A 246921-nucleotide genomic window follows, 5' to 3' on the forward strand; every position below is an offset into this window, starting at 1 on the left:
GCCGCTGCCCATTGGCCGAACCTACATTTTGGGAGGCCATCCCGCCCGCCCATTGGCCGGCGCCTCCTGTCCATCGCGGCGGCCCCGCGCTTCCGTTCGCTGGGCGCGGCGGGGGCGGAGCGCGGGCCGTGCGTGTGTGCCGGAGCCGCGATCTCTCCGCCCGGCGATTCCTCTGCTCCCCGCTCCCCTGCTCCGGGCCGAGTGGCGGAGAGGCGGGCCCGCAGCCCCCGCGGGAGAGCCGCTCCTCGGCCGCTCCCCCGGCCCGGCCCGGCTCCGCCGTCCTGCCGGGAACTCAGCCCCGGGAGGAGCGTGGCGAGGGACTACTTTACCCCCGCCATACGCCTCCCCCCGCGGCGGAAGGTTACGGCGCGGTTTGAATGGGGATCCCGTACAAAGCTCAGTTTCCCGGGGGAGCCGAGCCCGGCGGGATTGGAGCTCTCCGGCCCGCGTGTCCGGGACGGCTCCTGCCAGCAGCACCGGCCACAGCCCGCCGAGGGCAGGGGCGGCCCGGCGGCCGGAGGGGGCGGCCCCGCCGGAGCGGAGTCGGGGTTGCGGGACAGCGCCGGGGTTGGGGGCGCTCCGCTGCCCCGAGGGAACGGCAGCATCCCGCCGGGAAGCGGCACCGCACGGACCGGGGTCTGCGGTGCTGCCACTACCCGCGGGGCAGAGCCACCCGCCGCGGGGCTCGCACGGTGCCGAGGAGCTGCTGCCGCCGAGCTCCGCTCGAATAACTCCCGAGTTCCCCCATCCCCGCTCCCGTGCCGAGCCGGGATCCGCGCTGGGAGCCCGGCCGAGCAACAGATCCCGCGCCCCGCATTCCCACATTCCCAGCGGCGCGCCCGGCTCCCCCTGCGGCCGCGGAGGAGGAGCCGGCCGGGATCAGGGATCCCTCCCGGGGGCGGCCGCGTCCCACGCCCGGTCCCTTCCCCGGCGTGACCCGGCAGCGAGCGGCTGCCCCGCCGCCGGCAGCGCTCCGGGAGCGGGAGGGGGGCGAGGGAGGGAACAAAAGGAGCAGCGGGACCGCTTTCCTTCCCCTCGTCACGCGAGGCTCCTGCCGGAAAACCCGCACGCCGCGGGGGAGAACTGATGGGGGAGGAGGGACGGGAACGGGGGCTCCGGACCCGCCCTGGCTAAATGGGCAACCAAAGTATGTACAGACCGCTCGCTGTTATTTTGCGACTCGGACTGTACGTCAGGGTGAGGCAACACAATGCACGATCGTGGAAAGCAGCTTGCGGGGTGTGCCTGCTATTTTCATTCAAATTAACTTCTGTAGCAAGTTGGTTTTTTTATTGGCCTGTGCAATTAAAAGTGCCATTTGACTAGCAGCGGTTATCTCGTATCAGCCAAACTGTCCCCAGCCACTCCCCGCCTCCCTCTGCCATTTTAATCCAAGAGAATTTGCACAGGAGGAGGGGGAAGGAGCTGCCGGGGGAGAGCCGTGGTCTCCAGCCCTGGGCTTACCCTTCCCTCTCTGTGTTGTGCCTAAGGTTATCAAAATCATTTCACTTCTAGTTTAGACACGGTATTTTCTCCATTAAAATCAGGGAAAGAAATACCTTTTTGAAATGCATGGTAGTTTGTTTCAGCATACTGTCGTTTTTACGGTATTTTCTTTCTCCTCTGCACTTGGAATGCGTGTTGTGTGTACCTACTGACGTGCACATGTGTACATGAAGTTTCCTTCATGTACACATGCATGTACCTGTGTATTTATTCAACACAGTTATTTAACACAGAAAAAATAAGCTCACTTTCACTGCATAAAATTAACCTTTCCTAGCTCACAATACTAAATTTTATGGCAGTGACTCTTGATCCCACACTCTTTAAAAATATCAGCTCTAAATCAGGGGAGTAATTAGCAATGCTCTTAAACCCCAGCACTGACAGCCACAAATATTTCCCAGTGTGGAGTGTATTACTTCTGTAGTGCAGAATACATTTTCATGATAGACAGGAATGCAAACATGGCTGAGTGTTCATTATCCTTCTCTGTACTCTAGGATTTCTACACCAGAAATCCTAACACTCTAGGATTTCTACACCAGAAACGCAAGAGCAGGAAGGGAACACCCGATCTTTCATTTAAAAATGTACTTGAGTGAAATTCAAAAGGTTTCTCCATTGCTTTTGAAAGTCCCAGCACTAGAAGTAAAAAAAAAAAAAAAAAAAGGTTTACCCAAGACGTAGGCTGAAACACACCTGAACTTGAACTTGAACCTAAGACCACAGATGAGATTTGGAAGCGTGTGTGTACAGTTTACACTGAGATGTGTGTACAGCTTTGCAAATTGGGGACTAATTTTTGTCTTCACTTCCTCTCCTTACCTCCCTCCTCTTCTCTTTATGGCCATTACCCACTTAGGCCCCAGGATTAAAATCTTGAGTCGATCATCTAAATTATTTATAACACAATTTCACTCATTTAAACTGTTGAAACAACATTTACTACCGCTTTGCCACTGTTTGCCTTTCCCAAAGCCATGGGCCCTGCAGCTCCTCCTGGAAGCAGGGTTGAGCAGCGCAGTGCTGTTGGAGCAGGCTGGGGGTCCAGTGTATTCCCTGTGTCCCCAATTCTGGTTGACAGTGCCATGAGGGAGGCCTCCTGTGCCAAAGCCATCCCCTGGGGCAGCAGGGCACAGTCTGCCCCTCCTGCCCACTCACCAGACTGCCCCGTGACCCCAGCAGAAGATGAGATGCCCAGGAACAGCGGTGGATCCACGCCTTCTCCCTTGGGTGCCCAAGGCTGCATGTGTGCACTCTGTGCATGTGTGTATGTCCCCAAAGCAGGAAGTCTCGGCATTGTCACTGTCACTGCCAGTTTGCACTGGTCACAGCTGTTATCCCGGGCCAACAACATCCTCTTCACCCACAGCAGGGCTCCTATTTGTTTTCAAACCTTTCTGCAGAAATTCATAAGCCCTGAACAGAACATCTCTGATGCTGATGGCAGCGTTTTGATTCTAACCATTGAGAAAATTTTTCATGCTTGTCCTTTCTTCCTGAACACAGTGGTGTTGGGTTTCTTTCTGCTTCGGCTTTAGCCTGAAGTTTTGAGGGTGTCCCAACACAGCACTGCAGATTTTGGAGCTGTTCTTGAAGGAAACTTTGACAAATTCTTTTCCGGCCATAGAGAAAACTCCTTGCAGAGTGTGGGTGAACATGTACACAGAAACTGAACACAAAACACAAAATTGTGTTTTAATTTTAGCAGCGATAGTGAATACACTTTTTGCAACCTCTAACTAATACAGGTGCCAAAAGAGCAATAAGTTCTATTTCTCTGCCTCGTGCTGTTTGCTCTGGAGAAAACCTGTGTTAAAACTTACTTTGAAGTTCTGCAAGGTGGGACAGATGAGGAGGAAACCCCTTGAGCACTAAGTGAGCCTCTGGTGGGTATGAGGTCTTGTTTACCTGGATCAACACTTTATTGAGACACATTAGGCCATGATCCCACATGTGACTCTGCACACCTGTGTGACCTGCCAAGGCTCACCAAAAGGAGTTTCATGCATGATCTGCAACAGACTGAGTTATATAAAGCAGGGAACATATTTTTCCTGGACCCTGAGCTTGAATGCAACTCCTGGACATTACTGAAATGTAGTGGTTAACCTGCTCAGCTGTTTAGATATCAGAGCAAAAATGGTGGGAAAAAGGTCTCCTCCTTATAAAGACAGTGTTATTGTTGCATGTATCTTGTAACCTAACAGGTTGGATGAGGCAGGACTGTCTTTTTAAATAATTTCTTGAAATTCGTTTCTTTTTGTCAAGGGAGAAGTGCCTCTCCTTGCCAGTTTTTAAATGAAAACTTTTCCTATTGCCGTTAACCCTGTCAGTCCCACAAATGAAATACAGATGAAGTAGAAATGCAGCCAGGATGCCCAACAACTGAGCAGCCTTCATTCCCTGGATGAAAAAAATAGTCTTCTGCCTCTTTCTTGGTCTCCTTCCTTTGAGACTTTTCCCAGGGCAGCAGTGCTCATCGTGCAGCCTCGGGACTGCCAGTTCCTGCAACAAAGGGTTACGAGAGCTAAAACCCTACCCATTTGCTGGAGTTGTAAAAAACAGCTCTCACCTCCTTTGTACAGTATTTTCCTTGAAAACAGACACACTGAAAATGCTTACCCCAGTGAGAATGTGCCTGTGTGTTTACACAAGTATATATGTATGTATGTATATATACACACGTATATTTGGTTACTGGTAGTAAAAGGGACAATTAATCACGCTCTGGGCTGATTGTTTTTAATACTGAAAGGCTATTAATCAGGAAAATGTTACCCTTTGAACAAGATGTTTATACAGTCAACACTATGGATTGTTTTTTTTTCCCCTGGTGCTAAGCTGCTTGCTAATGCAGAGCAGAAGTTGAGTTTATAATCACTTACATTAGAACTTCGTGCTCCCAGTTCAACAACAATTTTGGCTGGAATCTGGGAGGAATGCATGGGAGTTGATGCCTGGTTCTCTTAGATTTCAAGGGGACTTGGGTGTTCAAACCCCAAATCTCTGGAAGCATTTACAAGCCTAAAAGACAGAAACAGACACCATGTGCACATTTCAAAAACACCTCCTTCTGCTGAAAAAACCCCAAGGGGCATCTAATTTCACTTTAATGTAACTAAAAGACTTTTAAAATCTGTCCTTAAATCTCTTGTGAGCCTTTGGAAATTTGTCCTTGGAGCCTTTCATCCTGAAAGTTGCTTTTAGAGAAGGAACAGTATGGCAAATTTTAATCCAAACTTTTATTTCCCACTGGAGATAATGGCTCATATCCTGTGGTGAGTGGGAGGCCAGCGGAAAAAATACAGGGGGGACCATGATGGGAGTGAGAGGGTGCAGAGAGGCAGCTGGGGCTGGATCGGCAGCAGGAGGCAGGAAAAGGGATGCTGGCAGCTGCAGGGTAGGCATGGCAGGACCAGGGGAGCCACAGCAGCCCAGGAAACCACGTCTTGGCCTGAAGCAGAGCTCCAGGCTGACCCAGAGCAGAGGCACTAAAGGGCTGGCCCTGGGAGGAAGGAGAGGATGAGACCAAAATCCTGCACAGGCAGAGGCTGACAATGCCAGGGAGAGCAGTGGGACAGGCAGAGTTACGGAGAACACGCTGTCTATCCCAGCAAAGTATGGACACAGACGTCTGTGTTTGTTTCAGCGTCCATGCTAGGAGCTATGTCACAGCCTGTGAAGCTGGAGTCATCCATCTGTCCATGCTCTTGTGCTCATCCCCTTAGCAGGGTTTTGACTCCTGGGGTGTATGGCTTTCCCTGCCGCCCCGTGTCGCTCTGACAGGACTCCACTTCCTCCCTTTCCTCCTGGGAGCTTCTCTCAGCTAATTAAATTTGAGGCTGTCAAGGAGCCTTGTTCCCCCTCAGCTGCCCCCCCTTCCCAGCCAGCAGGGCTCCAGAGTGGGGCAGGCAGCACCCAGAGTGGGGCAGGCAGCTCCCAGAGTGGGGCAGACAGCACCCAGAGTGGGCAGCCCCTCTCTGACCCCCACCCTGCAGCCCTGATCAGCCCCGGAGAACAGCTCGGGAGGAGCAAGTGGGAAGGGACAGCAGTGAGAGGAGGTGAGACAGGAGCTAGTCTCTGGTGGTACTAATCCCTCCATAGCTGGTGCCTTCTCACAAAAAGACAAACTTTGAATGAGGTGGGACAGGGACCTTTAACTGCCTGAGGATGAGGAAGAGGCACACAGCAAAATCAGTGTGTTTAAAATAATCTCCATATTTGAAGAGAAACACATGGCGTGAAGAGATTCATTACTCCTTAAAAAAAAAAAAATGGGGAAACAATATTTCCTTTTAAGGAACCACTTAATTGTAGGGATGATTGCAGGTGGCACAGCACTTATCTGGGAAGATACTCCTCTCTTTTTATAAATTTGCATTTCACTTGTCTCCATCATCACCATCTTGGCAGCGAGGCACAAGGCTAAAGTCTGTGAGGGAAGACAGAGTTGCAGGGGACAGCTGCCATAATTTTTAGAGTGACTGGGAGTCAAATAACATAATTTTCCTCACTGGCAATTTTGAACAAGAAATGCACACCATCCCTCTGGGGAGCTCTTTTGTCACAAGATCTAGTGGGACAAAGATTTAACAGTAGATATTCATTGTAAGAGGTTTGCAAGGAATACAGTCCCTTGCACTTCAGTTTTAAAATCAACTTTTTTCCTTTTTTTTTTTTTTTTTTTTTGAGTGAGGGAAGTAATTTTCCCCAGGAGCAGCTACTTCTGCGGTGCTGTGGCATTACCTTTGAAGGATGCTGCTATGGCAAGGCCAGCCAAGTATGAGAAACATCCCCCATATCCATCAGGAAAACTCCTCTAATCAAGCATTTCCATGGGGGCAGCTTTCCATGTTGCTGCAGTCCACAGCAACAGAGGGGGAAGCTGAAAAGGCTGCTCAGAGAGAGGTGTCCTACCTCTGCAACTTGGCAGGCAGCTCCCTACCTGCACCCTCCCACGATGGTGCCCAGGGCTGCAATTGCAGCAAAGTCCTTCAGCCAGGCTTCCCTCAGAGTCCCCCTCATGTCTTGCTGCTATCATGGTAATCCCAGCAATGGGGAAGAGAGGTCCAGCTGAGAGGCAGCTGCTTGCTCCTGAAATCCTACCAAAAAAACCCCCAGTTTGACTTCCTGCCAACACAGCCCCTTTTACTCCACATTCAACTCAATCTCTTCCCATGACATAGGGTGATCTTAGGGAAATGCAGCCAGGGGTATCCTGAAGGGCCTCTAACCACTGACATTCCCATGGGAAAGGGAATTATTTGAGTTAATCTGAAATTCCCCTCGAAACTCATAGTCGTAGGTCCAAGCAAACTGTTGTAACAGAGTAAAAATGTGCGGGTTGGTACGTCCATACACGTATGTGGGAGTGGAGAAAATTGTCTTTCGCATCATTCTGACATGCATGGAGATCACTCTGCTGAAATCCCTGGAAATTCCCTTTGTTATAAAACCAGTAGAAGGCTCAGGCCCAGTGCTTCTATGAACACACTCCTAAGGCAGCACAGCTCACCAGGACTCTAGTGCCAACCTTTTATTGTTCACTCTCTTTTCCGTTCAGTCCAAGTATAATCTGGAAATCTCAAATGCCAGTGATCTCAGGCGGAGAAGAGAGAAATCAAGGTTAGTCCTTCACTGTGTTTGTCTAAAGAAAACCTGCAAAGCATGAAAATGGGAAAAAGAAAATTAAAAAAAATCAATGAAAGGTCTATTTAGTGTCAAGTGAGGAACTAACCACTAACCAAAAAAAAACAATTTTAGAAAATAACATGACCTAGTACCTCTTAAAATCATGATCAAAAAGAAAGCTACATTCCTATCTGCCCTAAGCTTTTCCCTTATTCACTGAATGCACCTAAGACAGATGCATTTCCCCTCCCTACCAACACTGGGCACAGGGGATGGATGCTGTTTCTCAACAGACAACTTGTTGGTACCCTTTCACAGCCACTGTACCACTGGGATTCACCTGATGACACCAGAAACCAAACTCAGACATCAGACCAAATCTTTATTCTCTGGTCTACCTTTTCTCAGTTACGTCGTTGTAAATCGAGGGTTTAAACTGATCTCAACCTGCTCAGAGGCACTGGAAGGCTCTGGATTAATATAAAGCACAGGCATCCGCCTCCTGTTGTTTCTGTTCCTGTGGTATCAATAGTGATTTTGAAAATTTTTATTTCCATACAGGCTATAATGACTTAGAAGGAATAGTTACAGCCTGTTGTGCAAATGTGAACAACACTCGCTTTTTTAAAGCGTGGATTTTTCATATGACAGGAACTAATGGCCCTTTCAGAGCAGTTATGGTCTATCTTGTCAATTTGGTTTCTATTCATGCATGCTAAGTGAATTTTTATAGCCAAACTAGGAGTCCTTAAAAACGGGCCTTATACTGGAAATGCAGATGTGACTTACTGTGAGTTGTGCTAGGAGAGCATCCCAGCCCCTGGGGAGCCAGAGCCAGTAATCAGAATTCCCTTTCCCCCTGCACATAACATGACTTGCAGGCACTCTTTCATCTGCACTGAGAGGCAGGAAGGAGAGGCAGAATTAGCCCCTAATTACAATAATGTTTCTCACACTTTCTCCAGCTACTCTCTGCAGGCATTAGTAGAGGGGGCCAGGCTGCCAGAATTGCTGAAAACCTACATCTCCAGTTAAAAGAAATCAGAGAGCAGGGTGCTCAGCAGCTCTGAAAAATCAGAGCCACAGAGCTTTAAACAAATGCTTTTATACCATTAAAAGTATAAATATATAGACTCACCTTAACTTTACTCTCTACTGCGAATGCTTTGTTGTGAGAGAAAATGGTATCTTTTCCAGACTATCTGATTTCTCTTAGGGCTTTACCACTATAAACTGTACTGCATATGTACATCAATATATTTACCTGCCTGCTTCACAACTGGACAGAAAATGAAGCCATCTCAATCATCTTCACATTCAGCAGTAGAGAACACTGACTTTTTCCCTCACTCGATGCCAATTAAAATGCTAAACGTGGATAATCTGATCTCCACTATATATTCCAATCCCCTCCACAGCACAGAGTGGATATACCTCCATACTCACTGGCAACCTGAACCTTTTCTAAGACTGGAAAAAGCGAGAGAATAGAGACTGTACAATCTTATTACTTATTTATTCAGAATGTTGTAGCCGTGCCTCCCTTCATCTCTTGGCTCCTTACCCAAAACCTGTGTAATGAGCAACATCACAGGACCTGACTACCAGCAGACGCGACACCTCCACTAAAATGAATGCATTTATACTGATTTATGGCAGCCGAGGAGCTGCCACTGCACATCCAGGGAATACCTCTCTCTCCAGAAAAAAAGATACACCACTGACAATGCGTTCCCGAGGTGTTTCTCACGGATCCCATGCCTTAGTGGAGTAGGATCCACCCTCATCCCAGCTTCTAATCCTGTCTCCATTGCTGCACCGAGTGCCTGACCACCTTGTCCTCATCATAGAGGCTCTCCTCTGAAAAGGCATGGAGCCAAACCTGGCATGAACCGATCAGATATGTACAAAGGAAAATCTTGACAGCATCTGTGAACAGAGTTTAAGAGAAAGGAACGAAATAATACCACATATGTTAACTGATTGAAATGGTAGCTATGGTGACCATGGACAGACAAAGAACAAACCATTTTGACTGAATTCAGTGAATTCTTTCTGGCAACGAACTGCAAGTATAAAGCAAACTTTTAAAAATCCCTAATGAAATCATTGTAACAAATCCATTTAGCTCTGTTTGGTGTGTTTGCTTTTTAAATTTCCATTGCAGCTATTACATTAAACCTATTAATCATTGATGTAGTCAAATAATTTCCACTGACTAAAAATAGGGATTTCCTCACTGTAAAAATAAATAAATAAATAGATTGCATTTTCAAGAAAAAAAATTTTAAAAGCAAGGAATAGTTATTGTAAAATGGTAGGCATTCATAATTCAGAGCATTTTCTTGTACATGAGAGAGTGTCTGGGTTTTGTAGAATAAAGTCTTGTTTATAAAAGTTGGATTACTTTTCCTATCCTGATATACAGTGTAGCTGTGAAAAATGACTGTCCTGTTTATTATGTATCACAGTGTCAAACGTCTCAGAGTCTCTTTCCTCCTGGATGCCCATTTTTTTCCAGCCCTTTGGAGAAGCTGTGTCTCGGTGCTCTCCCACTGAGGGCTGGCCAGTTGTGCCAAGGGGAACTGGGCTGAGGACAGTGTGGGGGAGCACAGAGCTGAGCTATCGAGGGGCAGAAAAGCTGCCTCCTCAGAACCAGCGCTGGAGATAGGCAGGAGATGGGGAGGATTACTCCAGTGCCAGCACAGCATAAAGCTGCTCAAAGTGCTGCACAGCTGCTTGCAAACTCCCACCCCAGGAGGCTTGCAGGGGCTGGAGGAGGCTCCACAGGGAACGTCACGATGGAGACTCCAGCATGTCACCTGCTGTGGAGCATCCCAGGCACACCTTGGTGGACACCCCACTGCCTCCTCAGTTCTAGTCTGGAGACTGATTCAGGACAACCAAAACAGGTGATGCTGCCCCTGCACCCCATCCCTTCACCCAGCTGCGCTCACTGGGTATAGTTTCACAGCACAACACAAAATCCTAATTCTAACCTGAAGTTGGAAGTCTTACTTCTAACCAGAAGAACTGCTGTAATTTTCCTGTCTTGTTAATATTTAACTCGGTGTGTTTGGTCCCTTCTGCAGACTGTACAATTCCTAACAATATGGATCTGCAGTGTAACCGTGCTTTTGATGCTCCAGGAGCAGTAACTTCAGATTTCTGCAGCACAGGGACACTCTCAATTCTACTCTTGCATTATCTGCACAAGTTAATTGTTCTTTAAAGAACAAAACAAATCAAAAAAAGCAAACTAGCAAGAAGTGCCCACCATTCAAACGCCACTCTCTTTATCTGTCTGCTGACTGAGGCTCTGGCCCAGCCTTCTGTCAATTAAATTAAGTTCCCAGCTATGCCATCGCTGCCTGCGTGACAAAAGGCACTTCACTGGCTGGCTCTGCTCTTCAGTTCCCTGTACACTAAAACAGGACCAAGTTTAAGGGCTTTCACTTCTGCCTAGCATGGTCCTTCCTTATATTCTCCACCCACACACTTCACTTTCATTCGTGCCAGCACAGAAGGCAGGTCCTCTGGGACTACCTGACTCTGTGTGGTTCCCCCGAGAGCAGAGCTGAGCGAGGGTGAGCACATGTGCTCCCTGTCTTTTGTAAAGGGAAAGCCAGAGGAATGAGCGTTCAGTCCGCACAGCCTCACCTGCTCAAGCTGTTTGCTTTAGCCTTGGCTCGAGTGTGGCAGGAGCACACGGAGCGGGAAGGGGGGGAAGAGAGGGAAAAATTAGTGCCTTTTCTTTCGATATTGCCTGGAAACAGTAAAGAAACAGTTACTTTGATTTTATGTGCAGTAAACCCTCACTAGATGGCTCCTTACAGCAAGTAAATATATTCCCCACAGAAAGAACACTGATGTGGCATAATCTGTGTGAAAGCGGAGGTAGCGCGATGCTAACGGGGCTTTATCGCTGGCTGAGCATTTTTCATGGAAAAGCAGTGTCTAACGTGGGGTGTGTGGGTGAATTATGACTTACGAATGGCATCACTCCACGAGTCATGAACTGTGAGTCACATGGGCACGGGTGTCTCAGGCACGTCAGAAATGCCACTTGCCCTTTTCTGTAGGGTTTTATGTTAATCCGTTTCACATTCAACTTTCTAATTCAGAAAGCAGAACTGGGTTGCAGTCAAGGGTACCAGCAGAGGAGATCCTGGGGGGGAAGCAGCAAAGGTAATATCTGGTATTAAGGCAGAAACCCCAAATGTCATGTAGTAACTCCTAAAACAAAGAAGCGGTGATGGCTTCTGAAATGCCCCCCCATTACCATCACAAGAACATGTTATTTATAATATGTGTATTGGCAGGATGTTCTAGACAGAAGCGCAAAAAGAAATGAGCTGTCATCTGCAGTTAACCTCTCATTCATACATTGCTGTGTGCACTCAGTGGTTCAAGGTTATGCAAGTTGATTGTGCCCTCATTAATGAGCAGTGTTAATTGGTGTCTATCCTGCTTTGAGATAAACATGTATATTATGTGTTAGAACTACTGCAGGCTGTGAAGGAGCTATATGATATACAAATGTGTATATCCCTGCATAGGGAGCTACAGGGAGAGGCTGTGTTGTGAAATGCTAGGACTGATTTAAATCCACCAGTGGTTTCGATCTGGGCAGCCCACATCCCTGTAAACCAGCTTGGCGCTGGCTTGAGGGCCAGGCAACTTCTGCTGGCAGAGCTCTGACACCATCTCTTGGCTCCCTGCTCTGGCTCTGGTTGCACCCCCGAGCACTCTGCCTACAGCCCACTTTTCAAGGTGAATTAGCAGTGATTTTAGTTTCTCTTAAACCCCCAGGCTGTAAGCTCTGGCCATCACAGCTCAGGATGATTTATCTGCCTTGGGGTTGAGGCAAGCAGACACAGTAGAAGATCTTGTCCATCCCCATATAAACTGCTCCTGCTCAGGAGGCAGTGGCAAGGGAGCTAGGTTGGCTGCTGGTCTGTCTGTCAGCAGCCCCAAAGGCTTTATCCAGCCTCTTTTCTCACACTTTTCCCTCTGCACATGTGCTGGCATGGTGCTAAGCTGGAATGAGCTCAAGTATACACACTCAAGAGCCTCACCTCTCCTCGTGAGGGACAGAAAACAAGGTTTGACACGGTGGCAAACTTGAACATCATGAAAAGACCTTTTATTCTTTCCCTGAGAGCTGCTGAAAATAAGCACAGATAAATACCCTGAACCAGGTCATAATCAACACACAACATTGATGCAAATATGTGGATTAGAGAATTATGACAATTACGTTAAATAACCTACTGGAATACTTTAAATGCTCAGAAGAAGAGAGTCACATGTCTCATAAATAAGCACAAGGTCTGCCAGACCAATGCAAGAATATACTAATAAAATAATATTTGATTATCTAATTAATGGAGCTGTTATCTCCCCATACCAAAGTGGGGCTTAGAGCTTTTAGGCTGTTAAACATTTTGTCTCAATGTTTAAAAGCAAGTAGCACCCAATAGACCTTTCCTTTTCTCAGTAGCATTCCCTTGAAATGTGGTTGTTTACTTCAGACCTTGAAGGCTGGATTAACAGCAGAGATTGTTTGCTTTAAATTGTACACACAAATTTTATTGTCGTTGCTTCTGCCACTAACAAGCTATTTAATAAGTGTCAAAGTGGCAAAGCTTACTGACTGCAAAAGTGAAAGGGTCAAATCTGTGCATCCAGAAATAAGACTGAGATTTTCCTCTCTTCTCATGAAATGTACTTGCATCAGACAGTGTTAAAGTGCTTCCAACTTTCATAGCAACCAGGAGAAGCAGCTCATGAGTCAGCCCAAGGAGGAAATATGTCATTAGCCAGGGAGTTTTCGACATATGCAAAACTGTCGACGTGTCTACGGCATCCAGGGAGGAATTTTTATAATATTGGTTGTAGTCAGCAGTTTATTGCCACAGTCATGGGTGTGGGCAAGTATCTCAGTGGCTGAGGCTGTGATTGCCCCCAACATCACCGAGTGTTTCACACCATGGCTCTCATGCTCCTCCTTTTCAAGACAGGAAACAGACAAGACATATTTGGTTTTGATAGCTGCAGGAAAGACCCGGCTAAGTCCTCGTGGTTGTACCTCTTCATTCTTCATATCGCGTTCACCACGCCAAGGAAGGGGTAGGGCTCTTATCTCAGCTTTCTGCAGTTCCAGCCCTTCTGCAACTGAATGAAAACAAACAGAAAGAAAAAAAATAATCAGCTCTGTAGGTTTTCTTGCCTGTGTAAATTATGCATCACACTCATTATAGGAAAAAGGAAGTCGCGGATTTGGAAATCAGTTGTGAGTTTCTCCATATTTCTTACAATTATGCAAGTGTTACAGCTGCATACACAGGGGACTTTCTTTTTTCATGCAGCTTTACACCAAAATAAAGGCCTCAGTTGTTCTAGTTGGTGATTAGGCTCAATATTATGCCTCTGGGAATGGGAGGCACGGGGACTCAGAGGAACAGAAAACTTAATGAGTTCTTTATTTGAAGAAGAAAAAATTTTTCAAAATGTTTTCCAGAGCTCACAGGAGAGATTCAGAGGCTATTCCCTCTTTGGGAAGATGCAGCTCTTCCAGGTATAAAAATTAACCCTTGTCTGGCCCCAGGAAACGGAAGGTTTCCTTGCCCTCTGAGCCCACCCTGAGTTGTGGTGCACAAATTCTCTCACTGGTTAAAATGCTGACACCTTTTCTAGATCTTTTTACTAATATGGCTCATATTGGCATGTCTCCCTGCAGGGCTTGAGATTCACAGTGGGATCACTCAGGAATCAATCTTTAGTTGCACAGCAAGCTCTATAAAGACAAGGAATACAACCAGTGAATTTGCATACGCTCCCCTTGGAGGGGAGCTTGCAAGTGGTCCGTGAACCAGGCTTAGGAGGCCCCTATTTTGGACAGGTTCCTGTGCCCAGGTCTGACCTGAGAACATCACACCTCAAAATGGAAACTGCTGCACCATGAGCTGAAAGGGCAGCGACCCTGCCCAGCAGGAGCAAAAGGAAATGTTTTTATCTGAAAATATCTTTGGGTATTTGTAATTTTTATAGCTTGTGGTCTTTTTTTCAAATTTGAATATTTTATGTAGTGGAATAAATAAAACCAAAACCCAATCTCAGAACTGCTTGCAGAGCAACTGGGCAGCGGGCAGAGCATCAGTGAGGCTGGGCAGCAAAACCCCAGTGTCACCCTGAGGCAGAGCCTCCAGCAGCTCCTGGGTCTGTGACATCAGCCTGGGGACAACACTGCAGAGGCCACAAAGTCTGACACCAGCTGGCCCAGCACTGGAGCCGTGGGCCAACCTCAGCTCCCAGCAGCCCAGCTGGCAGCATGCCCTGCACCCCTGGACTCTTCCATCCCTGCTGCTGGGACACAGCGCTTCCAGCACTGAGGCATCTTGTGGGATAGGGCCACCCAGGCTTGTCTGTTGAAGATGACCCTACTGCCAGCTCTGTCTACAGGAGGAGGTAAAGGTGCGGTGCTAAAAGCTGCCCACTGTCTTATTTTATCCCAGATCAGGTGTCAGTGAGCTGTGGTTGGTGCTTCCAAGTGCACTGAAGCCTGTATATAAAAGAGGACAGGCAAAATAATAGTGTTGCAAAATGCTGAGAATAGTAGAAGTGGTCACCCCGTGTATCTGGGCTGCTAAGAAAGCTCTTTCGATTAAATTAAACACAGAGCACAAGAAAAATGCTCACATCATACATGATAGTGTCTCTTGGGCTGCCTTATGCTGAGATGAAAAAGAAAAAATTACCCATGCAAAGCCCTCATCATCCATAATCTGCAATGCTTTTGGACAGAGGGGGCCATCCTTAACCCAAACCATGTGTGTCTGGCTTTAAAACAAGCATCAGCAGGGCTCAGCCAGCCTGTGTGCCATCCTGCATGTCCTGGATTCGGTGCTTCTCTCCAGGATTCAGCATTTCTTTCCACGTTCACTGCTGAATCACTCTCGCATCAGCAGCATCACCGTGGGCAGTGTTCCCTCTACAAGGCGTGCAGGTGGCAAGAACCCCCAGCCCAGCTCTGCTCGAGCTGGCACTGGCACAGGATCTCTTCTAGGATACTGTGTCAGACTTCTGCAAGCCCTTGTGCAACTTTTCTTTTTTTTTTTTTCTTTAATCCCAAATTAAAACTTAAGCTTCAAAGGCATAGATCTAGGGGGGTCTCTTCATGCAGACACTGTATTTCCTGGAACAGATCCTTTAATTTTGTGGTGAGACAGAGTTGAAGACATTTGTATTCAAATCCTTATTTAGGCTCTAATGCTCTTTAGTATTGCATATAGGGATTTTAGACTGGAAATGGCACTCTTGACTTTACTACCACCCCAAACAGACAATCAAATTTTAAGCTGCTATTTCTTTCCAGCCTTCTTATGCTGTTCCCAACACTCTCCCAGGAACTGTAATTATTCTGCCACATCTACTCTTCTAATAAAATTTATTCTGCTCTGTGTTTTCCCCCCTATTTTCTTCTTACATTTTATACCATCAAATAAAATCAGGGTTTTCATTTGTAAAGTGGTTATCAGCAGCTCAGCTTTTACTTACAGTTCTTTGAACAGGCTACAGGGATTCTAGATGGGTAGAAGTGTAACATAATAGCATATACTGTGGTGCAACCTCCAAGGATCACTTTGTATAGGATGTTCTGCAATGCCCTGTCCTTCTAGGAGGGTTTTAGTCCTCCAGATGATAACAGCAGTGGTTCTAATAATTTTTTTGGATGTTAAAAATAGTTATGATCTAACTGATGTTCATGTCACTCATGCCAGCTCACCTCGCTGTTTGCAATCCTCTCTGAACACAGCAGGACTTCATAATCTCCAAGGGCCCTTGTAGAACAGCCCTCACTTAGGGATCTCTCAGAGCTTTACAAGCTCATATTTTGCTGTTGTGTGCCAGCTAAAAATCACAGAGATGTAAATCACTGGGATAGTGCAGAGGCAGAAGGGACCTGCAGGTTGCCGTCCAGGTGCGTGACCACATCCCTCTAAAACAGCATCCACTGAAACTTCCTTTGAAGGATTGATTGCATTTAAATTCTCAACTACACACAAAAAATAGGATGAACATACACAAAAGGTTTATTTGAATCTCAGTTCATTCCCAGATTTGCTCATCTTTTTGCTGGTGACTTTAGGAGCAGCAGCTTTTGTAGCTATCCAGCAAAGGATTCGGTCTCAAGTCTCCCTTCTGTGCAGGTGTGTCTGTGGTGTCCATGGGGTACCATGCACCCTTTCTGCTCCCAGGTGTGCAGGTTTTTTCCTCAAATGTTCACACCTGAGCTGGGATGCACAGGCAGAGCCTTCCACTCACAAACACTTAATTCCCAGGCCCGGGGCCCAGGAGAGTTTTGTTTCATAGCCTGATATTGCTCCTGCTCTTGAAAAAAAACCACATTAAGGATGAGCTGGAAATTTGCTGTACATTCCCTTCACAGAAAACATGGACTCCAAAAAATTGGGGTGGGTAGGGAGGCAGAAATCAAAGGTCATTCCCAAAAGGCAGCAAGACAACATCCATTTATATAGTCTCAAATTCCCTCATCTAAAGCTAATAACAAACACCAAATAAACAAGATGGACACACCCATTCATTGCTTTTAGATCTAGGGAATACTGCAAAGAAGCAGTTAGGAATATTATTTCATATTCTCAGCATGTGGATGCACATTGCTTTGGGAGCAGCTTTCCATGAGCACTCCAGCTAACAAGCTTGCTGCGGAACGATCTTTGAGCAGCAAATTTTTAAAAGAAGCCCTAGAAAATATTCCCCAGAAGACAATTTGGAATAACTAATCATAAAAATCTTCACACTGGACACCTAATTTAGGAGCTCTGATCATCCTTTCAGCAGCTAGAAATATAGCACTTCATCTGCTTGTCCAGTCAGAGCAGATGTGTGTGACTCACAGGCACCCGCTCGGGAAGTTATCGCTCCCTGAAAGTCAGAGTTGGATTGCAGAAAAATCATAAGTGAGAAAGAGTGTGTGTGTGTGTGTGTGTGTGTGTGTGTGTGTGTGTGTGTGTGTCAGGGGGTTCCCCTGTGTACATTATTTACTGTGAATTGCTTCAGCAGCCCTAGATTTTATTTGATAATTTTTCCCTTGATGTGCCCCATATAAAGGAAATGTTAGCATTAACCAAAGCTAATCCATGGCGCGGTCGGGAAGGGGATTATTTTGCCAATGATTACTTTCTTTAAACATGGAATTGTGATCAAAGCAATATGGTTCTGATTTTTTCCTGTATTTTTCAGCTTTGTAGTATGGTTCTTCTTAATAGTAAGTTACTGCTATAAGCACGCTGTGAATTTCCAATATAGCAAAGCTTTAATAATTTGCAGCCATAATTGTTCCTGCTTCAGTATCCAATTCAATTTGATGTGGAATTCCCATCTCCCAACACAAAGCTTAACTCAACGGTATCTGTGTGAGACAGACTCTGAAACTAGTCTGGTATAATGGACTTCATTAAAGGATAGGCAAATTATTTTCATCTGTAATCTATTTTAAATGGAAAAAAGGGCTTTTGAATAAATATTTTTCCTTCAAAAGTTATTAATTTCTGTGGGAAAAGAGGGATGGTTATTGTTGCTCATTTTTTCCTTTGTTTTCATAAATGGTTTGAAAATTATTTTCTGGTTGAATTATTTCTTTGGTTGAAAAAACAAATATTCAAGCCAGGAATGGAAACAACATCTTTTTATTCTCCTGAAGAGTCAAACTGTGCAAGGAGCTTTCAGTTTTTTGCCTGCCCATCTGTAACCTCTTCCGATGATAAAACCTGAGCTTGTGGGCTGACACAATGAGCACCACCCACCTCCAGACCTTGGTGACCGTTCCTTTGCCTACGTGCAGGTTTGGTAGCCTCAGACCATTTTTTAGTCAAACTTGAAAGTAGTGAGCTATGCAATTTTAGCACAGATATTTGTTTTTAAGAGGCAGCCTGCACTGGCACAAGACCATTAACCCTAACATGAACACGCACAGTCTAATAACAGATTGGTAGAGAGTCTTATTCAAGCCCTGCACATGGCAGTAAATTACTCCCTTGATGAATAAAAGCCATTACTTAGTATTTAGCATCATAGCAAGAAGCCTCTTCGGCCTGTTCCTAACAGAGATGTTACAGTTAATTTAGTGTAAAATTATCACCTGCTGTACAATAAAACAACAAACTGCAGTCAAATAATCTCTTAATAAATGAAAATGTGTAATAAACTGTGTCAGCACCGCAGAGACTTGGCAAGGCTGAATACCCTAAAGGTACCAATCCAAACAAATTCACCATACAATATATGGCCTATGTCATTTCTGGTTCTTATCAGAGATGATTCATCTGGGATTCCTTGGCACTGAGTTTTACCTCTAAAGGCCAGGCAGTTATTACAGTGATATAATTTCTGCCACATTAATTAAATATAATACCTGAAAGCCCCTTTATAGGGATCTATAAATTCGTTGTAAACACATGCTGTGGATGAGCATATGTAATCTACCAAGTGTAATAAACGTTCAGTCAACTCCCTCTCCTTGCAGAGAAGGGAGAGGTCGAATGATCACTGTGCCAAAAAGGTAAGCCTAATGTTGCTTCTGTCACTCATTATCATAAATATATATATACACATTTATAAATATATATATATATACACAGACAGAGACCCATGTGTCTGACAGAGAGAAGGCAGAGGTAGCATGAGTCCAGGGAGCATGAGTCTGTGGCAGCAGCCCGGAGGACATGTGGCTGCTCTTGCTGCCTGCAGGCTGTCAGCTCCAACATTGGTGTGCATGGATAATAAAGGCCTCCCCAAGACACTACAGTCCAGCACAGTCCTTCTGCTGGCCTCTTCCAACTGTAGGAGAGCCGTGGATGTGGTATGTGTGGTATATGAAAATCTATCTTTGCTGGGGATTCAAATGCTCCTTTTACCCAGTATGAAACAAAAATTAAAACAAAACAAAAACCACACACACAAACACACACAAAAACACCCACAAACAAACAACAAAAACACACACGCACACACACAAAAAGAGGGGAAACCAAAAAAGGAAAGGAAAGCCAAGGGAACAAAAGCCGGGCAAACTTTTTGCAGTTAGCTAGGCCCAGACTTTGAGCAGCTTGTCTGAGATCCAGGCTGAGCAGCATCAACAGACTTTCTGATGCATCACATGAGAAAGTTAAGGAAGAGCTTCCCCATTCCCTTACTGCACTGGGAAGAGGAAAGCAGGGTGCTCAGCAGGCACTGCTTGCCAGAAGTCCAAATCCATCCATTTGGAAACCACAAAGAGACCACAAAAAGACATTGTCTTTCCATATCCCAACCCCACCCCGGCTGTTTCAGCCAGCACCAGGAACCTGGTGCCCTCAGACAGGTGGGTTTCTTGCTGGTGTGCAGAGCAGGTTGTCTCTCCTGGAGCTGGCACTGGGCATGTCTCCAGAGCCGCTGACTCCCAGCCTCTGTTCCTGGAGGGAGCCAGAGGGTGGGCTGCAGCACACGCCGTTCACACTTTCATGCTGTACTTATTCTTGTTTTGTTTCACACAGCTCACAAGGCGAAAGCAGGGACAGCTGGTGACAGCTGAAAATGATGCAGGGTCAGGGCAGGACACGGCAGGATGCAGCTACCTGGCAGAAATTTTAAATAAGCATCACCATCAGGAGTCCTTTTTTTCCCAGAAATATTAGTCAAATAATGAAAAACTGCTGAATTACTTTTGTTTGTGTGCAGTGTCTCCTATACAGACATTTCTGATCCCATTCCCACTAACACAGCAAACTCCACATCTTATTATAGATTCAAACTAGAATAATGGCTTCACTAGAGACAAATGGGGAGCTGCCTGCCCACCTGCCTGCCATGCCCACCCGCCTGCCATGCCCACCCTCTCAAGGGCTGCCCATAGTGCAGGTCAGCACTGGATAATCCTTTATGTTAAGTGTCCATCTGCTAGCCCCTTTATAATGCAACCCTCACTGGTACAAACATCCCCTGTCCATCAATATTTCCAACCTCAGTCTGGTACCTTGGGCAGCAGGAATGACCTTTCCAGTCTGCTGGGTCCCACCTACCTTCCAAGCTGTTTCTGGTGTCCTTACACAGGTAATTGTGTCCCAAAACTGCTTCGGTCCCCACCTCTCCAAGGTGACTTCTGCAGAAGAGCAGTGGAACAATTTCTCCCAGGCTTTCAGGATAGGGAAAGAGGCTGTGGTGATGCATGAATCTGGCTTGGTATCTGCAGGCAAAACAACACTATTCCAGCCCCTATCTCCAGAAGATGGCTGGCATGTCGTTTTCCATCCTAGTTCCCGTCTAGTAGGTTGACATGACACCACTGGAGACCCATAAGAGGTTTGGGTGCTGCTACTGGTCTGGGTGTAACCTCTGTGATGGTGTGGGCAGGAATAAGGTTCAGGAGCCCATGGAATAACCACACCAACTGCCCTATAGCTCCTGTGGGGCATGTACCATACTGGGCAGCACTGAAGGCAGAACAAGTCTCTTGTGTCACTGGTACAACCCTCCTGTTGTTAATCTGAAGGGGCCCTCCAGCCAGCAGCTGTTTCCCAAAGACAGGACCACCCAACCCATGGCAGATGTTGGGCTTCTGAGCCACGAGGGCCTCCACGAGTGGGGCTGGAGGCATCAGTTTATTCATTTCACACTGCCGCAGTGGCAAAGCACACATCCAACACACATCCCACTTGAAAGGCTGAAACCAATCATTTTAAAACAGGAAATTAGAATGACAGCTAGAGGAGACATCTCCTCCACCCAGCTCCCTCCTTGGGAAACTCCATTCCTGTATAAACATCCTCTATTGTTAACTTCTCTGGACAGCATTTTCCTCAGGCTACAAGAGCAGAGCCTTTTCTTCAAACTGAGTTAAGATGAGCAAAAGATAAATACAGCATTCTTCCTCAATTACATCAAACAGTAATGGATTATCAGAACATGCCAGAGCCTTCTGATAGCAGGAAGGGGCAGTGCAGTGGTGGAGCTGGTGGCCTCTGACACCCTCCCTGCCAGGGGGCTCAGCTGTGCCAGAGGTGGACAGCCCAGGCATGCTTCTGCTGTGGGGGGCAGCTGATATCTACTTTGGCCTCAGGGGCAAAATGAAATGTAAAGTGCTCTGTGCTTCAAGCTGATACTAGATTTTCCTCACTTAAAGAATCTTTTCCTCACAAAAGGATGCTTTTGATCAAAATGGTGAAAGTATCACTATCTTGAGCAGTTTAACATCTGCACCTCCCGGTGCAGCCTCTGTCCTGTCACACTGCCCGCGTGTGCTTGCAAAGGTAAGAACAAAAATAAAAATGAGCAGAGCAGTGACAATATTTTTTTCTTCCATTATAAGGCCAGGAACAATCTATGTATCCATTTTTATTGATACAGGGCTTGAGAAAGTTCATGCCTGACCAGCAGTTTGAGGTGGGCAGGCTGCCAGGCACCAGCTCTCAGAGCCAGAGCACCGAATTGGGCCAAGTCACCTCCAGCAGGTTTCTCTCAGAGTGACACTGTCTGAAGGAGTGGAGAAAGGGAACTGGACGGTGAAAGGCTGAACATAATCCTTCAGCATTTAGTTATAAAACAGATAGGGAAGCACTATTCCAACACAGAGATGGGACCAAGAAGAGAACTTGGAAGTTGTGTGGAAGTTGCCTTAACACATTCTTTTCATTCTGGAGGTGGAGGGGAAGAGTGAAGCAAGTGTGGTTTTATTACAATGGTTTGTGACCAGAAAACTAGAGACATCCTTGGAGACCCCTGAGGGGACCCTGACACCCATGGGTTGCTGTGCTCTTCGCCTGGCTGAACATGTTTGCATAGGGGAGACATCTACAGCTGCTCCTCCTCAAGCAGAGGAAAACCAACAAGTCTATTGTCTGTGTCTGGCACAAAGGAGAAGTTGCCAATAACAGGATGCTACAGGGTTAGGGTTACCTTGTGACTTCCAAGAGGGGATGAACCTGGCTCAGTTTGATCCCTGAAGCAGCTGATACGACACTGGGACCTGGCCACCGAGTCCCTGCACTGATCAAAAGGACGTCACAGCCGTGGGACCATTGATCTGGCTCGCTTTGTGGTCCACAACAGATGCCTGAGAGGAAGCGCTGCCTGCAAACCCATCCACCACAGGACAGGAAACAAAACCCTCACAAGGGAAGCAAACGGGCAGAGCTGCGGGCAAGGCAGCCCGAGGAGCGGAGGGCAGGGACCCATCTGCCGGTCAATCTGATCACAGGTTCGGTCCCGAAGGGCAGCAGGACCGGATCTGCATCCCCACATCCTCCCACCCTCCTGCATCTGCCTGCTGGCTGCTAAAACAGTTAAAACACCCCAACCCGCTATGGTTTCAGTTTATCACACATCACATACAGCTCTCTCGGTGCTTACTCTCTCATGACGTTTGCTTCCCTCAAAACGTCATCCTATAAAAAATACCTAATTTGGCTCGAGGAGGGAGTTTAGCATTTTTTTCTGAGGCTTTGGTTTGTGGGTTTTTTTACCAAGTAAACTCACTTTGGCCTCCTATAACTGAAAGGAGAGAAGGGAGGGGATCACTGTGATCCATAACCTTGAACTGCAGTTAAAGGCAAAAATGGAGGGACTGTAGTTTCCTTATTCCATCCCAGAAGGGCCCCACTGTCTGCAAGGCCTGTGACTGTATGATTTGACTGTATGATCTCACTCTGTCAATGAAAGGAACAGACCACTGCCTGCACTTGTTCTTCTTGCTGTCACCAAGGTCCTAATGAGTCCCTCCTTCCAAACAAGATCTCCAGCCTCAGCATGTCCCTTTCCTTGTATTATGAAAATGGCTATTTATATGATTGTTATTTCTACTGACACTTCAGTTTGGTATGAAATTAAATACTTGGTTTGGTGCTGAACCATGGAATTCAGGTTTTTAATTAAAACTATTAAAAATTGAGTAAAAATAGAAGAAAAGTTTGAAACAAAGTGTTGTTTGAAATTTTTAGAAAAACAGGAAACTGTTCAGCTTTATTTTTCTTTACCTTTCAGCCATTTCAATGTCATTGAATTTTTGTGTTTTTTGTTGAAGAAACCCAGCCACTCCAGTTATGAGCTGTAAAGCTAAGAAAAACACACAAGAAAAGTTTCACTTTTTCATTGCCTTTATCTCTTGCCAAATCAGATGTGGCTTTTGCCTGAAGTGCAGTTATATTACAGCAGAGGTGACCATCTAAGGAGGATTTTCTCCTAAGGGTTCACTCTACCCATCTGGGATCACCTTGCTTTCTGTTTTGCCCAGTCCTGGATTTTCCCTTACCCATCAAAGGCAAAGCCATGTTTGCCCAGTGGTGTACATTTTGCATCAAGGGCAAGGAACATGGGCAGCAAACCAGCATCCCTTTGCTGGAGACCAGCTGCAAAGGCAGAGGGATCCCCCTCCACTGTCTTCCTGGGGACACACAGTGCCCAGGAGTGATTCCCCCTTGGCTGTGGAGTCCTGCCCAGGGTGCTGGTGTTTGTAGGACCATGCTGTACTCATATCCCTGACCTCACAGTTCACAGTGAGCTTTCCCCATGGGGGACATATAAGGAAGGGCGATGCTTTGACTTTTGGGAGTCACTCCTGATTTACACCACCACTACAGTTGATTTAGATATTCCTATAGGAATGGCAGTTCACTTCTGGTTGCATTTGGTCCAGCATGATTACGTGGGTGGTGACAACAAGCGGGATTTGGGCCTGTATGATGGTGTCATTATTTTCATACTGAATTCTGCTTAACAGACAGATTTCCCCCCCTCTCTGCTGAATGCAAACCTCACACAGAACCAAAAGCTATCCAGAAGTGCATCAAAAGGCAAAATTATTTATACTTCAAAGAAGGGCCCTTTCCATAAGCACCTTTGATAGACTACATGGATAGTTCTCATTCTATTTTACCAAATGCCCTATTACGGTGAGGGAATGGGGATGGGGGTGTGTTTTAAGTGCTGTGGAAGCTGCTAAACATTCTCACCAGGTCTGTCAGAAATTCACATACAGAAACTGAAGTTGCAAAAAGCCACACACATCAAAAAATTCCTACAATCCAATTTCCAGGATACCAGTGATGTTTTGCACGTGCCCAGCCATCAGCTATGAGCAGAGCCTGTACTGCCCAGGCAGTAACAAGTTTTTCTTGAATCAGACCTGAGTTTCCTCTGCCTATAACCTGTAGGCAGCACACCAGCACTGCTGTACAAACTGGGAAGAACAGGAACTCAGACCTCTAGATGTGATTACACCCATGTAACCAGAATTATAGGGTGTGGATATTGCAGAAAGAAACCAACAGACAGGAGAGGCCTACCTGCCCAACAGCAGAGATGACCCCACCACAGCCACATCCCCATGGCTTGCGCTCTTCTCCTGTTTGCATTTCTTTCCCAGCTCTGTGGTATGATAAGAAGCTACATGGAGGGGCTCAGCACTGCACACCACCGTAGTTCAACACTGGTGGCTCCAAGGGACAGGTGAAAAAGTTTATGGCTCATTAATTAAAACTGAGGTCTCATGTGACAGGAGATGGAGCAGGGGAGGCTGCCACAGAGCTCCTTGGGGTACAGCTGATGAGGGAGAGCCCCACCATAACACGGTTTTCTGAGCCTTGTGCCCGGTGTTGCGATTGCAGACCCAGGCACAGCCAGTGCCCATACCCAGCCCTGCAGGAGAGGCCCTTGGGACAGGCTTGGGAATGGAAAACAGCTCCATGGAAAAGCTCTGCTCACATGTGCACAGCATGGATATGATGTGACAACAGCATAATCAACAGAGAAACAGCAAAACAGCCATTCCAGGGTGTCTCCAGAGTTATTCTCTAGGTGGGTGGGTGAGTCCACTTTTATCCTTCTTAGTAGGAAAAAGAAAATTCAATTGCAGTCTCTCTGCAATAAACAGCTCAACAGTTTGGTTCTGTTCCTTTGCTCTTTTTCTTTTCCTTATGGACCTTGGTCCTCTTTTTCCTGCTTTGACTATTCAGGTTTTTCTCCCAGTGTAACCAAACACACAGCTGAAACCATTTTCTCCTCTCCCAGGAGAGGAGAAATATTAAAACGCAAGTTTTCCTCCCTCCGTTCATGTCTCCTTTCTACTTTTCACAGATTCCATTTCCCTTAACCTTAATTTTCGTCTACTGGAAAAGTTCCTCAAAATAACTAATCCTCCTGCCTTCTCTCTCTGCCTCCCACCTCCCATTTTCCCATCCCTGCTCCTCTCCTGCTTCTGTTTCCTTCCCTTTCATCTGGTTTCTCTCCACCAGCTGGTCCCTCCATACACAGAGCTCTCCCTTCCTTCCCAGTCTATCTCCACCCTATTATCATTTTTCCACTCGCGCTAATTAGGCCCTTGGCAAACATCTTCTCTGCCTCCCTTCCCCCTCACTCCCTTTCATGACTTCCTAACCACCACCCCCCTCCCCGTCTTGGCATTTTCCCCTCCGGGATTGCCTTTAATGCCCTCCTGGGATAAAGAGGCCACCCAGTGCTTCCAGAGGGCTCTCACAAGCCCTGTTAAAACACCCTTGCTCAGAAAGCTGCCCCATCCCCATCCCCTCGCTGCGTGTCCGTGTGCCTCCGTGTGCGGCTCAGCACCAGCGAGGAGACACCGCAATGACGATCGCCCCAACCGGGCCCCGCTCTCCTAATTAAGGCAAAGAGGTCAGATCATTACCAGCAGGTCAGCCGCCAACGCCGGCTCTGCGAGCACAGCCGTGCCAGCTGCCTGCCTCCCCCAGAATCCCCAGCCCTGCATGCAAACTCCTCCACGGCAGACCCAAATCACAACCAGCGCCGGCTGCCGGGAAGCGCCGCGCGTCTCCCCCTGTGAGGGGGAACGGAGCTGCACCAGGAGCGTTTCCTCTCAGATTTGCTGTCCAGGCTACTCGCCCTCAAGGACGTGTGTTACCAGCAGCAGCGTGACTTATAAACGGTCTCGCTCTGCATCCTGGTGGCACATTCCCAAGTCTCCAAATAGCTCAGGTCACCGGCAAATTGTAGGACTCAGATGCCAAACCCGTAATATCTGGGTTGGCTGCAGTCAAGAAGCAGAGAGAGGAGGGCTCGCGGCTCCTGAGGAACCCAGCCCATTGCTGGGAGAGGTCAGAAGGGGTTTGGTCTATAATGCTACACTTGTGTATCCTTTCACCAAAGCTGGGCTGGAAGAAAGTTTTCCCTCACAAAAATGCCTTTGAACTGCTTTTCCCAGGGGCATTTTTCTCAGCATGGGATCCCCAGGCAGAGATTTCTCCAGCTGTCAGAATAAAAAATGCTTGCAAAGAAAACCAGTCCAGCTCAGTATATTTTGTTTCAACGTCACTGTCATTTTTCCTCCTGATCATCACTGTTTGTCAGAGCAGCAGAAGTCCCTCTCTTGGACATGGCCCTGACTGTGCTGAATATGGAAAGATGAACTCTCTGGCACAAGAGGAATCATCTAGACGATAAACTCATATTTTGAAATAATTTGTAACAAGAAAAGTAGATTTTTTAAACTTTGAAAACATCAAGACATCACTTATCTGTCAGTAGCAGTGTGGCTCATACACACAATCCATCTGAGGATGTGGGAGGGGAACACAGGCACCGGGTTTTGTCCAGCACTGCTTGTAACACCAAACTTTGCCTCTCTCCAGGGCCCATAAAGACTATAGAGGACAGCAGGGTCCTCACAGGGGGTAGCTGAGGAACTGGGTGTTGAGACATGTAAACTCATGGCCTACTCCACCCACCCAAGTGTCACCCAAAGCCCAGTTTTGCTGAGAACAGCCCCAGCACACCCCTGCCTGCAGACTCCCTGCTGCGACCTCCGGCCTGTGCAGACGCTTTGGAAGATTTGCCCCAACTCATCACGGCCCCTCCTCAACCCATGAGGAGCCCACGGGGAGCCAGGGGGACCAAAGACTAGAAAGTGGCTCTGCTGAACACACATGAGAGCTGGCACAGGGACACTCCTGCCACTCCCCAGCCCTGCAGGGCCTTTCCGAGGACAACGAGGCACCGCAGCTGCATCTCTGCACTGCAGCTCTTCCCGCTTGGAGGAACACCCGCTTGGGATGTGTTTGACCCCACATGAACCTTCTCCCTCCTTCCCCTGCCAACTGCAAATGCGTCACTGAGGGATATTGCCAGAGCCGGCCCTGGTGAGAAGTCGGGTGCTTTTTATTGCAAAACTGATGAAAATGAGGCAGTCTGCACACAAAACCCTATCAAAAAATATTTTGACAGGGATAAAGTTATTCTAGTTTTTTGCATCACCAAATCTAAAGGATTTTGTTTTAAATTAAAACAAAATTTCAGTTGATTTCTTCCTCTCTCTCTCTCTCTCCCCCTTGGGTTTAGAAGCTGTGTTAGCAAACACCACAGTGCAGTGGCAGTGCCATAAGCTCCCAAACAGCCTCCTCATTGACCTCACAGCACAGGCAGCGAATGAAGGACTCCTTTAAATTGCCCTCTGATTTTCCCTTTGCCTCCCACTCTCTGCTCCCCAGGACACTGCTTCTCCTGGGACCACTGAGCAAACACAGTCCATCTCCTCTTCCACAAATACCTCACTTCTGACTGTGACAAGAATAGACCCTCCAGGCTTGGACTACACCCCTTCAGCTGCCTCTGAGTCCATGGAGGCTGAGGACCACACAAGCTGCTCCCCAGTTCAGGGCTGATGGTCTGTGCCTCAGCAGAGCTTTGCCCGGGCTGGGTTACCCGAGCTCATTGGGAGTCCCCTGGGGTCTGTGTTCCTGCCCACCTAAAACACTCTTCCTTTGCAGTATTTGCCAGGTGCAGGGTGGAAGGAGCCCATTTCCAGCCATAGCATCACTTTCTCCAGGTGTGAGCACCAGCAGGTCACCCACTGTCCAAAACTGTTCCTGGCCAGGTAGTAGCACAGGGAAACTGAATTACCCTGAGTGCTGTGGTTGGCTGGGTGCTACCTGCCAGGGCCAGGCCAGCTGTAAGAAGATGGGTGATCTCCAATGAACCGAGTGGCTGGAGCAGCCCTGACAAACTCTATCTGATCTTGCATCAAGCCAGCTGATACAGTTTCCTTGTCAGAACGTTTTAAGCCCACTTGGATGTGCAGAGGGAACTCATGCTGCACCACTGCTCTATGGCAAGGGGGTTGTGACAGCGGTGATCCAAACTCCAGGAGCAGGTATTCACTGGATCAGCAAACCAAGCTCGTGTCTCTCCTCTCAGCCAGCTCCTGATGTTGAGGTCAGACAAATCTGCATCCTTGCACAAAGCAAAAAGCAGTAGCATATTTTAACTATGCTTGTTAATAAACAGTAGCAACAGCCCCAACCAACCAAAGAGGGAGAATTTCAAGGCAGCAACAGGCTTCAGACAGGATTAACAGCACATATTCTGGAGATGAGGTACTGGTGTAAGAGGAAGCAGTAGAGACAAGACCAGCAGGGCTTTCCTGTTAACAGCAGTGATTCATCCAAGAGAATTAACCAAATAAAGTTTTCCCAGAACATGGATCAAGGTCCATCCTTGCAGTTATTTTAAAAAGTCTTCATTCTAAAAGAGTTGGGTTTAAGTTCTCCATTGAGCATCAGTAGTTTCCTTGTCCACTCTTTCCAGGAAAACCTTCAGAAAAGTTGAGGGGGAAGAAGGAGAAGGTGGTTCAAGGATGCCTGCAAGTTAATAAACAAAAAAATCGGCATGGAATGCTGTTCTATGACAAAAATTTGAGCATCTTATTTTCTAAAGGTTCTAGACTACTTTCTTTCTTTACTGATCTTTATGATATTTGGGTATATTTCCATTTGAGCATATTCCACATGGTTATAGTGGTAGTTTTACACACTCTCTCCTTGAGCTAGGCCTAAAATTCCCCCCAACTCTGGCAGGGAAATTGCTCTTGGGGAGTTGCAGGCAAGGTGCAGCTTCCCCTCCCATCCCAATGGCAATGCTGGGTGAGGCGCTGGAAGCACATGTAGAGCTCTGGGGGCCTCAGCTGACCTGGGGCAGGTATTGCCTGGGATGCTCTTGGGGCTGGGAGCTCCAAAGCTCATGTCAGCAGTGCAAGAACCAGGCATGGAGACAGGACTCATCCCAGTCCTGGTGAAACAAGGACAAACTCTGGCTCCCACAACACCAGTCCTACAGTGGAGGCGAACATCTGAAAGTGCTTGTTTGCTGCACCCTAAATAGAAAAAAAAATAATTTAAGGTGTATTTTCTGAAGCTTTTAAAGACTTGCTCCCTGCTGTCCTCTGCCAAGGACAGACCTGTTCCTCTGCCCTGGAGTCAGAGTCACCACTGTCAACTCACAACTCACCACAGGCTTCCCATTCCAATGGCAGGCAACAGCAGAATCCAAACACAAAAGTGGCCCTTTTAAATCAAACTCCCAAAACTCAACAGACTGCATCCTGGTTCACAAGAAGAGTACTGAGGAAGTGGGTTTCCCCCCCTCTAAACCTTGTCAAAGGGTGGATACCCCACACCAGCTTGGATAAAACACCTCTCTGCCTAGTGGTTTTCTCCTTGCCTCTCTGTGCTGCTCCACAAAGGATCTGGGTGTATTTGTACCTGGAAGTTCCCACAGCTCCTTGTGTTGCCAGCCCCTTATGCCTCACTAGGATCTCACCTAGGCTGTTGATGTGACCTCCTGGTCCCTGGGGAACAGCTTTATCCCAAGGGGCTGCTGAGGAGGTTGACTCCAGAATGCTCCCCAAGTGGCACCAGCAGCCCCATGGATGTAGGAGTGGGAGAGCAAGGGCCAAGACAGGAGGTGGAAACATGCTTTGGGAAAGGATCAAGCTTCCCATGGTGGGTCTTGCTTCACTGCACCCCTCCAGCTCTCCACATGGCTGATGCAAACCCAATCTGGACCAGGCTTCTGGAAGGGAAGCCAAAGCTTGCTCCTTGTCCATCCCCTTCAGCACCTGCACACCCATCACTTGCCACCTACATGCTACAACACTGAATGGCCACTGAAACATCACCTGTTGGTGATGCCACCCACAGGCTTTGGGAATCCAACAGAGCTCTGGACATAGCAGGCACTCACCACACCTTCAGCTGCCTCCGTTCCTCACTTATCCTTTCCCTAGAGCTTTTGGGATGAGGACTGTACTGCTCTGCCCAGAACCTCTAATACTAAACATTAGTTGATAACAAAAAATAATGCCTCCCTGTCCCTGGCAGAAACTTGTCATAGGCTTTGTGAAGGGAGAAAAATGTGTTTTCCGGGGCTTTTTATGCCTTTGTGAGCTTCCACCACAAAAACAAAAGGGGGATGCAAGCGCCCTGTTTCCACAATCAGCACTAAAATGTTACACAGCTGTGAAGCTGAACCTGAGATTATAAAGTAAAACTAAGTTGAAATTTAGTACTTTTGCCTTAGGTCAAGAAGTTGCATTTTCAGTGGAACCTTAATTACCTCTTCCAGCTGTAGGTCTTAAATAAGCCTGTCTGTCAAAAGCTCACAGATTGGGTTGAAGGGGAAATTTCTGCGTAACCAAATGTGGAGCAGATGAAATTAAAGAAAAATAAACCACAGAAGAAAAACAAAATGACACAATGTACTTAGCTGGAATTAATTTTGCTTTCTTGCCAGCCTTCTGGAAGGGGTCACCAAGTCCCACATGCTTGTGCCCAAGGTGTTTGGCAGGAGGAGAGGAGAGCTACTACAGTGTTAATGCAGTGCAAACACCTACCAAAAGTTGAAGAAAGCCTAGAATAACTAAAGGCAAACTTCATTAGGTCACTCCTCAGCACAGCTGCATTTTGTCATCTCCCAAGGTCAGTCTTCATGTGAGAGAATGTCAAAGTCAGCAATTCATGTTTTTTATTGATGTGCCACCTTGCAGCAGGTTCCACGTTAAATTTAATGGGTGCAATTTCCAGCAGGGCAGGCAGCTGTTGCGGTGTCGCCTCCCCCATGGGGAGCCCTTAGACTTGGTTGTGTCTGCTCCAGAAACCAGCTTACAGCAGAGCCAGGGCCACCCTGAGCTCGAGAAGGGTTTGGCCACCAAGAGCTGTGGTAGGTTCCCACGGCCCCTCCAGCGTGGCTCATGCTGCTCCAGCCTTCCCTGGGGACAGAGGTCAGCCCATCGTGGACAGCCCACAGGAGGAGCTCTGACAGAACAGCAAGAATGCCAAAGCCAAAAGTCACTGTTGAGACATTAGAGTCTACTGCCAAAGCACATCCCCCAGAAATTATACAGAGACTTGGCCTTAAACCCCAGATCCACATTGGAGTAGGTCTAGACCAGCTCAGGTCATCTTCCTCACATTTTCCCTACAGAAGAGTGATGAGTTGCTCAGTCACCATAACAGCTGGGACAGCATTTGGCCCTGGAAGAGTACAGCCCTCTGCAGAGGAAGGGCCACGGGAGTGATCAGTTTGCAGACAACAACCCATCTACAAAGGTGTTGGCACTTTACAGCCACACCACACAGCAGCTGCCACAGCTGCTTACTTGGGCTGCCACCACTGCTGGCAGAGTCTGGAGCTTTTCTTCAACGAAGGAACTCGGTCACCCTCACCTCCCCACCCAGCCAGCCCTGTGCACCCCCAGCCCTCCATCCCACAGTCATCCCAGTCACCTGTCTGGAGCATCCCCCTGCCTCCGTTCCCCAGTGGGCACATTCCTGCTGGTTGTGTTGTGCCTGATCCTGTGTAACAAAGCACAGATAATCAGCTAACCTCCACACTCTTAAAAAGGCAAAAATAAATAATAATAATAAAAACCCCACAACACAATGAAACTCAGTTTTCACAGCTTTCTGGGTCCCAGAGAAGCCACACTTCATCACGTACTGTCTCAAAACAGAGTGATGTGTTGTTGTAACAAACCTTACTCACCCAGACCAGGGGAGGAAGCTGACCCTCTCTTTTACCTTCAATATATTGAATAAAATATAAACCCCCAAACCCTATGAAAACAAAGCGCCTCTGCACCCACCTCCCCCCACCCCCGGGGGAGGACAAGAGAACAGACAACTTGTGACATGCACTGTCACCTCCCTCCACACTGGACAGTGCTCAAAGCACAGAGCAATCATCCTTGACATCTCCAGGGAGGAGAAAGATGTGCCCAGACCAGGCTCCTCTGCTCGCAGCAGGAACACGCACTTGTGCATGTCATCCATCCCCCCACCCACGCCTTTGCTTTGCCGTTTCAGCAGCGCTCAGCAGTACTTGGGGCTTTCCCCCCGCCTTTTCTGGAGACGTTCGTGGACTGTCAGGTTCTGTCCTGTCTCTGCACTGTTGGCAGCGACGCAGGAGATGCTCTCACACAGCAGCGGGGTCCCACTCAGGAATAAGTCGAACCGCTGGCTCAGCCCCACGCCAGACCAATGCCCACAATCGCCCACCACCGTCCCATCCATAGGTGCGCTCGTGCCATTCCCCGACCGGCTCGCCGCCTTTCCCACGCCAGATCACATTGCCCTCTAGTGGAGCTGGATCTACAAAAAGCCGCCAGCAGCGGTGACAATGACTGGGGAAACTAATGAGGAGGGAAAAAAAAAAAAAAAAATCCAAACCCAGCAGAGTTGCTCCCAGACAAGCTCCTCCCTCTCGTGCGGAGCAGCTCTCCGGAAAACAACAGGATCCAACAGGCAGCGATCCCAGCGTGGAGCCGGGGCGGGGGGGTGAAAGCCCCGAAGTGAAGGGAAACGATGGCCACACAATAAGAAACACCAGACCAAAGCACCTGCTCCTCCGTGGTTCTCTAAAATGCAGGTGCTTTTTGAGAGGGAAGCACTCCAACTCTTCCGCCCAGGTGGTGGGTTCAAAGTAATGGGAACAAAGTGATGGCTCCAAGCTGCTCCAGGCTCCCAGCAGGCTCTCTCTGCACTGCTCCCACACCGGCATCCAGTGAGATAAGAGAGGTCAGTTATCTCCCCTTAGAACAAGGCTTCAAAGCATCTTGCAGGACCTGTGAACTGTGAGGACAGCAGTCCAGCACTTCCAAAGGAAGGGCAGCACAGCTGGGAGCTGCTGACCCTGCCAGTGACAAACAGGCCCTTAAGCCACAGTTCAGTCCTGAGACACAGGCACCCAAAGCTTGGAGGAGGCTGGAGAAGCGCCTTTTCCCAGCAGTGACTTCAGGATGAATCCTTACCTTCTCCCTCACGGCAGAGCCACAGGAGAAGCCTCAAGGGAAGACACAAAAAGCCAAGAGGCATCACCAGCCACTAAGAAAGCTGCCCGCCTTCCCAAGGGGTTGATTTTCTTTGGCAACCTGACTCCACATCCAGTTAGGGAGGATCAATGCAAGACCTGGCATGCTCATTGCCTTAGCTCCAAGGAACAAGTCAGACTCTTGACAGGGCTTGGTGGAAAACCAGCACAAATGAGAGGAGAATTAGACTTTGAAGCCACTCCTCCACCTAAAAAGGTAAAAGAAACATGGCTATTTTTGCTTTACAGGTCAGCAGACAATCCTCACCTTTTGCTCCCTAAAAGGTTTCACCCATCCCAGGATGCCAACAGCCACATCAGTATCCTGGGACATCATGGTACTGTCCCAGATGTCCTTGGAGAGATGGTCTAACCAGAGCACTTTGGGCCTTCTGCAGCCCCTCCCCAAGTGCTGTTCAGCAACTTCTGTTTAAAGTTTCTGTTGCTTTGTGGTTTGCAGGGTTGGACGGCTGCCACCACGACTGCACCGCCAACTCATCCAGCTGGATCCAGCATTTGCTGAGGGGAAGCTCATCCAGGCTCAGATGCGGACCAGAGCTTCCCAGGGCTGGTGTTCCCCTTGGACACTCCCAACCCCCACTCCCATAAGGGCACATCCACACTCCCATCCTCCACACACTTCCTGGAGTGATTCTGGGCATCACCAGCCTCTGGTGAGGGAAGGCCTGTGGGCTGGAGCATGCAGATCCTCGTGTCTCCTGGGAGTGTCACCTGGCCAGGATACAGATCAGATCACTGCATCCCACCAGGGCAAGAAGGTAGGGACCCACATGCAAAGGGCAGCAAAGTCTCCTCCATCTCTTCATCTACCTCAAACAGGAAGGTTCCTACCCCTCCCAGTTAGCCGACACCTCTCCATGAAGGAGTTTCAGGTGTTCCTATGCCACAATACTCAAGAAGGGTTGGACACATGGTGTCTGTAGCTGCTTTTTGGGTTTGATTTCTCCTTCTGTACTCCTTACAGCCTTTGCCCAGCTGTGGAGGCCATACAGGTGAGGTGCTGGTGCATTATCTATCCAAGATTATGCAGGAAAGGAAGGGGTCAGTGAACAAGGAGTGCTTTTCCTCCAAGCCTGGGTCAGTGGATAACAGCCCAGCTGTCTCTGCTGAGAGAACTGTGGAAGCAAGTAGCACTCAGTTTTCCCCTGAAAACTGGGAGCAGATGCTGTGCAAGACACTGGACTGAAGTGAACAATCCCTTTCAGCTGGGCAGTGGGATGCAGGTGATCACCCAGCTTTGGATATGCTGTTAGACTCTACTGCACATTTCATGTGCCTCTCAGACACAGGTCCATTGTCACCACTAGTCCAATATTTCTCTTTCCTGATCTTGTCCACAGTTTTACTCCTATCCTTTTCTCATATATCCACCCAGATCCTCCCAGCCATCACCCAACAAAAACTCATCTGGCAATGGCTCATTTCAATCCCACGATGTTCCACACTGCTGAACCAGATCATCTGCTCTTGCTGAGTGAGGGGGGAAGCAGAGCATCTTCTCCCACTCAGCAAAGTCCATCCCCAGGAGGAACAGCACCAACCTCTCCCCAGCAGCATCCCTTCCTCCTCCAGCCCTCTCTTTCCAACTCCTTCACCTAACCCAGGTCAAAGCTGCTGCGCTCTGCATCTTCCTCCACTGCCCAGGGAAGAGCACATTTAAAAATTAGTATTTTTTGCAACCCATGCTAATAATAAAGAATAAAGAATCCCTGATCTGCTTAGCCCTTCTACTACTGCCAAATAGGGAGATAATTTACCTTCAAATATCCTAAGACAGAGCATCTCAAGTGCAAGATTTTTAAGAGGCCTGAATAGACAGAGCAGGAATTCAGCACATTTATGTTATTTGGGACATTGAATCTAAATCTGGAATCAAGCAGTTGCCTTCCTGTTAGCCCTTAGCTATCCACTTTCCCAGAAGTAGCTGCCTGTGTTTCCAAGACATTTGGCAAGTTTTCTGCCTCTCACGTCATGACAACTTCCATGGGCTTCTGGAAGAGATCTTCAAATAAAAGGAAAATGCTATAAAAAGGTAGAACATCCCCTTTGATATAGGTTTCAGAGGGTGTAATCATCTACTCACCTCACAGATTGAGAGGAAATGTGGTTTTAGTTCCAAGTGCATTTTCAATGAAAAAAATGCATGTGCAATGAAGAAGTTTCAAACAATTTTTTCATTATTACTAATGACAAATTCCATATGCATTCAACTGGTGCCAAGTTAGGTCTTCTAAACCTCTGATAGAACCTTATTTCATCTGATCATTAGTTACAAAATTAGTTCTTTGGGAATACCATCTCCGTGGAGAATCAGACAAGTTGAGAAAACTTCCCTCTGGGGAATCTCTGGTTTAATATTCAGATTCAATTCCCTCCTAAATTTCTGGTGTGATTCTCTAGCATATGAATAGGCAGTTGAAGACATCTAGTAGAATATACTTTATCATCAATATCAAATTTATATTTTGTCTTGCAAGGTGAAGGCTGAGCTGCTAGAGCAGGAAACGTATTCCTTCCCTCCTCATTCTGAGCTGGTTCTCCCTGTCTGGAGCACTTTGCACGTGGCACCAGTACGTTTAAGGCTAATCCTGCCATGCCTGGGTGCTTTGTGGCGCTGCTGCCCATGTGAACACAGCTGCTCAGGTGCAAAGGTCTGTGTCCCAGAGCCCCACATTACCGGTGCCCTCACACAGACCCTGCTTCCCATCCAGGATGAAGCAACTCAGCCACGGCCAGCCAGCTCAAAGGGCAGAAACCCACGTCACAGGAGTCCCTGATGCAACCTGCACCAGGAGTGAAGGGTGGGAGGAACACAACTAAATGCCTGTTTACACCTAAAAGCAGGCTAGACGTGGGAGTGAGGTGTACAACACACAGCTGCTGGAGGAGGGGAAACCTCACCCACTGGTGCCGGGGCGCTCACAGGTGCCCCTGCAGAGGGAGGATTCTGGTCCCTAGGGCTCTTAATCAGCCATTTAAAATAATTGATCGTATTACACTAAGCATATTACTGTTAAGCCTTCAGCTGTTAATGTTCAGTTGCTGTTGGAAGGGCCAGACCCAGCCACAAATCAGCCTAAAAGTGACACATCCGAAGAAGCAAGGTTCTACTTCTGAGAGTAATAATTACTATGTCCAGGCAGACTAGAAGTAAATGCAGCAATAATACCCTGAAATACTAGTTCTTGTGAGGAACCTCTGGGAGATGCCCCCTCCCAAGGAACAGAGCTCTCCAACCCTTGTTCATTGCATAGGCTCTGCTTCTCCATCCTCTAAAACACAAACACACCTCATTGGCCTCCAGCCCAGCTCTTACAACCTCTGGGGAGGTACAAGCCCACCTTCATCTCCCAAGGCAGAAGGAAGGCTCCCTGCAGGCACTGCTCAGCCTCCAGCAGAAAGATTAACAAAACAAGCTTCCCTCCAACCCAAATCCCAGAACTGCTACACCGCTGCCAAACATGCCAGCAAAGATCAATACCCCAAGGCAGCAACTCCGCTCTGGGATTCCCAGTCCAAACCGCCCAGCTTCTCAGGTGCCCTCTGTATCCAGTATTTGGCTAACTGCATTCACCTGAAGGCCAGTCTGTAGGAGTTGTAGGTTGTTGGGGGGGTTTGATATTTAAATGAATGTTTTAACCACCTACCCAGTGAGGTGTTTAGCAGCCCAGGGGGTTTCTGCAGGTATCTGGGCAGTGATGGTGTACAAGGGGTTGGAGGTGGGTCTGGGTCTGGGTCTGGGTCTGGGTCTGGGTCTGGGTCTGGGTCTGGGTCAGGATTGTTGCCCAATCAGCATCCTGTGGAACCAGGCAGAAACCATGCTGGGTTGCACTCATACACACTGGGTTGTGTCACAAGGTTTTTTTCAACAAGTTTTATTATTGGTCAGTTCCTCATGCACTATTTGTTTAAAAGAGACTTTATCTTGAATACCCATTTTTTTTTCTTTTTGACATTATTTAGCTGTGATTCCAGAATTTGGAGATAACGTCAGGCTCAAATTATCTAATGTAAAAATCACCAGTGATCTCAAAAGCAATTTATTTGAGAGTGTCTTTTATTTTTTTCATTTTCCTAAGCCTTTCTAGGGCAAAATTATAAGCTGGAAATCAAGAACTGGAATAGAATTTAAAATAAAATGAAAGCTAAGGTTTTACTCTAATACCATGAATGAGGACCTGGGGTTCTAAAAGTATCCTTTAATATTTAGAATCAGAACAATATTACAAGAACCATCTGTACTAAAACTATTCATCTCATCGTTTTTACACACAAGGTGGAAATCTATATTTGCGAAGCACTGCGTGTAATTTAAGCACCCAAGAGGAACCGAAAGAGAAAAATTGAGCCCTGAAGATTTGGTCTATTGAATGTAAACAACTGAAAACACAGTGTCTGCTGATTCATTCAGTTTGTCATCTCTCTGTCACACCTCTCTGTTTCACAATGGACAGAGAAGATGATGTGCATGGAGTGGTCCTTGCAAGCTGTAGTCAGTCATCGGCACACTCAGAGCTGTGACTGAAAGCTGTGGAAACTCCCCTGACTTCAAGCAAGGGCTCAGTGTAAGACACATCTGGCTCCTCGAGCTGCTGGTGGGCAGGAAACAGGCAGGTAAAGTGAGATCTGTGTCACAGAAAAAAAAAAAAGAAACAGGTTGGATTTCACAACATGCACACAGGATGCCTCTGTCAGACTGGTCCTAAGGAACAGGCTGGGAAGTCCTCATTGCTACCAAGGCTATCCCGCACCCGGCTGGTGGAAAACAGGGGCAATGGATGGCAAACCCAATGGCAAAGGATTCCCAAAAAACTTCTTGCAATGCACGTGTGCCTTTCTCCCACCTCGGGGAAAGGGTGCCTCCTGGACCAGGTCAGGCAGAGGCAGTCAGGGAGAGCTGTGGCCCCTGAGCCCGCTGCCCTTCCCTGGGAACTCCCTCCAATCCCACTACAGTGGCAGAGGAGGCTGTGCTTGGATGGTCTGCCATGGGATCTCTCCTGACCACTCTTTCCCAGGCCACTTGGGCCAGCAACATTAACAAAAACAGTTGCAGGCCCATGAAGTATGATTCATGCATCCTGTGACAGTCCTTGCACATGGGGACTGAATATTAGGATACACCACCTCCCACTGTTCTCCATGTACCAGTAGCCTCCAAACCAGTGCCACCCAGTTCAGCACAGTGTACACTCTGCCCTGCAGCTCGCACTGGTTCTTTAAAGGAGTTTCTTGTCCCATAGAAGCAGAGCCCAGCCATGCAGTGACCTCACCAACAGCTTATTTCATACAGCCTGGGTCCTGCTGGAAAACCAGTGCTGGAATAAGGAACCCTGAGGATGGATAGCCCGGGGGCTTGCAGCCTTGGTTGGAGATACAGCCTCTTGTTTCTGAGATGGTCTCTGAAGCATTATCCACAGTTTGTTAATATGACCTGCTATAAGCAGTCTGCAGAGCATGAAGCTATTCTATGGGAAAATCCTTGGTCACTCAAGACAAACTAGGAAATCCAATGGGATGAAATATAACAGCTCCAGTAAGTGTTGCATTCCACTGTATTATCCCATTTGGAAAGGCTAAATTAAATCCAGTGGTGAGAAAAATCTTGATTTCACTCCTGATTTAATATTTTAAGGACCAATGTGGGATTACACTACAGAAAAAGGCTGTTACCAAATTAGTTGACTTCAGGCCCTCCCCAGCTCGATAAGCAGTTGGATGACATTTGGTTCTCATTTTGCTCTCCACTGCAGTAGGCTTTTGGGTGACTCCCTGTGAGCAGCAAGAAAGCAAAATATCACCCTCCTACTTCTGCATTTTTAGGGCCAAAACTGCTGTTCTCTCCCCATCTCTGCCCAAGTACAGAGATCTAGACAAGGACACTTCACTACCTTTGGTAAAGATCATCTCCAGACAGCAGAGACAAGACCTCCATTTTTCAGTTTCCTTCTCTGCTTTTTTTTCTTTCCTCTTCTCAACCCTCCTTTCTCCAGAAAGTCCCCCCAGCAACAAGACCAAATTAATACTTGCAAGGAGTGTCTCACCAGACTGCAAATGCCGCTACTCTTTATCCTAAAATAACTCTCATGTGAGTGACTAGAATTGTGATTTATTTTACCTTAGCCAAATGTGGGACTTAAAATTATTAAGACTTTTAAAAGAGGCTGGAGAGTGCCCTAAAGTGCCATTTCCACCTGGAGTGAGGCATGACCTTTGCAGGGCATGGCTGTGTCCTCTGTTGCTCCTGTGGGTGGCTGTCCTGCCCCAGCAGGAGACATGGAGTCAAAGCTCTGATGAGTCTTTTTCCAATGTCATTGCTTTCTTTGATCCCAGGAAGGGCTGCATTTGTAACAGATAATAGCTCAGGGTGATATTTGAAGCTGGCAGATCCATGCTGAGCTGGCTGTTGGCTGCAGCTCACCCTGGCTGATGAGGCAGTGCTGGGCACAGGGACATGGTCTCACCAGGAGTGGATGGTTGTGGGGGAGGTTCTTGTCTCAGCAGATTTGTCACCTGCAAATATCTTCTTGATTACACTGTATTTGGTCTTTAACACACATGTGCATTTGTGTTCCCATTAGTGGGGTCACTGATATCCCTCCTATGCTGCCAGTAAGTTGAACACTAATTTAGTCACCCAAAAGCTAAGAGATGCTACAAAGTGACCCTTTGGTGGAAATGCTGATCTCCAGTCTGTGGGGGAGCCCTATCAACACATCCCCGTACCCCAAAACCAGCAGCTCAGGTAGTCCAGAGCCCAAAGAGACTTTTGGGGTCAGAGGCAGAACTACATGACAAAGCCCAGATCCCAAATCACCCAAGAAACCGGCAGCAACCAGATCAAATCCAATATTTGCATTGAGCACCTCAGCGTGACAAAATCTCCACTCCAAAAGTGCTAAATCTGGAGGAAGTTTAGATCCAGAAACAAAACACTTATACTTGAGTCAGCCAGTATTTAGAGAGTGTGATCATGGATGGGAGTTTATGGGTCTGCATCCCATGCACTCATTAACTACTGCAATTTTTTAAAAAAAGTTAAAATCTAAGTTAGTTCACAAGAAGAAAGAATTGCTCATATTAGTCACATTTCTCATAGGCAAAAATCACAGCCTGGGGTGTCACCACGATCTGCTTTTGCTCAGCTCTTTTCCCACAGACAGCATTTTGGGGCACAAACAACCGGGTTTAGTGAAACTGCAGAGAGCCAGCCCATGCCGGGGGCAAATTCCAGGCCTGGCCTAAATGGGTGTAATTCACATTCAAATCAGCTGAAGTTATGCCAGCCTGCTCCAGGACTGACCCAGCTCTTGCAGCTTTCCTCCTCAGCTTGTTCCCAGCCTGTCGCTGTGATGAGCATGCACTCCTGGGATTTTGGCAGAGGAGTGAGATGAGGACGGCTCCGGCCATGCTGATCAATCACAGAGCCAGTTTATGTTGGATAGATTTGAAATCAGTCACCAATTTACCAACTTCCAGGCTGATGAGGCGTGTGACAATCAGGAGCATTTGGGGATACATATTTATGTTTCCAGAAATGAAAACATAGGGAGTTATTCATAGATGAATCTAAAAGCATCCCTGAGACCGTGTGAGGTGTCATCAGCTGGCAGCACTTCACTATACCCACTGCTGGGAACGTAGTCATGTGGGTTGTCATCGTGCACCCACCAGCAGCAGCAGCAAAAGCTCACCCCCACTCTGGGCCAGCTCAGTCTTCACAAAAGGGGAAGCAACATTTTAACTCCCCCGACAACGCACTTGCAGAGGGAATTGGTGCTGGACCTCAGGCAGAGCTAGGACAGGGCTGGATTGTCTTCTTACCAGCTCAGCTGTTTCCACCTTTTCTTGGGAGACTGGGTCCCTTTTCCTCTCTTCTGAGACAGACTGAAAAGCCTGGAAAGCCTGGAGCCACCCTCTGGTTTCATGACAAAGGTACACGTGGGAGCAGGAGTGTACCCGTGAAGGATGGTTTTGTCCTGGGGGCAATGCCAAAGGAGGATCCAGAACTTAACCTTGCTCTTCTTTTCTTGTAATAGGACCTGGCTGGGATTGGGGAATGGCTGGACCAGTCTCAACCTGATGCCTAGACCTTGTCAACATGTGACCTGGGAGGCTGGGGAGTATTTCTCGTCATCCAGGGCCAGGGGATTGGGTAGGACTTGGCTGCACAGGCCAGGTGCTCAGTGCACTGTGTATCAATATTCAGCACAAGGAACAGATATGCAATGTGTTTGTCCATGTTTTTTTTATGTCTACTCCTCTATTCCCCCTGTCATAGATTCCCCTTGAAACTGCAGGCACAAAAGACTGTTTTCCAGCTCTGAGATAGCTGTTAAGCAAACAGGAGAGGCAGTACAAGAGGATACTGTTCTTTCCCAATAACCTCTCTCAGGACTCTGCTGTCGCTCTGCAGAGGTGGAGCTGTTGTAGAAAGCAGGCTGGGTACCCACTGCTGGAAAGTCACAGGCTGGAGATGAAGGTGGCCTGGCCAGATGATCCCTGGGTTAAGTCCTTGGTTCCTGGGTATGGCAGGGCGCTGAGGGAAAATATTATTTAAAGTCAAATACATGAAATAAATGAATAGTTTTACCTTTTTTTTTTCCCAACGTGAGTTTTCTAGGAAAAGAAAAATTCCAAATATCTTAAAATAGAGGTATTTCACATTTGATTTGTTCTTATCTTTTAGTGTGGTCCGCTGGCACCCTGTTCCATTTCTAGAAGGTCAGTCTACTATAAGATTGTTTCAAATAGCTTAAAATTAGTTACAGATTTATAAACAATTACATATTTATGTAAGATGAGGCATTTTTCTTAATATGCATTTAATGAGACAGAATTTGAACTGGCTACGGGTTTGGATTTTGTTCATTTTTATGGTGTTTCTACCCATTTATTTTATGGGCTCTGGGGAGTAGATGCTAAAATTGAGAGCTTGTAAGAGGTTATAAAAGAAAAGAACAGACATATTTTTCATGGCCATTTGAATAGCCAGACTGAAGAAAAAAAGATGTTTTCTATTCACATCTTTAGCAATTGTTTTTCCTCCTTGCTGAACTCGGACATGGGGACCTGCATTTTTTTTCTCATGGCCTTTTCTCCGTAGCACCTCTCCAGTGTAGGTGAAAGCATCTCTTTTATCTGCTGCCCAAGTGGGAGGCTGTTGCTATCCCCTCCTTAGGGACTGGGCCATGCAAAGGAGAGGCTGTGAACACTCAGGGGCCCAAGCAGAAAGCCCCAAGACCCCAGTCATGGGAGTGCCTCTCTGTATGTTTAAAGCATCGCTCCTATGAATGTCTGTAAAAGCTGCAGGCACCTGGCACCACTGTAAATCATATTTTCAAGTCTTCAGCAGGCAGCCAGAGAGGAAAGAAAACACATTTATGGGCCACCTGTGGTCAAACACCATGGAGGTCCAGACACAGATTTGCACAAACCAGTTCCTCATGACTGGTATGGTCTGAGTACCCAGCAAGCCTCAAGCTCCAACTCCTTCTGTGTGGTTGATTACACATCTCACATGCATCACTTCCAGCCCCTGGTTTTATAAAAAAGGTCTTGAAAGGAGAGGAAACAGCTGGTGAATAATACATTGTGTACCCTCCCGGTTGTACTGCAGCCTCTCTGCTTGTCTGCAGGCAGGGTTATCTGTACCACCACGAGCCATTCCCCCAACACTGCTGGAAACAAAGGCTCCTTTTCTGCAGCTGTTTATCCAAGGGACATAGAGAGAGCAGCAGGAGGAGTTGGGTAAATAGCAGTGGTGTGAGATCCCACCCAGTGTGATCCGTTCTCAGGGAGCAGAGGCTAGGAGGGCAAGGAGGGCTTGGGACTCACAACCACATTCCAGGTTTATCTGCTCTGTTCCTCTCACTACCAAGTCTTCTTCCAACTCATAATGACCCATCTTCCTGTATCAGAGACTGCTTGTGAAGTTGGTAACAAACCTGAAGTTGTGAAGATTAAAGAATTATTAAAATTAAAGAATTATGAAAATCAAAGAAGCAAGCAATAGGACAGGAAGAAACAACCTCAAGCTGTGCTAGGGAAGGTTTAGATTAGATATGAGGAAAAATTGCTTCACTGAAAGGGTGATCAGGCATTGAAACAGGCTGCACAGGGAAGTGGTGGAGTCACTGTCCCCAGAGGGCTCTTAGGGACATGGTTTAGTGGTGGACTGGGCAGTACTGGGCTAATGGTTGGACTTGATAATCTTAAAGGTCTTAAAGATCTTTTTCCCACCTAAACAACTCTATGCTTTTAAGCAAATGAGCGTAGTATGGGGAAAAAAGGCTCCAGGAACATTTTGAAGGGTAAAGAGTGGGGCTAAGCATTGCAGGATGTAAAGGAGGCAAGGACAGACTAGCCAGAGCTGGGCTAAAAAGTTGAGCAGAGGTTGAGCACACCCCTAGAGAGTGTCACAGTGCCCAGGTATCTACCAGCACCCTCTACCTGGAGTTGTGTGGCACAGAGCAGGCCTGGGGGATGAGGCAAAAAGTGCACTAGCTCCAGGGAATGTGTTTTAGGGAAACCCTCGAAGCAGGAATGAGCCATTCCCCAGTGCAGGGCTGCCAGGCAGGGCAACCATGCTACCTATCTTGTGCTGAGGACCCCAGCCATCATTTCGCTTCCAGCTCATCCTGAAGTGGTAGAAAGTTCTGATACTTACTGCACCTCCCAGCCCATAACTCACACATCTATTAGTCCAGTGACACCCTGCTATATTTTTGCCACCACATGCAGTGCTGTAGATGTTGCCAGAGTCTCTCTTGGGGAATGTTTCTCCAGTATATCTTTAGATGTAATTAAAAAAAAAAAGGACTCTTAACAGCTGGCTGCCCCAATTACCCTGCAGCACAGATGGGGACCAGGGAGAGGTTTGCAAGCGGTTTTTTACAGAGTGGCAGTAAAAAGCTGTTTCCTCTGACATCCAAGCAGTTTCCTGTGGGAGCGAGCCAGGCACAGCCACAATGCCGTGTGGAGGGTCACAGGCTCTGTATCCAGGCACGGCTGCTCCGGGCAGGGGGTGAGGGGAGGTGGGCAGGCAGCCTCACAGCGCTCCCTGAGCCCGACTCCCCAAAAAAGGCCGGGGGAACAGCCCCCAGCGCCAGCCAACGCTGCTCTTTGCGAGCTGCACAGATGCAACGGGAGGGAGAATGTTGGTTGAAATCCTGACAGACTTTATGCTAATTCACCAAAGAGCATTTTAGACCGTACATGGACACTTAATCGAGTGGGAGAGGCAGCAGCGAACACGACATTTAATTATGGGAAAGAAAAACGAAGTCTTTTACCCTGCATTTGGCATTCTCCCAACACACAGAGTTAATTGTTAGGAGGGTATATTAGAAGGCAATGAAGGAGAAGATTGAAAACCCTGATTATGCTGAGGTCCTGAAAATGCTGAATTTATTGAATTTCACATGAGAAAACACAGTCTGTGCTAAGCTGAGGGCTCTGCCAGCAGCCAGCTAAAGCTCAGGGGGTCTGTATGTGCGTGTATGAGGGGAACAAAGCTTTATGAACAAAGCTTTACTGCTTTATGAGCCTCTGCCAACTACTGGTCAAGCCCCACTAAAATAGGGCAGGTTAATATATACTCGGATAGATGCCCTTGGTGTGGGTGATGCACAAGGTGGGCAGCAGACCTTGGTGTAGGTGGTGAACACAAAGGGCAGACTTTGGTGTAGGTGAGGAACAAGGCCAGCACATTTTTCAGGAGCTCAATTTTCCTTCAGAAAAGGATCTAACCAGGGAAAGTTAGAAAGGGCATTTCACCTGATGACCTCTGTGTTATTTAGCTGCAGTTGCTTAAATTTGGCTAGAGCCTGCAGCAACAGAAAACCCAAACACTTTGGCAAGCACTGGCACAGATGCCCATAAGAAAACAGGAACCATGGGGCTGGATCACGTGAAAGTCCATCCATCCTGGGTGCTTCCCCCAAAACCCCCCCTACCTCTGACAGTTTGATTCTTAGGCACATCCTTGGACCATAGTGTTGCCTTAGTATCCCTCAGCAAGTTTCTCCATTAATTTTCTCAGTTGTCCCTTGAACCGTGTAAACTTTTAGACCCCTTTTTCTTCCGCCTCATCATGGCTGAGGGACAAAACTGTGTCTGGTGCTGACCTGTGGGTGTATTCATTACACCAATACCTGTGGCCTAACATATCTCCCTGGGAAACTCCCCAGGTTGGGCCTCACAAAGAAAATAAGTGCCAATAATCGCCAATTCCTCCATGCCGTTAACAATCCCATCTGCATTTACTGAAGTCAGTAGAATTTTCTCTGGATCTCAGCAGAGCAAGATGCCTCTTTCTCCTTTTCCCGTTTTTTTTAAACAGGAAAATCCACATGGATAAATGAGCTCGTGGGGCACCTGCAGTAGCTGTCACTGTGCTGCAGGGGGGAACCTTCGGCTGCTGATACTCTCGCTGCTGCTGCAGGTTGGAACAGGCACCGCAAGCCAACTTTGGCCGGAACGCGGGTGGGAAGAGCCCTGGTGATTTGTACCGTGGTCCCAGTTTAATTACAAGTTTCCGGTTTTTCTGGTTTTAAATAGCTTAGCAAAAACAGCCCTAAAGATAAAAATCATTTAAAAAAAAAAATACCGAAAGAATCTGGCATTTGGGGTACGGAAGCCAAAATTATTGGTTTGCTTCTCTCAGAGCACGTGATTTTTGTGCCTGACCAATGTCACTGAAAAACCTGAATCTGCCTCACGGAGACGGAAGCAGGCTGTTGCCACAGGAGCGGTAGCCCTGCAGAAAATGCTATTTTCTAGCTCCCAGCGGAGCGCAGTAAACTGGAAGGAACCCAAACCATTTATGTAACAGAGTGACGCACCCCTCACACCGGCAGCCAGGTACGTGCCTCGGTTCAGAGAGCACCTGGCACACCCCGAGCTCTGAAGGGAACCTCAGCAGCTCCGGCCGGAGTTAAAGCTCAGTGTGGAGCCAGCCCCAGGCTGCTGCTCTGGGTGGCTGTTGGAGGCCACTCGTCCCTCAGGGCCAGCCTGAGGGGACACACCTCCCGGGATGAGGAGCTGAGGCAGGACAGTGCCACACCGAGCATCGATTCATTGATGGAGATCTCAGGGGAAAGTGCTGAGCCAAGAAAAACAAATTGACAGCAGCTCCATCCTCGGCAGCCCAACGCAATTCGTTTTTTTGGCTTAAATTTATCAGGTGCCTGACCCAGCTTGTGCTGAGCAGTGAGCACAAGCCAGCCGTGTTTATCAGGCTGCCGGTGGGCAGGAAGGAGCCCTGTGCCCGTGCCAGCCCACAGCCCGAGGGCAGAGCAGGAGAGGTGGTGCCCGGAGCTCTGGCTCAGCCCCACAGCTCTGCCTGTCTCATGCTGGCAGCCTCCGCCCCGCGTGATGCAGCTTTTAGGTAAATAACAGAGTTTGGACTTTTTTTTTTTTTTTTTTAAGTGAGACGAGAATAAATCTCTCAATTAAAACGTCCAATATACTGTTTAAAATTTTATTAAAAAACTTCCCACCGTTTTTTGACTCCTTATCCCTCTCTCTGGGATTTTTTTGGTGAAAAGAAACAAGTTTCCACTTGAAGCCCTACAAACATTTTCTTGGGAGGACCTCTTTGAGGAAGGGTCTGCCTGATCATTTGCAATGAGTGTTTATCCCCGAGGCTGTTTCCAGCACTGCTGGGTAGTGCTCCAGGAGACTTGGCACTAACTCCCCCCCGAGCTGTGGATGCCCTCAGTCACATTGGATTTTCAAGAACCACATCAGTGTGGAACCGGGCACCAGGCACACGATGTCCTGCCCGGGTCAGCAGGAGTACCATGTGAGCCCACACCTCTGGGCAGGTCACACAAGTGGAAATGAAGGTTAGAAAAGTGCGGAATCCAGAGAGCAGTTAAACATGGGTGAGCAGACTCCTCCTTTTTCAAGGACTGAAGTGAATTGTTTGCCTTTAGTTTGCAGCAAACGCCACACTTCAGATCTCTGTTGCTCTGCCAATGGAAGAGTCCTCAGAGAAATCCAGGAAGAACCTCTGCATGTAAGGAAGGAGAGGTCTCAAGACAGCATGGGCTCATCAGCGGAAAGGCAGTAAGACAAATCCAGGCCTCACTAAAAAGAAAAGGAAAAATAAAAGAATTTTTTTTCTTTAAAAAAAAAATCTCAGAACAAAGGCACCCCAATTACAACACTTAAAATGGAAGTCAAGCTGAAGATTGAAAGACTGACCTCCAGAAGGACATTTTCTTGTTCCCTGTACCACAAGCAGAGCATGGTTTGGGTTCATCATTGGCTGAGCTGCTTCGTGATAAAACTTACTGATGAACAAGCTACTTTAAAAGCAAAGGATCTCTGTCCTGTTGGTGGTTCAGCTTCTCCAATATCTCTAAAATGTTTGTTTATAAGTGGGAAATGACTAAGTGACCTGTACAGAAACGAGGGCAGTTGAGGCTCCAGCTTTGGGAAGTTTCCCATGGCGTCAGGCAGACGGGGCTGGGGAAGCCCCATGAGGGCACAAGCTGGAGGCAGCAGCACATGCAGCTCAATCCTCACCGCTGCAGGTGACCCAAAGATTTCAGCTTCTGACATTTGCTTCAGCTCACTGGAGCCCTGAGAGCAAACCTGAATGTTCCATCCCACTGCTCTGACCTCACCTCACCTCTCCCCACACCGCCATCCACACACTCCTGCTAAAAACATCCCAGCCCTCAGGCATGCTTAGTCTCTCAGAGCACAAACCAAGCATCAGAGGACCATTCCCTTTTTCCCCAGACAGCAAAAGCTGGAAGTGGCAGCACCAAGAAGGCTTACCTTGCCTTTACATCTCCACAGGCTGTCAACTCTGAAGCCTAATGATGGTGCTAGCACAGCAGCTATCTATGGTTTGCTTCCAGGGACCACTGCAGTGGGCTACCAACTGCACTCAGCTTGTGCCACCATCCTGCACTCCTTTCACAAAGCCCCAGACCCCCAGAGGACGCATCCAGCTTATCCCAAATGCTTGCCTTGGTATAGCCACTACAGCATGCCAGAGACTGAAAGCCTGTAGGGTCACCTCTGTTGTAGGACAATCTACAACCCACACAGTACAGCCTCGTCTTACTCACTAAGACCAGCCCAGACATTGGGAACAACTGATCAGCACCCTCTGGGAGACCATGGATGCCAGCAGTAACTTAAGAAAAGCTGCTTTTATTCTACATAAGCAAGCAAAGACCTTGACCTCTTCTCAAGCACTTATCACCAAGACAACCAAGAAAGGTGCTTGAACCCTGGCCAATATGTTTTTCCTTCTGCTTCACAGAACACATGAACTGCAAGAGCACACTGTCTCCAGGAGCACTTGAGCCTCAGAGACAGCAGTAACATTTCCAGGGTAATAATAACAATAATGGCCAGTCAGCCCCTGGTGGTCTAGTGGTAAAGGCGCCGCGCTATCACCGCGGAGACCCGGGTTCGATTCCCGGTCAGGGCCACTCCTGGGCAGGTGGGGCTCGTTAGCCCTTAAAGGCAACCCACCTACGTCCTAAGGACCTCGCTGCCACCGTCCAAGCTCGCTTGGCCCCGGCAGATGAACCTTAGGATTAAAGGGTGGGCTCAGTTCCGCGCACACTGTGTCTCACCTAAAAAATCCAATGCGCAGGCTGGAAGGTGGAAAGACCATTTCCAGGGTAAACTGATACATAATCTTACATTTCCTGTGGGCTTAACCCAAACACAAGTCTAAGAGATCCCAAATGCTGACATCACTTAAAAACCAAACCCAACCCAACCCAATCCCATGGCATTACCTCTCCCAAGCACAGGTATTACTCCAAGACTTAACATTCCTCTATCACACCAATATATTAGCCCCAACCTACTTTTCTCAGTAGTTTAAGCTGAAACACCAGCGTATAAACTGGGACACAGGCACTTCTTATTCTGCCATCCCTGATTTGGGGGCAGGAGGTTGGGGCTAAAGGCTGGCAGCGACAGAGCAGAGATGTGAAGAGGGGAGCCTGAGTATTTTGTCTGTCTCCTGCAGTGCTCCTTATCATGAGTGAAATTCCCTCTTGCATTGTTGGGTGTTTCAGGAGATGTACTCAGCTCCGAGTGAGCTGTCACACATCAGAACTCCCAAGAGCCACCAAATTACCCTCGCCTGGGAGGGACGGCGTTGGCGTGTGCGGGGTACACAGGTGGGCTGGGGGGCCAGCACGGGCACCAGCTCTGCCCAGACCTACAGCTCTGGGAAAAAAGTCTGAAGGAGCCCAAGACCTTGTCCAAATGTGCTTCTCACTTTACTGCAATAAAACCCCTCCAAACACACTGTTCATGTCAGTGGTGGCTGCTCCACTGTGGGCAGCTCTGCTGCTGAGATGGAAGGTGATGGCGAGCCCAGTGAGCCTGTCCTGGTCCCAGTATCCAAGCAGGGCTACAGGAGAGGTCCAGGGAGCAGAGCCAGAGGGGAGGAGATCACTGGGGCCCCTGCACAGCTCAGATGGGGGCAGGGAGCAAGCCAACCTTTGTTCTGTGCTTGGCAGCTGGGCTTGGGTGTTTCTCAGCATCACTATTTAAACGTGACTTATTTTTGTCATATATCTCATTTCCCCATTACGTTACATAATCTTTTTAGACTTTTTTATTTCTGATTTCTGGGTTAGAGGCATCACAAAGCACTGGCAACAACTTACTCCCACATTACTCACATTTCCCTAAATTACAGGTGGAGGAGCAGAGGGAAATGCTGTCGAGGGGAGCTGCACCCTAACACCCCAGCCACTTAATAAACCATGAGTAGACATACTAATGGACAAATCTGATCAGGCAGTTACAATAATTCCCATGCAAAAGCAATGCTTCCAAATAGAAAGTTGCATAATGTGATACTAGTCCTGAAATTCAGCAGGTAAAAGGCATTGGTACCCTGATTTTGAGCACCTTCCTATGCACAAAATTATCTATCACCTCCACATGGGGGATAGCTACTGATTTACAAAAAGGAAAAGCAAACAGAAAGACCCTACTGTGAACTCGCTATGGTTTAACCTCATGATTGTACTTGGATTTGAAAATTTAATTAGAGAATAATTACAGAGAAACCGGAAATATTACAGAGGCCTCATCACCAGACCCGGGAGGTTTTCTTGGCAGCAGAGCAGCTGCAGGCAGTGCTAGAAGACTTCTGACTACTTTTTTTACAAAGCAAAAGGGAAAGACAGACTCTTTCTAAACACCACTTTGCAGCAAAAAGGCTTTTGACTGATAATCCAATCTCTTTTTTCTGAGAAAAGCAAGACAGGTTTCCTGCTGGGATGTAGGCCACAGGGCTGTGGAGGCTGCAGTCGCTGTTAGAGTTAACTGCTGCACAGCGGCCGCTTCCCACCGAAGGAGGCTCACAGCAGAACTGCCCTCTTTCTTCATCCCTGTTTGTTATTTCAACAGCCCCAGCGGCAGCCAAGAGCAGAGAGAATGAACAAATGGGAATAAAAATAAGTCCTCCAAGACACGCAAAGCATTAGCCAATTCTTTTTTTAATCTTTCTGCTTGGCCTTGGGTCTATTGTGCTTTAGGATTCAAGCGGCGGAGAGGTTCATGCAGCAAAGACAGATCAAATCAACCCTTGGGTGAGCATTATACTGCATGTACCAGCCTCTAAACAAAAGTGAGGTGGCTGCTTTGCTTTGTCTTAGACAGGAGTTCGTCCTGCAATGAGCTATGAGGTCAGAACAGTTCCATGCTGAACAGCAAGGTCTCAGCAGCCTCACACACCACCACAATTAAATATACACTAATCACAGGTGAACTCAAACCTTTTAGGCCCAATGGTTGAATAGACAATTTCTGAGTTGCAGAGCCCTGCTCACATCCCAGCTATAAATGCCTTGGGGGAAAAAAAGGTAATGCTCCCTGTGGCAACCCAAGCATTTACACAGTGAAGCTGCTGCAGCACAAAAATATCTCTCTGCTTTGCTCCAAAGATGCTCCATCCCCCCAGACCTTATCTAGAGAAGGGGATCTACACAGCCCTGACAAGTACAGCCTGCTCCAGAAAGCAGGAGCCTGTGAATTTACCACTCACACTATGTACCTACGCATCCCTTGGCTTTGTGCAGAGCCATTTTGTCATTCCCGGCAGCATCCCTTGGAATTAGGGTGCCGCTGCATCAGCAGTCCTGGGGCCCTACGGCCTGAGGAACCACAGGTTTCATTCAGGCCAATTATAGCACGTTATAAATAGAGGATCCTGCTTGTTTTGGAACCGGCACATAGCGAGCGGCAGGTTCTGCTTCTGCAAATAGCCTGGGAGCTGGTAAGGACAGGCTCACGTCAGCTGGCCTGAGAAGTGCTGGGGTTAAAATGACACCAGCAGGGAGCCAGGAGGTGTCCCCAGCCTGGCCAGAAACTGTAGTGGATAAGGCTGGGTGGATAAGACCAGTGGGGTCAGGCTCTGCTTTAGCAAAGCCTTTATCCTACTTATCTGTGGGAAAACTGAGTTTTCATCCTGCACCTCCCTCAAGTCTTTTAAGTTAGCAAACTTTAATAATCATAGGTACACTTTTATGGATGAACAGATGATTTTGTAATGATTTTAAGATGTACGGTACAAAAGCAGGCAACTCATTGTTTCTTAGGGAGCCAGAGGCCAACAAATTCACACTGAATTCAATCAGGCACCCGCTCAGAGCAATTCCCGCTAGGGAAGGCATCCCATTCTCTAATTGTAAAACACTGCATCATTTTTCTAACCTTTGAATATTATTGATTTTTTTTTTTTCAGGTGCAGAGAGAGAAATGCCAAGTGTGATGTCAGCAGGCGGCAGTACATGGCACAACTGCTCTTTCCAAAATCTGAATGCCAACTGAAGCAGGGCTGGACATTGCATGATAAGCTGTGCTATGCATATTTGGGGCAATGGAGGCAAGGGTTTGACCCCCTGAGCCCTTGGGGTTTGCTCTGCCAAGGCCAGGTTGCTATATCATTATGATAAGGGTAATCCTGTTAGGCAAACACATCAAACAAATAGTCATTCCCGATTGCAGACCTTGTCTGGGCAAATCTAACCCTGGGTTAAAAATGTGCTGAGTGTGCAGTTCTGTGACATAGCACACCAGGGGCTGAATGGGATACATGGGGGCTTCTGTGCCCCAGGACCCCCATGCAGGCACTCTCTGAGGCTGAGGCTAATTCCTGGAAGTGTCTAAAAATTGCAACAGAATAAGTTCCCTCTCTTTCCCCTTCACTTCTTGTGTACAAGAGGACAGATGACTCTTATGTCAGGCTGTTTTGCTTCTATATTTATGTCCTGCCTGAGGCTCACAATGTTCAGCTCAGATGCAATCCAGTCTGGTTGTATTAATACATCTGGGAAAATATTTTTAACAACCAACATCAAGCTGAAGGCCAAAATCCTTCACAGGCCACAGGAGCTCTCTGACCCCTCTCAACCGCTTGCTTACGAAAGAGAAAGGCTCCCCAAAGGGTACTTTTCAGTCTTTTAAGGGACAACTACACTTTTCAGCTTCCCCCTGTAACATGAGGGATTAAATTTAATCTCTGCTGTAGCTCTGAGGGTTTCCCTAAGTTTCTGAAAGGATGAACGTGGCTCTTTTATTACAGGTGTCAAAATCAAGGTGCAATGAGGGGTGGCCCCAGTCAAAGTGAAGCGGACACTGATGGCAGCCTGTGAGCATCCCTGACAGCTGCAGCTAAAGGATCTCATCACCTTGCTGCCCATCTCACTTCTGCAAGACCACTTTTCTCTGTCGAGGAACCAGAATAAAAAGTAAGTTTCAAAGCCTTAAAATCCAGGCTATCCCACCAGTGGACAACAACAGCATCAAAAAATCCGTGACACCAACGGAGCCATTTATTCAGCCTCCCATCAGCTGGGACTGATGTTTGGCAGTGGTCAGCCCTCACACCATATACTTCATCCAGAGCTGGTGGAGACATTTCCTTTCCAAAACAAAGTGTATCAGAGCATCACTTGGGCTCACAAGAATTACAAATGGGTAAGGTTGGGAGGGACCAGTAGAGGTCATCTAGTCCAACCTCCCTGCTTAAGCAGAGTCTCCTGGAACACAGTACTCAGGAGCTTTTTAAGCTCCAGACAGGAGCTTTTTAAAAGCTCCAGACAGCTTTTAATGTCTCCAGGGAAGGAGACTCCTCAACCTCTCTGGGCAACCTGTTCCAGTGCTCAGTCACCAAGTATCAATTAGAATGCAGATGTTTGGAATTCACTCAGCAGCAGCCAGGAAACAATAGTAACAAGTGAAGACTTGCTTACTTTGTTGTTTCCAAAGCAGATTTTTTTTCATGCCATGGGTCAGGATGGAGCTGACCCTATAATGCAACACAGAAAGCAAAGCAGCTGAAGTTATGGGCAACTCAGGGTCAGTGTGATTCATACCAAGTCAAGCAAGTAGAGAGCAGCTGTAATACCAATGAAGACTGAGGAAGAAGAAGTGGGTGCTGAGCAAGGCAGTGTGGTGGTGAGTGGCGAGAACAGGGCGAGGTTCAAGGCCACGACTCTTCCCCTGGATAGAGTGATGTTGTCTGATGGTTCCAGCACAGCAGCCAGGAGCAATGCCCCAACCCAGATCACCACTGACACTTTGCAGCTTCTTCAGTGGTCTTGTTTCTCAAATGAAAATATTTTTGCACTTCCCAAGTTATTTGAGATTCTGAAACGAAAGGACAGAGTGATTTTTAACAGCCGCTTCCCAATATGCTCCCCTGAAAAATGGAGATTGGCAAACAGGCACATAAAAGGCATGTACACGTTGGGTGTTACAGACTCAGGTGGGTATAGGAGGGAGTGCTCTCCTCTCTGCATCTGATGTGCAACACATATCTATGGTGAACTGCCCTCACTCCCCCCCATTTTCAGGAGGGAAAGGACAGCTCTGGGCAGCCTTCCTTGTCTTCCGTCCCATCCCTGGTGCTCCAGGCAGACAAGGGCCCTGCTGCCTCCTTCCCAGCTGGGTGCTCCAGAGATGACAGAAGCAAAGGGCCAGCTCCTCAGGTGGGGAACCAGCAGTGAAAGGGGAAACGAAACCAAAAGGTTTCTAGAGAAAATCTTTGTGTAAGGCTTCCACGAGGTGTCAGCAGCAGCTATTATTCATCACAGCTGAACAGAGTGCCTGGGGCTGCCATCCACCTCCTCACATGGCTGGTCCTCACCAAAGGAGAACAAATCCTGTCTAGTGACTGCCAGCAGCTCTGTGCCATGTGTCCCCACAGGATGACCAACCTCTGTCCCCAGTCTAACACAGCAGAGGGTTCCCCACACAGAGCCAGGACCTCAAGGACCAAAACAATATACTTGCATATTATCCATGATCTAAAGAACTCACCAGCTAAAACAGGACAGTTGAAGCAGCATTACTGCACCTCTGCTGCAGACAGGATGCTGGTGGCACAGAGAGATTAAACTGGAGATCAGTGATATACCTGCAGTGAGAGGGCTACATACAGTGTGTATATTCCAGCCCAGTGCCCCTTGCTGCAAACCCCTCACTCTCCTCATTCCCTACACTCCTCTCTGAAGATGTTTAATTTTAGCTAAACAGGACATTGGGCATTTCTCTCTGACTTGTTGATAAAGACCCCAGAGGGTTAAAGCAAAGTGGCAGCTCTGCTACTCTAGCCCACCACGGCTCTGGAGCTGTTGTCCTAACTCTGCTGACCTTTGGTCCTGAGTCTGACTTCTTCAAGGGGAAACTGGTAAACATTCAAACCCGTACACAGAATCCTTGCAAGGACTGGAGTAAACCCCATATCCTTCAGCCCTGTTCAAGGATAAGGGATGTACTCTTTCCATTTTCATCTCCCGCTCAAGCCCAGTACTAAACATTAACCATGTTCAGTGTGCTCCCCGATACTGCCTGTTTTCATTTTGCTTTTAATTACATCCACAATCACGTCCGTTACGTCAATATGATCCTGCCCTCAATTTAATGAAAGCCTTAGGAAGCAAATGACGTCTGCAACAAGAAATGGCAGAGCTTTTTCTGTCGTCCCATTACGTGGTTGGGGTTTCCGTAGCTTTAAGAGGATTTTAGCTGGTCAATGGCTGGAGAAACCAAAGGATCAAGGCCCCAGATGAGGGTGAAGACAAAAATAGCTCTGAGAGGACACGTCACATTACTTGGAAGGGGTTGCACCAACAGAGTAATCTTTGTCATGTGCCAAGGAACCTGTGATAAGCCCTCTCATAGTCGGATCAGCCATAAGATCAGTTACTTAATTCAAGGTGATTAAAACCAGGCTGGGACTTCAAACAAACAAGTCATGTCCATGGGGCTGCACAAAATTATCTATCTATCTATCTATCTATCTATCTATCTATCTCTCTATCTATCTCATAAAATTAAAACCTTGCTGGGCTGTCCTGTTTCATCACTAGTGCTGGGCACTCTATAAACAATTTTAGGGGCAAAAAAAGCCAGTGTAGCCCAAAAAAAGGTTGCCTTTCCTACAAATGCATGTGAAAAGTACATTTTGCAACCAGGGGCCAGCCTATGGGTTACCCAGCTGTGAGGCCCCATGGATTCAGCACACTCTGGCCAATTTTTAAGCCAGTGCTGGGGCCCAAAGCACTCTATGTTGTAACTCTTTCCTCCACCTCCATAGGAGTGCTTGGCTTGCAAAAAAAAAGTCCCACTTCCAAACCAAAGACATTACTTTCCTACACAAAAGCCAGTGCTATTGCCCTGCCTTTGGGCTCCAATACCATTTGGCTTGTCCAGGCATGTGTGGACAATGAGTAAAAAGAGCTGGGCAACTTGGCTGTTCACTACACCGGACATCCAAATCAATGACAACGTCCTGGCAATGACAAGGAAAGGATTTGGTTGCTCGTGGCCATCTCCCAGAGCAGGTGGCACACAGAGAGGTGGCAGGAACCGCTGCCATCAGCGATGGGTGGCAAGGCACAGGCGGGTGAGGCTGTGGCAGACACAGAGGGAGGGCTGTAGAATTATCTATTTTTAAACCATTTCTCTTCCCTGCACTTTGGTACAAATTGTCCCATGCCTGCAGTGATAGGACATGACTGATAGGTGTTGGCCCTGGTTACAGCAGGGAGTGGTGAAGCGGCTGCCTTTAATGAGTCTTCACCTGGAATCGGAAATGAAAGAGGATTTTCCATGCTGTGGCTGACATCCAAGACGCCAGGAGCCGTGGTGGATCCGTGGGGATCCTCGGATGACGAATTGTGCTGACAAACACTGGACGTAATTCTCTCTGGCAAAGCAGCTCAGGGCATGTTATCCTTCTTTCATTCCCTTCCCTCAGATGTAGTCACCAAGAGTTTCTAAACATGACACTGGTGTGCAGTATCCTGCCTGGCTCACCCACCAGCCTGCATCCCCTCACACAGACCCCTGGGGTTTGGTGTGAGCATCATGTGGCGGGGAAGAAGTTACAAAGCAAACCAAGCACAGTTTAAGCATTGTTTCCCTGGCTGAATGGTGGTTCAGAAGAGGCACGACAAAGGGGACGGCTGTTCCTTGCCAGCTTCGTGCTCATCGGGGTCAAGGGGAGGGCTGGGAGCTCTGGTCTCTCTCCCTGCCACCCTGGGCAGCTTCACAGAGAGGGCTGCAGGGAAGTGGGGCATTTCAGCCCATGTCTGGTGATTCCTCGAAGTGTGTGGGAGCACAGGTCATGCTGGGATGTATGGAGAGTGTCTCCCAGTCCAGCAGCAAACAGCAGCAGCTGTGTGCCGGTGAGGGGAAGGCTGGGAAACCCCAAAGATGGAGAAACCAGAGCTGTCAGCCACGAACCCATCAGTGACTGGCATTGCCCACCTGCAGAGTCTGATCTTCCTGACTGAGTGGACAATGGCTGCAAGCAGGGCAGACACCTGGGTCAAACACACAGTGAGAAAGAGGGAAATGCTCTGAACCCACTTGTGGAGATAAGGGTGGAGCAGATCCCATGATTTGCTATCAGTAAGGAGGCCTTATGAGAGAGCAGATCCCAGTAATGCAGGCACTTGCTTTCCCAGTGTGTGGCTGTTCCCTGTACACACACATTTTAGGGCCAAGGGACTGCAGGAGCCCAAGGGTGCAGGGCTGTAGGCAGTGCCAGGCTCACACCACACCACGGCTATCTCTTCACTCTTCTGTAACCAAAACCTGCAAGGCAAATGTCTGGGAGACACACGAGAGGCACAAGTTTAGCAGCAAGCATGTGTGCGCACACGTGCGCCGGCCGAAGGGCAGTGCCAGTGCCAGGCTCCTGCCAGAGCCACCCACGGGGGCGGGTAGGACAAGCCAGGGATTGGCACAGGCCAGGCTGGGCCCTGCCAGGGTAGGTGGGGGGTGTGACACCGTCTGCCCTGCACCCATGTGCCCGGGCACTGCACGTCCGCAGCCTCCTACGCCCAGGAGCCCGGCTGTCCCACAGGCCCCGTGCACAGGTCCCGCTGTGGCCCAGACACCATGTGCCCTTGACCTGTGTGTCCAGGTCCTGGTGTGCCCTGGGCACAGACTTGGGACCCTGGGATACTATGCCCTCTGCTCTCGTCATCCCTTATGCCCAGAACCTCATATCCCCAGCATCCTATATCCCCAGGACACCATGCACCTGGACTCCAAACCTCTGGGACCTCAGGAGCCCAGGACCCCAAGATCCTGTGCTCTCTGCTCCGTGCACCCCTTATCCCCAGAAACCCATATCTCCAGAACACCATACTCCCAGGACACCATGTAACCGCACTCCATATCTCTGAGACCTCAGGGCCGTAGGACCCCGGGATCCTGTGCCCTCTGCTCTCTGCATCCCTTATCCCCAGGACACCATGTAACTGCACTCCATACCTCCATGGGACCTCAGGAGCCCATGACCCTTGTCCTGCTGAGACCCCACATCCCTGGCACTGCATGTCCCCAGACCCTCGCGACCCCATGCCCCTGGGAACCCCACGACCCCGATGTCCCCAAATCCCCAGGGACCTCCAAGCATGCCTGACCCCATGCCCCCAGCCCCCGTCCCCCTCCCAAATCCCCGGCAGCGCCCCCTCCCCGCGGCATTCCCGCCCCGCCCCAGCGGGACTCCGCGCCCTCGGCCAAGTTTCCTGGAACTTTGCCTGGCGTGACGCGCGCGCCGGCGCCGGGCCCCGTCCTCCCGGCGCAGCCAATGGGCGCGCGGGGCGCCGGCGCGGCGGCCAATCAGCGCTGGCCGGACAGTTCCGCGGTCCTGACCGACCTTCGCCGCCCGCGCGGGGGGGGCCATAAAAGGGCCCCGCGGCGGCGCGCGCCGCTCCCGCCTCCCGGCCCTGGCTGCGGCGGACACGGCACCGGCGGCACCGCGGGACCGGCGGGAGGTGAGCGGGGGCACGGAGGGGCCGGCCGTCCCCGGGCGCTCGGGGTAGGGGGGAGGCCGTTTCTCCGCAGCGCACCGCGGGGAGGCCGTTTCCGCGTACCGGGTTCCCGTGCACTGGGATCGCGGGCGTCCTGTGCGCTGAGCGGAGGCCGTTCCCCTGTACCGGGTGCCCGTGCGCCGGGGACGTGGGCGTCCCGTGCACCAACGGGAGGGAGGGAGGGAGGGAGATCCCGTGCACCGGGATACGGGTGTCTCCTGCACCGGCGCGCCGCGGCGGCTCGCTGTGCCCCGCGCCGGCCAGCCCCTGCCGCAGCCCCGGGAATTCCCGGCCGCAGCCCCGGGAATCCGGTCGGCATCCCGGCACTGACCGCCCGTCTGCCCCCGCAGGTCCGGGCCGATGGTGGGAGGCAGCCCCCGGCGGAGCCCGGCCGCCCGCCATGCCCTGGAGCGTCCGGTGGGTCGGCGGCTGCGGCGCCCAGTCCCAGAAGCAGTGCAAGAAATCCTCCTTCGCCTTCTACCAGGCGGTGAGGGACCTGCTGCCCGTCTGGTTCCTGGAGGACATGCGGACCATGGAGGTCTTCCACTGGGAGGACGGGGGCAAGGTGAGCGTGTACTCGCCCTCGGAGGCGCTGCTGTACGCGCTGGTGCACGACCACCAGCCCTACGCCCGGCACCTGCTGACTAAGTTCCCCCAGAGCGCCCTGGCCGTGCCCAGCCAAAGCTTCAGCTGCTGCCAGTCGGCCCCGCACCTGGCCATGGCCGTCCGCTACAACCGCGTCCGGGTCCTCTTCCGAATCCTCAAGGCCATCCAAGCCTTCCCGCCGGGCGACAGAGCCGGGCACCTGGACCGGCGGGGCTGCAGCCGCGTGGAGGGCGGCAAGACAGCCCTGCACATCGCCTGCGAACTGGTGCGGCCCGAGTGCCTGCTCCTGCTGCTCGGGCACGGAGCGTCCCCCTGCCTGCGGGACAGCGCCGGGAACACCCCCCTGGACACCCTGCTGCAGCAGATCTCGCACATGCCGGCGGCTAACGTGCGTGCCAAGCTCCTCTGCCTCGACTGCCTCTTCTTCTTCGTGCCTCAGGACCTCCAGTTTGCAATGAAACAGCAACTGTTGGACAACCGCCAGCAGTGGCAGGACCTCCTGGGGGAGAACAGGTTCCGATGCCTGGTGGGCTTAGCTCCCCCATCACTGTTTGTCGGAGCCATGCGTGTCTTGATCAGGACCATTTCACCTGAGCATTTCCCAGAGGCTCTGGACAATCTGCCTCTGCCTCATTTTCTAAAGCCTTTGGACTTGAAACTGGAGAGCTAGAGGGGCGGTATGAGAGCCTCCCGCTCACCTGACAGAAATAGACTTGTGCTAAAAGTGTATCAGTATACAAAGCTGCTAATGCAGTGGCCAAGTATCTGTTTTAATGAGAGCTGTATTTTTAAAAGAATTATATCTGGCACTTTACAGTATATTTTATTTAAAGACCCTTGTGATGAGGTGAGGGCCGTGCTGCATTTTATAAAGATGTTCTATGGCATGTACAAATGAGGGGATGTGGAAGAACATATTTGTAAATACATCTGAATAAACCAGTGGCAGATGTGATCAAAATACAAATCAAGCAACTGAAAACCCTGGAGTGGCATGTGCCTTGGAAAAGCGTGTGCAGGGTGGGGGAGTATCTTTTTGTTAGGATTTCCCTGTTACATAAGCCTCGCTGTCCTGGAACAGGATGACTCCTTTTTTACAGCTCTCCTAATACATCTTGGCAGACTTGTGGGTTTTTTTTAAAGGCACAGATGAAAACTTCCTCATCTTGTACACAAGACCAAAGAGAAGCCAGATACTGTTACAACTTCCCTAAACAAGCCTGCCAGAGATGTGCATGTGAACAAAATAGATTTTAAAATATGCATAAATAACAGTTGGCTTCCTTCTAAAGTTCTCTCTATTCTTCTTGGAGGACCAAGGTGCTTGTTGTCAGGCAGTGGAGACCTGGAATACAAACACTGCTCTGGCCAAAAATGCTCCTGCCCTGGCAGGGCTGGACGCTGCAGCCCCTCTGTGTGATTGCTGCAGGGTGAAGAGGGTAACACACAGCAGGAGGGCCAACCTGCTTGTGCCTGCTCTCTGCTATTCCCAGATGGATTTCAGGAGGTATGGCAAGGGCCCAGGACCCTAGAGCATGGCTTTTTAGATGAACTGTGGATTCTGGTCCCTCCACTGCCACTCCCCAGCAGGTACACTCTGAGTACCAAAGGAATAGCTTAGATCTCTAACCTTCCCCCAACTATCCCTTTAAGATGCTCCAAGGTACATAACACCCCCCCCCCCAGCTGCTCCAGATCAAAAAGCCCTTTAGGGGTAATGTCCTGCTTCTAATACTTCTATTTTGACCAAGCAAAGGGTACAGCTTCAGTTCTTTGCTGTGCAACCTTTACAGCATCTGGGCAGTCCCTGTAGAACTGGCACCGTCCCTGTGTGCTCTGCAGGGAGCTGTGCTTGCTCCACCGACACTGCAATGATAGCAATCTCCTAGGCCACAGCACTGGAGCTTTGGCTCTGTTCTTGGAAGCTGTCATTGAAACTGGAGGGTTTCGTTTCAGTGCTTAAATTCATAGCCAGGGAGTTGTTTGCTACTTGAACTATTTCAGCACTGCTGTTCCCTCTGGGGTCATCAAGGAACTGATGCGCTCAGAGAGAAGAGGTCATGTTCAAGGCACAAATGTCTTTATTTGTAAATTAATTTTGGTTAAGGGAAAAAAACCAAAACACCACAGAATGAGGCACTATAAGCTGTTCATCCTTCAGAAGAGCATAGTGGTATTTCATCTAAAATAATCTCCAAACTGCAGCACAATAAAAGATAAGCCATACTTCTGATATTTGAGAAGAAACAGAAAGAAGATTGCTATTCTTAGACTGATGGCACTGAAAATGTTTCCTAGAAGAGCAAATGTTCCTTTTTTTTCCCAAGAAACCAAGCTGATACATGCTCAAACTAATTACCATGGGAAATTTAGGTCCCTTGCTGGAAAGCATGGAACAATTCTGTTTTGTTCAGCTACCTTGTGGATTATAAAAATACAGAAATCTAAAGAACTAATCCCTCAGCCACTTTAAAAAAAAATTAAATATCTGTGTTACTAAATTCTTTACTGGAGTACATGTTCCCCATTGGTCCTGTGATAATGGTGTGGAAGCATCTTTCAAAACAGACAAGTAGTAAAGCACTCAAGTCTAACTTGCACATGGCAAAGTGTTGTGAGGTGGGGGAAGAGACAGAGCTGGGGGTGGGAGGAAATGTTTATCAGCTTTGCTGACAGAGATATAATGCGATTCAGCACTGGGGAGTTGGTTAGTTGAACGGAGCACTGGAAGATGCTCCCAAGCTGTGAGGGTAATTACACATTGGAACAGCATGACAGGCTGGGCGGGACATCCTGCACCTTAAAATGAGCCCTTAGCAAAACATGAATTCGAGGCAAAGGCTGCCCTGTGATTCACTACGGCCCTCCCACCAGCCCTGGGGTAATTAATTTCAACAAACAAAACTGGATTCCCTCCACATGTTTGTGATGGGTCCAAAGCCAGGGAACTGCTGTGCCCTTCCTGTTATTCTGGGACAGAAGTCAGACTTAGTGCTGAGCCCACACTGGGGTTTGCTCTGCTGGAGGTCACAGATGGACCTCACTGCGTGTGGCTCACTGATGTCTGCAATGCTTAATGTGGAGGGGCTGAGGGGAACTGTGGGCAAACTGCACTGCTGACTACATGGATCACTCACCCAACGGGGTCCAGGCTTGTTTTTCAGACAGAGTCACAGCTTGGAAAAGGGCTGGAGCTTCTTGGCTTTGGAAACAGAAGCCGTTTGTTTATAGAACAACCAATAGCAGCATCAGCTTTCCTCAGACTGACCTGCCAGCATGTCTCTGTCCTCTGCCACCTTTGGAGCACAATGGAGTGCAGGCTCCACAGCCTGTTTAGTTTTCCATCTCTTGGAGAAGGCTACCAACAAAAGTGCCAGTTGCACCACCACTGACAAGCTTAATAAAGCAAACATGGACAGGGATTATGTCACTGCAGAAGAGGACTGTGGTGCTAGAGCCAGGGAGCTGGCCACGAAGGTGTGGGAAAGAAGATTCACCAAGTCCTAACACCATGAGGGCACGGGGGTAAGGAGATACACTTAAAAGTCTTACCTGCAAGGTAAGTTCTGTCTTACCTGCACAGGTTAATGTAGTCACACAAGGCAAATCACTCACCTGTAGAAAAAGCTTTCAAAAGCATGTAAGGCAGTATACAGAGCCAGCATTCCTTAAAAACTTAGTTACAGCCAGCCCTCTAAAAAACTGCTTTCTATTATGAAAACTACTTTCTATCATCAGTGATGAACTCTAATAAATATTTCCCATGGGTTGCTCAAGCACTTTAAAACCATAATATTCATATACTACCCACCTTTTAGTACAAAGTGGTTTTGTTTGCTGTGACAGGTAAAAAGGCCTGAAACATTTTCATTCAGAAAGCAAGGGGAGAGAGGAAGTACTGAGTTACCTTTAATTTTCACTCTGCAATTGACTCCTCTCTGTGGCTCCCAGTTTAGCCTGTCTAGAGTTTGCTGAAGGAGATGAAGTCTACTGTAATTTTGAGTAACTCATTTAAAAGATGGATTTGTGATTTTTAACAGTCTTCTTTTACTCAAAATATTAAGTAGTTAAAGAAATCAAACACAAAAGTAGGTGGTTTAAACAGTCTAAAAAATCCCTTACTATAACATTTGTCTCTGACATACAGCCATGCCATACAAGCTGGAACCTTGTCCTTGCCATGGTCACAGCCTGGTACAAGCACTGCCAGAGGTGGGCAGTGCTTAATTTTGGTAGAAGATGCCAATATTAAGCACACATGAAAAATCAGCTGCTTCACGAATATGCACAGATGTGGAGTATCAAGGTTCCCATTCAGGACCATACAAAGAATATCTGCTGCAAACAGGTAAGGGTTTCGTAACAACTTCACAGGGAAAGATGTAGGGCTGTTAATGAACAGACTCCTCCTTGCAGACAAGCCTTGCAAACTGAGGCAGGCATTAAGTAAAGGAGAAAATGAAGGAGGAAACCAAGAGCAAGGCCTGCCAGGGGAAGAGGCCTTGGCAATAGGTAAGGCTGCAATTATAGGCTGGTTTGAAAACAAAGTTCAAAACAGTAAGATCTGGCATAGAGGCATAGAAAGACAGGTAGCAGAAATGGGCCAGCGTTCCAGATTTGTTTCTCAATCCCTATTTGTCCTATGTCTGGTGTTCAGGCCATATGGGTTTTTGACTTGCAGTATAAGAAATCTATTGACATCAGCAGATCATTGTGCATTGCATCATCCTGTCTGGGCAAACAAGGCACCCGTGCCATATGCTCAATATTTAAACACTCTAAATCCTTCCAAATCAACTTTCATAACACCTAAGTTGATGGCACTATTTCCATCACTGCTTGGTGTCAGCACCTATCTGAGGGTACATCACCATTAATTCCCCGCCTGGCTTCAGTGGTCTTTCCTCCTACAACATGTGGAAAGGAAGCTCTGCTTATGACTTGCTCTAGACCACATCAAACTGTCCTCTATTATCATGCACAAGAATCAGATCTATGATGCTGCAAGGCTGCTGCTTGCACTGATTTATTCCTGCTCTTTCTACCATGCAGGTACATTTGCATGGGTAATACAAGAGAAAAAAAAAAATCAGAGATTCTCACTCCTTCTACAAGAAATGAATCCAAGTTTAGCTGGGGTACAAAGGTTGCCCTCACTTACCCTGATGACCTCTGAAATGACTGGTATCTCTTTGCCCAGTGGTTTAGTTGATAAATGAAAAAAAAAACAAACCAAAACAAACACACATAAATCAACAAAGCAAGTCTTTAGAATCCTCAAAGAGAAACTCATTATGTTTAGGAATTATTGCTACAGCCAGAAGAGTCCAGTCTTCTAGTCTCAACTGTGTATGATGCAAGCCAGCAGTTCCCATGTTGAGCTTATCACATGACTGATTGACAGCATCTGCTTTAAATCCAACCCTATTTCATAGATTTTTAAACTGTGAAGCATACAAGGCTCTCTGAGGAACTTGTGGCTGAGCCAAGCAAGGGTCCCATCCAGCTAACCTCAATCTCTCATCTGTCCCTAAACCCCAAAAAATCCCTTGCCATCAACCCTATCTCCTTATTTTGTAGGAGAAATTATTAATTTCCTAATGCAAATGCGAGAATGGACTAAAATGGATCTGAGTCAGCAAGGAGAGAGGTAGAGACCCAATTGAGAGAAGCAGGGAAGGCAGAGAAGGACTTTGAGCTGTCCCACACCTGGACTTCAGCTCTCTGAGCAAGGTTCCAGCAAGTCTGAGTCAGTAAGTCAGGACTGTGGGTGAGCTGCAGTCACACACACCAGCCATTGTAAAGTTATTTTCCCTGTACCACAAATCTAATGAGAAACAGTGCAAATCAACACTTCTCCTTCGGGAAAGGATATTAGGCCTGAAAAGCTCAATTCCCCTGTTCAGGCCTGATGCAACCCATTCTGAGCCATGGCAAGTTACCTGCACAGCTGGGATATGAAGGGACACCATGGGCCAGTCTCCCCTTCCCTGGGCTCCCCAACTAAAGCAAACACAAGGGCAACAAGCTCTGTGGATATGAAGAGGGAGATGAAAAAGGCATTGGGGCCAGCCAAGTCCTTCCCTTAGGGTCCCCTGTGGAAAGCAATGGAAGGAGGCCAAGGGAGGAGAAAGAGACTTCCAGGCAGAAAGCACTTGGCTGCACGCCTCAGCCAGGACAGGGAGCAGCTTCCAGCTCCCAGGACAGCAGTGCCCTCCCTGCCACTTGGCTCCCTGATTCCTGCACTCTTTGCCATGAGCACCAGGAGCTCCTCTCCCACAGCCTCATGGCTCTGAGGGCCAACTGTCTGAGCTCCCACCAGTTATCAGGCAGTGTCCACAGACCCTGACTCTGTTTGGAAGACTGGGCAGCCCCATCTTCTCTCTCAGCCAGCAAAGCTCCTTTGCCCAAAATTGTCCCTCTGCTCGCTCCTTTGTTCCAGCCCCAGTGCTAATTACTGTTTTGATGTAAGGGGTGCTTTTTTGGCATTATGCTCTTAATATTCAGGCTTTATTTTATAATCATTAGGGCTTTTCCTTTTAATAGTGCAAGTAAATTGTAGTAAACACATACTACATCACACTCTTGTTTTTAATGTGATGTCATTTCCCTGACAATGTTTGAGGCAGCGTTTTAGAGCAAAGCCTAAATGGATAAGTAATTTCTAATTCACAGTAAGGAGAGAATGAAGTCCCTTGAGGAGCTGAGTTTTTGAACATGGTTTCCTCCAAAACCATCTGCTAATGCTCTCCTGCTCTCTCCAACGCCTGCAATAAGGAAAGCTAATGATGGTTAGTGACTTAAAGTGACAAGAAAGAGGGATGCAGACTCTCGAACTGATTTCAGTTTCTTGTTAATGGCACACTCAGTCAGGGCTGTGGTCAAAGGCAGGCTGGATAAAATTCCCAAACTAGTAATGAAAGTTACCCAAGCGACTGCTTGTCCACTGCTTCTGTGAGGAGATGGGCACACCGCTCTGTGGAACACACCTGCAGCCTCGCCCAGCAGGACTGGGGCTGGGACCCTGAGCCTCCAACAACTGCTGAGAGCACCGTAGGGCCACAGAGCCATTGCAGAGCTCCCAGCACTAGCAATGGGAAAAACACTCAGAAGCCAGTGGGAAGGGTGTGGCACTCCCTTGGGTTTGCCTCCTCCTTCAGATGCCCAGGGTTTGACTCAGCCTTGCTGCCACCTCATTTTCCCTGCCAGTAGCAGCACCAGGGTTACACCGCGAACGCCCAGGCAGAAAAACACCTCCTGTGACAGCTGGGAGCAGCTGGGAGGGCAGTCCAGGTGAGTCACTCACTGAGTCACTCATCAGGTAGAATATTTTGAAGGATAAAACCAGACAATTTCCTTCAAAGTGATATGCCAGTTACGTGTCACTCAGGCTGCCTTCAATATGGAGAACGCTGGCTGTGGTGTATCGTGTGCCAGCCAGAGATGGCCAGTTCACACCCAGAAACATCATCCCAACCTCCACAACAGGTCAGCAAGCCTATCATCCCTTCAGCCAGGGCTGTGGTATCATGCTCTAGGTCAAAGACTCAGGTTGTATTTCCTCATAATCCTTTGTTCTAGTCAGTCTGGTCTCTGTGAGACTATGACTCGTCCTCAGGGGTTGTCACTCCAGACTGTGTGTGCAGTGGGAGGCACTCCACCCTCCATTCTTTCTCTCAAGAATAAAGTCCTCTCTACCAGCACAGCCTGTCCCAAGGCTCTTCTCTGCCATTCTGACCCCTTCCATCCCCCTGCTCTTAGGATGGAGGGAATGCACACCACCAGCATGGTAATGGGCAAAGAGCATCCAACATATCCGTCACTGTTGAAGGGACTGGGTAAGTCCCAGCTCCCCAGTGAGATCAGGCCCCTGTGGAAGCACAGAGTAGGAGGCAGCTGGGAGTTTGGGAAGACAGCATGGCCAAGCAGACAGTGGGGCCAAGCACCACAACACCTGTATCGTGAGCGATGCGAGAACCTGAGGTCCGAATTCCTCAGTACCACACGGTATCAGCTGCACTTACATAAGTGCTTAGATATGGTACTGAGACACTGCCCACGTGATCAACAACCAACTCAAATCACACCCACTGCCCTTGCCAGTTTAGAGAGACACAGACCAGTTAAATCCCAGCTTCTGAGTTCGAGCTTTTTCTGAGTAACATCAGCAACTATTCTTATCAGTAGCATCAGTAAATATTCTTATCAGTTATATCAGCAAATATTCTTATCACCAGAGGTCTCTGACTCAATATTGCCCTGCAGTGGCCACAGCAGTGGCCTTTAACTCCTCAAGTCTCACAGGCACTCACAACACAAGCCAGCTAGCAGCAGACATTGTCCTGCAATGGCCCATGCTGCACCTGCAAACAGCATTTTTGCTGATATCAGGTAGATGTTTCTCTCTCCTGTGCAGCTCCAAGCCCCCTGGGGCTAGAAAGAGAACCACAACGCTCTGCTCAAACAGCAGGACTCTGATGTGTTCCCATCCTCTTTCCACTTTAGCTTAATGAGGTGAGGAGAAAAAAGGGGAAGTGAGTTGCTTCGCCAGCCCTGATAGTGAAGGAGTAATTTTCCAAGCTAGAGCCAAGCAAAAGAGGGAAGAAGTGACACAGAGCCTGGCTCTGCCCACCTCCAACTCAGAAAGAAAAGCTCTGCTTAGCAAATGCTGTGCCTTTCAGAGGGTGCTAAGCAGCACTAAGCACTCACTCTGGGAGGTAAAAAAAGTCCCAGCTGTTAGTCTGGATCTGCATCTATTCACCTTTTCAGCATTTGCAGTTCATGCATGGGAAATGGCACTGCACTGTACCAAACCAAGGACACAGAGCTGGGAGGGTATTCGGAAGTCTTTTGTTCCAGAATCAAAAGAAGTCTTTCCTGCCTCCTACTTGGGATTTGATGCTTTAGAAACTGGTTGCTCAGATACCAAACAAATCTTTTGTAGACTCCCCGTTGAAACAAAAGCATAGAAATTTATGCAACCAAATCCCTGCTTTGGACTGTGACCTTACAAGGCCCTGTTCATTAATTAGGCTACACTGAAGCTTTACTCAGATTCAAACCCGACACTGATGTCACCTACTGAGCCTGTAGGAGACACCCTTCCAGACGGGACACATACCAAACATGCTGTTTTAATACCATGTTGACCACAAATGGCATTAAATATGGTGTGGCAGAAAGACGTGTGTCCTACCTCTCTAGCTGGTGTCTGGGAAGAAAAAAATCCAATTTGGCTCTCTGAGCCCATGACTTTTAGCTCAGCCAGCAAAACGCTGGCACGCCCTGTGACAGCAAGTCTCGAGCTCCGTGCCTATGGAGAACCTGTATTCTTTGAAGCATCAAAACATGAAACTACCACCATGCTCATGGTGTTTCTGCCTGCCTTCCTAGATCCCCAGCCTCTGCAACATGATTCTTTATGGAATTATGGGAAAACATAACTCCTTATTGGTTTGTTGCTCACTTTTCTATTACCACAGGATGTACCTGCCCTGACCATCATGCTGCTCCAGATCCCACATCCTCACTGTAGCTCCAAGTGTGACACCCTGCTGAACTTCTGGTTAGTGAGGGTCACCCCACCCTGCTCACCACTCAGGTTCGCTCCTTTCTGAGCAGCTTTTGGGAACTGCCTGGCCACAGCCGGTCTGTCAGCAGCAAACCTTTAACTCCTGTTTCTTGTTTGCCTCCTCTCCTTCTTAATCTGTCTTAAGGTAAAGACAAATTTACTCCTAATCATCCCTTTGGAAAGTGCCACTACAACAAGAAAAGAGGGAGAAATACATAAGATGGCTGGTTTTGGAGACAATTACCAGGTAATAAGTAAAATGGTTATATCACATAGGCCTGTTGAAATCAAAGACTGATACCATTTGTAAGCATCCACTTGTGGAGGGATCACGATCTCTGTGGAGAAAGACTATTGGAACCAGCACCTAGAGCTTGACAAAAATGGATTTACTACACAAGTCTAACCATTTTCCTTTTACAAATCTTCCATATTGTTGTAGTGCCAAATCATCAGTGGTCAAATTAATCTCTCTTACTTATGCTCTTGGCATACTGATTCTGAAAATAAGAACAAACAAACAAACCCCTTTACGTCACAGCTATTACAGGTGATGTTATATGTGTTATTAGCCAGCTGACTGCGTTGCTTTTGTGCCTCCTCTACAATAAAGAGCCCTGTTTTCACACAGGCCACCAATAAGCCCTGAATGTTCTCAAGGATATGAGAATTGCTGGAGGACTGATGTGCAGAAATGCTGAGTGTTTACAGCACCAAGTGACTGTACTCACTCAGGAGTTGGACTCCTTGTGGATCCCTTCCAACAATGATCCTTGTGGGTCCCTTCCAACTCAGAATATTCTGTGATTTGGTGTAAATAACATCAAAAGAAGATTTTCTTCCCCTTCAAGATTCCTGACTTTCTGCTAATGCCATTCAGATCTACCAAGCAGAACACAAAAGGATCTAAGAGTACTTAAAGTGAAGACAAGGTGTTATCACCTACATAAAAGAATCAAGACAAGCAACAAAACATTAAATGGCTCTGATAAATAGATGTTTGCATCCCTTTATCATTACAGGGATTGTTCCCTTTGTCCAATCTTAAACGCTTCATGGAATGGAACTGCCACCATTTCCTGACAACAGCACAACCTACTAACTCTTATTATAAGGAAGTGTTTCCTGCCATTAAGCCTGATTCTTCTTTCCTCATTCTTCTTCCATGGATCAGAATTATTCTCTTCAGCAATCCCTGAAACCATCATCTTACCTCTGCTCTCCTGAGCAACCATGGATTAAGGCAGGTATTCTTTAAAGGCTCTTCCACTTTCATCCCCCTCTCCAAGGGGAAGCATTATCTCTGCTCATACCAGTTTTCTCAGGACATCTTTTATGAAATTTAGGTGCTCCCAGCTGTTTTTAGTAACCTAGATGTGAACACATCAATAGCAGAGGGAAACAAAACTACATTAGCACTACATGATGCAGAAGAGCTTCACCCCAAACCATGACCAAAACTGCAAATATTACACAAAACTGACAGGGCAAGCCCTCCGTGACTTGACTATCTTTTGGAAAGATACGCTCCTGTTTCCCAACCAGTGGCACAGAACTGCTTCCAAAGATACCTCTTACATGAACTACAGCAGAGACACTGGAATAAAGAGAGGAAAAAAGGATGTTTCCTTCCCCAAGTGTCATCCACGTTAAAATTTTATGAGTCTTTACCAAAAGAAGAAAGACACTCAGTACTGGGCTATCACATCGTAGCAAGTAGATGCATTTATTTTGCAAAATCACTCGCTTGGGATGGCTTCCAAAAACATCCCATATACTTGTCTGAAGAGAAGCAGAGTTGCCTCCAGAGATGTCTTATGGCAAAGTGTCAGATCCTACTAATAATATTCCTGAAGCTGTATCCAGGATCCACTGTAGTGAAAGCTCTGCCATGGATACATATAGGACTAAGTATGAAAGACAAGTGTTCCAATATTCCCTACTTGCCTGGCTGTGTTTTCACAAAATTACTTTTCAAAATAGTCCAAAAAAAAATGTTTTTCTCCCTTAAGTCACCACAGTACAGTTATAACTGGGACCAGTTCTTCCTGAGCTTAACACGACAACTGAATTCAGATACTGTAACTCTGCTATTGGGAAAACAGCTAAATACAAGCTAAGACATCAATTATATCAGTATTAACAAACAAAAGTAAACTCATTTTCAATAGCTGTCGGATTATTTATTCTTTTTGGGAAAGCTATGTACATATTCCCACTGCAGCAGTGTTTGTGGAGCAGTGATTCTCAAAGATGCTCCATCAAGCACTGACAACTGGGCCACATTTGTTTACAGAAGTGTACACCTTCAGCAGTGCTTTTTTTATGAAAAGCTTGGTGGAAAAAGTGCAGGAAAATCTGTAAGAAGTTTTAGTGGTGACCCAGGACAATCCACTCAAGAATCTGAGGATTTTATTTTACATATTTTACATCTACTCACTCTGTACAAGTTAGTACCTGTAAAACTAACAGAACAATAATGAAAGGTGAGAGTCTTGAATGCAGAATGTAAATAGGAGAATAATATGCAAATCATCTGGGTGAGGGGCCTAATTCTTGGATCCATTACACACTGGATTTCAAAATACCCATTTCAAGCTGCCATTGTCACTCATTAATGTCCTAAAAAAACTGCAGATGGTAGATACAATAAGGGCTGTGCTTCTCCCCTCAATGATAACTTTTTAAATTAAAAACTGCATGAGATTTGGTGAAACTAATCATGAAGAGAGCATAAACAAGGTTTCACTTGTAATAACTGATCAAGGATGAGATTTATGTATCTGTTACACTGACGTGTTCCACCTTGGCTAACTTCAGGATCTGCAGCAGGGAACTCCAGACCTAAAGCAGGAATCCTTAGAGACAGACCTAAGAAACCATGTATTTGCCAAGATCTGCAAAAGATTCCTATTATTCACCATGGAAGTTGACAAAACTCACCAGGCAGGGAATCCTGTGTAGGCGACGAGCCTGTCCATGCTGCCCAGAACAAATGTGCTAAGGGAGACACTGAAGTCTGGGCTCTTGGCAGCACAGCTCTGCAGAGACAATATTGTTCTTTAGGTCTCTGAAGGGGACAGCAAGATAGATGCCCACCTGTTTCTAAAACTGGCTTTGAGAAATCACTGGCTGTCTGATTGCGAAACTCAAGGATTGAATGAAGCATGGCCTTTTAAGTGAAAGCTGAGCTCACCTTGCTCAGTATGCTTTGAAAACTCATCTCGCCCATTAAAAGAAGAAAAAAACCCAACCAACCATCTGTCACCTTCTGTCTGAAAGTCTTCTAATAAAATCGGGTGTAAGAAGTTACTATATTGCAAGCAGCCAGCAACGGTGAAAAACATGCTGCAAAGGACTGTGGACAAGGTTTAAGTTGATACAAAAACCTGCTGATTTAAACTTTGGTTTTTTCTTTAAACCAAAATTAAATTAAGAATAGATGCTTCACTACCTCCCTGGACTTCTACTCCTCTCCTAAGGCAATTAGAAGTGGCAATATGGGGAGGGAGGAAAGCAGGTGCCATAGGGAACACTCAGAACTGCCTCTACACACCCCTGTGTTTTCCTCCCTAGAATGCTCCCTATGGGTGCTGTGTAAACATCTAATTGTGCTTGGAAGGGCAGGAGAAAGATCTCTACACTACACAAAGAACAGTGTGAAAAGCAGCTAGCAGGCCCTGAAAGCAATGATTCAGCTCCCCAATGTATCCTTTCCTAGTACAGACAAGCATGTATTTCAGATTTTTTGTTTTAAAGAGACCCCGTGTTGACAATACTTTAAATAACCAGCTAATTAGACCTGTAGCCCGACAGACCTCCTACACAAGTACCTATGGCATCAATCATTATTAATATAAATATTCATACCCATGTCATTAATATTTAACAAGGTCAGCATTATTAGTACAGCAATTATAAAATGAATCAACAGTGCTAAACACGTTACTTCAAAGTGTTACACTGATCATTTACCACGTTCTCCTTAACTTAAAAGGATTGACTTGCACCACAGCACAAAGTGCAGTTCCGCCACTTCGCATGTTTTTATTCCCAATTTGGAGCGCTGGGCGCGGCTCACGGAGGGAACAGGCTACAGCCCATCTGCCGAGGAACAAAACGGATTTAGCAAGACAAGCGTGGGAGCTGAGCAAGTAAAATCTCAGTCATTCTAGCAATTACCCTACTTACTTTGCACTTCCCATGATGAGCTGGCCGGTCTGTTCCCTAGAACAACCGGGGATTGTGGGGTTTCTTGCTGGCAGTTGCAGTTTTTCCCCTGCAGCTCAAGCAAATTCATTCTCTGTTGTACATATCCCCCTGCTCTGTAGCCAGGCACACATGCCAGGCAGTCTGCTGGGGGCTTCCCTGGAACTTTCCTCTCAGGCCTTTATTTTTTTCTGGGAGAGATCTAGATCTTTCCCAGAAATCTTTCACCTGATCTTGATCTTTCACTTGACCCAGCAGAGCTTAGCTAAATTCACCCAGCCTCTAGTTAGGCAAAACACAGCAGCCTCAGCAAGGAGTCATCTCTTGAGTATTCTCATTTCATGCTTTAACAGACATAACACCTGTGCCACTTCTCCATTCCATACACAAGATACTTTTGCACACCCCTAAACAGCAGAGAGCTCCCAGCCAAGGCTCACCACGCTGACTGGGCAGCAGGTCCACTGAACACAAATAAAGGACGCAGTCAAGTTGTGCAAACTCAAGACAGTAAGTACAGGACGTCAATAGAATTCTGTACACATCCTTAGGGATATTTTCTCTGGATATGAGATTCAAAACACAAGTGTTGTAAATTGAAGTCTCCTTCTGTTATCTGCTCTAAGTGTATCTCAGCTGAGGCCACGAGAAAAAGTATATTAAAATGGAAAAATTAGACACTGGTTTCTTCTATACCAGAAATAGTGAATAATGTTTGAGAGATTAATTCAGAACTCCAGCTCCACTCAGTGCTATTCAGTTGTGCACTATTCAGTGCCCCTATCAGAGAATCACAGACTATAAAAATCACTATATTTTAAAGTAATTTCTGAGGGCCAAGATGGAAAAGGGCATTTAGTATTTTTTGGTATTTTATAATCACTGTATTAGCTTTTAGAGAACAGAAATCTAAGCTTTTATATATGTGCATATATATATGTATATAAAAAGTCCACCATCTGTAAAAACAAAGATTCTCAACAGATCTTTACTTTTTCTATACTTTTTTTCTTCCACTAGCATCAAGCAGGATTTTAACTTTATGGCTAATATAACAACTTTGATAGATATATTTAAACACATTTCAAGTCAAGTAGACTCAAAAACCAAAGGAATCATCATGGTAGTTTCACACAGCTTCCAGTATGATACCAGCCACAGTATATTCTAGAACATTTCCTGCATTGAACCCATTCAAGTGATGAGAAATGCATAGCTGATAAACCTCAATATTGCTATTCAGCAGACTAAGGACATAATTTCATTCATCCAGATATTTTGATATTTATCAGTGGAGCTCTGGTTGTAGTAATTCACAAAAGATAATGACTGCAACTCAACTTTCACTTCCCAGTAATTAAAATCTAGTCCTCTATACTACAAGCTCTCTTCTGTCCTGCTGATATGAGTGGTTAACTATTATTGTAGTTATTTAACTACAACAACTCATTATTAAACGATCAGGGTGATCTACTTTGTTTGGGTGCATCAGCTTCCTTTGCTGGCTACTTGCCACCACAATACCATTTCCAACACGCAACTTTCAGGAAGGCTGCAGAAGGAGTAAAAGCTTGCATCTCATATTTTACCGCTAGAAATCCTCAATCCAGATCTTACCCCTCTACTTCTGACAGGAGGGATGGAATCTGGATAGGGCCAGTTAATGAGAAAACTGAAGACCAGAGAATTTACACCACGGTAATGTGATCTCCCTGTCTTCATACACTATGTTTTACTAATTGCTAACTTCCCAGGCAAAGCCATAGGCATAAAAGCACTTGAATTTCAAGCCTCTACACTCAGAACAGCATTTACTGAAAAGCTGTTTCAAGGTTGTTCCTTGAAACCTATCCAGAACTCCAGCAGAAACAACTCACAACAGCTCACTCGTTAAAGAGAGGTTTAAGAGAAAAGCAAAAATGTAAGCCAGAATGCCACACTAGTCTAAAATAACCCACAAGTGCCTTCAAAATACTTGACAGGACTCCATCTATTGGAAAGTAACAGAGTGGAGTTATGGAGTTCAAACTTTCTGACGTTCTCAAGTGTGTGGGGAAGAAGGGTCCATTGCATCAGACACTCTTTGAACAGGTACAAAGGCAACAGAAATGTGAATCTTCGTAGCTGTATAAATAAAGCTATGTTTAGACAATGACCTAAGCGTTCAATATAATTTTTCTTAGTAGTAGTAGTGTTTCATAACAACACTTCTATCTTACTGAAGCCATTCATGCACTTTCTTTGACACTTGTTAGCGAAAGATCTTCTTTGTACCACTTAACATGATCCTATTCATTTTTATTGCTGTGAGACAAAGAAAATCAAGAGTTTCTTATATATCTAAGATGGCTGTTTCACAATAACTCATCACAGTCATCTTCCTTAAGCTGTGACATAAGGATTGCTCCTGCATAATAGCAACTGAGCTGGTGCTGTAAGGAGACTACCAGTTCCCTGTAGGAGTCAGAGAAGCAGCTGAACCAGTTTGTCAAGATAAAAGCTATGATAATTAGCAGGGACATTGCCATTTGAATCTGAACAGGATTCCTGGGGCTGGAAGTGTGTTTAAGAGTCAGAAGCCTCATTAATCATTGCTATGAAGTTACCCAGGTCCTGCCTCTGTCAGGAAACAGTTCTCTCCTCTGGGAAGTGAAGCCAAGGTGCTCTCTCCTAAGGCCCAGCTGCAGTTCCAGTTAAAGGCCAGAAACACAGGAAGTCTTCAGATAATTTAAAATTCAAGGAAGGGTGCAGTTACAGCACGTGGTACAATCACCCATTTTCTGCTTGAACAGTTTCTAGCTGGGACTGCACATGCATATTTTTCACTGAAAGCTAAAGATATTTAACATGCAATTTTTGTTGAGCATGTAAGGAAAGAAATTTGTTTACTTCTAATACAGTAAAACCATCTTAATAGGGAGGCAACAAGCTTAATATTCAAATATGAGAAGTGCTTAATTGTCTTTCCTCGAAAGATGACCATTTTGCTCGTTTGACATGCTTGTCATAATTAAAAAAAATATATGAAATAAACTTTACAGTATCCAGGTCCTTACATTGTCATTACCATATTGTCTGGGGTAACATTAGGGATTTCATAAGCATGGCTGTCTTTCACAAGACAGTTTCCAGACACAGAGAACTCTCTTGTGAATCATACAACAGATGAGTCTTACCACAGTAATTTATTTCTTAAAAATCTAGTTTATTGCACTTGTCTCAAAGCACAAACAAAACCAAAAACCTAAATACAGAAATGAAAGTAAAAAAATCCATCCTAATTTTATTAAAACTACCCTAAAAAGTAGTCTGATAAGGGCTCTTGACACCAATTTAATATTAACGACCATAACAAGGAACAGTATTATACAGTAAATAAACAACTAGCAAGCTCAAACCATTACTAAGATGACCTTGAAAAATGTAATACAAAAGTGTCACTATTAAATAACGTCATTGTACTTGAGCATCCGGTGCTTGGCAGGGCACAGAGAAGTACTGTGTCCTTTCTCCAAAGTGACTGACTCAGGAGCTGCCACAAGATATTTTCAAGCTGAATTTCAGCTTCTTTAGGGTCCTCAAGACACCAAGCTATGCTTGCATAAAACATACTGGGTTACTTCACAAGCTGATTCCATTACCATCCACTGCCAGACAGGCTAAAAAAACCCTTTGGGGTAATCTGTGTATACAGATGAACAAGAAGGAAGTGAACATTTCATCTGTAAAAGGGAAACAAATCTGTCCTTCCTGTAAGGCTGAGATCAGACTGAGAACTGACAGCCAATATCACAAGTGCTACTTAGAAAAAACGTGCCATAACTTGGTTCTCTCTCCACCGATTGACATTCTCACCTTGCCCCGTGTTTGTTCCAAGTTTAGTGCGGCACACGCATGACCTGCTCTGAAAGAGAACAGAGGCTCAAAAGAAAACACATCCTTTTCCGTGTGTATTAAGTTCTCAAAACAGAAACATCCCCACTTGTCAAGTCTCGGCCTTTTCGGAAGCTGGCTCTTCTACAGTATTGGTTAGCAGCTGCTTAAAACATTCTGATGACTTATAAGCTTAGGACAAACACAAAATAACTCCTCCGCCTACATACTGAACTCAGGTTCTCTCATCTATAGTTCTATTGCTTAAAAAAGATGAGGTATCTTTCAAAGAAGATTTAGTATAAAGAAAAATAAACTGCAATTATTAACTTACTTCCCAGTTCATCACATACTCCTGCTGCAACCTCTGTTAAGTATAAGACACTTCAAAATTTAGCTAACATAGCTAAAAATCAGAATATTGTTAAGTATTTTCTCACAATATCACAATTTTTAATGGGATATATAGGTAATTCTATCTATTACCATTTTTTCTCTTAATACATCTAAGTTTGGTACTCAAAACAATATGAGCCCAAATGTTAAAGCACTGGCTGGAGGCACAAATACAGCACAACAGGAATTATGAAAGCTGCCTTTACATTCCTGCTTTGTACTACAAACCCAACAAGCGACCTCTTCTTATTCCAAACTGGGACTTACCCCCAAAAATCTGTCAGCTTCCTCATGGCTATGGAAATGGGCGGAAGTCCCCCTGATATTAGGTGTAATCCAAACTTCTCCCTTGTGAATGAAGCCAAATTATGAACGGAATTTCAAGAAATTGAAGGTTAGTACAGCCTTGCACATATTTATATGGAAATGGATCAAACTAAGTTAATTTCAACACCAATACTGTGTAATCATGATGTTCTCAAATCTTACTAAGAAATACTTCACCATAGTTTCTTCCATGCTGCAAGGAAAAATAACTCTAAATGTATGTACAACAGTCAGAGAGCAATCCCATCAGTTTGGAGTTCCAAGTACAAGAAGAAATTGAGAAATGCTTAGCGTTTCTGCTGTAGAGAAATATTTAATGCAACAGAATTCCTTCTCAAAATCAGTACATTAGTGTGCATGCTGTTGTGAAGTAGTCACTTTCATTGCTAGTAGGATTAACTTAAGGGTTATATTTCCAAAGGAGCTTCTACAGTAGAACGGTATAACAATTGCAGTATGCCACACCTAAAGAGTCTCCCAAAAGATAATGTAACAAACATCAGAACTCACAGCTTGGGGGCTATTTAACAGGTCGGTTTTTCAATACAAAAGTGCTAATATCACAGGTCCAGTACGAGTGGCTTTTAGATCCAATATTCTGTACATACATCACAGAAATTCTGTCCTGTTTTTTTCGCTGCTTCACGAGCTTGGGAGACTTCATATCACTTCCCATTCATCTTCAAAGTCATCAGGGTGAAGCAGAACAGAAGTGTCATTATTTTTCTGCAAACTATGGGAATGGCTAAAAGTCTTAGTGAGGCGCTGGAGCAGGGATCCTGAAGTACTGATCGCCCACAGTTCATCTAGAGGGGTCACTGCAAAGCAGAAATTATCCATCTTTTAGTTAAGGTAGCAGGTTCCAATTATAAACATTAAATAAATAACATTTGTATCTGTTTTCCTAATTATATCCCAGAAGGTTTTTACTAATGTGATAAAAGCACCCTCGGTGAAACTCTCACCGAGCGTGCAGCTCTCCCTTCATATGGTCAGCCTGAGCACCATCAGGGAGAAGTCAAAGCAGACATCACAATGTTTTGGACAGACTGTCATGCAGAACCAGCTTGCCTGTTAAGCGTGAGACGTTTCCAGGAATCTTCTTCCAGTAGTCTCCTGCAGGATTCTTGTCAGTAATGCCGTACCGACGAGCTACATCTCCGTTGGGACACCGTGCCCAGACGGTCCTTGTACTTATGGCCAGCTGGCAAGCCTGCAAACCTACAGAGATTTGGATACAAAGAGGAAATATGAAATAATAACAGGCTTTCCTGGGTACTAAATATACTTGCAGAAAAATTTACTAAGAGCAGACGTCAAGATTGTAATAGTTTTTATATATTCTTACATGAAGCACTGGTGACCGAAAAAAAGCTTTTTAGTTGCAGAGTTTGTATTCTGCATCTATTGGTCACACTGTGGATACATTTTATTATGTGGCCATGAGCAATATCCAATTAGAGGACCTTCATAATACACTTTTGGAGCCTCCAGTATGTTAGTACCACATGGGGAATAATCCAACAGTTACAATCTTGTCCAAAAATGGTGAATATTATAGATATTGTGAACTTTTTCTCCGCCTCTTCACAAGTACTCTGCAACTAAGTGCCATGTGTTTATGCAGTGACAAACCTTTAAAAAGCAGACAGCGTCAAATACACTGTTATTTAGAAAGAAACAACTAAAATTTAGTTTTGTTTACAGGCAAGGCAAAAGCATAACTACCTAACCCACAACACCTCCAGCATTCAGGATTAGTAGAGAGATGTGCAAAATAGCATTAGGTTTTTGTTACCCACATCTACATAGTAACCCCATGTGATACCACATTTAAATACAAAACTTCCCACAGCACAAGTTTCCTACTGCTTAGGAATTCTGCTTTAGTTCTATCTGAAAGGGAATTGTACCACTTATTAATTCAGTGGCAGCAGCCTAAAACCCATTGTATTTCTCCCAGTTAACTACTTAAGTGTTTTTAAGTAAAAACAAGGTCCTCTCTAAAAGATAACCCTTATCAAACACTTAATTGTCAGGAAAAATATTTTATTTAAGCATTACTGTCCAATTTAAAAAGCAACAAGAAAACCCAAACAACTAAATAAAACAAAACCTGAGAAAATGGCAGAAACAACAAGGAACTGATGCATTAATTTTTACCTGGTACATGTTCCCAGTCAGTGCCTACAGGCATTTCATCTGTAATTCCAACTCGTACATGGACATTCCATTTGCTATCAATTGCCCACAACATCTGATCATTTGGACTTGAATGAATGCTGACCAAGTTGATTCCTACTGGCTATAAAAATTAAGCACAGTATTTAAACTTTGAACTACTGCATCTTTGTACTGTTGTATCACTTGTTCTTCACAGAAGTACACATCCACAGTAAAATATTTACCAGATACTAAAGACAGGGAGCAATGTAACTGATATTGTGTATGCTACTGTACAAAATTACCAATTTTCCAAGAAGTCAATCCCTTTCTAAATAGAAAAGGAATATGAATGTCACTCAATTACTGATAATGATATTCATATGTAATATTCAGCATTCAAGTCTAATAACGTTAATGTTTGCTTACCCACTGCTGTTCCAATCAAATACAGTTTCAACTGAAAGTCAAAGAAGAAACTCTTCCAATGAAATGCAGAAAGTGCAGTATTTTCCTCCTGCCTTCCTGAAAGTTTTCCTAACATAACTAAATTTGCACTTTATTTCTAAGCACGTACAAGCAGTACGATTTGTTACAGTCTAAATGTAGACTCTTTGCAAAGAAATGGCGATCTGTCTTCTTCCCTGTACTCCACTCTACAGGAATACAACCATGGGACTTGCTTCAGACCACTGCAGTACTGGAGCAGCCACACCTGCAGGAGAGGAGCCACAACACTACCTGTCGGCAAACACAAGTGAAACACACTTCCCGTTCTGCTCCCAGGCACGTCCTTACTCCGTCTGCTTCTACAGAGATTTGCCTCAACTACTGTTCAAAATCAGTGTCACTGACATCAAAATGACGGTGATTTTGTAGTAAAATATCTCAGCCAGTAGGTTGGATGTTTGCAAATACCCTGCAAAACATGTACTTCAAATAAAACACAGACAAAAACAAACAAAAAAGTTTTCCTCCACACCAGCCTAATAAAGGCACTGCAGAAGACAGTAGGGTGGCCTGAAACACCTCTCCTCACAAAGCAGCACTGAATTCCCTGCTTTAGCCTCACAGGCAAAAGCTGAATTTTCAGTGTGAAATACAGAAGAGCAATCAGCAATTTGCATGTATAATCCTAGGAATACAGAAGCATAATCTGCATGTATATATATATATATAACATATTAGATATATATATATAAGGACACAATCCAGTCCCAGATGGGCCTTCTGTGTACACAACAGTTACCTGCTTTGGGTTTTGCTTTTAAAATTCTGGTGTCTGACCCAGCTACAACCAAGTTTGACTTGCATCACCAAATCAATCCTGTCTCTTCAGGTTTTAAGGCCTTCAACACACTATCTTCTCATGTTTTTGCTCTCATTAGGTATTTGCCCTCCAATGGAAGCTTCAGGCTGGTAGAGGTTTGATCAATTGTTTACCTCTGCTTACGGTAAATTTACAGTGGCTGCAGTTTGAACACTTACAAGCAAAGCCACTAATTGTCTTGAAAAGCACTGACTACATAGAATAAAGCCTAGCTGCTTTCAAATCGGTATTAAACTGAAAACCCCCAAACAATAAACCACACCAAAAACCTCCAAACATATTCAAACCCAAACCACAATAAAACCAAAACACCCCAAAACCCCACACAATTTTCCCCCGTGGGCTTTCTGCCCCTTCACTGGAAGTGATCCTTAGTCCTGGGCCTGTTTCTGTTTCTCCCCTCCATTTCTTCTCTTTGAGAAGAGCCACTCTGAGCTACTTTGGCTCTCACACCCTATTTCTCCCTGCTCACTTCCCCACACGGCTGCCATGGGGTGGTGCCTCACTTCTGTGCTGCTTCCAGCGGCATCATATGCCCCTCCATATTTCTGCTCTTGTAGCCCCAGGTTTTCAAGTAAGGAAGCTGTGCAGTTATTACCTTATGCAGGATGAAGCACTGCACTACCAGGAGATCTTTGCCTTTTATCTTTTTTTTTTTTTTTTTTTTTTTTTAATTTTATTTTATATTTTAAAATCCACTTATCTCCTTCTCCTTACCATGTTCTTCTAAAAGTAATCTCTTTCTCAGATTTAGGATTTTCTGCCCCATTTCCTCCACACCACAAACTGCCAGTGTGTGTGCCTGTGCTCTGCAATACACTTCACCTTCCAACCAGGGTCCTTCACAAACTGTGATCAACACCTTGGTGTGACTTTTATTGCTGAACTGCTGGGATCTGTGCACTTTGCCCTCCACTCCCTCATGTCAGGATCCCATTCCTCTCTTCCTGTGTCATTTGTCTAGAAAAGAATTCTCTGAGAAAGAACGGGAGTATTTCCATCCAAAAAGACTTACTGAGTGCTTACACCTAGTACCTAAATCTTTGCATTACTACAGATTTACAGGCAGTGGAGGCTAAGAAAAGCAGACAAAACACCCCAAAGGAGTGTCATGAAAGGAGCTGCATGAATCTCAACTAGATTGCTTCTGATACCACTGCAGGCTCAAGTATAATCAGAGCAATTACTTCTCCCCTATTCTGCAGCACCAACGCATCTAAGAAACAAATGGCAATCACAAAATTCAAAGTAATGTGCCTACAAGCTTGGCCAAAAATTCTTCTCATTCTTTGCCCCTCTAAGTGATCTCTCTGGGTATTTCACTTCCAGCTTCTCTCCTTCTTCAGGCTACTTAGCTCTTTCTGAGAAACTCACACCAATAAAACAATCCTGTTCCTCTCCCTATGAGAGATCCAGGTAATTCACCTCCACTCCCCGCAGCTTTCTGCTGCAAAACAGCCAGTAAAGGGCAGAACTGACAGGGCAGATACTGACATCATGTACAGCAACTTTTGGTACAAGCCAGGGCTAAGACATTGGAAACAAGTACAGGCAATTCTTAGAGCTCGTTGCAGAGATTTGACCTCTGTTGTTTTGTGGTTTTTTTACCCCAAAGCAGCCATCTACACCAAAAAGGTGTTCTCATGGCTAACACAGTAAGGTGGATAAAATTAAACATTTTCTTGGCATAATGTACCATTTTTTGGAACAATGCTAACATTGTCTCAGATAACCCCTATTTTCACCAAGTTTTAATTACCATAGGCATGCTTTAAGTGCTTTATAATCTATATAACAAGAAAGTCTCTACAGCTGCAGTTGAAGGTTAAATAGAGTTCTCTCATAGCAGCAAAGAGAGATATCTGTGCAAATTCATAAATCTGCTGATAACATTTCAGAGGCTGATAACCATGCAAATTAATAAATTACCTTAGCATAGCCTTTTCTCAGTTGGTTTAACTTCCAACAGGATGCATGAGATTGATATACCTTGACTGTAAAACATGTCCTATTTGTAATTTACTGAAGAATTTGGAATTTTAAAGAGCCTCACACCAGTCTCTCAGCTTTCCTCCTCTAATGCTGCCACACAAAACTCTGCTTTTATCCACATTTATCCACAATACTCAACACTGAGAGAGATCGTCATGTTATGGATCATTAATGGATCCAGTGTTATTTGATAAAAAATGGTGGAACATTGTTTTCCTTTTCCTTGGGGTGCCACAAATTTCTAAACTCTAAAAATCTCAAGAGTCTGACTGTTTTAGCCCAGGGGAGAAGGCAGATCCTCCTGCTCTCTGGTCTTGTGCATTGGCTACAAACACCCCAGTCACTATTTGCCTTTTGATATGAAGGATTTCCCATCACAACCATGGACTGCAACACTTATATTGCCAACCATGTACTTTTCAACACTAAAACTACATACTAAGAGCTGTGAATATCATTGTTGTCTGCTACAAATAAAAACAACAAAGAACTTGCTAGTACCCACACATCTCGTGAGAAAACAATGTTGATAAAATGAAGTAAACTAGAAGGAATCACTTAACTGGCAAATTCTTAAATGATATCAAGACACAGTGTCAATGCTAAACATATTTAAGTTATCAAGCTGTCCATTAGCTTTATAATTCTGTGCAAGTAATTTCCTTTCTATCTGCAAATCACAGAGAGACAAGCCTTGGTGTAAGAACTTCACTTGAACAATAGTATCACACAAAATCCGAAGTAAAAACTAATACATTCCCCCTCCGACATCCCCTGACATACTACCCAGAAGTTTTGTCTTACTGGTCACAGCTGAACCCAAATCACAATGGTTCAACTTCCTTGTCAGGAAGAGAAGACAAACATACACACACACAAAAGGCACCAGAACATTTTCCACGTCATTTTTCAGGAGCACAGTGTCCATGTACCAGCAAGCCTCCACTATCTCTGTTCTGCTGCAAATATCCAGCATAAGGACGACTAAATAAAACATTATCAGTCTGCCCAAGCCCAATCCTTTTCAGAACGAGTTGATGGGTACAAGCTGCACAAAGTGCCTTCACCTGGTCCAGCCCAGGCCATAAGAAGGTCACATCAGAGATCCTTCTCACACTGTTGAGTAGTATGTTTGTATCCCACAAATCTGACTATTTTCATGACTAACAGCATCAAGACCCTATTATCAATAAACAAAGAATGTAACTTAGAGAGGCCCTCCCCTAATATATGCCTATTTCTGTATTATTTTCTGAGGTCTATTTGAATGAAGGTTGTAAAGCACTTTCAGCATTAGCTTGCTAAATTAAGTGCTGCTTTTTTCTCTGCAGAGAAGTTCAAGGCAATACACAGGAGCAGGAAAGATGAATCTATGTTTGGTCTTCCCTCAATGCCACGTGTTCTTCAGTAATGCTGGCATTAAACTGTCTGAAAAACATGATTATTCATTGTCTGAAAAAAATGGAACATTATTTTCCTCAGAAAAACAACATCACCCTTTCCCCCACTTTCTGCCTTTAGTGAATAATGGGACAAAGGCCTTAGTTGGGTATCTCCAATTAAGGAGATATCTATTGTGCTGTCTATGGCTAGCTCAATCAGGAGGAAAAGGCAAAGCTGAGGAGTAAATTCCTTGACCTCTCCCCTCTGTTATCTCTACATTTTTTATTTCAACATTTTTTCTTGCAGAAACATGGGAAAGACAACAACATATGGCATCAAATCATGAAAAAGAACAAACCAAACCCATGCAACTATTCAACATGATAAAGCTCAACAGAACCATAAAATACTTTTAAAATATTTAGTACAACTGCTCCTTGCAAGCAATTTAAAAAAATAAATAATTAAAATTTCATGCAACCACATTAAAGACATTACAAACTACAGGCCTAGTCGACTTTGCCCAGTTGTCTTCTAGTTACACTCTTATAACTAAGACTATAAACTGTAGAGTGGGAGATAAGCTGCCTGTAATTACCACTGCAGGTATTTTTAATAACATACTGAAAAATCGAACTATTAGGAAAAGAACAACTAAGTTTTTACAGAAATGTATGCTAAATAAACACTACATGCAACTTCCCATGAAACAGCACATAATTTAGCACTAGGTAATAAAAACCTTGTACAAGCAAAGCTCTGAGTAACCAAGGCTTTTATTTTTTTTATAAACACACTTAATGAGCATCGGTGAAACACCTCTCTATTGTTTAAAACTTAAATACTTTACCAAGGAAAGCAAACATTTCATTTAACTTCAGCCTCAGCTCTGCTTTGCTAAGACAGTTTTAACTAGTTATTGAAGTGTTGCTTTTTCTGCCATTTTGCTTTTTATTGTTTGTTCATGTTCTTTAATATGTTTGTGCTGAAAACACCCCATGCCTCTGACAGTGACAGAAATCCCCATTTCACTACTGCTCTGGTTTATGAACAACTGCAAACACCTTCACGTGTTACAATTCATTTACATAACTACTGGAACAAAAAACAATAGTACTCCAGGGGTCAGGGATCAGAACCCACGTCACTGCCTCCCAGATAGATGATCCATTTACGAGACTATATATAGACCAATCTCCTCTGCTTTGCCTAGTTCTTAGATTCATTGGATTTACGATCAGCAGACGGGGACTTCCTACAGACCAGACTATTTGGCAGATCTCTAGGAAGGGTCATGGGGGCAGGAAAGACATCACAACCCAGCCCTCCAACTCCCTGGAGGAGGGCGGATTGCTAGGCTGGTCTGCAAAGAGAGGCTGTCAGAAGTTATCTGCTTACAAGCATCATCATAAAACAGGGAGACAGCAATACACCCTGGGGAGGGGCCTTCGAGCTCTTAATTCAAGGTCAAAGGGTCTGATACGTGCAGCAGATATCCCAGGGTGTTTCCTTACTCTGTGCAACCAAGGCATATGCTTGCTAAATCACGGCATGTACCTTCTACCCATGAATTTTTATATGATGGCGTTTTTATTTTTAAACAGAATAACTCTGAAAACTCTCAAAACTCAATGATAATTGTAGTTACTTTATTTGCCCAAAAATAATTAAATATATAATTCTCTTTTAGCTAACCAAAATACAGGCACGCTGGAAGAGTGCAGGTGCAAGGATGTTTCCAGTACTGAACAAATGGAAGTATGAAAACTGAGGGTTCTCTTTCTGACAGCTTCTGTTTTCAGTGCCAGCCAGTCTTGTCAAAAAGCAAATACACCACCTTGAGATCACGTTTCAGAAGGACACAGCAGGACTGCCTGCTCAGTTCTCTGGGTGTACCTCAGTTCGTGCACTTTTTGGCATCCGAAGCTTCTGGTGCTGATAACAACCGCTATCGAATAGGACAGGCTACAGGCGCACTTTTCTGAACGTGGCGATAGCAATGCCTTAAAACAAATATCAGAAGGCTAAAACTCCAGAGCGGCAAAATACAGTGAAATGTAGTGACAGCAGTTTTCTTAACCGGCAACAAAAGGGAAGATAATAAGCACTAAACTCAGCAACAGAATCAGCGTGAGGCAACTTCAGTACAAATGCTGGAACTGCACTTTTTCAGCCTCTAAAAGCACCTTCTACATAACTTACAATTACTTAAGAAAGGTAAGCCTGTGAAGAGCAGCACAGACTTGAACTTAAACAATATGGCATCCTAAATGAGCTAAACAAAATACACAGCTGCAGGAGCTTTGATCTCCTGCACTTATTTGCAACCCACCTCGAGACAGATGCTCTTACTACTGCCAAACAGTTTTTCTCTACATCATCTTGAAAAGTGCGGTCCTCCAGGAAAATCCTCTCCCTGTTAACGTCTTCAGAGGCCTCATGTGATTAAAGATACATGGAACAACTGACTAGTTAGTCTGGTCTAGAGATAACCAGAAGGTTTAATGAGTGTATTCCTTCTCCAACCCAGGCAGACCGGATCTAATAAAAGATACTTCCTCTGAAATCTCATCTGAGCACTTCAGAGCAGATCTTGTAGCAACTCAAAAAGATATCTGTGCCACAGCAAGCCAGTCTGCGCTAGGGAGAACAATCAGACTTGGAAAGAACAGTTACCTGGAGTATGCCTTAGAAAGAACAGAGATTTCCACAGCAAGTGAGTTCAAAAGTAGCATAGATGATTCTAAAGTAAGAGTTATGAAGCGTTTTCAACAGAAAAAACCTTTCCCCTCCAAATATCCAAGCCCTGAAGATGATTTCAAACAAACCCTTCCTCCATTTCAGCTTAATGGTAAAACCTGATCTTGAGAAGTGCTCACCACTTCCTCCTCTAAGTACCACTTAGCACAGAACTGGACTTAATAATAATAGAAATCTCTCACTGAAAAATGCAAAAGCAAGGCAGATGGCAGAGGAAGAATGTCCCCAAATCCAAATTAGGTGTTCTGTAAAGTAGGTAGAATTTTATTTAAAGAAAGGAAATGAAACAAAGATCGTGACAACCATTTCTAACAAGTCAGCACTCATCCATAAGGCACAACCAACCTCCTTACCTTTTCTTAATCTATGCTCAATGTAAGGCATTGGAAAGAAATTAAATCTATCCTGTACAGATTTCTCGGAATTACAGATAATTTGCCTAAATTTCAAATTATATTTTTAAACTATTATTTGCTCGTTTTATTAATGTTTGAACAACTGTGAAAGCATGAACAGCCTTATTTTTTTTTTTGAAGTCTGTGTGTATAAGAAAAAAATAGCTTTTCCTAGATCACCAAGAATTTCTACTGCCTATAAGAATTTCTCTTACCTATGATACCAAGCTTAAAATATAAAAGAGACAATTACCAGGTTGTTTAGGGGAAGAGTATCAAATCAAAAGTTTTTCTAACCTGAAATGAACATATTGCAGGTGACAATTTTATGGCAAACTAAGTTAAGTGGTGCTCATCTGCTGAGACCCTGGGAACAGCTTTATGCAGGAGTCAAATAGCAAACATTTCCTTACATAAAACCCCTTGTACTCCACAGTTCAGACAAGCTACCTGGATATTTAAACAGATCTCTTGATTTAATAAAATCGCTTTTTCAATCCTATTCTCTATGAAATTTAGTTACAAATGAACAACAGGGCAGCAGTTAAGCAAATGACAATAAATGTTTCAATATATTTTTAGAGTAAGACTGATTATTTACAATCAATAGGTCATTAGTCACTTCTTACAAATACTTATTACGATATTTTTTTTTTAATCTTTCCTTTAATCTTGTCAAATGAAGTTGTTTAGCTGATAGATTCCATACTGCAAATCTGAGAAGGTGGTTCTTAAGGACAGTTTGTATCTTAAGTCATGCTTGTAGGAAGTTAAGTGTTTCTCGAGAGCAGATTTTGCCTCATCTTATTCAGAAGGTGCCAGAAATCAAGGATGAAATGCTGAAAGAATTATTTTCAAGCAGTTCAACTTCTGGGGACCTTTTAAAGATTTTTAACTCTTGATCAACTTCTCCTCCACAATCACTTAAATTAGTCTTATAGACTACACTAATTTTTAATTTTATTTTTATTATTGTTCCTTTAGGCCAGAAATCTGAAAAGCATTAAATCATAATAAATATACATTCACACATGTATAGAAACATACTCCATAGTATCTCCTTAAATAATATTTATATTTCGTGCTATTTTTGAAAAAATTAAATGTAATGTTTATTAAGACATGCTACAGCAGATCATAGTTTCATGCTGTATATTATGAATGAAGAACAGTTTCTATTTCCTGGTCCAAAATAATTTCATCAAACCATTTTGATCAGTTTTGTCACTGTCCTTGAAGCAGCTTCCAAAGAGCTGCTTAACTACATCATCACTTTGACTTTTAATACTGCAGAACAGCATTGATGAAGCACAGAAAACATCTATATATAACCTACTACTGCTCAAGATGCTCTAACGATGTTATCAGTCACTTCTGAAGTACCGGATAAAATAAAGAGGGAGAGCAGAGAACATACAGTGTTGTTTTCCATCTCAAGAGATGCTGCAGTGGAGAGGTACAGAGGGAAGAGTAACAAAGGAGAATGGGTTTGGTCTAGATTTAAGAAAAAAAAAATACAGCATCACAGAGCCAAAGACTGAACTTAAATTACATTCACTGGTTTTAGCATGAGCAAAATCTCTTCAAAATTACAGTCTCTGAATACCTTTGTGAAGCTGTACAAAGACAGATGCTGTGCAACTGCAGCACTCCTTTAAGGAGAAGTGACACCATAAAAGCAGAGTCTGCAGCTGCTCACAAGCTGCTCATGAGTCATGAGATCTGGGATAGACAAGTCATATTGGCTCTGACATTTACTGGGGAATGAAATATCCATAGTTGGTTTCAAATTACGTTATTTGAGAGTGCTCCTGTACTTAAAGAAAGTGAAAGGCAATTTTGATTTCCTTCTTCAAACAGAAAATGGCTGAAGTGTTCACAAATACTTCTTACAGTATTTCTGCTGTTCTAGAGAGAGAGGCAGCATGGACTATGTCAAAGTCAATTAAGGGACAGATAACAATAAGTAATTTGCTCCTAATAAGCAAATACTGTTCACTGAATAGTTCAGTTTTCAGACATCATGTTGTATTTGTTATCCAAATACTAAGCTAGCATTTGGAATTATTTTAAAAGTTCACAAATTTTCTTATTTTGCATTAAGCCTCTGTAAAAGCATGAATGGTCTGATCCTTTAATGACTTATTTTAACATGCTGAAATTGTCTCAAACCAAGCATGCAACCCATGAGTTTTCATCTTCTCTACAAGAAATATTTGGATTTTTGCCCTTTCATATTGACTCATTAAGTTTGCCATGTCAGGAAAGAGAATTAAACTGCTCTGGGTATCAGAAGTTTATAATTTTTGGAAGCCAACATCATCCCTCTTTCTTGATAAGATAACAGGAAATAATTTGATTTTCAACCTTGTCCACTTTCTACATAAGGAAGTCACTGCCAAACCATGAGCCACAGCAAATCCCAGTTGTAAACACCTTTGCATTGAGTGGTTTAATCTACATGAGTGGGGGAGTAGAGAATAACTTAAGACAGAGAAAACAGTATCAGCACTGAGAAACAGCTTTTCGGGTATTTCCCTGGATAGACCTTTGGTAAGAAGACACTACCCAAGTTTAACTCTCTGTCTCTTGGCAAACTCAGTTTAAGTGGAATGTTTTCTCCCCTCTTTTTAAGAACACTACCTTCATGGGAGATATCATCACTGATACTTTCAGTCTCCTCTTGCTGCTGCCCTACCCCTTGTTAGTGGGGAAAAAGCGCCTCTTACAGATTACATGATAAAGACCCACTTGCAGCACACAAAGAACGAGCAGCGTAACCAAGTCCTTTTTGCAAGAGATACTGGCAACTATTTACCAGTCTGCTCCGCTATCCTGCAAAACAAGGTGCCATTTCTCCGGGATAACATTCCCAGTACAGAATTAGTCATCCAACCAGTGCTGTGCTAATTGACAGGATGCAGATCTGCACTTTCATTTCTCTTTCCACTACCCCTCTTTGGTTTATACCCTGAAATACACAGGTGCCAGTAACTGGCTGGTGAGAGAGAAGCAGAACTAAAAGCAAACTATAAACCCCAAATAAACTATTGCAACTCCACTGCCACAGATCTACTTAAATTTCTTAATGTGTCCTTTCAAAAGTACCACACATTTCAAAATCTTTAAAAGAAATGATGTAACATCATAAAATGTCAATCAAGTAGGCAAACACATCCACTGCTACTCTGGCAGATCAGCAGAGTTCAGTTCAAGCATTTTCATGCCAAGGGGCAAAGAATGAAATCAGCAGTCAAAGGTCAGCTCCGATTAGAACAGTCCTAACCCACAGACACAGAAATTACTCTCATCTCATAGATTAACTTGCAAAGTATTAGAGCAGCAATGAAAGCAAGCAGTGATGTTTAAAAAAACAAACAACCAACCAAAAAGCAAACGACACTAGAGAAACAGAATATGTCCATTTTCTATATTCAGAAGATATGCACCAGTAGGTACTTTAGGAGGCTTCTTTCCACTCTGTTCCTCTGAAAGGATACAAGCTTTGCCCATTTTGGGATAAAGGGAGAAGAGTTGCATTTGTACTGTATACTTAAAAATGACTGTGTGGTAAGGAAAGTCCCTAAATTCACAGAATCACAGAACATGCTGAGTTGGAAGGGATCTACAGGGATCATCAAGTCCAACTCTTGGCCCTGCACGAGACCATCCCCGAGAGTCCCACCACGTGCCTGAGTACTAGTATAGTTCAAATGCTTCTTGAGCTCCGTCAGGGTTGGTGCTGTGATCACCTCTTTGGGGAGCCTGTTCCAGTGCCCAACCACCCTCTGGGTGAAGAACCTTTTCCTAGTATCTAACCTAACCCCCCCAACGCAACTTCAGGCCATTCCCTCAGGTCCAGAGCAAAGCACAGGCAGACCCTCACAGCCAGCACACCCTGTACAGCCCATCAAGTGTCACCTGCTGTGATGCCTTTCCCACAGAACCCCAGCAAGCATCCCAGATCCACAAGGGTGAGCATAAAGCAAGAGGGAGGCAGGCACTTCAGCACCACACCACCTGAGCAGAGCCTTCCCTCACCCTGCCTTCTGTGCTGTTTGCCCATCCAGCCCCTTGCTTAGCACACAGCAGGTGCTCAGGATGTAGTTCAATCCTGCACCCTGCTATGTGCCTATAAAGCTGCTGTGTGCTACAAGAAGAGTAAATTTTCATTAGGAAAGGAAAACAAAACCTGTGTGTCTACTGTTTTCCATGAGTGTTAAAAATATTGCTTTATTGTTTAGCACAGAGCTAAACCACCAGGTCACAACAGTTAAAATCAACCACCAGGTTACAATCAACACTTTACCTGTATGGGTGGCTCAATCATTATCCACGCAGGAAGCATCAAACTTGGGTTAAGAGGTTGAGTTCCTACACGGAAATAAATGCCACCATTGGTGTCACAGGCCCAGACATGCTGATTTCCACAGGTCAAGCTGATCAGCTTTACAGCACCTAATAACAAAGAGAGTATTAGCAACCTGGCATTATCCTTTCAAATTCAGCTAATAATGAGAACTTTTATTTAGACTTCATTGTATTAAACTAGCTTTAAACACAGTCACATAAAAATGATTAAAAGTTCGTACAACTTATGAGAGAGAAAAAATAATCACCAGATGCAATGAATAAAACCAATAGGCAGCATATATCTAAGAAATTTCTCTTCTAAATCTAAAAATAAAAGTTTTAGTCACAGGATACTGCAATTTCTAAAGCCCACGAAAAATACGCTATTAAAATAACCGAATTCAAGCAGGGAACTATTCCGTGACAAATGGTGTCAGTGCCTAGATAAACTTTCACATGACCTAACATGAACTCTTCTCTGATGTAACTGGCCAGGCTTGTAGACTTTTAAAGGTGTTGATCCGCTAACGCACGTTCAGCAAAGAACATTCCCAATGCCAGCACTTTAAAAATATGAGAGCATGTGGATTATGCATTTCAGTGTTAACATACCAGTGTCACATCTGTAAATAAAGGAACTCATTTTCAAACGGATTTATATTCACCAGTGTACCTATTTATTACAGCCATATCAAAAGTGCAGCAGTATTTTAACCCTGTGTAAGTCAGCACTGTGAAAAAAAAGTTGCCAAATAAACTGTGTTTTGGAATTTTGGGGTGGTTTGTGGCTTGAGTTTAGTCTAGATTCCTGCAAGGACAGTAGAGAAGCACACCTGATATTTTAGACTAAAAGAACTCCTAGCTAACTGTCTACTGAAACTCTTACTCTGTCATTTAAAATAGCCATGTGATGTAATATACCTAACATTTTATTTCTTTTTTTTCCTCCCCATGTTGGACAACACAATGCTAAGTAACCGAAAACATGTTCGAAAGAACGAGAGACCCATCAGTACAGATACACTACAGAAGGAATGCCCTGGTCAGACTCCAAACTAAAGACTCTAAAAATAGGCCTTGCTGGTTAACTGAACATGCCAGTGCTGCTTGGGATATCCCATTCTTGGTAACAGGTCACTCTTCAGGTATGTGAAATCTGGCAACAAACCCTTGTAAAATGCATCAGGCACAGCATTCCTTAAACAATGGGGTGCAATTTTATCCCACAGAGTATAATTTTAGTTTAAAGCATTTACTTCTGCAGAAGGCACTATTTGCTGTCGTTAAGGCTTGCTGAGGGAAAGAATAGGAAACAACAGGACAACACAGCCTTATCTTTTAATTATCTGTAAGAGTACACAGATCTCAGTAACCAAAATTATTTAACTTTCTGGATCATAGGAATATGAATTAATTATTCTCATCCCAACATTTCTTTTAATCATACAGCTTCACATTAAAAACAAAATGACAAAACTACCCTCTACTGCTTGGGATAAGAACACCTATAACAACAACTTTCTGCAGGGAGAGGCCTGACGTTCAGCTACAAAGTCAAAATCTTACTTTAAACCTTATTATTCCTTCTAACATAAACATATGTCTCGAAGTAATGGCTTCATCATATGACACCTCAGCTGTTGACGTGTTCTGATCCAGACGAGCATCAGAGCCCTCACATGTGGAATCACATATCACCTACTCGGCACAGCTGATATTATTTACGTCCACGGTACAATTTGATATTCAAAAAAGCAGCCCTTATGTAAATATTTTGGGGTCCCTCCCCTCCTCCCTCTTACTGTTTGGATCTTAGGAGAAGGTCATGCTAACCACAATCATCTGCCGCCTAGAGCAAGTAGCAGGATTCAGAGGCATTGTTTATCGTTAAAACCTAAAGGTCATTCTACTGTGTTTAGATAGCAGTAGTGGAGCTCTAATCAAAATAATTTACTAGGTACTACTCCCAGTACATAGTGTAAAGGCAGGAGGAAGACACTACCCCAACATAATATGAATATTTCAACCTTAATGCTGGCAACCACATCCCTTCACAGAATTCTGAATTGCATTTTTCAGCAAGTTGCTCCCACTTCCCCATTCCTCCCCAATTACAGCCCTAATGTTTCAGGAATAAACTTAAATATACACTTTAAAAATAACAATAGTTCTCCAATCTCCTCAGCCCCATTAGAGCAAATAAGGACTCTTGCATTATAGCCATGGATATGCACTTGTCAGCAGTGATCTACCATATGCAATTAACAGGAGGAAAAATTCCTAAAACATTTTCACTTCTCAGTATTAACCCACAAGTGACAGGTCAAGTGGAATGTTTGAAGTATTTCCTGACCCAGATCTCTGCTATACATCACCATGTGCCACAGAGCTGACAAGAACAGCTGAATGTAATGGTTGAAATTCTGAACTGCTGAAGTTCACAGGCCAGATATTACAGTCTACTAACTCCAATTGTGCTGATTTCCTTTATGAATTCTTTTGAGATTTTCAGACAATAGCAAAAAGTTAAATTCCTGTTAAACAGTTACTGTCTGAATTGCTGGAAACCAGTGGTTCGTGAAAAAAATTCCAAACTGTATTAAGGAACATCAGAAGGACAGTGGACAAATCGATCCTGTAGGTCAGTGAAGGTAAAAAGCATCAACCAGTGTTTAAACTGTGGCATGATGAGTCATTCTCATGTAAGTGGGTTTTCACATAAGTGGGTTGCCTTTAAGGGCTAACGAGCTCCACCTGCCCGGGAGTGGCCCTGACCGGGAATCGAACCCGGGTCTCGGGGGTGATAGCGCCGCGCCCTTACCACTAGACCACCAGGGGCTCCAAGAGTCAGACTAGCACAGAAATAAATCTGATTGGAATACTGCTGATGAAGTTGACATGTAAACTGATTACCCCAGAGCCAAACTCCAAAGTGGGAGTATATTTTAATGATCAAAACATGGTCAACCACCTAAACAGATGAAAAGAGCAGTTAACTGGCACCATGTTCTGAGCATTATGCTGAGTTATTAGATCAGTATAAACCTGAACATGAGTGTTATCAGCTCTATCACTTATGGATGATGCAACTCTTGGAGCATAATTTTTCCTTCACAGGATCCTAATGCAGATTTTTTGGCACTGTTAAAAACCTGTTTTTAAATCACAAAATTCAGGGCTTTGTGTATGGGACTGCCTGAGACCAGGTAATTATGGTTACACTGCAGAACAAGAGCCAGACTAGTTAAAGCTGCTGGTAAACCTGCACAGCACCGTGTCAGGCTGAGCCATCTCAGACTGACCAACTGCAAATTGCACAGACACACATAAATTATCTTGCAAACAGCAAACATGATGTCTACAGGAAAAGGCAAAACAGAACACTGTTTGAAAGCCACATCTGTTCCAGATGTTTTCCAATCCTCTGCCGTGAGGCCTATTATTGTAAGGTACTATTTAATCCAGTAAATGTTATATTCTATATCAGTGAACTGAAGGATGCTTATGGAAAACACTGACAGTATGTTAAGGGCAAAGAGATACTCCACTCAATAAAAAATGTCATACCTAGTTGGGTGAGATCCAGTTTTGTCCAATGCATCCCCGTTGGGCAGCTGGATGAAAGTGTTCTGATAAATATCTGCCCAAGACTATCCAAACCCCAGATGGCATCCTGGCAGGCAGAGTAGTGCACCATCTCAGCCTCCGGTGGCAGCTGCACCGTAGAAGGACGAAACTGAGGATTCTGATCACTGACACAAAACAGATCCTTGTTGCTTTGGCACAGCCACAGAAAGCTTCCTGTGGAAAGGACATTTCTGTTACTAAAATAATTCCTAATCCACTCTGAGAAAGCTTACACATCTACTTTTTTCTGAAAAAAATGATCAATTCATTTGAAGGCAAAACTAAGTTTCTTGGCTATGTTCATAGGGTAAGACTTGGAAGTAAAAATACACATCCTAAACCCTTATTTAGGCACTTAAATATGCCCTTTCTCAAATCGAGTAGTAAGTGATCTCATTTGAAGAAACGTTTCATTTGAAGAAACTAACAGAGAAAAGACACACATAACAGTGCACTATCACCTCCCTTCACTCTTTTGCTCTTATCCTTGATAATAGCCTTTGAATACAAAGCATTCTTTTTCAGCTCTAAATCACATATTTTTGCCAATAAAGTCAGTGTGCTTCGATAATGGAATTGCTAACTGTTGTAACTGGCAGTTCAATTCTCTAGCATAGTCTCAGTTTTACTGATAAAATGTGCAATTTTGCAGCAATAACTGTACTGACAGGAGAAACACATGGTTAGTACAGGCATTCCAGCAGGGCATGCTCCAAGATTTCCTATTACAAATTCTGGTGATTCATGCTTCCGCAATTTAGGGAGTTACTGCTCTTAAAGAACTACCCATTTCTCTGTTGGATGCCACTCCGCACCAAAGGTGAGAGTGAATAATATGTTATTTTAATCTCCAGTAGTTTTACAGACATATTTTCACCCTACTTCAAATACTTTAGATCCCTGTATACAGAAGAGACACTCAAAATCTGAAGTAATTCAGGATATTTAATTACTTACACCATCAATTCCACTCTATTTAAAAATCAGATATTATATGCCTGCCCTGTTGATTCACTAACCTTCTTTAGATGAAGCTGTGGAAGCCAACACAAAAATCCATTTTGTGGCAGAAGCAGTACCACGAGGCACAATATTATTCCAATAAGTGCCTTGAAAGAAAGGACAGAGTGTCATTACTATGAAACCTAATTTTCTACTAAAATTTGTTGTTATTTAAAATGTTACAGTTTGAAATAAATTCTATTGCACTCAGTTATTAAATATAATTTAGACAAGATTTTCTATGTAAATCTTCTAAGAAACTATTGAGGGGAGGGGGAGAACTTCCTCCTGACACATATGTATACATATGTACACACACACAGAGAAAACTGGGGATGCAGAAAAGGATCAAGGACAAGATTAGTGGCCTCCAACAGGCGACCAATTTGGTGATGAGGTTAAACAATGTCCTAGGCCTACTGTTAGCATTTACCCGGACAAATAAATGTTCCAAATCAAAATTCTATTTTGAGAGATAAAGAAAGAAAAATGAAGTAATTTCTCTACTAGCTCTCTAAAACCATAACGTTAATGTTTTGCATAGTCACACTGATGGTGAACCAGACTCCATTGTGCTAAATAAAACAGCTCAAGATTGCCTTCTCATCCCAGAGAAGGGAATTCTCATCCCAGAGATGTGTAGGTGTTAAAAGGAATTACTTGTGCACAGTTCACCAGCTGACAATGACTTTTCCAAGAAAAATATTTCCCCTTAAATGAGAAAGTAGTTAAGACCAAATGCTAATAAATCATTTAAATTAATTTTTACACATGTTTGTTAAAGCTGCTCTGACTTGCCATGCGTAATTTTTGTGGTGCTGTAGTTAGTTACTTCCTCCTGTTTAATCTTCTGAACTTAAAAACATTAGATGTAAAAGCACACCAACCTATTAAGTTTCCCTTTGCTACATGGAATTCATTTTTGCCAGAAGAGATCCAGACTCCACTGCCATTAACTCCGAGGAGGCTGGGTTGACACTGAAGCTGCTGTGACCAAAATGCCATTCGAAGCTTATCAGCCACCTTCTCCACAGGTGCCTGAGCTGCTGTTGCCACTGTGTGAGTGGCCTGGATTATTGTCTGGAACAGGCTGCACTGGTCAAACACCACATAATCAGTGATGCTCACCTGGGGAAAAAAAAGTGCTCTTGGTAATTAATTAAGGTTTTGGCCGAACTGCACAATCTTTCACCAGAAGCTGTTTTTTTGGTGTTTGTTCTTTATGAACAGGAAATCTATCAAGAGTTTAGAAAGCTTCAAAGTGCAGGAAGGGAAAAATAAAAAAGATGCATTTTGAATAAGTGTCTTGCTAATAAACCACAATCAATATTAAGCATCAGCTTACAACTCCCTCCTACCCAACAATAATCCATTTAGAATTCTGCATCTTAAAAAAGCCCTTCTTTTTAGGATGTCACCTCTTCTCTCCCTCTAAAAACATGCTGAACTTTGTAAACCAAGAGGTGAATTTTCAATTTCCCAAAGGAAGAGAGAAACTTGAGCAGTGTAGCAATTCAAACCACACCACAAAACCTTGTATGCAACACTCCTTTACAACAACCTCATGGACATTTTAATTCATAATGAAGGAGGAGGTCTAAGCAAGCACTTGCCCAAGTTCGGCCATGGACACCTAGGCTGGCAACACTCTGGGATACTCTTAGAAAGAAAGGAAATGCCTAAGAGCACAAAAAGAGCAGCATTTTCCCAGTAGCCTCAAAGCCAAGCTACTCATGATGTCCACATGCAAGAAGAGATTATATATGCACATAAACTGAAATTCTTTTAACTTAGGTAGGCATATAGACAAAAAAATTTTCTGTATAACAGTTTTTGTACCCCCTTCTTCCCCACCCCTGTCTCTGGGGAAAACAAAGAAAAGCTGGAGAAACCAGAGTTGGGAATTCTAAATCAAAACCAGACAGCACTTGCAGTAACTGAGTTGTTTTTACCCACGTGAGCTGAGACTGAAGCAAACAGCTCCACATGGTTCAAAGAAACCTCAACTGAATGGAAAAATGTGTAACACATTTTTTTTCCACGGTTACTTATTGTTTATTTTACTCAGCTAAGGAAAAGGATGGGTGCTGGAAGATGAGAGACTGCATTCAGCAGCCAGACATGGTGCTCTGCCTCAACAGCATGTTCCACTGCCACTGTAAAGGTACTGAGCTACATGCACCACTGATGTGACCTGGCAGAGCATTTCTTGTGTTCTTGAAAACTCCAGTGATGCTGCTCTGGATGACCATGGGATGGCTTTTCCCCCCGCCCTTTACAGCAGACGTGAAAACGGATTTCAGCCACAGCCACACTGCAGTTTTAATACACTGAATAAAGAGTGCCGTAATATATCGAGCAATTAATTTTTATCTTAGAATCTTGTGGGAAAACAACACAAACAATAAACCCAAGCTGAAAGACTAAACTGAAAGCGAAATAAAAAAAATGCCTACTTGCCACCAATGGTTATCATCTCCTTGTGGTTTCTTTGAAACTATACCAGTTCTGAACCAGAGATTGCCGTGGATATCCAAAGCCCATAATGTCTGCTGATCTCCAAGGGTTATGCACACTGGTTCCAAAGCTTGCATTTCACTGGAAATGCAAACAAGCAAAGGAATTAAAAACCTTATTTCAAATTTATGTTTATGGTATTTTAAGGAAGCTGTTACAATGCTAATAGCAGTTTAAAGTGACTGAAGTCAGTGGGCCAAGCTAAAAAACACTCTTGATATCAAATTTTCAAAGTTATTCAGTAATTTATATTTCATTGGTTTGTATAAGTAAAAAACATTCAACAAGGAAAAAAAAGTCCTTCTCAGATTACTAAAGATTTGAAACTTGGATACATAACAATAAAACTAAACAAAACCTATTTTAAGCAATCAAGGGCTGTGTTCTTTGAGTTTTTGATAAAACAGCCTCATAAATGTGTCTCCTCCAACTTCCTTGACCTATTCTGAGAACAATACTAGCAGTTCAGGAACCATAAATAGAAAACCCAACCTAACTATATGGCAAAGATCAACGCTGAATTTAGGACTGCAAGTTTTCTGCATAAGTAAACAATTTTCAAGCTCAGAAATTCAACAGGTGATCATATCAGACACTGAAAAGGTACCAAACAATGCTAGTTCTTTCAGATAACTTTCTCAACAATTTAAGAACAAACAGTGAGTGCTTTCTGTGATTTTACTACAAACCTCAGGAACACAAAATGTACCGAAGGTGTAGGTCAAGCAGCTTTTTCATTAAATAAACCAATTAAAGTGCCATGAAAATTTCAGGTTTGAACAAGACACTGAGTAGTTTCTTAAGACTTTTCAAGGACCAAAATACTAGGCTGTGAGGTAAGACAAGTTAAAGCTTCACAATAGAATATTCAGTGGATAAAATCATATGACAAGAACTGGAATTTCTTCCTATACTTGCTTCAGGCTGATGTCACAAGAGAGACTACATTCTAGATTCTCAAAGCCAGCAGTAGAGACTCAGTACTTTTAACTTTAGCACAAAATAACTACTGTGAGCACAGGATCAACTGCAAAGCTGAATACCAGCTACACAAAGTATTCATAAAAATCTGTGGCTGGATGACCAAGAAAATGCTGAGATTTAACGTGAGGGGAAAAAAAAAAACACGAACCCTCAACTAACTGGTGAGCTCATTAAAGCCATTATGGCATGAATTAAAGAAGCAGTACTTGATTAAAAAAAGAATGTCCCACCACAGTGGCATTACCTGACAATATCACTCTTCCACTGCTCTCCCTCAGGGCAGAAGCTGCGCACTCCCTCCCGGTACAGCAGGGCCCGCTGCTCACTCAGGGCCCACACTACATTATTTCTGGATGTAACCTGTGACAGTGGACAAGGGCAGTCAACCTTTACCGCTCGGGCACAAGGACGATCCACACTCAGGCCTAGAAATCAAAAAATGAGGATTGCTTTACAAACTTTGGCTTTTTGCAACAAAAAGAGAAGAGATAAAGCAACTCGGCAAAAGAAAATGAGGAGAGGAATATCCTTGACATGCTAACATTTGTCATTTGATCGTTATTCCTTTCTATAAACTATTAATAATTTCCTCTAATATGGGTGAGTTTACATTTTAAGAAATAAAGCACTGTACATCCTTCAACATCCTGCAAGGCCCATGAGTCATGTCCTGTCATTTCTGTTCCTTTTCTCCCTCTAGTGTCAGTACCAGGAATCTCCATTTATAAAACCTCTATTAGACCTGACAGAAGTATCGAAGAAAAAGCCAGTAAAGGAAGAACTTTTGCCCAAAACATGCCAGGGAGAGAAGCAACCTGATTTGAACAGTGACTGCAGAGCAATTGTAAAAGAGCATGCCACGGTGTGTAGCACTGAAAGGAGCAGAGAGGTCCTGGTAGATTTACAGGCATTTTGCACATATCTGTATATCTAATCTAGAAGAACATATCTTCTTCACAATTACACTGAAGCTTGATTTACACAGCTCCATGTGAAACACCTCAGGAGACGCAGTTTATGTTTAATCTCACGCTGCCAAAGCCAGTACAAACAGATTCATCTCTGTGATACTCTAAATTAACAAGAACGCTCAATTCTAAACCTCTGAGCACACACTTCTGTTATAAATGTTAGACAAGACAGTGAAGGGAATGAAAAAATCCTGGAGAAACAATTTCCACTGGTTGCCTCACATTAACAAGACCGATATACTGCAAATTTTCTTCTCGCATCAAAAGACAAATTTAGAAGCCTAAGAACAGCAGAATGTAAGCTGATGTAATCAAGCCAATCTCTTACAGGGAAGAAAAATATTGATTCAAACCTCCACAGAGCCCTGTGTGTTTGGCATCAAAAGGTCACTCTTGAACACCACTATCCAAGCTTGCTGGCACTATGCATGTGACCATGGGCAGGGCCACTTGATTTCTCTGTAACTACTACACTTGATTAAAAGAAAATAATATGAGTAGATTATCTTCAAGACAGTTATGTGTACTTAAACAGTTTTCTAATGATAAAGAATTTCTATATTGTGCTACAGTAATTAAATCTAAAAAAGAAGACATGAGAGTGCCAAAATTAAAGCTAAATGAGAATTTTGACAGCCACTCTGAAATGTTGTCCTGCTTTAGTATGTCCTATAGTTTCCCCTTTACCTCAGTCTTCCTCTTCATTCTCCAGTAATTCCTTCATCATGTTACTGGTAATTTTTCCTTACCAAGTCAGCTCTCTGTGCAACACCAGCATACCCAGGAGTCCTTGATACTGTTCTCCTTTAACTCTAAAACCTGTACCTTCATCCTTGCTCCTTGTATTTAGCATTAATATCATTTGCATAACACCTTCCAAATGCATCTTCTTCTATTTACTGAAGAACTTAAAACTATGGCCATGACTTCAAAGTTGACACTGCACTATGTCTTTTCCAGTCCTTGCCTTCACATCCAACAAGAAGGCAGCTGTAAAGATTGTTGCTCCACAGCCCATTCCATTCCTCCATGGCTTTGCTTTCTCTATCACATAAAATACATACCACTTGTTTATACTTCCAAAGCACTTTATGATTGTCTCTCTCAGAACACTTTTCATTATCAAGTGGTAACTCTTATCTTCAAGAGAGATCTGTGCTTTTCAAAACACACAGCTTCTACTTTCCCCTTTTCTGCCCCGTATCCAAATTCCTTCTGAACAGCCACACAGAATCTCATCACCTTTCAAAGTCCTTCCAAAACTGTTAAAAATCCCTAAAGCAAGAAAAACCACTTAAGTCTCAGTTGCTTCAGTGCACCATACCATTGTCAAAGCAAGGATAGATACTGTTATCATATTTTCTGCAATCTCTTTCCATTTCTCTGCATCCATGCTATATCCTCCCCATGTCATAAACTCTCTATACTGTATGTACTCCAGCTGGCACACATAACAAGTATCCATGAACTGGCTTTTTCACTCTTCTAATTACACAGAATCCCACAACTGTTTCGAAACTTTTCTCATGATAAAAAGGCTTCCCTATGGCCTGGCTGCAGATAAAAGTTTATAGCAAACAGTGGACATTCTATAGATTTGAAATCTAATAATCTCAGCCTGCAAAAATTCAAAGAGCCTGTAATTAATTCAGGTACCTGTTTGCAGATACAGATCTCCATTTGTTCTGATAATCCAGGCGGTGTCATCACTTAAAGCCACAAATACAGCCTGGGGTAAAGCCTCATACCAGTGGCGTTTTCCTTTTATAGTTACTTTTCCACAAGCAAACGCTTTGTTAGTCTTCTGCTCAATCTTCCAGAGAAGAGCCCCTATATAGGAGTTAAGAGAGAACACAACAGCACTCAGCAATTACTGTAACAGACTCAGCTGAGGTGTCCTACCTACACCTAAACTACTGAGAGAGGAAAAGTAAAGCAGTAGCGTTAAAGAAAAATGCAAGATTAAAAAACACTTGGAATTTTTTTTTAAAAAGCAAGACCAGAGCAGTAATTAACTTGTCTGAGAACTGTTGAAATGCATATACCATTAGAATATGTGTGATTTTTAAGTGTTCAAATGCAAGTTATTTTTCCTCAGTTAAACACTGAACCCTAACAAACAAGTTCCATGTCAGGGCCAATGCTGAGAGAGACTGAAGTTCATGGCTTGCTTCTGTACTAGTCTGGTACATCCTTGATGCATAAAGGGAAAGGGTTTAATTTTGGTACTTTCACCATTTACAAATATTAGTTGTAAATCACAGCCTCTATGGACCAGTCACAAGTGACTGACCAGGTGTGCTGTCCCACCCTGCAGTGGGCAGTGCTGTTACTCAGCAATGCCACTGCACAAATCCTTCTCCAGAATTCTCCCCTCATTTGAATTAGCAGGGACAGCTTAGAAAAAGAAAACCAAACAGAAGCCCAAACTTAACTGCTAGTTCATACCAGAACAGTAGATTGTCATATTAACCTCCTTTGAATAATTCCACAAAGTAGCACTTGATTCCCCTTTGACATTTGTGGTTAATGTGGTCCTGTGTTGATACATCCATGGCAAAAATGCTAGAAGCTTCCATGGATTCAATGAAAAGCTGGGTGAGCTCCTGAACTGAAGCATAGGAGAGGCAGAGGAACAACCTTTTGCCCAGGAAATCTCTGAGTCACCAACTGTAGCCTGAAACTACCAAGGGCACACGTCACACATGCCCGTTGCTTTGACTTTTCTGCAGGGATCTGCTTTTGACCACTCTTCAGGGTAAGACACTGAGCTGGATGAACCTACAATCTCCCCTAGTACAGCTACTCCTAAATTGTTTTGGCCATAACAAAAGTCAGCTGCAGATTACATAGAATTTCTTTCTTCTTAAAACAGATAGCAAGTCTTCTCCTACAGAGAGAAGGGAAGATTGGCATGTGCTTTTAGAGACGACAGGGAAGAAAAGTAGTGGCAAAACAGGAGACAAAGTAATGGAAATAGCTGAGAAACTTATATTTTCACGCCAGTCCTGGAACAATCTGGAAGGCCAAAAATGACACAAGTTTATAACAAAAACCTACTTATTTTTAATCCAACATAATCCTCATTCCCAAACACCCAGAACAAATTTATATGCAAATGCACCAAACCTTAAAAGGCGTTATTGTCTTTCAGTATTTAAAATTAAATCAAATCCACAAATCCACACATATGCAAAACCAATTCAACCATTTACAACAAAAAGAATTTTAAATTTGTGAATCATAGAATGGTCTGGATGGAAAGGGACCTTAAAGATCAACTAGTTCCAGCTCCCCTTGACATGGGCAGGGACAGCTTCCACTACACCAGATTGCTCAGAGCCCCATCCAAGCTGGCCTTGAACACTTTCAGGGATGGGGCATCCACAGCTTCTCATGGCAACCTGTTCCAGTGCCTCACCACCCTCACATTAAAGAATTTCTGCAGCTCTGTAACAAAAATCAAGGGTTTATATGGAAAGGGAGCCCTTCATTCATCTCTGCCTACCACTGAACTGCTGCTTCTGAAGTTCACTTTTATCAGGCAAACGCAGGTTGAAAATCTTCCAAAATGTAACGTGAACCCATTAGAAAGACAGCACTTACAGTACAACATGGGATGCAGAGGTAGTGAAGATGAAGTCATGTAACTGTGACTTTTTTTTTTAAAAAACAAAACCAACACACTACTTTTACATGAAACAAGCCCTAAACAACCCAGTTTTCACAAGTACCGTATTTAAATAAAAACCAGTAAACTGCCTAAGTGGAAATTACATTTGCACTGAACTCTATCTGTATGTAATCTCAAAAACAACGAGTTTCATCTAATTAAACAAAAAAGCAAAGAAAATGACCAAGTCTGTGCAAGTTGTCGAGGTGACAGCGCAGCAGAAACCAACCTACCTGAGGGGGAAACGGCCACTTGCTGGACTCCATCCTCAAACTTCTGCCAGCGCAGCCCGGCCGCAGGAAGGGCACTGCAGTACAGGCTGCCTCGGTAGTCCAGGCACCAAATGTACTTTTCTGAAACAACCAGGCTCAGGATGCCATAACCAGGGCCAGAGTACCCCATCCAGCTCTCTGCAAACTAAAAACTGCACAGTCAGAACAGTGTCAGGTGACTTCCAACTGCACAAGAAAACAGGTATATAAGTACAGCACCTCCCATGTTTTGATTAAAAAACGCTGAACTTAAGAACCTTAAGTAACCTTAATCGATGAATAAATTCGCCTTGTGTAAAATAAAAACTACACCTGTCAGTGTTCTCTAATGTACTGCACAATAAGACTGCTAGAACAACAGCTTTAGCAAAAAAACAAACCCCTCCACACTGTCATCCACCTCCAAAAAGTGGAAAATCTCCTCTTATTAGTTAAAGAGCGCACACTTAAAGTAAATGGCAAGTGCAAAAAAGGAATACATAAAAAGCTACAGTCTGTCTGTGGTGCAGGAAATTATTCATTGTCTAGGAAGTGATGAGCAAAGGGAACAAGACAGCTGGCGTGCAGAGACAGCTAAATACCCAACTCCAGCACTCTCTGTATGGTACAGGAGCCATGTCTTGCACAAGTTTGGTTTGCAGGCTGCTATTTGAAATTCTGATGGCTTGCGTGAGGTGAACTCAAGCACTGCACACACGACCTGCAGTGTAAGGATCAGTGGAGCCTTTCTGAACATGCCAGAGTGAAAGAACACTGTAACTTGAATCTAGAAGCCTTCTACACTTTGGGCTGCAGTTGTTACTAGACTGGACACCACCAACTTGTAACTCAGCCTTTATGAACAAATATTCAGTTACTTTCAATTCAAGGCTGTTACAGATCTAAGAAACAAATCCCACAGATCTAAGAAACCCCTCACTTAGAAGAACTGCATTTCCTTCTTCACAGACTTCTGCTAAAAATTCCAGTAATTCTGTCAATTTGGCAGATTTTAAAATTAATTTTAGTACTTCTTTTCTACAATCTGATGAGAATTACTATTTCTGGAAATGTTCGCCCACAAAATAACAATGAAGGAAAGAGGGATAACAGAAAAAAGAAACTGTCAGTGTTTTAAACAGTACTAACTGCTAGCTAGGGCACAGAGACTAATCCTTATTTTGAGTATTTACAAGTAAAATAACCCTTAAGCAAGAGCCAGCCACATGAGATAATCAGCATTATCTCCCACGAAGTCAGCTGAATTTGGGAACAGCATTCACACAGAATTTGGGCTATTGGAGACCCAAACAACGTGCAGCACTTGAGCACGACTTGGTTTTACTGTTCACTCTTTAATGGATGGTTTTCTAACATCATTTTTGTTGAGTTGGGAATAATACAGCCAGAGCAGTTTCTCTGCATTGTAAGCACACGTCGCCCTTTCTGAAAGCAGATACATCAGATTTCCTAAGAGTTACAATATGCGTTGCTTTGGGCTTTTTGCTTTCCTTGTTTACTTGAATGAAGTGAAAAAAAAATAAAAATTGCTCTCTGTAGATTTAAAGGACAGTAATTACAGGAGCTCCGCTTTTGAAAAGCTGTTTCTTTGGAATTAAAAGGTACTTTAACTAAACTGCAAACAAATACCTGATCAGATTTCAGCAGCACCATTTCATCAGCGCTTATCTTGGCCACATCCTGTGAACCAGGCACAGCACCAGCGTCAGGCACGCTGGTCTCCGAGGACGAATACGGTAATCCATGGCCATAAATATCCTCTTCGTCACTTGAGGCAGATTTCTCAGCCTTACTTTCATGACTGTCTGCTACCCATTCAGCAGTGCTGGAACTAGATTTAGCTTTGATTGCACTTTCAAAATTCCATCCAGAAATGGAAGTGTTATCTGAACAGACATCGTTAGAGATGTCAAAGTGGAGTGTAGAAGGGTCTGACAGAGCGCTGTGGATTAGGGACAGCTCCTGTTGGTCTTCTCTACCAGTTTCATCACTTTCCTTTGGTGTCAGTGATGTCTGAACACCAAGTGTATGGTCACATTCCAAAAATGTCTGATCTGCAAGGTCTGGCCCTTCAAAAGACTTTTCAGTATCCTGCAGCTTCATTTTATCCAAATCTTCATCTATTTTACACAACGTAGGAAAGTCCTGCTCCTCCTCTTGGCTCAGCTTTCCAGGACAGCATTCGTTGCTTGCAGAAACCACACTACCATTATATTCACCATCAACACTGCTTGTCAAGTCTTCTGTGAGGATCAGAGGAGATTCAGATGTCAAAGTGTCTATAATAGCTGAAGTACCCATGCCACTGTCACTGTTTGGAAGTTTCTGCAAATCAACGACCTCTCCATTTTCTTCATTAATTAGTACAGTTGCCGACTCAGGAGACTGCAGGACACTGAAAGTTTCTGAACCGTTATCTTCTTGCAAGATTGTATGGGACTCCATACTGAACATGCTTTCCTGATCTGGAGATCCAGTGCTCAAATGATCAATGCTGCCACTCATTATGCTGGAGGTCATGGAAAAGGAGTCTGCATTCAATGAATGGGGACTGTCACCAGAAAGCTGACGCTCATAAATTGGGGTGCCTTCCAGAGAGCTGTGGTTTTTCCTTGTCCCACTTTCTGTTCTCACACACACACACACACAAAAAAAAAAAAAAAAAAAAAAAAGATAGGAGGGTAAATAATATTAATACAATCAAATTCCAATGCAAAGTAAGAAATTAAAGTATTTTTATAACTAGAACAGAGCTAAATCTAAATTTTGACATACTGATTTTCTTTTTCAACTTTAACACTAAATGATACATATAAAGCCAAAAAAAAAATCTTAACAGCAAAACATTTTCAGGTTGTAACACCATAACAGTAAACAATTAAAATAATCAAGTACTCACACTATTTTAGCAAACTAAAAACAATGGCTAAGAAAGACACTGTCAAATATTCAGAATAGGATTAATAGACATTACACAATTCCAACATAAAACAGGAAGCAGAGTCCACTCCATGCTGCCATTAGAACTTTGAGCATGTTTAAATGAAGCAAAACAAAATTAAAGGAATAAAACAGATAGGTCCAAAAAGCCATAATCAATTTATCACTTTCAAAACAGGCTTTCATCTGAAACAGAAATGGCCCACCACAACCCTTCGATTATTTCAGAAGCATGACAATACCACCTAAGCAAAGCACGCCAAACACACCCACTCTCCCCTGTGAAGCATCAGGAGTGACCATTAACAAGCAGTGCCAGGGAAAGTTCTGCCAGACCTACCCTGTTTCTTCTTCCTTTTCTTTTTCACTTTAATTGGCTTTACAATGAGTTCTTGATCAAAATCTTCAGAGCTGATGGTGCTGAACCGTTGTGAAGAAAGCTGACCTTCTCTCTGAGCTTCTGAAAGTTGGTCTGCACACATCATAAAGCTCGAGCCACTGTCCACAGAGTTCACAGAACTGCTCCTGCTTCGTGATTCACTCACTACAGAGCAGCCCCTTTTCCTGGTTTCATTGCTCAAGTCTCCCATTCTGTCAAAACTTTTCTCAGACAGCGTTGGAGTTTCCAGATCATCTTTCACTGAAGAACCGTTTTTATCACCAGCAACTGAAGGGGAAGTTACCATTTTTTTATCTGTTTCCACTGAAGGGCTGGATGATACAGATGAAACTACTGATGATGGGGTCAGCAATTTAGGACTCGTATCTGTTAAAGAATTCAATAATTTTGAATTTGCATCTGAAACTGTCCAAAAGAAGAGTATAAATACTAGTTCAAGAATAAATACTAACATCAGGTGAGTAGTTCTTGGAGAGTATTGAGAGAAAAGAATCTTTATGCAAAAACAAAATTTCTAAGTTCACAAAATTGTAAAGACATATATATATATATTTGCAGACACATGCAATGTAAACTTCCTGTAAGTTAATCTATATGAAAACATTTTAGTAAAATCAATCCCCCAAACTCTGTATGAAGCTTCTATTAGTAAAATTCTGAATTTATGTTTATGTATAAAGAAAGTACAGGTCTGCAGCTTGGAAGACAGAACTGTATCACAAACTGAAGTGCCATCCTATATCATTACCTTCCTCATTCAAACATTCAGTAGCTTGGAAAAAAATTAAGGAAAACTACCAGATAAACTGCTGTGGTGATTAGAATAAGACATAATTCAAGAAGGCTCCTTGCAAACTATACTTAGAAGTTGAGATTAAAATAATCAACAGTCTCTAAGTCTGTGAGTAAAGAACTACTTAAATGACTAAAGCTATCACTAACATGCAGTGATAATAAAGTTAAGTTCTCCAGCATTCAATGAGACTTCATTGCATATTAACTAGCATTTTTCCAAAACAAAGCTAAGATGGAGTATTTTAAATGCACTAGCAGTCTCTTCCAGAGAGTTCTAGTAACATAAATGCTGAACTTAGATGGCAACAAATACGAAAATAAACTCTCAAATTCTTTTTGGAACTTCAGAGAGCATTCTTTCGGTTTATTTGTCAGTTCTCTCTTTTTCATTGTGAGGAAGGCTGAGATTTTCTCCAGAATGTGGGTGGTGACAGTTGGCACAGAATCAACAATTCAGCTATTGAGACTGACTAGTAAAGGGATAACCATGATCAGGAATCCAAACTGCTTCAGTGTCATGGTTCAGAATAAGATCTCAAATGCGCAGATTAGAGATTCCTCATTAGGATAATGCTGATCCATTCTCAAAAAAAGGGAATCATATTTAATTTCTTAATGCCCCCATTCTCACTACAGCCAAAAGAGCAGATAAGCAGATAAACCAGATTTCTAAATATAATCTGTTAAAAGGGACAGGCAACTCTACAGAACCTGGTAGGTTTTTGCAATACTGTGAAGGGCTTTGTGTGGGTTTGTTTTGTTTTGGGTTGTTTTTGTTGGTTTTGGGTTTTTTGGGTTTATAATAAAAAGGTACTACAGGCACCATGTTCCATGAGGTACATACTAAAGCTTACTAATCTATACAAACCTATTGATGATAGTCCTTCAGGTCTACTTGAAATTCTTATGATGTCTCTATCTCCCTTTAAGAGAAAAATCTCATTGTTGGTACAGGACACGGACACAATATCACCATATCCTTCCAAGCCACCAATCAAAGCCTATAAAGAGTCAATATAGAAACAAATAATTCGCATCAGATTAACACACTGTTTGCAAAACATAGTACACAACAAAAGTGTTCACTGGATTTTAATCAACGTATGCAGTTGATTAAAATATAATGCAGTTGATTAACATATACAGGATAAAGACATTTATCTTATCAAAAAGAAAGAAAATAGAAAAAAGCAAGAGGAAAGAGTCCTTTAATAACAACGTAACTCATTTTTATACTAACTTCAATTCCGAAGATATATTCACTTTCTCTGTGCAACTAGCAGCAACAATATAACAACTTCAGGAATACACAATTTCGTGGCAGAAGAATGCCACAGTACAAATCTCTAATACCATTTAGACAAAAAGATATTAGGTTGCATTCACTTCCATATGCACTGTTAGCAAGACAAAATCAACCACTCCTCACTCCATACCAAATGAAATGTAATACATGGGTTTTTGCAGACACCAATGATAGTAGAAGGGAAAAAATAAATAGTTTCAAGCAGCTTTTTTAAGCATAAAAAATCCTTTTGCATTAATTACTAGATTTTAAATTTCTAGATTTAGATGCTTTGCTAAGCATCAGAATTGATTATGATGTCAACACCTCAACTGAAAACTTTAAATATATCTAGTTTTCATATACAACATATCAAGCTAGTTTGTGGGTGTATCATTGCAGTAACAACTTGAAAAGGGAGAGAATAAAGTCTTTTTTTTGTCATTTTAAGTAAGCAGTTAAACCACAGAAGTATAATGGATAACCCAAACAATGTCTCACGGCACAGCATGAACAAAAACAAGAAAGAAATAAAACATGCACCCACAAGGTTTATCTACCTGGTTCACAGTGTCCAGTAAGTAGATGCTGTATTCATTCCAGGTCAGTACCCACCCTTCTCGGAAAAAGCACGAAACAAGCCCAAGGTGTTTCTCTGGAGAGCTGTAACTTCCTCTGTCAGGTGGTTCCAAACGAGGATACAGTTCAAAAGTTTTTATCCCTCCAGCAAATACATCTTTTAATATGAATGTGGCCTGAACAGTTCCGTGAACATCAGACTTCCAGAGACGAAGCCCAGGTCTGGCAGCAAATAGTGTCAGGTCACTCTGTTTGCACAGACCAGGTATAAAACATGCTCCAAACTTGCCACTGCTAAAATGCAAAAGAACGTAATTTAAAAGCTATATACTCAACTTAGAAACAATTTTTGAGACTAATGGTACAAATTTACAACTGCAATTTATCAAAAAGAAAAGTCTTTGATTAAAATATTCAGTCAAATGTCCAAAGTTAGATACAGTTAGACAAGAGCGGTGCTTTCAAACAACAGTTTCCCCTCAGCTTTGGATGCCAGACACTACATCAATTAGGCAAATTAAATGGTTCTTCCTAATAAGCTTCGTAGCCTTAATGGCACTATGTCCATCTCAGAAAGATCCTACTATGCATCATCTCTCTCCCAGAATAAAAACCAAGCAAAATACTACCAAACAAGGCTAAGGAACTGACAACCTCTGCTTGCCAGAAGCATGGAACAGACCTCAGCTTCTTCAGACCTCATCTCTCATACACTGAAACAGCATTGCTACCACCTAAAAAAACCCTCTTACTATTCATACCCCTGGACAGATATATCACAGACCCTCTTTCAAGTGTCAGTGTCCTCTATTTACAGATACAGTTAGTCATGCTGTTCTAGGACTGGGTTCCCTCTTCCTTCATATCCGAGAGAGATTACACAATAGAAGATGTCAAAGCCACACAACAAGTTCCTAGTTTTCAAGTCAAATTAGGTGCTTTCTATACATTTTCTCTTTTAATAAATTCACTTCAGAGTATAAGAAAAATTGGAATATTGACTTGCTTTTAGCATCAAATATTTCATTACCCATTAGACAGAGCTGATTACAATGCTTGCTCACACCAAGTCACAGTAAACCAAGAGGGACAGCGGAGGAAGTTTGGCAGTGATTTCACCTTAAACTATGAGAATACATCTTAAAATATTTTTGCATAATAGTGCCTTGAAAATACGATTGTCACACGTTTGCAAACACGTACTTTCTAATTAGGTAGAATTGTCATTTCATGCTCAATCACACATAGCTACTGTAATTAACTTTGTATGAGCAGACTGCTATGTTATATTAATTTCATTGCTTAGATCAATCTCTCTGTAGTCCACTCTGAAATGCTAGCATTAATAGATGTGCCTGCATCAAAATTTTATGAGGGTTACTTTTTTCTGGGCTGTGTTCCAACTTGGTTGACGGATTTCTCTTCTGTGTAAAAAAGTAGAGTGCGTTGTAAAGTAGAGACAAGCAGCACCTTCTGGTTGTAATCCAACTGGACAATCGAAGATGGCTCTTCCAATACAAGGCTGGAGTTGCAAATACCCTTTCAAAGATACACACAATTAACAAGAGTCAAACCTTCCTAAATATACAAGGTAGTGACTAACTCTCCAAAGAAATTTATAAGCCCAAGAGAAAACAAACAAACAAACAAAAGCTTTTGAACTCCGGTTGCCCAAAGGTCACTTAATAAACATGGAGTTCATTTATGTAGGCAAGAGGGGAGTTAGACTGTGTATGCCACAGTGGCACACACCATGAAATTCAGTTTCTCTTGGAATATCAGCTAACACATTTCACTTGAAATCAACAGAAGCTCCATGACACATTTTCTTCCACTGCCAGGTCATACAATGCTGAGACAATCGTTACGTTTGGCGATGTAAACCTTTCTGTCAAATCACAAGAGGGACAGTCACACATAAATTAGGACAGATGTTGTCTAAATGTTTCTCCCATATACAAATTCAAATTAGAATTTGTTTTGTTAATGTCCCAGCTCTGCATAATGAACAAGATGTTAGAAAAATTCCATTTACTGGTAACATGCATGTGAGGCCAGCAGCACCCAGATATTAGTTTCATTCTACACTCCAGGCACAGATGCTGAACAATTCTGGGAAAAGGACCTCATCCATCAAGTCACATCCTTCAAAAGTACCCTTTCCAAATGAAAGAGAAAGCAGTGGCTGAAACTTGAAGGAAGATATGGTAGTTATTTCAGACAGAAACTTGAAAAATGAGAAAGATCACTACTTCTTCTAATAGACATTACTTTTTAAAAAAGGTAAGGCAGTTGTGAAGGATATCCAGTGGTTGTCATGCTGGCTGTGCACACACTTGGCCAAGTGTACACATACCAATAAAGCCATCCAATTAAATGCATGACACTAGGCAATTAACTAACTGCTAAATACATAAACACACAAGCATTCTTTCAGGAAAGTGTAAATGTGAATTAAGGTCTCTACAACAAATGCTCACCTGGTCTAAGTCTAGGGCAGAGTACACAATCTTTCCTTTGTCATCTCCAGAGAATAATTTCATTCCATTGGGACTCCAAGCTAAAGCTGTAATGCTGCTTTTGTGGATGCCAGCAACATCAAATCTCCGGAGCTGTGAAACAATACCAAAGCAATACAGGAACGAGGTGAAGAGAAAATGGAGGCACAAAGCATATTCAGTGACTCTTGCCTGATTTAACTGGAGATCAAGTACAAAAGTGGAGGTCATCCTAATGTTTATTTAGCACAAAAAACCCTAAAGAAACAATCCCAAAACCCCACCACTGAATAGATCAGCCAGTTATTACACAGGAGAAATCTGTCAAAAGCATATTTGATTAAATACATTTTTTGTAATGTAAAGCATGCTTAAAGAGTATTGTTTCTTTCAGCTTAACATATGAAGCCTAAAACATATTCACAGATACTTAATCAGGCAAAACTTGCTGGGTTTCACTATTACAAAGAATCACAGTAACACTCTACTAGGATTGGCCATACTAAACCTCACAGAAGTTTAGCCAAAGCAAAGATTTACCTGTTTGTTTCTTCCAGGTAATGAAGACACGAGCTGAAAAACTGCAACCCGACCTGAGGCTGTACCAACAGCAACCAGATCATCAAAACAACTCAGCAGCTTTACAAAAGTAATAGATTCACACTTCCCCTGTTGAAACAAACCATACCAAGAACTCACAGAGTGAACGAGACACAAACAGGAGCTCAGTTCTGAGCAACTCAGCTTCATCAGAAGAGACAACAGCAAATGTTGGTATTTACCTCAAAATTGTATTTTTTCATCTGGTTTAACTGTCTGCAGTAGAGATAAAGCATCCCAATACTGCTCCCCACAGCAATGTAGTCTCCATTGGTATCAAGTGCTGTGAGGTACACCACAATAGAGCGAAAGCCTTTTTGGATCTTTGTAGGAATGGCATTGAGGAGATAATATAAGGGACAAAATTCCTTAAATATAACCGGTGGAGCCACAGATGCCATAGCAAGGATTTGCACCAGCAATTTTAAGGCTGAAATAAACACATCTACTCGACCACATAAGGAAATCTGAAAGGCAAAAGCAAAATACATGCCATTAACTTGTTTGAAGAGAGTGAAAGGTTAACAGAGAGCCACCATTTAGCGAGTAAGGACTAAAAAATTCTCAGTTTTAGCTTTGTATAAAGAAAAAGCAAGCTAAACTCTTGTAGTGAGTGTAGCTATTCTTAGAAGAACTTTCTTCTTAACAATTAAGTATATTTCTCAGAACATCTAAGGATGCATGGTAACCACTAAATATGGGATAACCACTTTTTCTAGCAGCTGTAAGCTTGTCAAAGTTGAGTTCAGATGCAGTATTTCTTCTCCTCTGCCTGGTGAAAGAACCACAAGGCCTCTGACACAGAACAGCCCATGTGATACATTTCTTCATCTATCTGCAACCTCTACCCTCGATCCAACCAGTGTCAAGAGCATGGGACATTCACTGTGTCAGACAGTGATGTAAGATCAAAGCAGCAAATCAGTGTTTGTGCTCCACTCCTTAAGGCCCCACAGCCCAAGAAAAAACATGGCTGAGAAACAACTCAGTTAAAGCTACATCTGCTATATAATCGAATAATAACCAAAACATAAAACTAGCGTGGTAGGAAAGGGGCAAAGCAAAGATCGAAGAAATCCCATTTTGACAGACTCAGGAAAATATCCATGTAGCAACTGAATTTAGAAAGATAAGAAGCAAACAGAAAAAAACTACCATATGCCCATGTTTCCTTTTATGGATAAGCAAATAATTTCATGCTTGTGAGCGACACTGTAAATATACTTAGGGGACAATATCTAAGAATAATGAAAACAAAGAGTCTGTTTGCCTTCTTTGAGGAGAAAAAAAATGTAGCCATAGCTCATCACAGTAACAACATCCTGGTTTCGCCAGAAAAAGCTGCTCTGACAATGACAAACTTAAAAATATTCAAAATACTTATTTAAACTCAGAATTTTTCTCATTGCAACAACCTTGACAAGAACACTTTGCAGCAGTTCTCCTCATGGATGACTTTGAAATATGGAAAAGAAACGAAACCTTCACTTCTAGAATTTTATTTTGCTGTGAGCAAGACCAATCAACAGAACTGTTTAGAATCTGCCAAAAATACCTGCAGTTTTCCAAGAAAAGAATTTTGAATTTCTGTAAAGTCAAAAGCCTTTTACGGTCATTTACAGTCTTAATGTTGAAGATTTTCTTCAGCTTCAGCAAACTTATAACTTCCTTAGAGAAATGAAAAACAGAAATCTACCAATTGACACTAGAAACACTTCTAAATACTTAAAATTATTCCGTGAAGTACCCCTACTGGAATTTGTGATATATCCTATTGTGCCTAGTTTTAAGTTCTCTAAGGATGGCAAATGGTATTTGTTTGGCAGTTTCACACAATGCTTACAGTGTATATCAACTAAATTAGAAAAAAAAAAAAGTTGCTCTGGTTTCATATCTCCATTACTGTGAAAAGTTCAGATGTCTCAATTTTCAAACTATTTCAGTTACTGTGCAAGAGGATTCAGCACAAGGGCTTTGGGCCCTTGCTATCAACATACAATTCCACTAAATCCAAAGGGATTGTTTGCATGACATTACCCATGCAAGCCCATGTCAGACAAGACTGCAGGAATAAAGACTGGTTACTGGGCTCGTATTTTATCTGTTACAAAAACTGCCAGTAACTAAGCTAGCACCCATTATTAGATGTTATTAATTGTGATAATTTTTACTGCTTGCTAGAGCTTAGAAATCAATTCTACTCCCTCCAGTGTTTACTAACCTCTCATGACACCCATTTCACAAAATATCACAGAGATTTGCTGATTCATGTGTCAAAACTATTTCTGAATGAAGAGTTCCTTTCAGAGATGTTTTCTAGGTTAACAGATAACCCCACTGCATCACAACTCTTTCACAATGTTTTCACACAGCATCTATTTTCCATGCTATTCCACTATATTAGATCTCCTGCCCATTCCTTCAGCACTTACTACTTTCCATCTGGAGTCAACCAAATAAAAAGAGAACCCACTGCTAAAGTGTCTCATTTGCTGTTCTAAATAAGTTGTTTTGCAAGTTTAGTAATTTTGCTAGTTCAGGGTCTTTTATTCTTTTTTTTTCCTTTTTTTCTGATAGAATAAAACCCAGTCCTGAGTCTCACATGTACAAATCTCCCTCTGTCTAGTCCAGCTTCCACCATTACCCAGCTACTGTCTCATGAATTTCATGTATTTTGTTTTTCCAAGTCCCCTTTGCAAGTCCTACAATTCGCATCTATCAGCATCCAAAGCTGCCCAACTGTCAAAGGACCTTCCAAGTCCTCAGAATTTATCCTCTCTGTTTCCATCACTTCCTCTTCCAGCACAGCTAAACCATTAAAAACTTTGTAATTCATTACAAACTATGGAAATATGTATTTGGAAATTTGTATTATCAAGAAAAAGACTATTACTCTTTCCTCTACAACAAGTCTATCTGCAACCTGATGCATGTTTTGTAAGTTTACATTCAATTAAAAAAAAAAAAAAAAAAAAAGGAAAATCTGGTAGGGTTTTTCTTCCCACCCACAGAAAACAATAGAAGAAATTATTTCTTGTCACATACTAAGTTAAATTTAAAAACTGCTGTTAGGTTAGGGTTCTCACTCTTCATAAAAAATACAATCTTTTTTCAATATTCTCTGACAGCAAAACTGTAATGAAATGAAATCCTTTTTTTCTCTATAATCCATTCACCCTGTGAAATCAAGAAAGGTAAAAATTTATTCATAAACTATCATTTCTTGCCATCATATACAAATTAGTTTCATCTTGAGTGTTTTTACAGACTAACAGAACACTTGCACTGCTCGTGTAAAAACACGTAACTAAAAGCTCAAACCCATGACTTTACTAAAAATACTACTAATTAAGTAATTTTATCTATATAAAACAAATGTACAGGAGACTAGAAAATTTCCCATGTGGCCTATACATTCAAAACACCTGCACAAATGCCACAATTCTCTGCTTTTGATTCTAAAGTCTTCAATATCCTCTAATGACAGCTGTGTATCACATGTAGTCTCTTCCTCTTCATTAACAGCTTTAGGATTAATTGTTATCTGTTTTTCCTACCTCATTAATCCAAGGCAAACAGGGGATATAATCTATTTTCTCAGGCAGATTTTGGAACTGGATGTGTATATTCCCTCTGTTCACTCAGCCACAGTTATTCGGAAGTACAAAACAGCCGTACGGGGCAAATCAGCTTGTGCTAAGCAGCTGTCCTGCAGCAGAGATAAAGTGGAGAAAAATACCACATCAAAAACAATCACCAGTCCTTCCTTCTCATCTCATGAAGTTCACAACAAGCTTTCAAATACTGCGTTCAAGGCCATGTTTTGAAAAGCAGAATTTGTTATTTCATTTTCTCTGGTCTCACAGACAGGAATAAGGTTCAGCGCTGCCTGACAGAGGCAACTAAAGCGAGAGATAATCCTGTGGTTCAGCAGACAGGCAGTGGTTAAAGGTTCAGTGCCAGGGTATGCCACAGATGGACTGCAGGAAGCTAAAGCTGTCACTGCATTTCTCTGAGCCCAAGTGTCCTGTTTGTACTAGAGGGACAACAGCTCCATTGGGGTTTTTTTAATCTTAGGCATAAAAACTTACATTTAAGTTCTTCAGAGCATAGACAAACTCACATCTATGACCATAGCTAAACACAACAGCCTCTGTTCTCAAGTAGATCCTACCAACTGAAGACTAAAGCTGTTTTCTTTTTTTTTCTAATACTGCACACACTTTTAGCCCCAGAGCAGGGTACCTGAGTGCCATATCACCAGAGTTTTTTACAGCAAACTGCTGCCAAGTAGAGGGCAGATGCACACCCCACTGAAGGAGCTCTGATTTCTTGTGTCCTGTGCTCAGGCAAATGACCAGCAGCACACAGGTCACGGTTACCTGATTAACACACACGTTGCTTTATACAACTTGTGAATTTTTGGCTCAAATGAGGTTTATTTTCTCTTTGAAATAACAAAAAATAGACTGTAAAACCAATAAACAAACATAGATGAAAGAGATAGAAAGGATAGAAAACGTAGAACTCGGGGTCATTGTGCATCATAGTATGGCCAGAGGTGCCAGGGAAGCCTGGCTGTACTCATTCTGATGATCTTGTGACACCCAGCTTCCCCAGGAATCCTTCACAGAATCCTGGAATGGTTTGGGTTGGAAGGGACCTTGAGAGATCATCCAGTTCCAACGCCCCTGCCATGGACAGGGACATGTTCCACCGGGACCAGGTTGCTCAAAGCCCCATCCAAGCTGGCCTTGAACACTTCCAGGGATGGGACATCCACAGCTCCTCTGGGCAATCCATTCCACCCTCACAGTAAAGAATTTCTTCCTAATATCACACATATATCTATCTTCTTAATACCATGGATATACCTAAAATCTATTATATACCATGGATATACCTAGTATCTATTACATACCAGGCACATATAGCCTGCCCTCTTTTCAGTTTGAAGCCATTATTACACCTTGTCTTAACCTCCCTTCCTTAGACGCACGACTATATTCCGACAGATGTTCCAAACCACTCCTTTCCCAACAGGTGCTTCCCCGCCCCGTGCGGGGCCGCAGCTCCTGCCAGGGGACAGGGACAGAGCCGGGGGCTCCCGGCCGGACACCCGCGGGGCCGCCTCGCCTTCCCGCCGGCTTTACCTCGGCTTATGCCGGATTTACCGCCCAGACCCAGCGCTCCGGGAAAAGGCGGGCGGCGCAGCCCCTCCAGCAGCGGGCACAGCCGCCGAGCCCCCGCCCCGAGCCCCCTCACCCGGCGCTGCCCGAGCCCCGGGGGCCGGCCCGGAGCACCGCCCGCAACAGGCGGCCGCGGCAGGCCCCGCTGGCGGCGCCCGGGGAGGGCAGCGAGAGCCCGGCAGCCCCCCCGGCGGTCCCGCCCGGCTCGGCCGCACTCACCGCTGCGGAGCGCGGCCCGTCGCGGAGGGGCGGCGGGAGCGGCGCTGCCCGGGCCCCGAGGCGGCGGAGCGGCGGCGGCCCCGGTGGCTGCGCCGCTCGGCGGGGCCGGGCTGGGCGGGGCCGGACGTGAGCGAACTTCCGCGGGCGGCGGGGCCGCCATGGCGGGTGAGTGCGGGAGGGAACGGGAGGGAGGAGAGGGGGGGAGCAGCCAGAGGCGGGTCCTGGTGGTTCCTCGGTGAACTAGCGAGGTTTAATGTGCCCGGGGTGCCCCGCCAGCCAGCTGGGCTGTCGCTGTCACGAGGGGGAGGACACGCGTGTCGCACCATGTGTGTTACCTCATCAGTGTGTATAAATATCTAAAGGGGGGGTGCCAAGAGGATGGAGCCGCGCTTTGCTCGGTGGTGCCGAGCAATAGCACAAGTCGCAGCGGGCAGAGACTGATTCACAAGAAGCTCCATCTTAATATGTGGAAGAACTTTACTGTGCAGTGACCGAGCACTGGGACAGGTTGACCACAGAGGGTGTGGAGTCTCCGTCACTGGAGATATCCGAGAACCATCTGGACGCAATCCTGTGCCCTGTGCTCTGGGATGACCCTGCTTGAGCAGGGAGGTGGGACCAGATGCCCCACTGTGGTCCCTTCCAACCTGACCCTTTCTGTGATTATGTGTGGCCTTCACATCTGTGACCACTTTTTGGGCGTCTCTGTGGATAAAAGTTAAAGCTAGCAAAAGAGCAGGCCGGGTGTTACTGCTTGGCTTAGGGCCCTGTTTTGGCTGCTGGGGCAGGGCCTGAGGTGTGAAGGTGGGGCTGCTTCGTGTGCTCAGAGGGATGTGCTGCAGGTTCCTGTTGCTCTCTGGGCCTCCAGGGAGAGACGCTGTGAGACGTGGGGTTTGTGCTCAAGCAGCAAAGCGCCCACTGTCTGCAGTGGGACTCAGCCTTCCCCCAAACTCTTCCAGCTCACGTGTTGCTGTGAATTAATTCAGACCTTCATGGCATGAGCATGGGATGCAAGCAGTAGTTGTTGCCGTGATTTCCTATACTGCATTAGTATTTGACTGTCATTTGACTGTCAGAAGGCTGCTAGATTAGTCAGCACTGCAAAGCTCCTGCTGTCTGTGCTGCAGTAGCACATCTCAGAATGTGCTTGTGTTCTTTTAATAACCCCGTTTTCTTATAAATAGTAATAAGGCTGATAGATGAGGAATTAGATTCCGTGACCAGAGACAGTTAATGTAAATTCCATTTTACTTTAATCAATATTCTCCAGTAGAGCACGGAAATCATTCACACGAACTGCTGATGGACACTTGATTTATTTCTGTATGCTTTAAATGGCTTCAATATCTTTATTTTCTCATACAGCAAAAAGTCCTGCTGATAGTACTCCAAGAAGGCCTGTTTTGTCTGTCAGTGCAAGAAAAATTAAAGATAATGCAGCAGACTGGCATAATTTAATGATGAAATGGGAGAGACTGAATGATAATGGATTTACTACCGCAAACAAAATAGTCAACATGAAGATCAGTGAGCAGTAAGTATGCTAATACACATGAATAAAGACAGCATAAAGATTGCCTTTATTGTGAGATTAATCTGTTTTCTTCACTAAAAAGTTCTTTTTGGAGATGGGAGAAAACATGCCACAGTGGATAAGTTAGGTCTTAGATCAAACTCAGCAGCTGCACTTTCTGGTTACATAAACTATTTACATTCAAATAATAAATGTCTCATAAAGATTAAAGTAATCTCTTGAAGTAATGTCATTTGCAAGAAATGGAAAACATTTCTTTTACGTAGTCAAACATAACAGATATTTAAAATACTTATATAATCCACAAAGTTAAAATCTATAAATCTCAGCCCATATGAGTTCCCTTACTCTCTTACATATTTTACACAACTTTCACTCAAGTCAAGATTTGAAGAAAGAATCAGTGATTTGTACAGACAAAAAAATGTTAACAGTAATGACTTAAAAAAACCCAACAGACAAAAAAACCCACACCACCACCATACATAAACCCCCAAACTAAAAACCAACAAATCAACAAAAAACCCCCGTGAAAATCTGAAAAAGACCCACCCCATTTTGGTAGACCTATTATTTTGATGCTGTGAAGAAAAACCTAATTAAGAGGGTTGTGAGAAGAAGCTTCTTCAGAGTCCTGACAGCTGAAGAGGGTTTGCCTGACAGGGTTCTGACAGGTACAAGCTGAAGAGTATTTTGCTGTAATGGTGCCAGATGTTGCTTTTGCTCTCTAGCAGCTCCCTCTAAAGTCTGCCAGGCAGGGTAGGTGTCTGTACATTGGCTGCTCTGGGTTCACAGCTAAATGTCTTGGCTTAAATTGTGCACATCTATGAGTTTGTGGTGAGGCACCAGGTTGTCATCCAGAGCAGATGAAGCCTGGGCAAGCCTTTTCCATTATGGGAGAACAACTCCAACACAGGGACAGAGGGAAAAAGTGTTATCTTAACAGCTGCAACTGCACCTTAGTCAAGCACATGCTCTGAGATAGAGTCGTTCCATGTTTCTCTTGGTGGTTATGGTGTCATCCCTATTTGTTCTCATGGCCAGCTATACCTTGTCACGAACAGTCTGCGAGAGAGATTTTGTAGCATCAGACCACGTGGATTTTAAATCTGCACAGCTGAAGTAAACCTATGCGCAGTTGTTTACTCTGCCTTATGTTTCTGTTTTAGATTTCAAGACAGAAAACTGGAGATAGCATGTGGTAACAGTGTCACAGAACCTGAAAAGCCAGCCCCAAAATACAACGAAGAACTGGACAGCTGCTGTGCAGAATTACTTGAGACCTTAAAGCAGATGGTAATGCACGTTTTCCAGTCTTAGTCAATATGAATCAATTCCAAGTGTGCTCAAGTATGACATAAGGAAATGTCCTCAGGTATTTACTGTAGAGAGAAAATTGGAGGTTTCATTCATAGTTCTTTGGCTTCAAACCTAAATGATTATAAATTCGGTATGCACCGTTTATTTGCTTGATTGGTAAATTTGAAAGTTGGTTTTACATCTGCCTTCTGTTTCTAACTCTACTCCTCCCTTTATAAAGTGATCTGGAAATAAGTTGTACAAAGAATGCATTCTAAAACTGCACCTATTCTCTCATCCTGGATATTCCTTCTGTTTAGAACAAAGAAACAACAAAGCATAAAGCAGTGCTTTACCTGCCATCATATCCTTGCAGCTGTCTTTGATCAGACATAATGCAGTTATATTTTTAGTCTGCCTACCTGCATTTGCTGTGCAGATCTCCTTCTCTAGAGAGTGGAGTAAGATAATTATTATGTAACCTTTTTTTTCCGGATACACTGCTTGAAATTAATGTCACCTGTCAGTTTGACAAGAAGCAAACAGTATTTTTCTGCCTGAAACTGTGATTTAAAATTCATATTAAAAATAACTTTTACAGCTTTCTGCCAAAGTGGAGGCCCATTACAGAGATGGTAGATCTACTTCTTTACATAGGCAAGATACCAGTCGTCTAGTATTTAGAAAAAACAGTAAAAGAGATAGATGTACCTCAAATTTTGTTCTGGGGGAAAAAGTAACAGTAATTTCTGCATTTTTTCATTGGGTTCTTTTTCCCTTGAGGTAGTTTTGTATTCAGACTACCAAGTGTGTTGATTCAATTTTTTATTATTCCTGAGTAATACAAGTCTAAGCAGTGTTAGATTGGATACTAAACATAGCTACAATGACCTATTTTATTTTTCATTCCATTATACCAGCTTATGAGTTTATAGAGATATCTCTGTTTTAGCTGCTGGACTTAAAGATACTGCCTGCAAGCTCCATTTTGTTGTAAATATTCATCCCCATCGGCAATGCACAAAGTCAGGTGAACGTGGAGCAAGTGGATGGAATGACCTGTTTTTTGAAGCAAGCTGTTAGATCAGCCTAGATACATTGTCAGTAGTAGCTTGAGCTGCTTTTCTCACCTGCTGCTGATCTTTTGAAATCAAATGTAAGACATTTTTACATGGTGATGTAGGAAAACATGTGTTGATAGGGCTTGTGCTACACTTGTTTGATGTTTTTCCCCGTGCTAAATTGCTATAGGAAAAACCTAGAGAGAGGGGAAAAATGACAAGAGGGCTTTAGTATACTTCTACATGAGGGAAACAAAAGAATGTGCAAAATCAGTCATATCTGCAGTGTTCAAAATTTCAGGATATCTCACATTAAATATATAGATTCCAGCTGTCATGTCTGTCTGGAGTTTATAAAATGTGATTTAGAAATGTCAAGACTCAATAGGCCTCATAAATAGTGTGTTTTTAAAAAATCTTGAGATTATAGTCACCTAATGTTCTGAGATGTTCATTAATATTACGCATTCATTGTTTTTTCAGACAAAAATACAACTGAAAATGGAAAAGCTTACTTCAACTACTAAAGCAATCTGTGACTTGGAAGCATTCCGCCATGGAGCTGGGAATTGCACAGCACCCTTCTTTCATACATGGCCCACACCATACTTCTGTAAGTAAAATATTGATTATCTTAGCTAGTTACATTGTGTCTTTGATGTCATCTAATTTAAGACTGAAAAGTAAACCCTTTTATCTGGATGTCTTGCCTGAGAGAGGGTGTGTGTCTCCTTTACAACTGACTGATCAATAAAGGCATGAATGCACCGCTCGGCTTAGGGTTACTGCTGATCACCGCTTGTGTGAAGTGCCAGGCATTGTCTGACATGCAGCAATTACAGCGCAGAACTAAGCCTGTCAGCAGCTTACAGTGGCCAAGCTGCAACAGCCACGTCCTCTGAAGGGAGAGACTTATGTGCAACTTGGTGGTGTTAAGCTGTAGGCTTAACTGCTTGGCACTGAAATTAAATCCTTGAATGCAAAGAGCAAGCTGTACCTCAGTTAATTCTGCAGGCAGCCCAAGAAAAATAGCTCTTGATCTCAGTGTCAGTCAAGACAAGTAAAGAAATGTTACTGTCTACTGTTAATTCTTTTAGCATTCACTTGATGGTAAAAGGTACTGCCTCCCAACTGGTATTACCCCAGTTTTAAGACTGTCTGAATTCAAGACTGCCTGATTAAGATTGCCTGATTCTGTGCAAACCCAGTGCCTTCTTTGTGAAGTGAAAGTCATGTGAAGCCCTGCTTCTTCACTAACACAATTTAGCAGGAATCTTATGTATTAGCTTCTGCCAGCTTAAAAGGGTAAGAATGACAAAGACAACTGCTATCAAAACACCCATTGTGACTGAATCATTTAGTCTACTCCATGAAAGACTAAATCCTGAAGGCAGTGATAGTTTAGGCTAAGTTAGAAACACAGGATCAGTCTCTCTTTAAAAATAGTTTGTATGGTTATTTTTCAGGAAGTCAGACAATTAAAGATTATTTTACAGTTGCTTTTTAACCACCCTGTCAGTATTACTAACATAGCTAGTAGCAGCATTAGTTTTTACATTCCTTCAGTTTTGGTCTGTTGGGTTTTTTGCTGTTGTTTTTCATCACTGATATCACTCCTTGGTGATGATGCATTGCTGAAGTGCCTGACAGCATGTGGGGGGCATTCTTCAGTTTAGCTGAAATCAACAGGGACTCTGACATGTGAAGCTTGGATTGCAGGATAGCATTACCAGATTTTAAAATCAAATTATTTGAGGAATAGCTGTAATTGATAATTATGGATTCTAGTTGCTAATTTTATGGTGGGTCCTGAGAACCAATACCACTGCTTATTCTAGAATTAAATGGGGACTCATGTAAAAATCGGATGTGTGTAAAATATATCCCAAAGCTGAGGAAATTGTTTAGCATTTGATATTCTAGTGTAAAAACATGATTAATGCTCTAAAAAACAAGGTGTCTGTATTTGGGCAATAGTTTATATATGGTAGGTGGATTTTTTTAACGATCCACATATTTCAAGTATAATTTAACTTGTGGAGAATTGCTGATATATTCTGGTCAATGTGCTTGTTTGGTTTTTTTTAATCCATTTCAGATGAGGTCTCCCTGAAGCTCTCTGAAATGTACAAGAAGGAACTACAACTCAAGCAAGCAATTGTACAAGACATTGCTCATTCTGCTGACCAGGATCTGATGATGGTGTATTTATCATCATGGTTATACCAGCCTTACATTGAGAACAGCAGCACACTGCTACTCGAAGCCATGCTGCTGGAGACAGGACACAGAAAGTGCTAGAATTCCAAAGGTTACGTGGCTGGCTTCTAATGATGCTTACATGAAATGGCAAATTGCAAGGCTTACCAAGTAAGTTGAATTTTTGTAAAACATATTAAAAAAAATTATCTCTGTTTGTATTTATTGTTTTGTCTTAGCTGATACTCCTGTTTCTGCATGGGACAATCTGGTTTTGGTTGCTTTATCTGTTTTAAGAGCAGTAGAGAGTATACAGGTAGGAGGCTGAGTCCCCTATAATCAGGAAGAGGTAAACACTACCTGGTGGTCTTGAGGGAATTCAATGCACATAGACAGCTACAGCAAAGAATGTTACTTCTTTCCAAGTCCTGACAGTCTTAAATACCTACACAGTCCCTTTGGCCATAGAATTTCAGCACTTCATGATCTTTCATGGGGTTTTTGTGCATGATTTAACAGGACAGGTGCTTTTGTACTGGCTTTGTAAGTGGAGAAGAGGAAAGCAGAAAAGGGAGGATCCAAAAGGATCCACATAGTTTGGTTATGTGGTACTGAAATGCAGTTGTAGAGAAGAGTGTAAATTCTGGTTTGGTTTTGAGTCTGGTGGTGTTAGGTGCATCACCCTTCAAGAGTGATCCAAACCTGAACTACCATGCTGGGAATGTTTAGTACAACTCAGCATTCCAGTCATGTAAAAATGTTTTGTCTCCTAATTAATTTTAACTTTTTTCTCTTAGAGATGTTTCATGAAAGCATCTGTTCAATAAAAACAAGATCTCCTTCAGTCAGGGCCGTATCCTATGTTGTTTCCTCCCTCTCGTAGGGCTCTGTGAGTTTTTCCTTGGATTACTGCTACTGATATCAAGTGATTTTCATTTGCCTCTCTGTACTGACAGGAAAAGCAGGATCACTTACTTAACTGGCTCCAAGCTGAAACCTCATAAGCTTGATAAGTTTGCTGCAGTAACAGAAAAGACAGACATGAACTGGGAAAGTTTTGTTGATTTGTTCTGTGTTGAACGAGGTTGTTTCTGACAGCTAATAGAGTTCTATTCTTAGCCCAAATTTCTAGCGTCTAAAAAGCAATTCTGCTGTAGCTCAAGGAGAATACAATTAGTTAGGAACAGCTTTGTTGGGTTTTATTATTTTTCAGTGCAAGTGTTCCACCTAGTTTAACAGCCACCTTAATTTATCTGAGTAGGGCCAGACCCGTGTCACTATGGAAACAACTTCATACTTCAAAAATATTTTCCAAGTAGAAAAGATTAGTTCACATATAGAATTGTTCTTTTAAGATGAGAGTAGGTGTATTGTATTTCCCAGCATGTGCAAAGCAATAGGGAAGACAGGACTGAAGCAAATTTTCATTTTCTGCACAGGTGGAAATTGTGGTTTGCTCGTTTCTTAGAGGAAATAAGCTCTTCAGGAAGGGGTCCTCATATTTACAGCCCCCCTTGCTTATTGATTGCTGTCAGACATGGGAAGATTACTGCAAAGTCATTGCAGAGATGTTTTGTGATTGTAGCTCTAAGCAGTTGATTGTTATATTTGAAGCCCTCGGATGCAGTGATTAGACAGCCAGTACAAAGGAGTGTAATAAAGAATTGCTCCCTTCAATCAAAGACTGAAAGACCAGCAGAATCTTGCTTCATATGCTACCTTCACTTACAGGGTAGGTCTATATCCTCTGGCCATTACCACCTCCTAAAAAAACAGAGGGGGAAAACCCCCAAATCAAGTACTACACCATAAACCCAACCACCAGACAGGAGCTCATTAATACAAAGGATCTTTCACAACCACACATAAACGGCAGTGCTTTGACTAATTAAATTCATCTTCTACTTAGGCAACTGAGAAAAAACTCAACCAAACAAGTAAAACCAAACCCCAACTTATGTTAAAGGGACATAGAGCAGATTATTTCACCTCTAAATTGTCCTCTCTCCTGTTTAGATTCAATTGTTAGAGTTTTTCTTCCCTAACAATACCATGAAAAAAAAAATCAGTGTTCATACTTGATTTATCAACAAAACAGCTCTCCTGCAGATCAAGGTCTTTAGTGGATTCGTCCAGTTATCTCAGTAGCCTCATTTCTTTAGTAATGAGGTGACACACACATTTTAAGGATATGTTACCAATTCACAGTAATGTCTACTCATTCAACACTGTTCTTTTTCACCTGTTAAGCTTCTTGGAAGACAAGACAGTGCCTTGGACAAGAAGCTGCTGGGAGGTCTCCACAAAAATATATTATCTAAGGATTGTATTGAAAGTATGACAAAAATACAAGATAGACTGTTGCTAAGTAATTTTGCCAAGTTTTCTCCCTGCCTGGAGAAACAGGGATTATAGTCAAGGATACCTTTGTATTATGATTAAACAGTGCAAGGCAGTGTGAAGTTACTAGGAAGGTCAAAGTGTAGAACTGATAAAGGAGACATCATCTGAAAGGGAAAAAGTGTAATACCAGTCTTACAAAAATAGGCCATTATGGACTAAAGCAAAAAATAATGTGGTACCTCGTTAAGGAAAATCAGATCACTACTTATGCACCTCCCCATTTAGGTCTAAGTAACAGCAATTTTTAAAGGTGTGGATGAACATTACACAAAACTTAAATACATTTCCAGCAGTTCAGTACAAATCGGATCTTGTTTGAGGCTATTTTTGTCCCTAACTCTGTGAATGGTTATTTTCAGTAAGGATCAGCTAGGCTGTCACACTGTTCCTGGAATACCCAACTGTGGATTATACTTAAAACTGCCCATTTTCCCAGGCAGATTTCAGTGCATCAAGTGTAGATGCTAATGAATATTCATGCTTCGAAAAACTGCAATACCAAAAAGTGTTTTGTAATCTCAGTGGCACAGAAAATGCACATCTTGAATATAGCTTTTATTTTACCCATATACAGCTTGCCAGTACACAGCACATCACTGCTGAACAGCAGTACAACTTACTGCATTTTTAGATGGCTAGAGAGAGGAGGAATTAGGTAACAAAAGGGAACAGTGCAACAATTTTAGGGTTGACAGATTTCTACTTTCCACCCATCCCCAACATATAAAGCAAATAGAACAATGTTAATTCTAGAATTTTTGGTTGCAATGCTGCTAGATTTATATAAACATAAGTTATAAAAAGTACAGGGCATAGAAACAGTTTACAAATAAGTTAAATTTCAATTATCTCAGTATTCACATTAGAAAAATATACATTTTATAATCAGTCTTTTCCAGAAGAAAGCTTATAGGGTTTTTTCTAATTTATGGCTCCAATTCACTTTGCGAGAGCAAAATATCTTCACTTTGGCCACCTGCTTCCATTGCCAGTAGTGCTTCCACAGTTTCCAAAGGTATCCCCTCAGGTGTGCGAATGTGCATTGTGGTACCGCTGGAGTCGGTTACAATAACGATGCCCTCTGCCCGAGACAGAACAGCAGTGTCTGGATGAGACAGGATAAGCCCATCTGAAGTCTGAATAAAAATCTGTTCGTGTCCCTGAGACAAAAAATCATGGCTCTCATCGGAAATCTCAAAAGCTACAGTTTCATCTACAGTGACTGTATTTGCCAGCTCATGCGCTTCCTCTGTCCCGCAAGAATAGTCACTCTGGTTTTTAAGAGCGTTGTCATGGTTCACATGAGCAGACAGGGAGGCTCCCTGGACAGCGCTTGGGTGCGACTCAGCCTGAGCACTGTGTGGGTAGTTTATTGGCACAACGTTTGCTGAAAACACCTTTTCAACTTCCTGCATCTCGTCAGTCATACCAGCATTACGAAGTTGCTCAGAATGTCCTTTAATTGCAAAATTAGGGTTTTCTTCTTGCAGTTCCTGATATTTTTGATTGTGGCTATTTTCCTGACTCGGTGGTAAGTCAGTGCTCTGACTGCCCACTGTGTGCTCCGACACGGAGCTGCAAAGTTCCAGAGCTGCCAGTCCACTCACCACATTCTCGCTCACAAAGTGCCCTTGAACCAGCTCTGGTGAACCATCTGCTTCAGCAGGCAGCACGACCTCAGTGTGCACCAGGGATGCGTCACCTGCCATATCTGGTCCCTGTATGTTCACAGGCTGGGAATACTCTATCCTCATTTCCACAGTCTGGGAGAAGGTACCTGAATTTTCAGCAGCGATGCTAACTCCTGAATCAGCAAGTGAATTATGTTCCTCTGCTGTTGGTAATGTACTTCCAGTTGTGCAGCAAGTGATATGCCTATCTTCTGAAAGCAGGATTTCTCCATTTAATGGATTAAAACCTGAAACGGGGAAAGAAATATAATTTTGTTGGACAATCTAATATTGCACAACCAGAAAGCTATTTTTCAGCAGTAATTTTGGAGGGAAAGCTACACTACTTCCCTGCTTTCGTCCCCCAAATGAACAAACCTGAAGCACCTACAAGTTCCACAGAACTTCCCAATGAGAAAGTCAGTATAAAAATACTTAAGGAATTTTTGCATAGTGATTTATTACCAAGTATTTCTATAGTAAGTTATCTTATATTAAGAAGCATAATTTTTCTGTTAATCCTGAAAACAACCTGGTCTGAAAGTCAAATGCAATCTTCTTCCATCTGTCACGTAGCCAGTAACATTAAAAGATAAGGACTTCACTGGGCACAAACTTGTCAGCTGTTCATCCCCATCACCATTAGTAAGCTGACAGAAGCATTTAAACTTGATAACATTTCTGTTGATAATTAAGGTCATCCTGGACTCAGACATGTCATCAGGTTGCTACATATTAATTAGGTGTGCTAACAGCCCCAGCAGCACTTTCTTCCTGTGACAGAAAAAAACCCACTAGAAATGTAGTGTTTTACCAGTTACTTGACCTGGACTAAGAGCCAGATCACAAACCCTGCAGATAGTTGAACAGTAACTACTAAGATGCAGTTGTATGACCTGCCAGTTTTTGTTATTGCAGGTCAAAAGGAACAAGTAGGTTGGTTTGGGTTTTTTTTTTCGTTATGAAGATATCACTGCACAACAAAGGAAGCCCAACAGTGCAGAAGGGACTATTTTTAATTGTTTGAACTGTAGACTAGCAAAAGCCTGACTAGCAGATACAAGTAAAAAAAAGTTTTAAAAACTAATATCCCAGAAAAAAACCCCACAGTAACAGCAAAAAATAAGCATGGTCATGCAGAGAGCCTTTCAGAGAAAGAAAAACAAACTAAGTGGGGGAAACAAAAACCACCGCTGACTGAAAGATATGCAAAGGGCAAGAGCAAAGCTGCTCACAGCAACACTAGAACAAGGCATTTACAAAGCAAGGTGATGGTACTGACATACACATCTTACTAGAGATTTTCTTCCTTTTCACTGTTACCCTGCCAATCTGAGGGGCAGCCCGCCCTAGCTGTCCACCAAGATCCACAAAGCTCTGGTAATTCTGATACTGCAGCCTGCTGAGGCAAAGAGCAAGGACACACACTCTGCTTCCTACTCCTCCTCTGCTCCCCCATGGCTGACACAATGGTCATGGCACCATCCTCACTATGAGGGATGGGATAGGATGGGATGGGATGGACAGGAAGCATTCAGGAAGCACACAGCAGAGGACAGTACTATGCTCATAGTACTGCAGCAGTGTCAATAACTGCATTATCATGCATCCAGAATTGAACTACTGCTGTGGTCTGCATCATCCATGATGTTTCCCCCCTTCGTGAGGCCTTTCCAGTTAAACTACTGCTTTTGAAGGACCTGGGGGCAAGTTAAGAAATGAAACTTCAAGACAAAACCCACAGTAGCTCAAAGAACAAAGAGACTTGTTCAGCTCCTGCATGAACAGAACAGAATTGGAAAATCTGAAGAGGTTACCATCTTTTTCAAACAGTGTACACAAATTCCCACTCTTTTCTTTGACTTCATCTTGACTGGCATAAGCATTATTCACATTCTCCATTACGTCTTCTAACTTGGTCCTTTTGGCTGGTGGCAGCAGTTCCTCCCCTGAGTTCTGTCAATACAAGAGATGATTAACTGGCTGCCACCATAACAGTTGACAGTATTGGAAAAGATCACAAACTAACTGTGGGGCACTTTGGGGCAGTTGAACTGATGATTTGATGCTTGAACTACAGGATTTACACTACAGGTCTTCCTAAAAGGTAAGGATTTAAACACAGCCCTCACACTTCGCCAAAATGCCACCAATTACTTCTGATTCTTGATTGAAACAATCTGCCCTTGCTTCAACATTAAAGCATTTCCCCAAGCCTTTGTGATTAGCTGTACCCATGAAACCTGCTGTAAGCTCTGTCCAGCTTCAGCACAGGCACAGCTTGCCCACCATTGTTTGGTTCATGAAGAAAACATGATCAGCTCTTAAACCACAGGCAGAAAATGAAACAAGCACTAGTCTTATTTATCTACCACCACAAACAACTCTGGATTAAATAAAAAGTAGATCATTTAAGGAGATGGACTATAGAGATGCTCCAAGAAGAGCAAACATGGCTTTCTCCTACAGCTAAACTGTACACAGACTAAAGCTAGTCAAGCACCTTGTTAGAAAGAAAGGAACTGGTTTTGTGCCCCTCTATCTACCACCAATTAGCACAGCAACCACTTCTCCCACGCCCAAGCCTGCTGTAGGTTAGGCCATTTCCTCCAACACAAGTTACTGGAATTTGTGGGGCCCCCATTTACTAGAACCTCCACAAAATCCTTCCATCCCCATATCACGACATCACCTGTAAGCCTTTGCGATGCTGTCCTGAATGCTACCAAGTATCTTCCCAAAGTACATATTTAATGTGCTAGTTCATAGGCCATGCTATGATACCACAGTAGAGAGTACTTTAAGTATTTCTGAACACCACAAAAGCCTTACTTTAACCCATGTCAGATAATACTAATATGATTTTGTAAGGAACAATTATCTGTTTTAACAAGTCTTAATTTGTCTCAGTTTCATTTTTAAATTTTCATGAAGGTATTCCATACCTCAGCTAACCGTTTTTGTCCCAGTATCTCCAGAGGCATTTGCTCACTAACCATTTTAATTACACATTGTGAACAAGAGTCTGCACCTGCTGTCTTTTGTTCTCCAATGAGTATTTCTGTAATTCCCAGCGATTCAGCAACCTTTAAAAACAGATATAGTGAAAAAAGTAAAAGTTACTCTCCCAAATCTGAATGCATAAATGCTAAAATATGGACTAGATCTCTTAAAACTGAACTAGAACTACACAGTGTGTAGCCTAACAGTCATCAAAGCTCACTGCAAGTATTTAAACTCCCATGTTTTCTACCAACCTCCACATTGATACAACATGACCTTCATTTGAAGGTGACTATTAACAGGCAAACTCAAAAGAATCAGGAGTACAATAGTTATATATAGAATCCAGAGACAGTTACTCAGGACAGAGTTTAATAATGAAGATTGTTGAGGCTATCAGATGAAAAACATTTAATGTCTTCCTGTTTAGAGTATCCTTGAGTAGGTTAAAGATTCTTTCCCCCCTCCTCACATATCATTCCTGTGCTTCATCTTATGTAGGTGTGCTACTATCCATCTCAAGGCTGGATTGTTTTGGTTTGGTCTTGTTTTGTTTTGTGTTTTTTTTAAAGAGCATCATTCTATATTAAGAATGCACATTAACACAGAAAAGAAGCAAGAAGGAAGTTCCATCTGTCTTTCTAGATGCAGCTCCACAAAAAGCAAATCTGAAGAGTCACTAAAATAACAGTCTGCAGTTTTATTAACATGTTCACTGCCTTTCACGTTTGTTAGTATGACTGTGAACTGCATAGATGCATTGTTTGTCCTCATTTTGCAATGAAACTACTTATCCCTTTAAATGAAGGTCACTCATTTTAAATATAGATCCCTCCCTCCTTATCTAACACCAGGATGTACTTTTATCAGCAGTTAATGCTAAATACACCTTTCAGTAACATGCAGCTACATACTACCCTAGATGTGCAAGGCGGGTATCAGCACTGCTAGAATTGCTTTTTATATTTCTAGTTGTATCCACTGACATAAAACTACAATTCTAGTTTATTCTTCTCTTCTTGATAAGTTGTTGGGCTTTTTACAATAATGTCTGTTTTTGCTAATCAAAAATCATTTTTTTCTTCAAATAAATTTACCAGCACAACAAAGCCTATGAGAGAAAATTAAAAATGCAATGCATCTAAAATAAAGCAAACAAACTAACAAACAAAAAAATCATGGTTCCAAACAGAGTGCTTTATTACCTTAGCATCTTTTATTTCAACAGGCTGCTGACAACTCACAGAATCAGAATTACTGAGGTGATCAAAAGCCATTTTCTTTACCATGTTATGCAAGTCTTCAAATTCCCTATATACATCTGGAAAGTAAGCTTTGGCTGGATATCCTTTTTCAACCTAGAAATAAGAGGAGGAATAAATTTTTAAAAAGATGAAATTAAAATCTGTCAAGCTTGTTTTGTTCGGCATTTTAAAACAGAAATATTAAAGTCAAAAGATTATGGAATGTTCAAAATGCCATTGAACCAGGCAGCAAAAAGCAAGGCTCTGAGTTGAGACCTAGCAGAGTTTTGCCTGTGTAAGCCTGAAGTGATGTGTGGAACATCTACGTGCTGTGCAGTTCCAACTTAGGAAATTCAATTATGTCTCTAAAGGAATCTTTTTATGTATATTACTGAAAGTGTCCCTAAAGTAATTTAACATTTTTACATGAAAACTCACCTTCATCAACAGAAATTCATACACTGTAACAAGCTTTGAAAGACGTGGGAGAGCCAGCTCCATTAAGTCTTCATTATCACACTGTTGTATCAGCTGCCAAAAGCCAGAACGAGTTTGTTAGGAAAAAGCAGCCCACAGGTTATGCATCCCATTTGCAGAATACAACATATCACTACTTCTTTCTGAAAGATACGCTGTGTGTTTAAGCAGCTTTGAGAATAGATGCAAACTAACACCAAAACAGGGGCTAGAGTTAGAAAACCTCAGAACAGTTACTACTCATCTACAGACAAAACTCAGCCCCACGGATGTCGCCAGTTCATAGAAAGAACAGCAACTTCAGTAGCTTTAGTAGCCATAAAGGATCTACAACGCACAGGAAACAAAGCGCAAATCTGTGTTAGTTGTGTGGACTTTAATCCCCATTCTATCCTCCTCCAAGACCTTCTTTGTGGACTTGGTTTTTTTTTTTTTCTTTTTTGATGTTGTTCAACTCCAGTTGGGTTTGTGTTTTTTACTGTGTTGGAAGAGATGCACAGTAGTGGCTAGTGACTTTCCTTCTCCAGAAAAAGGATAGCAAGAGTACATCTACATGTCAAAAGTCCCTTTCCAGACTGAGATCCCATTTTCCCTTTTTCCACTGATCTGTTGGAAGTATTTTTTTCCTTAAAAGACAGCTTAATGTTTTCTTTTGAGAAGACATCTTAGGCTTTCATCTTGTCAGTACACAAGGATGTAAAAAAAAATTCAACAAAAGCTTTTTTGAAAATGATTCATTGAAAATAAGTGATTTAAAACAAAAAAGAAAAAAAAAGAGGGCAGGGGGAAGATACTTGTGAAGTAATTGCAGAAGAGAACCATACCTCTTTTAACCTAGCTTTTCTTCTGAATACATTGTGTTCTGCTGACACACTACTAAGTGACTTTGAAGGGGACTGACCAGGTCTGCTAAGCCTTCCAGAACACCTGGATCTTCCACCCATCCTTGGTCGACCACGTCTCTTTGGTCGTCTGGGCCTTCCAGGTCCCTTTGGAGTTACTGGTCCCCGGTGTCCTGAACTGGTTTCATTTTGTTGCTCTGCCAGCAAGGGTCTGCTTTCTGCAGTCTTTGAAGTCTTAATTAAGAGAAAGATAAAAGTATTTATTTGCCATTTTAAACACTATTTTGAGGAAGACAATTTTATAATTTTGTCATCTATGCAAACAATACATAGCACATTTAAAAAAATGCAAATTTTTTTATTTGCAAAGTTAGCATTTTTGATCCACAAAATGTCATCCCAAATACAGAGATTATGGGAATATCATTAAACTGCTGTTTTAAGTCAGTTAACCACATTTAATATTTTTGAAGTAAAGTATATCATCTTCAAATAAAGAGGTTGTAGAAATAAAACTTATTTAGCAGTTAAACATACCCAAAGAGTAAGCTGGGTTTCATTCTAACCATGTCAAAGCATAAAAAGCATAAAAAGAAAAGACAAAAACTCTACTATGAATACTGACAAGCCCAGTAACTAAATATCAAAATATATATCCCAGTTCCCACATTTCAAAATCCTTAGTCTTCCCAAGGAACACAGCTAAGAAGCAGCTCCTGTTATAAGACCACATAAAAATAGAAAAAGTACTTTTGAGTTGCTAAGTTATTGTGATTTCAGGGCAATTTTTTTTACTGTTCAAAGCAGTGATTTCTTACTGAACGCATCTTTCCTTCCAAGCTAGAATTTCTAAGAATATTCCAGTATCTTTGAAGAAAGGAGTTTATAATAGTACTGAGGTATATCAGGCTTCTTTGCATAATCTGTGTTTGCCTCTCAGCGTTCAGTAGCTCCCTACTATTCTACTGATTAGGAAAGCTCTAAAAATGGCAAATTTATGTCAGTTCTATCCAGGGATTAAATTACTAAATTAGTTCTAAATATGACATCAGACTAGGTTGAGCGCGGGGATCTTGATTGGCTTCCTGTCTGTACCACTGTAACAATTTTAATAATCCTGCTGTTCTTTCTAGGAAGTTTTCTCTTGGCCAAAACCTGTAACATATCAATGAGTTTACGTGCAAATGTGTAGAACACATTTGTAGAACTTGCTAGTTAAAAGCAGCAGGTACAGTAGCAGTCTAGGAGTCAGGAGTATGGATAATATACAAGACTGACTAAGTCTTTTCTAAATCCCCATCATCCTGGGTAAAATAAGTGCTGTACAGGGAAGTAACAGCTCTACAATAATTCAGAAAGCAGATTTCAGTATTCTGCAGTTCTCTTTTTCCAAAGATGATAGAATAGTGTAGAGGATGAGGGGAGGCTGGGTTGCTGCACTGGCAACATAAGCTGTAAATGTTTGCTTTCCTGAGAACAACTTCATAAGTACAAACAAAAGTAATAAATGTGACACCCCTACATCTAAATGAGTACTTTTGCCTACGCAGCAGCTGCATCAGCTCTTGCTGCAGGACATTAAGAGTCATTTAAATATTAAAACAGAAACTTTGAAGTGACCAGCTTAAAACATCACAGAAAAAAATCTGCAGCTGAAGTAGCTTCCAACCCAGAGACCCAAGTTTCACCAGAGTATTTGGTGCACAGGGTTTCAAAGCCATGCTTTAACACCTGCTCTAGGAAAAGCTGCAGTCCACTGCTGTGTGGAAAATAAAGAGATTTTTGTGATGACACTATTGCAGTAACAGAAATTGATAGAGCAGGTGATGTCCTGCTGTCGTGCTAAGGGCTGTAACTGAATAACAGTGTTCTTATCCAGATGTGGAGAAGAATGTATTTATGCAGACAAGGTGAAAACTGTATGTCAGAAATGCAGTAACAAATGAACACTCAGTGAACATTGTTGTAGGTGTCTGTGCAAGAGTACTATTCCTGCAACACTGCAAGAGACAATTTGATTTTTAAAGCACTTCAATGGGAAATTTGTTTAATGTAGTATATCAGAGGGTATTTCTGAGCAGAGTAAGACTATACAGCTGCAGAACTGCCATTCTACCTCTCACAGAACTGACAGCTTTTCCAAGTAACACTTTACCTTTTCTCCAGCCTTTGAATCAACAGTTTCTTCCAGATTGGTAGCTAGTGCATTTTGATGATTTAAAGTGACAGCAATTGAGTCCAAATGTGCTGGGCTTATCCTTTCCTCTCTTATTCCATAGGCATTGTCCACAAATATACTTCCATTAGGCTTATTTAGAGGTATTTTTTGAGGTGAAGACTCCAGCTGTCCATGGCCCGGGTTAAGTTTATAATGTCTTGCTAATCCTCCTTTTCCTATATAAGATTTTTCACAAGTCTGACATTTAAACCTTTTGGGCTTCAGATTATAATTTGAAGAACTGAATAATGCATCCTTTCCCTTCACCTTTCCTTCTTCATCATCTTCTATACTCAGCTCAGAGTAGTCATCAGAATCAGACTGATGACCATCAGCCAAATCCTCCATTTTAATGAATTTATAGTCTTTAGCTTTGTATTTGGGGGGGCGTGAAATACGTCCAGAACGAGTTTTCACCTTCAAGGATTTTTTTAACTTGTCATCCTTTTGCTTTTTTTCAAGGCATGGTGTACTGGCTGCAACCACGGTAGTGTTTGGAGACCTTGAAGCCGACGCTGCGGCACGAGTAGCTTTCTGTCCGTTTACCATCTTCGATGTGGGAATCTTGTTCACAGACACTGATCCGTGAGATGGTAAAGGTCTCTGCATAAGCAACTGAACTGGAGACTCGGAAGAACTATGCAGGAATAGCTGCTGCTGCTGCTCAGCTCCTGAAACAGGCTGTATCCTAATTATCTGGGGATTAATAATGCCAAGTCCTGGCATGCTAGAATTCCTACCAACCGGCTGACTCAGCGTTATAGTTGTGGACTGGATCGGTGCCAAGGATGTCATTGGCCTTTCAGTTTCCTTCATCTGTCCTGGCTGAACTTGGACACAAATGGCTTCCAGCTGCTTTTGTGGAAAAAAGGAAGAGTTGCAATTACACAAATACAGTATTACTAAATACAGTCCTTATCAAGATAATACACACATGCCTCTAAAGAAAAGCATGAAGAAACCACTGCACATCATTAGTTTTCCATTTTAATGCATCAAAGCACAGATTTAACATCAAAGCATAAATTCCCTTCCTTCCAGCTATGGGTTTTCCTGCACATTTACTGCTGTGACTGCTGTTCTACTAAAGCATGTAAAGTTTGCTCTGAGGCCAAGTCACAGCTTTGTTTCCTGCTATCAGGCCTATCTGGAATAGCAGAGTCAACACCATCACCAAGGCACATTCATAACCTTCAGCAAACTCCACACGCAGCAGAGCTACTACATGTCTGCTATGTGACACAAGCCAAATACCTGGTGCAGAACGTACTGTAATATGTGCTCACTTCAAAAAAAACTTGTGGTGATGCTTCAGAGAAGGGACATGTTACTGTTCATCTCCCTCACAGTCTCTCCTCCTCATCCAAAGTTCTGCCTCAGCTCAAATCAATTACTTGACAACCCCTGCTCCCCAAAATGTGGTCTGAAAGCAGAGGTACTGTCACCTTCTTGTAAGAGGGGCACACATTATCTGCCTGTACAGCACTGCTGTGAAACATTCCTTCAAAGCGGTTTTCACTGCACGTTGTCAGACAGAAACACTGACCACAGCAGCTATTTGCTACGTTCGAACACACATTTTCCTAAAGTACGCTGAAGGCTGTGTCTTTGAGCTGTGGCACCCGAGGGCAGGTGCAACTGAAGAGGAAGGCAAAAAAAAAAAAAAAAAAAAAAGCGATTAAACCCGCCTTGGATTTCACCACCGAGCGGGTACCGCAGGCTCCCTCTTTCCCTCCCCGCCCAGCCCCTGGGTTACCTTCTGCGGGAGGAGCCGTGCGGCCGCCGCGGCCCTGCCCTGCTGCAGGGCGACCTGCTGGGCCACGCTCTGCAGCTGCCGAGCGGCGTTCTGCATGATGCCGCCCGCCGGGCACGGCTGCGAAGGGGGGGCGGCGGCGGTCGCCGGCGGCTTCTGCTGCTCCTGGGCCTTGCTCACTTGCTCGATGACCCGCCGGAGCTCGGCGGGGGCCAGCGGCGCGGCGGCGGGCCGGGCCGGCGGGGGCGGCCCGGGGCTCTCCAGCAGCCGCTCCAGCAGCCCCGCGCCCTCCGCCGCGCTGCCGTCCGCCCGCAGGTACAACACGGCGCCGCTCCCCGCCGCGCCGCCCTCCAGGGCGGACAGGCTCTGCACCAGCTCCTCCGTCACCGCCAGCAGCTCCTCCCGCCCCGCCGCCGCGCCGGGGGCAGCCCCGCGGGGCCCGGGGGGCTCGTCCTCAGGGAGCGGCGGCGGAGGCGCCCCGGCGCCCCCCGCCCCGGGAGCCGCCATCTTGGCAGGCGCGGGCGGGCTGGCGCCGCATCCGCGGCCCCGGGCGGTGTCGGTGGCACCGGCGGCGGGGCCGACCGGGCCAATGGCACCCTCGGCAGAGCCCGCCGCGCCCCCCGGGGCGGGGCCGCCCGCAACCGACGGCGGCTCGGGCGGGCAAAAACCGGCGGAGGAGCGCCCGCAGCGCCCGGCTCCGGAGGTGGGACTCCGCGGGCGGAGCCAGCGCCAGTTGCGCTTCCCCGCGCTGCAGGTGTGGGCTGTACCGAGCGTCGGTACAGGAGGGACGTGGAGCTCCTGGAGCGGGTCCAGTAGGCGGCAGCGGGGACAACTGGGAGACTGGAGCATCTCTGTTAGAAGAAGAGGCTGAGGGAGCTGGGCTTGTTCAGCCTCGAGAAGAGGCGACTGAAAGGGGACCTCATTAATGTGTATAAATATCTAAAGGGGAGGGTGCCAAGAGGATGGAGACAGGCTCTGCCCGGTGGTGCCGAGCAATAGGACAAGAGGCAGCGGGGTAGAATCTGATGCACAGGAAGTTCCACCTGAACACGAGAAAGAACTTACTGTGCAGTGACCAAACACTGGAACAGGTTGACCAGAGAGGGTGTGGAATCTCCCTCCCTGGAAGATATTCAAGAACGATCTGGACGCAATCCTGCGCCACTTGCAGAATAACTCTGCTTGAGCAGAGAGGTGGGACCAGGTCTCCCACTGTGGTCCCTTCCAACCTGACCCATTCAGTAATTCTGTGCGGCGCCACTCGCTTTCACGGAGCGGGGTTTCGGGAGCAAGACCAGCGACCAGGTGGCGGGGGGTGCGTGAAGTGGAACCCGCACGGTAGGAAACGCGCCCGAAAGAGTGACCCGAGCACGCCGCAGCCGCCCGCGCAGCCACAGAAATGTGCGCTGTGCCCGTGCCGGCCGGGCTCCACCCGCCCCGGGTGCTCGACCGACACACACACCCCGCCCGCGGCCGTGCCCTTGTGTAGAGGTCACACCGCGCGTCTCAGGAGAAACGTGTGCGGCGGATGGGAGGGAGTTACTGGTATAGACCGGAGAGAAACGGGGAAAAAAAAGTGTTCGTTGGCCCGTACGGGGATCGAACCCGCGACCTTGGCGTTATTAGCACCACGCTCTAACCAACTGAGCTAACCGGCCACCTGACAGCAGCGGCCGCCTCTGCAGCACATAAGGGTATGCCCACCCTACTGCCCCCATTGTGGCGCGAACAGTGACGGTAACAGCCGAGGCGAGGAACCTCCTCGCCCCCAGGAGCCCGAGCCGGGCCCGCGCAGGCGGGAACACACGCTGAACTCTTCAGCCAAACCACAGAGTACTCTGTTATTCCTGTGGCGATGCAGCGCCTGGGAGCTAATAAGCATAACACGCGATCATGGGGCAACTTCGCCTCTAAGTCTACAGACTAATACTTTTCTACGTTTTCTAGGATATGATTCCAGTTTCATTTAATTAAAATATCTGAACTTTTTTTCTTAAAAAAAAAGCATTTACTCTTCTGAAGTTTAACGCACTGTTAGGATCCGGGTTTGCACGGACAAACGATTTACCTTTTCCCAGTATTTTGATTTTTACTACGCATGCAGCATTTACAACATGACTTTTCTGCTCAGCTTTGAAATCTACGTTAAAACACACGATATCTGTTTTAGCAAGAGGCAAACACCGAGGGGGTGAGAACAATGGGGGGAGGGCGACGACACACCGCTCCAAAATGCAGATTTTTTTTGTGGAGGCTGGTTCACTATAGCTCGGATCGTGGTCTCTCTCCGAGCTCCTCTCCACGCTGCTACTCCCACCCCATCCCATCCCATCTCGGCACATCCCCGCATCGCAGTGGCGCGCGGGATCCGCCAGGGATCAGCCCATCACCGGGGATGAACCTGAGCGCCAGGCGCTGCTCGGGCCACTGCAGCCAGGGCCGGCCGCTGGATTTAAGGAGTATTAATCCCATGGGCCCAGGGCTGCCCTCCCTAAAACCCTCGCTGTCCCCGGGAATTCCGCCCCGTGCTGGTGTCCCGAACGCGGCTCATTCACGCACAACGCAGCAACAACTGACATACCGAGGCGAGGGGTTTGGTTTTTTTTTTTTTATTCTAGTTTGCGCGAAGTAAGGGGCTGAGGTGGTAACCCACAAAAGTCTAGCTCACTGATCATCAAAACTTTACACTTTACACTAGTTATACATTTTAACACACAAAGGCATCGGCATTCACTGGTTACAAATTACACATTTTCTCAATTAATGAGTGCTCAAACTCTTATTCGCCGGTTAAATCCCGCTTCTCGTGCTAATCACTCGGCAGGCGCAGTTCTTTCCACTCGAATCTGGCGTCCGTTTTGAGTACGTGGTCAACGGGTTGCGACCTCGCACTGCTGGAATTACCTTTCCCCCCGGTTACTGCTCAGTCCTGGTGGCTCTGATCCACACAACCCGCTCGCTTTGGGAACGTGTCCCCTTTCCCTTAAAACAAACCAAGTCACGCACAAATCCTCCAGGACACCCCTCACCCGGCGGGCACGGGCGGGGCAAAGGGGAGGGCACTGCGCGTGCGCACCCCCGGCGTGCCGTGTGCAGCGGTCCGGGGCGCGGGGCTGGCGCGTGCGCGGTTGCCGGGGCGACGGGAACACAACATGGCGGCCTGAGGGGCAGCGCCGGCGGCGGGGCCGGGGCGGGGGTGGCCGCTCGCCCGGCCGGCCCGGGACCTGCGGGACGGCGCGGGATGCGCAGTAAGGGGGCGCGGGGGAAAGCCGCGGGCCCAGCGCCTCTGGGGGGGGGTGGGGGTGGGGTGTGTTGGTGGTCACCGAGGGGGGCCGCAGCCCCGGGAGCAGCCGCGCTGAGGGGGCCGTGGGTGTTCCTGTGACCCCTGGGAACGCCGTCCCCACGGCCCGTGGGCAGCGCCTGCATCTCCGTTGCCAAGGCTGGTCCCTCTGCGTCCCACGGCAGGGTGCGAATAGATCTTAGTCCCGCTGCTGTGGAGCATCTCCCTGTCTGCTGGTCTCTCTAAGTGCTTTCTCAGGAATTGCTAAGTTTTCCTTGTTCTGCACGCCTTTCCTTCCATCGGTTAGCATCCTTCTCCACATCATCCCGTGTCACACCCTGTGCATCTGGCGTGTCTCTGAGTGCAATAATTACGTGCCATGGCCTTACCGCTGTGACTAGAGTTCAACTTCATCAGCTTTCTTCATTTCTTTGGCTGCTTCTCCCTTCCCAGGTGCATCAGTGTCATACTTAAACATCATAGCTTTTTCTTCCTCGGCATGTTGGCATCTTTGTAACAAAGTGTCTGCTTTAGATTTTTATAATAGCCTGTTTTGACTGTTGTAGTGCTGTCTTTTCTGTCATTTTGTATTGGATTTTTTAATTCCAAATGATGATTAATCTTTCATGCTGTCTAGTTACAGTGGTGTTGTCTTTGAATTCCATCACTTGCCCATAACGTTAGTTTAGACTGTTCCTTTTTTCCTAGGTTTTCCTGTAGCCTCTTGGACATAAAACTGTTATTTTGTTGAATGATTCATGGCCACTTTTTTGGTGTTAGATGAGTTCACATTGCTACGACTTGTTCTTCCTAACCTTTATTTCCCTTTCCACTAACGATTCCAAGCCTGAGCATCTGTGTGTGCTGAAACAGAAGGGAGGGAAGGGAGAGGTTAGATATTATCTGTTACAGATGACATGAAAGAACTGCTAACTGGTGATTAGGTCTCCTTTATTCAATGTTCTGTGCAAGTGTAATTAAAACACTTCCTTTGTTTTCATCCTAGAAGCCTTCAGTCTTAAAATTTTTAACCTTTCTGCCCATCTTCATCTCTGAGTACCATAAATTCAGGTAATCTAACTGATAATGAGTTTTGGGTTGTAGCTGTACTGAGTTTCATAGCTTACAATTGCTGGGCTGCGACCTGGCTGTTCTTGTTCAGGGTTTCTACTAAATTAAAATACAAGTCTGTTGTTTTGGTGGGGTTTTGTTGCTGCCTGATCACTCTCAAAGGATCAGGATGGTGCTGAAGTGGATTTTTAGGAACCTCCAGAAACTTTGGCTTGTGGATGCAAAATCAAACTTTATAATAAATTGTTAGTCTAAATTTTATTTAATCTTATTGTATATAAACTACTACGCTGTTATTTTTAAAATACCTGACTTTCTTTCAGCTGCTGATTGTTCAGAGCTTACATGTTGATTTTATGCTTCAAAGAGACATTTCAAATAACACAATTTTCATTCCTGTTTCTGCATTTTTTTTAAATTAACTGAAAGTATTCAGGTCTTTGCTGTCTTTTCGCTGGGTGGCTCTCTTTTAAGTTGAAGGCTCGGTTTGTTATGTGTGGGGTGTTTATTTTGTCTACAGAGTGCTCTGTTGTAAAAAATTTTTATAATAAGCTTTATATGCTTACATGAAAAACACCTTAAGTGCTGTAAGAATGTTTTAACGTGTGTAAAGGATTAGCTCTTCTTGCACTGTTAGAACTCTTCAATTTAAAATTAAAAGACATCAGACTGTTTTGAGCCCTCCCGTCATCTGGACTTCTCTCATAGGAATAAAATACATATATAGAAGAAAATACAAAGAAAACCAAATTATATTAACATATACTATTTGACTTCTTTATATATCTGAAGATATTTTCAAGAAATTTGCACAATAATGCTTTCCCTGCCTAACTACTTTGGTTCATTAACACTATGGCTGGTATGTCATAGATATTAAGATCTTATTTTCAGATTGTATGACTTTTCTTTTAATGCCAGAGAATCAATTACTTGCATTTGAGAAAAGAAAAATATGGGATTGCCATTTATTAGAATAAAAGCATAGGTCAACAAATAGTTAAGTTGCTTTGTGTCTACCTTGGGTACTTTTTGTCACAGGGGTGGCTCTGACATGATATGATCAAGTGTAGTCATTGTATTTCTAACTGATTGGAGAGTATAAGTTGCTACCAAAAAAATCCATTGACACTTTCTCTTTGAGAGAAAGGTGAGGGTGGAAAACACGGTGCAATGTGTGATTTCTGCTGACAAAGTGTGTTATTTTCTCAGTCCAGTTATCAAATAACAACCACAGGAATTAAACAGTCTCATGGTGCCCTCTCTATTTTGGAGCCTCTGTTAGAAATTGCCTCCATTACCCATAATGATTTTCAAATTCTGTTTCTGCTTTTAAAATAGTTCTGCATGTACATGGTCAGTATAGAGTGTATTAGAAGGTGTGAGTGATTTTAAACTGCACTGCATTTTCCAATTTTTCAGACTTAGATGGCCTAGTTAGTTAGTTTATGATGCAGCAGGATGGGCAGTGATCAGAAAACCAAAGCAGCAGATGATAAAAGAGAGAAGAGCGACCAGCAATTTCACAGGAGTGCTGCTACTGTATTGGAGAAAGAGGGAATGTTTACAAGGGGAAGGTTTCTACTAAATTAAAATACAAGCATTTGGCTCATAAGAAAACAAAACACTTTTTTATTGTTTTGCTGAGGGTTTTTTTCTTCAACAGGACTAAGTGTGAAAGTTGAGGAAGAGAAAAGAGATGAAGACAACACGAAATGATTGTTAGTTGGAAGACAGTGTTAGAATGTCCCTGCCTAAGTAACTTTTCCCTCTGAAAAATTTCTTGGCAGGCTTTCTCTACTGTGAGGCTGTGTTTATACTTGTAAATTAAACATATCTGGAAATCTTGGACACAAAGAGCAACTGGCACGAAATGGCCCCCATCTCTACTAGCAAATTCTCTGATCTTCCAAAACAAGGCAGTAGGACAGAAGCTGCTTGAGAACTGACCTTAGAAGGAGCCCTCACACCAGGCAAGGAAGGTGCCTCACAGAGGGTTGGTTCTCACAGGACAAGTCCCTGTCAGGGACTGTTGTCACAGTAACTAATGCAGGCAGCTCCACTGAATGTACTGCTGTCAACAGAGCTTGAGACTCCCACAGTTATTCTGACACCCATACAGGGCTGAACATGATAAAAGAAGTTTCCTGCCCTGCCTCCCTCAAAATGACTGGGTTTGGATCTTTCTTAAATAATAAAGACCATGTCAAAAGCAACAGTAGCATAAAGCTAACCAGAATTAGGTTTTGCTCAGATGAAATTACTGAAAAAATTATCAAGGATAGAATCTACAGATGCTAAAAATAAAAGGAAATAGGAGGATGAAGTGGGTGAAGGTAACCAGGCACTGGGATTGGTAAGGAACAGTTAATCACAAAGCTGAAGGAGAATAAAGGAGGAAAGAAAAGAAATGTCAATTCTGATAAAAATTAGAAGACTGAAAAATTAATATGAATAAAGCTTTCTTCATAACTCTTACGTTACCTGCTTCATCTTCTTCTGCAGAATTAGAATTGACTGAGTTTTCACATCCTTGTGTTTGGAGCACTTCATTGTCAAAGGCAAGCATTATTTTAGTGCAAAATTCATATCTGAATTTAATATGAAAATAAAGCTTTAAAGTCAGAAACTGCTTTGCTTAAAAAAAAAAAGGCAAAATCAAAACCAAACAACATCCCCCAAAAAAATCCCCAACAAATAACCCCCATTTTAGGACAATGATTCCATGATACAGTTGCTTTCCAAAGTAATTTTTTGTTTTCAGTACAGTCTAAATAAAGGTTTGGAGATTTTGGTGGGGTTTTTTGTGAGAGAAGCAAAGAATAAATTCAGCTAATGTGCTGCAGCAGAAAAAAGGTAGGAAGGGCTGCCTGCAGCAGAATCATGTCTCTGAGCAAGAAGGTGGTAGTTCATTGACTAAGAATTACTGTATTTTACTTTCAGGAGAATAGATTCCTGTAATATGGGCAGCAAAACTTCATTTTCTTTTTGTCATTATATTTTCTCTCAAATAACTTATGTGTTCACAAAAAAAAAAAAAAAAAAGCCACTTTTAAGTTTTCCATTAGTCAGCATTTAGCAAATCAATGAAGAATTGTTATACAGTCATAATAACAATTTCAAACATACTGAAAGAGTGTATTTTTGTTTTTAGAATACCACTTGGTAAGATAGGAGAGGGAGCATTTTCTGATGTCCTGCAGACACTGAATCTTAGAAATGGAAAGTGCTATGCATGTAAACACATGAAGCAGCATTTTGAAAGGAATGCATAATTAATCATAGAAATTCTCCGGAAATCTTACTTAAATTCGGTGGGAAAATACAAAATTAAGACTAAGTGAAGTTTTTTGAATGCCATGGTTTAAAAAGGTTTGCATGTGGTACAGAAAGGGAGCTCTGCTGCTGATGAGGCAGGGCCTTCCCATTTGGCACTGGGGGGTTATTTCCTTGAGTAGTCCAATTGATGTCATCCACTGTATTAAGTGCTGCTTGACCACTGGGTCGAGGGTAAAACAAGATGAATGAGGACTAAATAGTTGATTTCTGCCTTGCCAAATGCACTGAATGGACTTGTGCTGTTTTTCTTTTAACTGTAAATAATAATCGGAGGAGGAAATGTGTCAGTCCTCTCCCTGGAGAATGCTTTTTTCAGTCTTACTTTAAATACTGTTTTAATGAAGTTATTCATGCTTAGTCCATGTATAGCATTAGTTCTGCTTCATATTTGCATTTATATTTAATTACATCCATCAGCCAGATGTTATATGGTCACAAAATAGGTGCTTTTTATCAGTTAGGAAAATAGAGGAGAGGGCTGTGTGTAGACATAGATTTGACATTCTCCTCCAAGGATGTAAGTGCCAACCAGTGCCTCTTGGGTTATTGACTTTGTATTCTCAGTTAAATATAGTGAGTTCCTAGTGAAATCACTGAGAGTGACTCATTTGTACAAAGCTAAATGGGACATTTTGCTCTTAGGTGAGATTTCACAATGTAACTCAGATCTCAAAGATTGTAGGTTAAAAAAAAAAAAAAGAAGAGGACTCAAATATCTTCAAGTAATGTGGCATCTGATTCTTTGTTGTGTTGTTAGAGATCTGTTGGTCCATTTATTTGTTACCTACAACTGACAGAATTGTCCAATTTATTATCAAAACAGTATTTAAACTATCTCCTTAACTTTATCAAGGGCAGACAACTTCGCTGTAGGGCTCAACAAGCAGACTTTCATGTAGCTGTCTAAAACATCTTTTAGGCCTTTAGCCCTTTGATAAATTGACAGATTCTTTTGATGAAGTGAACTCTTTTAGCAAACATAACAGTGTTTTAAGCTGAACCTGCCCATAAAAGATATTTCTCCTCACTTCAAAGTGGAAAATTTTGTTTTGGTGTTTCTCTTTAAGTCTGACTGTGCAAAGGCCAATGTGTCCTGCTCTGTTCCATTCAACTGTGTGCAAAGCTCTTTATTTCCTGCTTCCTCCACAGAGCTTCTGTAGCGTGGTTTTTTTTGTTTGTTTATTGAAGTCTAAGAGGGCGAAAAAATAATTACACAGTAGTTGAATAGTGTCTATTTTTCATGTAAGAGGTTAATTTTAAATGTTAAATTTGGCAAGGCATCATGCTGAGCAATGTTTGGAATGTATGCTGCACCAGCACAGAGGAAATAGTATCACACATACTATTATGCAACACAAAATTCCTGCCAGGTAGCTCCTTGGCATGGTAACTGCTGTTGGAGCACAATAAGTTACTACTTCTCTTGTTTGGGTAAGTCCAGCTACTCCAGACTGCAAGAAGGATTAAAACCATTTACTGATTACTGATTTGCTCAGTAAACAGCAGGGAAACCATGTGTCTGGTCCTGCATTTGAAAGTTCAGTGACAGACTAGAGTGGAGTAGGTTCTGACAGTCTCATGGCAAGGAACCAAGACAATTATAATCCAGTCCCAGACTCCAAGTCAGTCTTTTCAATTCAACTTCAATATGAAACAAGGGAATATTCTGAGATAAATACAAGCACTAAGGAAGCTGAGTCCACATCCTACTATCTCCATGCTTACATGAAGTTGTTTTGTAAGTATGATGCATTCATTTCTTTCTTCCTTATTCCTTTATTTGAACAATATCCAGCAACTTTTGGGTCCAGAGACAACCTGTAGACACTTAACCAGCTTTTTATTTCAACAGAAAATAAAACCCAAAACATTTCTCAAATTCTGAAGTTCCTGCCTTGGTTAAGGAAGTCTGGTGTAGCTCTCACTTTCTCTGTCTCTTTTGCAGCAGACCAAAAATATTTCAACATCAGTATTAAAATTACAGACTAAATATATGTTAAACATAGTTAAATTTCACCTCATAATATGTACTACTTGCTGATAATTTCAATTCATGTTCCATATCCAGTTTAGTGCTTTCACTGGACATCATGGCTCCTGGCACAGTATGTTGGTTAGGCACACTCAGAGTTTATCTGCTGGATTAGGCTCCGGTAGGTCAAGGATCTTGGTTTGACTGGTCAGGTTGAACTAGGGATCAAGGCAAACTATTTGGCAGTTGTCATTTCACAGGTAACTTTACAGACACCCCTCTGCAAGTAGTAAAAGTTTAAATCTCAGAATGAGGCAGCAGCTGAGCTGTGCATTTGGAAAGAGATCAGTCAGTGATGAAGTTGGGTTACTTATCCTCATTAGGCACTTCAGTGTCTTCTGGGGACATGTTCTGTCTCACAGAGCGGTCACGTCTTATGACAGCATTTGCTCTCCATCGCTGTGCATCAGCAGACATAGCCTTCATTATTCAAATACTTGACACAAAACTTGTCAACTGCTCTAAAATATGTTATATTGCCCTTCAGGCTCTCTAATTCCTCTGCTCCAGACTCGGGTGCTACACTGTTAATGACAGACCTGTTTCCTGCAAACACATGGGAAGCCGGTAATGGTGTCAGCAGCTTGGCTTTCTGGAACTCTCAGCCTCAGCTGCCGTGTTGTTACCCAAGTGCGACCCAGCTGGCCAGCCAGCTCACAGAGCTCCTGCTGTCTGTCTGAGCTGAACTGCAGACTGTACCCCCACCTTTTACTGCCTGGGTTAACACAGCATTGCAGGGCAGATGTGCTGTAATGCAATTATCTTACAGGGAAAACTGAAGACCTAAAGCTGTCTGCCTCTGCAGGGCAGTGAAATGGAAAATAAAGTGTCAGATATATCATGATTATATTTAAAATTGGTGTTGTCAGCAAAACGGTGACTCCAGTCAGATACTCATTTCCATGCAATAGAACACTACTGGTGATCTAACTAGAAAGTATCTTCACGTATTGGCTGTAATGGCTTTCCTGCCTTTTATTGTAAGACTGTATCAGTTAATTTACTGGAAATTTCTTGTTCCTGAACAGGGTGATATGCCCAGAAGACATCTTTATTGAGTAAATCAGTTAACTTCTGCAGTGGACACTTTGGATAGTATAAACTGAAACTATGATACCTCAGACTTAAGTTTAAAAACCTCTATGAGACAGTATCAATTAAAAATGAAAATGTCCATTTTAATACTGGTTAAACGAAGTACTTTTTTCTATGCTGTGTATAAATCAACATGTAAGTTTTATTTCCAGGTTAAAGTCTCCTTATTTGTTTCTGCAGTGATGGAAACGCTGGCTCTGTGAATTTATGGGCATGGGTATCTGTGAGCTGACAGAAGGTATGTAGCATACGCTTAAGAAGCACACAAATTCTCCTTGTGTAGATCACAAAGTGGAATTAATTATGTTTCACTTGGTTGTTCACTGTTACAGATTATAAAACTCATAAGGAAATTTTGTGCTGTACTGCTTCTCCCTTTAGCTCTTGCCAATAGAATATACCCACTTGTTTAAGGCATGAATGCAGGTTTCTCATCAGGTCCATGGCCATCTCTTCTACAGTCAAACAACCTTGACTGCAAAAGAGAAAATAATTGCTTTATGTAACAAAAAATAAAACTTCAACAGGTTTTTGTGGGTCTCTTCCAACTTGGCATATTCTGTGGTTCTGTGATTTGTTAGAGCAGGACGGCAGTGAAGTAATAAGAAAATTATTCCCATTTGTTTTAAAACTATTGAACCAATGAAAATTATTTTCAGTTTTTATATCTAGTAAAAATGGCTTTTACCAAGTTTTCTTTATAAAATAACATTGTTCCCTGAAACCACCATTATTTAATAATTCTGGAGCTGTTTGTGGAAGCAGATCAGAGACCACGAAGCTTAAGGAAGAGTTCCTACAAAAAAGTTTGGAACAAAATCTGATTTAAAACCAAATCTTGTATAAACACTAATGGAGATAGATACAGCAAATGAAGGGGCATGTACTTACAATTCATTATCAGAAGAGGATTTTTTAAAATGAATAATTAAGAATTTGTAATGTCTTAACAACTGGGAGATTATTTTAAATAACTGAGCATGCAACTGTCATTCAGTGCAAGAGAATAAAGACTCGCTCCCGAACATGACATTGGTGACACTGAGCATTCAGATCTCTAACAAAAGGAGTAACTCCCTTACTGACCTACATAAGAATGTGAGATTAGAATACAGTTGTTTGCTGATGACCAAAGGAGACATTAGTGTTTGCTGGTTTTAATTAGACATTTTGTTTTTACAGGATAGATTTGTTAAGCTGAGAGGTCAGAGTAATTGCATATGTATTAAAAACAATCCTGCATCTTCCCCTTCCAGGAAAGATGCTGTACTTCAGAATGTTTAAGTTTGTTCTTTAACTGCCCTTTTTTTTTTTTTTTTACACGACAGAGTATTCACATTCATTTGGTTACATTTCTTAGTGTTTCTCTCCTTTTCATGTGAAAACCTGCTATATCAAGCATTGTATTCAGATGGAAATTAGAATCATAGTTTCAGTATGTTCTGTTATTTTTTTTTTATTTTAAAATACAGTTTTTATCAAAGTCAAGTTTTCCATAAGAAGATTATTTTCCTACCACTTAGTTTTAATAACCTCCATTTCTATGGCACGGTGAATCAGTTAAAAATGAAATGTATGCACAATAGTAATCTGAAATGCTGCAGTTAGGGGTTATCTGAACATTAATCTGGGTCTACCTGAATTTCTTTATGATCTGGTTTTGTGTCTGGACTGTGTTTCCCCTGATACAGTGTCTTTTTTTTTTATGTTGTAGGAGGTGGTGACACATGGTGGGGAGCTTGTTAAATCACAGAATAAAACAGGAAAATGAACAACAGATTCCTATGGAGTACCCAAAAGTACCCAAAAAAGTATTTTGATATTCTGAAGTATGCAAGCATTTAATCTGTCTGAGGCATAGTGCATTTTTAAGACATTAATTTTGGAGCTTAAAAGTAAATTTCCACAATTTTCCCACAATTTCCTATGGGGTAGAAATAGTTTTTTGTTTTCTCCCCAGACAGCTCTAGTTGTGGCTTGTTGCAAAGTCAGGAAATCTAACAAAAATAAATACAGCAAAGGGTCCAGGTACGTTATTAATCTGGGAAAATAATCTTATTTCTGAGCCAGAAATCTTATGTCTCAGCCTCACTGACTGAGCATCTCTACACAACAAAGGCAAGTAGGAGCTCCTTTGGAATTTTCAGCAGTGTGATTTGAAAGAGTGCATCACTAATTTGTAGAACAATTAAATTGTTCATTAGCAATGCTCTGTCACAAAACCATTTGCAGAGGGTACAAAAGTAGTTACATTTCAGAGGATTTGTAGTCTTTTATAAATTTCTACAGTGTATAATAATGTGAGTACCTGTCATTTCCTGACTGCTCTGTCTTGCAAAATCAAGTTTAATGTAGGTGCAGAGCAATTAAAAAAATCTTTACATTAGAAAGATTTAGAGGCAAGCATGATTTGTACAATATTTTGTAATGAAGAAAAACTTGAAGCAGGGGTTGATTGAAAAGTAATTTTTAATTTAATAAGGTGTATGGAGACATTTGAGTAATTAGGAGAACAGGTCACTGTAATGCTACTCATGTGGAAAGTTGATACTTTTGAATTTTCCTTAATAAACCAAGAGATCCATGTTACTTCAATGAAGACAAGGCTATTTGTCTTTACACAAAGTCGTAATTCTCTTGCTGTTAATTTATAGTGGAATCACAAGTCATTTAATAACTGAAAAACAGTCTTGCCCTTTGTTTAATCAAGAGCAGTTTGGTCATTTGAAGCAATGTAAAAAGTATGTCTCAGAGAGAGGTGTGGGGGATGCCTCAAGTGAAATGATAGAAGCCACAGGTGCCACTGCCTTAGGATTCACTTCACCATTACTGCCAAATAAGGTTTCTCTAATGATAAATCTGGAAGCAGAGGAGCATCTGCTCCAGATTTTACTACTGACCTCTAATGAAAAAGCAATTGAGCATGACTTCTTTTTATGAAGGCCTGATTTCTTAAATACTAATAATAATCCCAGTTGATTTGAGTAGCAGCATTTTGTAAAATCTTTTCTATTACAAATGACAAAAATCCTGACGTTGAAAGCACCATTTATCTCCATGGGGGCACTACCACTACAATTCCCAATGTAAATGGTACTGTGTTCCAAGTGCTTTGTGATCTAATCCTGCTCAGTGGATTATGTGGCTGCCTGGAGGAGCCCTGTAATCAGTTGGGAACACAAGTCCCGCTGGCTGCTAGGACTGGTGGCCTCAATGAGTTACTGTCCTGATAATCTCCCTCCTCCTCCCCAGCCAATTACTCATACTACTGTCATCAGGCAGATCAGTACCTGCTTTGTTTTTCAAAAATGTGATCATTTCTGCCTCCCTTGATGGCATTGCAGCGTTACATAAAGGCATTACAGCAAGATTAAAAGGCCTTTGGAGCCTATAAAAGAAAAAAGCTGAGCAGTTACTGAATGGCTCTGAAAAATAGATAAATTTTATAAGTGTAATTATTGCCTAACAGCAACAGCAAACTAAACTACACGGGTTAACCTTTAGTTTGCAATTCAAATGTGAATCACAGTCATTTAAGCACTGCGGTAACTTGAGGTGATTGATATGAATCTTGAACCTTAAGGACAATTACTTTGTGTAGAGAGGAAATTAGGTGTTCAGAAGTGAAATATTGCAGTTCTGGTGGAACTTGGGGGAACAGATATTGCAATAGATACATGCAGCAAAAACTAAGGCAGCTTACAGAGTCTTGAATTGACAGTTGTTAGTTGAGCTATTCTGGTGCACACTGAAATCTAAATTATGTCTGAACTTGAGTGGAAAATGGATTACAAAGCTAGCTATAAATGACAGAAATAGTATAATCAGAAAAGGTGATATCAGTGCCTCTGGTGCAGCCAAAGAGTAAGGTATTTGTATTCTGTTCTTTACTAAAAAGGACTTATACAACTTGAAATTTTATTCTAGGAGGGAGAAAGCCATTGCCTGAAAAAAAGTTAGGAACAACATGCACCAGTTATGCAAATCTCAATTGCACACATAGGTAAGAGACCTGGTTCAGCAATAACTTTACAGCACATTCAGTTTTACAGAATTCTTCTCTGTGGTGTGTTTATATTAGTATCGAAATAGAATATTTCAGAGAGATGTGAAATCAGAAAAAATAATAAAGGTAATTAATTTCATTTGAGGATACTTAACTCTGAGAGGGTAATGTTTCTACATGAATAAAGATGCAGTTTTAAAAAATATATATACACAGTTACCTCTAATACTGTATTCCTGATCTAGGGGAATGAACCAGCAAGCTTGTTACTGGCTAAAACCTGAAATAACTCAGGTGTATTACAGCCTGCATGTGTTCCCTCCAATCTAAAAACCTGTTCTTTATCCTCTATTAATATATATTTTCCTTTCTGTGTTAACCTAGACACAAGTAGTAGGGCTCAGTTCTGCAGCTCTTTCTTTCTACATTCAATTCCTACATTTAGTGGAAGTTACACAGAAGCGAGGAGACATTGGCTTTCAGATTTTTTCTTTGGAATGATTTCTCCTGACAGTTTCAGAAGGTTATTCTGCTAATGTTTGAAAAGCAAGGCTTTTTAAATTCAGTTAATAAAACTTTATTTTCTGGAGGTACATTTTTCTTTTAAGTCACAGAAGTGTACAGGAGAAGCCAAAGCCACCTATTCTATCACTGCTAAACAGAAGAACTCTAATAACTTAATCCAGATGTCCTATTTAGCAGCCTTCCCTTCAGTAATAGTCCATATGCTCTTCAATTAACTCTTAGGTCTTTCTTTTAATGATGTACAGAATGCTATATGCACATACTATGGGACAGAGATTACCTTCAAGCCTGGAGCTACTTGCTATTTAAATGCAGTTTTACTGCTATGATACCCCTGGTATTTTGGAAAGTTTCTTCTTAAAGTAATCTGTCATTTCTTTTATGATGACGTTTAAGGAAAATTATTTGATTGAATATTTCACTGTCTGTTGAAATTCACTACTGATTTTTGCAGCAGAATACCTTGAAGTTGGGAGATTTTGGATCTTGTAGGAGTATCTGTTCTCAGCAGGCACATATGGGATGTGCTTCCCCACGCTGGTACCGAGCACCTGAATGTTTGCTTGCAAATGGCCACTGTAGTTACAAAATGGGTATGTGGAGTGCTGGCTGTGAAATCACAAGGTACAGTGTTCAGTGGAGGGCTTTTCTTATTGTTATTCAAGATAATCAAAGGTAAATAACTCAAATTAAGAGCACGTGGTAATATGATCTTCGTTTCCATGGATTTGTGGAAGCTTCTTCTGTGCTTAATCTGCAGGGTTCAGGAGGCAGTAATCCAGTCTGGCCTGGCACTCTCTTCACTCTGTGGCAGGTTAGTAATAAAGCAGTTGCATATTCCAGAGAACATAGTACAACCAACATTATAACCATTTTATTTAAAAAGAAAATAATATTTTTGAACATTTTCCCTCCCCAGTGACTTCATATTTAGTACAATTTTATTTTTTCTGCTTTTCTCTGTGTAGAGTATTGCTCATTTCCTCTCATGAGCATCACTATCCCCAGTCTAGTTAATACACTTGGTGATAAAATATTTCCCTCTTTTTCGACTTGCTAATAGTTTTTCCAAAACCAGAGGAGATTAGAGAATACACTCCCTCTGATTTATGACTTTGATTTATAGTATAGTGTGTTTAAGACCCTGGTGCTGTTTAAGACCTCATGTACTGGGATATTTTGAAACTGGGATTCTGATGAAGAAAGAGTTCAGGAAAACCCAGATTAAAGTCCTTTAAGCTTTTTGCTGATGATGAAACTATAACTCAAAAAATGTGTCACTGGTCTTCAAGAAAAAAGGAGAAATCACCACCATGAGTATTCCTCCAATATCTTTGTGCCCTAGCAACAGCAGCAGTTCTTCGTTATTCTCCTCCTACACTGCTGTCTCTGATATGCAACCAGGAGTGATAACATTTGCTTTGCTTCTTTCCTCCTCCTCCACATGGCAAGTGCAGCTGCCGCCATCACCATCACATTAAATGACAACCATTATGCTTTGCCTGCTAACTTGTAGAAACAGTTCTGCTTCGGCCAGAAAACTGTTAATAGAAAAATCCCAAATGTGGTGGAACTCTTGCAAAGTGAATTGGGACAAAAAGCTCTAAAAATGCCACGTTGTTTCATTTCAGTTTGAATCAGGTGGGCTTTGAAGTTTGGCAAGAAAATTACACACTGCAAACTCTTTAAGTTTTCTTAGGGCAAAAAGAAAAACCCTTAAAGATATTTCCTTGTAATTTTAGCTTAATGTAAAAAAATTCACTCCTTGCAACCAGTGCACGTTTTCAGAGACCTCATAGGGGTGCTCAGAGAGAAATGAGGGATGTTTATTGGAAATTACCAAATTAAAAGAGATAATCTTGCCAAGCTAAAGGATATTATGGACAGGATTGTTTCTTTTTCAGTGCGTTTTGCAGTTGTTGCTGTTCAGTGTTTGCATAAGCCTTTATGCTTTACACGGCATTGTGTAAGAACTTTTAGTCTTTTACTCAGCCATGCTGATCTTTCAAATCTTGGTTTTCCTCTTTCTGTTCCTTATAAATCATGACTCCTGGATTGCACTTTTTCACGGCTTGCACAGTTGTTCTTCACTGTGTTACAGTTTTACAGTCAAAGACAGCAGCACATTTTTTTGTTCACACAGAAGCTACTCCCAGCTGCCTGTCTTGATACAGCTGCACCATGTGAATCAGATCTTTTCTCTCCTTCCTCAGCTCAAAGCTTTTTGAAGACATTCAGAGTAGTGTGCAGCCAGCTGTTTGATTGAATTTGCAAACAGTTAAAAAGAAGTTTACCCTCTCTACAAAGAGGACTGATTGTTTTGCTTTCAGGAGTCATGTGGTGCTGCTGAAGTGTTTCTGAAATTATAAACCCAAGGAAAAAAGTAACATGTACAGGAAACAAATAGTAGCAGACCTGACTAAAGTCAGATCGGTCTGTTATGATAACGGTGTTTTCAAGGACTTTATGCAAGTTTTATATTAACTGAGGATCAAGCTCAGGAATGCAGTTCAAATTACCATCTTTCCAGTACTGCTGCTTGCAAAGAACCTGTTTGTTAGGAATAGAGTGTGATAAATATGTATTTCTATGTGCATGCACAGCAAGAGGGACTGCTTGACTCCTGCTGTCTTAAAATGAGGAAAACCCATTGTCTTCTGGGATCTGCCACTTTACTAGCAAGTAAACACAATCCCAGTTCCATTGTCCTTCACCAAGAGGGATGTTCTCTTTACATATTTTACCCCAAACCAGTGAGGAGAGTTTACAGCTACAGGTTTCTGTTTAAAAACCCGAACTACTCTTTCCATCCAAACCTGCAGTTGTGTTGCTCTGCTGCTCACGTTATCCTGCAGTTGTTGGTAGGTATTAAACTGTCCACAAATGAATAATTCTTAACATGTTATCTTCTTTATAAGCATTGGTTTTTTTTTTTTCAAATCAAAGTGGCAGCTATGCAACTAAACTAGTTTATCTGCGTCTTCTCTAGTGCTGATACCATCTCTTACCTTGCAGTTTTCTTGGATCTAATGAGCTGGACCAAATGTCAAAAATCCATGACATTATAGGCACTCCTGCTAAAACAACCCTCGGGAAGTTCAAGCAGTAAGTATGCACTCCCACAGTTATTAATCCCACTGTTTAAATATCCACAACAGATCTGTACAGCTCTGTGCAAATTCTGCTCCAGGAGCCACCACAAACACATCCTTCCCTTCTGACCCAAGAGCAGCATCTTCTATCCCTACCCAGAGACAGTCAGAGCAGAGGAAATCTGGGCCTATGTCAATCTTATTTGGCCTTTTATTTCCATAGTATCTTTAAGGCCAATGATGTAACATTTTAGGAAAGAAAACATCTTTTTCCCAAGCACTACTTACTTGTCCCTAATTAATGATTACCTAAATCTGATTAATTCTTTTCAGTAAATTATAATCCTGACTATGCATGGATAATTTTTTTCTCAACTTGCTCAACACAGGTCAAGAAGTTTTAGTTTTGATTTCCCCTTTAAAAAATGGAAAAGTAAAACCTCCTCTTGTGCACAAATTGACTGCCAAAGGTTTCTCTCTCCTGTATGCAATGATAAAATATGACTCCGATTAGAGAACTGCTGCCCATCCAGCATTACAGCACCCTTATTTTCAGGAACTCTGGCAAGTGACTTCAAATCTCTTCAGTCTTGAAAACTAAAATCAAAACGTTGGGTGAGTGCTGTCCTTACTTCAGCTGGACTGAAATGAAATTTGCTTCCAGGGCGAGTTCTTGGCTTAGAATACAATTAATGTAACTCAAGTCAACATAATTCTTTGCCTTTAGTCCAAACCTCACCTAAAGCACAACTGATGTTTTTTTCTACTTCTCTTTTTCCCCCAGACTTTTTAGGGCACCTGATACACAAGCTTTGACCATGCACAAAAAATTAAGATTAGTAAGAAATACATAAAGGCAAGTACCTCAGTCTTTGTGCCAAATTCCAAAGGCAAGTCCAAGACAGGTAGTATTTTAAGTGGAAGAATTGTCAGCCCATTTAGAGAAAGTAATTTGTAGCACTGAGCTTGTTAGCTAGAAACAAATGTTTTACTTAAGCTGATTACTTGGGTTTATTCCGTCTGCCTAAACACAGATCTTTATTTGGTCTGATGCCTTTCCCCCTCCCCCCAAATCCCTGACATACACGAGTTAGAATTTAGAAGCTTTGATACCCCATAATCCCTTCATAGACTTTGTTGTCAGAGTTACCGGTACTTAAAGGGTCAGCTCCGCCTTTATTTTTAAATATCACCATCCTGGTTTTGCTGTCTGCCTTTGGCTTAAAGAGTTTTCAGATGAAGTTGTGGCAGACACAGAAAGTTTGCTTTTGCCTTCTCAGGGCTTCAGTCTACATTTTTGAGCAAATAAAAATATATCATTTTTAAACTTAATTATCCTGTATTTAGATGATATCTGGGGAAATCCTAAGCTTGTTTTTGACACAAAGTAAAAAATTAAGATCTGATTAAAAATTCTGGCAAACTAAAACTTTGTTTATATATCAGCTATGTGAAAAAAACTTATTCATTCTTAAAGGTTTGCTGTATCAACAAGGTGAGATGGAACTTAGTACTACATCAAAAACTTTCAAATACAGGTTTTTCTAGAAAAAACCCTTGCTAGAGTGGCAAAGAAAAACTATAAATTATTTTCTGCTGTGCATTCAACCTTGAAAGCATGAACTCTCCTTCCATAGGAGGCAGCCACTTTTTCCATCAGTTTAGTTCTGGAGTTCATCAATGTAGGCTTTGTGAGGAGTTCCTTTAGGAAAGATAGCAAGAAACATCAAGTGAGGCAAGTAATTTTTATAAAAGAATGAGCTGAAATAGTATTTGGCTGAGGTTTGGGTTTTTTTTCTCTGATTATTTGGATTTTCTCTTTTAATTTTATTCCTAAAGATGTTCTTAGAAAAAATTGAACCTTGTTTATTTATTTAAAAGCATTCTCTTAGGAAAGTCCAGATAAAAAAACCAAAACAAAACAGATCTCCTCTTGGAGAATTACCAAAATGAAATTCTTCTGGAGTAGCCAAATTGACTTCCTGTTCTACTCCTACACTGCAGTTTTCCGGGCACCTAAGGAAAGCAGTGGAACCCCTGTGTTCCAGTCTGTTAAATTTATTGGATCAAACACTGAGGTGTCGACTCTCACTCGCCCATTGAAGCGTATTTCAAACTTCTGTTGCTTCCTCAACAGTCTGAGAAACAGAAGGCATTTAAGTCTTCCCTGAAACATTTCCACTCGCCTGCTTTAGAAGGAAGAGGAGTGAGGAAAAGCACGGCTGTGCAGTGAAGAGAGACCCAGGCGTGCTTCTGCTGTTAAAGAGCTAACAAGAACAGCAGTGCCTGCTTTTGTGTTACTCTGACAATTTGTAGGAAACCCCCACAAGGTTTGAGGGCTGCTCTCCTATCATTTTGGTATTCTGTTCCTGAAGTGGGTCAATATTTAATTAAAGCATTGTTCTGGCAGAGCACAGGGAGCATTCCGCATTTAACTTCCTAAGTATTTGTTCCTTTTAGAACCTGGTGGAGGAGGAGGTTGGTTAAAAATAACATGAAAGGATTCTTTGAGCTCGAGTATTAGGAATGGAATGTTATCTACAGAGCATAAGTTTTCAGATTACATTACCAATGTCAGCAAACTGCTGTATTTTTTTCAGATTTAAATTTTATTTCTTTTTTGGTCAGCTCTGGAAATTATTCTCCATCTGTATTCAGCAACTTCCACCTCAGGTTTTACTGAGAACGTGCAGATTGTGCAATCACATGAGATACTTGATTTTGATGCAGTTTCTGTAACTGTTGAATATTTTTATGTAACTATAAGCTAGCTAAAAGCTAAACCAACTTTTTCGAAAGCAAAACAAAATTTAGTCATAATTTGCTTCAAGCCATTGATCTGAACTTAAATCAAAAGTCTTAACAGGCACTGATATTGCAACCAGTTGCTTAAAAGCACAGTGAAGGCATGTAGCTCATCATCCTTCAGAAATTTTGCACACAGATCATCAGTAACAATTTAACAGAATGTTAGTTTCCTATTGCTATAAAAGGTAAGAGTTAAAAGGCAACATCCTTATCTTACTTGGAAAGAATCGTTATTCCAACTTGATACCGTTGACTTTAAAACTCCTGAGATCTAAAAATTTGCGTTAATTTGCTATACTTAAGTTTGGTGATGTGTTACAGAACAGTTTTGTTACGTAGAAAACAAGAGTCTGTGCAAGTCATACTCAGCTGGGGGGTTAAAAATCTTCTGCCTACCAAGTGTTTATGCAGGACAGGTTTGGCAAATATCTTTTTTTTGAGGTTTATAAGTTATAGGATCAGCACGCTTGTAGCAAGCGTGGGTAGAGCCCTTCTCAAATCTTCGTTCGCGAAGCCTAGCCATGATAAGTTATAGGAGTTACTCTGCTTGTAATTGGGAAGTGATCAGTGTTTTTTTTTCATAACCAAACACTGGGGTTTGGTGCTGCTGTTCAAAAACCCAGTCATGAGCAGGAGGCAAAGGGCGTGTTGTGAGAGAGGCACCATGAAAAACTGGGGAGCACGTCATGTCCAAGCCTTAGGCACCAATTTGAGATTACTGCTCTAAATCCAAACTATTTATTTCTCATCAGTTAAGATGCCGCTGAAACAATGCAGTAAAATACAGGTTAACATAAAGATACAAGTCATCTAGAATAGAGGTTATGCCCATTATGCTGTCATTGCACTCCTTCTGAAACTGTAGGGCTGTGCATTTGTGGGGAAAAAAAATTCTTCTTACTCAATTTGAGGTCTTTAAGTAGGTGGGGGTTTTGTTGTGGTTTGTTGGTTGGTTGTTTTTTTAAGAAGAAGCCTCTCAACACTTTTAAGGTTCTGTTGTGACTGGATTAATCCTATTCCTTGTTCTATCTTTCAGATTCTGGACAACTTTGAGCATGCCCAAATTCTACACTGTAGCTTTTCAGTGTGGGGAAGCTCATGAGACTCAAGTTCTTTGTGAGTCCTTTTGGCATCTACTGCTTAAAAGCACTTGTCTATCTTATGTTTGTCTTCATGTTTTGAAGAAGGTATTATTTTCACATACTGTACTGAGGATCAATGTGACATTTACTAGCAGATTCTTTAAAATGTGAAAATATTCACAGGGTAAATGTGGTGCATACTGTGGGAGTCATTTTTTGGTATTTATTCAAATTTGACTGTCCAAGTTGAATATTGGGCACCTGCATCATGTACCTTTGTTCAATTTATTCTGTTTGTTCATAGCAAACTTTCAGAATCTCAAGAACAAGAATATCCCACCCTAGCAAGAATTCTTGTAAAATAAGGCTACAGCACTTAAACAAGGCTCTGCAGGGAAACCTGCACTGCTGCCCCTCGTACCTGTACTGCAGAACACAATGGTACAGGTAACTCATGTGGATGGACGCTGCTTTCCTCCAGTTCCGAGCAGAAAATGTGCTCCTGACCAGGGTATCTCCAAGTGCAGTGAGGGTACATAAAACCACAGTGACTGGGTGAGTTTTCTTGCTCTGTTACGTGTTCCAATTAATCATCTCTCTATTTTGTCCTGCTTTCATGTTAGCACCTTATACTGACTTATACTTCAACAATAAGGTAATCCTGTATTTGTTTGAATAACTACCATAGGTTTATATATACATTAAATATATTTTATATGTATATATAATATTAGCATCAGTATATATACATATATATATATAAGAAAGGTGTGATACTACACTTAAAAAATGGAATTAAGGACTGCAAGTCTATAGGCAACACAGTGTAACAGCAGCCTCAGACTTCTTACCTTTGGAATTCTGAGCAGAAGGTGCCATGAGCTTATCCAGTGTTTTTTCCAGAGAGGAAAATGGTGAGTTGCTTAGTGCTAATATATCTGAAGTTGAGCATAGCGTGCAGGAGTAAAAATGATGGTCTAAAAATAGGTAACTTACTGGATCCAAGGGAACTTGCTCTCCACTGTTGTTAATTCCTTAGAAAAAATAGAGGACAAATCTTACTACCCACATTTGACGGATTGTTCCCACTCAGAGCTCTCTTACCTAGGAGGAGGTCAAAGCTCAGATTAGCTGAACTGTGTTCCTGATAGAGATGTATTCATTGTGTTGGTAGCTTCCTGTAATCTTTTTCTAGAAGCCTCAAACCACAGATGCTGAAGTTTAACTATTTCAACTAAAAAAAAAAAAAAAATCCCTCAAATTGTGTTTGCACAGTTTGGTACCTTCCTGATTTCAAGAATGTTATTGCCAGTTTCCTTCCATAATTAATATATGGGGGATAATTATTCATATGCCAGGAAAAATACAAAGTCAGAATTCTTGATAAGTTTTAACCTGAAGAGAAGAGGCTACCACAATAACATCTTGTGTGTTATCACACACCCTGTACCTGGGGCTGTCAGGCTGTTATCGTGAAAATGGCAATTTCACATTCAGCAGATCATTTTTGCTGTGAAAACTGCAAATCTGAAATAAGTCAAGGACCATGTTGGAATTTTTCTTCATTTCTTTTACACTTTCAGGTGGATCTTACACAGTGTGGCACATACAGTGCTTCGAGCATATTTATTTCATCACAAGTTCTTTGCTGTTAAACCTCTGGAGACAATTTACACTTCTCTGGCAGTTGGATGAATAGGCAAACTCAAGTTTTCCCACCTGCTTTATAGCTATAATAAATCCAACTTTAAACTGCAAATTGGCAAGTATTATTCCTACCCTCATTCTTTCAGCTGAAATTCCATATTGAGATTATTTGTGTTCCACTCACTTTTAATTTTTTTTTTTAATGTAGTAGGAAAAAAGTTTATTAAGAGCTGTATCTACAGTAGAACTCTAAAGTTCTTTCCAGGTAAGTTATTAGTATCCTATTTATTCCTATAAGTTTTTTTTTCCATATGGTAAAGAGTATGGCACGAGCAGTTCAAACTTCTAGATGATTGCCCAAATAGTAAAGAAGAGGCTGAAAAAAGAAAACCCACACATTCCTTGTGTGCTGCTGAACTAGGATTTGTGGCAGGGACAACATGGATACAAGGAGCTGCCATTGTTACCCTGATGTTGGATACTGCAGTTCTTTCCAGACTGGTTTTGTATTTTTTCAGCTGAAGGAAAAAAGTCTTTTAAAGTTACTGCATATTTTTTCAACCATTTCATTTTGACTCAGACTGTATGAAGCACATACATAAAAGAAGTCTACAGAGAGATAACTACACTGGTTTTCAGTGGCAAGGTTTATCTGTATTTTAACAGTTAAACCCATTATGTTAATAAAACCAGACTTCTGAACAATAATCCTGCTCAGTTTCAGTATTTTCCCCATCCCTTATATTTTAGAAGAACACAAATAGATAAGCATTATAAAGTACAGCTCCATCTTCAATGAAGTAGGCAATTAATTCCCAGCTTATAAATGTATCTGGCAGTTCCCTACATGGCTGCATAGCAAGAGTAAGACTTAGTTACAAGGAGCTACTGCAGTTGCTTTTCCCCAAAATTGTTGTTAATTTTGGGGGGAAAAAAATCACTTCTCATGCCAGAAAATGTCTAAATTTTACTTGTAATTAAAAAATTTCTACCAGGCTTTATTGGTGGAGAGCAGGAAGGGCAGTAACATGTGCCTCAGATACAGCTCGTGCACCCTTGGGCGAGTTCACAGTCCCAGGCGAGCAGCCTCTGTTCCACTCTGCCTGCAGGATTCTACAAATCCCAACTGTGATCATTGCTACATAGCAGAAAGGGAAGGGTGTGACAGATACTTCTATTTTCTGGGGCTTGACATGGAGCAGAATCTCTGGGGGGAAAGAGGAGTTAATCTTTGCAAGAACTACTGAAAACAATTTAAGCGTTGTGTTGCTGACTGGTTAAAAATGAGGAGTGTTCAGACAAACCTCTGCAAATCCAGGGATCTGTCTGACCCTGTTACACGTATCAGTTTAAGAGCGTTGAATTATAAATGAGATGCCTGATGTAAAACACAAGAGTCTCAGAATACTCCAGTATGTTGACCCAGTTTCTGACTGCCAAGTCAGAAAGAGTGTACGGCTACTGCTCTGGGATCTTCCACTGCCCAACTCAAACACACGAGACCACATGGTTACCTCAAGGAGCTCTGCCTGTGAGACTTGAGTTAGGATGTGCTTAAACTGCACTATGTGCATTATGTGAGATCAGCTGTTAGGAATGAGAACAGAACAATTGTATTTCACTTTCCTAAGTGACATTCAACTCTATTAAATAAGAAGTAATATTCTAGATGAGATATTTTTGAAAGGAATTTGTTCTACAAAGTTTAGATAGTATTTCTGTACCAAACATTTAATTCAACAAAGGATTGGTTACATCAAAAGTGATCGAATTTGAACAGAAAGTAAACAAAAATGCATATTCAAGATAGTTTAATATGTATTTTCTGAATTAGAAATATCACTTTCTTAAATGAATGAGAATCTCTAGTGTAATGATCCGTTACTCCCCTCCCCCATCACTGAATTACATTATTTATACATATAATACAGAGCCGATTGCAGTTGAAAACAACAATATTAAAATAAATGTTTAATAGATACAAAGGATCTTTTCTCCACAACATAGTTTTTCTGGTGTCTGAACACCAATTTTAAAGTAATTCTCTATTAGCATTAAACTATTTAAGTGCAAAACAATTTTGTTTTAAAAAAATCTATGATTGCAGCATCCATCTTCCTGAATAACATTTTGAAGCCAGAAAGTAATGACTTTCATTTTCCATGAGTGCATTCCAGGCTGTCTTCTAGCCATCTCTGGTTAAAAAAATCAGTGCAAAATAAACAATGGTGAAGTACTAGTTTAACCATTGAACTTACTTGAATTTAAGAAACATATCTTATTTTACACTATATATATATATCTTTTATTTATATATTTATATAGAGAGATTAAATTACACTGGACTTGAAAAGTATAAAGAAAACCAAATATGTTACTACTTTTTCCTGCAGCACCGAAGGAAGCTTTTTGCTTTTTCTCCAATGCAAACTCTTCCTTGGGTGAGCAGCCTACCAGGATCGGCTGTAGTGAGAACCCATTGCATTTGTCCTTTGCAAGTCACTATGTGATTCACATAATTCCATGTTTACACTCTGCCACATTAAAATTTGTGATGCTCTTTGCCTGAAGAACAGCTCCTGGTTCCACTGTCATTACTTCTTGTCCTGCGTTCAGAGATTTGCTAGCAGTAGTGTGATGGCTATACTACAGTTCCACTTGGAGAATTGGCCTGGTTTTGGGATGACAATAAACCCTGCAAACAAAGCAGTTTACATTAATCCAGCAAGAGAACCTGACATGAATTTTATAAAGTTCTTAACCTGAACCTACAATGAGTACAATTTATTTTTACCACCACTTGCTTACTCCAGACATCAGCACCTTCTCCTACACAGGCTCTAAACCACCACGGTCTCAGCCAAGCAGCACACAAAGAGCTCTCAGTCAGGAACAAAGCGTGTGCGTTTAGGACACGGAAAGATCTGATCCCAGCATTTGGTTTAATCTACCTTGCACTTTGAGTCACTGTGAACTGTGAAACTTTAAAAATCATACACCAAAAAAGTGATCAGTACTTTATTAGGGCAGTGACAAACAAACCTATTCCACTATCAACAAGTTTGACACCTGACCGGACAGGGAAGCACTCCATCTCTTTTATGTGATTGAGTATTACAAGCTTTGAACAGAAAAATAGATAATCTAACCAGATATTTGTTTTGGTGATTTTAAAAGAGAATGAAACACTGACAAAAGCTCAGTAAAAGCTTCCCATGACAATTTAAGCTCACATTCAGGAAAGCTTTTAACCAGCTCCTTTATCCACCCTGCCATTCAAATCAACAGAGACCTGTTCCATTTCAGCCCCCTCACTACACAGGGGCTACTGCTCTGGGTTAAGGCAACTGTACCTATGGATAGACCTGTGGATACCAATGGACAGACTGCATTTCAGATTTGTGCACAGTAGCCCCTTTTTAATCAATCATGTAGAAGTAACTGTTCATCAGACTTATTTAGGAAAAGCTTAATATCAAAATACAATTTAACATTCTTTCAAGGTCATTACTTAGTTCTAACGAGTGCCAGCAGGCTGAGGAGCACTCTGGCAGCTGGAAGCACACCAGAGACTATCCCCATGCAACTCCTCACCATGTAGGCATGATAAATGCACTTTCAGCAACTCCCCTAAGCAGCTCCCAGCTTAGGTCCTTACCTCAAAATTAGGATCCCAGGACTCAGATCCATCAAACTAGACAAGCTCAGGCAGCAATTAGCATACAAGTTAGAATTATGTCCCCTCTTCAGAATCTACAGGAGCTCTTTCATGCTTGGATCCAAGAAACGAGAGGCCATGACTGATGGAAGATGTGGAAAGACGGCCAGACTGGTTGGATTCAAGTCATCAAGTTTCTACTAAAACCAAAGCCCTTCCTTTTAAAAAACCACCTGATGTACCAGTTCAAACACGTTATGAGCCTGGATAGTTTGCAGGATTTATAGCAGACTCTGGGTCTGTGTACACATGCACACATTCCATATTTATTATAAGATGTATTTATAAATAAAGGATGTGGCACTTCATTTGGTGCCCTCCATGGATCTCACCTGAAGGAACATGAACACTTATTTTTATCTGTACTTGTTTACGCAGGGGTTTTGTGATTCTCACACTGTTGAGGTAGACTGAAGTGGGTTGTTCTTTGTACTTGACATTCAGGCTGTGCAAAGATACTGCATATTTCATGAGAACAAGAAGTTTCCTAGTTATTAGTTAAGGACTAGATGGTGAAAGAAGGCAGAACTTTAGAGCAAACAAGCCACTGAAGCACTTCTGAATTTTTTTACCAAGGAATTTTTGTTGGAAAGTGATGAGGATGAATCAGAACTCTCTAGTTCATTACTGAAGCATTCTTCACAAGTCTATTAAATCCAGCAGCAACTGGAAGGTCTTTCTTGCCAGAAGATTACATCCACTAAGCAACTTTCAAGTACCCTGGAAAAAGACGTCCAAAGGTATTATTTTCAGTCTTTAATAAATCAGCAATCCAGACTATTCATATGCAAATACGTGCTTTATAAGCACACAGGAAGCACTAGGGATGGCATGACATCAGATCTTTTTCAACAGGCTCATAACCACGCTAGAGAGAGGGAGAAATAACCACTATCCTAGTATTGGGTTTACACTGTAACACAACCAGTTGTTGGGAAACAAAAGGAAGAGTCATTCATTTTCCTGGAATTCCTCTAGAAACTGGCAGCACATACTGACATTCAATGCGGTGCCTTATTCTCTGTAACTACCAGCCAGCCTGGAATTCAAGTTCCAAACGTAGGAACAAGGACTCAGTCCTGGTTTCATCTCCCAGGCCAGAAATACTCTCTGCTTTAAAGAGCAGCAGTGCAGTGCAGAGGGCTTTCAGTGAGTCCTAGGAACTCCCAATATTTCAGTCCTTGCTCTGAATTAATTCTGCAACTCTGAGCAGGCAAGCCAGAGGAACACGGATGTGGAAATGATCTCAAGATCAATATCCTCCTGCTCCTGCAGATGGAAAAAAAGTCCTGCCTTAAAACTTGGAACCAGGCTACAAGGGCCATTCAGAACTTCACTCGCACTGGAGAGACCAGAAAGTCTGTGAGCATTTCCAAGTACTTAATTTCAGAAGACATCTTAGATACGAGAAAAGCAAGAATATGAATTTGGTTTTTAGGCACAGAAGTTTCACCAAAATGGTGAGAGCTCTTCATGCATCCTGAGAAACAAAGATTGTACAGAATTCTGCCATTATACCAGAGCCTTCCAAGCAAGGCTATGAAAGAGGTTATGTCAGGTGTAACAGGAAACTTTAAAAACATTAGAAAAGCAAGTGAGGGCTCAAATAAAGTTACTCTTTTGATACAAAAGCTCCCCTATAACAGTCTGGTCTGTAATACAAAGGGTGTGGGACTAGAACAGCTGTAATTGTGTTCTCTGGAATAATAGGATGGGTAAGGTTATGAAAAAATACAAAAAGCCCCTGTCTGTAAGGAAAGAGTAAAGCCATTAGAGCACAGTGCCTGCTGTGATGAGACCCACCCAGTCTGGTCAAGCAGGTGGGAAAAGATGGAACAGAAGCTGCAGCAACTTACTGGGGCAACATGCGAGCTGCCCCACTGAACAGCTGTGACAGGACCATGGAAGAGCAGAGCCGTGGCAGCCACTGCTCTGCAGGGTTCTGCAGCAGCTTCAGGCTCTGGGACAAACAGAGCCCACTGAGAAAGCAGCACTGACAAATTAAGAGACTGCTCAAAAAGGTTTTGGAAACAAATGTAGTGTTTCAGGAGTAGCAGTAGTCTGTCAGCAAGTGAATCTAGCAGGGGGTGGGAAATGGAGGAGTTATGAGATACAGTGCAGGAATTTGATAAAACACTGTTCATCTCAACCTCGTAGGGTCCTCCAAGTGGGTGCTGTCCCATCTGCCATCTTAATGGACACTGCAGCTGGCAGATACAGCTTTCAGAGGATGGTGTCCCTTATCCTCAATCAATTAGCACTGAGTACTGAACACAGGCTGTTTCAGCAGTGTCTGCTGGGGCTATCCGTGTTTGTCCACACATTCTCTGACTTCCTCAAACACACAGGACTTTGCATGTCTGGTAAAAACAGGCTTGTGTGGGTAGGAATGAAAAGCCCCAACAAACAGGATCAGGAGAGTCACCTGCACCTGAGGTTCAGGGCACTCAGAGCTGTGGTCTGAGGACCTGCAGCAAAGACAAACTCTCCTCCCACTTCACGAGATTGCAGGAGTGGGGTATTTTTTTTAAAATGCCACATACAGTCCAGACAAAAGTCTGGCTTTTTTTCTAAAGACACAAAACATAAGGTTTCACAACAGAAACTAATTCTATGAGAGATCAGCATGTAATTGCTGCATTAAAAACAAAAAAAGAGGAAGATACTACGATACTTCTAAGTAGGAAAAAAGTCAACAGTAACTCCTGAGTTAATATTTTCTTCGTCTAAATTAGAACAGATTTAATTGGAGCCAAAGGTGCAATCATAAACGGCAAGTTTGGACATGTGAGCGAGATATGGAAAGTGCACATCTCTGTGCTCCTTCACAGGGCTCTCTGCACACACTCCCTTCACCCTGGACAGGAGCAACTCCTTCAGGGAAACAGCTCCCCTGGCTCTCAGGAATGTGCTGGATGACAAACTGTGCTCCTCTTTCTACTTTCTGTTTTGAAAGGTAGAAAAAATGAAGGGTTCAACGCAACAAACAATCCAGTGTTAAAAAAAAAGTCTCATAGAACACTTCACTAATGCAATTAAACCAATTAAAATATGGCTGAATTAACAAATGTCCATACAAAAATGGCACTGACTTGTTAAACCATTTCTATTAATCCCAGTATATGAAATAACGGGAATTTATTATTTGAAAATATTCCATGGGTAGTTTATTCTTGTCCAGAACTATGATATTTGTGGAGTAATTAGCAAAGTAACCTCGACTGAGACCTTTGCTCGACAAAAGAGCCCACATCCATTACAGTATTTCAGCAATAATATGCCAAGAACAGAATGAGATTTCTCACATTTGTTTAAACTTCCGTAGTCAAATCAGCTGAACTGGTTTTAAGGTTTGCACAAACAAATTCTCCAACAGTTTCTTGTTAAATAAATGCTGATTCATTTCGATAAAAGTCTCTGAACAGCATCTACTCACTAAATCAGATATTAATCTCTAATGGAGATAAAATTGCTTAACTGAGAATGCTCAGGAAAGCACATGATGAACATTCCCATAACATGCAACAAATTGTATGGGATTTAGGGGGTACAGCAAAGCTTTACACAGTTTGTAAAATGGGATTTTAAATGTATTGTTTGTCTTCCATTTGCCTTTTTTTCTTTGTTCTAACAGCATTACAGAAAAGCATAAGTGCTTAAACCATTTGACACCAGGCCTTATAAAAGACTGTAGTGGCTTGAAGGTTTCACTTGCAACTTCTTTTGTGTGTACATAAAGGAGTTTTTTTCCTAACAGACCTGTGTCACCATTTTATTCATTGTCAGTAAAAAGCAAAGTCAAGGCTGGTAGAAACCCAGCAGACTAACTAAAAACCTGTCCAGTGGTATTAGGCAAGATGACTTCAAGAACAGTGTATGATTGCTGAATGGAAGATAGGCACATCCAAGAGGGGAAAAAAAAGTTAAGATGCAACTACTTGTGTGCTGGAAAAGGCTAAAAAGGCTTTTGCCAGCAGAGATCTGACCTGCCTGGAACAACAGGACCTTAACCTTCACACAGGTAGTGTGGGCTCACAGTTTCTCTAGTTTCCTCAAACTACAAAAGTCGGTAAGGTGTGAAATTTTCAGATTAGAAAATAACAAAATTGAGATAAACCAGGGAAAAGCATATGAATTAGGCAACCTCATCTGGGTTAGCTGTAACACGAACATGGTCTTAGCAGAAGAAAAGAACTGAATGAATTTGATAAGGTTGACCAGCACCTACCTAAAATCCAGCTTAAAACCCCAGAAAATAACATGATCATACAAGTTATTTCCTTGAGAAGTTTGTGCAACACTATTAAAGACAAGTAAGATGAAGCCTTCATGTTCCAAGACATCTTTTTGCCAAGTATCTTCTCTGACCACAAACCCTGTGGAAGCTGGTTTTGTTTCAGGCTCACACTGACTTGAGAGAAACTGGTTTGACCAAGCAGTTCTTGCATCATTTGATGGATGTTCCCAGAAGCTTTCAAGCAGATTTCATTTTGTTCCTGTACTGGCAGCTGTTCTTAAATGTACATTTATGTTCTATGTATAGATCATCACAGCGGTCAATCAATACCTTCTGAAGTACCACAGAGTTCTCAAATTCACCTCAGAAAGACGATTCCCTCAGCTTTAGTCTAGGGAGTATTTTTGCATAAAGAGACAAACACTCCTCCCTGTCAGTTTGGGCCCAAAGTAACTCACTTTTACACTGAAAATCCAAAAAATTCCTTTGAAACACTTTAGTAAATATCATTTGCGTGGCTCTTTCACCAGTTAACACAGAACCACTGCTGCAAGGGTGACACAATCCTTAGTCCCTCAAATGGAAGGGGAACATCTTAAGTCTTCACTGAAATTGACTCCCGAGAAATTTTGCAGCCAAAGTTTTACAGTAGTTTACTTCTGGCTCACTTGAATCATCTGTATGAGCCACATCCTCGGGGCTGTAAATTCAGCATTCATTAGGTAAAACACCAAGATCTAAAGCTGGAATCAAGAACAAACCCTGCACCAGAGTCCTTAGAGGAAAGAGCTCCTGTAGAGTCCTAGAAGGAATGACAACGCTCTGCCCCAGCTCCTGCCTGACAGGCAGAGAGAATCTGAACACACCCGTGTCTGTGTTCTACTGGATCTGAGTTTAAACAAGCTCAAAAAGCGGTTTGGTGAGTATTCTGTTACATGTTACTCTAGTCCTAAAAAAACAGCTATCATAAGACATGACCTTATCAGCAAGATTTAAACATCAAAACATCTGCATTGTCTTGAGATGAAGTGAAACATTGACTCAGAGCAGTTACAGATGCCAACAACTTCTGACTTTAAAATATGGCAAGTTAACAGTTCCATTGTGGCCATTTGCTCAGCACAGTGTGATGGCATAAGACCACCTAAGGACTGCAAGATAAATTAAAACTCAAATGTGGAAAGGACTATTGAAAGTTATCTACATTTACAGTTCAATCACACATTTTTATTTAACATCAGTATACAGAGGACAACCCCAGCAAGTTATTTTGTAATGTCAAGTATTTAGTAAAGTTCTTCAGCTGTAACAGTGACAATAGAACAGCTAAAAATAAGCAGTATGAAACAAACATGATCTTCTTAAAATTATAAATATACCAACAATACTTCTTAAAGCTTAATTATTGCAACAGTTAAATTAACAATAGTTCATGTTAGAAAGGCTCTATGAAATTTATTCAAGTTGTCAAGAAATTAGATGGAAGTGTAAAAAGGAAATACATATGAATTTTACTTCTGATTTTCACTAAAGGTAGTCAATACAATTTTGTACAGTATCACCTAACATGTCAATCTTTAACAAACTCCAGTATACAGAATCATAAAATGCAGAAAAAATATTTTAATCTTTACATGTAAATTGACAGTAAATTAACTGACACAAATTTTATTATTGTAACATAAGCAGGCCAGCATTTTAAATATTAATTTAGTAGCTTTATGTTGTTAAAGGGGCAGACATATACAGTCATTCCAAGTACATACTCAAATTTTAAGAGGTGATAATTCAGAACATGGGTTTTCTAGAAAGTGTTTAGTAAAAGTCATGTTATTTCCTAGTCCAGACATCCTAATCATAAAGCCTTTACAGGGTTATGATCTCTCCTGGCTTTACTGGAGCCACTACTCACACCTCCTCACTCACACACACACACACACCTTGCTATAAATATCACACCAGTGTACTAGGCTTTAATTCACCCTGATAATGGGGGTAGGCCGTGTGCAACTTTGCTATTATGCACATCACAGAAAGCTTCAAATTTTCGCATGGTAACCTGAAGTCGTAGAGCTGTGTTTCAGTTTTACTATAATCATCCCTGAAGTTTATACAGATACCGTATCACGTTGAAAGAAATCTATTTGATAGTACTTAAATACCAGCAATTGAACTTCAATTGTAATGATGAAATGCTCCTTTCCACTGAGGAAGAATTAGTATGTATAGCTGCTCGTCTCACTCAAATATAGTACATGAATGTTTTAAGTACTTTCACTAAAACAGAAATCATACTAAAACATGATACTGTACTACAATTGTAGTTAACTAGAAAATTCAAGGATGTTATAATTTAAGTCTTAAGTTTTCCTGTACAATAAGTCAAATAAATAAATTCCATGTGCATTTGTTTTACAAAGTGGTAGCGTGTTTCTCTTGCTAGGTTATACACTGCCATTTCACCTGGGGGTGCTTCTGGCTAATCTTACCTCGAGCTTTCTCACACAGGAAACTCATCAGCAACTTTCATTCACGTAAAATGGAGTCGCTGCAAAGACGGTGAATACTAAATTCTGAAGTCAAACACAAATCACACAGGCTGTGCCTCTGACCACTAAGTTCAGAGAAAAGCTGTTTTGCATATCCAGTTACTTCGGTTTTTTGGGGAGTTTTGTTGGGGTTTTTTTAATTGCTTCTGCAGATCCTGTAATTCAGTTTGAAGTAGCTACAAAGAGAGCACATAAAGTTTACCTTGGTTCCTTTAAAATACTTTTGCTACGTTTGCTTTTTAAAATACTTTTGCTACGTTTTCAGATTAATCCAAGAGTTCTGTAACCCTATTTAGGTTTCCTACCTGGGAAAGGGCCTGGGAAAGGCAGGGGTGAGAGATGACAGCTCATTGTCACCACACTGAGAAGAAAAGTTCATACTCCTGTTAAGGCAACCTGTTCTTCTCACCACCTGAACCTTACTCCACAGAAACAGGCTAACAAAAAATGAGATCCAAAAATTGAAACTAATGAACCCTGAGCCTCATCCAACTTGCTTCTAATTGAATTTTGCCATTCACTTCACCTCACTGACTGGGATTTCACACGGCAGTTCTGGAAGTGCAGTGCCAGAACGGCACCTCCCGTGAGGAAGCTCAAGGTATGATTTGGGACACACAGAAGCAATAATTTGGAAGGTTTATAAACCAACTGCCAGGGCACTGTCAGCACTGCACAGCCTATCGACCAGCATAAGGATCATGGCTGAAGAGACACTTCTGGATTAATTTTCCACTCAGGGCAGCACCAGCCCAACCAGAAAAATAAACAGAACTTATACACTGTCCAATTATCCAGCATGTCTTTTGATGGATACTGGAAAGGAGAGGGAAAGGTAGAATAAATGGGAATTAGATTAGACACAGCAAGCCTCCTTCACTTTTCCATCCAATTCTTTCTTTAGGCTGGCAGTGGCATCAATTTATTGAAGGTCTTTTGAAGGCAATGATGGAAACAGCAGCAAGACTCAGAGGTTTTCCCTCTACAGAGTTGGCAGACGAAAAAGTGACAGAGTTTTAAGATCATTTGGGGACCCATATTTCAAAGGAAGACTAGAAATAGCAACTTTAAACCCCAGAGTAATGGGACAGCCTAGGATAAAGCAGCTGGAGAAACAGAAATGATGGTATATAACCCAGTAAGAAAGACACCACCGTGAGTGTTTTATACTTTGACAATTCTCATTAAATAAAATTAAGTGCTTTCCTATAAACAAAAAGGATGCTTATAACGTCCTTCTGGCACAAGTATTTTCCTATCAAAGCCCTGTAAACATGCCATCAAAATTTAGTTTTTACCAGCAGAGTGAGCTCACTAGAAATGCAAGTGAAATCAGAAAAACAAATTAATTCGAAAATTTCTAAGTAAATACATCCTAAACAATATGGCATTTACATCAGTGTGCAATATATTAATTTTGAAAGTGATAACTTCAGCATGAAAATTACTTACCTGTAATTAAAGTTTTCCATATTGGCCAATACATAAATCCTGATTTTTGGTACTGCATACTTTATCTCTGAAATATTTGAAATGTCACATTCCAAATCAAAGTCAATACACAAAAATATTTAAGTTATACTCAGTCTAACAAAACCCACCTCAGCCACTGAAAATAAATGTAACAATGTAGTGTTTAGTAGTATGCAAAGGAGTCTTAGAACCAAAAGATAATACAGCTCACAATAGCAATCTGAGGCACTGCTGTAAGCATCTAAAGTTAATTCATAAGATGTGAAGTGCACTGAGCCACAAAAGTATAACTGCTTTAGTATTTTCATTTAGGACAAAAATTTTAAACAGTTTAGTATTTTGAGGGAGTGCTCTTTTTTTTTTTTTTTTTCCCATTAATGCTGGATCTCTAGTTCTCAGACAAAAAAATACTTTTAGGTAATACCCTCCTCCCTTCTCCCCAGAGAAGGGTTTACAATTTTTAGTTTTAGATTCAACCTTTAAATATGTATTAAGATGCAGAGCAGACACCGCTCTCTATGCATACGCCTATGTTGTGACAAATTTGATAACATCTCAAAGAAACCTACATTATATAAACATGTTTAAAGAAAAATTATTGAGTTTTACTTGGAAGTTTATAGCAATGAAGATGTGGTATCTAAATATATACAGTACCTCCACTTCAAAAGTCAGATTTATGAACCAAGTGGTTAAAACCTAACAACAGATTTTCATTTAGGTTGCCCAAGGTGGCAGTATTCAGGTATTACCAGATAATCTCTTTTACTTCAGGTGATAATCTACATCCCCTTTCAGAAACCTTCACAAAAATAATGGTCCTTTTTTGCTAGACCAACTCTGGCAATGTTTTCATAGCCGTGTTCCTTTGAACTGTTGCTGGCAGACAGAGCTACTGTAGCACAAAGTACTTTTTAATAAAAGAATCACCACATTTAGCGTCATTAAAAATTTAGCTTGCTATACATTGGACAGAAGAAAAAATAAAGTTTTATAGGTGTTCAAGTGCATTAACAACAAGAGTTAGAACTAGTAATAGGTTTTAATGTAGGTTCAGTTGATGGAACAGGTGCCATCAAAAGCACGAGCTTGTCGATGATCGAATTGCCTAAAACCTGACAGGAACAGAACACTGAAACTACTCAGAGAAAGCTCGCAGGATTTTATCTAACTTAAATACATAAATCAATACCTGGCTAAAATTAGAGTTTCTTGATAATACTGATTCACAATTTCAAGAGCGTAAGCTACAGTCAGTACAGGGCTCACAAATCTGTGCATAAAATGCCTGATGTTTGAATAAGAAGTGGTTTCACATTAATGGCAGGCCACCACAGAAAAGTATGGAGGAATAAAACACTTTGGCTTTAATTTTTTCAGAGGCTCACATTTCTCATTAGACTTAAAAAGCAGCAGCTTTTCATAAGCTACTCTCATTGGGAGTGCTGTATTTTGTAGAAAACATTAGAAAGATTATAATTATTTTAGTGTTTGACAGGTTTTACTTCAATTTTTACATAAACAGCTTTCACCATGTTGTGGTTATGCTTAAGTATAAGAACACTGATCAATAGTTTAGATGCACAGTATTTATTTCTTCTGCTGGAAGGCAACTATACTTAATAATTGTATCCAAGACACTTCAAATCATTCAGAAATATGGCATGCAGTATCCAAAAGTATGGCTCTGAGGATATTTTTTTTTACATTAAGCATAAAGAAATTTTATATTCAACATTCATTTATATTTCAAGAAAACTATCTATTCAGAGTTCTAGTTCTTTGATGCAGCATTAAGGATTAAAACTTACCACTTTACCAGGCCTTGCCCATGTGCAAATAAATCCCTCCTGACAAGCAGTGACTATACAGTCTTCAAGAAAAATTAACACAGTCAGTCTTTCATGTGCTATCTTTTTACAGATAAGAGGCTCTAACAAGGGAACATCTTCCATTCGGGGACAGAGAGGTGTTCCCAAAGTTTTAGCTGGGTCCGTTTTGGTTTTAGTAACTAGGTTCAGTTTGTCACTGCTCTTGCTAGATATATGTCCCATGCTATGGTTTCTCTTGTGATCTTTTTCATGGTGTCTTTCCTTCCGATCGTGTAGCGATAAGGTTGCAAATTTACTAACGCCAGAAGCAATGGCACCATCCATGACACTGCTTTTACTGCCAGCATTTGAGACTGCAGAGTGTGGAAGGCTGTTTGATCGTGGAAGAGGAGGGGGTACAGAGTTTCCAGGTGTTGTGATACTGTTTCCATTACTTCCCGGGTTAGTTCCACCACTTCCTGCAGGTGGACTTGTGGCATTCATGACATTTGTATGTGTCCTTGCTCTTGAGAGAGGTTGGTGGGGGAAGAGGATATCTTCTGTAAGATCCCACAAACAGAGCTGTGTGTCCTGGCCTACCGAACCAAATCTATATGTAACACTTACTGGGCGACTGTCTGTAGAGTTCCTTTTGGATAGTCTAGATTGCGTGCTATTGGCTCGATCTCTGCCAAAATGGAGGTCTTGGAAATCCTCATCACTTCCGCTAAATTCCATCGGGTCACTCTCTTCTACACTAGTGGTATATGGATCGAACGCAACGACACTGACCCACGATTTGTGTCCGTGGCCCCTCGCTATGACTCGACAGTCCACGAAAGACCAAACTGTCACCAAGTCATCCTCTCCGCCTGTCACTATGTACTTCCCATCGGGACTCCAACACACACACAGCAGTCCTCCAAAGTAGCTTTTCATTGTACCATGCAATTCCACCGAATCAAAGTTAAACACGCGAAGAAAACCATCCTGGCTCACGCACGCCAAGAACTTCCCATCGGGGGAAAAGGCAAATTCATTCAGGGCACCCTCACCTACTGTCCATTTAAGCAGAGGGTTTCTTGTGGATTTACTCTTGCAAGTGTGCACTGCAAAACTCTCTCCTTGTTTAAGTAGCTGGTAGTGCGGGGCTGTGGTACCACAAGTGTGCTCCACGTTATACAAGTACATATTGCCACTGGAATGAGCTACTAGGAAAAGGCTTTCCGAACCTGGTACCCATTTTACACAGGTTACTCTGGACTTGTCTATTAGTCTCTGTGAAAAACAAAGAAGATACACATCAGAAAGTCTGAACATTAAAGTTTTCATGATTAACTGTAAATCTGAGCTCTCTGGGGGATGAGGAACAATACTTTAAGTGAACTCAACTTTCTAGACAGGAACTATGCTACTGTATTTGCAAAAACTTATCAGGCAGTAAAGAAGAAATCACTTTCAGACAAAGTACTTTCAAAGGTTGTTATTACAGTCCAGTCCCATTCCATACAGACCATACTTCAATCAAGCCAATCTGTTGCTATGAATCTGAGGGCAGTGCTCTTAGGTTTACTTTTCGCTGTATAGGTTGAAGAGCTTGAAAAGGAAACAAGAAAGCACCAAACGAGCTAGAGGGAAAAAGGCAGTTACTCATCTGTGTTACATAGCAAACAGGTTACAAAACAACAACAATAAATTCAGGTTCTGTTTTTACCTGAAATCAGAAAAAAAAAATCCAACCTCTGAAATAAAGGGAGGCTTTAGGAGCCTCCAGCAGCTTTTACTGATTCAGGGAGCAAAGGCTACACACACAGTGACCTCGTTATCATCCGGCTGGAAAGTCAGTAGGTAAATGCACGTGGTTTGGTGAACTCAGAAGGCACCACATACTCTTCCCCACCCTCCAATTACTTTTCTTTCAATAGCCAAGGACCTGCCAATACTGTTGCCACCTGATTAAGCAGTTTCTTTTAAAGCAAAACATTTTTATAGAGTCCATCATTGCAAAGGAACGAACATACATTAAAGAAACGCTCCTGGTCATGATGTCTTCAATGCTCTAAGAACTGAGAGGTAAAGTTTGACTCCTTGAGTTTGCTACTGCAGTTCTGGTGGACTTCTGAAACTTATCAGTTTGGTCATGGCACTACTCAGCTGCAACTTGCAGACAAGTAATTCTTTACAAGCACATTCAAGATTTGTACTTTGCACAGTGGTTATAAGTTGAAAGAAGAGCTGAGCTACACAAAAAGCAAGAATGAAAATACGAAGAGCCTAAGGGATACCAGAACAAGTTAACAAAACCCTTACAAACAAAGAAGAAAAAAATCCCCAAAAAACCTTGCTATGCTATTTATCATATAGAAAAATCCCAAACTAATGGATCCTACATTGACTGTTACCTGTTCTGGGCCTGTAACTGTCACTTGAAAGCAGCACCTGGCCATTTTAGATTATACTTTTCCTGCTGTCAAGCCTCGGTGTAAAACCAGAGAGCCTTTCTCCTGTAATGCCTCACTGGTTAAGTTTGCCACATTGTACTTGAGAGCTGAGAGATGTAACTAAATCTGCCAAATTTCCTTCAAATGTGATGGCAGCTTTAAAGTAAGACATTCTGCGATTCTGTTGTGATATTTTAAACAGTTTTCCATGTGTTCGCTGACCGTATCATTCAGGTCTCAATAATGATGGTATCAGAAATTAGACTGGCACACACCTGTACACACTGAGAGAACCTGGACAGGGAACACCAGCTCTCTGGCTTACTAAAGGCAATAGTTTCCTCATTGCTAATATGGAACAAAGGCAAAGTTTCTTGCTCCCCTCTACTAAAGCAGCTCAGTCTGACGTTACAACCTCTACTTGTGAGAGCAGCCGCTAAACTTTTACACCAGCATTTGACGTCCCTAATCATGCTGGGCTACATGATCATAAATACTGCCCAGGAGACCTGCAAACCTGATCTTTACTGCAAGGAGGCTCTGAAAAACAGACAGCTGCAATTTGCAGTGAGAACAGACCAGCTCAAGGAGACAAGATGCAGAGGGACTTTAAGTTGATGTGCAGCAAGTGACTACAACTCATCCCCTTCTCAACCAGCAGAGCTTTAAATTCAGCAGGAAGATAAAAACTCTGAAGTTATAACTTTTAGAAGTTTAATTCTGACACAGCTGGAAGGAGTAGCACTGATGATACAGACAGATTTAGGCAGGCAGCCACAAGCTGCACAGCATCACTCACCTCAGCCTTTCAAGTCCCTACATCAATAGAATTTAAAAAAAAAAAAAAAGGAGTAAGAGTAACAAGTTAAAATGCAATAGCCTTGATGTAGTCTATGTTTAACATAACCTTCTGTGTCAAAACAAGTTGAGTTATTTCACATATCACACATAAATGCTATCACAGGTGATAGTCCAAACAGAGCTTTGGGCTACCTGAATCACCAAATTATTAACAGGACAGATGGTGAATTCTATTACCTCTAGCACTAGGGCTAGACCTGTTGAACAACATAAACACTTATTTAGACCACCTTATGAAGAAATTATTATTCTCAAACACTACCTAAACTCTAAATATATTCAAAACCCCACAGGCACCTTCATCTTGAAGCAAATGAACTGGCTCAAACATCAGTGCTCACTAATGTTTCTCTGAAATGGCTTTCAGATACAAACCAGAACGCACAAACACGTCCAAGGCAAATGTCAATACTGTAATTGACAGATTAAAAACATATAAAAGTTTCATCAGAGTTAGTTATAACTGCAGATAAGGTCAGGAAACAAGAATTTCTCATTTAACTGCAGCCTGTGTGCACAGTTTTTTGGTAGCACTGAGCAAATCCTTACATTAGCTTGGTAGAAAATAGATCACCTCATTTAAATTTCCACCTGTCAAGGGACATATTCTCACCACAGTGAAGTAACCTGGCTATAGCCCAGACAAAAGGCAACTACAGTTCAGCTACAAGAGTCTGGGAGCTATTCTGTGACATGAAACTAGCTGCTCAAAGCATTTCTGCTCCCATTTGTAATAGTTAGGCTATTATCACACAAGAATAAATCAGGCTGTATTTTGGGGGGGGAAGGGCGTTAGGACAATGCTAAGATTAACATTTCAGCTACTTATACAGAGGTTTGTAACCATCAGAGTACTCCATGCAACTTTAATTCTCCAGCACTGTTTTCAACTCAACACAAGCAGAGAGACAGAGCAGCTGGGACAAGGCCAGCTAAGAAGAAAAACACCCCTCTTCTGATCTACATGTAGCTACTTTTAGAAAGCTGAGGAGGAATTAGTTCTAATTATAAAACATCCCCATTGAGAACAATATTTCAATGTACTTTGCACAAAGAAGGAGCAAAGCAACACATCTCTCTGAGATGGGAAAGGTATATCTGCTCAGCTTGAAAGCTGAGCAATGTTTAACTTTATAGATGAAGTTCTAATCCAGATCTGAAATTTCTAAAAAGAAAAGAGAAACAAACAAAAATCCCACAAACAAAACAAATAAGAGACCTGCAAACCTCTCCACAGTGCTGGATTAAAACACAAAAGAGCAAAAGACCCACCCCTTAAAAGAAAATCACCTCCCCCAGACCACACAAATTCCTGCAGCTTATCCCCTGCAGAAAATGCTGTCAGAAGTTGACCCAGTTACGAGATTTCTTTCCTTATTGGCATCTGGACACTTACTCATCTAAGAATGCCAATACTGTGAGATAAGCAGAGCCAGTGGTCCTGTAACTTGGCATTAGTGTGCCACACAGTACTCCCTCTATCTTTCCTTATTGCATGGCAGCAGAAAAAGCAGATGCAGAGTTTCCTTCAGGAACATCACATGGCCAAGACCTCATAACCCCTCAGCTTTATCACTGCAGCACTCAGCTTGATATCCTACTCTTCTCCAAACAAGCCTTTAGGAATACTCAACACAGGCAGTTTCCACTGTAACGTCCTGACCATAAAAATTGGTATTTTTACCTTATTTAACGTTTTGACCATAATGCATTAGTTAAGTAGGGGTTTAAATGTTTGGTGTTTTTTCTCTTTTCTTCACTGGCAACCAGAAGCCTCAGAAACAACTGACTGCAGAGCACACGCAGCAACATTTATATCTGTAGGCCTTATTTCCATCAGTAAACTGTCATCAACTGCTTACAGTACTACCCAAACCAGAAAGTCCTTATTTAATCTTAAACCCCACAAGATGCCTTCATAAATAGCATTTTTGGGTAGGTATTCCAAGCCAATGGAACAGCTGAAAAACAAAGGCTGCTACTGAACTAGAAGCTACACAGGTAAATGTAGCCAGCTACAGAACTTTGAAAATCTAGGAACTTCAGTATCACAGACACAGTGCATGCAACAATGTTAAGATTTCTACTTACTTCCTCGTTAAATAATTTGCTAGTTTCTTTTTTAATAGGGTCTATAAGCTGGACCTGGCCTGCAGAGAAGCCCACTAGAAGAGACACACTTTCTGCTGTGGCTGTTAAGTGATTGAAGTCGTGGCATGTGGGCTGTGTTCCTTTGTATATCCTTTTGTCTATTGGTTTACTCAAGTCCGCAGCCTGCAAAGAGAGCAAACAGAATTAAGACAGTTTATCACAATGCGTGCACATAACCAGATCTATTTGAGAACAATATTTATACCAAGCAACAACTTACGCAGTCACAAAACACTACTTTTTTAAAAAGCAGTTTTGTTATTTATCAAAGACATCCGAGATCTCTCTACATAAAGGTTTCTCTCTTTATATTATGCAATACTTGTGTTTTTCCATTTTGCTACGAACTATACCTGCCCTTGGCTTTGCAACTACAGCAGGTGACAAACCAATGACAACCACCCAGCATTACAAAGGGTCCTGGGAGTCCCCAGGATCCCAGAAGGCTGTTCCTTCCAGGAGGGGCATTCCATCACAGAGACAAGGTATCTTCTATTTTCCTAGCAGCAGCTTTCTCAATATTGAGTACAACCAATTTTGCATTAAAAATAGCATATTCTCAGTCACACAGTTCTTGAACTGCAAGTCTATCCTTTAATAAAAGGCAAACATACAATACTGTTCTCCACAGTTACAGGAATATCAACCAGATCCTAGGAGAGCATTTTCTAGGAACAGTGACTCAAGATGCTGATACTGAGATTATAAAATACATTTTACACCACTGAGCTTCAATGTAATTGTGTGTCTGACACTGAAAACAGAATTCAAATATAGCTCTGACAAAATAAGTGCTAACAAAACTGAGGAACTTCAATATAAACAAATGAAGATCTAGCACTAAAGTGTCAGAAGAATCAAAAGGAACAGAAAAGCAATTTAAAATGCTCTCTCAGTTGTGTCACCCATGTTTAGCCCCATATCACTTCTGAACAGACAACTAAATCTTTCATCATCCAGAGATTAAACCCCACACATTTAATATGCAAGATCATACACCAGGTTCAACCTTGTTTTTTTAACCTCCCTATTTATGAGGTTCAGAGTCTGTAATTAGAAAGTTGCAGATACTCCACAGTATTACAGGCCTCAGATGTAGCTGTGATTTGGGGCTGGATTCTAATTTTGATATATACTTTTTCAGCATTTTTAGTCAGAGGAAATCGAGCCAGAAATAAACGAGAGAGCAGACAAGCCTCGCATAAAAGAAAATTGCTCCGTGCATTAAACCTTTGAGGACGAGGTCTAAAGAGCAGCAGATCCTTGGTATGCATGGAGCTACTCAGACAGAAACTAGATTTGTCAGTAGGGAAAAATCCTACCTAGCTACAGAGGTGAGCATTTCCAAGGCAAATTTAACTACAGGATATGCATGATAAGCACATATACACAACAGTGCTAGAGTTGCACTTATGTTTTACAGCATACATTATAAACCAGTTTAATCAGGTGTATGGCCTCCTGTTTGAAAACTCCTAAATGAGATGATGTATTACAACTTCTAAAGTCAGCAGATTAAAAAGTTACTCTCCAGAGCCCAGAGATCCATTATAAGCTAAAAAGGAATATTACCATTACCTCTTCAAGGAGAAATTAACTAGAATACTAGTTCATCTGGGAGATCCCTGGATAATGTGCACGCCTAGCACGGAGCACTCACAGACTGGTGTAAATCTGTACTTGAAGCTGAAAGATCAAATCCTAGAGGCCATGAAGTTATATCTTAAACTGTGTAACACTCCCTTGTCCTGTTTTGTCACTACAAAACAAGTGATGTCAAAGATAACTCTCAAAATTGGGGTAGCATTTCTATCTGTCTGGAACACCATTCTACAGACACACAGAGATACATCCCTCCATATCTCCAATAAATGCAGAACTAAAGCAAACCTATGACATCCAAGGTTCTGTCCTCGGGACAAAAGTTGCAGCAGGACCCAATGCCTAAGACCAAAGATTCATTCCGGAGTAAATAGAACCCAGCCTGGATCACCTTGAACACTGAGAGAACCACAGACTCCCCCAGACAGCAGAGGACATCGGTATTCCCAGGTTCTTCTGAATCCTCACTATCCCTCAAGCAGTAAAGAATCAATAGGTGGCTACGTTCAGACTCTAACTATATACCACTCTTTAGTCTGATTAAGGTTTTATATTACCAGCTTTTGTTTTTGTTGTCCAACAACTTTGGTGTGCCTCAAGTTCCCCGTCTTATGAAACTGTGTGGTAACACACAAGAGCAAGACATGAAAGTCTGATAAATTAAATCTAAGCACAGACTTCGCTGTGCTTGTTCTAGCTGTTCTCTGGGAACCAGATGGCACTGAGAATCTGTCTGAACTTAAATGGAGTATAAATAAACTAATTCAACCCAAAATTAACCAGGCTTCTACTGACAGGGATGCCCCGCCTTTTATTTCCATGCAGCTACTGCTACAGTACAGTTGTCTCACGGAGATAAGGCACATCGACAGGAACAAAAGTACTCCTTTGCTCTAGATCTCTCTTCACTGAAAGAGTAGAATCAATGAGCATAAGAACTAGAAGACATTTTCTTTATTCCTGCACAGTTGAAGGTTGCTGCTGGATTTTGCTAAGGACAAGAAAAGCGCTTACTCATAAAATCCAATCGCGCCTGGGACTCAGCATTTCATTAGCTCACCGCTAAGTCCATTTGCTGTTTTGTGGAAGATGTGATTCTCAGAAAAGAGCTTTTACATGAGATCTGCATCTGTAACTGTCAAATCCTAGGATCTGACACTGTTTACTGAACAACGTGATGTAAACTGCCCCCTCTTAGAAGAATGGTGATGTATTTTAAATAAAACCAGAAAGATCTTGGGATTGTTACCAGACATGGAGGTTAAAAGCACAGGAGCTGGCACCCTCACCTCTGCTGGAGCTGGCAGCAGGCTATTTGCACGCCTCCTGTCCCAGTGCCTTTAAGATTTTCTTCTGGAAAACAATCAGCACTATTCCAGCCTGTGCACTCTGAGAAACCTGCTCCATTGTGGATGATTCATGATGAGAGCAACGCTTCGTAATCACGACTGAAAGCAGCCTGGGGCACCTAATGCAAGTCTAGGAATGAGCACCATCCTCCCCTACCTGTGCAAGCCTTCCAGTCCATCTCAGCTAATCAAGACCTGTATTGGTACCTTGGCCAACTGATCCCTGCACTAAAGTCTGTTCCTCTGTACAGGGGTACTGCAAATACCCCCTGGGCAATGGAACAAGGAATAGCAGTTGTTAGGCAACAAGAGGAAACTCACACAACACCTGTATAAAGTCAGTGATACAGCTGGACAAAATCACTGCACCTTGGGCATCAACAGCTTCCAAGTCCTACCTCTGAAGAGACTAAAACTGTATCTTAGAGAGTCTTACACTTGCTAACAGAAGAAAAATTGACCAACTTGCCATTTACTCTAGAAATAAAATATGAACCATGTAACTGTTTGGGGGACTTCCTAGTCTCATGTAGTTAACTCTCACAACACTCTATTTTAGCAAAATTACTCCCACTCTGCTGGGTAGGGAGGGAGAAAAAAAATAATACTCTAGCAGTCAGTAGCCCATTCACTCTGGATTCCTGACTTCCAGTAGAAAGGCAGTCAAATGGAACATATTAATCACAGCTTTAAGTACATAAACATTAGGAAGAAAATGGTCAAAGGAAAAAAAGAGTTACCTTAGTCTGAAGCAAATATTTAAGTTCTCAGATTCTGATGTCTGAAAATGTCTGATTAGGATGGGCATCAATAACCTTGGTTCTGCAGCTGAATGTAATTCTAAGGTCAGAGCCAGATTAATATCTGTCCAAGATTCATTTTATTGATCCAAGACTTAGAGCTTTCATAACAAGATTGTCTAAACAGTGAATCACATTACTTCAAGTCAGCATTTAATCATGCTCCTTGACAGATGTGATTTCTCCCTGTATCTTTTCTTTTCCTTCCTTATTTTTTCTTTTTCCATTTGTGGCTTTCTGCAACTTGAAAGAAATGTGTCATACATGTTACAGTTCCATCCAAACTCAAAAACATCTCCAAGATCATAAAAAAACTATTTATTAATCTCCTTCAGGTAACTTCAACTGTAGTCATCAAAATGCTGCCTTCAGATACTTAGCAGTATTTAATATCACATTTGCCAGGAGATTGGCTTTCAATGGGTCATAGCTGCGAGACTGACACAGAATAGTGAGGGCAAACATTACATAAAAATTTTACTGCCAAAAAACCCTCTTGAGAAGGCTGTGAATGTCATAATGCTGTATAAGGAACAGGGGAAATCGACTCTTAGAATTATTACTAAGTGAATTTCATTGAACTTCACAGATTCTTTTTAAAATCCAGCTGAAAAAAAGAGGCAATGCAATCCTTGCAGCAGCACTTTGGCCTTACAGAGTCTCCCAGTGAACAGGGCAGGGCCTTCCCAGACAGACCTGCTCACTGCATTAGCAAGGACAGAAAGACTAAGCCAGAAGGTCCTTTACAACTTATTTATTCCTCCTCCATGTCTGTGCTGGTCTCCCTCTCCTTCCTGCAGAATTAGACAAAGAACAGAGAAAGCTGAGGAACAAAAGAAAGCAAAGTTATCCCAGGCACTTCTGTAGAACTTTCTGGCAAAGCCTGTTCATTGTTTCTGTACACAAATCTCTGCCAGAAATACCATTTCAACACTTCACACTGGAAATCTCTCTAATTACTTTATTATCAAAGGAGTAGATTTCCAGGTATTTTTTTTAATAGCCCAAATACAGATCACTTAATATTAGCAACAGAATAATTTATAGTTACATCACCCTTGCTTCAAGCTGGTCTGATCTCACAGCTGACCCTGCTTTGGGCAGGGTAGACTGGACACTCTCAGAGGTCCTTTCCTATCGGAACAACCCTGGGATCCTAAGCTTAGGATCAACCAAAGCAGCAACATGGCCACTCCCAGCTTACTTAACATGTCTGGTTTATGTCTCAAAGGAACTTCAGGAAGCAAAAAAAAAAAAAACAAAACTCTAGGAACAAGTTGGTTGTCTTTCCCTACAAAAAACCACTGATGTAGAGCAAAAGTTCTGCTTAGTTTATATTAAGATACACAACAAAAAGTCCAGGCAACACTTCCTGCAAGTATAAAGCCCTAACAAAACACTCTTCAGTGCAAGCTGACAGTGCCACAGCCTGTCAGTAATAAACTGGCTTCTACAAATACAACTGCACAGAAGCTGACAGACAGCTGACTTGGCTTTCTCGGGAGAAAGTTTAAAGTCTGGCAAGAACTCACATTAGGTCCCAGGATCCCTTCAGATTCACAAACCCATACAAGCAAACACACACACATTCAGGGCCACTTCAGAAGTCCCCAGAACGCTTAAACTAGTTTGAAAGCTTCTCAGCTTTCACTTAGAAACTAAAAAAAAAAAAAAGAAATTATAAATCCTCTCCAGGATTCAATAAAAAGCCAGCAGACAATCACCATTTGCAAAGTTGCCCTATTTATTACCTAGCTACAGTGGGTTTCTCAAATGCATGTTATGTTTTTCCATACCCGAGTGATGTGCTTAGTTCTAAGGGTTGCATAATAGGTGTTGTGTGTTTACACACAGACCAGTTTTAAGTGTCTCCTGGGCCTTGCAAAGCCGTTAGTGCTGAGGAAATTTTAGGTCTTCCTTTTGCAACACTGCATTCAATGCACCTGCTTTATAATAAAGTCACGTTGGTAAACCACAAGAAAAATATGATTTCATTTTTAGTTTTGCTTTTAAAATTCGGCTGATCTTTCAGCTCTGTGAATTGAAGCATCAATAGCTTGCCACTTGCAACACTGTTCCTCATAAATGGGTTCCTGTATCTTTGCAGAAGGTTTTTTTTATAAGTTACAAAGCACTTGATTAAATGCTGAACAGGAACACTTAAGGCATGTGACAGTTTCTAGGATACTCTGTAAGAACAGCTCCACTAGTAAAACAGGGACACCAAGTAATTTTATTTAACCTAATTTTTTTCAAGTGTTCCACAGAATTCATCCATAACAAAGTCTTAGAGATCAATTTTATACAAAGCCGCTTGCAAATTTGGGAAGCTACTTGATATTCTTCTCCCTTCTAGAATTAATTCCCACTTGGGGCCATACAAGACATACATAACTTTTGAAAGGAGAAAAGCATTGCTTAACAAGATTTCAGTATTTATTCATACAGCAGACAACTATGACCATTTACATTAAGAGAAAAGCTCTAGTCCAGATAACTGGACATAAATCCATATTTAGGCAGAGATTAGTGTAGTTTTCTGAAGGATCCAATAAAATAATCGTATCCTTTTGCAAGAAAAAATACTCTAAGGATTCAGGCAGAGCAGAGAGCACGCACTGATTTGAAATAAATTTATGTCATATTAACCGAATCAATGGTTATATAATTGGCAAGATCAAGAAAATAGATGGGAACACCATAAATAACACATACAAAGGCCTGTTTGATTTACAACTTACTGTAACAACATTGCCTCCATTTTAGTAAGACTATAAACCAAACATTTATCTGGTTACAGTATAGATCAGCACAGTCTTTTGGAAGTTGTCTAAAGCACCAGTCTACCAGTAACCCTAGAAAAAGCAGACATTTTCATTTAAAAAGAACTCCAAAAGCCAAAACAGCAGACTCACAAAGAGAAAAACAACTTCTTTGTTTGCAAATCCCCGTTCACTCCACAGGTACATACAGAATCAACTTACCCTTTGTTTGTCTATAAGACTGGCAAAGGGCACTAAAATGGGACAGGAATATTAACACAGTTGAACTCCTGCAGGCCAGGGAGGTTGAGGGAACCCAAAACAAAGTTTGGAACCCTTCCACACAAAAAAATCCCTCCTCTGTCTTCTGAGCACAGAACGCTGTTGCCTCCACCTGTCACAGTCCAACAGAGCTCTGAGGTCCCTAAATTGCTCCTTTAGAAACTTAAAGCATTTTCACTTCAAGGTGTTATTCATTTGGTGTAATTTTCAGCTATGCTGGCATTGCTTCTTTGGAGGGCAAGACCAGAACACACAACTTGTGCTGTTCAAAGAGGCAGGTCAGACCCAAAGTGCTGTAGTGAACACGACCCTGGGCACAGCTCTCCAGAGCATGTCCTGGGCAGTTCTGACAAGATCTGAGAGCTCAGTCTCCAAAAGAAACCCAACAGCCTACTCACTCCAGAAAGCAGACTGGAAGCACTCCAAACAGCTCCAGCAATCTTTAGGTGCACTATAATCAAACCACTAAAGCTTCAGGGAAGTGACAAGACACTGGAACTTGACTTGTCAAAAGGTGTTGGTTTCTACATATTTAATAGTTTTTTATTACACCTGCAGAAGAAAACCTGCTCCCTTTACTCCCTAGAAGTGCTTAAATCACACACTACTGTGAGACAAAAAGAGCATATGAGCTTTAACTTGCTTTTGAGCCTCTAAATAAGAGCAAACCCACTGAAGAACAGCTAAGAAAAGCAATATTCCACAGGTCCTTTTGCAAAGTTCACCTCATTGTGGGTGCCAGTTAATAACATGATCAACTCAGATAAAAACTGAGACTTTGACTCTAGTGTTATGCATTTGCCCACACTAAACCTGTAAACAGGCTGGTTAAACTCAAACAACTCTGAATAAAGTCACTGTATCACATACTCCCAACAGACGTGAACTGAATTAGATATTCTATTTTGGTTTAAGCAATTAGTTGTCTTTTTTTTTTAATGGGAAGAAGGGAGAAGGTGTGGTATCAGCATTATTGTCTCTTCCCAGTGGCTGGTCTGCAGAACTTTGACTCAACTGTAGCTCAGCCTGCTGGATAAAAACCTCTCCAGCAGAAACCTAGTTCAGCATCACGTACGTTCTGCATGTGATGCAGACACCTTCCTCCTTCTTCTCCCCCTACTCAGCTCTTTTTAAGAAAATATGTAAGAAAAAGATCTCACTGTGCAGTTTTAAATTCAAAATAATGATGTCTCAAGGCTATTTATAAACCATGGGTGACAGGTCACATTTTTATACTGGTCTCCCCCTCATTGGTTTAAAAATTAAGACACAGATTTAACGAGTCATGGCACATACATTCTTCATAATCATGGACTGCAGAACTGGACCACAATCCAGGACTTTTTACTCCAGTAGCATTTCTTCAACAGTGGGCCAGATGTGTTCCAGAAGTAAATTCATGAAGTCAGCTGCATTAATGGATTATTGTCCACCCTATATTTCTTTCATGAAGACATTTCAATTGCAAATATGGAAGTTTAATAACCCTTACACGATTTTTTTGTTTGTGTTTTTGCATTAACTACTGCATGGAATTGCAAATATTGTCAGATTTTTATACCCAGTTCCTGCTCATTATTTACTTAGATTACCAAAGCAAGACAACCCTGATGAAGTTAATTACATGGAAAAAAGTATTAGTTCTGAATTTTTTTCCCCTGTGATTTTACTGAACACCTTCTTGTTCCCAGGAAGAGACAATGATGTCTAACATTCCTTACCTACATAGTACTTATACTGCTTACTAGAATAAGCAGTCCTGTCCTTCTCAGTATTTCTATGAAAGTTTTCAGCTGTCACAATTTCCTCCAAATATCTGTGTAATAATAATTTTTTTATAGACATGTATGAACACTTATAGATAGACCTACTGATTTATACAATGCAGTATGATTTACTCAAATCCTGTCTCTAATATTCTTCCCCATTAAATTTCTTACAATGAGAGAAAAATTGGGACTCAAGTATTACCCCTTAAGGCAGTCACCTACAGCAATCCCCTCTTTCCGTGGAGTGGCTCCAGACCGACTCAAGTATCTTCCTCCACTGTGTGCCACTAGAAGATCAGTGGGAACACAGTCCTGCTCATTCAAGTAGCATAAATGCGTCTTCCAATTTTCTTACAGCTGCCTCTTGCCAGTTTGTCAGTCAAATCAGTTTACCTTTGACTTCTGCTGCTTTTCTCCTTTATTTCTTCTCCTGAAGTTACAGAACTACCTCAGAACTATAAGTTACCACACACAAAAATTAGTGGGAAGAAGGAGTTTTATTTACTGTGGCTAATCAATAGCATGGCTCTTCTCTTCCTGTGGCCTCCAAAATCTTACTTTCCTGTGAGTTAAGATCTAGTATAAATCTTCCAGATGTTTTCACGTTCTACTTTTGTTAATTATGAAGTGCTCAGTAAGTCCTTTGTAAAGAGGTCAGCAAAACCCACAGACTAACCTGTAATTCAATATAACAGTTACTACTTGTAACAAGAACTCCTGAACACCATTTCATAAACCGTTTGTTCCACCATCTCCAACATTTCATGGTCCAGTAACACTACTTCCCAGTCAGAATGACATCAAGCCTCCCTTCCCAAGACATCACGTGCTAAAAAGACAGAGGCAAATTCATCACGGTTTCTCAATAACAACCTAAACTGCTTTCCCTGAGCCTCCAACTCTCCACCGTAATCTCCAATCCAGGTTATGCAATGAAATAAAGTGATGAGGTGGAGTCACATGTTAGGGCAGGTGCTCACAATTGCAATGCCCAACTGCAGCTCTAACCTCAGTCTTCAGGAAGTCTTTAGATGCACTGCCTCTCTCGAGCCACAGATCGGCCTTTCCAAATAACAGCTTCCCTCTGGGGGATGAGACTCCGGAAAAGACGCAGGGAAATATACATACTAATTTACATTCAGAAGGAGAAAAATAACTGCGTGATTTGCGTGTGACCACACCTATGGAAAACTGTACCGCAAGTCACATGCAATTTTTGCCACAACATACTGACAGCACTGCAGTATGAAATACTGTGTTCACAGACAGCTGATTACATAGGGAACCTATCAAACTGAAAATCACCCCATTAAAACACTGACATAACTAATTTGGTAAGTTAGCAAGTCTTCAGACAAACAACTGTGGGAAAGTGAGTTAAACAGAGCAAGACCTTTAACACACACATAAATGATTAAAATATATATATATATGCAATCATGAACATAGACAAATCACTAAATATATACAGATCATATATATACAATCTAACATACATATAAACAACATAGACAAATTTTAGAGAGGCTATCCGAGTCACTTCTGTGAAACAAGACATTGTACACTGAAAATATGTCAACCTTGATTACAGCACTTAAGTAATTTCTTGTCTCCAAGAGGCCATTCTATTCACTCCATGCCCTTACAGTTAGAGGGCAAGCCAACAAAGAATCTCACTCTTCCCTGCTTGTGAATATTGCCTCCTTTGTGCAAAACTCCGAACTAGCAATTAAGATTTGCTTGATAAAGCACGATTTTAAAACTGTATTCTTTGGGAAACGGATTCTAATAAATTATAAACAGGTAAATTTGCTCTCTGAAGTGATTATTTCAGTTCACAAGTTTTCTTTTGTGTGTCTTAGTTTCCAAACTTTGGCATGAATTTCCTACTGTGTTTGCCATGGTAACCAAGCAGCCTGAGCCTCTACTTGAAATTCCGTTTAACTGCTTAGCATTGCATATTGATCGGGATACATTAACATCCTAATGTACTCCTAAGAGTGAAGCAGCAATTCTCACACTGGAGGAACCACCTTATTAGCTACCACAAACATCAAAGGATTTTTCCTGTTGTTTAAAATGGGAAATGTTGTTTAATTGGGGAACGTCATGGCCCAAGATGTGCACAAATAGCTCCCAAATAAAGAGAATGCACTCAGACAGGGGGAAAGGAGTATATGCAATACATAAGGAGTTAATATATTAGAACAGCAGTCTCTATTTGACACCATCTTCTCTCCTGTGAATCAAGACTTTACATTCATGTCAGAAAGAAAAATTTGCTCCAAGAGTACATTTGAATGAGAAAGACAGTTTCCATGCATTAAAGTTTGTTATCTTGGTGGAAAACTGTTCTGTTCCAGTGCAAGAGGGGCCAGGTAACTGGCTAACTTGAAGTTAGCACTTGAATTAGTACAAAGCCAAAACACAGCTGCTCCCTTCCCTAAGCTTCCATTTTGAAGAAAAATCTTTCTTCAAACATTTCTCTCAAACACAGGATTGTGAATTAGGAAACATCTGTTTCAAGCACATGGAATCTTTTCCAATTCCTACAAGACATACAAAATACCTCAGCATACTAAAATTTTATATAAAAGTGAGAAACAGATTAGAAAAACCTGAAACAAAAACAGGCTTACTACTCATCTTTTTCAGTCTCACTACACCATATGATAAAAACCCAAACAAGTAAAGGTTGGCTGGTCACCTCATTGTGTCTCCTACAGTCATTTCCCCTCCTGGATCCAAAAGCCAGTAAGGTGTCCTCACTGGGTACCACACAGAGGGCTGGATCTGTACCACTAAAAATAAGTTTTCTTCTTTCTGTTCATGTGGCTCAGCTCTAAGAAGCTTCTGGATGAAATGTTCTACCTCTTCTTAAAATCTGTTCTGTACTTCCCTTAAGGTCTGTAGCCTTTCACTCCACAGTATTTTCATTCTGCAGTTCAACTATTAGCAGTTGCTTACAGCATGGCTGGTCAAAGAGCAGGATCCCTCTGAATTAGCAGTAAATTTTGCATGTTTGGGATTTGTGGGAGATCTGGTAACGTCTCATACATCTAGGGAAGGTTTTGTATTATTTAGTGTCTCTCTTCTCTTCCTTTAGTGTGACTAAAAGGAAATTTAGGGACTGCCTTGCTCAGAAAACTAAAAACCATTACACTCTTCTCCAGTCTTACATCAGACACCATCCTCTCTTAGTAACAGGAGTTGAAATTCACCTTCAACACAAACAACCAGAATTTCATACAATATCAAAGCCATCTTCTCAGTGCCTTGTGCAATGGCACTAAAGACACTTCATTTTTTCTATTGGCAAATCTCCCTTGATACGTCTTTGAATTGCATTTATGTCCTCCAGCCTTCAACAGCTGTACCACAAGCTGGCTCAGCTTGTAATTAACACAACACTGGTTATCTTCTCAAAGTTTTACTGCTGAAGCAAAAATTCCCTAACTATGCCTTTTTTCAATGAATTTTCACTTCAGCTACTACTGTTGTGATATCAGCCTGTTTCTCCTTATAATGTAACTGATTAAGAACAGCAATGCCTCCAGAAGTTATTATGAGTGAACATGAACAAGCTCTTACTTCTCTCAGTGTCACCACTGAAAATATTGTTTCAGAAACCACTCCTAGAAGACCTCAACTTGAAGGTCTCTTCTCAACAGTTGTCTCAGATACAAAGAACTAAGCTTTTATTTCTCTCAACATTTCCTAACAGAATTTCCAAGTCCCAAAATTCCCTCATTTTAAATAACTGTTACATGGATCTGAATTTGCCAGTTCATGCAAGGACATGAACTTAATAAGTTACATCTCTCCCTTCCTGTTACACTAGAAAGGTTGAGCACCTGAACTTCAAATAAAGCTGTCTATGTTATACATGTATATATATAGATATATATACACACATATTAATGCCTTCCCATCACAGGAAGACAAGGTTTTACTTTCAGCAAAACCAAAAAAAAAAAAAAAAACAAACCAAAAAACCAAACAAACAAACAAAAAAAAACCTAACACGGAAATCTACTATGTCAGAACTTCTAAAATGGAAAGGGGATTTCTTTGTGGTGGGGGGGGGGATGTTGAATAGCACTCCTGCTTGTTTTTCTCTATCTGAATGCAATCAAGAAAATACCTGCCTGTCACTGAGCCACAGGCAGTCAGAGGTTTTTTTAGAAGATATTTTCACTGTTAGGAATACAGTGAATTAAAAAGCTGCTGATTTCAGAATAGTACAGGGCATACCAAATATTCACAGGCACTGAATAAAGTTCATGCTGGAATACTACTTACAGACTGTCACCAGCTGTGTAAAGAACATATCACCTTCTGTAAAGATTGGAAGGCACTGAAGCACACATTTTAGTCTCTTCACTTTTGAGGAACTGAGAAAATGATGTGTACTGTAACAATTACCTCTTTCCTTAACTACACTTCATAATTAAGTTCTGCAAGGCTCACTTAATATTTATGCTTAGTTAACTGCAATTCCTTTCTCAATAGTTACAACTGAGTATGTTGTAAGAGATTCATAGCTCTAAAGTAAAAAAGTAATAGTTATTTTTCTGATCTTCTCCTTGCTCCTTATTCTCCGGTGGATCCTTTAATTTCCTCCTACTCCTACAGTCTAGTCACACTGTTGCCTACACTTATAATCAGTCCTTTCTCACCTGTTTTTAATGCTGAATTGAGGCATGATTCAGATGAGTTAAACAGAGATTAGACACATATGTAAGAAATTAAAATAAGGAAAACAGGCATGTAAATATCAAATGGATTCCAAGTAAAACCACACGTTCTGGCACAATTCAGCAGTTGTTTTCATTCGGTTTACATGTTCAGTTGCAATACTTATTAAACACTTCGTAAGTTACTTTCACTGGGAAATTGTTTAAAATAGCTCAGCTCAGCAAGAAAAACTGGTTAGAAAAATCACACCTGTTAAAGGCAACACTTATTTAAATTAAGAGCTGGCAGACTGCTTTTAGATGGTCCCCAAAACACGGAACAAACTGGAAACATTGCATGACTTACTGACAGCATCATCTCCGAGTTGTTCACCTCCTCCCCATGCACACACAAAAGAGTTACCTGACCTGCTGGACAAGTGTTACAGTCAGTCACACCTTCACAGCCATTACTTTCACTTTACCTTCGAATCCTATTTCTTTCTTCTCTAAAGCCCTGGTAGTTTTGTTATGATATTGGAAAAATGCACTTGAGCAATAGGTGCACACCTTCCAACAGCAAACATTGATTCTGACTGATAAGAGCAGAAACTGCTTTTGTTTTCTCTTTCAAGTGATCACAGATCCAAAGTATCATTAAAATACATAACAAAAAATTAAGTGTCCTGTTAAAAAAATAAGACTGCTATAGCTTCACCACTGAAGTTGTTCAAATTTCATTTCCTCCAACTTTAAAAAGATCAAAATATAATTACACTTCAAAGTTGGATTTCCAAGTTGTGTTTTATGAAAAAAAAAAAAAAAAAAAAAAAAACCAACACCTGCAGTCCCTTGCCTAATGTTTTCCAATTAAAAGAGTGAAGCTCAAAGTAGAATATTGCTCTCTCTGAAGGTATTCAGAAGTATTGAAACAAAACAAAACAAACCAAAAAAAAAAACAACCCAAAGATACTTTAAACACACAAAGAACAAATAAAAAGTCAGACTGCTTCAGGGAATCAGCATTACAACTTATCTAAATTGATTTACTTGAAATTTGCAAGCTAGTATATGATCATCATCATAAATCAGAGCAGATTCAGTTTTATGTAGACTGGTCAACAGGTAGAAGTATAAATTCATACTGCATAACAATATATCCAATAGAGCTCCATTATACTATTAACATACAGGCAAATAGTAGCAGGGTAAGTTTCCACCACTCTACCACACTGGTAGTTATTTCTGAATGTTTCCCCTATGTCCTTTTCAGCTCATAAGAGGGAAAGTTATTTTTTTAGGAGGGAGGGGGAAAAAGAAAGAAAAAAGGCAGCAGCAAAAGAGCTGAGGATTATCCGTTGCTATAACAAAACAATGGTTTAGTCCAACAGTGTAAATTCACTGCATCTAAGAAAAAATTATCTGCTAAGGAAAGCTGTCTGAATAATTGCACCCTGCATTGCCCTGTTGCTATAGAAACTTACTTCACTGTAGCAGTTAATTGCTAATCAATTTATATTTTTTTCATTTCAAAGCTCAATAAAAGTCAAATACAACATTGTAACATCTGTCCAGCAAGTCCGAATTAGGTCTTTTCTGGCTACTGTTGGATTTTGCAAGCCCTACAGGAATGCTGCACATTTTTGATACAATGTTTTTATCAAGCCCATAATTCCATCATGTTGCAGCATGTTAAGAAAACATTACTAGAACAAAGCCCTAATTACTTCTGTACTAAAAATAAGATGGAGCTGGCTCTTATCCTAAGAGCACCAGAACAGTCCCACAGAAGTTATGTGAATAAAATACGGAGTAAATGTATAACCTGTGCTCCAAACCAGGATGAGGTCCACTGGTTTATGCTTTTTGTGGTTATATATAGTAACAGACACACGAAATAACACATTTGCTTTAACTATTATCCTGAATTTGTTAATTTGCAATGCATCTTCCTTCTAGGGCTCAAGACGTTTCATTACTACCCAAGTGAAAAGTGCTATGGAACAAGCACAGGAGCACAGGCTACTAGAGAAAATATCAAGGACCAAATCACTAACCCAGATACAGTGAACTCTGATTTCCCACAATCCCACATGTTACAAGTTCTAGGATATCACCTAATCTGCAAAGTAGAAACCTCCCTCCGAAGTTTCAGTTCAAAAGGCAACATGTTCCCAATTTCAGCACTAGCTTTCTCAGTAGCCTTATTTTAAAGTAAGCAAAGTATTAAGATATTTTAAGTAACAGTAAGTGTTGACAGTTTCACTGGTACAGATATTATGTGGAAAAAACCCACAACCTCTTGCCTGCTATTGAGCCCTTTAAGAATCACCATTAAAGGGCTAAAAGTGTTTCACATACCAAATGGTCACACAACACTGTCTCTTTCTCAGGCTGATTTTTGCCTCAAGAGTAGGAGGGAGTGATCAGACTGTCCATTGTCACCGACAGACCTTGCAGACACAGCGCTGCCCACTGAGGGGCCACTGCCCACACCTCAGGCATTTTGCTAAAGGTCCTCCCAGGACTCTGTGAGAGCACAGACACAGCCCAGCTCTTAAATCATCCCTCCCATCGAGATGGGTATACTGATACCAGGCACGCTGGGGATCTCTACTGTCAAAAATAATCACACCTTTAACCACCACTGATGTCAGCAGACTGTCCAAATCTAAATTCTCCTTTATATCAACTTGCACTGCAAGTGCCACAGCTGCAAGATGCCTACTAACCAGAGGTGTTAGAAATGAAGAAAGGGTTCCCGAGCAAGTGAAGAGAAAGCACAGCAAAAGTATTTTCTAGACACGGAAGACTGGACTTCTCCAAGCCCTGATCTTACCAGGATTCCCTTTTGGCTCTCATCTACATGCAAAGCCTCCATCCATTTAGGACTAACAAAACATAATACACAGATCAACACCAGTCCAATATTGGTTCGCAGAAGGTGTGTTGACCCTGGCTGTGTGCCAGGTACCCACCAAAGCTGCTCTATCACTCCCCTCTGCAGCTGGACAGGGGAGAGAAGAATACAGAGAAAGATCAATGAGTTAAGGACAGGGAGAGATCACTCATCAACTACTATCACAGGCAAAAGAGACTGAACTTGGGGATACTAACCGAATTGATTGCTAACAAAATCAGAGCAGGATAATGAGAAGTAAAAACAAACCTTAAATACCCTCTCCTACCCCCCACTCCTTCCCAGCTCTACCAGCAGTGCAGGGAGACAGGGAATGGGGGTTACGGTCAGTTCATCACACATTGCTCCTGCTGCTGCTCAGGGAGACAAGTCCTTCCCCTGCTCCAGAGTGGAGTCCCTCTCATGGGAGACAGTCCACCACAAAGTTCTCCAACATGAGTCCATCCCACAGGCAGTTCTAAACAAACTGCTCCAGCGTGGGTCACTTCTCCACAGGGTGCAATCTTTCAGACACAGCCTGCTCCAGCGTGGTCCCCCACAGGGCCACAAATCCTTCCAGGAAACCTGCCCCAGCATGGGCTCCTCTCCACAGGTCTGTAGGTCCCTGTCAGGAGCCTACAGGTTTCCTACAGGTTCACAGCCCTCTTCTGGGCATTCACCTGCTCCAGCGTGGATGCAGGATCTCTGCATCCCCTCTAACCTCCATGGGCTGCAGGGGCACAGCTGCTTCACCATGGTCTGCACCACGGCCTGCAGGGCCACAGCTCTGGCATCTTGAGCACCTCCTACCCCTGCTTCTGCACCGACCTTGGTGCCTGCAGAGTTGTTCCTCTCACATATTCTCACTCCGCTCTTCCCTGGCCACATTTACATCTGCACAATAACTTTTTTTTTCCCTCTGAAATATGTTATCACAGAGGCATTACTATCATTCCTGATGGGCTCAGCCTTGGCCAGCAGCATGTCCATCCTGGATCTGCCAGCTGGCATTGGCTCTACCGGACATGGGGGAAGTTTCTGGCAGCTTCTCACACCTGCTACCAAAACCTGGCCATGCAAACCCAACACAAGGTGTGACCTGTTGTTCACAGGGCACAGAGACATAGAGCAGCAGAGTTGGAGCAGCTGCCACTAGAGCTGAGTAACTCAGCTGACACCAAGCACTTTGTTACTCTAACAAGGAGAAGTTTGGATCACCTGAAGCATCACTAAAGGCAGCTTCACCTCGACATCTGAGTTCTTCAGAACAGTTTGCCACACCTGTCTGATTCAAAAGTGATAACATGTGCCCACACTTAACCATCCCAGTTCAATCCAGTGGATTTACAGAGGTTGTATTTTGGCTAAAACAGAGAACTACACTTCATCAGTCACTTCACTGGCACAGAAACTATTTTGCCAACACTGATAGAAGGTCAGAAATGTAACCTGGAACAGCGTCTTAAAATCTTGACAGTGTTAGTAAAAAGTTCATTACACAGACACAAGTTATTCTGTACAAGGGACCACAGTTTCACTGCTGGAAAGGCCATCCCATGTGTTAAACTGCTGTGAATGCAACTGGACAGTCACTTTCAGAGGGAAAAAGAGCTTAAGTGCACAGTCTGAGGTAACAGCAAGACATTTCTTGAAGTCACCTGTTGAGATATATAGCTAATGCTACTAACAGCAATAATTCTCTAGTCAACACAACCATCTTCCTTTTACAAATTCCACCCTGTATTTCCAAAAGTCTTCTTGGGGAAAAAACTCCTCCTGGATCAATATACCAGAGTGAAGAGACACACTTCAAAAAAAATATAGTAATTTGGTTATTTAAAGGCAGTAGAGTAGTAATTTGAACTGACACATACTGACAGATGCAAAATGGACTGTAAAGACAGGTAAGAAATACTGCATTTGGCAGTATATAGGATATCAAACTTCAAAAGGGGTATTGCCTGACTATGAAACTATTCCTGCCCTCATAAATTATTTTTTAAAGATAGACCCTCTTAACACCTGAAGTGTAAACAGGTAGCTATGGAAGGTCTCTGGCCCACTCTCCTATTAAAAAGGCTAAAGAAATGCAACCTCCAGAAATACTTTCATTTATAAAGAAAGTCTGGAAAAGACATCCAACTGTTTGCTATCCCATAGGAAAGAAAGGCAAAATCTGAAGGAAAATGCAGACTAAGCCTCCAGTTACGGCTTCACAGTACAGTATTAACTTGTTTAGAGGCAGTGTTTGTCATTCAGACCACTAATATAAGCAAATACAAATATCTAAGCTATAATTTAAATCTTATTAACATGACTTAAAAAATGAAAAATTGTATAATTATTTTTCTATAATACTGACAGTGACCAATAGAAACCCCGAAAAATCAAAGACAACAGAAAAAAAGCTTTACCAAAACTTCGGCCAAAACTTTATTTCAATGACAACTTCAAACTTGTATCACGGTCACGCTCCAACACCCACCTCAAACATCAAGACAACCTGCAAAACTTTTGTAGAAGTTTCTGTGAGAAGACTAAAAAAAGTCCTCAGAAATAAACTGTCACAGTTAAAATATGATGAGACTACAACTTTTAGGAATCTGTATTAGTTACGGTTTCATTCATAAGTCAAGAAGAGAAGACATTTATGTTACTCAGTTATGAGTTATTCTCATGACTGTGCAGGATAAAGTGTCCTTAAGGAACAGTTTAAATAGTTTATTTCACTAGTTGTGGATTTTTAAGGCAGTTCAATGTATATCAACATCCACTCTCTCTCCTGTTGTCACTGCTGCCCCTTTCTTTAGTTGAAAGGGAGCATTAAAGCCATAAACTTGAGTCCTCTCAAACTTCTACATGGTATCATTTTCCTGAAAAATGTATGTAATTCCTGTTAAATAGTAAGAGTTACTTTTTTTTTATTATTATTCCTAGGAAACTGGGGATAATTTGCTCATAACATGCAATGCTTTCTCCCTACTCCAGGGCATTTTTAAGTTCAATTTCTTGCTTAGACGAGCATTTAGTCTAATATAGCCCTTCGCAACCTCTAGCTGAACAAAAATGACACACTATTAAACCAAAAACTACTTTCCAATCCCACGTGGAGTTAAAAAATAATAATAAAAAATTATAAATATTGGGGTTTTGACCATTATTACAGCCACATGTGAACATTACGATTAACTCATGAAATTAAAGACTGATTATAGCTGGTTAACCAAAACTGAAATCAATTTGCAGAAAGTACCTATTAGAGACCTACCACTCCATTATGAACAGCTGGACTGAATAATGCAAGAGAAATCCCAACGCAAGTGATGATGGTGCCACTGTAGAGGTCTCGGTTGCAGTGACTGGTGGCCCTGCCCACAAAGAGCACAGCCCAGTGCACCAAGAGTTGCTGAGCAGGAGCCCCAAAGGCAACAGCAGCTGCTCTGTTTGAAGCTACAGGGTGCAAGAAATGGGTGGGATGTAGGTGCCAAAAAATGGACTGCACATACACTTGGACCTAAAAGTGGTGTGAGGTAAGGAAGGAAAAATACTCTATTTCCAAGAGGGACACAACCAAGTGTTATTACTTTAACTTACAGTACTGCCTTTTTTCCTTAACCTTTCTAAGAGGATAGAGAATGGAAATATTAGGCACTATTGGTACTAAATGGCACCATTTGCAAATAGTAATTTCCTCGATTGTGTCAACTTATAATCATGACAACTGTATAGCAAGTGGCCCTTGGGTACATGTCCTTCAAAAGAAAGTACTTCAGATGGTTCCCTTTGGCCAGAAAACTACAGTAATACTTCAAACTAGGGCATTAAATTTGATTCTAGAATGTCAAACAAGACAATTATGGCTGGCAATGCTCTCAGAGGTGGGCCTAGGCAACCTTTAATTAGAGTTTGAGGCACCTTCAGTGCACATTTTAACTATTAACAGTTAAGTATTTAACTATTTGCAGACTGTCAGGTGTCAAAGTATAATGCAAACTCCTTGAAATTTAGGCACATAGCACAACATTTTTGTAAATATTCTGACAAAGCTGCCCTAAAAAACGTACCACAGGCACAGAAGTATTTGTTACAAATGACCATTATTTGCATCTGTGAAACATTATGACTAAACTTTTGTCAATCTGTAAAGAATAAGTGCCACAATTACTGGTTTTACACCAACTTAAATTCCGCCAACTGAATTCATGTACGTGCAATATTACCACAAATACACTTCAATACAAAACAAAAAAATAAATTATAATTGCAGTGGGGAAAAAAAAAAACAGAACAAAAAAACCACAACCAACCAACCACACACACAAAAATTCACTGCCTATAAAATACTGCATACCAATTTGGGGGTTTGGCCAGCACAGTCCAGCATTCATTCTCAAACCTGCCAGCCAAGCAGGCAGCCATAGAGAAATGAACTGTTCCCTCAGACAGCAATCCTTCAGAGGACACAGTGCAACAGCTCACTGAAGTCAAACAGTGGGGATTGGGATACAGGCTTGAAGCACAGACCAGGACAAGAGAAAAGCCATCCAGACTAATATCACTACCTACAAACTCAGACACAGACCCCAGATGAAAATCATCTTGCAAGCTCTGTCAAGTGCAGATATTTCGTCCTCCCCCACAGTAAGAAACGTTTAACAGTGTAACTGTCATTTTAAAGCAGCTTTTAGTCTTTCCTCTTATTCAATACTCTATACAAGCCTCACACAAAATTAAACACTGAAATTACCTATATATCTGTAATCTACAGTAAATCTTCACTATTTCCTTCAGCAGTGTCACTGAAACAACCGGTCACTAAATAGCCCACCCTAAAAAAAAGTCTATAGGAATATTTTGTAACATGTCTCATCAGTCGCTAATGAAGCACAGTTGGAATTAAGAAAGTAAACATCTATCTACATCACAAAACTCAACGTGGTAAGTATATCCTTCCATTAAACACCTGAGCAGATTCTCAAGAGGTTCTTCACACCCACAGACCAACACAAAGTACTACTGATGTAGCCACAATACCTCCACAGCTAATCCAGTCCCAACAGAGCAACTGTTATCTACAAGATAAAGAAAAAAATTCTGCAAGAAATGAAGGCATTTCTTGGAAAAAAAGCAATCTACAACACCCTTTTGAAGGGGGACAAAATAGATTTACAGTGTCACATCCAGCACACCTGAGAAATGTGAAATATGCTAATTCCTACAGCAGGTAACGAGATTATCTTCCCAGCTGCAGGATGGCACTGGATACTGTTGAGAAAAGCTCTGCCATCTTTACTGTGGTACTTCCATTAGCCACCTTTGCCTGTCATCTTTTTAGCAATAACAGTGATGTTTGATTCTGGTGCAAGTAAGTATTTAAATGCAGAACATTTAAATAGTAGTAGCATTCAACAGTCATACTACCAAACCTTTCTTTGGTATCAAAGCCACTGGAAAAAAAAAATCAGACTAAAAACTCTGAGACAGGGCAAAAACCACACAAGGTAAACTCACCAAAAGCAAGCACCAAACTAATCTGTCTTCTGATAAAAATAATGGACTAGAGAAGATGATCAGCAGCAAATGAAACATGTGATCTTTAAGTTCTCTCAGAGACTTTCACTAATGGAAGAGAGTGCACATCAAATTTGTGAATGACATCAAGATTGGAAGGATTTTTTGTATTATGTAGCACAGAACTGGAAATAAAAACACTTTCTAATAAACTTAGTAGAACAACATTCAATGAAAATGCAACGTGACATTTATAAACAACAATAATCAAAGCATGGATAAAAATGGAGAAAAACAGCAATATGATAAGAAATGATCCGAGTGAGTCATCACTATGAGCAGGACTCAAAAATGTCAACATTATCCAAAAATCCAACATTATTCAATATGTTAGCAAGAATATTAGAAGACAGACACAGCAAGCAATAACTGTCCCTTGTTCTGTTCTGAAGTCACAGTGCAAGTACCACATCCAGTGTAAGTACTACAAACACAGGCTAACAGAAGCCAACACAGAGGAGAGCAATCAAACATTTGGAACTCATGGAACTCATGATCTGAGAAGAACGATTAAGAGAACTACTCTTAATTACCTTAGGAAAGCTGAGAGGACAAATTAACAAGTTTTCAAATATGCAAAAGCCGAAGGCAATAGTCAACTGTCCTCTATGCCCACAGTAAATAACTGCATTCAGCCTGTTTGGATTCCTGGGGTTTTTGCCTTGAACAACAAATTTAGTTAGACACTGGAGGGGGAAGAAAGAAAACTAAGCATCAAAAAAAGTTATTCAAGGGAGACTGTGCAATTCTTGTTACCACAAGTTTAAGAACTGGTTTAAGAATTAGGACATACGTGTACTTCCCTCTGCTTCTAGCTACTCCATCTTCCAAGATCCCTACAAATCTCAGCATTTTTATAGCTCATTTATGCTATTAAACCATGCATCTTTACCAGAGGCCTGACACAGCTTTGTGATCTCTAAACATACAGTAATATAAACTCCCATTCCCACATCTTGAGAAAATCTGATTTTCTCCACAGATTCCCCTTCCAACTCAGAAGCGTCTCACACTGCTCCTCTCAGAGCATTATATTAAGCACAGTGACAAATGCCACTCATTAACACTCTGTCGATGCAACAAGATCCCAAGTGAACAGTCACCACCAAGGATAACAATTCCCAACTGGACAACAAATACTCCCATATCAAACCAGGCATAAAAAAAAGATAATTTAGAGAACTGCAAAGGAAGGAATCCTACACATCGTAAACCTTTTCACTGATAACCAGGAACTGCCACTATGCCAACTCTCAAGAAAAGTAGTTGGGATATGAGATTATTTTCGTCTTAGTATAAACAAAATTTCTAAGCCACCTGTTATGTGTCAGGTTAAGAAGACAGTCAACAGGCTCTGCCCTCCATGCCTCCACCAAGCTGTGCTTATCACCTACATGTGTTTCTACTCCAACACTACTGCAACATACCATAATACTCCATAGTTATTAACAGACTGCTGCTTCAGGTAGCCGCAAGGAAAAAAGTGGAATTAAAGACAAAGTTTCTTTTTGTGAGAAAGTGGTTTCAAAAAATGAAACAAGCAATGTTAGGAAAGTCTGCCACAGGTTCAAGACAGCAGGTAGCCAGAATTTAAATACAATGCAGAAAGTTTCATGTAATGTAATCAGCTATGCTACACAATCAAATTTCATAAGTTGCCAATATATTACACAAAAATTAAGACTGTGCACCATGCAACACAATTGCTAATAGGTGCTAACAGCCACCTTCCGTGGCTGTATTGCAGTGACAGCTGCAGACTAACTTGCCCAGAAACCTTTTACAACACACAGAGAATAAATAACACACCACCACACACAAAACTTCTCACAGGAAAATGCACCAACTTCCTAGCAGGGGAAAAGGATTTGATAATTTACGTCAGCAGCAATCTAGAAAGCCTTGTCTTGTCAGTCATTCCTAAGGTAAGGAAGATGAGATCGAGATCTCCTTTTCCCGACTAATGAATCAACTAATAAATCATTTTGCAAAGCCTACCCACAAACCATATTTAAGTACTCCAAGACTGTCTTATAAGCAAGAAACAAACAACAGCTCTCACTCCTGATTTGGGGCTGCAGGAAAAGGCAACCTGTCCAAAGCATAAATGCATCATAATTTAAACAATAAATTTTGAACTGTTACCAGTATTACTATATACTCTCACTCCATGGAGAAGGAAATGCCTAAAATAATAGAAAAGGCTTCCTTTATCACCCATAACTCTCTTAACCAAAATTAAGTCAACAACACCCCAAGAACAGATCACATCAAAACTGACTTAAGGCTGAAGTAGAGGCTTTATTCAGGAGAGGCCTGAATAATAATAAGGCAGTGGATCCACGCAGACAGTCCAGGCCTCTGAAGGGGGTAGTGCCCCCAAAGCCTTTCCTTGCTCTCACTGTACCTGCCAATATTCGGCCCCAAGATGACACAGTTCAACTCACCAAATCAAGAGAAAATCTGCACAGAAAAACAGCAAGTACTTTGCTGCTGGTTTAGCAAGCTGAACTAGCTCAACCAGAGGTTGAGCACTGCCAAAGACAAGGAGATAGAAGCACACTGCCAAGAGGATCCTGCAGTGCTAGACCATCATTTACAGCTTTTGCTAGATCAGTCGAGTTCATGAAAACATACCCCTGTGTTTAACAGATCACTGCACACATCTAACCTTAAAGCCAAAGTTAAGGAGGGAGGAAAGGGAAATCCCAAAAGGAACACAAAGAAAGCTGCATGAGTTTCATTATAAAAACAACAATGCACAAGTTCATAATTGATGTACTTTCTATGACAGAAAACGTGAAACATGGTAACATGTTTCATGACAATAATAAAATTTAGTAGTAACATGGAAACATTAAACAGTAAAAACTCAGCTTCCCTTTTAAAAGGCGAAGAACAAAGTTGGAATAAAATACCATTTTGCTTCAAAAAGTCTCTTTGGACAGTATTTCAAGCTGTCTTTAATTCTCTCTTGTCTCTCTACCAAACTATTATCACTGTCTATCCGTACTCCAACCTCCACATCACTGTCCTCGATGTTTTTCCACCAAGTGTCTTGAAAGACGGACCAAGCTTAAAGAAACATCCCTGGAAACATTTTTGTTTGTATAGGTTAAATATCCTGAACAGAATACAAACATCAGCAGTTCACTTAAAAAGGTGACTTACAAATTAGACGTAGCAGATGCATTGCATTTAGGATTAAAGAGAAACTAAAAGAAGATTAGCATCACTGATGTCAAGTGGTATCTTGACTCAATATTACATTATTTATTCTTAAGTGTCATTCATGGCTTAAGTGTTACTCTTCCTTGATGCGTACTGATCTGAAATGGATTACTGATCCGAGAATTATTCCAGTATCTAACAGACATGGTTCCTCAAAACAAAATCCCAGTGGTTCTTTCACTCATTTTAGGAAAAATATAGCATTTTCTCATCAAGAAAAGCAGTAGACCTTAAAAAAGATTAGTAAAAAAAAAAGATAAATCATAGCCAGCATATTCACACAGTAGAAGTATACAGTGAAGTATATTCACACAGTAGAGTTTCACTAAATTCAACTCAATACTCTAATAGGACTTAGCTGGAATGAAAATTACAGTCATTGGGGAAATCTTTAAGGGATACTTAAATAATTGTGAGCTAACGGTTAAAACAAGTTATCAGTGTCTATTATGCAGAAGATCACACATAGGCTGGTCTTGAACAGGTCAAGTCCCTGTGACCCTCCTGTCCCCAAGAACAGGAAGGCATGCAGAGTGTGATAGTTTGTCCAGTTGAAGACATAATTACACACTGTCCTTTCAGGCACCACCAGCTCTCTCCCCTCTGTGACAGACACAGCACACAACTTTTGATTCTGAAAAGCTCAAATGGTCAGTTGACAGGCTTTCAGCCTGTTCCTATGTCAACTTTGTACACAGACAAAACAATTACTTCCAAGAGAATAGTTTCAAAATAAATTCCAAAGCAGCGAGTATTACAGATGTAAGACAGACCATCTTCCCCATTCTCTTTTCAAGCATCTTCCTTAAGCGTGATTCAACCTGTTTCAGCCCTTTCTCTAAGTTAACTTTACTAATGCATTATAAGTATGGAATATACAGTGTTATCTTAAATTTTTAACACTGTAAAAGGTCATTGAAATTAATTCTGTTCTAACAATGAGTACGTTTTACTCTATCCACAGGTAAAAGCATTTCACACTGTAAGAGGTATGAACGTCTCAGAGCTCAGAATTCACAACCTCACAAACTCAAATTTCTCAGTTACTCTGTATCACACCAGTAACTTTAAGCATCTAAAAAAAAAAATCTTCAAACACTCAGCTCAAAGCTATTTCAGTAAGTTGAAATAATTATTCCATTCCCTATTTTCAATTAAGTTCCAGACTTTAGATTTTTATTTTTCAGAAGTGTGGCAAGAGATGACTAAGAACTTGCAAGAATCACATGTACCATTACTAAACTACATAAAGGCCTGCTCTGTGAGTTAAGTGAGGGAATTCTGCAGTTACTTTGCATGGAAAAAAACAAAGGTGAGATATCAGAACCCAAACAACAGCAATAATTTAGGATACAGATTTTCAGAGGCATTGCTCCCACAGTACCTTGTAAAGATAGCAACTGCTTGTAAACAGCAAAAACTGTTTGATAGGAAATACTCCTTGTATGCTTAAAGAAACTATTGTCCAAGCATTATTTGAAACACGACTGATCATTAAAATCCATAAAAGGGTGAAAGGAGAATACACACACGCAGTTTTCCATGTAATTATAACAGGACATATCAGATCTGTTCGGTCACAGTCAACAAATAACCACGCAGACTTTATCCTCCTGTTGTGCTGACATTTTACACAGAGCAGGAGCGCTGGGGCACTGGCTTAGGGGACAGCAGATTCCGGTACAATTCCTTGCTCATCCACGAGCTTCCTGCACAGCCTGGCTCACATCTCCAGCTCCCTGTGCCCTCATCCCACTTGGAAGGGTGGGCAAAGAGCAGGAACGTTTCAAAGTACTCCCATCACGGCAGCTGAGGCCCAAGCACACAAAATCACAACCGCCCGCTTTTTGAAACGTGAAACAGAAAACCGACAATCGTTATTATCTGCGTTTATGTATACTGGGAGTGACACACGTTCACCTGGCATGACACATCCCAAATTGTTCTCTGAATCCTGTAAAATCAAGGACCTGAAGAAACAACAGCTGTTGTTATAAACAATTTCTTCATAAATGTGGTGACCTGAGAGATCAAATGCATGCACTGTCCTGCATCCAATAACGACAGGTAAGGCTCCTCTCTCAAGTGCATCAATGGTTCTTTCGTGCAAAAGCAACTTTCTCTGTGTTAATTATCTGATATTTAAGACTCAGTTCACTGCACCACTCCCATTTAGAAACAATCCTAGGATCAGCCCACACTTCGAAGTCACAATAAAGGCCTAACACTGCAGTCAACGCTTCAGCCATGCAGGCAAAGCTGGAGGGATCCTGGAAGCAGGGATTTGACACCATCATAATCACAACAGGCATTAGTGTGTCCAACGAATTCTGACCTGAAGCAGCAGGTGAAGGAGGCCCAGGGAGGGCAGGCCAGCCCTCATTCCCGCACGATCCCCAGCGATCGCATCTCCGCACAGGGCCCGCACACACAACTCCCGGCGGGGGCACCGTATGTGGAGCAGCCCCAGCATCGGCCCCGCGCGGTGCCCTCGCACCGCCCCCGGCGCAGGTCCGCGCTCCCCCTGCCCAGCCGCTCGCCGGTGCCCCGGGAGGGCGGTGAGGCCGCCGAGCCCCGGCCCCGAGGCCGCGGGGCGGGGGGACCGGGCGGGAGGGGCGGCCCGGCCTCTGCCCCCCGCCCCCGCCGCGGCCCCGCACTCCGCCCGGCGGGCGGCGCCGAGCCCCGCCGCTCCCCCCCAGCCCGGCGGGGCAGCCCCGGTACCTTGCGGACCCCCTTGTAGATGTAGAAGTAGAGCTCCCGGCCCACATTGAAGCACAGCCGGTCCCCGTTGCCGCTCTGGTCGTTGACGTTGACGAAGGAGACGCGGACGGGGTTGGAGCCCTGCGAGTTGAAGGGCACGCGGTTGGGCCGGCTGTACTCCGAGTGGCTCAGCAGCTTGTACAGCCCCTCCCGGGTGGTGAACTGGGTCTTAATCTCGTTCATCTCCTTCCCTCCTCCCTCCGCCGCCATCTTGGAAAGGAGCGCTCATCCTGCCCCAGTGCCCGGATGTGCCCACACTGCGCAGCCGCCGGCGCGCGCGCGGCCCCTGCGCGCGGGGGCGGTGCGAGGGGGCGGGGCCGGCAGGGCCTGTTTACCGCGAGACTGCGCGCGCGCCGGGCCCGCGCGCCCGGGGGCGGGGAAAGGGGCGGGGCCTGTGGGAAGGGGGCGGGGCAAGGCGGGGAGTCCCGGGATGCGGGAGTGGGTCGGGTTGGGAGGGACAGCAGTGGGACAACGGTGGGAAACCTGGTCCGACCCCCCTGCTCAGGCTGGGTCATCCCAGAGCACACGGTACAGGATGGCATCCGGATGGTTCTTGGGTATCTCCAGTGGGGGACACTCCACACCCTCTCTGGTCAGCCTGTTCCAGGGCTCGGTCACTGCACAGTTCCACCTCATGTTCAGGTGGAGCTTCCTGTGCATCAATTTCTGCCTGTTGCCTCTTGTCCTATTGCTCGGCACCACCAAGCAGATTCTGGCTCCGATACTCTTGACAGACACCCCTCCTTCAGATATTTATGTGCACTGATGAGGTCCCCTTTCAGTGGCCTCTTCTCGAGGCTGAACAGGCCCAGCTCCCTTGTAACAGAGATGCTCCAGTCCCCTCATCATCCTCATTGCCCTCTGCTGGACCCACTCCAGGAGCTCCATGTCTGGACACAGCACTCCAGATGTGGGCTCACCAGGGTCACCCAAGTCGGTGGAGCTGTGGGGCAACTGTTGAGGAGGGTAGGGGAGAACTCCAGCTGGCAGGTGTGAGCAGGGGCTTTGCAGGCCCAGGGGGAACAGTTGCCTCAGGATGGGATAGGGTGGTCCCCGGCACCACTGGAGGTGCCGATTGGAGCTGGGAAGTTGTCCATGTGTGTGTGCTGGGGCAGTGCTGTTTTTCGGGCAATGGCTCCCAGGTGGGAGCCCCTGATGGAGACAGGACCTCCCTCCTTCCAGCTCTGCACCAGCCTCCAACCTGCTGCAGGCAGAGCCAGGCTGGGGAGTTGACCTGAAGAGTTAACCTGAAAAACTGGTTGACAGATAGCTCACCTCATTGTTCTGATCATTCTGCAACCTACAGCCAGCTGTGTTGCACAGTGAACCAGACCAGTGTCAGGTGGGGGTGGCACAGGGTTAAAAAGGATTGTATTCACTGTGCAGGGAGTCAGGATTGTTTCTTCAGACAGCAGATTCAACTGAAAGTTTGTCTGACCACAGCCTCATGATTGACTCAAACTGATCTAACACTGATCCACCATAAAATAGGGCTTTGACCTGTCCTCTGTCTTCAGGTAGGTATTTCCATTACCTCCCTTGCATCAGTTCTAGTGATCATGCAATCAAAGGGTGAGTCAGATCCACTTGAAAACTAACATGCACAAAGAAATTATGGGTTCTCAGGGAAGCAAAGTGTTGATCAGCAACCAGGCTGATCCAACTCATCACAGAATTGCTGGAGCCAAAATAAGGAAGGAGTAAGGAATGTGCGAGTAGGGGAAGGTAAGCAGCACAGAGTTATATCATCTTATATTAAAAATAAAAGGAAAAAATACTTTCAAGGTACAGTTTCCTGCTGTAGCTGTGTTGCTCTAATGTGGCTAGTACCAAGGGCATTGCCCTGCTTTCCTCCTTCTGGACCAGGACTATCTCCTGCGTCACCAGCAGCAGAGCTCATTTGAACTCATGGTGAGCCATTTCTGAAGGATAAGTGGACAGAGAATTAATCCCTGCAAATGTGAAATGAACAGGGTTAAACAAGAAACAGTGACTATGTAAGAGGGACAGGAATGGACAGCAGAGCCAGAGGGAAGCAGGACCTCCCTTTTTTTCCACTAGATCAGCTCAACTGAAGAAGTCCACTCAGACACCAGGGGGTTAAAGGGATTTAGTTTCAAGCCAATTTAGTTGAAAGAGATTTTGTTCGCAGCTAAATACTGTCTTGTTGTTGACCATCAATATATTAGTACAAGGTAGCTCCTAAGAGATATGAAACAGCCAAAGATCTCCAGAACAGAGTATGTATCTGAGTGAATATCTGAAAAAGTACAGATAATTAGACTTCTGAAAGGCCAGGTATTGAGGACTTGCTTGAAATTTTCAAGATAAAGCCAATCAATAACGACCATCGTCAGCTTACCAGCCAGCCCTGACAGATGGTATTGATGACCTCCTAAAAGCACATAAAGTAAGTGGGCAGACACGCAATTATTTTAAAAATCATCTCAAGAGTGGTTATTTTACACAGAAATTTCATGAGTGGACTTCCAGAGAGAAGGTCATAATGTTTTCAGTCACCAAAGAGGAGCAAGAAGTGCGAGGATCTCTAAATAATGATATTCAAAACAGACAAGGCTGTAAGAACAACAACATAATAAAAAACCCAGAAGTGTTGCTCCAAGCAGACACACTCTCCATGTCTTATTCATTACACACTGACAACACTGGATGGATCACTCTGGAGAAGAAAACAGGCAACTTTGGTAGAGGGACTGTGTGGAATGCAAGTCGCACTGAAACCGCAGCAGGCCATCCATCACTGATGGAATGAGTGTGATCCAAAGAATAAACAAAGTTAACAAGTACCTGGTTATCAGCAGTACATGATGGTGCAGAAAGTCAAAGAATTGATGTAGTGTTTAACATTTACAAGAAACATCAATAAAAGCTGCTGAGAGATTCCACAGAGAATCCAAGACAAATATTCATTTGAAAAACACAGCTGCAAGTCACAAGAACACTATTGTACAGCCCCATCAACAATGCTCATCAAATACTGGGGGAAAAAGAGATTACAGAGATAAGTCTTATGAAAAAATTCCCTGTACCACTTGTAAGTTCTTCTGTTTCAAGCTAACCAGTGGTGATAGTTCTGAAATGGTCCCATGAGGACACCACTAGATGAGTTGTTTTTGTGTGCACCACACAGCCAATAAACAGTCACAATCACTGCTCCATTGGGCCTTTACTTCTCACAAATGTGTTGGCAAATTGGAAAACAGACATGAGCAAAATTCACTAATGTTGATAAAATAGTATGGAGATTGCTTTATGCAGGGCACAAATTGGTCCTGCAACTTTTCAGAATGTAACATTAATAGTGCTTTTACTGCAATCCAAGTGCAGTTACAAACAAAACTTTCCTGTGCTTGAATTTGATTGCCATCTGTTACTTCCCAAAAAGTGCAACAACTGATATTAGTTATGCATTTGCCAGCTTTTCTGAGATAAAAAATAATAGAGGATGGTGGTTACACTCATATTCCATCATGTAAACAGTATCTATTCCAGTGTGCACTGCCTGCAGATTATGATGCAGGAATCAGGAGACCATCTCTACACTGTCTGTCGACTGTAGTGGTTCTGTCAAGTCTTTCTGGGGCTTCTGATCCCAAAACTAATTTAGGCATTTAGTGTGTGACTGACCTAAGGGTCAAAAGAGTCAAAAACTCTGCAATGTGCCAAATTTTAACAACTTTTTTTGTGTGTGTGAATTACTAACAGACAGAAGCTACAGATCTATAAGTGACACGTCTGAACTAGGCAAAAGACTGGTGCTGATGAGGAGGATGGTATGAAAGTTCCATTTGATATGGGGAGAAGAAAAAGAATGGCAATGTTGGAAATAAGTTTCCAAGTTCTTACATAGTCTTTAAAGTACATCTAACTTGCTTTCATCATGAGATAATATTATGGCATGGTTTCATAGCCCCTTATTTGCATTAAGAATCTCTTTTTAGCCACTGCATACATTCAACATTAAATACATGACATAATGCATTATTTATTGCAAAGTGAAATGGTGTTATCAAGGAACTTTCTGCACTGCTAGAATTGTTGTTGTTGTTTGTACTCTCATCCCTCCTCAAGAGCAAGAGCTTGTGAAACATTTCGTTTTCATAGCTGGGGGGTTAATTACTGAAAAACAAATGGGTATTTTGTAAAAAACAGACATTTGGATTGAAGAAGGCAAGGTACAATAAATCTGCCTTGCAGTTGGGATTAGATGATGGTGAACTCTGTTGTGTCTTTGGAAAACTTTGTTTTGCTGTTTGCAAGCAGCTCTCTGTAAGTTGTGTCCCAAAAATACTCCCTTACCTCCACAGCCAAGAGTGTTGTTCTTGTCAACAACAGTTATTATCTTGAAGCTGCAGTTGTCCTGGAAATTATATTCTCTGAAGATAAGACTGAGATAATGAATTTAATTTAAATTCTATGGAAAGCCAGAGAGATTGGTTTGGTATGCCTACAAATAGCTTGTGTTTCTAAGATCTGCCACAGCATTATGTACTTCTCAAAACTCCCTAAATATGGATGGCATATTATCCATACACACAGTAGTGCTGTAATCAGCTGAGGAATGACAAACCTGTGAATAAATAAGGTCTGATGGTTGGCCAGCAGCAACAACTCAGTTTCTTACAAAACTGGAATTTCTAGACAGTGATGCGGTGTGAGAAGGCAGTGCCACAGAGAAGGCCAAGAACCCTCCTAAATTGCACTCTGCAATAGACTCTTGCATGTTTGTAACTTCAGAAACAGAAGATTCAGTAAAGAAGTGTTTCAAAGTTGTTTTTTCTTCCATCAGAACCAGCTGTTTCAGTCAGCTGGTTTTCACTGGGAAGCTTGTGGTTATTGGGTTATGATAACACATGGTTATTGATGGGTGTTGCAGGTCAGCCAAGCAATCTGTATTCGGGATGAGCAGCAGTTAGTTAACAGTCATCCATGCAAGAGAAGGGGCTGCCAGTGTGTGATTTAAGAGTCCCTAAGCAGAGCAAGAAGTAAGGAAAGCTAAGAAAGGTGTCCTTGGAAAGAACAAGCTTTTAACAGCCAAGGAGAGGGAAGCAATACAAACCTAAAAAAAAAATAAAATATAGTGACTAAGTTCTAAAAGGTGACCAGAATCGGGAGCCTCTGAACATTTTGCACCTAAGACAGGTATGTGCATGGATATCTTAAATTTATCCCAGGTTCCTCAGTCTCCCCCAGGTCACCTACCTAGCTGATGGTGAGATCTTTCTCTGTTGCTTTGGTATAATCCTCAAAGAGGAACTGAAAACTTCTTAGCACATTTCCTTATCACCTTTCTCACATCAGACAATACAATCTCAAAGGCTGCAGAGAGCTTCAGAACAAGAATGGCTGTCTGCTTTCTGTCCAGTCACAGGAGAAGATTTTCCATCAGTGTCATATGCATAATTTCATTTCCATGGCTGGAATGACTGTCTCCAAATTGTTTTAGATCAAGCATTGAAGTTTTAGATAAATGGTTGTCTAATGGAACTGTTTATGAGTTTTTCTGTAAGCTCACTGAAGCACAGGAGCTTTGGCTGCAGCACAGTCTGTTCACTCAGTGCTAGTTGACTGATGGCACATTTAAAGAAATGAGAGCTTATTTCCCTGAATTATGTGCTGGCTCCATTTTGGTCATCACTATGTGCTAGCTTCATTATGGTCATATGGTCAATGATTTTCATTTGCAAGTCAAGAAGGGCATAGTTAAATTCACAAGTCTTTGCCACCTATCTGGTGTCCAGAACTTACTCATATCTAGGAACCAGAAGATTCTGTGTAACCATTTAGACAAAACTTCCCAATACAGTTTTTTCCATCAAAGTGGGATAATTTTTTGAAGGTAGGTGTTTTGTCATCTACAAGACGAAGAGAGGTTGGCTGAGGGGAATGGGTATTTATTGCTATAACACATGTATTCTTATGTCATTATCATATGTACCTTATAATTTCATCACACAAAAAATTTAATTAATCTTATAAAAATTATCAGCATTCAGGCTTTCAGCAGCCTGAGTGCCTGTCTAAATGGAAGTCTGACTTTCTCCATACCTAATGAGACTTGTTCAGTTTCTCTCTACTCTCTTTCTCTTGCTGCAAACGTAAAGCAAGTGATGGGATTGCTAAAGAAACGTGGTTTAAAAGATTACCTGCATAGAGTAGGCTCTTGGGTCCCTGCTTTTCTGGTTTATCTGAAACTATCATCATTATCCAGCTCATATATAGTATGATATTCTTATGTAACATGCACTTATCAGTAATCATGTAATCAAGTATGCACATTCCTGTGACATTCCTTGTCTTCTGCCTCCATCTTTCAATGGCCAAGTGCTAGGTAGAACATGATTTATGTCATTTTCCAATAGCTGCTCTGTTGGTTGAGTTAAATGCCATCTGAAGTTTATTTGCTCACTGTCGTTTTTATTTTTGTAAGTAGGTATAACATGTTAAATCAGATATAGGGTAGATGCATATTAAATCTTCATGTACTTTCAATCCCTTTTGATAGTAAAAATGATAGAATTGCTTCTTAAAGACATGGTAAAATACAGAGAGCACCAGTCTGACATCTTTCACAAGCAATTACTTTCAATTTTCAAATGCTAACTCCCCAATTCAGTGATTTGACACAGACAAGGATGTTTGACAGATGCAGTGGCATGCAGAGGTTTCCTTTTCTTTTTTTTTGGTCAGTTAACTAAAACTTTACCGTGATATCCAAATATGTTCACAGCCTCTACATGAAATTAAATCTGGGGGATGTACTTATGTGACAGGATCAATCTCTGTATCAGTGTACCCAAGGGAAAGATGTACACATTTATAAACAAGCTGATTTTTATAACTTTAATTTGTATTTTTATTTGAACATAAAGAGTAATGACTAGTAATTTAAATCAATATACACCTTCAGGTTTTGTGTACATGGTTTTATAATCATTCAGAGTTTTATAAAACTTAAAATAAACAATCCTGAGTTAACTTACAGGTTTCCTGGGACAGCTATTGGTTTGTGGGATGATAGGGAATGAGTAAATAGTTAAACATACAATGCATGGAAAATTAATGTAACAAAGTGTCTATTATAAATAATGCACTCATTGTAAGGGGTTAACTTAAAAAACCCAACTTTTATAAGGCTAAAACTCCTATGCCGTACACACAAATATGTGTTGCTCTCTTTACCCATCTCAGTACTTCTTTTCAGTATGACTCCTCCAGAGAATATTTATATTTGCTGTATTAGCCCCATCTGGTGAATTCTAACAGCATTGCAAACTGAACAGACTCAGCTGCACTCTCACGTCCCAGCTCTTAGATGGTGGTAGGGCAGTCACAGAGAACCCTTTGCCCACTGCACCAACAGCACAAGCACTAAGGAGGAATCCTCATTAGCATATTATTAGCATACTTCCTAAGCTTCTCTTTGGCTTTAGTGGATTAATCTGACAAGTCAGGGTGCTACTATCTTCACTGGCATTCAGAAATACGAACAGTCCATTCATGCACTTTAGTCACCCTGTTCACAAATGGAGATATCTTCCATTTCTGCTCCTTGTGCTGTTTGAGCTGAGGAAGTGCTGGGGGAAGAAAAGTTTACCTTTAAGATTCTTTCAGAGAAGGGCTGTGGTCCACTAGCTGTGATTGCAAAGGGATGCAATTATAGACCCATCAATTAGTTCATTTCAGAGCAGCTGTTAGTGGATACAGCAATGGGCAACCTGCTCCAGGTGGCCCTGCTTGAGAAGAGAGGGATGAGATGACCTCCAGATATTCCTTCCAACCTCAAACACTTCATGATTCTGTAAGTTTACCCATAACATTATAATTTATGTTTGTGCCATGTCAATATAAATCAACACTATTTTGAGTAGGTAGCATTTTACCTACCTTCTGTAAGAATAAATTATTATAAAAGCCCTTTTGAAGGGCAGGATCAGAATCACAATTCCTAAATGAGAAATAAGGTGGCTGCTTGCTTCTAATACATGGGTTAGCAAGCCCAGTCAGCCTTTAACACGTGGTATGTCAGAAAAAGATACTCTCAGTGCCTGTCTTGACTTGCTCCATTCCCAAGGAATCTTGTTCAGTTTCTCTCTACTCTTCTTCTCCTGCTGCATGTCTAAACCGAGTGATGGGATGATTTTATTTTTAAAAAGCGTGATTTGAAGGTTAGCAATATAAATTCTGCAGAGAGATGAGTGATGACAGTGATTCTTTTACTGCCAGACTTAGCTGATGAAGATTAGTTGCTCTTCTAATGTAAGCTGAAATGTGGCTACAGTATGTTTCTTTCCATCACTTTCCTTTGGAAGATTCAAACATAATCTCATCATAGTCTTTCTAGTCAGTTTAAATTATAATTTATTCTGTTTCTTGTCTTCTTTCCTTCCCATAGCTGTGACAGGAGAGAATTGTGGGCAAAATAAAACTAGCTAGTAACCAGACACAAGGGTTGTGGTCTTTATTCAAAAGAGGTGAATAAAGGAGGCTGTTTAAGCATAACTTAAATAGGAACATGAAATAGAATCTTATCTTAAACAGAAAATCTCCATCTTTAGGTGGCTTCAGACTTGGTCTCTGTTAAATGATCAACTGGAGCGACTTTACACTGTAACATGTCCCTTCAATAAAATGTGTTTCCTTGTAGTATTATTCCTATTTGCAGGGATTATAAACAAGTCTATATTAGTCTCATCGTTACAGCAACATCACTCATTCCCCCAGAGAAATTGCAAGCTTATTTTTAAAATTGCAGATTTATCTCGGAGTATTCCCTTACAGGTAGTGTTTCAGTTTAAAGGAGACTGAAAATCTCCAGTCTTTGCTATTTTGGCATAACTGCAAAATTTTATCTCTGGGATGTCTCAGAATGTACATGAGAAATTAATTAGTGATAATAAATCAAATCTTGTGATGACTTTTCTTGCTTTATAATGCAATCTAGCATGTCTACATTAAAGATCCTACTGATTTCCTCTTGATTAAATTATTCATCTTATGTTATCTTCATCTTAAAGCAAGAAATCAGAGAGAAGTGAAAATCTAAAATACATACTGGAATCTTAAGGATACATGTGAAATAATAGTTATATTTCTCTGTCCTCTGCTCTTGAGACAAATTATTTGCATTTTTTCACTCAGTTTAAAAATACATGTGCCACAGTCAAGTGTATGGGTGGGTATACACGCAGTGAGGTTTTGGCACTGTGCATCTTTATTGGGTCTGTGCAAACTGAAGATCAGCCCATGGGTGAAGAGGAGAAGACTCTTGCCTTCCAGGCTGAAATCGTTGCTCATCACTTTCTATTCCAGCAAGAAAAACTTTCTGAGGAGGGCAGTTAGCAAATAATTGGTTGCAAGTAATTTGGCTGTTAATGTGACTCAGCCAGTAAAACACTGCCTAGATTCTTAAGCAGAGCCTGAGAATGCCCAAACCTCCTGTTGTGATCTCTGGGCAGAATCAGACTTGAGGTAGTGACTGATCCAGACAAGCTGGATTCTGGGAAGGACTGACCCGACAAGCACAGCTGCACTCTGACCGTCATGGATTAAGGTACAGGACAACCAAAGCTGATCCCATGAGTACTGTGAGGTCCAGCAATGGAGCTTCTCTAGAAATACTGCTCATGCTGGTGTCTCTGGGATTGGACAGTTTGGGGTCAGCTCCTTCTCTGCCTCTGTGTGGTTGCAAACCTGACTGTGGTCACAGAGCAGAGACGGGCAGCCTGGATGTCACCTGCATTCCAGGCTCTCTTGCTGTCACTGATAACAATAAATGCTCCTGAGCGGAATTCCCTGTTCTCTGTCTCGTGGCTGCCTGGAGTCAAGTGAACATTCTGCAGAATAGGGTGAGAGCACAGGTGCACACTCTGATGTATCTCCACCTTTGGCAGCAAATTTTCCTGGCTGGGTAATAACCATTGACTGAACTTTGTATAGCAGGGAATGAATGTGCACTGCACAACACAGCCCCCCTGCTGCATTTCGGGTTTAGTGTGTGTAACATTTAAAGAAAAAGGTCAAACTTGATGAATTTCTGCATTATAAGCTCCCTCTTGCTGTTCTTATGTGGTACTGCTGCGCTTCATGGGGGTTTTGAAAGCTAGGGAAAATACACCTTGAAATGGTACTGTTGCTGTAGTTGTTGCATTTGTTGGAGCACAGAGCAGGTATAAAATACCAGTTCAGCACTATCAGGTAGTCAGCAATGATTAAGAATTTCATATTACAATTCTATTAACTCTTAATTTCAGAAAAAGCTTGCTACTCAGCCATTTGTGCTGTCACTAAAACTCGCGTATTTCATTCATGACTGTAGAACAAAGATTATCCTAAACCTGAAGGAAGACCAAAGAGAATATTTGGAAGAAAGGCAAATCAAAGGAATTGTAAAGAAGCATTCTCAATTCATCAGCTATCCAATTACACTCTTTGTAAGTGCCTTGTTTGAGATGCTAATAGTACATGCTTTGAAACACTAGCTGCATACCTAATGTCCTTGCATCATTCCCAGATGCTACCAGTAGAACATTAACTAAGCTGTCTTTGTACTGTCAGCATTAAAACTTACAAAAAGGACTCCACGTTATGTTGGGTGATAATTTCTTAGGTTTCTTTCCTAATGAGCTCTTTAAGACTGACTACTGCCTTTGTAGGACAGTTATACCATGTATCTGTTGAATTGAGATGATGAGCTTCTCGTTCACCAGCCCAGAGGATGTCTTATAAAGATAACATTTATCTTCAGTGAATACAGTAAGACACAGTTCATGCTTTTGTTAAAATATGGATTACTTGACAATGACAATACGTGTTTGTAGCTGAAGATCCTAATTATGCAGGTGAAGCAAGAAGCTCTGATTATGCATTTTCTACTGACATATTCTAAAGTTGTGCTTTTGGGGCCAAAGAAATCTCCTGACATATTTAGACATGCTTCTGAAAGAGGTCTGGTTGGCAGTGACTAATTAGTAATTCTGGCTTTTAAGCCAGAATTATTATGGCTCTAGTTCCAAAAGTGAGAACAGATGAGCAGAAGGCAATTGAGAAAGGTATTTTGAATGCCAGGTGCATCAGTATTATTTCACAAATTAATTCTAGGAAACTGCAAAGCAGAGTTGGGAATACTTCTCATATAACCTGTAATCATGTTTATTCTTACTAAAGCAGTGACATGCAGTGAAGCTCATCAAGATGGAAATAACATGCAAACGAAATAATATAGTAGGAATGTGAACACAGAGGTTTCTAGAGAAAAGAATGGGCCACTGTAATTTTCTGTCTTGGACAACTAAGGAGAAGGAAGCCAAGTCATTATGTTTATTTTTGGTATAAATTCAGAACTGTATTTGTGTCAGATGAAAAAACTTGAACAGTTCTGCAGAACCACAGGTAAGAGAGGTACTTCATTTTGAACCAACGGTCTGAGGAAACACAACTTTAGGTAAATCATTAGGAAGAGCAGCTATGCCCTGAGGAAGAAAAGTTGAAAAATCTCTCCTTTTACAATCCCAATCCTTTAATGCCCCTTCCTGCAATTTAGCTTTGTAGATGTGCTGTGAAGGACAGCAGAAACAAGACACAGAAAATGCATTGTCGTAATTTTTTCATAGTTTTATTTTATAATAAAGAACTTTACTGGTTAGAGTGAACTTGGTGCTTTTATTTTAAACACTAGACATTTGAAAAGTAACTTGAATTTGACAAAATAGAAGTACTTTCACTCTTCCAGACATATCCAATCCAAATAAAGCAGGGATGAAGAAATCCTAGGCTGTCAGCATCTGAAACAGTTTTAAGTTTGTCAATCATGAGAGAGTCATTGCAACTCCCACAGAGCTGAAAGAGCCATTCTGGAGGGGTTTTCTTCTTCTTTTGTTTTGTCAATGAGGAGAAAAAAGGCAGAGATGTCTCCTGGCAAGTATCAACCAGTACCCCTCTGGTGAAGAAGTAACCTGGTGACTTCTAGTAACTGTAGTGTGTCCTACTTTCCCAGTGTAGAGCAGCTGCATTATACTGACCTGCATATTAACTGGCTAAGAATACCCTCGGCTCAGCTGACTGCAAAGCAGGATTGCAGGATAAAGAGCCAAGTTACATCAGAAGATTTGCCTCAGTATGGCAGAAAGCATCTCCTTGAAAGAGATGAAAACCGACTTTCCCTCTAATTCACTACGCCTGGATCTTGTAGCCCACAGATAAATTTTTATATGATTAATCAAGTACTTGCACAGCTCTTGACAAAATTTCTCAAAGTACCTACTCACAGTCAGCTTTAATCAGGATATCTTATTGCTACTATTCTTTTTTTTTTTTTTCCCCAGTGTTCTTTTGTGGAGAGGAAGCTCAGATTCAGAGTTCTGGTTTTTCACAAGAAATAAAGCTTTTGATCTGTCTGACACAGCAAGAAAATAACATTAAACTGTGCCTAAGCAGTGTTCATCATGGATAGCTGTGAAGCCTTAATCTGTGGTTATCTGAAACCACTCCAAAATTTCAGTACCTTTCTATTTCCTAAACAATATCTCACCAATAAAATGAAAGTACTGTTTGAAATATATCTATCAACCATGTACTAAGCATTAAATTAATTTCTTGACTTTTTCCTAAAAGTATGGAGTGCCAAAGTAGAGGACCATATCCTATGTTTGAAATATTGGAAAGAATCAGCTTCATGGACATGCATTTTAAATGCTCACAGTCTCCCTTTCTGAAAAATGTGGAACCTGAGTTTGCAGATTTTTAAAATTTCTGTGACTTCCCAAACCTTTATGGAAGCATGCTTCATGATGGAATTTGAACTTCTAGTAGTGTAGCAGGCTCACAGTACAGTCCATATTTCACCCCCTAGCTCAACAATTGCCTCACAAATCTGTAATAATGAGGAAGGTCCAAGGACAGGGTGAGAAGTCAGGTCTGCAAGGCAAGGCTGGGATCAGCAAAGCACAAGGCTGACCCCGGGCACAGCTCCAGCACAGCTCAGGAAGGATCAAAGCCAAGGGCCAAGGCTGCCATGAAGCTCCCGAGATAAGGTGGGAAACCCTCGGCCAAGGCTGCTTTCAGACCTTTTTGTCAAAGCACCTTTCGTACCGCTCAGATCCAAGGTAACCTGGCTGTGTGATACCACAGCTACTTTTGAGCTATGATTCAAACTTAATAATTAACTAAAAGTCCTCCCTGCAAATTCTTTCTAGAATCGGGTTATCAATTAGTACCAATTTAAGCAGTTGTTCTGTAAGATTCTTCAATTCTTACCGTTTCTGTGCCCTCTTAGAAGTGAATGGTTATTGCAGGCTCAGTATCCTCAGTAACAATGTGCAACTGGGTTTTTTTTTAACCTAGTTCACCCTGATTCCACCTATCACTGCTTAGTAAACCTACTTTCTCAGCTCTTTACACAACTAAAATTCCATTCACAACTAAACTGAAAGTGTAAGTGATCTCCACACAAGATTGCTCTCACTCTTTCCCTAAAGCCTCTGATATCTAAGGTAAACCTTCCTATGAAAGGGGTTTTTTTCTCCTTGCAGCTAGGAACTGTGCTTATTAAGAAGCAGATGTGTTGGAAGTGTTCCTGAAGTATGAAGGCCTTTCCAACAGTTTTTCTTGCTTTTTCAGAAGTCACTAGAGCAATTTGATCCCAAACATAACTTATCCACATTAAATAATAAATTGTTTATATAAAACGTTTATCCAAAAATATGTAATCTTTCTGCTTCCCTGCTTAAAATCCAGGACTAGAACTTACTATCTGTCTGTCTATTTTAAAAACATCAAAAATTCATTTCCTACTATCAACTTTACAGTCATTTCCCAAGTATCTAACTCCACTCTGAAATGGCATCTGTGTTCAGTAATCTGAAAAACAAATACTATTGCATCAAGAACGTTAGTGAAGTACAGAACACATGCTTTGTGACATAATTATCAATAGCACATAGCTTCCTAGCTTCAATTAATTTAGATTTAAGATTTTAGAGTCTTCAGTTCTACTGTTCAGAAGGTGGCTTGAAGGATAGTTTTGTCACCAAATCTGCCATGCACACAAAATAAGGAGTGTAAGTGCCCCATACATACCCACACCTGCCAGTAAATATGCAACAGTGTTTAGCTGTTACATGTTCTAATCCCCCAACCCTTACTCATACGGAATCCAACTCTCAGGACTTGAATATATACAGGGAAAAAAGGTTTATTTCCATGTTTGTTGATGCAGAGGCTCTATTAAATTATTTTTCTAATGATGTAACTTCACCATCACCATCATGTTTTAATGTCTTTGTGGGAAGTCTAGGATTTTGTTTGTCTGGGGACTTCTTGGTCAAACCTTCTGCTCTCTGGAAGGGCTTTTTCTCCAAGCTTCTTGTCCTTTTGAATTAGGATCTATTGAAACTCGTGCCTATGAATAGAACAAAGCTCTTCACTACAGTAAAAGTTACAGTGTCCACCATACCTCTTGTCCTCCCTCCAAAGCTAACATTTTTGTGTAACTGCTCCTGATGTAGGGAAGATTCCTTATTTAAGGGGGTTCTGATGGGCAGGTCATTCCACTCTCGTTCTCCAAACCAAGTAACTGTGTGTCCTGGTTTTTTGGTTCCGTGCTAGACAGAGACCACACACATTTCAGCAAACAGGTACTGCAGGCACCTTGCAATGCTCTTAAAACAAAGAGAAGGACTAGATACTGAAAGAAACACTTTTAATTCGGTGGAGGATGAAGCGTCTTGTGTTGCTAAGTTTGCATAGATATAACGCTTGCTTTGTACATATAATTTCAGCTAAGAAGTGCATAATTATGCATTTATTCTGGGAAAGTGTAAAACATGATATAAGGCCTAAAACCATATAGACAATATGCCTTGTTTCAGTCACAAGGAAACATTAAGATAGGACCAATTTAAAATATCAAATTGTAGTTGTTAACCTAACCTATTAATTTTGTAACAAACACCATATAAAGTAATTTATGATAAAATTAAGCAATTATTCTGGGGCCTTGTTAACGTTCCATGAATCCAGGCCTTTCCATGCTCATTCTCTCAGCTTTCCTAAGCAACTGATAATTATAATATAAATTAAAACTGACATTTGTTAGTAGTGGAATTGTTGACTTTTGCTACAACAAATATATTATTGTTTAACAGTTTAAGTCCGTTTAAAATTCCTTCTGGGAGCAACAACTCTGACAGTTTTCACAGTCCCTGACACAATACTTCAAGAATCACAAACTTTTAGAAAGAGTGTGTGCATACTGCCCTGGGTCCACACAATTATTGCTGCCACCTGCAGTTCTACGGTACAACTACATTGTACGAGACCGATTTTCTTCTCTGCTTCTTAAGTAGCTTTTTCACAGCAAAAATATTTCTTCTAAGTGACTTCTGATCCTCTTTCTAGTGTGAATAACTTTTTTTTTTTTTTGTGACCTACAGATCTTATGATCGCTTCAGCTTCCAGCAAGGCATGAGAGAGTACTTAGGAAGACAGCCTGGGAAACAGTTCTAAGCAGGCTTTGCTCAGCCAGAGATCCCTGGCCAGCTTTACATATCATTATGATAACACAGATTTTACATGCATAATTTCATGTGTTAAATCAAACTAGACATATATTTCCACATCTCTACTTATGTCAGTTCTCTGAAATCTACTGTTTAGGCAATTTCAGTCGCTGCTGTTTTGTTTTCCTTAAGTCAAACCTGAAGCACTGAGATAACATGACAAAACTCTGTCAGAACTCAAACAAAATTAATTTTAAAGCAATGTTATAACAGCATTAAGGCTACAACACCAAACACTCAAAAGTTAGTTCAATGCTGGAATTAGAATTCTCTATGCAAATGTTTTTTAATTTCTTTGTGGCTTAAAAAAAATCTTATTAAGCAACACAGAAGAAGCCTTTGATAGAATCAAGAATAAAACCCAATTGAATAGAACCCAGATTTCCTGGGTGTTATTTCAATACTTTGAACATTAAATAATTTTCTTTGAGCCAACTTTCACTTTGTTCTTTTTAAATGTTATAACTTTCACATAGCAAGGGGTTCTACAAAATTGTATAATTAAAGATTCTATTAAGATGCAAATGTATATGGAGAACAAATATGGGACTAATCCTTAGGAAACCAGCAAATGCTGGAGGCTGTATGGTATGGAATGTCCTTTGGGTGAGTTGGGGTCAGCTGTCTCAGCTGTGTCCTCTCACAGCTCCCCGTGCCCCCCAGTCCTCCTCGCTGGTGGGGCCCTGTGAGGAACAGAAAAGGCCTTGACGATGTGCAAACACTGCCCAGCAATAACCAAAACATCTCTGTATTATCAACCCTGTGCTCAGCACAAACCCAAAATAGAACTCCATACTGGCTACTGTGAAGAAAATTAACTCTACCCCAACGAAAACCAGCAGGATCTCTTGGTTGAAAAATTGATCCATCTTGCTCAGATTTTCCCCCAAAATTAACACAAACCAAGTTTGGAATCACTTTTTTTTTTCCATAAAAATGAAGCAATACAAAACTGGGATCAGTTAAAACGGGGTAACCATAGGAACAAAATCTCTATCTTCACTAGCCCTCACTGCGTAGCAGAACAAAAAGAATATAGGGTATTCACAAGTCATGAAGAAAATATTTGTTTTACACAGGCATAGAGGAACTTGGATTAAGCAGAGCTGGGAAAACTTAGATGGTTTGGTATGAGATTACATTCTCCCAGCGCACTTGTCAAACAACTTTGACAAAAGAAATCAGTCTGCTTTTGAAAGCTGAATAACACAACCACAAAAGAGAAAACAGAATGATGTGACTGCTAGATTAGACAGTATAAAGGAACATGATCCTGCAGACATATGCAAAATCTTCCATAGGTTCTTTACATGCTTGAAATGACATATATCCCTAAGTCTGAATCACTGGACCCACATTAAGCAAGAGATTAGAAAGGAAAATATTTTCTTAAACATCTTGAATGTTTTTATTAAAGTGGCAGCCTTAAAATTCTGGACACCTCAAAAGGACAGCACACAAGTAAATTTGGTAGGATATTACTGGCAAAAATGCTTGGACAGTTTCCATATATTGTAATACTTCAGCAGTTCTCTAAAATACAGAAGTTATTTTGATGCAAATAAATGTTAGAAAGGACTTCAGTCAATGGAATCCAAATGTAAGAGGGTTTCAGCCTAAAAGGCACATCCTGTAGAATTTATACTATACCAGCACTATTTTCAATCTAAGAAAAACATGAAAGTTCCATCATTATGCTTGGGTGTAACTGCCACACTTTATTAGGATAGTGGTAAAGAGCCATTAAGCTGCTTTATGGAAGCAGACAACCAAAGCAGCTGTCAGATCACTGAAATCACAGTCACTGTGCAAAGAAAGGAATGAGTCATACTTAAGAAAGCATTTTGGTGCACATTATTTTGTACAAGCATTATGTGTTTGAGAGAAAGGAAAAGAAATACATTGAGAAGCACTTCAAAATCAAACTTGAAGAAAACACAGAGAAAGACCAGACACAGTAAGTACCAAAAAGGTGACCCAGACATAAGTGCAGAACTTTCCAGGCTGAGTGTTGGCTGAAATCCAGGTTTTTCAGTGGCTTAGAACTGTGAGCAAATAACCTCACCCTTACAGTTTGATTTCTCCTGTGGGCTGAGCAGCAGCTCATCCATACACCCTTTTATGTTCTTGTTGACACCATAATTAATTTTTCCTTCTAATTAAAATAACCTGCAGGATCCTGCATTTTGGCCAATTGCTTGGATCAGAGCTGGAGCACCAGGATTTAGAAGGGCAGACTCCTGTAAGTCATTGCAGATACTGATCCAGGTACTGCAGAAACTGCAACAAAACAAGCTGTAATTTCAATTCCTTGACATGTCCTACATGATGCTTTATACCTGTACTACTTTAATGTGTCTTCTTGTCAGATTATGAGGAGTACTGAAAACTCCTCGAAAAGATAATGCTGCAACAAAATCAGGCCTGTAGGCCTCAGTTCATCAGATTTGCTTGTCTGGGTCAAACTGCAGGATAACGGATGCAAAGAATATTAAATTCAGCATGAGGATCCTTGATTAAATGCATCAAGAACAGTGTGGCCAGCAGAAGCAGGGAAGTGATCTTTCCCCTGTACTCAGCACTGGTGAGGCCACACCTTGAGTATTGTGTTCAATTCTGGGCCCCTCAGTTCAGGAAGGATATTGAGGTGCTGGAGCAGGTCCAGAGAAGGGACTTGAGCACAAGTCCTGTGAGGAGAGGCCAAGGGAGCTGGGGTTGTCACTCTCTACAACTACCTGAGAGGAGGTTGTAGCCAGGTGGAGGTTGGTCTCTTCTCCCAGGCAATCAGCAACAGGACAAGAGGGCACAGGCTTAAGCTCTGTCAGGGGAGGTTTAGGTTGGATATTAAAAGAAGTTCTTTACAGAGAGAGTGATCAGCCCTTGGAATGGCCTGCCCAGAGAGGTGGTGGATTCACCGTCCCTGGAGGTTTTTAAGCTGAGGCTGGATGTGGCACTGAGTGCCATGATCGAGTAATCACAGTGGGGTTGGATCAAGGGTTGGACTTGATGATCTCGGAGGTCTCTTCCAACCCAGTCAATTCTATGATTCTATGATTAATGGATCCAAGTAATAATACCAAATTCATGCTAGCCAGTGCATTACAGGATGCTTAACTAGGGAAAGGCAGGTTAGGTGTATTAAACTTCAATTCCTAAAAGTCAGGCAGATGTTGAACTAGAAATAAGTCTGGGTATGTTCAAGAGCCAACAGAAAATGCCAAGAAGTTGCACATGGGATGGATTTTTGCTACAGAAACATCCTTTTTATTCCTTAAATAAATAGCTGTTCTCTAGAGCAGGAGATTGTCTAGATTCAAGCTTACATCAGTGTACAGTTTTAACATGCAGCTTCACTTGGTATTTATATCCTCAAAAGTGGATCAGCTCCAAGAAGAAACTTTTAGAAGCCTGGTCTGGAACACATGGGATGCAGATCATTCTCCTGAGACATGGAAGACCTGCATTTAACTCCCTGCTCCCAATCAGGTCATTCAGGATATAAAAATACCCACCCTGCTAAATGCTGCAATCACAGAGCTGCTGGGTATAATGAGGCTGGTACATATCAAAGCCTTTATGCAGGATGTGTAAATGTATGTACAAAGATGTCTCTTGTGGTGTCCTTTGAACATTAGCTGAGATTTCCCAGATGAGCTGGCAAATGCCACGTTAAGGCTGAGAATCCCAGCGGATTTCAAGCTTTGGGCTGTTACAAACCCAACAGTAGAGGTATCCGCCTCGTGTCTACTATTAGCACTTAAATCCTTAAGTAACTGCATAGCTATGTAGGTCTGCTGAGCCGCTTGGACTCAATCCCTTCGCTCTTTCCACCCTGCACAAGCGCACAGAGCGAGAGGCACGACTTTGTTGGGTTCGCACGCTGATACCTGCGGCGTGAGAACCGGCGTTGTTTTCCCTGAGCAGGCGAAACGCGTTACCACAGCATCGCCGAGCCGTGATTCACCCGGCTACGCCCGGCAGGATCCTGCCCGGCCAGCCGGACCGGGGCGCGGTGCCGCCCTCCCGCAGCCCCCCGGCCCGCCCCAGGGCACCGCGGCACCTGCGCCCCCGCACACCCGCACTGCCGGACACCCGCACAGCCACACACCGGCACAGATGCACTGCCGGACACCCGCACAGCCACACACCGGCACAGATGCACTGCCGGACACCCGCACTGCCGGACACCCGCACAGCCACACACCGGCACAGATGCACTCCCGCACAGCCGCACAGCCACACACCGGCACAGATGCACTCCCGCACACCCGCACAGCCACACACCCGCACAGCTCACACACCGGCACACATGCACTCCCGCACACTCGCACAGCTGCACTTCAGCACTCCCGCACAGCCACACACCTGCACAGCTGCACACCTGCACTGCTGAACACCGGCACAGATGCACTCCCGCACACCTGAACAGCCACGCACCTGCACACCCGCACTCCTGCACTGCCACACTCCCGCACACCCGCACTCCCGCCCCGCGGCGCACACGGGCGTTCAAACAGAGGGGGCGGCTGCCTCCCCGCACCCCGGTCCTGGGCCGTTCTCCCGGCTGGGGGAGAGAGAACCCCGACTTTTCCAGGCCTTTCCCCGCCGCTCGGCGGGTGCGGGGGGGGATGGAGGAGGATGCAGGAGGATTGGGGGGGGAGGGGGGGAGCGGCCCCCGCCCCGCCCCCTTCTAGGACGTTCGGAGCGGCGCGCGGCAGCGGATGACGTCACCTGCCGCTCACGCAACCTCGCGGGGCCCCGCCCCCCGAGTGCCCGGCCGAGCCAATCGCTGCGGGCCAAGGGGCTCGGGGGGGAGCGCGCGCTAGCTCGCGCCCATTGAGGCGCCAGCCCCGCGGCTCCTGTCGCGGACGGCCGCGATTGGCTGCGCGCGGCGAGGCCCCGCCCCTCGGCGGGCAGGCCCCGCCCCCCGCCCTGCGCCCCCGCCCCGCGTCCCCCCCGCGCCCGCGGTGAAGGTTCCCGATGGTTCTGGAAGGAGGCGGGTCCGGCCCTATATAAAGCGGGCGGGAGGCGGGGAGCGCGCACTAGCGAGCGCGCAGCGGAGAGTGCGGGTTGTGTTACAGCGCCAGTCGGGACAGCAGCGCCCCTTCCCCTTGCCAAGGTGAGCGGCGGAGGCGGCGGCCGGCGCTGCGCCGGGGATGAATCGGCGCAAAGGGAGGGTTTTCCGACCGAATCCTGGGAGTTGGGGGCGCGGGGCTGGGGTTGCCGGGGAGGGTGGGGGTGGGGAGTTGCGGGAGCCGCGTGGCGCAGGACGTGCTGTCCTCTGTGCCCTATTAGATCCCGGGAAAGGTGTAGGGTTTGGAGGGTGCTGGAGCTCCAAGTCTGGGTATGGCAGAAAGGGGGGGTCAGTGCTGATGGTTCCGAATATACGTTATTAAATTCGCATTTTTTCTGTGTCTGAAGTAAGGCGGTGGAGGTGGGGGGGTTGGGGCCGTAGGTGGCGGTCAGGGAAAGCTGTTCCTGTCCCCGGGTGCAGCCGCAGCATCGCCGGCCCCTCGCAGGGTGTCCGGGGAGGGGGTGACCCGGCCCGGCTCCGGAACGAGGGGAGCAGGCGGGCTAGGGGGTTCGCGCTTAATGAATGGGCGCCCGGCCATGAGAGCGCAAGATGGAGGAGCTGCGGTCCGGGAGAGCGGCGGGGGCGGGAGGGGGCGGGCGGAAAGGAGCCCGGAGCGGGAGAGAAGGAGCGGGAGGCGCAGGGGGGAAGGGGCGAGCGGGAGGGAAAGAGCGCGGCGAGGGGAGGGAACAGGAGAAAGGCAGTGGAGTGCGGGGGGGAGGGGGGAAGGAGCATGGGCAGGAGAAAAAGCCTGGAGTGCCAGGACGGAGCAAGGCGGAGGGGAAGGGGGCAGGGGGAAAGGAGCGGAGTGTGGGAGAAGAGAAGGAGCAGGGGCAGGAGAGGGGGTTAAGGACGGGGGGAGCAGAGGAGGCAGGAGGGGGCTCGAGGGGCTGCTCGACACCGCAGCGCTCGGGCGGGGGGGGCGGGCGCGGGCGGGGAAGGCTCTGGCAGTTTCTAGAAGGTTTGGCGGTGCCGGCGGGCGCCGGCAGGAGCGCTGCGCGGCTGCGCCGCTCGCGGGGCGGGGGCGGCCCCGGCGCGGGCGGGGGGAGCCTCATCCCGGGGCCGGCCCTGCTCCGCACCGCGGAGTCTGCAGCCACCGAGGGGCTTGGGGAGCTTCTCAGGATGGATGTTTATCCACGTAAGATGAGGGAAAAGGGTCCGGTTGAGCCGTGCTGGTACATAAGTCGTAGTTACGCGTAGAGTCTGCCGCTGGAGGGAATAGTTGTAAGTGCAAAATTATAGGTGGACGTGAAAAAGAAGAGATTCAGATAGAGACTTCACGGTGAGAATGACGTGTATTTGTTGTGTAGCGAGAGGAAATAAAAGTTCTAAATTAATTTCTAAAACAACGGAAGAGAGAGGAACCTGTGTTACCCCGAGTGGTGCAAATTACAGTGAACGTAAGACAAGCCTCTAGTAAAAGTCTCGCATCTAGTTTCTGCATTCCTTTAAAATTCCTGAATCGTTACCGTCTAGAAAAAGATCCAGGGAGGTGTTTTTTTTTTTTTTTTTTAATGTATGTGCTCCTTTAGTGCTGAAACCACGTGGTTGAAGTACTTTATCTCAGAATACCATTGTCACTGCCTGCAGTGGGATATGTGTGCCAAGCTGTTCCGGAATCGAATTTCAACTCCCTTTCTCTTCACAGATGCCGGAAGCTGTGCAAACCCAAGACCAACCCATGGAGGAGGAGGTGGAGACCTTTGCCTTCCAGGCAGAGATTGCTCAGTTGATGTCTCTGATCATCAACACTTTCTATTCCAATAAGGAAATCTTTCTCCGGGAGCTGATTTCCAATTCCTCAGATGTAAGTACTTGAAGTCCTAATTTGGTTGATTATGTCAATAGGGCTACTGAAATATTTAGGAATAGTCAGGGAATGTTAAAGGCTGCCTCTTCTCTTTCAGGCTCTGGACAAGATCAGGTATGAGAGCTTGACTGATCCAAGCAAGCTGGATTCTGGAAAAGAGCTGAAAATTAACCTGATCCCAAACAAGCATGACCGCACTCTGACCATTGTGGATACCGGCATTGGGATGACCAAAGCTGATCTGGTCAACAACCTTGGTACCATTGCCAAGTCTGGCACCAAGGCTTTCATGGAAGCCCTGCAGGCAGGGGCTGATATTTCCATGATTGGTCAGTTCGGTGTTGGCTTCTACTCTGCCTACCTGGTTGCTGAAAAAGTGACAGTGATCACCAAGCACAACGATGACGAGCAGTATGCTTGGGAGTCCTCAGCTGGAGGGTCCTTCACTGTCAGGCTGGATAATGGTGAGTATTTGCTCAGTGATGCTTTGTAAAGATTCCTGACAGTGGCGTTTGCTCAGTGCATGGGAAAAGACAAAAGGGAGAGGTGAAATGAGTGCTATGAGTCAGGAGGCAGAGGCCTATCTGATCCATCCACATTTAAGTTGGTGTAACTTGATAGATTAAGGAATGCCCAAGTAAGTGGTGCATTATGTAAAAAACACTTTTCAGATTTTTCCAGCTTACACATGGAGATATTTCTGTAGACTTTAACACAACTACTCTATATGCAGAATCTCTAAAGATAACCCATGAACAGAATAGTGAACATCTACCTAAACTCACATTATTTTCCCAGTGGTAAAAAAAATTACCTATAGCAGTGCCTTTTTAAATAATTAATCCAAGTCTGCTATGCTGCAGCAAAGTAAAACCTGTATACTCTATTCCAGGTGAACCTCTGGGCCGTGGAACAAAAGTCATCCTGCATCTTAAAGAAGATCAGACTGAATACCTGGAGGAACGGCGCATCAAGGAAATTGTGAAGAAGCACTCTCAGTTCATCGGCTACCCTATTACACTCTTTGTACGTATCTTGCTTGAAGCTAAATGAGTATCATCGCTTACAGACATGTGAATTTGTTTCTGTAATGCAAGAAGGAGCAGTAAATTTGTATTCTAGTACTTAAAATTCTTTCAGATGTGATATGGAGGCAGCTCTTGGGATATGCAGCTCTGTTAATTAAATTTATTTCACAGGACTAGATTAAAAAAAACTGGGGTTTTCCAAGCTAGGAGAGTGTCTGCTTCCAAATAATTAACTACATGTTGCTGTATTTTTGGGTGTCACTCAGTGTAATAAAATTAAACAGAACTACCACATGAGTCGTGAGGAAACAAAATGGCCACTTGTGTCTCAGCACTGAGAATGGGAGTGCTTTGAGTCTAGAAGTGAAGATTGACATTGTGTTCCTGTAGTTTTCCAACTTTGTGAGACTGTGGGGAATACCTTAGAACTGTTAATTATTCAACTGAAAACTTTCTCAATTCAACTACAAATCTCTTCTGTAGGTGGAGAAAGAACGTGATAAGGAAGTGAGTGATGATGAGGCTGAGGAAAAGGAAGAGGAGAAAGAAGAGAAGGAGGAAAAGACAGAAGACAAACCAGAGATTGAGGATGTTGGTTCTGATGAAGAAGAAGAGAAGAAGGATGGAGACAAGAAGAAGAAAAAGAAGATCAAGGAGAAGTACATTGATCAGGAAGAGCTCAACAAGACCAAACCCATTTGGACCAGGAACCCAGATGATATAACTAATGAGGAATATGGAGAATTCTACAAGAGTCTGACTAATGACTGGGAAGACCATCTGGCTGTGAAAGTAAGTTTTCTGTCTTCCAGCATAGTTTTAGTTGCTTCATTTGTAGAGATATAAAGTATTAACATACAGCACCGAAGCTGGGAACTTGCTAACCATGCTGCTGCACTCTGATCTCTTGTCCATTGGCTACTGTTAAGGCTGTATTGATAATCTGAATAAATCTGCAGTTAGTAAGTGCAGGTGCCTTCCCAGTTTGTAGCTTAGTTGTTACTTAATTCAAACTGGTTGCAGACTAAATTGAATTATCTGGATTTGTAGTGTTGGAAGTACTTCAAGTAAAGGGGTGAGATCTAATAGTCTTCTGTGTGCTTGTAGTGGCAAGTGCTGTAAGAACACATTTGTTCCTAAATTTCAGTCTGTGATAAAGGGAACAGAATGTCTGTTGAACTGGCCTTGCTGGCCTTTCAACTGAACACAGATTTGATGTCAGTCCGAAGGAAGTGCTTGTTCGTGACCTCTATCTTTACTGTTGTGTCTGTTTGATGTCCAGTGGTCACCATTTGTGCTGTGCTTTTGAAGAGCTGTTAAAAGGTTGTTACAATGGGAATCATGCAGATTGACTAAAATGATCATCTTGTTTCCTCACAGCACTTCTCTGTGGAAGGGCAGTTGGAATTCAGGGCTCTCCTGTTTGTCCCACGGCGTGCACCCTTTGATCTGTTTGAAAACAGGAAGAAGAAGAACAACATCAAGCTGTATGTGCGCAGAGTTTTCATCATGGACAACTGTGAGGAGCTGATCCCTGAATACCTGAGTGAGTATGATTCTGGGGAATTGCATTACAGAAACTGCTTTATTATTTTGTGATTTTCTGTGTTAATTAAATAAGTTTGGGAGGGGGAAGATTTGAGGCTTGGACAGCTGATCTGAGTAGTTGAAAGGAGTGGTTAGTTTGTGTTACCCAGAACTCCACTGAAACAAATCTATAGTTTTAAGTGAGCAGAGCCACTTGGGTAGTGACTGGTAATGTTTGACACTGACAAAGGTCATTCTGTCATTCTCCAGATTTCATGAGAGGTGTGGTAGACTCTGAGGATTTACCTCTGAATATTTCTCGTGAGATGCTGCAGCAGAGCAAGATCCTGAAAGTGATCAGGAAGAACTTGGTGAAGAAGTGCTTAGAACTTTTCACTGAGTTGGCTGAAGACAAGGAGAACTACAAAAAGTTCTATGAGCAGTTCTCCAAGAACATCAAGGTTTGTAGTCTTTTTGCTTAATGATGCTGGTACTGGCAGCTGTAGATCCTTGTTACATCTGAACTGCTGAACTACCACAGTTCGGTATTTACCTGAAGGAATCATTCAGGAGTGTTTTTTCTTCTACCTTTGTAGCTTGGCATCCATGAGGACTCCCAGAACCGCAAGAAGCTCTCAGAATTACTGAGGTACTACACCTCTGCTTCTGGTGATGAAATGGTTTCTCTGAAGGATTACTGCACTCGGATGAAGGAGAACCAGAAACACGTCTACTACATTACTGGTGAGTTGGGAACTGAAATGATGTGCAAATGCAGGTATATATGTAGGGTTAGCTTTTGGGGAGTGTATAAATGCTCTTACAGGGCTTTCCAGTTCTTGCTTGGCAGGAAGGGAAAACATCTCTCACCTGGCATTCCAGCAAATGCAAAATGACTTCCCAAGCAGGGAAGAGTATTAGAAGCTGGGGGAGTGAGTTTTAAAAGACTTGTTTCTTCAGGCTCTTCCTGCCCCTTTTATTTCCCTGTGTTACATACGGGAAGCACCACAGAATGTTGCAGGAAATGAACAATTATCGCTGAGGCTCAGCTGTGGTGTCCTTGTTTCTTGCAGGTGAGACAAAGGATCAGGTGGCCAACTCCGCTTTTGTGGAGCGCCTTCGCAAACATGGGCTGGAGGTGATCTACATGATTGAGCCCATCGATGAGTACTGTGTGCAGCAGCTGAAGGAATTCGAGGGCAAGACCCTGGTTTCTGTAACAAAAGAGGGTTTGGAGCTTCCAGAAGATGAGGAAGAGAAAAAGAAGCAGGAGGAGAAGAAAGCCAAGTTCGAAAACCTTTGCAAAATAATGAAAGATATCCTGGAAAAGAAAGTAGAAAAGGTAAATAGAAGTACTCTCTCTGTCTGCAACAAGTTCTCTGATCAGAAATGAGTAAGTCAGTTGTACTTGTTGAAATGTTTAAATTACAAACTCTGCTTTGTATTACTGCTTTTCTAGGTTGTTGTGTCCAATCGTTTAGTTACTTCTCCATGCTGCATTGTAACAAGTACATATGGCTGGACTGCCAATATGGAGAGGATCATGAAGGCTCAGGCATTGAGGGACAACTCCACGATGGGATACATGGCAGCAAAGAAACACCTGGAGATTAATCCTGATCATTCCATCATTGAAACACTGAGGCAGAAAGCAGAGGCTGATAAGAATGACAAGTCTGTGAAGGATCTTGTCATCTTGCTGTATGAGACAGCACTCCTGTCCTCTGGCTTCAGCTTAGAAGACCCTCAGACACATGCCAACCGCATTTATAGAATGATCAAACTTGGTCTGGGTAAGTTACAAATGTCTTGGCTCCACTAAACTTGGGGTGTGGTCACACCCCCTTTCAGGGTGTATTGTCTATAGATGACCTTGGTGCTGCTTAGTGTGTGTGGAAAAGGGGGAACTCTCAGATGGTTGTGCTGTGAGAAATAAAGGTTTGAGTTGTGCTGTCAGTATTAACAGTCTGTGTTCTCTGCACAGGCATTGATGAAGATGACACTGCTGCAGAAGAAGCTAGTCCAGCAGTCACTGAGGAGATGCCACCTCTTGAAGGAGATGATGACACATCACGCATGGAGGAGGTGGATTAAACCAGTTTACAGGAACTCATGAATGTTTCCTTGGCTAATACGAATAAGTTATATTTTGTATATTATGAATGTTACCTGCCAAAAAAAATCTTTGACACTTTGTCTGCATTCCCTCTTTATATTTATTTTCAAAGATGTTCTACCTTTATTTTTGTTACATTGCTTTTTCAGCTGATGTGAGATACAAATGCCATTGAGGGAATATTTTCTTTAACACTGTACAACCCTAAACAGGCAAGTTAAGGAGTAGTTATTTTTGTCTGTATTAGCTGGTTGCAGGTGGCAGGGTTTTTGACTTATTCTTAATTGCCAGAAATGTGGGAAAGAAGTAACGAAGATGGGATGACATCTGGATGTTCCGAGTTTGTTTAGTGTTCTACAGCTCTTCAACTCTTGTCTAACATACAGTACCTAGTAACTAGGTATCCAGGAGAGCTGGAATTCTTGGGGAAGCTTTAACCCTTCTGCTCCTAACAAGTTCTTGATGTTCAAAGTTGTTTTTTATACTGTTCAAGGATTCTGGATTGCACTCTACCATAGAATAGAATCCACTGTAAATCTCTATTGTGACTTATGCAACTCTGCATGTACAGTTCAAACCTAGAACTGTAAGAATAAAAGTGTTAAGAATTGAGTCGTGTCACTGACCTGTCTGTTAACACTGAAACAAAACGTTCTCTGTTTGTGCCCAGCATCAGTTACTGCCTTGGATCCTGAGCAGCAGCAGCTGCTGTCCTTGTAAATGTATTATTAATTGCACATGCTTGGCCCTCCCACTGCAAACCAGCATCTCCTCAAAGCAGAGAAGTTAAGCAGTTCTTGAAGAGCTCAAGACAATTTGATCTTTTCAAAGTGGTGATTGCTTAAGTTGGGTTTTAACTCAGGTTGATAACTCCAGTGATTGAAGTGTTGGCTAATAGAGCTCCAAGCCTGATCCATCATGTTGCAGGGAGCTGATGAAGTTTTGGCATGAGCAGTTACATAGTTGTATGTCATACAGTCTGCCAGGAACCTACTTGGCCTTTGAAGGAGGAGTAGTCAAGTTTTTATTAAGTAGCTCTACCAATTTGCCCTGGAGATAAATTTGGTACTCAAAGCAAGCTTGAGTTAATGAACTCGTTAGGGAGGAGAGGGTGGGATAGGGGCAAGTTCTGAGCATCTTGTCCTGCTCTTAAGCAAATGCTGATCTAGTTTCCTGTTTCCATTTTTTTTCTGCTTCATGGCACTTGAGCTCCCACTGTAGAATAATGCACATATGATAGGGTGTGTATGACTTTTTTTTCTGTAATAAGGTGTTAAATGATGAGTGCTCCCTGAAACAGTTTCCTGCAAACTAATTACAAGTAACTTGTTGCAGAAGTTTTGGCTTTGTAAGGAGACTGTTAAAGCAGCACTCACGGGTGGGAGAGGCCTATCTCTACTTCATTTGGTCACTGATGAATGCAGTGGCTCTTGGGGTGGTTGCTTCAAGCTGGTCTTTGTCTCACTGGTAGTAGACCGAAGGGCTCAGGTGGTTGCAGATTAGTTGGAATGAAACTGAAGATTTGATACAGAAATATGGCTTCAGTACTGCTGACGCAACTGCTTACTGTGCTTGAAGGCTTGTGTTTCTCCTGCAGCCCAACTGCTCCATAGAAACTGATGTGTGTTCTTTAAATCACACTTGTGTTGGTTAGTCGTCAGTAAGAAAGAGCCACTTCCCTTAGATGGTTCAGAATCTCAGTTTCTGCAATGAAACTTGCATTTAAAAACTTCTCCCTCAGTTCCCAGCGCTTAACACATTCACACTTCCAGATTTTGTCACAGCTTGTTCCAGCTCTTGGTGACTGAAGGCACCTGTAACTACAGGTGGGGTGTTTGTCTTCCACACCTTGGATTCTGTGTCATGACATGAAATGCCCAAAATCACAATTACGGGTATGAAGTGCAGAAGAGGCTGCTGCTTACCCTGTCAGTGAAAGTCCTTAAGGGCTGCCAGAACATGCACATAATTTTCCTGGGCAGTGAAACAGGAGATGTTGCCCACAGCCCTGCCTGGGAACTGGGTGAGGCGTGTTTTAACATGAGTGTCCCTGGATGGCAGGAGCTGTTTGTTCGTTCTGTTTTTTGCAGCACAGCCGGGGGGAGATGCCCTTCATGTGTTCCGTTACCACCTCCTGACATAGCAACGAATGGTGCCATAGTAACAAATACAACTCCAAACCAGGGGAGTAAGTGGAGTTGTGGAGGTACAAATGTGTGTGCACCAACAAGGACTTGCAGTTTGGTGCATGGGTGATGGAAGCGATGATCAGGAGGAAAGCCCTTCCACCAAGGTGGTGCTCAATTGTTGAAAGCCACTGGGAGGGCTGATGTCAGCCTCCTTTAGGCAATTGCTTCAAGGCCTCACCATCAAAAACTGTGGTTTGGTAGTGATGTACCAAAATGAAGCAGGTGGATTTTAAGGTATGTGTGACTTGTGACTAAAATCTATTTTAAGAGATCTTTCATGATGTGTAAAAAGTGGTGAAAATATCCTCCAATTAGTACTCTGGGATTTAAAATTTACAATGACAAAAGGTTCTAAAGACAGAGTTTTCCACTTGGTCAGTGAATTGATGGCTCTTGATGGCTCAAGTCTTTACCTGTCTTGAAAACTAAGTTACTTGTTGAAAAAGAATTCAGGTGAAACTTGGCAGGTTATCCCAAGGGTTTCTTGCCCTGACAAAGTTGGTGTTCTGAGTAATTTTCTGCATCAGACTGAGCAGCCAGACTGTAGATGTTGTACAAAGGACATGAATGACAGTGGCTTTTGCTTTGGCACAGGGTGCAGAGCTCCCCTCATTTCCCATCTTTTTGCTGAAATACATTTTAGGAAGTAGGGGCACCATTACCAAAAGTTCTCTTGCTCAGCTACCTGTTGTAGCAGTTCATGGTCTTTGTTTCTCGCATTTTGTACTGTTCTAACAGCAGATGGAAGTGTTGCAGAGCACCACAGTGGAGTTTTGGAAAGGCTGGGTGCCCTATTAATCACTTCTCTGCAGATTCTTTGACCCTACAGAGATACTCCTGGTACAGCTGGTGCTGTTTGGGGCTCACAGGGTCATTTCTGCTAAGCAGAAACAACGTTCAGCAAAGGGTTATGTACTGATAATAAAATGTTCCTCCCTATCTGAGCTGCAGGACAGTGGAGCCAAGAACTCTGGATATGTGATTACAAAAACACTTGGCACAGCTTGGATACTGAGTTCAGAACTACTTGATTCTCTCTCTGGAAGAACCCCCACTCCATAGGTGTCCTGGATTTTTGAGCCTTGAGGGCTGAAGTGCTGATGCCCCTGTTGCTGTAGTGAAAGGTCCCCACCACGGTGTGCTCTACAGTCTGAATTTTGGATGGCAGCAAAAGAGAAAAATGGCTTTCATTGTCCTGGAAATTGCAACAGTCAGCTGAAGCAGATGGGTTTCCAAATGTAACAAGAGAAGGAGCAGAAAAAAATACAAGTGTAAATTCTGTGCTGTGGTGAATGTGGGAGGGAACTGTATTTGTTTTTGAAATAAAAAAGCGTCTAGAATGTGCTGTTGATAGCCCATATAAACACTTACAGCATTCATGGCCAACCGGGTGTCTTGCCAGGGAAGAGGTTTCTCAGGTATTTTGCAGTCATTTATTGCTAACATGAAGTGTTCAGTCTATCACATTCTTATTTTGTATTTGGAGGTCTTCATTTGACAGCAGAGGCCTTGGCAATAGATCATTTCAGGGTCTTCTACCTGTGCATAAATATAACTTTTATCGTGAATTGCCTAATAGTGAGGGTGCCCTGAAGAGTGACCTGAGTGTCAGAGCTGTACATTTCTAATACTTTGTTACGTAGTGATCTGCTTTAAATGTTCTTCATTTTCAACCAAGAAAACCTTACCTAGGAAACACCTGAATAAGTCATACTGGGACAATGAAAAGTGATTTCAGACAAATACTGGATTTTCTTCTTCTATTGCAAAGTGTAAGTTAGTTGAGAAGATGTGTATGTAGAGTGATTTCTGAAACTGTAACAGTGATGGTCTCTCCTGCTCAGTGCCATGGGGGTTGTGCTCTACTTGCTAAAATGCTCTCCAGCATTCCTGCTTTGCTCCATCAGACAGTTCTGTGCACTGGAATTCTGCAGGAAACCTCCCAGCCAACCACTTCACGGTGGTCCCGTTGGTGGGAACCGGACCTGGCAGCACAGAACTTGCCTCACTCATTTGGAGTATTTTCATTTTAGTTTTTAGGTGCTTGCTCAGAAGGTGGATCCCTTCACGCGGTGCAGTGGGAATGTCACTCGCAGCAAACGTCAGAAAGGAGCTAAACCTCTACTGATGCACAGCATGCCAGAGGCAGAAGATCTGGGAGATGTTAGCCAATTTAGAAGATCCACAGCTTACTCTTGCACTTGGAAACTCAGTCCCACAGTGATATTTACGTGGAACTGGAAAATGATTTTCAAACACCAATGGAAATAAATGGTGAGGAGACAGCTGCTTTTCCATCAAAAGAATCATGTGAACTGTCTCAGGAATCTGGATCTATTGCAGCCCTGGACGCTTGAATGCCCTTCACCCATAGAGATCAAGCCTTCAAGATCTGTGGGATTTATGGAGAACTCTCTTAGAGCTGCTCCACTCCATTGTCCGACTGTAACTCTGCTGCTCAGCCCTGCCCAGCTGGGCACAGGCAGCAGGTTCACCATGTGAGCCTTGGCCTGTGCTCACCATCACAGTCATTGATTTCATCTGGAACCCCTCACAGACCAACCCATCTCTGGAGCCCGGGCCTTGTTGCCAACAGCTGCTGCCTGTAAAGCAGCTAATTTGGGGCAGTCTTTTGTGGGAGTAAAGACTCCCAGACGTGCTCCGATGAAGGATGATGATCGTTTGCTCTCATTCAGCTCACCTGGCACTGCAGGCAACAACACACAGCTCCTTAGCTCCCACCTCGGTGGTGGGAGATGTTGAAGGAATACTGAGTAAGACTTTTGCCTGCTCTGTTTTGTTTTGAAAATGGTTGGAGAATCTGAAGAGGGAGAATAATTATCTGGTGATCTCGGTCTGGGTAGAGAAGGTAAGGAGATAAAAAGGATGTGTTTGGGAAGAAAAGAAGTGTGACAGGGTCTAGCTCAGCTGGAGGCAGGAGTGGGGTGGAAAGCCTGTGGGGTTTGTGAGCTATTCCTGGTGCAGCTGCTGTCACTGTCACCTTCAGAAGGACTTGTTCCTGGTGCCTTTCTAGAGTGACAGTGCTGGCTTCAGAGGGAGATGTTTGCTTTACCGAGGTTTTTATACTCAGTTTAAAATTATTCTAGAACAGCATTACATTCTGCATGGTGCAGAAAGATGCAAGAAAGCCAGCTAGGAAGGAAGCAGTAGGAAGAAAAGGAATTTGATTTGGAAAAAGTAAAAATAGTACCTCATTTCCTATAAAAAGAGTGACAAGATAGGGAATGGAGATGCAGCCTTTAAAAGGTGGAATCAGATCTGCTTCTTTGTGAAAAATGGACTGGATTTATAGTTCTCCAGTAACTCTGAAAAAATGCTATTCCTGGTATTTAAAAACAGTGGAATTGTTTTTCCTTCTCTCAGCGAGCAATGGCAGGTAAGGGTGGCAGTGTCCAAATCACAGGCGGTGGATTGTAAGTGGTTAAGAGGGATGCTTAGGAAGCTTTGTATGTCCAGCCACAACTGTCCCTCCCACACATGGGAGATCGTCTGCTCCAGCAAATGGCGGGAAGAAACACCTTTGAATTCCCTGCCTGCCTCTGTGGGGGAGATCTGGCTTTTCCTCTGGCTGTGGACTGTCCGCTGTCGGCCTGAGAGGCACGTGAAGTAAATGGGGCTGCGCAGAAAATAAATCAGCGAGAGTAGAGTGGGAGCCACCAGGCCTTGCAAACGAGATGTATGTGCATGTCTGTGTATACACGTGCTTTTATATATATATATGTTTGTGTGTGTTTATACGTATATATAGATAGATACACATACTCAGGGAAATGGAATGAGCAGAGGAGCGCAGGCCTCCACACAGTCGGCTCTGCTGAAGAGCAGCTGCAGTGGCACAAAGTGCTTTCCTTCACAGGAGGACTTTACTCCGGTTTATCCTTGCTTCTCTCCCAGCTTTTTGGAAGGAGGGGTTCTCCAGGTGGAGGGGGCTGAGCAGGGCACGTGTGAGGGTGGGGGCAGCCAAGGCCTGGCCTATAAGGCTGGAGGGGGGGGAGGTGCTGGGACCAGGATGGCCTCAGCTGAGAGGAGGCAGCGGCGGAGGAAGAGGCGTGGGGGTGGGCAGCCCACGGAGGGTATGGAAGGAGGGGAGCGAGTGTACAGGGACCGAATTTTGGGAGGGGGGGCAACTGGGATAGACGGCTGCTGGTAGCACAGCTTTGCCTTTGTCCCTCCCTAGTCTGGCTGGATGTCTTGAGTACAAATAACTGTTTGAGGGTTCTGAAAACTCATAGTGCCTTAAAGAAAAGGAAAAAAGGTCACTTTACAGAGTATAAGCTTCTTTTTTAAAAAAATTATTTTTTTTTTTCATGCTATGTGAAGGATCGCTGAATGAAGTAATTGTTGTGGTAGAAGACAGTGGGTGCTTCTTGTTTCTTTTTAAACAAAATCTGCCTTTGATTGAGAACTTAACACAGACTGTGTGAGGGAGCTGACCAACTTTTCTAGCATAAAGGCGTTGCCATGTCTGGGCAATTTATCTACAAGAAGGTTTTTCTCTGATGTGCTCTTCTATTCTCTGCCTGTTTTAGTAGGTGCTCAGGAAAAGGAGGATTCTGTTAAAGGCCCAGACTATGTGGAAAGACTAGCACATAAATACATGGTAACTTTTCTAATTGCTGCTTTTCTAGCTACTAATTGAAATATAATTCAGAAAGTGCTTGTTGTTTTTCTGTTTGCCTGATGGTGCAGCTCACTGGGCTGCAAAAGGGTGAACCAAGAACAGGTGTGAGTGAATTACTTTAAATGGTGTCACCTGCAAAGACGAAAAGGGAGGGATGGAGGAAACTCTTCTGCTACACCCTGGGAAATAGGGGGTCTCTGTAGCAAAAGCTTTTGAGAAAATGAGGATGTTTTAGTCGTTTATCTGCAGTTACATTTCTGAGATGTAGGACCACCAAATGCAAAGGAACAAACAAAATCACAGCATAAACTACCATTTGTTTTGTAAAGTTATTTACAAGCCTGGAGTAACTGTTCCTAGCAAATGCAAGGCATGTTCTGGGTTGCTTCCCATTGTGTTTTTGGGGATATGAAAGGGGAAAGACTTCTATTTTCCCCTTATGTCTCACTCTCTCACTCGTACAACCCAATTAGCATCACAATTGTGGGATATCTGGAAGGATGAGCTGGCTTCAGATGGGAAAGCTTTGTAGAAACTCAGCATGTACAGTTTGTACTAGAACTTCAGCTTCAACCTGAAGCTGCAGTGACTTCTGCTCTGAGTGGCATCTCTTTGCTTTCCTCCCTGCAGCAGAAGTGCACAGTGGAGTCAAGTACAGAGTCTGAGTCTGAATCGAGGGCGGAGGTAAGAACTGACTCAAGTGTTTGGATGGTGATGGGATTCCCTGATGGGTATCCAGCCCTTCCTTCAGCCTCAGTAGGGAGAGTCTAAGGCATGGTTTTGGTGTTATTGGTTTTATGTAAAAGGAAAGGGAGAAAATACCCCAAAAACCCCAAACCCTACACTGTCCTCTCCATCAGGCTCTTCCTTACAACTGTTGTTAATTTTAGCAAATTGATTTCTGGGAGGATGAGGCAGGAAAGAGACAGTGTTTTAGGCAGAACAATGCTAAGAAGTGCTGACCTGGGTTGTTCCTGATGGTTAACTTTAAGCAGCTCTGGTCCAGTTGGATTTCTGACTGTCCATTTTGGAGGAGATTAAGAGAGCAGCTCTGCTGCTCTGGCAGTTAGTTCTGGGTATTGGTAACTTACTGAACATGGTTCTGTCAAACCAGGTAGTTTAGTGTTGATGAGAAAAGATCTGATGGTGGAGTGGAGAACTACATAATTAATTTGTGGGTAAAAGTCTTCAGAACTGATGTTTGCTGATGGTCCTTGTGAGTCACTGTGCTCTGTGACTCAGACAAGCTGCCTGCCAGGAACCTGCCACCCCTTCAGCTTCCCGAAAGCAGAGGGGAAAGCTGGAGTTGTCTGTGGTCTCCTGGGAGAAACAAGGCTGGCAGTGCAGCTGTCTGTCTGGGCAGGGTGGAGGGGGGGCTGGCACATGTGCCAGCCTGAACAAAGGGTTGGTTGCTCCCACCAAGGGTGCTGAGACAGGTTCCAGGCCAGGATGGGGGGATTTCTGGGCTGTTTGGAGAAGCAGAAGGGCTTTGTGGGGATGTCTCAGTCCTCGAACCAGCACAAGAATACAGTTACAAATGGTCCTGGACTTCAGCTCCCCTCCTAAAGCCTTCAGGTTCCTGTTATGAGAAGCCCAGATTCCCAAGTCCTGCTTTGCCTCAGCTGTACTCCAGTTCTCCCTCTTCCCACTGGAAGCAGCACAGCACTGACTTGGCAGTGTGTTCTCTGAGCAGCTGTGGTGGATCCTTCTAAAAGAGCACTTTCTCTGATGTAAACTTTTTTTTTTTCCTCTTTGTGTGACTGCTTTCAGAAAACCTGTGGTTTGCTTTCCAAAGGGAGTCTCCCTGCATGACTTTTTTTTTTTTTTTTTTTTTTTTTAATAGGCCCAGACTATAAGCACTAGTTAGAATTTCAAATCATCCATATGTAAAAGAGCAAAAAGGGACCTGAGTGGGAGGGAAGCTCTCTAAACTCTAAATTATTTCCTGACTACCAGTATTTAAATGCTGTTTTGGTTTATTTCTTCGGGTGCTGAGGTATGTAATTACTCATTGCTTGCTTTAGAGCAATATTTTAAGTGCAGTAAGATTTGCCATAATGCTATTTCAGGCTAATTATTTAGGCTGAGACACACTTTTTACTGTCTTTTAGGAAGGTTGACAATCAGGTTTCCTCTTCTTTAAGGATTTTTACCTACTCTGGTTTTCCTTTGATCAATAATTCATGGGAAGGTGCCTTACAAACCTATGTTAATTCTCTTAAATAGGTCATGCCTAGCCCACTTGCTGGAGGACTCAAGAAAGCAAAGGACACCAGGGCAATGCAAGTAGGTTTTGGGTTTTACACAGAAGCCTGTTCTTGGTGTAACATCCAAATTTTAAAATAGAGGTGGGAATGTGTGGATTAACAAGAAAACTTCCACAGTGAGTCTGTGACTTAAGGAATCCCTTGAAAGTGACTTTGAAGTCCACTGTATGTTGCCTCTTGTGGTTTTTTTGCTTGTTCGGGTTTTGTTATGGACAAACAGGCATCCACCACTTCTAGAGATGTTTATTTTAGTTTTTAGATCCTTATGATGGTGATTCAGAAGATGCATCTGTTCACTCCGACTATAGCTTGAATTCTTCAAATATTATAAAAGTTGCACCACGGACAAACAGAGCCCCAAAAGCAGTGGCTTTGGAGGATGCTGATACTTCAGATGATGGAGAGTCCTTCCCTAATTCTCCAGACTGGCTCTGCCCAGAAACAAAAGCCAGTGAAATTCAGACAGTAAACGACTGCCTGGAGCTTCCCAGCCAAGAGGAT

The 246921-nt window shown here is 42.7% G+C and overlaps 7 protein-coding genes and 1 non-coding gene across 27 annotated transcripts; 4 read left to right on the top strand and 4 right to left on the bottom strand.

Moving 5' to 3' along the window:
• The first annotated feature begins 58538 nt into the window (after window positions 1-58538).
• Window positions 58539-60249, top strand: ANKRD9 (ankyrin repeat domain 9). Its single transcript, XM_050335448.1, has 2 exons — window positions 58539-58625; window positions 59012-60249. Exon 2 carries the CDS (start codon window positions 59062-59064, stop codon window positions 59935-59937), a length of 876 nt encoding a protein of 291 aa, XP_050191405.1. The 5' UTR covers window positions 58539-58625; window positions 59012-59061; the 3' UTR covers window positions 59938-60249.
• Window positions 60250-76231: 15982 nt separating this feature from the next.
• TECPR2 (tectonin beta-propeller repeat containing 2) lies at window positions 76232-119689 on the bottom strand. Its single transcript, XM_050335426.1, has 21 exons — window positions 119571-119689; window positions 117720-117871; window positions 114345-114629; window positions 114103-114231; window positions 113545-113676; window positions 112446-112603; window positions 111046-111358; window positions 110069-110201; window positions 108346-108771; window positions 106695-107689; window positions 105027-105210; window positions 102777-102950; window positions 100394-100574; window positions 99105-99246; window positions 97536-97776; window positions 96666-96755; window positions 95587-95820; window positions 91976-92124; window positions 79807-79948; window positions 78715-78864; window positions 76232-78461 (listed from the first exon to the last, which is right to left on the bottom strand). The coding sequence occupies exons 3-21, from the start codon at window positions 114561-114563 to the stop codon at window positions 78304-78306; spliced, it is 4350 nt and encodes a 1449-aa protein (XP_050191383.1). The 5' UTR covers window positions 114564-114629; window positions 117720-117871; window positions 119571-119689; the 3' UTR covers window positions 76232-78303.
• Window positions 119628-138110, top strand: CINP (cyclin dependent kinase 2 interacting protein). The gene is made up of 6 exons (XM_050335449.1): window positions 119628-119735; window positions 120936-121104; window positions 122274-122400; window positions 123948-124077; window positions 125563-125834; window positions 137983-138110. The coding sequence occupies exons 1-5, from the start codon at window positions 119729-119731 to the stop codon at window positions 125763-125765; spliced, it is 636 nt and encodes a 211-aa protein (XP_050191406.1). The 5' UTR covers window positions 119628-119728; the 3' UTR covers window positions 125766-125834; window positions 137983-138110.
• Window positions 128601-139805, bottom strand: ZNF839 (zinc finger protein 839). 2 transcript variants are annotated; one of them, XM_050335428.1, is made up of 8 exons: window positions 139277-139805; window positions 137458-138372; window positions 135285-135536; window positions 134422-134514; window positions 133945-134097; window positions 132682-132822; window positions 131554-131692; window positions 128601-129984 (listed from the first exon to the last, which is right to left on the bottom strand). In XM_050335428.1, the coding sequence occupies exons 1-8, from the start codon at window positions 139778-139780 to the stop codon at window positions 128993-128995; spliced, it is 3189 nt and encodes a 1062-aa protein (XP_050191385.1). In that variant the 5' UTR covers window positions 139781-139805; the 3' UTR covers window positions 128601-128992. The 2 variants fall into 2 exon arrangements, with proteins under 2 accessions (XP_050191385.1, XP_050191384.1); XM_050335427.1 differs by having other exon boundaries at window positions 137458-138375.
• Window positions 139806-140857: 1052 nt separating this feature from the next.
• Window positions 140858-140931, bottom strand: TRNAI-AAU (transfer RNA isoleucine (anticodon AAU)). Its single transcript has one exon. It is a non-coding gene; the product is annotated as a tRNA-Ile (tRNA).
• Window positions 140932-142408: 1477 nt separating this feature from the next.
• MOK (MOK protein kinase) lies at window positions 142409-165769 on the top strand. 17 transcript variants are annotated; one of them, XR_007631642.1, is made up of 9 exons: window positions 142409-142521; window positions 143560-143624; window positions 150271-150328; window positions 154018-154093; window positions 155382-155435; window positions 157637-157726; window positions 161558-161637; window positions 161908-162050; window positions 163187-164162. XR_007631642.1 is itself a non-coding variant. In XM_050337184.1 (9 exons), exons 3-8 carry the CDS (start codon window positions 150298-150300, stop codon window positions 162141-162143), a joined length of 390 nt encoding a protein of 129 aa, XP_050193141.1. In that variant the 5' UTR covers window positions 142409-142521; window positions 143560-143624; window positions 150271-150297; the 3' UTR covers window positions 162144-162158; window positions 163187-164162. The 17 variants fall into 17 exon arrangements, 5 of the variants coding, with proteins under 5 accessions (XP_050193141.1, XP_050193142.1, XP_050193139.1 ...); XM_050337184.1 differs by lacking the exon at window positions 161908-162050 and adding an exon at window positions 162085-162158; XM_050337185.1 differs by having other exon boundaries at window positions 161908-164162.
• WDR20 (WD repeat domain 20) lies at window positions 164241-210431 on the bottom strand. 3 transcript variants are annotated; one of them, XR_007631641.1, is made up of 5 exons: window positions 210154-210431; window positions 182432-182614; window positions 177039-178316; window positions 175207-175273; window positions 164241-165945 (listed from the first exon to the last, which is right to left on the bottom strand). XR_007631641.1 is itself a non-coding variant. In XM_050337178.1 (4 exons), exons 1-4 carry the CDS (start codon window positions 210400-210402, stop codon window positions 165892-165894), a joined length of 1764 nt encoding a protein of 587 aa, XP_050193135.1. In that variant the 5' UTR covers window positions 210403-210431; the 3' UTR covers window positions 164241-165891. The 3 variants fall into 3 exon arrangements, 2 of the variants coding, with proteins under 2 accessions (XP_050193135.1, XP_050193136.1); XM_050337178.1 differs by lacking the exon at window positions 175207-175273; XM_050337179.1 differs by lacking the exons at window positions 175207-175273; window positions 177039-178316.
• A 20269-nt stretch (window positions 210432-230700) lies between these two features.
• On the top strand, window positions 230701-237934 carry HSP90AA1 (heat shock protein 90 alpha family class A member 1). The gene is made up of 11 exons (XM_050337281.1): window positions 230701-230889; window positions 232490-232648; window positions 232749-233115; window positions 233544-233677; window positions 234163-234471; window positions 235060-235225; window positions 235477-235667; window positions 235803-235950; window positions 236280-236548; window positions 236666-236999; window positions 237191-237934. Exons 2-11 carry the CDS (start codon window positions 232490-232492, stop codon window positions 237298-237300), a joined length of 2187 nt encoding a protein of 728 aa, XP_050193238.1. The 5' UTR covers window positions 230701-230889; the 3' UTR covers window positions 237301-237934.
• Window positions 237935-246921: the final 8987 nt, after the last annotated feature.

The sequence above is a fragment of the Myiozetetes cayanensis genome, unplaced genomic scaffold (genome assembly GCF_022539395.1).
Source record: "Myiozetetes cayanensis isolate MyiCay16 unplaced genomic scaffold, myiCay2020 scf6-25, whole genome shotgun sequence".
Classification (NCBI taxonomy): domain Eukaryota; kingdom Metazoa; phylum Chordata; class Aves; order Passeriformes; family Tyrannidae; genus Myiozetetes; species Myiozetetes cayanensis.

Bases quoted from the DNA above. Each gene is read 5' to 3' on its own strand.
- ANKRD9 (XM_050335448.1), top strand. From the start codon at position 59,062: ATGCCCTGGAGCGTCCGGTGGGTCGGCGGCTGCGGCGCCCAGTCCCAG.
- TECPR2 (XM_050335426.1), bottom strand. From the start codon at position 114,563: ATGGCATCTGTGGCTCCACCGGTTATATTTAAGGAATTTTGTCCCTTA. The intron at 99,247-100,393 runs GTAATGCCACTG...TTGCATTTCCAG, and splicing joins TGGAAGAGTGATATTGTCAG to TGAAATGCAAGCTTTGGAAC. The intron at 92,125-95,586 runs GTATGACATTTT...CTTTGTTATTAG, and splicing joins ACTGGATCTCACCCAACTAG to GTGCTGTAAAGCTGATCAGC.
- CINP (XM_050335449.1), top strand. The intron at 121,105-122,273 runs GTAAGTATGCTA...TTTCTGTTTTAG, and splicing joins AACATGAAGATCAGTGAGCA to ATTTCAAGACAGAAAACTGG. The intron at 124,078-125,562 runs GTAAGTAAAATA...AATCCATTTCAG, and splicing joins ATGGCCCACACCATACTTCT to ATGAGGTCTCCCTGAAGCTC.
- ZNF839 (XM_050335427.1), bottom strand. From the start codon at position 139,780: ATGGCGGCTCCCGGGGCGGGGGGCGCCGGGGCGCCTCCGCCGCCGCTC. The intron at 134,515-135,284 runs GTATGGTTCTCT...GGCTTTTGGCAG, and splicing joins GAAAAGCTAGGTTAAAAGAG to CTGATACAACAGTGTGATAA. The intron at 134,098-134,421 runs GTGAGTTTTCAT...TCTTATTTCTAG, and splicing joins ATGAATTTCTGTTGATGAAG to GTTGAAAAAGGATATCCAGC.
- MOK (XM_050337181.1), top strand. From the start codon at position 150,298: ATGGGCATGGGTATCTGTGAGCTGACAGAAG. The intron at 150,329-154,017 runs GTATGTAGCATA...ATTTTATTCTAG, and splicing joins TATCTGTGAGCTGACAGAAG to GAGGGAGAAAGCCATTGCCT. The intron at 154,094-155,381 runs GTAAGAGACCTG...CTTAATCTGCAG, and splicing joins AATCTCAATTGCACACATAG to GGTTCAGGAGGCAGTAATCC.
- WDR20 (XM_050337178.1), bottom strand. From the start codon at position 210,402: ATGGCGGCGGAGGGAGGAGGGAAGGAGATGAACGAGATTAAGACCCAG. The intron at 182,615-210,153 runs GTACCGGGGCTG...CTCTCTTTGCAG, and splicing joins TCTACAAGGGGGTCCGCAAG to GCTGCGGACTTGAGTAAACC. The intron at 178,317-182,431 runs GTAAGTAGAAAT...TGTTTTTCACAG, and splicing joins GCAAATTATTTAACGAGGAA to AGACTAATAGACAAGTCCAG.
- HSP90AA1 (XM_050337281.1), top strand. From the start codon at position 232,490: ATGCCGGAAGCTGTGCAAACCCAAGACCAACCCATGGAGGAGGAGGTG. The intron at 233,678-234,162 runs GTACGTATCTTG...TCTCTTCTGTAG, and splicing joins GCTACCCTATTACACTCTTT to GTGGAGAAAGAACGTGATAA. The intron at 236,549-236,665 runs GTAAATAGAAGT...CTGCTTTTCTAG, and splicing joins TGGAAAAGAAAGTAGAAAAG to GTTGTTGTGTCCAATCGTTT.